At 39.6% G+C, this 288358-nt stretch overlaps 7 protein-coding genes across 10 annotated transcripts; 3 read left to right on the top strand and 4 right to left on the bottom strand.

Moving 5' to 3' along the window:
* Positions 1–12427: 12427 nt before the first annotated feature.
* Positions 12428–50310, bottom strand: LOC146000169 (uncharacterized). Its single transcript, XM_083137510.1, has 9 exons — positions 50236–50310; positions 40227–41054; positions 38777–38999; positions 36801–37020; positions 33668–33941; positions 16277–17092; positions 15119–15341; positions 14523–14742; positions 12428–13150 (listed from the first exon to the last, which is right to left on the bottom strand). Exons 2-9 carry the CDS (start codon positions 41052–41054, stop codon positions 12871–12873), a joined length of 3084 nt encoding a protein of 1027 aa, XP_082993636.1. The 5' UTR covers positions 50236–50310; the 3' UTR covers positions 12428–12870.
* Positions 50311–51634: 1324 nt separating this feature from the next.
* LOC146000168 (uncharacterized) lies at positions 51635–91331 on the bottom strand. Its single transcript, XM_083137509.1, has 9 exons — positions 91188–91331; positions 86918–87748; positions 83200–83419; positions 81861–82080; positions 80764–81109; positions 69002–69826; positions 67362–67584; positions 53776–53995; positions 51635–52854 (listed from the first exon to the last, which is right to left on the bottom strand). The coding sequence occupies exons 2-9, from the start codon at positions 87743–87745 to the stop codon at positions 52578–52580; spliced, it is 3159 nt and encodes a 1052-aa protein (XP_082993635.1). The 5' UTR covers positions 87746–87748; positions 91188–91331; the 3' UTR covers positions 51635–52577.
* Positions 91332–96353: 5022 nt separating this feature from the next.
* Positions 96354–190509, top strand: Clbn (Nuclear export mediator factor NEMF homolog Clbn). Of its 4 annotated transcripts, none has more exons than XM_083137778.1 (18): positions 96354–96442; positions 157378–157450; positions 162625–162796; positions 166097–166299; positions 167901–168037; positions 168632–168795; positions 169378–169581; positions 173576–173862; positions 174340–174447; positions 175828–176024; positions 176759–176939; positions 177772–177966; positions 179230–179366; positions 180699–180933; positions 182951–183132; positions 184206–184339; positions 185499–185815; positions 190228–190509. In XM_083137778.1, the coding sequence occupies exons 1-18, from the start codon at positions 96400–96402 to the stop codon at positions 190424–190426; spliced, it is 3168 nt and encodes a 1055-aa protein (XP_082993904.1). In that variant the 5' UTR covers positions 96354–96399; the 3' UTR covers positions 190427–190509. The 4 variants fall into 4 exon arrangements, with proteins under 4 accessions (XP_082993904.1, XP_082993903.1, XP_082993905.1 ...); XM_083137777.1 differs by having other exon boundaries at positions 96356–96442; positions 184203–184339; positions 190228–190508; XM_083137779.1 differs by lacking the exon at positions 96354–96442 and adding an exon at positions 155067–155227 and having other exon boundaries at positions 184203–184339; positions 190228–190508.
* LOC145999960 (UDP-glycosyltransferase UGT5-like) lies at positions 127138–137171 on the bottom strand. The gene is made up of 5 exons (XM_083137250.1): positions 136866–137171; positions 132122–132964; positions 130391–130613; positions 129444–129663; positions 127138–127490 (listed from the first exon to the last, which is right to left on the bottom strand). The coding sequence occupies exons 1-5, from the start codon at positions 136872–136874 to the stop codon at positions 127172–127174; spliced, it is 1614 nt and encodes a 537-aa protein (XP_082993376.1). The 5' UTR covers positions 136875–137171; the 3' UTR covers positions 127138–127171.
* Positions 190510–192339: 1830 nt separating the features above from the next.
* Positions 192340–213738, bottom strand: Pcd (pterin-4a-carbinolamine dehydratase). Its single transcript, XM_083137776.1, has 4 exons — positions 213565–213738; positions 204849–205034; positions 196297–196425; positions 192340–192678 (listed from the first exon to the last, which is right to left on the bottom strand). Exons 2-4 carry the CDS (start codon positions 204966–204968, stop codon positions 192493–192495), a joined length of 435 nt encoding a protein of 144 aa, XP_082993902.1. The 5' UTR covers positions 204969–205034; positions 213565–213738; the 3' UTR covers positions 192340–192492.
* On the top strand, positions 213377–233237 carry Polr1E (RNA polymerase I subunit E). Its single transcript, XM_083137775.1, has 5 exons — positions 213377–213533; positions 220392–221031; positions 224146–224370; positions 229173–229295; positions 233042–233237. Exons 1-5 carry the CDS (start codon positions 213464–213466, stop codon positions 233175–233177), a joined length of 1194 nt encoding a protein of 397 aa, XP_082993901.1. The 5' UTR covers positions 213377–213463; the 3' UTR covers positions 233178–233237.
* Positions 233238–263770: 30533 nt separating this feature from the next.
* Positions 263771–286968, top strand: mtTFB2 (mitochondrial transcription factor B2). Its single transcript, XM_083137249.1, has 8 exons — positions 263771–264015; positions 269563–269974; positions 272735–272895; positions 274401–274548; positions 275840–275979; positions 278252–278413; positions 283966–284123; positions 286660–286968. Exons 2-8 carry the CDS (start codon positions 269572–269574, stop codon positions 286928–286930), a joined length of 1443 nt encoding a protein of 480 aa, XP_082993375.1. The 5' UTR covers positions 263771–264015; positions 269563–269571; the 3' UTR covers positions 286931–286968.
* The last annotated feature ends 1390 nt before the right edge of the window (positions 286969–288358 follow it).

Genomic DNA, 288358 nt, shown 5'->3' with positions numbered 1-288358 from the left:
GCTACCCAGTGATTCCCGGGGCTATCTTTGGGATCTGTATTTACAATCAACGCTGCTGGTAGTTCCACATGTACAGGTAATTCATTAGCTGCGAAAACCCCAACATGATGATTGTCAAAGGCTCTATTTGATATTAACCCGTGAAGCAAATTTAAAGTCGACAGCATTGCAGGACACTAAATAGTAATATTGTGCAACTCACCTTGTTATACAATTAATCCAGATGAATATCTCTTTGATTATTAATGAGAGCGTCAAATTCAGAGTAGATAACACAAGTCACAGTAGATTCCAAAGCCGATTTGAAGTGGACTTCCAAGCTAACAGCCCCTTGCCGTTGAAGACTGCAGTGGGATATGGCACTTGCAGCTGCGTCTGGTGTTATATCGAAAACAAGTAATGCGTATCCCTGGGGGTATTCCTCACGCGATATATTGTTTCCTTCATCCATATAGTGTATCCCTGTTCCAGAGAATAATGTGTGATATGCTGTTATGTACTTGTTGTTTTCAAAGTCTGGTTGAAGTGGTTTGCCGGGAATTTGGACTCCATCAACATATAAATTAAGAAGTTGTAATTGAAATGTTGAAAATTGAATGGGTTTGTAGACAGTGTTTCGTTGAATGCATCGTTGGTAACAAACCCCACAACTAATCGTTTCGGAAGACGTCCAAGTATCACATTGTCAATTGTTTTTGAAACAATATCTTTTGGAATAGTTACAGCTTTAAGTTGTACTCTTGTTAGAGGGTATTTTGCTGTATGTTTTTGCAATATGCGATTGTGACTAAGTTTGATGGATGAACTGACCGATACTTTTCTCACATATAGTGTAGCATCCAGAATTTCCACTTTGCCTTCACTGTCATCTAATCCCATCAAGCAGAAAGTGTTTTTCGAAGGAATCAGTTTTATTCGCATTTCCACTCCATTGATCAAAAATTTCTCTTGATTGAAAATATCAGAATGCAAGTAACCAAACATATCAAATGTTTTACTCTGTTTTGTTAGTTGGTTACGTTTTGTAAAGCCTTTGTTGTCTTCCGAAACGTTATCAAAAGCGCCTGCTGTATCCTTGTACCACAATGCACTTTGGAGATGAGATGATTTTGCAGATATGTCATAGTTCAGTGCTTTTTCAAAATAAGACCTGTATGGGTGCATGTGAGATGGAAACGAGATGAGTTTGTTATTTAAGTAGATTTGTACTTCGCTGAACATTGCATTGAGAAAATCATTGACAGGTCCAATTGTTTTATCTGTGGGTAGCAATAACTGACCATTCGCTTTTACAATTCTGGCATCTATATTCAACATTGTGTGTGCTAAATCCATATAATCATCACCATGTCCAGGTATTACAAACTCGGTGGGGGCATTATCTGCCAGGGAACTAACAGGTTTGTATCCGATGGTGTGGTGTTCTAAGATGCTTGTCTGAGTAGGTTTTACCGAGAAAATATCCAATTCACTTTTAAAACACTCACATGATTTCTCCCTAATTAGCGCCATATCTAATCAAAAATATCTGATGTTATTTGAATTTTCTTACGGTTGCGTTTGGTTGTTTTCTTGGTGTTTGTATTGGCACTGGATCTCTTCTTTCTCTGAGCGATCCTTCCAGTTCGCTGTCCCGAAGCAGAGTGATTCCTTTTGAAATGTTTATGCCCCTGATAACCTGAACCAATCATTTCCTTGAGCTTTGTTTCAGCTTTTCTTTTAAGATTTGATCTGGCATCCGAAATTCTGGATTGTAGTGACTGTTTTAGGGGTGTTTTGTCTACAACATCACCTAACACATTTACCCCTGTTTTTAACATTTCTTTCCCTACAGCTTTCGCTCCTTTTTTGATAAGAGGCAAAGCTGACCGAAAAAGTCCTCCAAGAAAACTTCCAATGCCATGTCCTTTTTGATAGGCAGCACCGTAATATATGTTACCTACACCAGATCCAGCTTGTTGATGGTAGTATTGAAAATATGGGTCATTCATAATCAGAGCTTTTCACCACAACGTCTAAAATGAAGTTTCAAACACACTAGTCCGAAGGAGAATGGGATGTGTGCACCAGTGCTATCCCTTAAGTCAATTTCTATTTGTTCGAAATTATGTTACTGCACTGGGATGTAATGTGGTGAATCGAAAATTTGCACACCATCACTTCCAAAAGTATGTTCCATAGGATTAATGTTTATAATACGTAATAGAGGGTCGACAGCATCTCCCACCATATGTGATTCCGCAATATCTGTGTAAATATACATCTGGGAAGGAATTTCTCTCACAACATTTGGAGGCGAGCGTCCAATTTTTACTTCTGATAGATCATCGGTCGGTTTAAAACCTAATATCCGTGCCAGTTGAGGTGACAATCGTACATTTATGTTTCTCTGCTTGGTAGATATATCAACAGTCACATGTTTGTACGCAGGATGATTTCGGAGACTAAAATTTAATGTTTCAGAATATTTATTGATTTCTGCAACAATGCTGTTTATAGATGCGTAATAGCCTTCGGATATTCGAAGTTCGTTCCATTTGACATCATCCATAGATTTATATTGAATATAGTTGTTAAATCTTGTAATGTTTAGTATTGAATAAGGATAATGCACTTCTACCAATGCCATCTCCCATTTGTTGGTGTCCAACTCCACACGGTTCTGAAGCTTTGTGGTGTAATTAGTTAGAGTATTACTTGGGAAATATTTCATGGAACTGTTACTAGGCAAAGTAAGGTAGAAAGCGTTTGCTTTTCTCATGATGTGTTATGAAGGTTATTTGTACCACTGATGAGAATACCTACAAAAATTTATGCCCCTCTCTCTCTTTTTTTGACTCCAAAAAAGATGCGCTAATCCAACTGTCAAATAATCTGGAGTAACCTTTCCAATGAACTAACAACTTTTTACTGGCTCCTTTACCTTTGGTCGCAAGGATTTTATCAATTTCATGCATATCCGGTAAGCGGACCAATTGCAACTCTTCCGTATAAAATGTTCCATCGATTTTATGTCCTTGTAGATCTTTTAATTCATACACTTGAGGATTTCTTTTCAAAATACGTTCCACCACAAATATTTCTCTTGTCCAATTTTCCATGTAACCTTTGTCAAAGTTTTTTGGTTTTTGTTATTCTCACTGTATCTCCTATTTTGAATGGCATCTTCAATGACAATAGTGGAGATGAATCAGATTTGAGTTTTTTGTCATACATATTGTGCCATACTTTCAAAACCTTCTCAGGAGTAACATCTGCTGGTGCCATTTTAATACTCGAGTGAATTTTATGATTATAAGCTTTCAAAAGCTTTGGGAGTACATTAACATAACAGCTGGTTCTTTGCTTAGTAAAATACTTCCACATGCGTTCCTTTAAAGTTCTGTTGAATCTTTCAACAATACTAGCTTTAATATCAGGATTCTTTGTTGTAAAATAAATTACATTTTGTTTTTTGAGATATTCCTGCACAATACTGTTGGTAAAGTCACGGCCTTTGTCAGTTTGTAATTTCGAAGGTTTTCTTTTGCTTTGTTTGAAAATTTGCTGGAAAGCCTTTTTTATACATACACCAGTTTTATTTTTTACAGGGACAGCCCAAGCATGCCTGCTAAAAATATCGATAACTGTGAGTATATATCTGTACCCTTTGTTGTGATTCCGCAAACTCTGCATGTCATTCAAGTCAGCCTGCCATTGGTCATCGATATTATGCACAAAATAAAAGTTTCTCGGAAATCGACGCTTTACAGGTCTATGCAAAGTGTATGCAGTTTGCTTTGTCAACCAATGTTTGATTGTTGACAATGGTATGGATTTTTTTACAGCTTTCCATAGTGTTGAAGCTGTAGAATAGGATGCTGGATGAGATGGATTGTACCAGATATTCTCTAATATTTTTTCGCTCATGGTTTGTATCTTGACCAAACTGGAACAGTACGTTTACGTTTGTGCCCTGGAAATGATGATACACAAGAAATTGGTTCCTTTTCTTCTTCTTCTTCTTCTGCTTCTGTTAATTCTTGTGCCTCTTCTTGGTTAGCTCCGGACAGCGGAACATGGCGTCCGGGGTTGCCAAAAACAATCTGTTGAATAAACTCCTGTCTCCGGGGGTTACCTATATATTCTTGAGGAATATTAGATAACGCCAGAGCTCTATTGAATAGTTGCCACCCAACAGGATTGCTTGTTTTTCGTGGTCGAATTATATCCGATACTAGATCGACAATATTTGAGCCTTCAATTTTATTATTGTTAATAAAAACTGCCCCATATTTATCCCAATCAATATTACTATTATGTAAAAGACGTTCATACAACAGTTCGGCTTTTCTACGATACATGCTAGGTGTAGCAGCTAGAATTTCTTCTTTCATATCAGTCAACTTCTCAGTAGATTCTGTAATCGGTAGCGACACAGGTTCTCTTTGTTTTCGAGTAATAGACAGAAATTTTTGGAGCACAATACTGTAACGATTCCATTTTTCATCATCCGAAAGACCTTTGAGATTCAAAATTACTTGCATATCCTGATCCAATTGCGATAAGGATGTAGACGGTGCAGACATAACAGGATGTCTCATGTTATCCATAAATTCTTGAGGTATTATAACCATTTTTTTGGCATGCTCCATGTTCAGATTTCTTTTTCACTTAAATAAACTTGATAACACACCTCCTATTAAAGGGGCTAATAACGCAGGTAAAAATCCTCCGTGTTGCACTAGTATCTGTTTCTTCTGCTTTGTAGAGTGTCCTTTGGCAGAGAGATTACGTATCACCTTCTTGTACCGGCTCAATCTTGTTTTCTGAGGTGTTGAAAGAGGAACATTCCCTTTTAGAACATTGTAACAACACTCACAGATTGAATTAACTAAGGAAGAATCAGCAGCTTGTAATATCGCTGTGCGAAGTGCTGGTTTAGTATCCGACAAAACTTGGAGCACTTTAGCGTATTTCACTCTTGGAGCCATGATGACAGAATAAACGACTAGTGATTATGCTTGCTTTTTTTGTAGGAATATATACATAATTGATATCATCGTCGGGAAATATCCGCGACCGAAAACGTACTTCTTCCGGAGTGTTCTGCTTCAGATCAAACAGCAAATATCCATGGGGTTCAGCGGTGGCATTGTAATATGCATCTTTTATAAAATTTGGATTCTCCGGGTATACTTGTCTAGATAAATAATTAATTTGGTCTCTGTCTCTTGGATTTTTGAAGCATACAATATAATGACTATTTAAAGATATATCCCTATTCCCTTTTCCCTGATGGAATAGATTTTGAGTGATAAAGAAAAGACTAATATCACGATGATGACACCCTTTTGTAAATAAATCTGTGACTCTTTGATCGCATTCCCTCATCTGATCATCGATAATAATAAGATGAGGTCCAGAATTTGGCACAAATTGGTCAATATTAGGCATTCCTTCCCGAAATTGTACAAAACCAGGGAAATCATAGTATGCAGATTGCCATTCCCCGTAGCACACCAAAATATTGTTGAATTTTACATTTACCATTTGGGGTAAACACTGGAGAAAATGCTTCACAAAATATGTCTTTCCACATCCTGATGGACCAGCCAATATTGCAGAGAACGGGTGTTTCCACAAGCACTCCATTTCTCAAACTGTGAAGAATGTTTTAAATTACATATAATATAAAAGTCGAATGTTATGAATATTTTTCTAGTTGTTAGATTTTACTGATATGTTGTATCTTCAAATTACATATATATATATTATATTGTATTGTATTATATATATATATACACTTCATCAATAAATAAATATGCGTGTGTGTCTGTATATATAGATATATATACACACACACACATACAGACAATTTTCTTATAGTACAAAATTCATTTTACAACAGCACAACAAATGCCAGATAGCATTGTACGCATGCGCGTTTGTAAACCCCGCCTACATATTCCGAGCATCAGCGTTGTGTTAGATAGCTCTCCATTGTTTCAACAACGATAAACAGCTTGGTGGCCCAGATCAAATTGGTTCTGGAATCTACTGTGACGTGTACCGTCTACTTTGAAGTATAAAAAGGTGAGTTGCACAATATTACTATTTAGTGTCCAGCAATGCTGTCGACTTTAAATTTGCTTCACGGGTTAATATCAAATAGAGCCTTTGACAATCATCATGTTGGGGTTTTCGCAGCTAATGAATTACCTGTACATGTGGAACTACCAGCAGCGTTGATTGTAAATACAGATCCCAAAGATAGCCCCGGGAATCACTGGGTAGCAATTTACATAGACAGTAACTCCCGGGGGGAATTTTTTGATAGTTACGGAAAACCTCCACATGTGCATAACCATTTGCGATTTTTGGAAAATAACTCTAAATTCTATACGTACAACACTCATCAGATACAAAGTTACGGGTCTGTGTACTGTGGGCATTACTGTTTTCTGTATTTATTCCATAGAGCCTCTGGTAAACCGATGCATAAATTTCAAATTTTATTCCCAGTACCGATAAAAAACGACAATATTATAACAACTTATTTGCTGACTCGTAAATTAAATTTATAATACTCGGTACGTATACTAGAAAATATTGACAGTAAATACTGTTTGAAATTTTATACAAGCTACATATAGTCCTAATAGTATATTAATAATTTTGTAGCGTTACAGTTTACAACAGCTTACTTATAATATTTATCTTGTTTTGTGTCTTTACAGAACAATGACGCAATATCCAGAGATGGGATCTTTCAACGCTAGATTGTCCTCTTTCAGAAACTGGCAATCAAAAGAATTCCCGTTTGTAGAAGCTCTGTCCGAAGCAGGATTATTTTACATTCAAAAAGAGGATAAAACAGTATGCTTCAAATGTGGTGGAGGATTATACCGATGGAAATACAGAAACAATCCAATACTAGAACATCGTCGATATTTTCCATTTTGCCCCCTGTCTATAAACCTAATTTCAGATCGACAATGCGGTTGATGCTTTAATTAAATTAATTAATATTTGTTATCCAATATTTCCTCAATATGACGTTTATGATATTCTGCTGATTTTTCTCTCACCATTGATCTTTGTAATGCCCCGCCCCCTCCACCTTTTTTGTCCAGCACATGCTTGGTTTGCTACGCGCGCATGCGTCTCAAAAACACACCCACGCATTTCTTCAAATGTATACCTGCACGCTGCGACATGCAGTATCTCGCAGTTCTTAGTCATGGAATCCTCTATTTCGATGTCGTTGAAAAAAAGATTTCAACCGTACACTAATTTCAAAGGGGTTCTTCAGAAAGAGAGCGATCAGCATTTACCTGAAGAACAAAAACAAGTAACTAGTCTTATACGCCAGTCGATATTATTCGATCACGTCTACTATTTGAATGCTTCGAAAACAAAAGTTATTTCAATCGGACTTTCCTCTCATCTGGATTTCCAACCTGTGGTCAGGCTACACAGAAGCGGGGCGGCCGGTGTTGAACTACAGTTGCAGGAGTGGCACGCTCTTCAGGAATTGTTTCCAGTAATCGACAATTACATCGCTATTCCAGGTGAGCAGCCTCGTGTTTCCTACCCACTAAGTGAGCAACATGAATTGCTGATAACCACACTGTACAATCGCCGTCAGATCATTATAAGGAAGAAACCAGCTTACGGTTCCCTGGAGATAGTGTTCATCGCAGAAAGTTCGTGGCGGAACTTTATGAAGATATTTGTGTGCATCGAGCATGCGAAAGTTATGTGTGAAACAGTGTCGCCGTATCTGAAATCATATTTTGGAAACTGTGTGGAATCTTGCATTCTCGACCTTCGCGAACAATGTTTCGGTTGCACAGATATTTCCCCTGTCCATGCATGTAATAAGGAGAAGTTTGTGCTTTCCCATCTACATGGATGTACAAAACCTGAGCCTTTGTCTATACAAAACATCGACGGAAAAAGACTTTCCAAAGAAGTGTTTGTTTTTTGCGAGAACATGCTTGTGGAAAAAATAGTGAAACATTTTAATTCAGTGGTTGCAGCAGAAAATGGATATGATAGTGACACAATTCCTTATGTGGGTGAGTGAACAAACTTGAAGAATAAAAACTTGTTAAATAACATGCTGATAAACTGGTGACACAATATAAACATTTTACATATGTATGTGTGTGTGTGTGTGTGTGCGGCTCTTTTGAATTTTGTAAATATTGGTAATAAACAGGGATAAAATATATGTCTTGGCTTTTTTCACTTATCACCCTTTTAAAAATCCTCATGGTTTATATTTTTACTGGTAACAATCGTTAATAACAACATTAATAATTAACTATATAATGAAAAGTGTGTATTGTGGACTTGTCGAAGATAAAGCATGAGAGCTTTTCTTCACACTGGTAAAACTCGGTGTTAATAACAACAATAATAATTAACTATATAATGAAAAAGTGTGTATTGTGAATTTGTCGGAGATAAAGCATGAGAGCTTTTCTTCACACTGGTAAGAATCTGTGTTAATAACAACATTAATAATTAACTATACAATAAAAAAAAATGTGTATTGTGGACTTGTCGGAGATAAAGCATGAGAGCTTTTCTGCACAGCGCTGGACACGCAAAGGCAAGTATCTTTATTTTCATTCTATTTCTAACAATGATTCGCTATTTTTTCTTGTCACTATAAAAAACTAATTCAATTTTTCTTTTATCACATCTGTCGCCATTTTGCTTGTTTTTGTTTAATTCCTCTTTATGCATTGAGGTTAATCGAAACATAACTTTAGACTTTTACATGGAATTGAAACATAGAATCTTGCCTCCTTTGATTGAATCGAACCTGTGACTCCTCTTTGATCACAAAACAATAGTGACGGCCATCTTGCTTATTTTACCTACTCTTTATGCATTTAAGCTAATCGGTACTGGGGCCCCACACGGCAAAACAACAGATTCTAATTTATCTTTATACATTAGCGGTAAAGTCTTTGCGTTGTAATCAAAAGGCATTTTGTTTTGATTTTTAATATCTGTTCCTGCCTAAATACTAATGGGGACTCAACACACTTCTTTTTTTTTTTTTAAAAAAAAACAACATCATTATCAGCCAATTTGACATTGTGAATCGAACCCGGGACCTTTTCATTACAGCATAAACATCCTATTTCCAATTAGTTCATTTTCTCTTTGTGCACAAAAAAGCTAATCGGAACTTTTAAACAAATACAATTGAATATCCAATTTTCACCAACATTGGGAATCGAACCCTGAACCACTTGGTTGAAACATCTCGCGGGAAAAAAAACACCCCCCGCGCCGCGCCGCCCCGCCCCGCCCCGCCCCGCCCCGCCCCGCGCCGCGCCGCGCCGCGCCCCGGTCGCCGCCGCCGCCGCCGCCGCCGCCGCCGCTAAACACAAAACGCGGCCGCCATTTTGATTTTATTCAAATACTATTTATGCACAGATGGACTAATCGGAACATATAATGGCGGGACAAAACAATTGGCCTCATTTAACTACCTAGAAAATCGAACCCCGCGACCTCTTCATTACCAGGCGACAACATTAACCACTAACCCAAGGCCGCCATATTGATTTTATTCAAACACTATTTATGCACAGATGGACTAATCGGGGACCTATAATGGCGGGGCTAAACAATTGGCCTAATTTAACTACCTAGAGAATCGAACCCGCGACCTCTTCATTGCCAGGTGACAACATTAACCACTAACCCAACTCGATTTTCGAACTCAACCATTTTGTTGCCTTTATGTACACACAGGCTAATCGAGACCATTCAATATTGACATCGTCGACTTGTAATCAAGGGGTCCCAGGTTCGATACTCGGTGGAGGCACATAGTGGTCCGAATCACCACTTTTCAACTGTAGCTCCAATCCTGATTAGTTTTGCCGTGCATAAAATTGACTTAAAAAACTAACTCAATCTATCAATCAATCAATATTGACTCTACCAGGAATCGAACCCTCGACGCCTCTTGTTTTACAGAGCAATAACCTTAGCCACTAAACTTTCGGGGGTAAAGCAAAATTCGGCGCCATCTTTAAATCATTTCTTCATGTCTTTGAATCATACGCAATGGTTGCGCGCGCATTTCCTCCACACACACACAAACATACGCACGTGTTAGGTTAGCATACATCAAGAAACAACGTGACAAATCCATTGACCCCCCCTCCCCCCACCGCTTCCGATGTCTTCAATGTCAACAGTCACGTTCTGCTGACTCAACAATAAAATCGCTCGTGGCCCGCTACCACCGGATGTAACATAACACCATCCGCATCGAATTTTTGCTGACGCGTAGGAACATAGTGCTGCCATTACTACTTTACTTCTATCGTAAAATGTAACTCTGTTACAGTTACTCGCTTTCAAAAGTAACTAGTTACAGTACCATTTTCTCAAAAAGGCAACTGTTACTTGTAACTGAGTTACTTGTAACTAGTTACTTCCAAACACTGTTTCCAGGTATCCACAATAACTGGTAAAGGCTCGCCTGACCTTGCACAATGTGGACAGCACATTTCGGGCTTGTGCAGTTCTATTAAAGCGTTCTTTAATTTGTTTCAAAAAGGTTTATGCGTGTTCTTTCCAAATATAAAGAGGAGGAGAGGATTATATTTACTATTCACATTGAACGATTTCGTCTTTCCCTTCTAAGCATGGCTTAAGAAGTAACGAGCGCTTGTGGTATTGGTTATCGTACTGTATTCTCACTCCAGAGTTTTAGGTTCAAATCCCTTCTTTCGCCAAAACTTTTCGTAAACTTAAGACGTTTCCCATTGTTGTTTGCTGTTTGACATTAACGTTAAGAGATTATAGGATAACATGTCTCTATTGCAAGAATAAAAGGTAACGTATCGTTACTATAAATACGATATTAGAATGTGTGTTTTTAGTCATTGTAAATCAATAATCCTGGGAGGAAGATTTTAATCCTGTACTGAACGCGCAAAGAAACAACTTTTCCATCCTTGCGAAAAAAAATACATTAAATATGGTAGCATATTTTGCACCAATATCACAAAATAGCACAACGCCAAAAAGGAACGGTAGATTCTATACACAATTTCTTCAACATTAAAATAATATCCACTTGAATGTGAAGGAATTCTAAAGAGATGTAATTTTTTCAAAGTTTAGAATATCAAAGCGGATTTTCAAGAGAGAAGGGTTTTGAAAAATGGCTTTGCTCCCTGTGGCTAAAGGTCTAACGTGGCCTTAACATTACAGCGATGTTTCATCAGCTGACAAATAAGACAAACTAAATTAAAAATTCAATTATTTACACGACATTTCACAAAACTTGCGTTGTTTCTGCATGGAAAGTAACCCACAGGCGTACGCAGAGGGGAGCTGAAGGGGCTACAGCCCCCTCCCAATTTTTTTTAAAAAATCAACATTTTCAAATAAAAGCACTAAAAACTTGGTAAAACCCAGAGTGGTAAATGCAAGCTCAATAAAATGACCCCAGTTGCCGTTTTTGAGAGTAAAACGTTCTAAATATACGAAATACCTTATTGCGTATGCTCACAGGAAAGCAGTCAGGGGTGCCAACCTTAGGAAAAACATTGGGTTCTTATAAGTTTAAAAAAATCTCAAATTCTGTCTTCCATGTATCTTTAATTTAATGCACGCTATTTTAAATGTTATTTACTGATTTCAATACGCAAATATATAATAATAATAATGGTAGTAATAATATGACAAATTATTAGGTTCGCTATATCGCCACAACCCTCTATAAGTTGGGGCTACTGAAAGCATCTACCTAAATAACTCCAGCCGCCCTCCCCCTAAAATAAATCCTGCGTACGCCATGTGGGGAAATGTACTGGGAGAATATAGCAGACACAGTAATGTACTTAGAGAATAGGACGCTAGAATTCGAATCTGCAGTGAGATAGACATGTTTTAAGGATCGGTACGCATCTGGAAAACAGGGAAAGTTAAGGAAATGTCAGGGAATGTCAGATCGTCTGGAATTTATGCACATCTTGGAGTCTGCAAGAGAACAAGTTGCACAATGGACAAGTGGTTTCTTCCAGGTTCGGTTCTTGTGATTCCACTCCGCAGAAAGATTGTTCAGAAACTTGTTCCTCTCGTCTCTATGATTCTCAGTCTGGTACAAAATTACGATTCCATGTAATTTCTGATTATGGTCTTGGATTCGTTGTGACCAAATCGCTTTTTATCATGGAGATATGTTGTCACGTATTTTGTACGTGTAGATTGAAATTTGCTTTTAAAAAAGTGCTGAAAGTGTGTATTCATAATAATTAACGGACCTGTATATTTAATTTCAAAACACAATTGAAAAATCAAATAAGCATGACTGGAAAACTCAGGGAATTTCATAAACAAAATATCGTAGCAACCCTGTGTTTTAATACCGTTTATTGAAACAACCATCAAGACCCAAAGCAATGACTACGTAAGGTAAAATCAAAATTTACAAACATCGCTCCTGAATATTGTGCTCAAAGGAGGTCTGCATACAAATAGAATCAACATTCATCTTTCTCCTTTGTTTTATGTTTCCGCAGGGCACATTATATACGAGGGTGATTCAAAAAGTACTGTAACAAGAGCTCTCACGGGTATCATATCCCTCATGTTCTCCGAATTTCCCGCCAGGTTCGCAGCAGAAGAGCACAGCTTTATCACACAGCCGTTAGATGGCGCATGTGTTGCGTCAGACCCTCGCAATATCAGTTGGAAGGTGGCTGCGCTAACGGAAACATGGTGAAGCCACTAGGATGGAATTTTCTCTCGTGTACTTGATGCGGTTTGTCCACGAGAGATTTTGCTACCTTACTTTTTGAATCACCCTCGTACATTTAGTGCCAGTAAAATTAAGATGATTCAATATTTCTTCGGCTTCCTCAGTGACACTAGAAACTTGTAGAGATATTTGAGCACTGCGTGTAATGTCCCTAGGAGGAAAGCCAACATGCAAAGCACGAAGAGAATGGCGTCCAGCATGAAGTACTGGTACCAAGTTAGGTCAATAGCAGCTGACCTCATGTGTGGAGGCGCTCCTTTGTGCCTGAGGACGTATTCGGTCCAGAAGACCGCTCGTTGGAGAGGAGTCTCTGGTTGGTCCTTCATGAGAACTGACATCTTTCTGGCATTCTCTCTATATCTGCAAGAGAATTTGCTGCGATCAGGGTTGTTAAAGCTCCAGGAACTTTAAATAAATTCAATTCCGGTCCAGGAGAGAAAACCGGCAAGCGTAAATGGGTTCTGGACCGTAAAGAACCTCTTTATCTCTAAAGTATTTCAATTCTGTCCAGGAACCTTTTTTTCCGGATCAATTTAAATACGGTCCAGTAACCTTTTTTCAATGAAACATACGCAAATTGGACCGAATTTAAATTGTGCGAGAAAAAAAGGTTCCGGTCCTGTTCCGGAACCCAATAGAATCCATTAGAATTTATGGCTTCCCGAACTCTAGCTGCGATTACGGTGAATACAATAATAAAAACGTGATACATAAAAGAGATATGGATGTAGAGTTAAATTTAGCTACAAAATTAGTGTTACACAATACTAGTACCAGGTGGTTCTAATTAAAGTGGCGGTGTTCAGAGTGGTACAGCACGGGCTGTAATGAGAGTAGCAGCCTGAAACTTCGTAGATATGCTAATGAAGCAATGCGCTCGCGAATTATGCAAAAAAAGAAGAAAATAGTTCCAATTCTCGCCACCAGGGTAAAAAATGGCGCTGTAAGCACTCAAAACGTGGAATTTTCCGTAACTCTGACGTCAAAGTCGGTGACATTGCCTAACCATTGTGTGAGCTCCCTGGTTGTGGTTGGTGACGCTTGTTGCTCTTTCCTTTAGTAATGTTCATGTAATTCGAATAGTGAAATTGTAGCGATATTTTATTACAAGGAGTATTGTTTTCTGCGATTTATAGTGTTTTTCCTGTAACTATACAAGTTTTGACTGCTTACAGCGCCATTTTTTACCCTGGTGTCGAGAATTGGAACATTTTTTTTCATAATTCGCGAGCGCATTGTTTCATTAGCATATCTACTAAGTTTCAGGCTGCTACTTTCATTACAGCCCGTGCAGTAACACTCTGAACACCGTCACTTTAATTATAACCACCTGGTACTTTCTAGGATTACATTCTTAAATTAATGTGAAATTAAATACAAGTAAATGAAGCGATGAACATTTTATATTGCCATATTTCAGTTTTAATCAACTTGGACTTTACTCTTGCCCAGAGACGAATCATTCCTAATTTTAACGTTTTTGCTGTTTCCATTTGCTGAATATTAGAAATTTAACAGGCGAGTGTATTCTGAAGAAAAATGCTCTGGCAAGTGAGTACGCATGGACAAGCTTACAGCATTCCTAAACTTCGATATCTTCTGCAGGGGCAACTGCTAAGTACTGGAACTTGCTTGAGACGAATATAAAACAACACTTAGAAATCTGATGTTTAGAAAAGCTAAAAAGTATATCTTGAACCTCGAATAAGGTAGGGAAGAGTACTGTACTCACCTATGATCATTGATGACTCTTCTCACGGCATCTAGAAGATTGTATTTCGTAATATTGTCGTACTGCAATGCAATTCCTGTACCAGCCATCTCCACTCGACGCATGTTGAGTGGCTGATCACCAAAATGCGGAATCCCCACCAAAGGAACGCCGTTGTAAAATGCCTCTTGAACACTCAGCAATCCACAATGTGAAATGAACGCCTTCACGTTTGGATGACCTATGAATATAGCATCGTAAAACAGATTCATAATGTAGTAACGATGTTTTTGTAATGATTGATTGAATCAAAAATGTTGGGTGCGTCAATGTTTTGACCCGTCACAGTATGCGGCACGGGTGCCGCTACGGCGTATCGTTGCGCACAACCAGTAAAAATATTGACAGTAATTTCACATTGGTAAATGTAAAGAAAATGTCACACATTTACATATCAATTCTCTCGTGATTTGTGCTAAATTATTTCTTCTTGGGACGGCTAAGACATAGACATCTAATCATAACAATTTTGAAAAATACCAGTTTTATTTAACATTTGGCAATTCCTCACGAATTACAGTATGGGATATGCCACGTAAAAAACATAAATTAGTTACCCAGAATGTCCTTTTGAGGAAGCCACTTGCTGATCTTCACATTCTTCGGCTGATCTGGCAAATGTTCCGACTCAAATTTCCAGAGAATCTTGTGTGGGATTTCTCCAAAAGCTTCCAGAAACGCTCGTCGTTTATCTTCTGGAAGTTTATCGCTTCTGAGATTGGAGCCAAGGCTGAAGTACACGACGCCATCTTTCGCTTCGTCCAGGAATTTCTGAAGATCCTGGAAACAACATTGTCAAGGACTGATGTAAAGTATAATTTATTTTCGCTCTGATGTACGTACTATACAACACCTTATAATACCGCGTGTATCCTAATAGAGTAAACAACTTATCAGGTTTAATATTAAAAATATATTTGTGAAACACAACAATGAGGAAGACTTTTGTAAACACGGTCATTGTGGCTCTGCTGTAGTGTTAAAAAAAAAATGCGACTTTCACAAGTCCTCAGACCTTCTCTTCTGCATTTGGGGCTTTGTGAAAGACAAAGTCTATGCGCCTTCTATGAGAATAAGAAACGCCCTTGCTTTGATGGACGAGGAGTTCTTGGGAAAAGTATGGCAAAGAATTAGAATTTCGATGGGATGTTTGCCGCATAACTGGTATTGAATATTTGTAGGCATTTGTAGCCAGTTGTAGACATTCATAGAAACTTGAAGTATTTCTGATTTATACATAACAAACATCATTGTATTGTTGTATTCCACATAGTTTAGTCGAAATAAATTCTTAAAGTTGTTTACTCTCTTATGATTATAAGGTCATTCCTCGAACAATGATCCTACTCCATGTAAATTAGAAATTGAATTGATCTGAAAATTATTAATGTTTTCATCTCAACTTACCCTCGATCTTCGTCTTGGCCTACCTACAGGTCTTTTACCATCAGGTTTCCCAACAAGAACCCTGTAAACTCTTCTTTCCTCTCCCATTCGTGCCACATGATCTGCCCACCTAAGTCTTTTTGATTTAATTATTTTAATAATATCTGGACATGAATACGTATTATGCAGTTCTAAACTATCTAACCTTATTCGCTCACCTGTCTCCTCATGCCTTTAAGGTCTAAATATTATTGTAAGTTTTTTTTTTCCAAATACTATTAATTTATGTTCCTCTTTCAATGTAAGGGACCAAGTTTCACCCTCCTTACCTGTGGCAATTTACCTGATGGCTTGACATGCATACCTCCAGCTTCAATCATATTGGGGACATTAGGTCTCGGGTAATTTGGAACAAAATGGCTGTTGACTATTACAAAATCCGTATTCTTCTCGATGTCTTCCAGGGGCGGTGTTGAATTTCCAAAATATCTCTGCGCTATTCTGTTCTGTTCGGTCATTAAGTATAAATGTCTTATTAGATTCATTTCTAACGTATATGCCGCATTCGCAAGCCTCTCCCAGAATGACATGCGATCTGGGACTGGCATTTGGAAGTGAGGGCTAGACGAAAACATGTCGGGGTTAGCTACCAGGCTGTTACCCCAGTAGGGTGTCTGCAAAGAACTGATGGCGATAACAGGAGCTGGGAATTTGTGTACGAACCCCAAGAAACACTCGTTGAAGAACACTTCTATGATGATGAGATCAAATTTCTCGTCTGAGTGAATCAGCTCCTGAACTTGTGGAGAACTGAGTTCGAGTTCACAAAAGTGGTTCCCCATTTCACACATCACATAAGGGATATGCAGAAATGAGAGACTCCTGAGGTTTTCAAATAACGACTGTTCGAAGGCAATTTCAATGCTGATGTCTTTGTAGTTTGGTATCGGCGTCTTCTGTGGGTGGCTTGTGACCACAGTCAGTTCATGCCCTCGAGCTGCAAGTTGTGTGGTCAATGCCTCAAAGACAGTTTGGTGGCTAGCTGAGGGTATTGGAAACAGTGCCAGTATCTTGGCTGATGACGTATCGTCGATGTAATCGCACGTGAGGAGTAATGGTAGAATGCAGAACAAACAGTTCGCCATCTGAAATATAAATATTCATTGTTATAATCTAATGTGCTTATGAGCCATTCCATGTGAAAGTGGACAAACATGTTTAATGTTATTTTACTAAAATATCACTTATTATACATGAAATTATAGGGAAAACTATGCACACTTTGAATTATTAATACAAACATTAGTTTCATGGTTTGCTTTTAAATAACATTGTTTCAAACCTATTACCTTTTTTGTAGAAATTATTTATTGATTGATTTAGTTTATTTTACTTCGCGTTTTGTGCCTCTTGGCTAATTTGTGAGGATGGGGATGAGTGATGAAATGATGACATTGATGAATAGCTCATTCGAAAGTCGCATGCATTGCAGTTTTTGTTGTTATATTTTGACAACGTACGTGGCAAATCAATCTCGTAAGTTTCGAGATTGCATTATTAATATTGTGCGTGTGTGTACGTACACACACAGCAGTAATAATGCACATGTAATTGCCCATTCAGTGGCGCATTTGCGATTTCATTTTGGAAGGTAGTTCTTTTTTTTGGGGGGGGGGGTGCACATTTGTGTATGTGTTACTATTCAGTAAACTAAACTGTTCTTTACGGATGCTTCGAACCTAGCTCATTAAATCTTATGATAAGATCTACACGTAATTTGGAAATACTTACTCTATTTACATTCTAAGAAAGACCAAACTCTCATACAAAATAATCTGTCGAACTAGTAACATCGAAAACTTGATCAAATTTCCATTGCTAAGTACAAACTTGATGTCCATATGTCCTACCTACAAGCTCCTTACGAACACTTTAATACATATAAAATATCAGCGCTGTGCCCTGAAAACTTGAGTGGAAAACAGCCTGCTGTTTCTCGGCTAGTTAAGGGTGGTCGGTTGTAGAATGGTGTCCTGTTTTGATCCACATGTCTGCATACTTTTCGGCAGGGAAAGCTTTCATGACTTTGATGACAGATACATCGACATCCATAATTATCCTGGAAATTATGCAAAATTCTAACTTTCTTTTCTTTTGCACAGATTTCTGTGCGAGAAACTGAATTTTTGCGAGAACGTAACATGTAATTGAATATTTTAGTGCAAAAATATTGGCACATTTATGCATAGTATAATTAGAGTTGAATATTTATACACTAATAGTAATCAATATTTTGAACAACGTTTAATTGTTACAATTTTCAAGCTGCATCGGTATAGGTGTTTTTCACCTGCGTCACATACTGTCGCATTGTGGCTTCGAGCAGCCATGATTGAGGCCAGTTCTTGTAACCATGCGGAATTCCAAGCTGCGGACGGGAGATACTAAAACAAACATTCGGGATTTAAAACAAACGTGAAGTTGGTGCAGATGTAACGAAGGCAACATGGTGGATATTTCCTTGTAAACGCAAATAAAATTGGCCGCATCCTGAAGTCACATGAAATCGATTATAGTATCGGCTCAGCCATAATATGTGTAATTGTATTTATTTGGTACTGTACGTTAAAACATGATCTTTCACACCTATGGAATGTAAAAATCCATCATAGAACTGGGTGTAATAAAATTTTTAACGCTGGCCCTTTTTTGGTGTTACTTACCTTAAAGCTGAGTCCTAGTCAACGTCTTTGCCTAAGTAGAGACAGAAGTAACTACACACGCAGTCTTATCATTAGTAGTGCTTACGAGGAAACTGTTAACGTAATGCATGACCTTGAACGCCGAGTAATATTTCTGTTTTGGTTTACAACTTTGAAAAGTTAAATAACAGATAAACAGAAATTACATATTTTCCAGTTTAAAGTTGATAATGTTTCAACCTAAAATCTGGAAAATATTGCGTCGTTTGATATTGGTAACTAAAAAACAACTTTGTACACAATTATCATGGTTTCTTAACCAGATAACTTCAGCTTTGGTTTTTTTGCACTAGATTGTTGAATGACATTGAAGTTGTTGTTTTTTTGTAACAGAAATGTAAGACTTCATTGTTTTCCATTCCCAGCATTGTCTATCTTTCTAGTTGCTATTGCTCCTAACTTCAACAGATAACACTGTACAACCAATTGTTTGTATTAATGGAGCTTTCAAACCGAAATGACACACGACGTGAGGTTTTACATCGAAATGGCAAGCGACACGGGCTCACTCAGTCTATAGAAAAACAACGCATGCGCTACCAACAGACCGAGGCGATACGATGCACGGTATTGACAAAACTGTCCACCGAGCGACACGCAAGCTACAAGTGACACGTGCAGCTTGTCGTGACACTTCGGCACGAGAGGTTGTACATTTATTTTTTAACAGGTAAGGATATTTCAGGTCTCAGAGACTGTAGTTTTAGTTCATTTTAAGTAATGAATGAATTAATAGTTTTAAAATTTGAATTAGTAAGTTCTTAAGGCGATCTTCTACTCCGGCGAAGGTTTGAGAAATTTTCCATGTAAGCTTATGGGAGTAACTTTGGTCACGATTATTTCGAGAACCACTCGACAGAACATTTTCAAATTTTAACTGAACACTGAGAAAGGATGTTTCTAGAGAACCACTGATCGATATTTTCATTTTTTGCATCAACGTCTCCATAATTAATAAATTAATTTTATTTCTGAATTATCGTACTTTTTTTCACTTTTCTTCAGAGGGCAACCGAGTTGCCGGCCGGCGGGTTCACTGCAGGTGCTCGAGGTCGCCTAATGACCTTGTAGAAAGAGGGTTTGAAACACTGAGGGTGGTTTCGCCTCAACGCAGAACAGGCTTAGAAGATGAACAGAGAACAACATGTCTTTTGGGTAGCTTTTAAATTATGGACTTGAAATGGTGGCATGAAACTGTGTTCCGAGCCAAGAAAAATATGAAGTTGAAATGTGGTGCGAGAGTATGAGTCTGAAAGCCAATTATGTTTTCAAGGCAGTGGCGTTTCCGTAACGGGGCTGCTTATGGCATTATTATAATTAACCATATTGCCGATTCTTCCATTATGAATATAGATAACGTACCATAGGTAAATATAAATAAATATTGAGTTTGTTTTTAAATTTGTTTTATGCACAGAAAGACTAGCCAGGACTGGACCTACAGTTTAATTGATTGATTGATTGAATTATTTTACTTCGCTTTTTGTGCCACTTTTGGCTAATTGGATGATACGATGAAATTAATGAATGGACACTCACAAACATCCATGCTCAGGCCAGGATTCGAACCTGGGACCCCTGGCATCGTAGTGCAATGTGCTAACAACTCTGCCGCGAGGGTCGGCGGACCTACAGTTTAAAGTGGAGTCCGAACCACAATGTGCCTGCAGCGGGTATCGACCTCGGGACTCCATGATTACAAGGCGACGAGAAAATTGAAAATTTTGCACTATGCGGTATGTTTTTGATTTTTTTTTTTAACAAGAAAGATTGGAGAATTATAGGGAGAGGTAGTAGGATTGATGATTTTTGCTTCTAGCAAGTTGTCAATTTGCTGGTTAATTTTTGAACGCAGGTGTGCAGGGATAGGGCAAGCTGGGATGTGAAATTTAGAATTGTTTTTTAATTTAATATGATGTGTATAATTTGTGGCACAACCAATGTTTTGTTTAGACTATGAAAATATATTTATATATTTTTTAATAATTGTGTAAGTTGCAATTCTTGATTGGGTTTTAGTGCTGGGTTGATATTAAATTTTGTAATGTTGTGCATTGTTTTTGTTATGGTGCCAGTTTTTTTGGTCACCATAATTTTAAATTTTTTGCTATTTGTAGTACAATTTGAAGCTGTAATTGGATTTTGCTACGGAGGACGGCGAGGTGGGAATCTGTTTTGGATTTTCTTTGTAGATGCGAAAATCTTTAACTGTGACGCGCACATGTTTTTGCTTACATTAAAATTTAGCTTTTCACTGCAACGAGAAATTGACACACGCATGTATCTGCATTCAATACTACTACATATAAAAATAAAGCTTCACATTGTCCACAAAAAAAAAAGAGCGTATGGCTTTCCTTGCTTCCTCTGAGATCTGAAGGATTTCGGTTTTGTATATGTAGTGACTAGTATTAATACTTTCAGTGCTTGAAGAGTGTCATTGTCATTAGTTACAGCTAATTATATAACAAGTAAATGCTTTGTCAAATGTTTCACAAATAATTCAAAGTTAGACTTATTTCGAGTCGGGAACCATCGCAACTCAATTGTTTTTCCTTTTTTAATACAACGCCCTATAGATATCTGAGAAAATACCAAATACATGGCTTCTAAGAGGCATTGGATGTGGTACACATCTGCCATAAATTGTTTCAAGATATTTTAATGCATAGCTATGGGACTTTAAAATTAGAATGAACTGAACTGAAGTGGAACTCTATAAGTATGATATATTCAATAATGTGGTTTCTGTATCCAGTGGTTGGGGTGGCTCAAGATCCTCCTCACCCCCTTTAATCTCAACCTGCATTAAAATGAATAGATGTGTCTTTGTTCGCAATTTCCACATTTCGAACTCCACATTTCCGTTAAATCCAAATAAGCCCAGAACGAGGTCCAGAGCTTTATATGTTCCAGAATTGTTATCTGGTTTTAAAATTTTTTTTTTTTTTAGAAAAACAAATTCTAAGTAACACAAAGAAAAAATAAATGCAAATTTTGCATTAAATAACACGACATTCGTGTGTGCTGTTCTAAAATAGAATATTTCCCATGGCTTCACATTATAGGTATCAAGGACGTATTTAGGGGGTTCAGACCCCCACCCTTCGAAAGACTTACTATGTAGTTAAAGTAAATAATCAAAATATAATTGATTAGCATTTGTTATATAATCGATGGTTATTTCCGCTGAACTTATTGGAAGGCAAGGAATTTGGCTCATACGGCTTTGAAGGGTTCCAAATATTTATGCACACAACTATTGATAATATCCATAAAATATTAATCAGGAACTTAACTTTTCGTTAATTGGATCTAACTCCTTGTTTGTTATTCAATAAATATTCAAATCTTTTTCTATTTGACATTAAATTCCTTGCCAGGTCAGTTGTTTTTATGCAAATCTTAGCGATCTAAACTACGCGTAAGCTAGATAATGAATCTGTGCTGTTATATCTATTGTAGCGTGACGTCGGGTAAGGTACGGGATCGAGTCACGCCGGGACGTAGCTCAGATAAATACAATAGGTCTTAAGTTTGACTTGGCTAACCACCTCTACCCTTAAGGAGGCTGATGAAGGATTGTTGGGAGCCTGTGTTGTTGAACGCTACTCACCCCTTGCTGTTGGTCTGGCCCTCCGCTTCTGGCGTCGGCGACGGTGACAGGTGTCCGCTGGAGAGATCGAAGATGACGATAAGAGACGGCAGGCAATTCGGCGACTTGTTTTATTCTTGCAGATTCTTCGGTTGGCTTAATCCGGACTGCTTGTGGACTTCTCGCTTGTTGCCGCCTCGTAGTGTCGCGATCTCTCAGCAGGCCGTCGTCCTCTTCTCGTCGATCAGTTTGGTGGTGATAATGGAGCGAAGTGAGAGATCGATTTACTGTCTCCAGCAGTTTTATACATTGGATTTGAGTCATAGGTTGGTGGACTTTGCACCTCCACTGTGCACCTGGGGTATCCCTGGATGCAGATGGAAATTTACAGTGGAGGTGCACTCACCGCTGGCGAGGGCCGTTGCCTTGCTGACTGTGCAGAGCCGAGTGGAAAATTCTTGTTGCTCGGCTCTGCATCCGGTGGAATGTGGGGTGAATGAGCGTTCAACTTGCGAGCTTCTGAGCGATGTTTGAGGCAAATTAATGTTTCGACTTTTATGCTCCCAATTCCTTCATCATTCCCCTGGCCAAGATGTATCCACTGTGAGTGGTTACGAAGCAGAGTAGAGATGGTTATGGAGAGTATATTTTGAAATAATAATTGAAAGTACATTGAGTAAAGAAAAATAAAAACCCTGTATATAATAATGTGGAAAAATAAAATAAAAAAAAGTTGGAGCTGTCGGCATAGCTGTACTGCACGGGTCTGGCTGCATGTTCAGCTGGAATGCTGACTACTGGTGGTATGCTGAGCTGCAGGCTGCCTGTGGTCTGCTGGCTACATGTTTATGTGCTTGCTGCAGGATGGCGGCATGGTGTCTGGCTGGCTGCATGATGTCTGCATCGTGTGCTGCAATAAGATATCTGCTGGCTGGCCGGCTACATGATATCTGCAATAGAATATGTGCTGGCTGGCTGGCTGTATGATGTCTGCAATAGAATATGAGCAGGGTGCCTGGCTGTATGATGTTTGCTGCAATGGGAAGGCTCCTGGCTGGCTGGCTGCATGATGTCTGCATGGTGTCTGGCTGGCTGCAATAGGATGCCTGCTGGCTGGCTGGCTGCATGATGTCTGCATGATGAGCCGCATGAGGACTGCATGATGTCTGCAATAAGATGTCAGCTGGTTGGCTGCTTGTATGATGTCTGCAATAGAATATGAGCAGGGTGCCTGGCTGTATGATGTCTGCTGCAATGGGAAGGCTCCTGGCTGGCTGGCTGCATGATGTCTGCATGGTGTCTGGCTGGCTGCAATAGGATGCCTGCTGGCTGGCTGGCTGGCTGGCTGCATGATGTCTGCATGATGAGCCGCATGAGGACTGCATGATGTCTGCAATAAGATGTCAGCTGGTTGGCTGCAATAGGATGCCTGCTGGCTGGCTGGCTGCATGATGTCTGCATGATGAGCCGCATGAGGACTGCATGATGTCTGCAATAAGATGTCAGCTGGTTGGCTGGCTGCATGGTGTCTGCATGATGTCCACTGGCCGACTGGCGGGCTGCATGATGAGCTGAAATAAGATATCTGCTGGCTGGCTGCTTGTATGATGTCTGCAATAGATGGCTGCTGACTGGCTGCTTGTACAGCTGCTCCAGGATGACTGCTGCGCCATGATGATTCCTCGCTGACCGACTGCTGGGTGACTAGCTCTATGCGGAACTGCCGAAGAGAAGCTTGAGAACGCCGTGAGTGTAGTATGGCCAGATGGTGACGTTGTGCAAGGGGGAGCCGACAAGCGTAGGGAAGGGGAAGTTATAATAAAAGGTGTTCGCCTAAGTACGGAAGAGTAAAGGTTGGAGTCGAAGGTGACATAAGTGAAATGACAGGGGTGGGTAGACAGTAGCCATCATCGAAGGTGATACGTGTGGGAAGAGGAGGAGCTAAGCGAGTGGGAGTTGTAAGTTGACGAAGAGTGGGAGGGGGTGGTGGGGAATGTGCGGGACGTTGAGATATAGCAGCTACGGAAATAGGAGGACTAATAATAGGGACGGAACATGTCTTAGGAGGAGATGGGGTTCGCCGGTGACAACATGAACAGCAAGAAGTGTGACGTTTTAGACGTAAGTACATGTAGGTAATGCAAATACAGAGAAGCAGCAGAGCTATGAAAATTAAGAAGAGATAGGTGGTTGTATGTGCAGGAGATTTTACAAGGTCATGAGGGGTAAGTGCACGAGCCTTAGAAGTAAAACATAAGAAAAGGGGAATGTGGAGAAGTTTAAATTGGTATATGACACCTAGAGTGAGACATGTGAGCCAGACAAAAATTATAATGATAGGAAAATCCGCATGTCTGTAAAGTGGAGTTATAGGAGGGATGTCAAGAACTTTATATTGGGAGAGGTTAAGGTGAGGGATATGAAATGTCCATTGTTTATGATAAAGAGCCGTTGCATTCACAAGGGGGGAAATTTTGTAATGGGTGTCGAGTAGAAAATTGGGATTGTTGGTCCAGGCAGCAGGAAGGATATGAATTGTTCGGTGGATTGTTGAATGATCGAAACCACAAGGAAAGATAGCATGAATTTTGATATCGGGGGTGATAAGTATATCTGTACGGCAAGCCACGTGTAACAATACTGCACCGGGTTCGTGAAAAGTGGTAAGATTATAATGTAAAGTGGAGCCATTAGCATAAAAAAAGGTGATGTAGGAGGAGGATTAATTATTGCATAAACATTCAAATCTAATTTGACCACATCAGTGAGGTGGGATTCGTGACATGTGTAGGTACACCCATTCATCGTATCAGCCACGGTTGTTGCTTGAATCAATTTGGAAAAACAGAAATTGAGCCCATCGTGTCTTCCTGTGTGAGAAGGCAGAAGGCACAATTTCTGTGTATGGACCTGACAATTTTCAAGGTCTGTACCGCTAATAGTGACAACATTATGAGAATCATCAATGGCGATATACGATGGATTATGCGACACTACGCATGTTAAATTTTGATATGAAAAGGGGACAGGGATTGCTAAATAAAGTTTATATTTCTTCTGAGTGGAAGTGATAGGCACCTTCAACTCAATATTGACAGCATCAGCAGAAATTCTGCATTGGGACAGTGGTATCTGATAATACATGTCAATAAGTGTGAGAGGAATCGCTAAATCAAATCCAGTAGGAAGAATATTTTTTGAATCTTTTTCAAGTCTCGGTGCAGTGTTGTTTTAGATACAACATGTTCAGAGAGAAAATGATGTTTACAATTGTTAATGGTGTTCTCATATTCAAAAAGTGTGAAAATTTGGCTAAGCTGTAAGGTTAGGGTCATAAATTCGATGAGATATGCCTGTGCTTGATGCGCATCTTTGATTGTTAAATTTTTGAGTTTATTAATTAATGCTGCCTGATTTCTAGCCAAACTATCAGAGTGGTTAGCATATTCAGTAAAAACATCCTCAATCTGATGTTGGAAAGAGTGAATTTCACCAGTTAAATTTTGATAGAAAATATGATTAGCTTGCAGTTGTAGTTTAATGTTAGATATCGTTTGTTTTACTTCATGAGCATTTTGGAATAAGGGTTCTAGTTGCTTAGTAGTGGCAAAATCACAGCAATAGTTAGCAATGCTACTTATAAAGCCAAGGAGTGCACGTTTTTGTCTAACTACGGAAGTGTTGGGAGTGGGTCTTGTGAAGAGGGAAAGGTGTGAAAAAAGGTGTGAATGAAAATTTTGGAGTTGGACCGCAAGTTTACATTGGTTGGAATCTTCGTCGCCTTTGTTGCACATGGCATTATGTAGTGTTGATGGGAAGTGCTGGGGTTTAGGCATTTCTAATTTCACATTATAGTAGATGGGGATGGTATAATGATAAGGGATGGTTCCTGGTAGTTCTTTCAGATAAATTCCCGAGATGATTTTCACATGTTCAGTCGCCGTGGTGACCGAAAAAATTAGGGGAAAAAGGGAGAGTAGTAACATTACTGCCATTGTCGGTAGTGAACCCTGAAAGGGACAAAGATACAAATTTAAAACTGAGTTTGCATAAAAAAAAATATCATGTATTAAGCATGAGATTTGTGATGAAAAAAATGTTTTCCGAGTTAGCTACTCAAATAAAAAGGTAAAAGAGCACTAATGATAAATTTGAAAAGAGAAGGAATAACAAGCTGTAATGCAAGAGATTCTCGAGACTGAATAGTTTATAATATAAACTTCTGCATTTTTATTTGTTTGTATTTTATTACCATTTGTTTACGTTTTGCGCTCCGCGATGTATTTGCTCGAGCCGAGGCGATTGCTACATCGTCAGCTGTGCGAGATTCGTCTACGGGTAGGTCGCGCATGCGCAGATACTTGTGCGAGGTTTTTTTTTTTACCATCTGCTTGCTGCAGACAGAAAAAAAAATCGCGTTGTCTCAAGCGAGTGGAAAATTCACGTGCTCAACCAGTAGTCAGTTGAGAGACTACGTTCCTGATTGGCCGTTTTTACTTTCTACTTCTTTATTATTATTTTGTGGAATATTAAAAGTTTATTTTAGTCTTCGAACTTGCTTTTAAAGTTAATTCCCGACTCTTTTATATGTACAGTATTGAGGAGGAGGGAACAGGAAGAAGAGGGTACTATGTGAATCAAAATGGCGGAACTTCCGTTTTTACATGTGCTCGTTCTTGTGTGCGGCTGAGTGAAAAATGTCCGTTGTGAAAAAATCGCGTTGCGAAAAAAATTGCGAAAATACAAGTATTATATTGACATGTGGGTGCGAAAAGAATATTTATAAAGTGTGAATGGGCTGTGCAACGGTGAAAAATGGAAAAATTGAATATTTAAGTGACAGACTCGTCCGAGTCAAGGTGCCTTGGTTTCAAACGGTGAATCGTGATAGCATCGGTTTTCAGTTTGCCACGACCATCGGTGTATTCCACAAAATAGGAATTGGCGTCGTTTTGTGAAATTATTTTCCCTTGAAATTTGTAGGAGGAGGAAAATGCCTTGGGTACGTGGGGATGAGGGGTAGTGTCCAAAATATACACTAATTGTCCAGGGGAGTAGGTTGTTTGTTGTGTCTTTTTGTCGGCACATTGTTTTTGCTGCTCAAATCGCTTTGCTAAATGTTTGTGTGCTAGTTCTCAAGCGGCTTGGAGTTGTTCTATTCTCTGTTCATTAGAGTGGATAGTGGTGTTGGGATTAGTAGGGAGAACAGCATCTGCAATTAACCTAGGGTGTTGTCCAAATAGCAAAAAATAGGGGGAGTTGTTCATGCCAAGATGTGTACTTACATTGTGGGCATGGGTCGCGCTAGCCAAAAGTTCATGCCATTTACCTTGTTTTTGTACCACATAAGTTTTCATGATGGATTTCAAGTAGTGAAAAGATGATTCGACGACACCATTTCTGAAGTGGGCAGCAGTATCAACAAATTTTAATGTGACACCAGTAATTTTGGATAATTCCTGTATTAATTTGCTACAGTTCGGGGAGCTCCTGTCAAGCATAATCGTCTCTGGAAGACCAAAAATGAGAAAAACATGCGAGACAAGGGCGTTAGCTATTGAGTTGGCATCATGGTTGGGGAGGGTTGTAGTTATGGCAAATCTGGTACAATTGTCAACAACGGATAGAAAATATTTGTGTCCTGTGTCAGAGGTTGAAGTCAGTGGTCCACACACGTCAATATGTATTTGGCTAAAGGGATGACTAGCGGGTGGGCTCGTTTGCAGTGTATGTTGTATGGCTCCGTGAGCTCTTTTTGCTACTTGACATTCAGTGCATTTGCGTACTGCAGCGTACACATATTTCTTTAGATTAGGCCAATAGTAGCGTAACGAGAGATGGGAGTATGTTTTAGCAGCACCTTGATGTGCGGCCATCATTTTGTTACAGTGAATTAATTGAAACACTTCTTTTCTTAGTTTTTGGGGAATACATAACTGTCTTCTATAGCCTGGTGAAAATTTAGTGTTCCTATAAAGGATTCCATTGTCAAGAACAAATGAGTAGGCTGTTTTCTCTAATTTGTGATCAGCATCTGGGTGGTTTTCATGAATTTTGATTAATGCTTGTAAGTATGGGTCCTCTCTTTGTGCCGTACCTATGTCAAAGTCATCAGATTGTAACATGAAGACTTGATTTAGTATCTCCTCCTCGTCTGTGTCAAGGGAAGTGTCTTGTGCTGTGTCGTTGGGCAAGGAAGGGGCTGGGTCTACAGGATTCCTCGATAATGCATCAGCAATACCATTCTGTGATGATGGGATATGGTGGATTTGGAAGTCGAACTCTTGGAAGAAGAGTGATCTTCGAGCAAGGACCCCGGACAACTGTTTTGTTGTTCTAAGGTAAGACAATGCATGGTTATCTGTGAAAACTATAAAGGGTGTGTTGATTAAGAAGAATTTGAATGATTTTAGGACATAAAAGGCAGCTGCAATTTCAAGAGAAAAGACATCTGCTTTTTTCTCAGTGTCTGTAAGGTGTCTGCTGCAGAAGGCTATCGGATGTAGTACTCCATCATCATCCTTCTGCATAAGACAACCGCCCATACCCTGGTAGGACGCGTCGATGTATACGCATGAAGTTTGCTTTGGGTCATAAGGTCTAAGAATGGGTGCGGAAATAATTTTGTCTTTTAATGCCTCAAAGCTTTTCTGATGCTCTTCATGCCAATGAAAGTTTACTTTCTTTTTGAGTAATTTGAACAAACATTCTGCGGGTTCCGCAAACCCTTGTACATAGCGTCTGATGAAATTGCATATGCCTAGGAAAGATTTCAAATTCTTCTTAGATTTAGGTGGAGGGAATTCTTTGATTGCACGCAGGATGTGATCAGAAATTTGGAATCCCTTTTGCGACACAAGATGGCCTAAGACTGGAATTTCTTCAAAGCAAAATTTACATTTATTTGGCCCTAGTTTCAAATTGGCTGCACATAATTTAGCAAAGACTTTATGTAAAACTTGTAGCATTGCGTCAACTGAGTTTGTGTAGCAAATTATGTCATCCGTATATGCAGATATCTCGGAACTATCTATGCCAGATAGAGCCATAGACATTACATTGTTCATGACCTGACTACTTGTCTTCAATCCCATTGGCAGTACTTCATACTCGTAATTTCCACAGTTACTAATTGCAAATGAGGTCATCTTCTTTGACCTTTCTGTTAATTTTACCTGAAAAAATGCCGATTTAAGGTCAAGGGTTGTGTATTATTTCTTGCCTGCCATGTCTGCTAAAATGTTATCAATGTTAGGTGTTGGGAGAGAAGAGGGCTGAATAATTTTATTCAGCGCCCGAAGGTCAGACACCACGCGGAACGAATTGTCTCGCTTGCGCACTAAGAGAACTGGGTGTCGGAATGGACTACCTTCTGACCTGCGAATGATTCCATCTTGTAAGAGCTTGTTAAGCTCAATTTTCATTTGCTCTCTAAGATTCAAAGGAATGGGGTATTGTCTCATATAGGGAGGTTGATTGTCGCCAATGTCAATGTCGTACTCATAAATTGGGGTTGTGGTGAGTTTATCGCCTTTCCAAGCTAAAACATCAGCATAATCAAATACTAACTTTATGATTTTTTGTTTGTCTGCCTCTGATAAGTCAGGGTTAATACTAATGCAAGATGGGTCAAATTTTTTCTGACTTTCCTTCAGTCTTGTGTTTTCTGTATTGTCTTCTGTGCATGCGTATGTAGTGGTAGTCGTATCAGTGTTGGATGCGTCTGTCATGTCTACTAGAATGTCACATGGGGTTGCTTGGCCAAGTGGGGTGTTGGATTTGAGTGTGACTGCTTTCTCTGAGGGGTTATGAATTAGTAACAGAGGGGAAGAAGTGTTAAGGAGAGCATGGGGTATGAGGATATTGTATGTAAGGAGTGTTTCCTGAGAGGGTGTGAGTAGGATATTGTGGGGGAGGGGGGGAGTGATGGAAACTGAAACATATGTTCGGGTTCTAGGTTGTAGGGTTACATTTTCTGGGATTGTTACTAAACTGTGTTGGTTGCTAGTAGGGTGTAGTTTAGAAAAAATTACATCAGGGATGGTGTAGGTGTGTGATTTTGTGGGAAGGTTATAGTTTGGAATATGGCCTAAGCGTCTAAGAGTTAACAGGTTAGTACTAAGTGAAATGTCACAATTTTGTGTCTTCAAGAAGTCATTGCCAAGGAGAGGAGGTAATTCTTTGGATTGCACAACTCTAAAAGGGTGGGAGTACCTATATCTTCCTATGTGAAGGGGGAGTATTACAATTTCAGAGATAGGAAGTCTGTTACCAGTGACGCCTTTAATAATGCTGTGCATTTGAATTTTCTTTGCATTGGGTGGAATTAAATGCTGAGGACAAATACTAATCTGGCTTGCGTTGTCAATCATAATTTCTAGTGGGTTATTATTTACATGAGCTTGAATGAAGAATAGGTTGTTTTTTTCAAGGATAGGAACTGTGTCAAATTTTGTCTTGCGTGTGGATCCGTCCCATCGATTCACACGGTTTTTCAGTTTAAATCGTCCTTGTTTTCATTGTTTGGGTTATAAAAACAGTCCCTGGTAGAGTGATTTGAACGGAAACAGATCTGGCATTGCGAAAACTGTGAATTTTGTCGCCCCCCGGCTGAATTATTATTTCCACCTCGAGATCTGAAATTACGTCGCATGCCGCGAGTAGAACCTCTGCGATTACCATTCCCCTGGCCGTAAAAAGTAGGCCGGGTCTGAAATTGATTACTGTTATTTGATTGTATTTGATCTGCCAGGTTCTGGACAGTGTGACACAACGCTTCAACTTTATTTTCTAATGTTAAGGTTTGCAATTGGTTCGTGACTGAATCTAGTTGGTTCGCTGTTGAACCGCCAGATGGCAAAATTGCGTTGCAAGACTGGGAAACGGCCGCGCTGGTAGAACTAGCGGACTGCGTGTGTGGAGCTTGACTGGAGGGGAGGGAAGGAGGGGCTGTGGGTGTGGTTTGGACTTGCCATGAGTTGGACGGGAGAGCTGGTGTAGCTTGATAAGATTGCTGCGGAAGAAAGTTGTATGGAGCTTGAGAGATCTGCGGGAGGGGGGTAGGGGGGGAATACGTCACAAATGACGAAGCAGGCTGAGGTGTGGGGAAAGGATGCGTGTTGCTGACCTGTGGTTGCGTACAGCTGGGAAACTGAGGGGAGGCTGTTGCGTAAATGGAGTGCATGTACTTAGCGGCATCTATCAGTTTCATCGCTTCACTTTGTTCCTCATTGCGTCTAGCTTGAATCAGCATGTCTTGCCTTTCTTGATTCTGCAGATGTGCAATAAGAGAACTTGTGTCAGTGAACTCTTTGTCTCCTATCGCAGCGATGTGTTTAGATCGAAGTCCCGACACAACATAGGAAAGGATTTGAGGGTTCGTCGCTTGCGGGAAGAATTGAAGGACGAGATTTTTCTTACGAATAACATAATCATGAATGGGCTGGTTAATTTCCTGCTTTGTCTCTAATAAAATTTGGATGGGCATGCTGACTAAGTGACTGCCTTTAAATAATGAAATTAATTCTTTTTTGATTTGCGGAAAGGTGAGGGTGTTGAAGTTTGGCTGCTTCTTGAGATCGTTCAAAAATGTGAGCGCTATGTCTGCGAGGAACAATGGCAACATTTTGCGTTTTTTATTTTCCTCCCACGCCAAAGCGCCCGCAATGCTATCGAACTTTTCAAAAAACTGCTCAACTTCTTGAGGGTTTTTTCCTGTGAAGGGGGCGGGGTATAAGCCATGGGGTATATTTACGGACATTATTGACGGGGATGGATTGATGGTGGTAGGGGTGTTAGTTTTAGGTGTACTGGTTTGGGGTTCTGGGTGTTTCTTTTTTCGTTTGGGTGTTTCTAGACCACCTAAAAACTGGGGATAATCGGGATGTTGAGCCTTGGATCTGGTTATTCTGGGGGAAGGAGCGGGGGAATTAATAGCGGAGGCTAAGGAGAGAATCTGGTCAAGAGAACGGTCTAGCTCTTCGTGAAGAATAATTTGGGATTCGTTCATGCGAATTTAGGGAGGGGGAATTTTTATGCACTTATTCACAAGAAATGAAGGATAGTGAGCGGAAGAGAAATTTTACGAGTGGGGAGTTTATAATACGAAGTGTATTATCGAAAAAGAAGAATTTCTAGGGTTGCTGCTGTGTGCGGCGGGGATTTTAAATTATGGGGTTTTGAGTGACGTAAAAAAAAATTAAAATTTTCTGCAATTCCACGGAGTGGAGCCGGCTATCTCCACCATGTAGCGTGACGTCGGGTAAGGTACGGGATCGAGTCACGCCGGGACGTAGCTCAGATAAATACAATAGGTCTTAAGTTTGACTTGGCTAACCACCTCTACCCTTAAGGAGGCTGATGAAGGATTGTTGGGAGCCTGTGTTGTTGAACGCTACTCACCCCTTGCTGTTGGTCTGGCCCTCCGCTTCTGGCGTCGGCGACGGTGACAGGTGTCCGCTGGAGAGATCGAAGATGACGATAAGAGACGGCAGGCAATTCGGCGACTTGTTTTATTCTTGCAGATTCTTCGGTTGGCTTAATCCGGACTGCTTGTGGACTTCTCGCTTGTTGCCGCCTCGTAGTGTCGCGATCTCTCAGCAGGCCGTCGTCCTCTTCTCGTCGATCAGTTTGGTGGTGATAATGGAGCGAAGTGAGAGATCGATTTACTGTCTCCAGCAGTTTTATACATTGGATTTGAGTCATAGGTTGGTGGACTTTGCACCTCCACTGTGCACCTGGGGTATCCCTGGATGCAGATGGAAATTTACAGTGGAGGTGCACTCACCGCTGGCGAGGGCCGTTGCCTTGCTGACTGTGCAGAGCCGAGTGGAAAATTCTTGTTGCTCGGCTCTGCATCCGGTGGAATGTGGGGTGAATGAGCGTTCAACTTGCGAGCTTCTGAGCGATGTTTGAGGCAAATTAATGTTTCGACTTTTATGCTCCCAATTCCTTCATCACTATATTATTTTACTATCTTTTACCTATTCATGTAATAACAATACAATAGTAATTAATTTACATATTTAATTATTATTTTAATTTAATTATATATTATTATTATTGCAACACTTGGTTTGACCCGGCCCCCCGAAATGTATTTCTAGGAGCAGTAATATGTGTGTTTGTATATGGGAAACTGAATTTTGTACCCCCCAAATGAAAAACGTTCCTGCGCCACTGACTCAAACTAAGCAGGTTCAGTACCTCTGAACTGCTAGGGACTGATGAAGTTATGAGGCACCATTAACATTATAGAAATCACCCCACATTCTCCCCTTTCGTATTCTCATTCCACTCCCAGATGATGGGTATTCGAAATCAAACACACAATTACTGAAACAATAAACAAAACCCTTTATTCACTCTCTTTTCGACTTCTTCTTTGGCACTAGAAGTCCGTAGACCGCTTTGAGCACAGCGTACAACGTCCCTAGGAGGAGAACCAACAAGCAAAGTATAAAGAGAATGGCGTCCATCATGAAGTACTGGTACCAAGTAAGCTCCATAGCTGCAGACCTTAAGTGTGGAGCTCCTTTGTGCCTGATGACGTATTCGGTCCAGAAGACCGCTCGTTGGAGAGGAGTCTGCGGTTGGTCCTTCAGCAGAATTGACATCCTTTTTGCGTTCTCCTTGTATCTGAAATGGAATTAGAATGATACCGTGTACTTGAAGAATCTACTCTATTTTGGTGAGAGGGAAAGTCCAATGAATTTATACCTGAGGAACTTTCAATAAAATCTAGAATATCGTAAATACCATCATGTAATGATATATTCTAATTTCTTGTAAGGTTGGTGGAAACAATATCAGCCTTCTGATCTCAGGAACACTTAGCCACATGTTCACTCTGTATGTAGTAAGCGTTATACAAATTGTTTGCCGCCTGGAAAACTGCATGTTAAGTATGCGAGGTTTAAGGTCTATATTGGTGAAATATATCATATTCAGCGAAAAACTTCCCCACAATTCATTGCGCGAAATCGCGTCCGCCACCATATTTCTGGCAAACAGATTAGATCCTGCGTTGAAAACATGCCGGGTAAGCTTTGAGCTTATGGTCTTTGCCGAAGTGATTCAAGTGATCAATGCAGAATCGAATGGCAAAGGTGATATTTAACCCTACAGGGTGAAACAAAACACCCCAGCCTTGCTGGCCCTAGTATTATAACCAGTGGCGGATTAAGCTTCCTCGCCGCCCCTAGGCACAAACTTAATGTGCGCCCTTTTCAAAAGAAAAGTAGTAACTTATTTGCAGTATTTTTACAGGCTAATATAAAAATTAGTGAACATACTGAAATAAGAAAACAAAGGATAAAAATCAATAACAAATATTCATTTTCTGTATGTGCTATACCTAAAATTATGTAATGTATTGAGAAATTAAGTTCACCAGTCATAAAAGCCTCTTCCGCCTCACTTTGGTTGCTGCAAACTCGTGCATAAGTTCTTCAAAGTTGGTGTGTCAATCAGTCAAGATGTCTGCTTCGATGTGGAGAATAGATAACTCGTTCAGTCTTTTATTACACATGGTTGAACGGAGATAAGTCTTCAGTCTTTTTAGGGCCGAAAACGAACGTTCAACTGAACAGTTTGTTACAGCAGTACACAAATATATTCTTAATGCAAAGTCCACATTTGGAAACGCAGACTGCAGCTTTTCTTTCCGTATCTTTATAACATTTCTGCTGGCGAGTCACAGATTCCTCTGGTCTTCAGAAGACCCGCAAAATGCACACATTCGTTTGGAAAGGTTGATTCCAGATCAGTTTCATATGCAGCCTGAAGGTTAGCTGCGCCTTCAGAAATGACAGAAGTTCTCCAAGGTTCCAAAAGATTTCTGCCTTGTTAAGAGTGCCATCTCGCAGTTTTTGTGTTCTTCAGAATTGTCGTGTGATGCTAGAATATTTGAAATGTTTTTCCAGTCTGAAATGCCGTGAGTTGCGATGTTTGTCTTGCCCTTGAACAACCTGCATGATGCACAATAAACGCCACCAGTGCTGCACGAATATACCAAATAATTCCGCAAAATTGATTCGACATTTACAAGTTTACAAAAAAATCACAATTATTTAAAAATCTTGTCTTACCTGCTATGAGTCTTTGCGATTTAGAAAAATCGTTTTCAGCATTCTGATTAATTCCACGTCTTAGAAGAATGTCAATTGTAGACTCATTCAGACACCACTCGGCAGGATCGTCACTAACGAAATTTGCACTCTCACTGTCACAATCAGGAACTCCTACGAACTGAGGGGACACTACCTCAGGTGCACTTTCTTCCTCCACTTAACCCACAATATTTTCGACATTTTGCGTTTCACAGAGTTCACTCGATGTAGCCGCTTCCACTTCAATTTTTGAACTGCTTTCGGAAATCACTTGTTCCTTTCGCCTAAAAAACGTGTCCACTGTACCAAGCTTTTTCTGTAAGGTTGCTTCTCTTTCACGCTTTTCGTTTGCAAGTTTACGATAAGCCGCCCCATTTAACTTTGTTCGCTTCATGCTGCCTGCTGCATAAAAAAAAACACCAAATCGCAAACGCACTAGCAACAAACTGAATGCACCCGCCAGAGAATACAGTAAGACAAAAACTTGCGGTCCACGCGAAAGCTGCACTCACTCACTCACTTATCAGCAGTGTTTATTATTTTTTTTAAAGACTGGCATTGTTACAGATGGGAGTTTGAAACAATAAGTCTTCTTTCCTGCCTGGACATTAACAAACTCTTAGTGGAATATCGAGGGGGTATGTATTTACAAAAACAAACCAACAAAGGTTGGGCAGCTTGCATTGTCATTGTAAGCGATAAAAGCCACAGCACGGGTTAAAACCAAATTGATTGGCGCCTGAAGGAGGCAGAGCAGACGAAACATTTCTTGATAACACATAAATCATAAATCAAGGTTTCTTTCGTATGAAGCGAAAGTGTTGCAAACCGTTGATTTGAAACATTGGTTTCATAGGTCTAAATTATCACTGTGTACGTAAGACACTTTTTTTATTATTTTTGATATTCTGGAAAAAAAGATTTGCCGCCCCCAAGAGTTACCGCCCCTAGGCACGTGCCTAGTGGGCCTATTTGGTAATCCGGCACTGATTAAAACTCTACATGTATGGTGACACTTTCAAACTACAGGATATCAGAATATGAAAGTTAAGTGAAGTTGTGTAACAATATTTACGAAAGTGATTGTTCTTCTAATTCAAACAACTAATGCGAGTGTTAGCCAACATGTCCGCCAGGTGAGAACTAACAAAAACAAGCACCTCGATATACTATTTGAACTGGTGCGTTCAACATGTGGTTAAACAACCAACATCACGAAGATTGCAGACCTTCTTAAAAGGGATTTTCGAACGCACCTGTAAATGTAACTGTATCCCATGGACAAAATTACAAATATAATTTAGGTTTATAGACAAGCGTACCTACGTGTACCCTTATCATTGCCTGATTTGAATATGGAACGAAAATGGGTATATTGTGACCCTACCTGTGATCATGGATGATTCTTCTCACAGCATCTAGAAGGTTGTCCTTGGTAACATTGTCGTACTCCAGCATAATTCCAGTGCCGGCCAATTCCGCTCGACGCATGTTCAAAGTCTGATCTCCATAATGTGGAATTCCTATCAAGGGGACGCCATTGTACGTCGCCTCTTGAAAACTCAGTAGTCCGCCGTGTGTGATGAACATCTTAACATTTGGATGACCTGAAAATATACAATACTAAACTTAGCATCTACAAATAAGGCGTACAACATAAAAACTATAAACCGACCATGAGTAGATTGGAAGTAATCTCTTGTTCGATGAGCTACAAAGGGATGTTTAATACACGTATAAAAATAAAAAGTTTCACCATTGAGTATCACTAAGATAAGAGGCTAATAGACACTCGGAATTCTGAACCTCTACCGGAAACTAAAGCCGAGAATATATTCAATGAGACGACGAAGCAATCTCAAACTATATGCAATTATGAATGAAGTGCGTTTCTCAATGTACCAGAAACATGGAAATTTATTGTTATGATTATGTTCAATTTAAATTATAACATGTTGTTGGCAGAATAGTTGGATTTTCATAAAGGCAATTGTAACACCATTAAGCCTTGTTTCCATGATATGAAAAACTCAATATGCTGACCAAGGGAGAAATTTATTTTATTATAAAAAATATAAACTAAACGTAACGTTTCAACCTTCTAGCAAGGTCTTCATCAGACTCTGCACCAAGTACAAATGTAACAAGGTACAAGACCAGGACCATACAAAAATACTCCCCTCCAGACTATTAGAAAGTTGTTCTGGAACATTCTAGCAGGTGGCTTTCCCTTGTCAACTTTACTTTCACCTGAAAGTGAATGTGGTTGGACTCTTTATCTCACGCTCTTTTTCCTTCATTCTTCTTCCTTCTTCTCACCTCTTTCTCTCTTGTCCTTCCCACTCTTTCTAACACCTTCTTCCATTCTTTGTTTATCATCAGTCCCCCATTCCAGTTCATTGTGTCTTCTTCACCTTTCTTCTCTATTTCCTTGGCCTCTTTCCACTTTCAGGTGAAAGTAAAGATGACAAGGGAAAGCCACCTGCTAGAATATTCCAGAACAACTTTCTAATAGTCTGGAGGGGAGTATTTTTGTGTACATATATGGTCCTGCTCTTGTACCTTGTTACATTTGTACTTGGTACATAGTCTGATGAAAACCTTGCTAGAAGGTTGAAACGTTACGTTTAGTTTATATTCTTTATCATAAAATAAATTTCTGTCTTGGTCAGCATATTGAGTTTTTCAAAGGCAATTGGTTAAAGAACGAACTTAGTACTGCTCCATTTTGTGCAATAGAGAAAATAATAACTGGATACTGAGTATTATGTGGAATATGGTCTAGAAAATCCCAACTCATACAGATTTCTTACACGAAACTTCAGAGATTTGAATGTACTAGCCCTATTACTGAACACAATCTGTAATAATTTTAGAATGTCGGTATCTACAAGAGAACATGGATCCTTGAATTGGGCTACAATAGCAGTTATAGTAGTGTTAGAAGATGACTGAGTGGAATGTGAGAGAAACTTCCCAATTTAGTTCATTAATAATGTTTTACCTTGTTTGAACAGTGATATCAAATACATCCCTTGTTGCAAAAAGCTATTCGACCATATCCTTTATGTTGGACAGTGCTGGAAGTGAAGGTGGGTGGTACACATCCAGCTAGGAAGACTTACTCAAACCATCCCACAACTGCCCCATTGTATCCATGTTAAAACATACGAGCGTCTCCTCAGGTAGCCCCGAGAATGAGGAAACATACCCACTCGAACTGATGTTGAGTTTTTTTAAGTAATAACTTAGGATGATAGATGAAAATGGGAAGACGTGGTACTGAACTGTAAGCTGTAGACACACCACGGATGTGAAGAGAAAAATGAATGCGTCTACAGTCTTCATCAGGCAGTAAGTTACCTAGAATGTCTCTTTGAGGAAGCCACTTGCTGATCTTCACGTTCTTCGGTTGATCTGGGAGATTCTCGGACTCAAATTTCCAGAGGACCTTCTGCGGAATTTCTCCAAAGGCTTCCAGGAACGCTCGACGTTTATCTTCTGGAAGTTTGTCGCTTCTGAGATTGGAGCCAAGGCTAAAGTATATGACGCCATCTTTGGCTTCGTCCAGGAACTTTTGGAGATCCTGAAAGGAACATTTGAATTTGCAACATCAATGATTTACTATTTTCTTCCGTGCTGAGTTACTGCTTCAAGCTGAAGGCCATTACGTTGTATGTTCATCGTAGAGAAACGTATAATGAAAAGATTGTAAAAAAAGACGATAAAATTGCAAATTGCACTGCAAAAAATGTTGGTGTAAAACCGGTGTTGATTGCAACCATTTGTCTGTGTTATTTCAACACCACTGAGATTAAACGTTGACCAAAATGTAGTGTAGACCTCCAGGGACCACACTCTGTGTCGTTTTAAAACCAACATTTTTTACAGTGTGGTTCTAGTGAGAGGCCGAAGAGGGCTACAGGGAAATAGTGTTTACGACTGTCAAAATTCTTGTTAAGAACATTGCAGTTTCCGCTACGTTTAATAATTACTAAAAATTCTTATCACTTTTACATATAAGCTGGTTTTCTAAACATGCTCAGTCCTTATTAAAAAAGGTACAACTCTACAGATTCGTTATTCTTGTATATATTTCTTCTAAGGCAACTGGAGGCCAAATAAGAAATACACGTAACAAATATTTAAAGTTGGTAAAAATGTACTATTCTACTTGACGGTACCCTATAAAACGTACGGTGGCGTATTCAATAGGTTGCTGCACAAATGGAAGATGCATAATTATAATAAGTACGCCTGAATATTTTGTCGGTACATAATATTTACATGTACAGAGTATATTATCAAATATGTTCTGGGGAGACCAATACAGGCCAATTAGCTATATTTCTAATCAATGTGACGAAGTTCGAATGAATAAAATGCCATATTGCGTACTCAGTGACAGCGATTAGGGGGAGATGGGGCAGCGCCCGGCTCCAACTTTTTGCTTTCGCGCTGTGGGTTCTTGATGCTAACCTCGTCTACCAAGAGCAAGTAAACTGTCCTTGTACCATCCCTTCAATTTTGATACCCAATCGGCGCTACTGTGCGTAACTTTAAACTCAAGTAAGACTTCACGTGTTTAACAAGAATGTCATTTTTGCCATATGCTTTCTCACTCGCTCCATGACTCGCACTTCCTTGGTTAAATTTAGTTGTCTCACTGTCCTCAACAATGTTAAGTCCATTTAAAGTTATGGTTCCGGTAATTTATTTAGTCTCATTCACTTTTCATGCACGTTCACACAATAAAGGATTCTGTGTAAATAAACTCTTACCCCTAAGGAAAATACTACTTAAATCTTCTTACCTGCTGCAATTTACCTGGTGGCTTGACGTGCATTCCTCCAGCTTCAATCATGCTTGGAACATTCGGTCTCGGGTAATTCAAGACGAAGTGACTGTTCACTATCACCAAACTCGTGTTCCTCTCGATGTCTTCCAGGGACGGTGTTGAATTTCCAAAGTACTTCTGCGCTATCCTGTTCTGCTCCTTCATGAAGTATAAATTTCGTAATACGTCCACACTTAAAGTATACATCATGTTCATCAGTCTCTCCCAGAACGACATATGATCTGAGAATGATAGCATGAAGTTTGGGCTGTAAGAATACATGTCCGGATTTGCCACGAGTCTCTGTCCCCAAGATGGCGCCTGTAGAGAACTGAGGGCGATTACAGGAGCCGAGAATTTGTGAACGAATCCCAAGAAACACTCGTTGAAGAACACTTCTATCATGATGAGGTCGAACTTCTCGTTTGAGTTGATCAGTTCCTGAACTTGAGGAGAACTGAGTTCTAGTTCGCATAACTGGTTCCCCATTTCCCAAAGCACAAATGGAGTTTGCAACAACGACAAACTCCTAAGTTTTTCAATATCAATTGCCAGTGATAACTGTTCGTATGCGAAAGCAATGCTGATGTCTTTGTAGTTGGGTATTGGTGTCTTCTGTGGATGACTAGTGACCACAGTCAGCTGGTGCCCTCGAGCTGCAAGTTCCGTTGTCAGGGCCTGAAAGACAGCGTTGTGACTAGCCGAGGGCATCGGAAACAGCGCCAGTATCTTGGCTGATGAGGTATCTTTGATATGATCGCACATGAGGAATAATGATAGGAGGCAGTACCAAAGGATCCCCATCTGAAAAATAAATATTGATTATTGTAATCCATCAGTATATAATTGAAAGTTTAGTTCATCTTACGAGGGTCACTATATTTTGAGCATTGGCAACACTGATTGAAGTTAGGCACGATTTGACGTTTGCACGGAATCGTCTGGCATTATTGACCATAACGTACTTCAAATGTTTTGTCAATAGCTTCATTTGTGTTGTTTATGTTGCCTTGGAGATTGCGCGACAACAATAAAATGGAATTAACTCGTGAACATTTTCGTGCGATGATTTTTTACGATTTTCGACGTGGATTATCAAGACAAGAGTGCATCGATCAACTTACTTCCACATTTGGCGATGAAGCCCCATCCTTTGCCACTGTGAAACGCTGGTATAACGAATTTAATCGTGGCCGCCATTCGCTCACCGACGAGATTCGCGAAGGTCTTCCAAAATCAGTTGTTGTTCAAGAAAACATTGATGCTGTGCAAAACCTAATACTGCAAGATCGTCATGTGACATACTGTGAGATTGAGGCAACCATAGGCATTAGTTCTACCAGCGTATATAAATATTACATGATCATTTAGCTGTGAGAAAGGTATGTTCTCGTTGGATCCCACACAATTTGACAAAAACTGAAAAAGACGCTCGCGTCAATTGGTGCAAACAAATGCTCAATAAATACAATCGTGGTGCTTCAAAAGACGTATATAAGATTGTAACAGGTGACGAATCATGGATATATGCATATGAGCCGGAACGTAAACAGCAGTCGACTGTATGGGTGTTTCAAGATGAACCCAATCCAACAAAAGTTGTTCGCGCTCGAAGCACATCGAAACAATTGGTCGCCTGTGTTTTCGGGAAAACTGGTCATGTGGCAACTGTGCCTTCAGAGGAACGTAGAACGGTCAACTCTGAATGGTACACAACAATTCGTTTGCCAGAGGTCTTCGGTCAAATACGGAAAACAAACAAACGCCGTCGGATCATTCTTCATCAAGACAATGCCAGCTGTCACACATCTCGTCTAACAACCGACTTTATGAACAGTCAAAAAATCGAATTGATGGGTCATCCGCCGTACAGTCCTGATTTGGCACCCAATGACTTTTTCTTGTTCCCGAATGTCAAGAATAAATTGCGTGGACAACGATTTTCGTCGGCAGAAGACGCCGTTGATGCGTTCAAAAACCATATTATGGAGGTGTCTCAAGAAGATTGGAAAAACTGCTTTGACAAATGGTTCGAACGAATGCAAAAGTGTATTGACCATAAAGGAGAATACTTCGAAAAACAATAAAGCAGTTTCCAATGCCAAATTCCTGTTTTTTTCATTGTTAGGCTCAAAATATAAATAGTGACCCTCGTAAATGTATGCGTTGGTATATTACCATCAGTTGTTAAAGAGACAAGCATATTCATAATTGAATAAAGACAATAATGAAATGAGGGGTGTAAGAGGTGATCATCCTAGTAGTACACCCAACTGTCAACCTCAGTTCCACGTAGTACACCCTGGACTGTATTTTGCAAACAAACGAGGCTCATAGGCGGAGTTCTGGAGGGGCCAGAGGGGGCCTGGCCCCCCAACTTAAAACGCTAAAAAAATAACACATGATTAAGTTCAGTTACTACATTTTTGTTATGAAGCCATACCGCAAATCTTACGTTTGACATGATGGCGTGTGCGGTAATTGCGCCACAATAGCGTGTCTTAGACGATTTGATTGATGTGTACAGTTTGAAGAAAGAAAAACGTAAGATGACTTTGTGTTGAGTCAACAGTTACTGCTGAGGCATCAAAATAACTTTTCAATTTAATTTTTCTACAATTTCTGAACCTTACTATTGTACCGTAACTTTTTTAAAGTAATACGAGTATTTATCAATAAAAAATTAATGAAATGCAAAATGCAATACTCGTACTGTTTTGCTTCTTTTAAAACTGACAATCAATATACTAATTAATATTTGTTTACTTAAGCGAGGAAATTTAACATTTTCAAGTCTAAAAGGCATAAAATTTAGTGTTTTTAAGTTGTTGTTTTTTTTAATTTCCTGGGGAAGGCCTCCGAACCCCTTATAAACTAGGGGATATTCAATGACCCTCAGCTACATGATATGCTTCTCCCAGAGTCTGGCACCGCTCAAGCAAAAGCTCAAACTCCGCCCATGACGAGGCTCTGGCGACTGGCCCTATGGCCAGTATAATTCTGTGTGTTGTCCTGTTTTGTTTTGTTTTTTGTTCTTGTGTGTACTGAGTGCCCGTTTACAGCCTCAGCTTTTAACGGAAGTCAGAATATTTTAAGATTTTATTTATACAACGTTAGAGTTGTTATTTGTAACGATAAGGGGCTGGACCCCGTATAATGTGACGGGTGCAAAATAGCGTAAGTGCTGACGCACCCAAAATTTTATAATCAAATTCAAATTTAAAAAATAGTGAAATCATTGTTTGTAAGGTGAAGTTAAGAATATCTGAGAAATACAGTATGATTATAAAAGTTGTTGCCTTCTTTCCAGTTAAGGGGTTTTTAGAATATTTCACTCTTTACGTTTATCCTGAGACACTCTTATTTGCATAAAAATTTTAATATTAAAATAATATTATTCTTCATAGAGTGAATTCTCGTTGTGTACCATCAACCAATAGTGTTCATTAAATATTCCTTAACGACACACCTGAAAGTTTCACCTTTGTGTATATAGAAGGATTAGCATTATCTTCGGTTGACAATTTCCCTCACAATTCATTGCGCGTAATTACGTCCGCCGCCATGTTTCCGGCTAACATGGCGGGTAGGCAATGTGCGTATGGTCTATGTTGAAGTGATCAAGGTATGATTATCGTGATCATAAAAAATGTGTACTTTTTATCATTTCTGAAGCCCTACAGAAACCGTGAAAAGTGTGTAAATGCGTGTGGAAGGAAAGATTTGCGTGCAGATTGAATTACCAAACATCAGCATGTGTACAACAAGCACTTTGCCGGCGGTACGCAGGACGTACGTCTGAAAATCCAGATCCTATACCAGTTTGGTATTGACGTGAGCAAGTAAGTGACTTTTATTCATCTTAGGTAATTGTATTTCATTTCACTGTTATAGCATATTAACAGTCTTAAGTTTTATTTCAGGTTTCGGTGCATATTCGTTTTGCGGATGCAACTTATGCTGAGATTATGTTAAGCGTTTTCTTTTAGAATTATGTTTAGAAATCAGAAAGGTTAAGTAATACCGGCCCCCAAAGAGATGAGTGGGGCCCAGCACAGGACTGTGGCAACGTGTCGTCTTGTAAGCGTCTCCCTAAGGTTTGGGGGTTCTCAGTGCCTATGAGTACCCTTTCCCTGCGGGGCCCTCCATAGCATGCTTGTTAAGGAATACCTATAAAGCACACCTAGTGTGTATGCATCAAACGGTGTCTGCCGATGTGGCACCTACCGGAAGTATAATTAGAAGGCGAAGATAGAAGAGAGGAAAGATAGCTTTTTGACAGAGGGAAAAACCTGCCGCATGCATAAATTGGCAGTAAAAACCTCGAAGTTTAATTAATCGCAACATTCGTGTGCGTGGTATACTATTATATTATTTATCCCAGTAAAAATCCCCGGAAGAATGGGGGGGCTTGGGCACTACATTGACAGTGGATTTATATGTTTGGTATCGTTTGAGGGTGGGTGGATATTGGTACCAGATTGTTTACCACAGCGGGTTGCTTCTGGTCAGGATGGGTTGGGGTAGGTTTTGGTAATTTGAGATATCCTATGATGAAAGAATCTAATTTGTTCGAGCTAATTTGGATGTGTTAGTGGGGAGAGTTTTCTGCAAGCTCGTAGACTCATCTGTAAAAGAACACAAGTATTATTATTGGGTTTGGTAGGTATAATTAGTTGGGGTAGGTGTAAGTATTTGAGAAAGACGTCTGAGTCGGAGTTAGAGAAGTCAGGGTCAATTCTGTCTGGGTATTGATACCCCGTTGACAGCAGGAGTGACCGAGGGGTTCGCAGAGTTGTCCTGTCCCCGGCCGGCCCTCCCGGAGACCAGGGGGATAGCAACGGGCTGGTTGCTTTATTGCACATGGAGAACCCCACAGGCCTTCCATTGCTCACGACTTATGCCAGCCCGTTTGCCGTATGGTGTCCCATCCAATTTCCCCTGTTGATTTAGTCCATCGCCGCCCCTTGCGTAGCGTCCCCCGACTCTTCAGCTGGATGCGACCTCAAGGGCCGCGGTCAGTGTAATTTTGTGGGTTCTCAAAGAGATATCGGAGTAGCTCTGGGATCCCAACTCCGGAAGGTTCCTCCGAATGTCCCTCCAAACACCCGGGGTGCTTCCGAGTCATGGCTTGGCGCAGGGCGACAAGGACCTCCTCGATCGGGGTCCTTTTCAGGAACTTGGGAGCTCCTCAGTTAGGCTTCAGCGAGATGACAGGTGTTGGTTTGGGTTCCTCCCAGGCCCTCAGAAGGACCGACCCCGGGCAATCTTCCTCCGTGTGGCCCTCAGTCTGACCAAGCTGCCCTTTTAAGGACCACCAACGCTCCCTGCCAGGACGGCGGCCCGGGACACTCCGCCGATCCCCATCAGCCGGTGTCGTTCTGCGTCAGAGTCGGTCATACTCAACTCGGGGGCCAGTCCCGAGCGGTTCTCCTACTCGTCAGCTTCCCTAGTCGGGAGTGGTCATTCCAGGCCCTTAGCCAGAATTGATATCCAGGGGAGGGGGGTTCACGGGCTATCAGGGGGGCTTTGTACATCCATTTTTCAAACATTTAACAGTGTTAAATGAAGGTAAATTATGTTTCGGGGGTCATTAAGTTGCATAAAGTTTAGAAATATCACACAAATACTACATTTTTATATATCTTTTAAAATATCGCTTGAAGTGTTAATTGGCTGCTACTGAAATCGTCCCTTACTGCACACTCCATACTACGTTTGATGATACAGATATTTATATCACGCAAGAAAAGATGGACAATATTCAATCATAGTGCCTACCGTACATTCCACTCCCCGGCCGAAACAATAAAACTCCCCTTCGTTCCCAAAACATGGGAGCTGTTAACCTTTGACGCAGATGCGGAGGGAATTTGCATAATTACATCAAAGTCACAGATTTCTGTATAAATGGGAGGTCGCAACAGGGGCAACGAAGGTACAGATAAAGAAGCTTCCCTATGAAGAAACTTTCTGAAGTCTAGAGAAGAGAATCTCCTAAATACTTGCCGCTACTTAAGACTTCTTATAAATAAGATGAACGAATGTAATAGCTCCTGTTCATGCTTCCTGAATTTATCCTTCACCAAAGTTGTGAGCAAAATAATATCTGCTGTCAACATTTTCACTCTTCACTGCAATCAAATTACACACAATAGTTTTACCTAATGTCAAGGGGGCTGAGCCCCCCTCGCCACAGCCTGGCTACGGGCCTGGGTCATTCGGCAGTGAGTCCCAAGCCAGCGCACTGGAAAATTTCCGGGGTTTCATCGACGAACGTGCAGGTACAGCACTGTAGTGCAGGCTTGGCATAACACCTACACGTTTGGTCCCAACTTCGTAGCGTCCCCTTGCGGGTTGCGAGGTTCCGTCCAATTAAAGTAAGATAATTTCCATAACATCCCTGACTGTTGTGCATTTGCAGCTTGGGAGCGAGTCACAACTCCCGAGGCAGCAAATCAACAAGCGAGCTACTGAAGTCATTCCAACCCAGCACCAATCGCTGACCCTCCTCCTCACGCTCCTCGCTGTTGGTAGGCTCACTAGCTAGACTCGCGCAGTCAGCGGGAGCTGTTCCGAAACTAATCTGACTCTACCCCAGTCTGAAACAATTCGAAGAACCGGCCGCTCGCATCCTCCTTTGCCCCTTCTCTGTCTAGTCTGGCTATGCGGCTCGTTGCCTGGGTGAGTCGTCTTCACGGTCTCGTATCCTGGGTGTCCGTGGTCCGTCCTTGATCTCGCCCGACTGCCATCCAGCCCTTGCGATGCTCGCCGTAGATAAATCCACTGTTTACATCTCACGGCCTGGTGAAGAGAGTTAAGATCGTTCCGCTTTACCTTCATGTCTGGTGCTCGTTCGGTCATGTTCCCTAGACAATAGCTACGGCAACCGTCTCGTTCGTATGGGAGCCAGGCGATTTGTAATGATAACCTGGCCAGACAATTCGTTCCTTCCTGAAAATAGGGAGCATGTGCAGATCCTAAGCGTATTCTTGCATGCTTTTGGTCTTAAATCAAAGTCAAGTCAGTACCTTGGCGGATTGTGTTTGTATTTGAGTGTCAGCCCTTGTTGGGCTTTGACTCATTATTTAAATGTATGGCTATCGGTTTAATATATAGGTCAACGTTGACTGCTTGTGTAGTTTTACTAGTGAGGCTACACTTTCGTATGTAGAACTGATTTATTTTTCGTTGTGGTGTTAGTGAAAGAAGTTTTATTCACAGAAACGATAAACTATCAAGTACTGAGATTTTCATCTCTGCTCTAAAAAGAATGTTTATACAAATACTCACGTAATCTTTCCAGTACTAACTACTAATAGCTTTCTTTATAGGGGCTATCCACGAGTAAACAAAAACATATCGAACGGCACAATCGATTGTCGAACAGTAGCACAACTACTTCTGGTTCACGGCGGCCGGGTAATTCAAGCGCGTACTTGTGGCATTTCTTCTCGTTTTGTATACCGGATGAAATGGATCATATAAAAGCACTTGACGACGAGGAGAATAAGAGATATCAGGGCAAAGTAGAGGCCTTTGCATATCAATTGGATGAGCAAATAGGAAGTAATACGGCATTATTCCAAGATGAGATCCATTTGCTGATCGTCGTTTCATTGGCGATATTTGTAGCCTACATATTAAATAGAAAGTAATTTTTCCTACAGAGCGAGAGCGCTTAAATGCATACATTTATGTTTTAAGTGAAAAAGTGCGAGATGTACGAACATATAAAAAACTGAAAAAGGAGCTTCTTTTCTTCTTTCTTCAGTCAGGACGAGTTAGAGGGATGCGATAATGCACACTTGCTGGTTTCGTTCTCGTTTGAATGCAGAAATACAAAACGCTCATTGTTATTTTAAGTCAATTTTCTGCTATTTGTGTTAAACATGACGATGAAAATTAATAATAAACTGGAAAAATTAATGATGGGACAAACACAATGACACACCATTGCCTCACCATGGTGTTCAAACCTAGGACCTCCTCTCCATCAATGTGGATTTGATTGATTGAGTTGGTGTTTTAAGTCCACTTTGTGCACAGTAAGGCTAATCGGGTCTGGACCTACAGTTTAAATTGAGATCCGAACCACTATATGCCTACACCGGGAATCGAACCCGGAACCACTTGATTACAAGGCGACGAGGCTACCACTGCGCCATCGGGGAGGCACTCTATCTATCAATGTTGAAAAGATTTCCATTGCAAAAGACGAAAATTAATAATAGTACCCGCACTTAATTTTCTGGCTACACAAAAAAAATATTTCCTCTGGTTACACACACACAAAAAAAATCTGCTTACACAAAAATGTAATACAGTTCGTGTGTACTTCAAGAACTTAACGTGTAACCTATCTGGCCATGACCAAGCATCTTTTGAAAGGAAAAGTAATATTTTTGGTCATATCACTAAAACAGAGAAAATCGAGATTTGAATGATTTCTCTTCTACCTTTAACGGAGTGCAAGGGATGCGGGACGCAAAATTTTTGGTAGGGAAGGAAGCAGGACGGGGTATTTTTAAAGTCCTGACATTCAAAACGGGAAAAATAATGTTATTTCCCGACTAAATTGGGAGATTATAGGAGCGGAAAATATTCAACATTACCCGATACTAAAAAAAATGTTAATTATACACAAAATTTTACCCTCGGGTGAAGATTTATTTTGCATTTCTGGAATAAAAACTGCTAATTTCAATAAATTTCGGACATTTAGTACAAAAAAAATGTACACCCCCTATACGCCTTCATGGCGTGGTGCTATGCACAGGGGAACACTTTACCTTTTTTTTTACTCTAACAAGGGAGGTTATCTAAGTGTCCCCCTCCGATTTCCATGAAACTTGGCAGGTGTATAGTGGGTCCCAAAGGAAGAAATACGTGTTTTTGTGTTTCAGCTAAAAAATCGAAGTGGTGATCTGACCCCGAAACCACGTAAATATGGAATAGGAAGAAACAGGGTACATAGGGCCCCTCTATACACCTGCCAAATTTAATGGAAATCGGAGGGGGACACAGGGGTGAGATCCCACTTCAATTTGTCCTCATCTTGACATTTGAGGCGGGTTTTGCCCCCTAAAACCGGTTTTTTAGCCCAAAGAAACACGTATTTCTTCCTTTGGGTCCCTCTATACACCTGCCAAGTTTCATGAAAATCGGAGGGGGAAACAGGGGTCAGATCTCCACTTCAATTTGTCCTCATCTTGACATTTGAGGCGGGTTTTGCCCCCTAAAACCGTTTTTTTAGCCCCAAAAAACACGTATTTCTTCCTTTGGGCCCCTCTATACACCTGCCACGTTTCATGGAAATCAGAGGGGGACACTTAGATAACCTCCCTTGTAAGTTATTTTTTACACAGAGGAGTAACAACATCCAAAAATCTAAAGTAAAATGGATGATATATTCAACGTGATGTCATCACGCAGTGCCCTCGGGGGGAAAATATCAAGCAAACAGATTCACGTGTGCTAAGGAAAGCGTATGAGCGAGAAACTTTGCATTTCACCACTGTACACACTTTTCAGGGCTTTGGAAGAAATAAAAGTATACATTCCTCACATGATCATGATAATGATACCTGGAATGACTTCGGGAAAAAAATATACGCACAAAGCTTGCCAGGCATGTTTTCGACATAAGATCTGATCTGTTTGACCGAAATATGAAGGTCAAATTATTATAAATATGAATGATCAATGAATATAAACCGTTGATTGATATTTTAGTGATCACTATACTGAAATATGTATTAAAAATTCCCAAATAGTAGAGATAACCTATCATGATAGAGCAACCCCTCTTTTGTGGCGAATATTGGAATGCTTACTTTAGATCATCACTGCACTTTATTTAGAAGTATGCATGTTGAGTTAAAAGAACAAATGAAAGACGACCAAACTCAGTTGTCACTGACAGACAGATAAACAATTTGGACTTTATGACTAAAGAAGCATGCTGAAGGAATGTCCAACTTACCTTTCGAAGATCAGAAGTCAGTTTATGATTTGAGTTGGTACCTCGCTGCTACAAAAGAGGCATCATGTTGCAAATCATCCTCGGTGACGTAAGAAGGAACCAATTTTGTCTTCCTTTGGGAATTATATAATGTTTCTCATATTTTTTATCGTCACGAAACTGTTTCTTTCATGTTTGTTTACGGGAAGTAGCCCATCTTAATTGTTGGTTTCCTAGGGAAAGTTGAATACCACAGGAAATGCATGTACTAATTTCACCTTCTTACAAGTAAGCAGTCTTTGCACACGAGTGGTTTCGTGTTGCGACGCTGGAGTTTATAATAATCAGCTGTTTGTCAGACGCATGTCTCTTCCTAATACATGAACAATAAGGTTGGCAAAGTGCCAATCATGAAACTATCATGTCCATGACATCGTTATGTAACCATGGGTGTTTAAGAGTAAGATCATGGAGGGGGGTCACTTAAATCCCACTTCCAAAATATGGAAATATAGCATAATCATCATCAATTCCGTTTCCTTACGTTTGTTTGCTTTTTACTTTTTCTGTTGTTCTGTCTTTCTTTCTCCTGATTTCTCCTTTCTTCCTATGATTCGCAATAGCTATATTTTTGTTTTCTCTCTCTCTCTCTCTATTTCTTTCTCTATCTTGTTTCTTATATTTATCTCTCTCTTTCTCGAACGTTTTTATTAGCTCTACTCCATCACTCGTTAATGTATATTCCTCTGTGTGTGTGTGTGTGTGTGTGTGTGTGTGTGTGTGTGTGTGTGTGTGTGTGTGTGTGTGTGATGTGTGTGTGTGTGTGTGTGTGTGTGTGTGTGTGTGTGCATGCGTGTCTGCTTCTTTTAAATAATTTATATTTTTCTATAACCCTCAAGCATAACGTCACATGGTTTTCACTATATTCATATTCCACTTCAGAATACAACTTCCTGATTTAACCCCCCCCCCCTTTTACAAGTGCAAATGTTTATGTCTGCAACTACTGACTGACAAGTAAACATTTAGTTGTGAGTATGCGTAATGTCCTGTTGATTGTGGCCAACATCAAAGTTTTATTGGCCGTAATATTTATCTTGTTGTCAATATACTACAAAAGAAAAATGTCTTAAGTAGCTGGGCTAAAATTTTAAAAAGCCTATTAGCAATTAAACTAAACACCTTAATTAAGATGATCAGCATCCAGGAATATATACATTATCAAAACATCGATACGAAGCTAAATATGTTTCATTTCTTTTGTTTGTTTATGCTGCACATTTAAAACTAAAATATTTCAGTGTGACAGTTATATCAAAGCCTATCTTTAAATTTCGCTTTTGAGTCAGAAGAAAAGAGTAATAAGGGTGAAATTCAATTTAGAATAATTTGTTTTTATAATTTATTCTATCCTTAAACGTACATTCGTATTATTATTAACCTTTGAAGACAGGTTCCTTGTCCATTAACACAGCATCGTTACAGAGAGCGATTTTAAGAGAACAAAATGCAAATGGCTATGTATACCTACTTCTCATATTTGTGAACAATTAGCACACTAATTATCACAATTTCAAACACAGTGGTACTTTGTGTATCACCTTCAGTCTCTAATTTGCTCCGTGCTAGACTATCATTTATCCATAATTAATGCATGTCATTAGTATGATCATTTAAACTTTAATATCTTAAGGCGATTTCACTATTATAACATCCCTTTAAGTATATGTAACATATCTGCCATCTATAATTCACAATACAATTACAATGTAACGCTTCCCTTCGCTAAGTGCTTGAAAATATTACTTTCTTCATTAAATAAATCATTTCACTACAGGGCTTCCTGATGGTTTGGTGGTATCATTGAATCAAGGGTTCTTGGGTTCTGTAATGTACACCACAGGGAAATACGTTACACTTCGATACTCGATAGATGGCACTTAGTGGTTCATACCGCTTTTAAACTGTGGATCCAGTACCGATTAGCCTATCTGTGCATAAAGTGGACTTAGAAACAAACTCAGCATTTCATTACATTGAGAAAACGTTTTTTAAAGAAGATGTTTTGTTTTGTGGTTAGTTGTGTGAATTCACCTGTCAAACACACTGGAGCAGAATTAATTGTTTCCTGGTGATATTATTCGTCTATACAACATTCGTAGATTCTGTAGAATTGAATTGTGTGTGTAACAACTACCACAGCATAGCAGTGAAGGTACATTGATTTTATTTTCCAATGCCTCGAGTTTTTCAGCCACCACTAACACTTCTCCCCGTTTCATATTTTCACTCCACCCCCAAACTGTTTGTACTGAAAATATCAAGCACAGAATTATTGAAATAAAAAGACTACTAATTTTTATTCACTCTCTTTTCGACTTCTTCTTGGGCACTAGAAGACCGTAGACCGCTTTGAGCACAGCGTACAACGTCCCTAGGAGGAGAACCAACAAGCAAACTATGAAGAGAATGGCGTCCAGCATGAAGTACTGGTACCAAGTGAGCTCCATAGCTGCAGACCTTAAGTGTGGAGCTCCTTTGTGCCTGATGACGTATTCAGTCCAGAAGACCGCTCGTTGTAGAGGAGTCTCCGGTTGGTCCTTCAGCTGCATTGATACCGTTTTGACGTTCTCCTTGTACCTGAAACGGAATTTGAAAATTAGCATATAATTTCCAATTATCATATGTAAGCATGTGCAGAATTAAGATGAAGCAATACAGTCATACTTCAAGGCACCGTTTATATTGATGTGAAAGAAATTTCTGCTTTAGAGATTTCTGTAACTTTCAAGACGTTACACAAGATTTAAACCGAGCTACTAATGTAAACGTATACACAAATTTCCCGTGAAGATAGAACAGAAATGCCTTCTGGTCATAGGAACACGTAGGCACATACATGTTCAAATCCTAATATGTCTTAGTCGCTATTATGTTAGGACCGTTCAAGCTGTGCAAGTTGTGGTTCTTTTCTCCTGATTAGAGCTAATACTACAGAGCGAATTATGGACCTTTCAGACCGAAGTGGCACGCGACAAGCGACACTTGTGACTTAGAAACAAACCCGTAATAATCAATGCAACTTTTCGAACCAAAGAGACGACAGGCTACACGTATCTCTCGGACTTGGGACGGGGCCGTTTTCTCAATGCCATTCATCGTGTCGCCTTGGTCTGTTCTTGCATGAACGGTGAATGCTTGCCTACAGGGAGATTTCACACCGAAGCGATACGCGTCGCACAGGAACGAGCCAATCAAGAGAACGTTTCACAACGTAACGGCATGACAAGTCTGCGTTCGATTGGTGAAATTCCCAAGCGAGGCGTGTCGGTTGTCGTGAAATCTCCCTTCAACTCACCATGTAAAGGTTGAAGAAACAGGTTGGATGACAATCTAAATTGAAGATTACGTATAGTGCCATTCCTTTCAAACAAAAATTAGTTTTGTAATGCATCTATAACTACAAATAAGAGTCTAGTTAAAGAATGAAGATTTATAAAGAGACGTAAATATTATCATTTACGCAGAGAAGAAACGGGAATTTGTGAAGCATGGCAGTACCCGTGATCATAGATGACTCTTTTCAGAACATCCAGAAGGTTGTCCTTGGTTATATTATCGTGCTCGAGTGTAATTCCAATGCCAGTCTGTTCCACCCGACGCATGTTCATTCTTTGATCACCAAAGTGCGGAATTCCTATCAAGGGAACGCCATTGTATGACGCCTCTTGAAGACTCAGCAACCCGCCGTGTGTGATGAACACTTTCACATTTGGATGGCCTGTAATCATAAAAATTGTCAAAGTTAAGATGATTTTGACTCACTGCAGTACATAAACAGGAAGAAGTTCATTTTCAACCCAAACTTTGCCTCCAAAGTCACACTTTATTTAAGTCTGTTGTACCCAATGACTTACTGGCGGCCAGGTGAATGTATCATTAGAATGTGAAATAATGAAAGTGTGTCGAAACATGCAGACACCTGAACAAGAATAATCTCTAGGTTATCTTGTTTACCATAGACTGCATATGAGCAAACGTGGAAATCACTAGCGCCATCAAACGCTTGGACGCAACTTTGTCACAAAACCTAGGACAAGTAACAAGCTTTAGCGATTAGTCCGCGGCCAATCATAAAGTGATTAAATTTCATTAAACTGCATTGTAAAGTGTATTTGAATTTGAATTTTTGGGTACGTCAGCACTTAAAGGTTATTTTGTACCCGTCACGTTATACGGGGTCCCCGCCCGTTACTATAAATAAAATAACTGTAATAACTAAAGCCCGGATTTCTATGTAATTACATATTTTTTCCTTTATATGTACAAGCGTGGAATTAAAATATATTGCCGAATTACGTCAGTAGAGATGTCACAGTGAAGTTTTATATTACATATTTTTACATATTTTACTAAATGTTACATATTCCTAAGATATGAAATATTTTTTAGATAAAACAGTCCTTAAGAGGAAAATCCAATGAACTTTTGGCTTACTAGTTAAAAAAGTATCTTCTCACTTCCCCTCCCCATTTCCAGGTCTAAAAAAATATAGTAACTTAAAAGTGCGATTTACCTTCGTTGTACGTACATAGCAGTTCGTTGATTCGCCGCATCGTAACAATTACATCAAGATTCGACAGTGTTTCAGTTTCCAGTTTGTAACATGGAGCGGCAAGCAACACACAGCGAACGAAGAGAACCAACAATGGAAGGCAGCAAGTACAACGCTGAGAGGCACTTACCTTTCATCCGTACATTGTTGTGATCGTTTTGATTTTTGCAGCCCGCGGCGACAAATCTTGAATGAAGTATTGTTAACTCAACCGTAGAATTTCGTATATGTATTTCGTCGCCTTTTCATTTTAACCATTGGAGTTTTAAGAAGAGCTTGCCTCAGTATTTAAACAGTGTTTTAGCTGTAGAAAGCTGGAATGGCTCCGCCTACCTCCTCGTTATCTCAAAAGTTGCGATCTTGGATAGCAGTCGATGATGCATTTACTACGGATGGTAAAGTTATTTTTTGTCGAGTGTGCGATAAAAAAGTTGGGTGCACTATGAAGTCTCAATTAGATCAACATGTTCGCACTTCACTTCATGTGAAAAACAAACAACTACGGAGTGAAAAGAAGCAAGTTTTACTAACCCAGATGCAAGAGGATTCTTCATTCAGTGTGTTTTACAAGGAAATGTGCGAAGCAATGATTGCAGCAAACATCCCTTGGTATAAAATTCAAGTACCGAAGTTCCGGGATTTTCTGCAAAAATTTTGTGTCCGTAAACTTCCTGACGAGTCAACTCTTCGAAAGCGATATCTTCCACATTCCTACAAAGAAACTTTAGAATCAATTAGGGCAGAAGTAGGCAGTTCCTATGTGTGGATTTCAATCGACGAAACAACTGATGCTTTGGAACGGTATGTAAGTAATTTCATTGTTGGAACGCTAAAAGCTGATTCTCCATCTACACCACATCTCATTGCATGCAAAGTTCTAGAGCGTACTAATCATTCCACTATAGCACGATTTGTGAATGACAGTCTTAAATTGTTGTATCCGGATGGCGTACAAGAAGAGAGAGTTCTTCTCATGTTCACAGACAGTGCGTCATACATGTTAAAAGCTGCTACGGCACTTAAAGTGTTTTATCCTAACTTGATCCACTTTACTTGCTTGGCACATGCTCTCCAACGCATTGCTGAGGAGGTGAGAGGCAATTTCCCGGAAGTCAACCAACTTATTTCTTCCACGAAAAAGGTGTTTCTGAAGGCACCACAACGTGTGCAAGTTTACAAGGAACAATTGCCAGGTGTACCACTTCCTCCGGAACCTATTCTTACTAGATGGGGCACTTGGATCCGGGCAAGTAAGTTTTACAACGAACATTTTGAAGAAGTGAAATCTGTGCTTGACTCATTTTCGGCTGACTCAGCTGTATCGGTACGCACTGCTCAAACTCTCTTCAAGGACACCAAACTTGCTTGCGATATGGCATACATAAACAGCAATTTTGGTTGGATTGATACAAGCATAAGAAAACTTGAAACTGTTGGGCTTCCTCTCCTGGAAGCCATGGATATATATGAGGATGCAAGAAAGATACTGTCTGCTGTTGGAGAAGATGTGGGAGAGAAAGCTCGAAGAAAATTTGACGCAGTGACTGAAAGAAACTCAGGTTACGTCAGCTTATTTACAGTGAGCCGCATTCTCAATGGTGAAACAGTTAACCCTCCCAATGATATTTCTCCCGACCACATTCACCTCCTGAAGTACGCTCCGGTTACTTCTTGTGACGTGGAGAGCAGTTTCTCGGCGTACAAGAACATATTATCTGATCGGCGACAAACATTTACTTCTGAATATTTGGAAATGTACCTGGTAACATATTATAAGTTAAATAATTAAATACAGTGCCTGCCCCAAGATCAAAGGTAACCTGAATTTTTGTAAGTGCTTTTTGAGTGAAAAATTTAGGCAACGAAAATTTACTACTGGACATTTTGAATGGTACCTGGTGACATTGTATATTAAATATTGAATATATTCAAATTGTGGTTAATATTTTTGCTCTATAAGAACATAAAAATACTTAATGTAAGCATTGTAATATTGTAACTTCAATTTTTGTAAGTCTTTTTGAAATAAACATATCCCTTTGTGAGGAAAAAATGTAACAAAAATAGGAAGTAACGTTTGGAATAAATATTTATAGTACATATTTCATTATGAATTTACATATTTGTTACATATTTCAGACATTTTTATTACATATTTATGTACATTATTTAGGGGTTGATATTACATAAAAAATCCGGGCTTTAGTAATAACTAAAATATAAAAACATTCTGACTTCGGTTAAAAGCTGAGCTGTAAAGGTGCACTCAGAATACATCAGGACAAAACACAGGACAACACAAACAGTCTTACAAAGCTTATACAGAGCCTCGTTAGTCTGGAAAATGCAGTCCAGGGTGAACAACGTGGAAGTGAGTTGACAATTGGGTGTACTACGTGGAAGGGAGTTGACAATTGGGTGTACTACGTGGAAGTGATGTTGGCAATTGGGTGTACTACGTGCAAGTGATGTTGGCAATTGGGTGTACTACGTGGAAGTGATGTTGGCAATTGGGTGTACTACGTGGAAGTGAGTTGACAATTGGGTGTACTACGTGGAAGTGATGTTGGCAATTGGGTGTACTACGTGGAAGTGATGTTGGCAATTGGGTGTACTACGTGGAAGTGATGTTGGCAATTGGGTGTACTACGTGGAAGTGATGTTGGCAATTGGGTGTACTACGTGGAAGTGAGTTGACAATTGGGTACACTACGTGGAAGTGATGTTGGCAATTGGGTGTACTACGTGGAAGTGATGTTGGCAATTGGGTGTACTACGTGGAAGTGATGTTGGCAATTGGGTGTACTACGTGGAAGTGATGTTGGCAATTGGGTGTACTACGTGGAAGTGATGTTGGCAATTGGGTGTACTACGTGGAAGTGAGTTGACAATTGGGTGTACTACGTGGAAGTGAGTTGACAATTGGGTACACTACGTGGAAGTGATGTTGGCAATTGGGTGTACTACGTGGAAGTGATTTTGGCAATTGGGTGTACTACGTGGAAGTGAGTTGACAATTGGGTGTACTACGTGGAAGTGATGTTGGCAATTGGGTGTACTACGTGGAAGTGAGTTGACAATTGGGTGTACTACGTGGAAGTGAGTTGACAATTGGGTGTACTACGTGGAAGTGATGTTGGCAATTGGGTGTACTACGTGGAAGTGATTTTGGCAATTGGGTGTACTACGTGGAAGTGAGTTGACAATTGGGTATACTACGTGGAAGTGATGTTGGCAATTGGGTGTACTACGTGGAAGTGATGTTGGCAATTGGGTGTACTACGTGGAAGTGATGTTGGCAATTGGGTGTACTACGTGGAAGTGAGTTGACAATTGGGTGTACTACGTGGAAGTGATGTTGGCAATTGGGTGTACTACGTGGAAGTGATTTTGGCAATTGGGTGTACTACGTAGAAGTGAGTTGACAATTGAGTGTACTACGTGGAAGTGATGTTGGCAATTGGGTGTACTACGTGGAAGTGAGTTGACAATTGGGTGTTCTACGTGGAAGTGATGTTGGCAATTGGGTGTACTACGTGGAAGTGATGTTGGCAATTGGGTGTACTACGTGGAAGTGAGTTGACAATTGGGTGTACTACGTGGAAGTGATGTTGGCAATTGGGTGTACTACGTGGAAGTGATGTTGGCAATTGGGTGTACTACGTGGAAGTGATGTTGGCAATTGGGTGCACTACGTGGAAGTGATGTTGGCAATTGGGTGTACTACGTGGAAGTGATGTTGGCAATTGGGTGTACTACGTGGAAGTGATGTTGGCAATTGGGTGTACTACGTGGAAGTGAGTTGACAATTGGGTGTACTACGTGGAAGTGAGTTGACAATTGGGTGTACTACGTGGAAGTGATGTTGGCAATTGGGTGTACTACGTGGAAGTGATTTTGGCAATTGGGTGTACTACGTGGAAGTGAGTTGACAATTGGGTATACTACGTGGAAGTGATGTTGGCAATTGGGTGTACTACGTGGAAGTGATGTTGGCAATTGGGTGTACTACGTGGAAGTGATGTTGGCAATTGGGTGTACTACGTGGAAGTGAGTTGACAATTGGGTGTACTACGTGGAAGTGATGTTGGCAATTGGGTGTACTACGTGGAAGTGATTTTGGCAATTGGGTGTACTACGTAGAAGTGAGTTGACAATTGAGTGTACTACGTGGAAGTGATGTTGGCAATTGGGTGTACTACGTGGAAGTGAGTTGACAATTGGGTGTTCTACGTGGAAGTGATGTTGGCAATTGGGTGTACTACGTGGAAGTGATGTTGGCAATTGGGTGTACTACGTGGAAGTGAGTTGACAATTGGGTGTACTACGTGGAAGTGATGTTGGCAATTGGGTGTACTACGTGGAAGTGATGTTGGCAATTGGGTGTACTACGTGGAAGTGAGTTGACAATTGGGTGTACTACGTGGAAGTGATGTTGGCAATTGGGTGCACTACGTGGAAGTGATGTTGGCAATTGGGTGTCCTACGTGGAAGTGATGTTGGCAATTGGGTGTACTACGTGGAAGTGATGTTGGCAATTGGGTGTACTACGTGGAAGTGAGTTGACAATTGGGTGTACTACGTGGAAGTGATGTTGGCAATTGGGTGTACTACGTGGAAGTGATGTTGGCAATTGGGTGTACTACGTGGAAGTGAGTTGACAATTGGGTGTACTACGTGGAAGTGATGTTGGCAATTGGGTGTACTACGTGGAAGTGAGTTGACAATTGGGTGTACTACGTGGAAGTGATGTTGGCAATTGGGTGTACTACGTGGAAGTGATGTTGGCAATTGGGTGTACTACGTGGAAGTGAGTTGACAATTAGGTGTACTACGTGGAAGTGATGTTGGAAATTGGGTGTACTACGTGGAAGTGATGTTGGCAATTGGGTGTACTACGTGGAAGTGAGTTGACAATTGGGTGTACTACGTGGAAGTGATGTTGGCAATTGGGTGTACTACGTGGAAGTGAGATGACAATTGGCTGTACTACGTGGAAGTGATGTTGGCAATTGGGTGTACTACGTGGAAGTGATGTTGGCAATTGGGTGTACTACGTGGAAGTGAGTTGACAATTGGGTGTACTACGTGGAAGTGATGTTGGCAATTGGGTGCACTACATGGAAGTGAGTTGACAATTGGGTGTACTACGTGGAAGTGATGTTGGCAATTGGGTGTACTACGTGGAAGTGATTTTGGCAATTGGGTGTACTACGTAGAAGTGAGTTGACAATTGAGTGTACTACGTGGAAGTGATGTTGGCAATTGGGTGTACTACGTGGAAGTGATTTTGGCAATTGGGTGTACTACGTAGAAGTGAGTTGACAATTGAGTGTACTACGTGGAAGTGATGTTGGCAAATGGGTGTACTACGTGGAAGTGAGTTGACAATTGGGTGTTCTACGTGGAAGTGATGTTGGCAATTGGGTGTACTACGTGGAAGTGATGTTGGCAATTGGGTGTACTACGTGGAAGTGATTTTGGCAATTGGGTGTACTACGTAGAAGTGAGTTGACAATTGAGTGTACTACGTGGAAGTGATGTTGGCAATTGGGTGTACTACGTGGAAGTGAGTTGACAATTGGGTGATCTACGTGGAAGTGATGTTGGCAATTGAGTGTACTACGTAGAAGTGATGTTGGCAATTGGGTGTACTACGTGGAAGTGAGTTGACAATTGGGTGTACTACGTGGAAGTGATGTTGGCAATTGGGTGTACTACGTGGAAGTGATGTTGGCAATTGGGTGTACTACGTGGAAGTGATGTTGGCAATTGGGTGCACTACGTGGAAGTGATGTTGGCAATTGGGTGTACTACGTGGAAGTGATGTTGGCAATTGGGTGTACTACGTGGAAGTGATGTTGGCAATTGGGTGTACTACGTGGAAGTGAGTTGACAATTGGGTGTACTACGTGGAAGTGATGTTGGCAATTGGGTGTACTACGTGGAAGTGAGTTGTCAATTGGGTGTACTACGTGGAAGTGAGTTGACAATTGGGTGTACTACGTGGAAGTGATGTTGGCAATTGGGTGTACTACGTGGAAGTGATTTTGGCAATTGGGTGTACTACGTGGAAGTGAGTTGACAATTGGGTATACTACGTGGAAGTGATGTTGGCAATTGGGTGTACTACGTGGAAGTGATGTTGGCAATTGGGTGTACTACGTGGAAGTGATGTTGGCAATTGGGTGTACTACGTGGAAGTGATGTTGGCAATTGGGTGTACTACGTGAAAGTGAGTTGACAATTGGGTGTACTGCGTGGAAGTGATGTTGGCAATTGGGTGTACTACGTGGAAGTGATTTTGGCAATTGGGTGTACTACGTAGAAGTGAGTTGACAATTGAGTGTACTACGTGGAAGTGATGTTGGCAATTGGGTGTACTACGTGGAAGTGAGTTGACAATTGGGTGTTCTACGTGGAAGTGATGTTGGCAATTGGGTGTACTACGTGGAAGTGATGTTGGCAATTGGGTGTACTACGTGGAAGTGAGTTGACAATTGGGTGTACTACGTGGAAGTGAGTTGACAATTGGGTGTACTACGTGGAAGTGAGTTGACAATTGGGTGTACTACGTGAAAGTGATGTTGGCAATTGGGTGTACTACGTGGAAGTGATGTTGGCAATTGGGTGTACTACGTGGAAGTGAGTTGACAATTGGGTGTACTACGTGGAAGTGATGTTGGCAATTGGGTGCACTACGTGGAAGTGATGTTGGCAATTGGGTGTCCTACGTGGAAGTGATGTTGGCAATTGGGTGTACTACGTGGAAGTGATGTTGGCAATTGGGTGTACTACGTGGAAGTGAGTTGACAATTGGGTGTACTACGTGGAAGTGATGTTGGCAATTGGGTGTACTACGTGGAAGTGATGTTGGCAATTGGGTGTACTACGTGGAAGTGAGTTGACAATTGGGTGTACTACGTGGAAGTGATGTTGGCAATTGGGTGTACTACGTGGAAGTGAGTTGACAATTGGGTGTACTACGTGGAAGTGATGTTGGCAATTGGGTGTACTACGTGGAAGTGATGTTGGCAATTGGGTGTACTACGTGGAAGTGAGTTGACAATTAGGTGTACTACGTGGAAGTGATGTTGGAAATTGGGTGTACTACGTGGAAGTGATGTTGGCAATTGGGTGTACTACTTGGAAGTGAGTTGACAATTGGGTGTACTACGTGGAAGTGATGTTGGCAATTGGGTGTACTACGTGGAAGTGAGATGACAATTGGCTGTACTACGTGGAAGTGATGTTGGCAATTGGGTGTACTACGTGGAAGTGATGTTGGCAATTGGGTGTACTACGTGGAAGTGAGTTGACAATTGGGTGTACTACGTGGAAGTGATGTTGGCAATTGGGTGCACTACATGGAAGTGAGTTGACAATTGGGTGTACTACGTGGAAGTGATGTTGGCAATTGGGTGTACTACGTGGAAGTGATTTTGGCAATTGGGTGTACTACGTAGAAGTGAGTTGACAATTGAGTGTACTACGTGGAAGTGGTGTTGGCAATTGGGTGTACTACGTGGAAGTGATTTTAGCAATTGGGTGTACTACGTAGAAGTGAGTTGACAATTGAGTGTACTACGTGGAAGTGATGTTGGCAATTGGGTGTACTACGTGGAAGTGAGTTGACAATTGGGTGTTCTACGTGGAAGTGATGTTGGCAATTGGGTGTACTACGTGGAAGTGATGTTGGCAATTGGGTGTACTACGTGGAAGTGATTTTGGCAATTGGGTGTACTACGTAGAAGTGAGTTGACAATTGAGTGTACTACGTGGAAGTGATGTTGGCAATTGGGTGTACTACGTGGAAGTGAGTTGACAATTGGGTGTTCTACGTGGAAGTGATGTTGGCAATTGGGTGTACTACGTGGAAGTGATGTTGGCAATTGGGTGTACTACGTGGAAGTGAGTTGACAATTGGGTGTACTACGTGGAAGTGATGTTGGCAATTGGGTGTACTACGTGGAAGTGATGTTGGCAATTGGGTGTACTACGTGGAAGTGATGTTGGCAATTGGGTGCACTACGTGGAAGTGATGTTGGCAATTGGGTGTACTACGTGGAAGTGATGTTGGCAATTGGGTGTACTACGTGGAAGTGATGTTGGCAATTGGGTGTACTACGTGGAAGTGAGTTGACAATTGGGTGTACTACGTGGAAGTGATGTTGGCAATTGGGTGTACTACGTGGAAGTGAGTTGACAATTGGGTGTACTACGTGGAAGTGAGTTGACAATTGGGTGTACTACGTGGAAGTGATGTTGGCAATTGGGTGTACTACGTGGAAGTGATTTTGGCAATTGGGTGTACTACGTGGAAGTGAGTTGACAATTGGGTATACTACGTGGAAGTGATGTTGGCAATTGGGTGTACTACGTGGAAGTGATGTTGGCAATTGGGTGTACTACGTGGAAGTGATGTTGGCAATTGGGTGTACTACGTGAAAGTTAGTTGACAATTGGGTGTACTACGTGGAAGTGATGTTGGCAATTGGGTGTACTACGTGGAAGTGATTTTGGCAATTGGGTGTACTACGTAGAAGTGAGTTGACAATTGAGTGTACTACGTGGAAGTGATGTTGGCAATTGGGTGTACTACGTGGAAGTGAGTTGACAATTGGGTGTTCTACGTGGAAGTGATGTTGGCAATTGGGTGTACTACGTGGAAGTGATGTTGGCAATTGGGTGTACTACTTGGAAGTGAGTTGACAATTGGGTGTACTACGTGGAAGTGATGTTGGCAATTGGGTGTACTACGTGGAAGTGATGTTGGCAATTGGGTGTACTACGTGGAAGTGAGTTGACAATTGGGTGTACTACGTGGAAGTGATGTTGGCAATTGGGTGTACTACGTGGAAGTGATATTGGCAATTGGGTGTCCTACGTGGAAGTGATGTTGGCAATTGGGTGTACTACGTGGAAGTGATGTTGGCAATTGGGTGTACTACGTGGAAGTGAGTTGACAATTGGGTGTACTACGTGGAAGTGATGTTGGCAATTGGGTGTACTACGTGGAAGTGATGTTGGCAATTGGGTGTACTACGTGGAAGTGAGTTGACAATTGGGTGTACTACGTGTAAGTGATGTTGGCAATTAAGTGTACTACGTGGAAGTGAGTTGACAATTGGGTGTACTACGTGGAAGTGATGTTGGCAATTGGGTGTACTACGTGGAAGTGATGTTGGCAATTGGGTGTACTACGTGGAAGTGAGTTGACAATTAGGTGTACTACGTGGAAGTGATGTTGGAAATTGGGTGTACTACGTGGAAGTGAGTTGACAATTGGGTGTACTACGTGGAAGTGATGTTGGCAATTGGGTGTACTACGTGGAAGTGATGTTGGCAATTGGGTGTACTACGTGGAAGTGATGTTGGTTATTGGGTGTACTACGTGGAAGTGATGTTGGGAATTGGGTGTACTACGTGGAAGTGAGTTGACAATTGGGTGTACTACGTGGAAGTGATGTTGGCAATTGGGTGTACTACGTGGAAGAGATGTTGGCAATTGGGTGTACTACGTGGAAGTGATGTTGGCAATTGGGTGTACTACGTGGAAGCGATGTTGGCAATTGGGTGTACTACGTGGAAGTGAGTTGACAATTGGGTGTACTACGTGGAAGTGATGTTGGCAATTGGGTGTACTACGTGGAAGTGATGTTGGCAATTGGGTGTACTACGTGGAAGTGAGGTTGGCAATTGGGTGCACTACATGGAAGTGAGTTGACAATTGGGTGTACTACGTGGAAGTGATGTTGGCAATTGGGTGTACTACGTGGAAGTGAGTTGACAATTGGGTGTACTACGTGTAAGTGATGTTGGCAATTAAGTGTACTACGTGGAAGTGAGTTGACAATTGGGTGTACTACGTGGAAGTGATGTTGGCAATTGGGTGTACTACGTGGAAGTGAGATGACAATTGGCTGTACTACGTGGAAGTGATGTTGGCAATTGGGTGTACTACGTGGAAGTGATGTTGGCAATTGGGTGTACTACGTGGAAGTGAGTTGACAATTGGGTGTACTACGTGGAAGTGATGTTGGCAATTGGGTGTACTACGTGGAAGTGATGTTGGCAATTGGGTGTACTACGTGGAAGTGATGTTGGTTATTGGGTGTACTACGTGGAAGTGATGTTGGGAATTGGGTGTACTACGTGGAAGTGAGTTGACAATTGGGTGTACTACGTGGAAGTGATGTTGGCAATTGGGTGTACTACGTGGAAGAGATGTTGGCAATTGGGTGTACTACGTGGAAGTGATGTTGGCAATTGGGTGTACTACGTGGAAGCGATGTTGGCAATTGGGTGTACTACGTGGAAGTGAGTTGACAATTGGGTGTACTACGTGGAAGTGATGTTGGCAATTGGGTGTACTACGTGGAAGTGATGTTGGCAATTGGGTGTACTACGTGGAAGTGAGGTTGGCAATTGGGTGCACTACATGGAAGTGAGTTGACAATTGGGTGTACTACGTGGAAGTGATGTTGGCAATTGGGTGCACTACGTGGAAGTGAGGTTGGCAATTGGGTGTACTACGTGGAAGTGAGTTGACAATTGGGTGTACTACGTGGAAGTGATGTTGACAATTGGGTGCACTACATGGAAGTGAGTTGACAATTGGGTGTACTACGTGGAAGTGAGTTGACAATTGGGTGCACTACATGGAAGTGAGTTGACAATTGGGTGTACTACGTGGAAGTGATGTTGGCAATTGGGTGCACTACGTGGAAGTGAGGTTGGCAATTGGGTGTACTACGTGGAAGTGAGTTGACAATTGGGTGTACTACGTGGAAGTGAGTTGACAATTAGGTGCACTACATGGAAGTGAGTTGACAATTGGGTGCACTAAGTGGAAGCGAGGTTGGCAATTGGGTGCACTACATGGAAGTGAGTTGACAATTGGGTGTACTACGTGGAAGTGATGTTGGCAATTGGGTGCACTACGTGGAAGTGAGGTTGGCAATTGGGTGTACTACGTGGAAGTGAGTTGACAATTGGGTGCACTACATGGAAGTGAGTTGACAATTGGGTGCAGTACATGGAAGTGAGTTGACAATTGGGTGTACTACGTGGAAGTGATGTTGGCAATTGGGTGTACTACGTGGAAGTGAGTTGACAATTGGGTGTACTACGTGGAAGTGATGTTGGCAATTGGTTGCACTACGTGGAAGTGAGGTTGGCAATTGGGTGCACTACATGGAAGTGAGTTGACAATTGGGTGCACTACATAGAAGTGAGTTGACAATTGGGTGTACTACGTGGAAGTGATGTTGGCAATTGGGTGTACTACGTGGGAGTGAGTTGACAATTGGGTGTACTACGTGGAAGTGATGTTGGCAATTGGGTGTACTACGTGGAAGTGAGTTGACAATTGGGTGTACTACGTGGAAGTGATGTTGGCAATTGGGTGTACTACGTGGAAGTGAGTTGACAATTGGGTGTACTACGTGGAAGTGATGTTAGCAATTGGGTGTACTACGTGGAAGTGAGTTGACAATTGGGTGTACTTCGTGGAAGTGATGTTGGCAATTGGGTGTACTACGTGGAAGTGAGTTGACAATTGGGTGTACTACGTGGAAGTGATGTTGGCAATTGGGTGTACTACGTGGAAGTGAGTTGACAATTGGGTGTACTACGTGGAAGTGATGTTGGCAATTGGGTGCACTACGTGGAAGTGAGGTTGACAATTGGGTGTACTACGTGGAAGTGAGGTTAACTTTCGGGTGTACTACGTGGAAGTGAGGTTCACAATTGGGTGTACTACGTGGAAGGATCACCCCTTACACCCCTGTATTGTTTGTATTTGTGTTTAAATTGTAAAACAATATTTAAACAAAAACTTTCGTATTGCTCATTTTAAACACCAGGCAATAGTTTTTATATCATGTTACGCACAATAAGTGTCCGTCAGTATTTTAAATTTATTTGAAGCCCGAAATGGGTTAATTTTCCTTATAAAAAGGAAATCAACTCAGGAAATGTACATTTGTGTACGCGATTAAGTGTGTTCAGCTGTCTGATATTTTTTCTATTTTCATAGTGTAACACTAACACATACATTTCCTATTTCATGGATTAATTCACCTTTCACCGTCATCATGTTGTCACGAAAAAAAACTTCTATATTTCTCTATATATTTCTAATAACCTTGTATCATTTTTCTCTCATAGGCTATCGATAATCATTCAAAAAACTAACGGGAATATGCAAGATATCTCAAACGACAAGAGGAACGGGAAAAGAGGGGTAGAGATTGCGTTTCTATGCATAACGGAAACACGGACATTTTGTTTTTATTGTGTCCGTAAATTACAACATTCCAATAGTATGCCAATAGCCAAAGAGATAGTGTGGCCTCCTAAGCGAATTATTTTTGTTTCCTTTACAATAATATTTCTTGTTTTGGCAATGAGATCAAAGATTATTCTTGTTTCTAAAAACTTATTGAAATAATATCCTTTAAATTTTGGAGCTTCTGGATGAAATACAAATATTGTGCTGCAAACTTTAAATACGATGTCATTGATTTACCTAGAATGTCCTTTTGAGGAAGCCACTTTCTGATCTCGACATTCTTCGGCTGATCTGGCAAATGTTCTGACTCAAATTTCCAGAGAACCTTCTGCCGAATTTCTCCAAAGGCTTCCAGAAACGCTCGACGTGTAACTTCTGGAAGTTGATCGCTTCTGAGATTGGAGCCAAGGCTAAAGTACACGACGCCATCTTTCGCTTCGTCCAGGAATTTCTGAAGATCCTGAAAAGAGCAGTGCAAATCAGCTCATCAATAAGTCATCCTTTTTGTGAACAATGAACATAGATCATTGATTTGCTGTTTTCTTCGACGTTGGATTGGTCCTTTGCACAGTATTTGAGTTGATGGACATTACAGAAAAAAGTAAGAGAGAAATTATACACAAAAGTTTTACTTCAAGAATTAAAAACAAAAATTCAAAATAAGATTTTAGTGAGTGGTATAACGGGAAAAGAGAATGCTGTTGCGGAAGAGTACTTGCAAATTACAAAACTCTGAATAAGAATTTTCGTTGAATTTATGATTTACTGAAGGACACCACAACAAGTGGCTGTACCTAGGTACTACTGAGTAATAAGTTAAATAATGTGAAATTTGAGCTACTTTGATTTATTTTGAAAGGTTTTTACTGTGGTCGCTTTCTAGAATTTTTGGAACAAAGTTCAACGGTCGCGTCTCCAATGTATATCCACTAGATTCTGGGGCATTGATGTGTAAGATTTCAAGCAGATCTCTCTTGGAAAGGAGTCTCAGGACTGGTAAGAAAAAAAAGAACGATGGAAAGAAAAAAGCTGATCACAAACGCTGTTGATCTTGGAGTTATGACAATGCATAGCCATGTCCCAGATGAGCGAATGGTACTCTAGGATGGAGACACAAATGTTTCAAGAATATGGAAAGTGCTTTTGGATTACACGTTTGAATTGCGTTTTCCTGTTCTGGTTGAAATATAATTTTCGAAAGGCAGAGTCGATAGGATACCAAGATCTCGGTGTTGTGCTTCCTTTATTAGAGGGAGGTCATTAAGTGTATAATTTCGTTCAAGAGTGTTTTGTTTCAAAGAAATTGTTATGTAACAACATGTAGAAGGTTTAAGGACAGTTTTCACAAGATAATCTGTTTATGTCATATTGGAAAAGATATGTGTCTTTAGTTCTCTTATGAATGTTGAACATTTTCTATGCGTGTTTCTTAGGCATCGACATTTTATGACTCTCCATTGATTTTGAAGGTTTTTCTCATTGTAGTTAGGTAGGGACTTGATCATGATTGTTATCTCTTTTTATTCGCCTGAATCGAAGAAGACTTTATCAGAGCTCTCCATCAGATAATAATTCCGAACAAATCTTAGGGAACAAACCAAAACCAAAAAAGGTATCAACTCACTACAGGGTCTCTAAGACGCTTCTATTTTGGCCATGGGTACTTATGTTCATTGGTGGAATCCTATGCATCCATCTTCGTTACATGTCTAATGGTAGAAGCCGTGACTTGTCTAATTCTGATTTTGTAACTTTCATGTGACTCTTCATTATTTCACTTCATGATCCGAAGTTTACTTTCGATGAACGTGTTTACATTGGGCAATTTGTGTAACGAGATTATAACGACTAAGAAAATACTACATTAACCTTCTTACCTGTGGTAATTTGCCTGGTGGCTTGACGTGCATTCCTCCAGCTTCAATCATACTTGGAACATTCGGTCTCGGGTAATTCAAGACAAAGTGACTGTTCACTATCACCAAACTCGTGTTCCTCTCGATGTCTTCCAAAGGTGGTATTGAATTTCCAAAGTACTCCCGGGCTATCCTGTTCTGCTCCTTCATGAAGTACAAATCACGTATAATATCCAGTCCCAATGTGGATACCATGTTTGTCAGTCTTTCCAAGAAAGACATACGACTTGAAAATGGCGACATAAAGTGTGGGTTGCAAGAATACATGTCGGGGTTTGCCACGAGTCTGTGTCCCCAAGGCGGTGACTGTGTAGAACTGAGGGCGATTACTGGAGCTGAAAATTTGTGAACGAATCCAAGAAAACACTCGTTGAAGAACACTTCTATCAAGATGAGGTCAAACTTCTCATCTGAGTGAATCAGCTCCTGTACTTGAGGAGAACCGAGTTCGACCTCACAGAAGTGATTCCCCATTTTCCACATCGCAAACGTCATTTGCCACAATGACATGCTCTTGAGATTCTCAATATCAATTCCCAGTGATAAATGTTCGTATGTGAAAGCAATGCTGATGTCTTTATAGTTGGGTACCGGTGTCTTGAGTGGATGGCTAGTGACCACAGTTAGTTCATGTCCTCGAGCTGCGAGTTCCCTGGTCAAAGTCTGAAAGACAACGTTGTGGCTAGCTGAGGGCATCGGGAACAACGCCAGTATCTTGGCTGATGACGTATATTCGACGCCGCACATGAGGAGTAATGGTAGAATGCAATGCCAAAAAGTTCCCATCTGCAAAATGAATGACCATTAATATATCCATCAGCACGTAACGACATCTTTAATTAGATCTTGAGGTTAAAATGTTAGTGCACTATTGTCGATTAATATGTGAGACAAGGGTATGGATTAAAATTCAAAACATTGTTCTTTCTAGGATGACATTAAGAACACTTGAGAGTAATACAATCTTGCATTTAGTGAGAGTTTGCAACTAGCGTCAGATTCATCTATTTGGAACTTACTGAATTTAAATAAGACACCTTTGTGTTTGTAAAGTTCTAATATAATAATAATGTTATTTACGAAGATTGAGCCGCTAATCTACTACCTAACACTTGTTACAGAGACATAGATACGAACACTCATACTTGTAGGAAAATTAGGATACATATAATACAGAAAAACAAGCATTGAAGACATGTTCAAGAGATAAACAAACATCAAATTTCACATAAATTCACATATGTACACATATAGCAGTAGTAATATTATACTAATTACAATGGCATTTATATATCGTATATGGGGAAACGAATGACATAAAACTATTTATACTAAAGAGAAACAAATATATTAGTTAACATAATCTACTTTGAAGCATAAACGAAGTGAAGTATATAAATGGTAATATGAAATACAATCTAATAATGACTTGTAATTCATTCCTTGCTTTAAGAGCTAATATAGAAAATGATAAGCTGTAGTGATGGCGAATGGATATTTAGTTGCGACGAAATCGGTATTCATGAATCTTACTGAAAGTATGTACATTTCATGCAAGTACACAAATTGACCTTCAGTTTGAAAAAAAATGTACAAAAGTAGATAGCACAGTATCCTGTTATTAGTCATGGTGAAAATACTAGTACTATTCATTTGTGAGAAGGAGAATGTGGTTTCGTTTGGAACTGGTCAGGCCAAAAAAAATGTAGCTTATGCATTTTGCGTAATTATAATTATTCTGCTGAGTTCTTCTATCAAGTTTAGGTCCATATGATATCAGAGTAATATAAATAATTTGGAGTTCCCTGTACTGTGTACTGTTACTCATGGACATGGGTAACTTTCAAAGTCGGATATACTCACAGTGTGAATAATATAACACAGAGGCAGAAATTCGCACAGAAGTATAGGTAAAATATTATCAAGTGTTTGAAGTTTATATCTGGAATATGTAATTTTAAAAAGCTTCTCATGGTGTATTCATGGTACCGTGCTCATGCATGGGGAACTTTACCTTTACCTATATGAATGAGTTTGTGTTTTACGCCTCTTTCCAATTTCTTTACCGCAAGGTAGAAACCGAATATTGTGTTTAAAAGTTTTAGTGTACTCCGGATATAAACCTCGAATATTTTACCTATACGTATTTTCGTACAGTTTGCAGATTTCTAGAGATAAATTAAATTTTACAAAATATTTCGTAAAACGGTATAAAAGTCAGTAAGGAACCAATCTAAAGTACTCGTCGAATAGGGTTTATGAAAAATATTCCAGACACAAACCTCGACCATTTTATAATATTTTGCCCATATTTTTACCTCAAGTGTTTCGATAAATTTTACTCACACCTCGAATATTTCTTGTGCAATTCAAAAATTCGTAGAGGTACAAGAACTGCGTTATATGTCTCTTGAATCCCAAGCAAAACTATAGATAATTTTTTAGCTCAACCCATTAACCTTGATACCTTTCAATTTGATCCGTTTTATCCAAATATTCTGCAGTTGCAAAGCTGTCACTGTTGTAGATCTACTCTCCCAAATTAAATTTAGAAGTCTGACAACTAGAACTAGACAAAGAACGATATTTGTTGTCCTAAGCTGACTATATCTGACGTATATACATTCGCCAGTATGGAGGCAACTGTTAGGAATAAACTTTGTCCGGTCATAAATGTTTATAATTTGTCAGTGCATGGATGATAAAGGACAAGAGTTCATGCTTGTATTTTTTCTCATTTCTAGGTCGTTTTTCTTAAAGTTAATCGCGACGCAGAGTATGATTAGACAGAAATAAAATTTATGGGGTTCAGTCAGGAGGGGTCAGTGGCGCGTCCCCCCTCTATAATAGTACAAGGAAAGTTTTTTTAAATCGTAATTTCAGAATTGAATGTTTGTTGAAACTTTTCAGAAGCATTTTGAAATATTTGATTGAACTCTTCATCTGAAATCTCCGGAAGTCTCTGAAGCAGTTCCGTGAAGGCTCTTGGGTTAAGAAAGAGCAGAGACTAAATTCTGAAGAGGGTTCTAAATAATTTGACAACCGCATAGTAAAACTGAAAACCTTTTCACAGAAAAAGAGTGCAAAAAAGTCCCCTTTTCAACTGCGGCTAGAATATCACGTGCTTGGAATAGTTCACCCGGACAACTCCACTTAACTAACAAGGTTGAAGAAATTTAACAAAAACATGAAGTGAATCATGTTTTTCTAGAAATCGAGTTTCACACACTAACAATAGTTTGTTCTTACTGTCTTGTACACAATGCAATATATTTGTTTTTAGTATTTCACCTTTGCATGTATTATTTGTTTAAAAAAACATAAACTTCACTTTCTGTACCAAAACTCTATCTCACTGAAGTCAGATTTTCAGCTGGTGTCACTACCCAGTGTAGTGGGTGTTATTTTCAGAATCCACAAACCGGGCACACAGAGAGAATTTTTATACCTGCCACATTAACTGTCTCATCGGAAGAAATATTGGAACATTTCGTGGCTCCCCAGGGCACTGCGGCGCCCACTTTGGGTTGAATTTGTATCTTTAAGTCCACTTTATGCACAGTAAGGCTAATTGGGACTGGACCTACAGTTTAAAGTGGAATTCGAACCCCTTGATTATAAGGCAGTGACGGAACACTTTGGGAACCACTGACATATACTCAATATTTCTCTTTGGCTATAATTTATAACACATTAAAATCATTTCCCAGCTTTATATGTAAATAATACATGTTACAGTTTCAGAGAGATTTATACGGAGAAAAATACTTAAGAAGTGCGAAGTCATTAAACTCAAGTGTATTCAGTTTCGTTTTCTTTTCTTTTTTTCATCTTTGCACGCATTGTGTTCATTGTAGAGTTTTATTTTTTGTAGTTTACAGTTAGAAGAATATAATGATGTTACATTTGACGAAAACACACGCTCCCTTCATCAAACATTATTCAAACTAAAAATAAATGTCCGATTAAGGGAGCGTGTGCTCTCCGGAAACGAAACATCAAAAGTGTGTTTCTATGCTTGTAACATGAGAAATAATATCTACACTGTGTCACGTATTAGACAAAATTAAGTTATTGCAAGTGTAAATATTTTTGTTCCATTTACTATACATGAAATGTCTCATCGGAAAGTATGCTGAATTTGCCATAGTATTTTCAAAAAGAAGAAGGGAATTTGTGGGAGGTCCGAACCCCCTATACCCCACCCTTGGATACGCCCTTGTAATTAGATGAAGTTGATGAAGGTTCAGTCAACGCGCTTCGCCACTGAGTCAACTACATGACATGAGCTGAGTGTGTCAAACATATACTTGATTTATTACACGTACAGTGGGATCCATGAGTATTACCGTGCAAATTGTCCATCACTATGTTAGTGCACTTTATTTGACCCAATAAGAGCTTCAAGAATTAAAAGAAAACTCAAAACAAGCTGTTGCCAACTTCTGCACCATCATACATAAAACTCCATCGCTTAAAAACACATCGGATGTAAGAGAAAAATGAATGAAAATAGTCATGGACAATTTGCACGGTAATACTCAAGGATCCCACTGTACGTGTAGGTTATCTCTCTTTCAGACAACGAAACTCAAGCTATTGCTGAAATACGTACATTGGAAGCACTATGAGTAAAAGTATATTGAAGAAATATCCAACTTACCTTATCAAAAGCTCAACAGACTATAATATCTGAAGTGCAAACCTCACTGTGCCGCGAAAGATTAACAATCTGGCAAATCACGAGTGGTGACGTAATGGCCATCTTTATCTCGCTTTGGAAATTATATAATTACATTTTGACTCTCACGAATCTGTTTCTTTCTTTCCTGTGTGTTTATTTGCGGCAAAAAGATCTACACGTACTTTTCCTATGGGAGGTTGACCAGAAATGTATGTACAGTGTGATCCATAAGTATTACCGTGCAAATTGTCTATGACCAAATTGCATTAATTTTTCTCTTACATCTTATGTGTTTTTAAGCGATGGATTTTTTATGTGTCCTGGTGAAGAACTTGTCAACAGATTCTTTTGAGTTTTCTTTTAATTCTTGAAGCTCTTATTGGGTCAAACAAAGTGCACGAACATGGTGATGTACAATTTGCAAGGTAATACTCATGGATCCCACTGTACTAATTTCACCTTCTAGAGTCGCGGTGACCCAGTCGGTAGAGCTTCTGACTGCCACGCGGGCGATCAGAGTTTGATTCTCGGGGCAGGTGGACTCGTGCATGATTAATTCAAATATTGATTGATTGGTTGCTTTTTTTATGTTACAGGCGCTTCAGCACGTAGCCTAGTTTTGCCCGTTGTGTAATACGGGGATAAAACCCCTTAAGTAAAACGAAATTGAGTACAGGCCTCTAAGAAAATAAAATGTCTGTTGAAAACTTCCAAACTCATTTTAAACTAATTCATCCATTCAGTGGCGGCGGTAAAGGGGGTGGGGGAGTAGTTGCCCCCCACTTTTTGCTACTTTTGCCCCCGCACTATGCTAACCTTATGTAAAAATGGAAAGTAAATTGTCCTTCCCCGCACTATTTGCACCTTGTCCCCCTAGTTTTGGAACCCAATCGCCGCCACTGCATTCATTCGTTACTTAACAAGAACTACAACTACCCTGTCTCTCAGGTCTAAAATCTCCTTACGTAGGTTAAAAGCTGAGGCTGTATAGGGGCACTCATCACACACAAACGCAGGACGAACACACAACCCTACAGAGGATTATAGTGGCCGTAGGTCAAGACGCCAGAGCCTCGTTATCCTGCAAGAAGCAGTTAGCGGGGTATACTACGTGAAAGTGAGGTTGAGTTTTGTGGGTACCTTACCAGAAGGTCACCCCTGAAACTCCTAATGTTCCCGGTTCTGGGGTTCACACAGCCTCTACGTGACGGGAATCCTGTGGAGTTAAAGCGTGGTGCCGATTACGTCACCTCCACAAATGACCAAGATTTTGAACGTGCATGCTCCTACCTCCTTATCTCACCATACGCTTGCTTGATTGATTGTTCTGTTCTACGTCGCTTTCCTGCCACTTTAACAAATCGCAAAGATGAGTATGAATTGGTGAAGATGAAATGGATGAAGAGAGAATCACAACAAACACGTACACATCACACCACACAAATCCCACAGAGGATTATACTGGCTGTAAGTCAAGGCGCCAGAGCCTCGTTGGCAACATTACAGTTACCGGGGTCTACTAAGTGGAAGTGAGGCTGACTTTTTCGTGCTTACATCCCCCTCCAGATATGTTATCATGGCATGCTGCAATGTGCAGGGGGTGGGGGGTGCTTCAGCTTTACCATCATCAGTTTCGCCTTCTTGAAAGTAAACAGTATTTGCCAAGATATGGGCTATCTCACAATGTCACGTGGTCCTAGGCTATGAATAGAAATAAATTTACCAACTCCTTAAAAATCAGGTTGCGAACTCATAAGAAATCATGTTGCCAACTCATAAGAAATCAGGTTGCCAACTCATAAGAAATCAGGTTGCCAACTCATAAGAAATAAGGTTGCCAACTCATAGGAAATCAGGTTGCCAACTCATAGGAAATCAGGTTGCCAACTCATAAGAAATCAGGTTGCCAACTCATAAGAAATCAGATTGCCAACTCATAGGAAATCAGGTTGCCAACTCATAAGAAATCATGTTGCCAACTCATAAGAAATCATGTTGCCAACTCATAAGAAATCAGGTTGCCAACTCATAGGAAATGAGGTTGCCAACTCATAGGAAATCAGGTTGCCAACTCATAGGAAATCAGGTTGCCAACTCATAGGAAATCAGGTTGCCAACTCATAAGAAATCAGGTTTCCAACTCCAGAATCAGCATCATCATCTCACTGATTTGAATAATATTATTTACAATTTCTGATCGATTTTTCTCCTGTATTTTATTCTCTAGACTACAGTTTCGCTTCCGGCGTCTCAATGGGCCATAACCCTCAAGATACCCTGCAGACTTCTAGCCGGAAATTTCGTGCTTCGGTTCCATCCGTTCCCCTGTAGTAAGCGTTACACCATATGATTTCAATAGAAGCAGATGACAGAAATTATGTTGCCGTATTTTTCCGTGTTTCAGTGTGCGGGGTCCTTAAACAGTGGTGCAGGAACTATGTGGTACACTAGCACCTAAACTGTTTGATCCACATTACACCCCCTTTTACCTCTTCAAATAATTTGTTTTGAAGAAAGTTGATTTTAATAACCACAAAAACGTTCCTTTTCTTTACATTTTCCCTACCCAAAACAATTCAAGCCACTGCAAGTCTATTATAGCACATTGAGATACTGGCTGGTTAAATTGCTCTGTGCTCTAAGAAAGCCTTTTAAAAGTGAGAAAACGATTAGAATCAGCGCAAGACTGCAAAATAAAAATGAAGTTTAGTTTTCGTAGGAGATAAGCAATGCAAGTAATAACCCCAGCATTGAGTATTTTCCTGCTCAGCGGCTTCAACTATCATATGAAGCTTTCAAAGTAATGAATTTCACGAAACCCTACATTAGAGACCCAGCGATCACCAATTGTTTCCGGAAAAACGACGTTTTATATTAGAGAACCTAACTTATACAAGACATAATTCAAGGTTGCCAACTGCACAATAGATATGTGAAAAAGTTAAGTGAATAATAGGAAGTCATTACGTTTAAAATACAAACAGTTTCATAATTTTTCGCGCATTACAAAATAGGGTACATTGCGAAGTGAAATTGAGGTTAAATTATTTTTGAAATTTGTAATAATAATAATTTCATATTGTGTCTCATTGGTGATAAACGTATAGTTTTCTTTTAAATAATTTTGTTTTTCATTCAGTCTGTCCGAGAATGGTAGATTGGGGAAGCATGTATTTATTTTCTCTGTGTCCTTCGGAAACCTACCGGGTGGCCGGAATTAAAGTTACCCAACTCAGAGCTCTCTGTAGCCTGTTTGAGGCATCGTAGAACTCTGAAATTTGGTGAATGCACTATGCAGACCATGGGGAAGAGGTTGGCGATAAAAAAAAGTTCAATTTTCCGCCACCACGTTGAAATGTGACGCTGTACTTCCATAACTCAGCTAAATCACGCTTCTAGTTGGTTATTAATTAGAAAGACATTTGTTAGTGGCTGGAATTTGCCAGAAAATCATCTCTCGTTTATTGCAAGATTGCAAGGTAAAGGCAAATCCATAACCAAATGGAGCAGTTTGCGTATTATTACAACCCATCATGGAAGTACAGCGCCACATTTCAACCTGGTGGCGAAGAATTGAACTATTTTTTATCGCTAACCTCTTCCCCATGGTCTGCATAGTGCATTCACCAAATTTCAGAGTTCTACGATGCCTCAAACAGGCTACAGAGGGCTCTGAGTTGGGTAACTTTAATTCTGGCCACCCGGTAGGTTTCCGAAGGACATAGAGAAAATAAATACATGAGAATGTATGTCTGAATATACCTGAACAATAACTCTACAACATACTTTTAAATATTAATTGATGAAATCTGTGAACACCTTATCGTCACAAAAAGAGATGATTCCCTTTAGTTGCACAAAATATTGTGTCTGGCGTTCATCAACTGTAAGATTGATCGCATACTAAAAGCAAACAATCAATTGGTTATCTAATACTTACCATATTTAATGCATTTTTTTCGCAAAGCGGAGAAATATCTCTGCAATGTAAAATCTTCCTCGTAGGATTTTTTTTTATTTTACGTGCTTTTAGACAACTTGAAACACAAATTCTAATTTTGTATTTGTAATAACAATACTAAAGTTATCTTTCTTTGTTGAAATGCAGAGATTTCACCCTATAATCTCTCAACGGTCAAACAGAAACAAATTAGAGCTTAACAAGAGATTTGGCCACCGCAGAGAAATGAACAGGGGCGGCGCCAGGGGCCGCGAGGGGGTGCTTGCGCACCCCTTAATTTTCTTCCGCACCCCCTTCAGCACCCCCTCGTTCAACTGAGAGCACTAACCCTTAGAGTGTAGTATTGTGTCATGTCGTCTTATTGAGCGCCGAGTGTTAGGTACTGAAGTAACGCCGTTATTATTGTATGCAACAGACAAGCACTGAAAGAGATGCCGATATACAAACTTTTCTGTACTGGCGGCAGCCTCTGTAAAGATCAGCGGCCGTTTCTTTTCTTTCGTCACCATTGTTGTTATGATTTTTTTCTTATTTTGTTTCTTCAAGTGGTCTGTTTGTGGTTTTCGATAATTGCCTATAACTAAATGAGTTTTTTTTTGGGGGGGGGGATTGTTGATAAACGGTTTATTTTCCGCCTCACACTGGAGCAAATATTTCAGATGCTTTCAAGGTATCACCAAGTCGTGCTTGGGAAATTATTTAATGCGAGTCGTAACGTGAAGGGTAGTTTTCTTGTTAATACGTTCTATGTATTTGTTCCACGTAACATGTCTAGTAAACATACGATTTCAGGCTTTTTCAAAAACTGTTAGGAAGAGGCCCATTGTTCTAGAAATTGTTGGGGATAGTGCGGCAGAGAGGATTTTAACGAAGACGAAGTTGCTGTGCAGTTCGCGTTTTGTCCTGAAGTGGCAGACGGGAGGTACAATGTACTATGTATTTTATACCACCATTGATTACATTGAAAAGGTTCAAATTTGTGTTTTAAAGGCAAGGATAATTTAATTTTGTATTTCACTAAATAGTTCAATAAGACTGAAACGTATATCTGAATGTTTACAATGTATGACCACTTTCTTGGAGTATAAGACTTAATACATATCATCATGGACGTCCAGGGGGAGGCATTCCTGGAAAATGAATGCCAATCTAAAGTTATATATGTTCATTTCAGTCAGTAAGTTGTGTTAATCAGTGGTGGGGATTATGGTAGCAGTTGCGCCCCGCTTTTTGTTATTTTTTGCTCCCATACTATGCTAAACCATCTACCAAGAGAAAGTAAACTGTCCTTGCCCCCCCCCCCCCCCAGTATTGTCACTTTGCTCCCCCAGTTTTGAAAAGTTGCATGCATGTTTCTTGTTTTTTCAGCATCGCACCCCTTAAATTTCTTTTCCGCACCCCCTGAGCACCCCTACATGATTAATCCTGGCGCCGCCGTTGGAAATGAACCTACAACCATTTGAGTAGGAATCCATTACGGTAACCACTACCACTATTACTCCTTATGCCATGCTTATCAGAGAAAGGCATCATAAATATAATCCCATCCTCTTTATTTTGTAAAGAACACACAAATACGTTTTGTACCCAGTTAAGAAGCGGTAACATGAATCGTCATAAAACATTAAAACAAATGCATTGTATTATATATACACACACACACACTAGGACGTCTTGGTGGAACTAAACCAAGTGAAACGTGTTGTCCACATTGCGCAACATCATGCGAATCCTTATCAGCTATTGTGGGTACCTGGGAACAAGTTACATCATACGCCACAGTGTTGTGTATCCTCTTACCTTGAACATGCGACATCCCTGACTAGGCACGAAAAAAGATTACTTGTTAAGAATACCATGTTAGGAAATTTAAATTATAAGTTATTGCAGCAAATGCATGTAAAATTCACGAAACAACAATAAGGAACCATAAAGAAACCTAAAACTGATTTTAAAAATGCAACAAGAATGGCAAAAAATGCCAAAGAACTACATAAAAGCCAAAAAAATGGCCGGAAAATACAAAAAAAAATGCAAAATCAAAATGTTTCCTGGTTCTAAAGGGGAAACAAGACTACTGCCCGCTTTAGCACTGTCTTCAAGATGATTTTTCATCAACTTCCTATTCCTAGTGATGAGAGAGAGTTACAAATAGGAGAGAGAAGATGTGAAGAGGGAAACAGAAAAAGTTACAAAATTGCAGTAACACACAGAGAGAGAGGAGAGGCAGAGCACAAATCCGATTAATGAATTTGTGCTAAACTTCTTTTTGTTCTTTTCTTGTCTAGAATAGGATTCCTCGAACATTTTTCTCCTTTGTAATATAATGCTATCATTATTTTTTATAATATTTGGTCATACCTTTTGGGAGAGGCACGTGCCCCTGTGCACCTCCCGCTGAATCCGCCAATCCCGTTGAGTATTTTGTTAATAGAGATGAATGTTTTATCATCTCCTCTACCAACGAGAACAGACCATAGATGTTATTTGAGAGAACAAACAAAAAGAAACACAAATACAAATTTACTAATAACATTTATTGCACACACTTTAACTTAGATCTAAAAATACTTATTAAATTATAAAAATAAGTTTATGAAAATTGTCGATTGAAATATTAAGTAAATTGATTACAGAATCTACAATACACACACACTTAAATATAGAATTGTACTGATTGTAATAGTTCATTATATACCGTAGGCAATATTGAAAATACAAGTACATAACACTGTTCATTTTTGGACATCCATTAAAAATATATGTTTGTTTATAAATACCTAGATATGTTGACTTTTGTTTACATTCTTTACAAGTTATATTTTTGTTTAGCATTCAATGTTATTTTCTTTTCAACGTATTGGGTTCCCCTGTATTATAAAATGTGCTAGTAATAATCTCTCGTGTTTAATTTTATAATGGTGTGTATTTTTTTTGTTTTCGTGTCTGATTTTACTTGCAGAGGTATGTATTGTTTGTGATTTCAGCAGATTTTAACCCACACAGTCCCCTCTCCTGCCCCCTCCTGTTCACAGAGCGAAGAATGTAGTAGAGTGTAGTAAATAAATTATATTCTTATTTCTTCCGAGATTCAAAAGAGAACGTCCGCAGAAAGATTAAAAGAACGTATCTAAATTTCCTTGCAAAACTTCTCGTTTTCCTCCTTGACTTGTCCGGCAGCGAACTCCAAACTCTTCTTGCCGTCAAAGCCAGCAACCACACTGCACAGACTAACAGAAGCAGGACGACACCGATTACATCTAGAAGGAAGTATTGATACCAACTCAAGTCTACGGAAGCTGCTCGCAGATGGCGTGCACCATTGTGTCTGATGACGTATTCTGTCCAGAATATGGCTCGATCCAATGGGCTAGCGATCTGGTCCCTGAATCTTCTCGAGATGAGTTTTGCGTTTTCCTTGTACCTAGATGAAATGAATGTTTTAAAGAAGTAAAAGTGATGTGACCGGCAAATGTTCGTTTGGTGATTTGCTTAGCAATAACTAATATATTCACGGATGCGATGTGTAAAGATACTAACATGAAGATGATTAAGTGCCTTGGAACAACATGAAGAGCAGGAACAAGATGGAATTGAACTTCCTTAGGAATAGGAAGGTCAGAAGAATCAGCGGGCATATGAGGAGGAAGACTTCATTGAGGACATGAAGTGCGCAAGAGCTAGTCAAATGTCAACAAAACACCACTGTGTGGAACAGTGTGAGAAAGGAGGGAAAGATTTAAACAATAGAAAGATAGGAGTGGTCAAAAGGTCACAAACGGGAAACCAAGGTGAAGACATAGTGAAGAATGTGAGAGGAGATCAGAATTGGAATGTAGTAGAAGTGGTGAAGTAGTGAAACAACAAAGGAAACTTAAACTATCATGTTTCATTATTGGCTTGTGAGAAAAAAGGTAGGAAATGAAACTTTAAATCGATCGAGTTATTTTGGTCGCTACACCATAGTTTTGTGTTAAATAATTGCGACATATTGTACCAACATAGCATTTTGAAATAGAGATTGTTTGTAATAGAAATGTTCCTTTCATAACAGAATTGAAAAGTAATTTTTGGAGACTACATTGTCTTTGCGATCAATAGCCATTGTAGCCTAAATAAGTTTAAATAACATATAGACATTCAGTGAATCTGAAAAATAGTTGCTTAATTATTACCTTGTATCGTTGATTACTTTAGACACAGCAACCATCAAACTGCTACTGGTAAGTGTGTGGTAATCCACCTCAACTGCAATGCCCAGATTGACAGCTCTTTTTGCGTTTCTCCTCTGATCAGCGTTTACAGGGATTACAACAAGAGGGACACCATGATACACTGCTTCCTGCAAGCTCAGTAGACCACCGTGTGTTATGAATAATTTGATGTTTGGATGACCTTGAACGAAACACAAATTTTATTACATCACGCGTAAATATTATACGGAACCAGCAAAGTTTATCCTTTCAAATTCTAGCAAAAGTTTACTAATGAGTAGTTTTTCTTATGACTTTACTAACCTAAAATGCAATATTAAAGCAACGTATACAGTGAGCAACGCTTCATGTAAACTATATGTAAGGTGTGTAATCTCAGCATCCGTACGTTACCTCGTTGTCAGTCTAGTGATATGTGCATGAAACAAGAGTACAGAGTGGGGGCTCGTCCGGGATATTCAAGAGATATTTGACGTCATTTGAAGGTCTCCGACTTTACAAAGAACAACAACAATATCAATTTAAGTTTCCAGTTGCCCTTGTTAAGTTTCAATGGGAAAAACACACTATAAAATTGTTGTCTATGATAATTTGTGAAGGACTCCAACCTGTTGTCTATGATAATTTGTGAAGGACTCCAACCTATGTCCCATGAAAATCCTCGAACATAAGAAAGCTTGATGAACAGGCACGCTTAGAAGTGAATAGGTTTAGTAAATTTTGTACACTGACACGAAGTGAATGCAATGCAAATATAGGTATTGAAATATCTAATAATATTTTGCTCATTCAAGAAGGAACACATTGACTGTTCTATTAGGTGAGCAAGATGATAACCTAATATAAAGTTTAAAAGCTTAATAGACATTTCAATCCCCATTAATAATTCTTGTACTTTTACAATGGCTAATGACACAAAAAATGCAATTTGCTATCTGTTGTAGGGGGGAGAGTAATTTCCATAGAACATACAACACAATATTTCAAGTAATATTTGAAGAAAATAGAAATAAGAACACTTCTGGATTGTAATATTCTCGTTGAAAGTCGCTGCTACTGTTACAACCGAAAGGCGTCCGTGACTGGACGCGATTGCTTAAATTTATTTGAGAGTTTTTCATTTCTCGCATTGAAACAAATTGTGATGAAATTGTTGAGAGAAACTGCGCGATTCTAGCCGAAAGAAACTGTCCTTTTGCCAAAACGTTTAGCATAATCATTTATCGAATATGTTTCTGTAGTGTAATATGTTCCTCAAGGTAACCATTATTGTTCCATAGTACCGTTATTATTTATTTACCCAATACATCCTGCTGGGGAATCCATTTCTGGAGCATGAACTGGCTATCGAGGTCGCTAATGTTTCGATCCAGCTTCCACAACACTCTTTGAGGAAAGTGTTTGAATGTATCCACGAATATTGACAGTTTTTCTTGCGGCATTACGCTACCTTGAAGAATGGAACCCAAACTGAAGTAGATGAACCCACTGGAAGCGTTACTAGCGAAGTATTCGAGGTACTGCAAAAGATAGATATCATTTTACAATGCCATCGATTTAACACTGATATGTTTTCTGTTAATGACTGCCACCAACCATTACAAAACATTACATATGCCAGGTAAATAATACTAGCTCATCACTTCTGTTACATGCAGCTACAGTTAAAATAATTTGACCACAACAAAAGTGAATGTATTTTAAACGAGATACGTCTGCTTGCTGCTGAGCTTTGAACACACTTAAGCCAAAAATACTTAATTTACCGACAGGCGGTAGGTATGCCTAGGCCCTTCATCGGCTGTTGCGCGACGGATTATTATTATTATAAATATTGGGTAGTGATATCAATATATCTGTCGTCAGGTTATTTAATACTACGCTTTCGTAATGAGCAAGGTGACATTTTTATGGGGCATAGGAGAAATTTCCCTGATGGTGGTATGGTGGTAACCCGATAACACTTGTTCGAAAGAGAGGTTTGTGATTTGAGGGGTACGGAGGCAACTGCAAGAAATTATGATATCTTTATCGGGAGGTGAGAGAGAGAGACTGAGAGAGAGAGAGGAGAGAGCAAAGATCATGCTGATCATGCTGATTAAGACTCAAAATCCCACTTTTCCACCTTGGTTTTTGTAGAAATTTTCAAAACTGTGTGTGTCTACAAGCAAACTACCGTGGCTTCTTTTGAAAATTTCAAGATGCTGGTATCCTCTAAACAAGAAAATTAGAGAGCTCATTTGACACTCCATGTCTTTTCCTTTCAAGGGAACTAAGAATAAACTCTGACTTCACTCGTTTTGGAAACGTTAAACAAAATCATCATTTTGAAAATGTCTCAGAAAATTTTAAGAATGTTGTGAATAATAATGCATAATTGTAGTATGCAGATTTATTTAATTAAATTAATTGATTTATTTATATATTGAACTCAACAGGTACATACCTAATTACAGAGCCCATATAATGGATACATAGTGAATACAGTTACATATATTTCTGTAATATAGAAATAGAAGAAGAAAAATATATACTCGTAGATATAAAATATATTTTAGATTATTAGTTATGTACATATATATATGTACATACACACACTTTATCACACCATTTCATTAGGAAATTATATGTTTAATCTTAAGCCATTGTGTAAATAGTGGCTTTACTGAGCTCCCTTAGGTTCATAGACAAGATGTCAATGGTATTATTCTTAACAATGTATTGTAACTGGAGCACATTCTCCACAATGGAGATTTCTTTGAATTTCCGATCTAGCCTTCTATAAAAGAAAAACTCCATTCTTGAGTCTAGTTTTCGACGACGGGATTCGAAAATTAATCTGGCAGAGTGATGTTTATCATCTATTTCGTGAGTTAACAATTTCCACAAGAATACTATTTCATGTAACCAGTGGCGGCTGCTTAATACGTGCTACCGTGCTATAGCACGTTGCTAAATTTGTTAAAATGAACAGAAGAAAAAAACAAATCTCACAGATGCAAGAAGTTGAATGAAGCCCCAAAGTGAAATGAAACTTCTCATGTTAAGAGCCTCAACATTTACCAGCGGCGCCACGTATTTCCCTCACGCTGTTGGGGCTATAAGGTATAGCGTACCGTGCTAAAATCTCAACAGCACGTTTTCGCCCCCCTTTTTCATCACTCCGCGCATGAACACTGTACACCCCCACTCCTCGATTTGTACGGGGGATAGGGTCTCGGCTCGTGAAAAATCGTCTGCTAGCGTGCTGCAGGCAGACTCAGCACGGTAAGTGTGCCATCTCAGGATAAGAAGAAAGTCTACGACAACCTATTGCCTCTGCCAGAACAACGTTTTTTAATGTTATTTTCAAACGTTCTATACGTTATCAATGTAGACTTATGTAATGTTTGTAACATGTCGTATACATTAGCAGCATCTGCAAAAAGTTGGAACGCGAATTGACACTACCCCTTAGCCTTTTATCTATTTCGGTGGTAAGTTGTAAAGACTGCAACTCTGAAACTATAGTCCGTGTTTTTTTGCTTCCGAGAGTGGATTCTGCTATGTTATTTATGTTTAGGAAATTTAAATTTTATATTTTATCTAAATTACCTGTTTTTAAATGTTATAAATATATTTCCTTGTGTTTATGTAGCACTTCAATATTCAAGAAACAAACTTACAGAGTACAGTCATTTTTCCCCGGCTTCCAGACCCGAAAATTTTCCGCGCGGTTCATTTCATTGTGTTAAAATCGCGTGGCTTGTGAAGTGGTGGTCATTGTTGTGAAGGATTAGCTTTTTGTTGTTGTTGTTAGAAGTGAAAGTGAGTGTGTATGTTATAGTGTACCATGAATTCGGTGGATTCTTTGTTGCAGCGACCTTTCTCTTCAAGAACACTTGAAGAAAAGTTGGAAATAAAAGCGCTAGGACGGCCGTTGCCAGATTTGGATCTATCGCAAAATGCAAAGGGAGGTAAGAACGCTAGGCATAAAAGGCGATTTAATAGAAAACTGTACGATAGTGAACCATGGCTTTGTGGGTGTCAAATTCGAAATGCATTATTCTGTTTTCCTTGCATACTTTTTGGAAGTAATGATTCGTGGTCTGAAGGAGGGGTAAAAGATCTAGGACATTTATGTGAATATACGAGAAAGCATAGTGAAAGCAAAAAGCACATGAATAATGAGTTAAATTTTGTCTCTCTCGGAACTGTCAACATGGCAACGCAGTTAAGCCACGCTTACCTAGAATCGCAAAATGAGCAAGTTGAAAAAAATCGCCACGTCTTGTCAAAAATCATAGACTGCATCACTGTGGAGCTTTTGCGTTGGCCGTGCGTGGCCGGCCACGATGAAACAGATTCCTCCGCAAACCCTGGGGTATTTTTAGGGCTCCTTGATTTTGCCAGCAGTTTAGACAATGCTGTTAAAGAACATCTTGACAACAGCACTGTATTTAAAGGCAATCAATCTCGCCATCCAAGTTCCGGGTTGGAGTCTCGGCCCGGGTATGGGTATTCTTTGTAATACTTTGTAATAATGAAATAAAAATGAAGGGGCATTCACAAAGAATACCCATACCCGTGCCGAGACTCCAACCCGGAACTTCGATGGCGAGATCGAAAGTCAACCACTTAACGTTCGTGGCCACGGAGCCGGCATGTGGTTGGGGGTTGGGGGAGGGGTTAGGAGGTCATTGTAAGTACATGAAAAACAGCATCAGTTGTAGCACGCATCTTTGACAAGTCACGAGCCGCCGCTGCATGTAACGTTCTTCTGTGACACAGCGTTGTAAACCGACTAGCTGTGTGATTTTGGAGGTAATGTGGACGAGAAGAAAGTTCTTCATAACTAAATTGTGCTTCATCAAACTCTAGCATTTTTGCATCTGCCATGTCAGATTGTAGGGAGTACATTTTTGACTGACGACTTTAGAGAAGTACTGTACCTCGAAGTACATCGTACCCCTGTACCACCCGGTCCTGCGCCATTCGTACGTATGATTAAAATTTCAAACTAACAATTGATCACCTACCTGGGGCAGCGCCTCTGGTGGCCTGCAGTGTATACCTCCAATCTCAACCACCGCTGGCACATTTGGTCTTGGGTAGTCAAGGTTGACCTCGCTGTTCAGGAAAACGAGGCTGACGTTCTTCTCCAGCTCCCACAGTGGCGGCAGCGAGGCTCCGAAGTAATTCCTGGCTAGCTCCGTCTGCTCAGGAAGATGCCTGAAGCGTCTTCCTAGAGAGGTCCACACCCCGAAGAAGAAGTTGACTGTTCTTTCCGCAAAGTCCATCCTGTCAGTGAAGGGGAAGAGATAGTTAGGGATGAAGGAAAGGGTCTCTGGGTTTCCCACCTGGTCGCTCACCCAGGGAGGTGCAAAGAAGGAGCTGATGGTTATGAACGGAACGCCGAACCTGTGAGCAAAACCCAAGAAGCAGTCCGAGTAGAACACCTCGATGATGACGACATCGAAACTCTGCTGGCTCCGTATGAGGTCTTGCACCTGAGGAGACGATAGCTCCATCTCGCAGAAGGTCGTCCCGAAATGCCTCATCATGTACAGCTCTTCCATAGCGGAGTGTTGGCTCATGAAGAACTGGGTGACGGTGTTCCTCACGTAAGGCAGCATGAACTCCAGGCTCACGTCCGTATAATTGGGCAACTTCTCCTTCTGAGGGAACGAACTCAGGACCACCACTTCGTGGCCTCTTCGTGCCAGACCCTTCATCAACGACTGGAATATCACATTGTGGCTGTTGAAAGGCGTGGGGAAAATTCCCAGAATTCTATAGGCCTTGACGTCATCTTGAAGATGAGTGAATACCAGAAGGAGTGTAACCAGTAAGTGCGGTCTCCGCATCTGCTAATAAAAATCAGAAAGGACACACTGTCACGTCTTCAATCCACTTCAAACTTCATGAAGTTTTCAAATCGCACTTGTAATAGGATCGTTATATTGAAAATTAAGTATGATATCAAGAACAGTCTTTGTACAGAACACAACTGATTCCTGCCGCCCTCAGATCAGGATAAAAATGCCGCCCGTCTATGGGCGCCTGCATGGAGGGTCAGGTGAGATTATTTTCGTAACATGCCTAGCTGTTGTGCATTTTCAGTTGGGAGCGAGTTATTCCTCGCGACGCCTACTATCTATGCATGTATTCCAGTGGAAGTATGACGTCATCTCAAATCAGCCATTATCCCTTGCTTTGTCTTTCACGGTCAACACTGTCGTAGGTTCGCTAGGTGGTATAACGTTGTCAGCTGCGGAAGTTATTAAAATATTCTGACTATACATTTAATTCATAATGATTAACTGCTCTACAGTAACGACGACGTTTACAGGGATGTTAAATATTACTCAATTCTAAATTCCTAACTAATCTAACCTATTTGATTAATCTAACGTTATATTCATGTTAAACACGATTCATGCTTGCATTCATGTTAAATACGCACACATAAGGAACTACTGAGAACTTTGCCGTACGCAGGATTATATTGTCGGAAAGGACTGGAATTATAAAGTGGATATTATACTAGGGCGGGATACAGTATAAAATCTTTATAATTACCACTTCTAACCTTCGGTTTAAAAGTTGTTCAAGGACAAAAATAGTTATTTAAAAGGGAGTTTGCATTTACCACTGGTTTTAACACATTCTTTTACTGCTTTTGTTTGAAAATGTTGCTTTTCTCAAAATTTCGGTAGGTGCTGCAGCCCCATAAGCTCCCTCTCTGCGTACGCCAGTGACTGACAACACAATTAAATGTCAAAATAGGTTAACATAACCTTACGGAAATGTTTAAATTGTGTTCTAAGACTGCTACTTCTTGTGCCAAGTTCCTATCTATCTATAAAAAAGTATTCAGTGTTTACATTGTAACATACTTATTGTTCTGAATTCTGACATGAATGTTTGTTCTATGACCAAGTCCTATATAAGAATACTCTTCCTCAACAAGTGCTTACTTTATGTAATTTTAACACAGTTTTATTGTTTGTTCAAATTGATATAGGTGCGTCAGCAACGTGTTGACTAACGGGAAGCTTGGCATAAGATAAAGGCACCTACTGTTGTCCGATATCTTAACTTATTTTTATTGTTGGAGAGTGAAAGTTGTACAATCTGGTAGAAAGCAAACACATGGCGATAAACTCTCATGTGAACTCCGATTAAAATTCCGTAGTTTAAAATCTTGAGCTCGAACGGGCTCAAACGCAGATACTAAAGATTAAAGATATCGGGAACTGTAAGAACGAAATTCCGAAACATCTAGTCCAAAATCAAGGGGCATTAGTAGGGACATTGAATTTTCGCGATGCGCGAAATCGCGAAATGTGAAAAAAAGATGCAATTTTGAACATTCTGCACGTAACTACACCCCCAATGATGAAATATGCAGGAGTTTTATTCGCGAAGTAATGCGAAATGTTTGCTTTTCCACGAAACGAACGCTTTTTCGCGAAATAACCGTGAAATATCATCAAATTAAGTAGAAAACACGCAAAAACCGGAAATCGAGGTTGTGCGCGCAAACTGTCGATTTGTAACGAAACGTTTGCCTAAAGTTTCCTACCACTTGCAGCTGAAGAATGTTTCATCTTCGATCACATCAGGAAGACTCTGCAAATTAGGATTTCCCATGCACATAATCTCAGTTCGAAAACTTCGCTCTCTGTCAAGCTGCATTTCTTTCTTCCTCCGAATGTCTACTCAACTTCCAGTTTCATTGAACTTGCTAGCTGTAGCAGCAATAAGATTAGTCTGTTCCCGCACATCAAGGGAAACAATGGTGTCATTTGTGTTCAGTCATAAATAAATGTTGTTTATCATCATGTGATTTTCAACATGTGTTTGTGTATGTGTAATAGTGATTATTTTATTTGTTGGACAGCAAGGATATCCTTTAAATACAAACAATGAATAAATCACTTGAGATATGCAATTTAGAAATGAAGTGATTTTGTGTTGATGTTTTCTTTTTGGTTGGACAGCTAAGTACTTGTGTATGTGTACAGTATATAAAAATGAAGTAGTTTATCAATTTATAGCTCTTTTGTATGTTGTTTTCTCTCATAATGAAAAAGTGCGTGCCAATTTTTTTTCCACCGCTGGTATATACTGCAGATCTAACATTTTATTTACCGCTCTCCTCAGTTTTTATTTACCATAAATTTGTCTCCCTAGGCATTAGTTAAACTCTCAGTGCCTGGTGAAAGTTTACAACACTTGGGTCGGACAGAATTAAAAATACAAATGACTTGATTCTCAATGAATGTCAGTGTTTATAGATATTAAAGATCCATTTAGGTATGAGGTGACTCGTATGTAGAAAAGATTCATGGTTATTTTGTTGTTATTATTATGTACAAACGTTAAATATTTATTGAATTTATTATTTATTTATGAGCCTTAATGTTTCTAGCATCATATCGTGGATGTGGGTGTTTAATTTTTAAGTATCTTTTCTACCTCTTTAAGTTGACCGTGCCAGTAAAGATGAATGATTAGATGAAATAGATGAAATAGAACATTGCCCTGTCTAAGACCCGAACCCATAACCTATAGCGGCTAGATCATGACCAACGCAAATTTTCCTTTATCATGAAATATGATATACACCTGTGTGTATATTTTTTGTTCCTTTCAATGTTTCCAACGCACATTTTTTGTATATCACCACCATACCACTCCTTTTCCTCCATTTGTAATTACTGTGTCTATACGAATAACTTCTCTCAAATCACTCAAGTAAGTACTGTTTTTTAAAGCAATTTTGGGAAGAATGTCTCGAAGAAATACAGGGTGAGTCACAAGTCCTTAATACCCCTATAAAATGTAAATATAAAGATACGTTGAAAAACCTTCACCACTGCATTTCTCGTAAAATTCTAGTCTGATTTGATATATCACTCCCTTTCCATTTAACATTTTCGAGTTGAATTCAATATGGCGGACCTCTGCTTGACACATACAACAATGGTTCCCTCTTGATCTAACCTATCATGACCAATTGTACCCAGCATAACTCTTTCCATTTTATACGGCTATTAAGGGACTCTTGACTCATCCTGGACAATAATTTTTGCAGCTTTTTTATATACAGTAATTAACGATTAAGTTAAGGTTGCAAGACTTAGGGATTGACAGGTAAAACCAAAATTAGTAATGCAAATCTAGCGGTAAATACAATGCAACCAATGAAAAAACAAGCGTAGCGAAATTCAGAATTTAACAAGTAAAGCTACAATACTGACATCTACAGCAAGGCTTACGAACTAAAGATATAAAGCTTACCTTCCTCCCTGCGTGCTAAAGTTCAATTGCTCTTCAAAGCGTGTTTCACATTCGCTACTGACAAGACTGTTTTCTTGTCCTCGGTAACCTTTGGGAGTATCTTGGCAACGATTGAAGGAAAGGTGGAATGACTTGGCACGATATTTCCTGCTTTCTTAAGGTAGATAATGGACAAACACCATTGAAATTGTCTTCACGTGATTGTTTCTTATGTAGTCGCGACGGTTGCGCCTTATCAGATATTGCTAAATCTTTACGAGCGAACTGTTAGATTGTTCCATGACTTCATATTCCTTCGAAATGCTCTAAAAAGTTAAAATATATCTAGACGTATTTGTACACGTTGAGTTATCGTACCGTGACCTCCAGAAATGGTTGTTTCAAAAACGAGGCGAAGGCATGACGACATCAATAAGATTGGTAGCTTTGGATGCCGTCATTTAAGTATCAGTTGGTCAATATGAATGACGCTGGATCTACAGAAATTGTGAAATTGCAAATTTTAACATTGGCTGAGTTTATGGATGGAGTAAGGCCGAGGTTAGGTTGGAGGCAGGATTGTTAATGGTCGAGGAACTCATAAGTTCTAATGGATTCTATTTGGTTCCACAACAGGACCGACATATTTTTTCTCGCACATTTTAAATTCGGTCCAAGTTCCGCATTCTTTAATTGAAAATAGGACCGTATTTAAATTGATCTGAAAAAATTGATCCGCAAAAAAGGTTCCTGGACCGTATAAAAATGCTTTACAGATAAAAAGGTTATTTACGGTCCAGGACACATTTACGCTTGCTGGTTTTCTCTCCTGGACCGAAATTGAATTTATTTAAAATTCCTGAACCTTTAACAACCCTGGTTGGAGGCAATGGCTACTCCTCAACATCTATAATAATAATGATAATAATAATAATCAACCTCTTTGGCGTGTTAAGTTTAGTAATCACGTCTATGGAGTGTCAAGCAGGAGGGTGTTATTCTTACTTTATACCCCTGAATAATGAAAGTATATGTATCTCATTATTCCCTTTTCTCTATTGTCATCTCCCTCTTTCAGTTTTAGTATAATTCAATGTTTCTCAACCGCCGACCCGTGAGATGTTCTCTACATGTTTGCGATTTGCAGCCCGATATAGTCACCACCTGGAAAGGTGGCATTTCGTTCGTGTTTCCACTTCGATAACAGAAAATACTTTTGTGATAGCGATGGTTAGGCTTACCATATTTTTTTGGGTCCAACCCAGGACATATTCGCGATCAACTCGTTACTGCTGAAATTTGTTTTTCTTTTTACAAAAATAAATGGAAATTACTTAAAAGCCTAAATATTTTATTGGAACATTAAACTATAAATTGTACAAGAAAAAATATTAATATTATTTTCTAAACTCTCTTATGTTTGCTGAAGCAGTAGGATTAACAGCACTCCTATGTTTAACATGTTTTCACGTGGTCTTCAATATCACCTCTTCCTTTATGCGCAAGAGAAAATACTCCATTACAGAGTGTATGTACATTGCACACGTTCACTGTCATTACACAGTTTCAAGAATTTGTATTCCTGCTGCAGGTTAACGATAAATACACACTTTCTCTTGCCCTATGCCAAATGCAAAGCCCTTGTATATAGTTATAATTATCAAAAACACGTGTAGACGAGTTACTTCACACGCTTGCAAGACAACCAAGACGCTTACGGAAGTACAGAAGTCAATTTCTCGAAGATAGAAAAGAATCGATCCTTGCCGGTCATAAATTCTGGTCGTGAATATTCAATACCGGTAGCTATTTTCATGTTCAGATTCTCAAAAACCCGGACATTTTGCAATCCCGGACAGCACTATAAAACCAGGACTGTCCGGGCTAATCCCGGACGTATGGCAAGCCTATCGAAGGTGAGAAATCAAACCCACTGCGAGGGGGGGGGGGACTGTCACCCGTGCAGCCTCAAAATTTGAATTACAACAGCGGGCCCGTTCTCGAGTTAGGACCGAAAAGGAGAAGCTACTTGTAGCCCTGTCTGGCAATCACCTGAGAACATTGCCTTTCGTTTGGGTTTCCACTCCGATAACAGGATTTTTTTTTCGTGATAGTGGCGGGAGCGATCAAACTATCTAACCGGGGGCCGCGTTGTTTCCCGCCTCTAAATTTGGAGGAACGGACGAGAACCACAGTCAATTTAGTTGGCGCAGCAGTTATCATTAACAAATGTACTGAAGTGGAAATACTCTCATCAATTTGAATATTTTGGCGTCCGAAATGGAACATACCAATGAAACTTAGCACTTACCAGAAACTAAAAGACTCCGGCCGTGTCCGAAAGTTGCAAGACCGTACTTGAAGCGAGCATCCTCCGAGTATGGTCTTGGAGTGCGGTCTTCAAGTCGTGGACTGGAAGTGTTGTCTTTCGAATTGTACTTCGACTGCAGCGCCATATACGATCAGTAGATAGAACTGAGGACACGTTGTTTCCCTCGCGTTTTAAAGACTTGTTTATAACCATAGAAATCACATAGCATTTTCAAATGTTCGTACACATACATTTCCACACATTAGAAGAACTTTAACCAACAACTTGCTGGCCCATAACGCATATTTAACCCGTGTTGCTGACTTTCTATCTCCCCGATTCAAAACAAATGAGCAACGAGTGTGGATATCACGTGACCTAGTCACCAAGCATCTGTGCTGAGAGCTGCGTACTTGCGTGCTTCTGTTCTTGGCGCTTTCGAACTGTACTAGGTGACGTCACTTCAGCCAAAACCACAGTTCAAGTATGTACTTTGCACCTTTTCGGACAGAACCCCTCCATTAGATCAAATCGTTGTTAACTAATTTAAACCATTTTTCTATACTTGACAAGTAGACATAATCGAACTAATGCTCTCTATGATTGTGCCATAATTTATTTTAATATGTTAAATTTTAAGGATACTTATTAATTAATGTTTGAAGTTAAAAAATATAAAGTTATTTACTAGTAAAGGTTTTGGGATTCGGGGCATCGGCTTTTAAAAAAAAAAACAAATTTACCGGGCTGCTGGCTCACGAAGATTGACAATCACTTATACGTATAATTCGTTCTTGGTTACTTTCTCTCTTCTTGATTGCTTCTTTCTTCTGTATCTCTCTCCCGTCTTGTCTTATTTTCTTCCTTACTTTCTCTTTCAGCTTTTGTTGCTTCTTTATTTCTCTTTCTATCTCTGCCACTTGATTTCTTATTTGTCTTCCATTTCTTCTGTCTTTGTTTGTCTCTATTCTTCTTTTTCTCTTCGTGTCGTTTCTTCATATTTCTCTCTCTCTCTCTCTCTCTCTCTCTCTCTCTCTCCCTTACTGTTGCTTCTTTTCCTTCTCTCTCTCTTTCTTTCTTCCTCTTTCCGTTACTTCTTTTCCTTCCCTCTCTTTCTCTTCTTTATTTTTTCCTTTATCTGACTATCCTTTCATTTGTACCTTCACTCACCCTAAAACGTTTTACTTTTCTTGTGATAACACGAAGAAATGTGACGTCAATATACGGACACATTTTTTAAAAAATTAACCTCCTTCCCCTTTGAAAAAATTCTATGAGCACACATATATCCTGTCCCAGCTAACTGTAGAGCAGGACCGCGCATATCGGCAGAGGAGGAGGAGGAAAATCGAATGGTGAAAGCGCAGTGTTGCCAACCGCACGGTCCAGACCTTAATCCGTACGCTAAATGCACGGCTTGTCAAAATTTGCTCTTGCAGTTTTATCCCTAACATTTCCCTAAGAAATTCTTAAACCAATCGTACGGACCTGGAGATAAAAATACGGCCCGTTTGCCATGTGCGTTCGGTATTATCCTTTTCAAAAGTTTGCAACGCTGCATGACGAAGGAGGAAATCGGGTAACTCCCGTCGCCCATTACACAATCCCGTTTCTCTCACTGTTCATTGGTGGAGGCGTCTCACGTCACTACTTGCGCAGAGACTTGTTCTCGTTCGCCTGGTCTACAGTTAGGTGGTACGGAGTTTAGTATTCCTAGAAAAATTACACGATAGGCTTAAAATGTAATGAAGATATATAACAGATTAAAATCATGGAGCCGGCAAGTGTTTAGTTGTAAATAAAATTTTGCATTTTTTTTTTTTATAATTTAATTTATTTATTATTTTCAGAACAATACATCACCTTCGTTTCTTGGAAGCGTTTTTAACCTTCTTCTGAGCAGAGGCAGCCCCCCGATTCGCCCCCCTCCGGAATAATCGACAGACCACTCTCACCAATACTACAAACACTGTTGCCAGAACTCCACCGATCAAGACAAGAACACTGATGACATCTAGCAAGAAGTACTGGTACCAGTTAAGATCCAATGCGGCTGATTTCATGTGAGGAGCACCTTTATGCCTGATGACGTATTCTGTCCAGAACACTGCTTCTTCCAAAGGTTTTCGTGGTTGATCACGATAAAGTTGCGACAGTCTTCTGGCATTTTCTTCGTACCTGGAAAGTGATGATATTTTAGAGTATTATTTCATGAGAAGAATACGTGGCGAGTGGCGAACACTCCATATATCTAGCTACTCCTGGGAGCCGAACTGTTTGAGGGAAACGTCGGAATGTCATGATTGTAATGCAGAGGCGTCTCCTGAACGCGTGCGGTGCATGTTGCGCCTGCGTCAATTGTGGGAAAAAGGACAGCTTGCTCTACGACGACATTAATGAGCATTTCTACATTCTAATTTCTTCATATAGGAGAAGTATTTATTTTACACGAGAGCACTCAATTAAGATTATATTACATTTCTTGGATCTGACGTGGCGCATGAGTCAATTGTGGGGAAAGAATTATTACTTTCACTTCAGATCCAAAAAATGTAATATAAGCTTAGTTGAGCGCTCTCGTGTAAAATTAATACTTCTCCTATATGAAGAAATTAGAATGTAGAAATGCTCATTAATGTCGTCGCAGAGAAAGCTGTCATTTTCCCCACAATTGACGCATGCGTTCACGAGACGCCTCTGTTGTAAGGTAAGTGACAAAGGTACAGTGTCTCAAAACTCGTATTTGCCTTTCAGCAGCGGAAGAGCTTTATTTAGTGCGTGATAAGTGCTATTCGCCGGGAGTGGCTGGCTTCGGTGCTCTGTGTTCGCTTCACCTAGTGACCATGGGGGCTGGCATCGCGTGAATTGGTGGGGACGAACCCACGAGTAAAATGACGCCGCCGAAAACCGAACCACTTGAAGATGGACCACAGGGAGATTCCTGGACGGACGTGGACTGGATACGGTGAGAACCTTTATGCTTTCTTTCTTTCTGTGTTCATTTGTTGTTTTGGTTTCATTGCCTCGTTATGCGAGTTCGCGAAAAAGTACGAATAACATTTATCGGGTATGTCTCTGCGATAGCAGTTTACCAGGCAACGGCTTTCATTGCGCTTTAGCACCTAATCGCCGCTACTGTATGCTAGGATCTATAATGATAATAATAAATTTCCTATTATTGACAATTAGTAATAGTAGTTTATTATTGTAGTCAATTATTTTCGATTGATTGTGATTTTAAGTTAGCTATGAGTTGGTCATTGGGCTAGAGATAGTTCGAGATGATTCGTCGACTACAAAACGGAACATTTCTACAGATTTCTTGCCATGAAATGCTCGTCACGAGGTAAACTGAGAAGAAAAAAGATTGAAGAGAAGAGAGTGTGATTGGAAAAGCATGTCCCTGGACAGAGAAAAAGATCTGGATATAATTTCATTTTTAATTTCAGAAAATATTGTCCCTTGCAGTGAATTTCTCAAGTTTGCAAATTACACTACATTTTTCCACATGCCAAATACAGAGTGCTAGGTGCCACCCAAGCTCACTCACATTGTACTAGGTTTAGCATTATTATGCCAGGGTTGTCATCGCAACATAGAAAGGTTGCCAGCGCCGACAAGCGGAAGCAAGCCGAAGGAAAAGTCGCCAGTACCCACACACAAATGAAGTAGGCGCTGACAAGCAGACAAGAATGTTTTGAACATTTATATCCGATGCGTGTGGGACGACCTGACAAACAAGTAACTAGTCATTCTTTATTGGGGCTTGGTAGAGTTGAGTTTTTAAGTCCACTTTATGCTAATCGGAATGGTCGTACAGTGAAAATTGGGATCTGAACCACTATGTACTTCCACCGGCAGCATGGGGGCTTGGTTATTCGTGGCAGTTTCCCCAATTTATTATGTAAGGACCCTACGTGGTTGCCACATTATATTGAACTAATAGGTAACGATTCTGCGTGGTCATCATATTTCAGACTTAATATGTCGGCTAAGTGATCAAAATTAAGTCATGTGCCTATTTTTACCTGCACACTTACAAGCCTTTGAAGTCCAACTGCACTATGCGCGCGAGTCATGAGCTAACTCAATGACTATTCCCATAGGTCTGTCTCTCTGGGCCTCGATTCAAGTCTCGAAGATTCAAGTCTCGTTTTGTATGAATAACGGTATAGTCGACGTGCTAGCTTCGTTAACGACCGGCTGGCTTTGGAGTCGACGGAGCGCGCTCACCAGCTACAACAATCACATTCAACGCACAGTGTTGCCACATCTACTCTCCAGCTGCGAAAGGAGAAAGGTCTCCACATTGAAGTTGCAAAACGAAAAATTGACACTACAGCAACAGCGTACCCGCAGTCATGTGACTGAGACTCCACGTGGAGTAGACGATCAGAATGACAGCTGCGCCCATTGGCTGAAGGTTGAGTGTGATTGGACGAAAACAACTCGCCCGCTGTTTAACCTCACCCGCGTTCGTGGCGGCGGCTTTCTTCAGTTCTTGGACGTAAACGAAGTGAACGCGCGGACTATAACAGGTATATTAGTATACAACATAATCAGAGGCGAAGATATAGTACAAGCAATGCAAGCACTGCTTGCATAATTCGAATATCATTTAATGTACTTAATGTTCTAACAGTATTTAGTTTCCATCGCACTCGATTTCGCGAAAAAATGCGGCCGCAAACTCCCCCAGCAGCTCTGTAGCAAGCACCAGCCTCAATGCTTGCAGCCGTTCTGCGGGAAAATAAGGCCTCCGAAGGAGTCACATGGCGAAGCGTGAAATTCTGGTGGAACCCGTCCACAAAGCTTCTACAAAAAGCTGTGCTTTCCGAGCTTGCGTGATTCCCGAAAATAGCCGAGTTCAACCGAAAGCAGAAGGATTCATCTATGGGTACATTGCCAGCAAAAACTAGTAACGAATATTTGTCTTCATGAACACGTAAACAAGATCGCAAATATAATAATAATTGTTAGTCATAAAATAACTAAAAGAAGTTATTATCACTGTTCTAAATTCCATATATATCATATTATATTACAAATTATTTTAGATTTCGCGAAATGTAAAACGCGTAAAAAAAAGTTGACATTGGGAGTTGGGGCAGTGGAATTTCTGCACCCCCGTGAAGAGTTTTCTCAGGGAGGGAGGGAAGATTGGACGGACCTTGGAAAGCGCGTGGGATAGTGTGAGTGTTTGTTGCTTCGTGTTTTGTGCTGTGAATTTATCGGAATGAACGCGTATTTAGGAACGGTTGATGTGAAGTGCGGGTGTATTATTGAGCAATTGAAAATTGCTTCGTTTAGCTCGAGAGAGATAAGTGTTAAAATGAAAATCGTGGAAGGGGGTCGACCAACACCAAGAGTTTGAAATTTATTGTGGTGAGTACATCGTCTATGCATGTGTTTCTTTGCTTTGAAATGAATTTTTTATTGTTTGTGTTTAACTTTTTATTTAGTGTTTAAGTTACTCCAATGCGGTTTTTAGGGTGCCCAAAAATACTAAATTACATCATGCAGCGTAAAATAAACAAATGATTCCCATTTTTTTTTATCTAAATCGGTTTGGTCACCGTTTGACCATATTAAATAATAATGAACAAATAAAGGTACTAATAAGTAAGTAAGAAATTCCGTCTCCCTTTAGTCGTATGCGGAAAGTTCGCATATGCAAAACGTTTAATATCATATGAATAACGTTACCTGGATTTTTTTAAAAAAGTAAATGTGACGTTTGCGAATCATATGGTTTATTTTTAGTACAGTCACTTTATTACGATATTTTGACAAATCCAGCGACTGGGTAAATGAGGCTATAAACCTTGAATCTTTCCCCTCGGCATGTCGTTGTACTACATGTTTTGTTGTATTGAAACATTGCTTGCCTCCTTCGTAAGACTACGCTTCGCTACTGAACATAATAGGAAACAAAGATTGATGTATTGCAAAAGTTGCATTTGATGCATAAGCATGAGGGTATCCCCGAAAGTTTTGTGTAAATGTAATTGCCATTTTTGCGATTACTGCAATTTATATGGATTTGAAAAAATAGCATGTGTGATTTCGACTCTTCACATTAGTCTGAAGACAATATATCAAAATAACGTGGCTTCAGTTACATCGGCAATACAGAATACAGTAAGATGCATAAGTACCACCAAACAAATTGTCCACCACCATGTTTATTATCTTTGCTTTGTGTAATGAGACCTTCAAGTATTGCCACAAAATGCGAAATAAACCAATGACAGCCTCTGCACCTGCATGCCTAAATATCAACTCAGTAGAGTACTTTTGTGACTCCCACCACAACTCTGATTTCTTGACCAAACGACCACAAAAAGTTGAAAAACTCACTTTCTCTCCCCGTTCCGCGCCTCATTTATTACGCTGACGAGGTTTCACGGGCGCAAAAAGGCAGTGATGAGTGAAAGATGAGCTCTCATCCCCTCATCCTCTCATCTTCTTATTCTCTCATTCTCTTATTTTCTCATTCTCTTATTTTCTCATTCTCTCATCCTCTCATTCTCTCATCCTCTTATTCCCTTATCTTCTTATTCTCTCATTCTCTTATTTTTTGAAAGATGAGTGCACCTTATCGTAATTTTCCAAGTCCGGGACCCAAATGTTTATATATATCGTGATCTTCGTAAACCTCTCCTCTCATCTTCTCATCCTCTTATTCTCTCATTCTCTCATTCTTGAAAGATGAGTGCACCTTATCGTAATTTTCCAAGTCCGGGACCAAATGTTTATATATATCGTGACCTACGTAAACCTCTCTTCTCATCCTCTCATCTTCTTATTCTTCTCTCATCCTCTCATCCTCTCATCTTCTTATTCTCTCATTCTTTTATTTTCTCATTCTCTTATTTTCTCATTCTCTCATCCTCTCATTCTCTCATCCTCTTATTCTCTTATCTTCTTATTCTCTCATTCTCTTATTTTTTGAAAGATGAGTGCACCTTATCGTAATTTTCCAAGTCCGGGATCCAAATGTTTATATATATCGTGATCTTCGTAAACCTCTCCTCTCATCTTCTCATCCTCTTATTCTCTCATTCTCTCATTTTTGAAAGATGAGTGCACCTTATCGTAATTTTCCAAGTCCGGGACCAAATGTTTATATATATCGTGACCTACGTAAACCTCTCTTCTCATCCTCTCATCTTCTTATTCTTCTCTCATCCTCTCATCCTCTCATCCTCTCATTCTCTCATCCTCTTATTCTCTTATCTTCTTATTCTCTCATTCTCTTATTTTTTGAAAGATGAGTGCACCTTATCGTAATTTTCCAAGTCCGGGACCCAAATGTTTATATATAATTGTTGTTTTTTAGGATACCTGCCCCTATATAACCTCGCCAGGGATACATGGTAACGGCGAAATCATCACGAGTTTAGATTTGTACTGTGAATGTTGTCAAAAATTTAATCAATATTGTTTATTCTCGATGCTAGAGTCTTACATAAATTATTCTCTAAAAACAAAAATCGATAATCCTATGCCAAGCCCCCAAGGCATTCAGGCAATTTCTAATGTTCGCGTGGATAGCGACGCTCGGTAGAATTTTTCCTGTCCCCTGTGGAGCAATTGTGTTTCGTCGCTCAATGTAACATTTTCATCACGGACCAAACTATCCACAGCAACCCCTCCCCGAACCCATTCACCTTGCATCCTCTTTTGCCCGAAGAGATTCTATTTTTTTCAGCTTTCCCACGGTTCTGAATGAAGAATCCATCACATCCCCGATAACAATAGAATCAGAGGGGGATGTGGCGGAAGCAAACACAGCAGCATCTTTCGCTTTTTGAGTTTTATACTGGGAATCGTTTGTTTCACACACCACACCCTGACGGGGGGTGGAATAGAAACCGAGGGGAAATGATCGACAATACATACATGGGTGGAACTATCAACGTCCCGTTTATTGTTATTTGTCCCCCACAGGATATTGTGCGCATCGCAAAAGTTTTTGTTGAAAAAATATAGCATGAATAAATCAGTCAACAAGGGTTTTATTTGCTTATTGTGTTTTCACCAAAGAGAGTCGGGTGGAGTAGGAAGGAGAGAAGGAGAAAAAAGGAGAGGAGTTCCTATATAACCTACCAGTTTTTTTGTACGTCATTATCATAGTGAACGTCAATCGTGGCAGTTCAGTATTTTTTAATTTGTTTGTCTGGCAGTATACATATATATCATCGTGGAAGTTTTAGTGAGCTACAAGTTTTATTTTGAAGTCTCTCTATCTCTCTTGAAAGGTGAACGTCAATCGTGGCAGTTCAGTATTCTTAATTGTTTATCTGGCAGTATACATATATATCATCGTGGAAGTTTTAGTGAACTACAAGTTTTTATTTTGAAGTCTCTCTCCATCGTTCTTGAAAGGTAAGTTTTTATTTTCATGATATATTAATATTTTTTGTTTTACGTCTGACACACACATATTCAGAGGAGTCATAAAAAATTGACACACACTTACATGTCGCATATTTTTAACCTCCTACAACAGTGCACACACACATACATACATACATAGATACTGTTCGCGTCTAATATATATATGTGGAAGGAAAAAATATCCAACATTTTTCAACTTTTTTTTCCTTCTGTTTCAGTGCGCCTTCCACTACCACCACCACAACCCCCCCAAAAAAATTTCTCTGTATATATATATATAAATAACAGAGAGAAAAAATGGAACCGCAACCAGGTCCCTCCGGTCTTTGCGTGAAAGTGCTATGTTGCAACTGTGGAAAGTTGATTTCTAAACCTAACATTGCTAGGCATTTGAAAAAATGTCGTCTACCGGATCATGATGTCCTAGTCCCGCCGGCAAAGAAATCTCGCACTGATGGGCATGAATGCGGTGCTTTGAATAAAAGTGCACGCATCATGACGTATAAATCTGGAAGCGACGAAAAATGTGACTCGAGCATCTTCCTCGACAATGTGAAATCTCTGGTAGTCGATAAATTACGTGATTGCCTCGTCAATGTTGCAATTAAAATTCATCTCGTCTTGACCCTGCTGTATGAGAAAGTTGTCTCGTCCGAGTCAAGCACTTTCAGCTTTTACGTAGGGTGTGAAAGCTTACACGATGACAATAACGAGAATCTTGACGAGATAGTGACACGGCTATTTGAGCACTTGACACAAAAACAAGAAGAGTTTGAAGGTAGAGGAAGTGGATGGAGTCTTTGCGGTCACAACCACATGTTAGAACTTCGAGTCTGCAATTTCAAACCATTACGCAGCGCTCAAAAAAAAACAAAAAAACAAAAAAAGCAAAATGCAGTGTTGAACATACAAAGTAATGATCAGAAGAGTTTCCTATGGTCTGTCATCGCCGCATTACACCCAGCAAATAATGATAACCCCCAACGTCTGTCCAATTACAGAGGATACGAGGGAAGATACGAGAATATGATGAGAGGAATTTCCTATCCTGTGCCCCTGAATAAGATCAATCAATTTTTAAAAAACTATAGAGAGGAAAAAGGAGAATATATCGATATTTCTGTGTTTGGGGTTGAGGATTCCGACAATATTCGTGTCTTAAGACCTGCTAGAAGCCAGAATAATGTAATTCGACTCTTGCTTGTAGATGGGCGTTACAGTTTAATTCGGAATTTCTCAGGATTAGTAGGAAGACAGATCAGCAAGAATCGCGATAAGATCGAAATTTGCGATCGGTGTTTGAGAATTTTTCGCGGGGGTAAGAAGATGAGAGAACAGCACAAGTGTTTTGGCTCTGTGAATGCAGAACCTGAAGATGTCATGCCGGAACCCGGAACCAAGATGAAATTTCAGAAACACCAGGCTCTTCTCCACCATCCCGTCGTCCTTTATGCCGACTTTGAAAGCTTCCAAGTTCCCATGACGTCTTGCGACCCTGATCCCTCTACCTCAAGCACGACCCAAATTTTTCACCACGAGCCTTGCAGTTTCTCCATCTACGGAGAAAAATTGAATGATGTCATCTTGTATTGCGGACCCGATGCGGCAAAACATTTTGTTGAGAAGATAGCGGAATGCGCGAGAGAACTTGCACCCGGCCTGAAAGGCTCTTACGTTTCTCCACCTGCTCTCACAACAGAACAACAACAGAGACATGACGCGGCGACAAGATGCGAGGAGTGTAACCAGGCTTTCACCGCCGAAAATTACAAGGTCGTCCACCATAACCACCAGAATGGATTATTTCTAAGCACCATCTGTAATTCGTGCAATCTCAAGATTAAGGAGTCGCATTTTGTTGCCGTGTTTCTGCACTACACGGAGAAGTACGACACGCATCTCTTCGTCAAAGAGCTCCACAACATAACTTCTCGAATCAGCATTATTCCGAGAACGAGCGAGAAGTATATTACAGTGAGAGTGTGGATCCCTCTCGAAGAAGGAAAAAGTGTGGAAGTGCGAATCTTGGACTCTTACAATTTCCTGTCCTCCAGCCTCGCAAGCCTTGCATCTCAACTTGGCGACAAAGATCTTGTGGCCACCAAGCAAAAATGTTTTTTGGGGAGAGATGAGAATTTGAATCTGTTGCGTCGCAAGGGCGTCTACCCTTACGAGTACGTCAACAATTTCGACAAATTTGACGAGACGGAACTTCCACCCCGGGAGGTATTTTATTCTTCTCTCACGGAGGACGTCTGTTCCGAAGAGGACTACGAACACGCTCGTAGTGTATGGACGGCATTCAATTGCCAAACTTTTCGTGATTATCACGATCTTTATCTGAAATTGGACGTGACACTTCTGATGGATATTTTCGAATCGTTTCGTAAGAGATGCATCACGATATACAAGTTGGATCCTGCGTATTTCTTCACCACGCCGGGATTGACTTGGGAATCGATGATGAAATACACCAAGGTGGAACTGGGCCTCATCGCAGAGAAGGAACAGTATGCTTTCATGGAGAGTGCGATACGCGGTGGCATCGTCCAATGTCCCCGACGCCATGCTCAGGCAAACAATCCTCATACGCCTGGTTACGATGCATCGAAGCCCAACACCTATATTGTCTACTGGGATGTCAACAACCTGTACGGCCACTCCATGTCCCAGTGTCTTCCCATCAGCGACTACGCGTGGATGACCGAAGAGGAACTCTCCTGCGAGGATTTTCTCAACTGGAGCGAAGATAACGAATGGGGCTGTTTCTTGGAAGTGGATCTCGATTATCCCGAAACACTTCACGAGAAACATCATGGATTGGCCCTGGCCCCCTCCAAAAAGAAGCCACCTGGAGGATCGGAGCCAAAACTCATACTAAGCATGGAGAACAAGCGGAATTACGTTCTGCACTACCGACTCCTCCAATTTTACATAAGTCACGGCTTGCAGTTGAAGAAAGTTCATAGAGGATTGAAGTTCCGACAGAGCAAGTGGCTCGAACCGTACATAGCCGAGAACACGCGACGCAGAGCGCAATCGACATCGCCTGCAGACAAGGATCTGTACAAACTGTTCAATAACGCCATCTACGGCAAGACGATGGAGAACGTGCGTAATTACATTGACGCAACGTTGGTCACGGACGAAAAGAAATTTGAAAAGATCGTCGCGTCCCCCTACTTCAAAAACTTCACTATTTTCGACGAGAATCTAGTATTCGTCGAGAGGAACAAGAAGCAAGTGATGCTCAACAAGCCGATTGCCATAGGTGCCACCGTCCTTGAACTATCAAAATTGCACATGTACCAATCGTACTACGATCAGTTTCAACCCTTTTATGGAGATAACATCCAAATATGCTACATTGATACGGATAGCTTCATTTTTCTAATCCAAACACCAAACCTTGAACATGATCTGACTAAGATGAAGCATCTGTTTGATTTTAGCAACTTACCATCAGGCCATCACTTACATTCGGCAGAAAACAAAATGACGATTGGAAAATACAAAGATGAAACGGCTGGTAATTACATCAGCGAATTTGCAGGGCTTCGTGCCAAAATGTACTGTGTAAAGATTACAGAAGAAAAAGAGATCAAGAAAGCGAAGGGGGTGGGAAAAATAAGTACCAGCAAATTTAGCATGCAAGACTACAAAGAATGCCTTTTTCATGGTAAAAGGCAACTCAGCACCGATCATCGCATTGCAAGTAAATTGCATGATTTGTACACGACGCGCGTAACCAAGGTGGCATTGGATGCAACGGACAACAAGTTACGTGTTCTCAATTGTCAAATCCACACGCGAGAGTGGGGGCACTACAATAAAAGCGATAAATGTGACGTGTGTTAACCGTAACCTCATAGCCATGAAGTCCGCTGTGTTTTTGAAGAAGAATAGCATAGGGAGGAAAAGAATGAAAGAGGGAGCCCTCGGGCGATGAAAAATAAGAGTTGAATTTAATGAGCCTCGGATTGGAGCGGGCTTAACAACATAATAACAGGTTGCAACTTTTCATCGCCCGAGGGCTCCCTCCTTCATTCTTTTCCTCTGTATGTTTTGAAGAATAGCAAAAAGCACGATGTGTTAAATAACTAACAAGGACAATGAATCTCTTTGGTTTTCGCAAACAAAACAACATGGAGACTGCACCGCAAAATTCCAATAGCCTCTTACCTTCCGTGTTATCTAAACTCAATGGTCTACTAACTGTACATCTTAATAGTATATGGACGGAAATAAATAACGATGTGGGCAAGATGTTTTATGTTTTTAATAACAATTTACATTTCTATGAAATTCCGATCGACGGGAAACTTCAAATCACCGTGAATCCGGAGAATACAGGCGAAATCAAAATTTCTACCGGCAAAAACATTTTTCGAATGAAGCACGACAAGATACTTTCTAACATTACGTACGATGTGTCTGCCGGAGATTACCTGTACGTGGAACTCCTCGGAGACTACGACAAACTTATTCCTCTCTTCGTAGAATTACGAATCGTCTATCCTATTATAAATAACCGTTAACCAAAAATGCCTAACGACATTTTCGGCAACACCAAGCGTGTGGACCATGCAGAAGAGATTCTCATGTTGGATATTCGAGTTAAGAAGTTGAGGACTGATTTGATCGCTTTGCAGGAAACCTTAAACAAAAGTTTAGAGTCGGAAATCGCTACGCTCCAAACGCAATGTCTCGACCCTATTCTGAAAATCGATTCCGAACTGAAAACGCTGATAAAAAATTATGTCGACGTACCTTCTTACGACAGCGTTCAAAATATACAGTTGAACGTGGATTCGCTTCAAAATGATTTGGCCAAATTACAACAATTTCAATCGAAAAATGAAGATTTGGAAAAATTGAAACTCGAAATCGAAGAACGAACTTCCGCAATAGAAAAGAATTTCTCTGAACTTCAAACTGTGGTGAACGATATAGACGCAGAACGCTTGCATGTCGTCGTTTCCAAATTACAAGAAGAATTCACCAGCACGTTGGAAGAAATTAAATCCAAGTTGCAGACTTTGGAAGATACAATGACGAACCTACCATCGTCGGACGAACTGCAGGTCATCGGTAAAAGCGTCGCGAACATAAAAATTCAACTGGAGGCTTATCAAGATTTCGAACACATTCAAACCACCATCGCTACGCTTCAGGCGTCTCTGGAGTTGATCAACGAAGAAATTAAAAATATTCACGCTGAAGCAAGTGTGTTGACGAGTATTCAGGACACGTTAAGCACAGTTCAGCAGAAGATCCAATATTTGGAAAATTTGAACGTCGAATCCAATCTTCCTCATTTTCATCACGTACTGGACAACATACAGGGTGACTTGGAATCGTTACGAACGAGCGTGCCTTCGAGCGAAGATTTGGAAAAATTGAAAACGGCGGTGACGGCACTATCCGATTCGAGTGACATCAAAAGTTCGTTGAGCGATCTCGAGAGTAAAGTGGCCAATCTCCCTACCTCCAAAGAATTACACGCTTTGAAAAGGAACATATCACGTATGCTGAAACGACTGGAAACGGAAACGACGAACGTGGAACAGATTCGAGACGAACTTGCTTCGCTGGTGTCGACGCTACCCACTTCGCAGAGCGTCGCCGACCTTCACACGCAGTTTACAGAGATGCGAAGCATCGTGAACGATCTTACCGAGAAGAGCTCGAAATTGAATCAAGTCGAGAACCTTCAGAACATTGTGGTCAACATCAGAGATCAAGTTGGAGTGCTGGAATCAACGCAGGAATCAACGCTGACCTCTTTCGGTGCCAAGTTGCAAGAACTCAACGAATGCTACAAGCAGTTGAACGTGGAAGTGAAAATCAAACCGTCATTTTCTACCGTAACGGATACCATAGTCGAGCATTTGGTGCCCGTACAAAACACACTGGGTCAGCTTCACAGCAACCTCGTTAGCATCGATACTAAATTCGCTAAACTGCATTCTCTGCAAGCCATCGAAATCAACAGCGTACCCAATCAACAGAGAATCTCCACCTTCGTCGAAGGTAACAAACTGTACATGCTACATCCTTATCATCCGTACTACAAGTTTCTCCTCGATGGTACGATTCAGATAAACGAATTTTCGTACTGGTCTCACGGCAGAAAAGCTAGCGTTCCCACCATGACTTTGATATCGAATCGTGGTGTCCAGAAAGCAGGAAACATTCCTCTGGCACGTTGGAACGAAACGCGCAACATATATGAAATACACGAAGACGAAGATCTCACCGTTTTCGACGTGAGTGCCGGCGATAAGCTGATCATTCAAAACACGAGCGAAGTGCCACCCTCTTTGAATCCCATCACGCTGGTGCTTCTCTTCAAACGTAATCTCTAAAAATAATAAAAATGTCTAGGCAGGCTATCGTCCAAGAATTGCATAAACCTGCACGCCGCAACTACAAACGTTTGGCTGTGGTAACCAAGGGAATCGACGACCTCTGGGAAAGCGACCTCGTCGAAATGAGTAGCGGCAAGTTAAAAAACGTGCATAAATTGAACAAGGGCAACAAGTACCTCCTCACCATCATAGACACATTTTCGAAATTCGCATGGGCTCTACCTTTGAAGGCGAAAACAGGAACGTGCGTCACGGAAGCATTCAAGACAATTTTTCGCGAAAGCGGCGGCAGACGACCTCGGTTTCTGCACACGGACAAAGGGAAGGAATTTTACAATGCCGTATTCCAAAAGTTTATTCGGAAACACAACGTTCAACATTACTCGACCTTCAGTGACGTCAAGGCCAGCATCGTGGAAAGATTCAATCGCACTCTGAAATCGCGCATGTGGTCACGCTTCACGCTTCAGGGAAGCTACAAGTGGGTCACTATTCTTCCGGAACTTGTTAACGACTATAATCACACACGGCACGCAACGATAGGCATGAAGCCAGCTGACGTTAGCAGGTCTGACGAGCAACGTTTAATTTCTAGCGTTTACTGTCCAAAATACACGCCCACGACAAAAAAGGCTAAATACAAAATTGGAGAACAGGTGAGGGTCAGTAAATTGAAGCGAACGTTCGACAGGGGTTTCACACGAAACTGGAGCACCGAACTTTTTACCGTGGTTCGAGTTCTACCCGGGAACCGTCACACGTATATAATAAAGGACAGTGGCGGTGAAATTTTATTGGGGCGCTTCTATGAAGAGGAACTCTCTAAAACTAAATACCCCGACACGTACCTTATTGAAAAAGTTTTGCGCAAGAGAGGCAACAAACTTTTGGTGAAATGGCTGGGACTTCCGGAAACAAGTTGGATCGATTCAAACGAAGTGATTCTATGAGTACGTGGAATGTTGTGAAACGTTTACCTAATTCGGAAAGTCAAACGAGAAAAAAAAAAAGAACGGCGAATTGCTTCCCGACAGCATCCGCTGTCTGATCGTAGGTCCTTCGGGGTGTGGGAAAACGACACTGCTCGTGGACAATTTTCTCCTCGCACCGAATTGGTTAGATTGGAAGAACAGGCACCTGTACGTGTTCTCGAAAAGTTTGGAGCAATTCAAATACCAGCAACTGATGAAACTGTACGATGGTCTGGACATTGCAACGTTCGCCTCGGAAATAAAACCACTTGACGATTGTCGTGAAAATTCAGTCGTTGTGTTCGACGACGCCATCCTGGAAAATCAAAATGAAATTCGCAACTTTTTCACGCAAGGTCGTCACAAAGGAATGGATTGCTTCTACCTAGCTCAAACGTTTTCCAAAATTCCAAAACAGTTAGTACGCGACAACGCTAATTTCATATGCTTGTTTCGTCAAGATCACACCAACCTCAAGCACGCATACGATGACTACGTAGGCGGAGACATGAACTACAATCAATTTTCGGAAGGCTGCTCTTCTTGCTGGAACGCTGACGATTTCGGATTCGTGACGATCGACATGACGAGGAAACCCAACGACGGAAAATACAGAAACAAAATCAACGACTTTCTAAACGTTGCAACGTTGTGAGAAACGACGTATATAAATAACGTCATGAGGAAACGAAAAATTGAAGACGAAAATCTCAAGCTTCGCGATTACCTCGCGAAACGCTTCAAAGGTTGGAAATCCGAGAATCGCGGATTCTACGAAGAGAAGAAACGTCAGGATCAACCTGTGATCGATGCCATCAGCGGTCTAGGTAAAGAAATTAAAAGTGTCACGGAACAAAATAAAAATTTGATTAATGAACTCGTACCGCTCGCAGCTAAAAGTTATGCTGTACCCACCCCCATTTCGAGCATTCCTTCGACGCCGTTCGAACTGAAGGATGCACCGGCACGACGTCGAGCCATTGGTAGCACGGCGTCTTCGGATAAAATCGAGTTGGGACCTTTGGCACGAGACTACCTGAGCACGGGGAAGTTCGACAAGGATGAAGTGTTCGGATTGTATCCCAGCATGGAAACCAACGAAGGCGGCGGTGTGGTGTGGAAGATTGGGAAATCGAAGGTAACCTTCGAAGGCAACGACATTAAAGTCAATTTAGGCGACAAGGATAGTTGGAACAGGTATCCGGGTACGGTGGGACTGTGGGAACTTGTTGCCAAAAAGCAGCCGAAAGATTACACCGACGAAGATTACCAAAGTTACAAGGAAATTCTGATCATGACGGATGCCTTGTACCAGAACAACGACGCCTCGCAGAATAGGGTGAAATCGAGCAGCGGCGAGAAGTACAGGAATCTCATCAAACCGATTTGGAACCAGGTCAAAACAGGCAGCGGCGTCAAACGCTACAACACGTTACCCAAAGAATTCGTTTGGGTGGACGACGTTAGGAAACTCGTGGACCGATTGTTGGTGATAGCCGGCGAGGAGAATGCAGGCAACCGTAATTTCTACAACGAGAAGGTTGGCATCGTGGACATGATCAGCACGAAACTTTCCAACTTCATCGTGAACGACGACAAGGGCATAGGTTACCTCATCAAAATCATCAACACGCTGCCTCCTAAATTTTGGAACGTGGCCGAAGGAAAGGGGCTTGTGAACGACATCATCAACAAGTTACCTTTCGAGATGCATTTACCTGGCTACCAGTACTGCGGACCGGGTACCAAACTCGAGAAAAGATTGGAGAGAGGAGACAAGGGTGTGAATCCGTTGGACGCCGCATGCAAAGATCACGACATTGCTTACAACACCACGCAGACGGATCTGGACGCACGTCACGAAGCAGACAGAAAGTTAGAGCACGCAGCTTTCGAAAGGTTCGTGAGCAGAGACGCATCGCTGGGTGAACGGGTCGCCGCACTAGGCACCACCATCGCCATGAACACGAAACAAAAATTGGGGTGGGGTATATAAATAACATACAGTAAAAAACAACATGGCTTGCATAACTGATTTGCCACCCGAACTACTATCTAAAATATTCAAAAAGATAGTAAACGGAGATGTTAATAAACTTCTAATCATAGCAAGAACAACGCCGGAATTTCGCATCCCTTGTGAAATGGTTCTCAAGGACCATCTTCGGGAGATCAGCGGCCTGAGGTGCAGTGATCTCAACATTCTGCTTTCGGCTGCAGGGGAAAAATTGGAGGAGAGGTCGGACGAACTAAACGAGGCGATGCAGGGAAGAAGACGGTATACTGATGATTGGTACAAGTCTATGCAGGAGAAGGAAGATATCACTACGCACATCCTCGCGTTCTCCGAAGCACGGACTTTCTTCCTCTGTTAAAAAATAATAATATATATATACGTGTCAAAAAAACTTGATATATAAATAACACACATCGTGAAAAAAAATAATCTTCGGTATATATAAATAACACACATCGTGAAAAAAAACAATTAAATTTCTCTAACACACACACTGAAATTTTTCTCTTCTTCGATATGACGACTGAAAAAATGAGTGAGCTCCAAGCATTAAAACAAATGCTAAATTTGTCAGTCGAGTATGTAAAAATTCGGGAATTGGAAGTCGACAAATCTTACACGATAACTTCCGGTTCAATCGTTTCTACCCAGTATGGTCCTAAGGTACGCCTGTTGCTCAACGCACAATACAGTCTATTTTTACCAGATCGATACGCTAACATGTTATCGGATGAGAAGCTATCTATTTTAATCGAGAACAAAACTCGAATCGTGTACAAGGGGACAAAGGAACTTTTTGGCAAGAAAACGAAGCACGTTATAGAATTTGTGTAACGACTGCGAGGCCTTGAAAATATATAAATAACATACCGTAAAAAACTACACAAGAAAAAATCTCAGAATATATATATAAATAACATACCGTGAAAATAACACATAGAGCATCAACATGAAGCCCAAGGGTGTCGTGTACCAGATACCATATTCGAATCTAAAAAATCTAGGTACCCTCGATGGGTTACTCACCAAGAAACAACGCGAGAAGAAACGTTCTTGCTTGTCGAAAGGACACGGAATGAAATTGCTGCTCAGCACACCTCAATTGAAAAGATTGCAGCGTTCGCGGAAACAGCAAAAGATCGGAGGTTTCATATTCAGCATCCCGGCCATCCTGGCAGCATTGGGGGCCGTTGGAAGTTTGGCCGGCGGAAGTGCCGCCATTGCGAAAACCGTCATCGACTCGAAGAAGAACAAGGCGGAATTGGAAGAACAGAAACGTCACAACCTGGCCATGGAGAAGAAGGGGAAAGGTATAACCAAAAAACAAAAAAGCAACCTCGATGCTTTGAAGAAATATAAAAAAAAGAAACAGAAGCACTCACCAACCGAGACATTGAATCTCTGATCGAACCGTTACAAATCAAACACTTCAGAGGAGTTTTTATGTCCGACTCGTTACCTTCAAGCGTCAAAAGAAGAGAATGTGGAGTAGTCAACTTGGACGGTCAAGAAAATCCAGGCACGCATTGGATATGTTACCACAAAAACGATAATGATAAAGCATTCGTTTTCGATTCTTTCGGAGGTGTTCCACCTACAAATTTAGTTCATTATCTGAAAACAAGCAAAACCTCCATATACTACAACGACGAACGCATTCAAGATTTCGGAGACGTGAACTGCGGTCATCTCTGCCTCTCCGTGCTCGCGTTTCTCTCTAAAATAAATAACCCTACGGTCGAAGATTTCCAGAAAGTACTGTGGAATCTGAAACAGCATCACTAGGATGGGCGTGTTCCATCTCACGAGCGAATCTTCAATCTTGAAACTCACGCTGCACGACGACATTGTCTATCCTAAATCCGTGGCTCTGCGTGCATTCTACAGCATGTACCTCATACCTAATGTTACGCAGCACAACAACAAAATTAGCGTCGGAAGCGAACACATCGTCGTCACGCCAGGACAATACAATCTTTCCACTTTGCAAGCTCAGTTACCCAAAGGCACGTACCTTTCTCAAAATTCGGTCACGCACAGAGTGGAAATCCTGTCGGCGACGGAGACCGTGGACCTGGGCACCATAGGAGAACTTTTAGGTTTCGAGAACAACACAAAACTCGAAGCTGGCATCAAGCACGTGGCAACAAACATTCCTAAATTTTTGGCCATAGAGACTCTGAACGTACACTGCAACGTGGCAGAAGGTATGATCACGAAATCCTCGGACGGATTGTTAGGAAGTCACAAGCAGACGGGAATCATAGCCACTTTCAAACCAAGTTCCGAATTCATGGAACCGATCATCTACACGCCCTCTTCGCCGATCTATTTTCCAGTATGTCGCAACCGCATAGACGACATAGAGTTGGTGGTGACGAACGAGAAAGGAGACGTGGTGGATTTCGCAGGTGCAACAACTACTGCCATCGTGGAGATCAACGTATAATAAATAACCATACATGTAAAATGGAGCAAATCGAAAGTTACGAATTGCAATCTTTCCCTCCCAACCGTCGCACGTTCGCCAATCTCAACGAGGCGAACAGGGAGATCGAATACGACGTTGACGTAGGCGATGGGTTCATTCATCCTCACAGAGCGGACCTCTACCTTCAATTCGACGTGGTGAAGAAAGAAAGCGGAGACACGTTTCCCGCAGCAGCAAACTTGATACTCGTAGACAACTTCGTGCCTCACCTGTTCTCGCAGGTGGAGGTGAGGAAACACAACACCGTCATCGACAGAATAGATTATCCAGGCATCACGTCGACGGCAGTGGGAACATTGAAATTATCCAAAACAGACGCAGCATACTATCAAGCAGGAGGATTCGAAGCCGGGACCAAAATATCGACGAGAAGTCACACGGTGCTCTTTCCCATGCGTCTGCTTCCAGGATTCTTCTCGGACTACAAGGAGATCATGTGGAAGGGAGGACTGAGAGTCACGTTTCGAAGAGCGGCCAACGACAACGACGCACTAATGCGATACGCTACTTTGGGCCCGGACGGCACCACGCCGATAGCCAACACTTTACCCGAAGCAGCGAAATGCGTCATCCACAGCATGGAATTGAGAATGCCGGTGGTGGAATACGAAACGAACTACGCCCTCAAGTACAAAGCGGAGATCTTGAAAAGTCCCCAGGTGCCGATTCACTTTCACGGTTACCAGTGCGTGCAAAAGATGGCGTCCGGAAGTCACATGGAATTCGACGTGACGACGCAGTTCAACAACATACAGTTCGACATGCCAGATTTCGTCGTAGTGCTCTTTCAGACCGGGAGGGACAAAAATCAGGAAAAAGATTCCAGCAAATTCGACGACTGCAAGATCAAGAACGTTTATCTGAAGAATGGACGCAATGAAGTGTTCCCGCGCGAGAATTACAATCTTGACGTGACCAAAAACGATTACCTCAAACTTTACGAAGCGTTTTCGGCTTACAAACGCGTGACCGAGGGAAGTGTGGACATGTACTACACGCCCAGCGAATTCAAAGCACGGAGACCCATGACCGTCATCAACACATCTAAGAGAAAGCAGGTGGTGGTCAACGATCGAACCAACATCAAGGTCGTCTGCGAGTTCCACGATGCCTTGCCCGAGGATACCCTATGCAGTGTCATCCTGATTGCAGAGAAGTCCTTCGCCTACGACGTGAAGAATGAGAGGGTCACAGAGCAGTTTTAACAAGTTTTTAACATCTTTTCTTGCATAATAAGAAATTTTCTGCACTAGCACAATCAGTTACAATAGCACAATACGAATTTCACTAGTTCAGATCAGTTACAAATGTCAATTTCATTAGCTATCAGCTACAATATCTTTTTTGCACTATAGCACGAGACAATCAGAAAATTTGCACAAAAAAATTTGTTGTTGTTTTTTACACGTGAAAATTAACAATAAAATTCTTTCTTTTTATCGTTTCAGATGCTGTCGAAACATCAAAAAAACATATACACACACACTAGAAAATAAGCATGCAACTTTATTTGTAACACACACACATACATTCTCCATCTTCATCAAGAAAATATTATAATAAACATAATCATTTTTATCTATCTCATAATAAAACTCTATATCAAATAACACTAGAGTCGTTAGTACACGTTGCATGCATTACGGAGGTCCTCTGTAGGGTTTCATGGAAGTTTGGGGGAAAAAAAAAACACGTGAAACTCTACAGAGGTGCGGTAATCTATAACCGCAGCCATTAGAAAACTTTTACAATTTTGGTTGGGCACCACGCACCCTGGCGAGGTTATAGGGGCCAGGCATCCATAAAAAACAACAATTATTATTTGTTTGCTTGTTTGTGTTACAATACATAAGCGCGCGTACGTATGTGTGTGGCACATCGTTCCCTCCCCGAGAGAGAGGTTTACGTAGGTCGCAATATATAAACATTTGGTCCCGGACTTGGAAAATTACGATAAAATACACTCATCTTTCAAAAATAAGAGGATGAGAGGAGAGGTTTACGAAGATCACGATATATATAAACATTTGGCTCCGGACTTGGAAAATTACGATAAGGTGCACTCATTTTTCAAAATGAGAAGATGAGAAGATGAGAGGAGAGGTTTACGTAGGTCGCAATATATAAACATTTGGTCCCGGACTTGGAAAATTACGATAAAATACACTCATCTTTCAAAAATAAGAGAATAAGAGAATAAGAAAATGAGAAGATGAGAGCGCGCGCGTGTGTATATGCCACATCCTCCCCCCCGAGAGAGAGGTTTACGAAGATCACCATATATAAACATTTGGCCCCGTTGATTCCAGCACTCCAACTTCATCTCTAATGTTGACGACAATATTCTAAAAGTAGAGAGAATGAGAGAATGAGAGAATGAGAGGATGAGAGAATAAGAAGATAAGGGAATAAGAGGATGAGAGAATGAGAGGATGAGAGAATGAGAAAATAAGAGAATGAGAAAATAAGAGAATGAGAGAATAAGAAGATGAGAGGATGAGGGGATGAGAGCTCATCTTTCACTCATCACTGCCTTTTTGCGCCCGTGAAACCTCGTCAGCGTAATAAATGAGGCGCGGAACGGGGAGAGAAAGTGAGTTTTTCAACTTTTTGTGGTCGTTTGGTCAAGAAATCAGAGTTGTGGTGGGAGTCACAAAAGTACTCTACTCAACTCCTTAAAGACACATAGGATGCGAGAAATAAATTATGAAACTAGTCATAGAAAATTTCCGGTCAATACTTTTGCATCCTACTATACATGGAAAAATCAAGCCGGCCCCCCTGACGGAGTGGTTAGCACATCGCGCTACGACGCCAGTTGTCCCGGGTTCGAATCCTGGCCTGGGCATGCATGTTTGTGAGTGTCCATTCATCAATTTCATCATGTCATCACTCATCCCCATCTTCGCAAATTAGCCAAAAGTGGAACAAAAAGCGAAGCAAATAAACAAAATGGAAAAATCAAACCGTAGACTATAAGCTGTGAGATTCGTGACTCAGATTGATAAAACAAGATTAACTAATAGAATATTATATTAGGGAACTACAGAGCACCATTCGGTACTAACCTTTTATCTTCCAGCATGGTTTGAATGGTTGCGATCAATTGATCTTTTGTAAGCGTTTTACTTAGAAGCATTTCGGCAAATCCTGCATTCACGGAGCGCCTCATGTTAAGTCGTTGATCACCAAAAAACGGCATGCCGAGCATTGGAACTCCATGGTATATCGCTTCTTGCGTGCTCAGCAGTCCACCATGGGTGATGAACAACTTCACGTTTGGATGAGCTGAAATAAAGATTTCCCATCAGCCTCCACGTCAATGATATGTTAAACATAAACTGCTATGGGTTGTATCAAACTTTGACGCAAGACACTGTACAACTCATAACAGTGGCCACTTTTGGTTTAGAAAAAAAAAACTTGATTGGAGGAAAAGATGACAAAATATACTGTAGGACTAACTGCTAGAAAGAAGATATAATCGCCTTTTCAGTCATATTTTCGCTTGTGCAATATTATGAACAGTTTTAACTTATTTAGTCTTTCCTCAAACTTTTCTAATTGTGAAGTGTGACGCTTAAATGTAATTGTAAAACTCGTAAAGACTGGAACTGCCTGCAAAGTATTAATTTCTGATTCTTCACATAGTTACTTCACTGATCGTTCATGAGCATAGTTTTCATTGCATGCTTTACATGTTTTTATTTAATATTTTTGTGTTTATAATTGCTCTTATACGACTAAATGGACTAACAATAAGAACTAATCCAATCCAGAAACGATGGATTGTTTCGAAAAATTCCCACTTGTCTCTGCCAGCAAGATTGTGAAACTCCTTTAGTTTCCCTTCTGCTCTTGAAAAGTTGTTGCCCGCGCTGCATTCGAGTTACTACCAGGACGTTGGCATTCCTGTCATTTTTTCAGGTAATCATCATTCATCCTCATAATCGCGATGAACCTCAAACAGGTGGAAAAGTTACATTAAATGACCTAAGTGAAAATCAGGAGCTCTGGGCTCGAATCCCGACAAAGGTATGGATATCTGGAGTTATTCTGTTTATATCCTATAATCATTCGTTCTCTTCATCCTTATGGTTAATCTAGCGTTTTAATTGCACAATATACAAGTAAAAAGATATACCGGGTGTCCGAGAAGTGTTTGTATGAAAACAAAAATTAACTGTATCCGCTATATGCAACATAGACATGAAAAAATAGTACCAAAATGTTCGGAAACTATTCAAGTTTTTTTTGTTTCAGATTTCTGTACCGTTGCAGTAGTGTAGCAGTGCCAGTGTCCAGCAAACCGGAAATGTACACAAATCAGAAAAAGGCTGAGTGTGTCCTGTGGTTTCACGAGAGCAGGTCACAAAAAACAGTGCAGAGACAGTTTCAAACATCGTGCGTATCTGGGGTAAACACCCCCCTCATGAGGTGAGGAAGTCGACCATGGGCAACCCGAAGGTGAACGTTTGGTGCGCGCTGCTGCATGACAGAATAATCGAACCATTCTTTTTCTGTGAGGACACCGTAACATCTGGAGTGTATCTCGACATGTTGCAATTGTTTGCTGTTCCTCAATTGCTAGAATACCACCCAGATGTTATCTTTCAACAAGACGGTGCACCGCCACATTGGAGTCTGGAGGTTCGTTCCTACCTTGAACAGACATTTCCTGGAAAATGGATTGGTCGAGATGGACCGACGGCGTGGCCTGAACGATCTCCAGACATAACCCCTTTAGATTTTTTCTATGGAGTTATGTGAAAGACAATGTCTACAGAACTCCTGCATCCGATCTTGCAACTCTGCGACAACGGATAACCCAAGTCATCACATCAATCCCTCCTTTGATGTTGGCTAATGCATGGCGAAAAGTTGAATTTCGACTAGATGTACTCCGTGCTACCAAGGGTGCTCACGTGGAGATTTATTGATTTCTTTCCTATTGCCAATAAAACTTGAATAGTTTCCGAACATTTTGGTACCATTTTTTCATGTCTATGTTGCATATAGCGGATACAGTTAATTTTTGTTTTCATACAAAGACTTCTCGGACACCCGTAGTATATAATACTCGAACCCTTAAATGATGTAGTAGCTCAAGAACGTGATCTAAATCTGAATGTCTTATAATTCTTATCTTTACTCTTCCCTTGTTAGTAATAGCACACTGTATTGCTGTGCCCTTGCACCATTTTTTAAAGTCATAGTTTAGTGAAGAGATTACCTCGTGAATGCTTGCATAAGCTCATGCAGAAACAATGGCATTTAAATCAACAAACGAGATAAAGTATCTTCAAAACGTGACTGCACTACAGCAGGAATGGTCAGCAGAAACATGGTCGAGCTATACAGTAACAGTCCTGAATATTGAATTTCGTATTCCTTGTCACTGGTGGTCTCCCACATTTGTGTTCTGGCATTTCTAGGTACAGTCCCTTGAAATGTATCTAAATTTAAATGCAAACTACACTACGAAAATATGTATTTTCACTTTCCGTTAATTGCCAAACGTTTGGTTAGGTCATGCTTCAAAGAGTTGTAAAGTCGCACATTATTGTAAGCTCACCCAAAATGTCCTGCTGCGGAAGCCATTTTCCTACTTTCACGTTTTCCGGTTTTCCTGGCAACTCGTCAGATTCCCACTTCCAGAGAACCCTCTGCTGGAGTGCGGAGAAGGCTTCCAGGAATGTCTGGATCCTGGATGGTGGCAATTGGTCGCTTCGTAGGTTTGAACCGAAGCTGAAGTATATCACGCCATGTTGCGCCCCATCGCAAAACGACTTCAAGTCCTAAAATTGCAAGAATTTACAGTTAGGAATTGAACGAGAACACGTGTATTCATTTTTTGTCCCAAGATGGCACATGAAAGTGTCGTTTGAAGTTATTAAATTTAAACAGGACTGAACTTCGGACTAATGCTTAAAACATAGCTAAAAAAACATAAAACAAAGTGCAGATTAGACACTGCTTGATGAGGTAAAAGGTAAAAAAAATTGGGAGTAGCTATTTGTGGCTGATTGTCGAGGGATCAAGGCTTACCAAAGTTGTAGTGTCAAAGTTACAGGAACAGTGGCTTACATATTATGACTGCAAAATTGTATCGCAGAGAAGTGTGTAGCCAAATTTACGTAGAGAAGAGAGACAAGACCGAATGTTATTCTTCTGAGAGTTTGTCTCTGTGTGTTGATGAATGTGCAAAATTCGTGCTTTTGGTTTCATTAGAATTTCTGTTAATGTTGGTGAGACGAGAACAACATAGGCATTTGCAACTTAGTGATACGAGACGAGACTGTGCCACAAGTTTCAAGAGTAGTCGTTTCTATGCTTTTAGTTGTCGTACCTTGTCGTAGTTGTCAAGAAAGCAGCAAGATTGATTGAAGAAAAAATATACAATACATACCTGTGGCAACGGTTGTGGTGATCCTATGTGCATGCCTCCAACTTCCTTCAAGTTAGGCACGTTCGGTCTTGGGAAAAGAATACTGAAGTGGCTATTTACAAGTACAAGGCTGGTGTTGGACACAAGATCATCCAGAGGAGGCATCGATTCGCCAAAATACCTCCTCGCGATGCGATCTTGCGCTGGCATGTAGAACAAGGCTCGCCCAAGTTTGTCGAAAATCGTGAATGCAGTGTTGGCAAGTCTTTCCGTGAACGACATCCTGTCGCTCAGCGGGAGGAGAAAATTGGGCACGTACGAGAGCATTTCAGGGTTGGCAACACTTTCGCTGGCCCACCTAAACGCCCCCATGGAGCTTATAGTGATCACTGGCGCTCCGAACTTGAGCGCGAAACCATAGAAGCACTCGTTGAAGAACACCTCCATCAGAATGGCATCAAAGTTCTCGCCAGAACTGATGAGTTCTTGCATGTCTGGCGATTGCAGCGCCACATCGCACACAATATTGCCAATGTTCCATAATGTAATTAGTTCATTAATAGGAGTGCGATTCTCGTTGAAGATGTTTCCTTCTAAAACAGGGGCGAGGCCCTTCATAACAAAATCGATGTTTATGTCCTTGTAGTTTGGTATTGGATTCTTCTGCGGAAATGCACTCACAACTACAACTTCGTGGCCTTGTCTGGCAAGCTCTTTAGCCAGCGCTAGGTACACGATTGTGTGGCTCTTTGCTGGCATTGGGAAAATGCCCAGTATTCTGGCTCCTGTCGAAACTTCCAGAAGGCATGAGCACCACATAAGGATGCAGAGACCCACAATCAGTTTTTTCTGACGATTCATCTAGTAACGAAAGGAAAAGCACAGTTATTCAACTTATTTTACCATTGAGTAAGTCTTTATCTTGTCAAATGTAATCTAGAGAAGGTGTTAATATTATACTGATAACAATAAACTTGTTTGTGTTTCTCCTTATTGTTTTTAGTATTATTACGTTGTTACTGCTGCTGCTGCTACTGCTACTATTAATACCATTACTAATACTACTGACGGGAGAAATATTCAAGATACAGAACTTAAAACAGATGACGCAGCCGCCAGCTCGTATCCCTTGCTCTGATACTGATTCATAAGAATTATCTGCGAGGCAAATTATTTGCATTCAAGGGGTACCTGGTTCGATACCCGGTGGAGGCACATAGTGGTTCGGATCTCATTTTAAACTGTAGGTCCAGTCCCCATTAGCCTTACTGTGCATAAAGTGGACTTAAAACACCAAATGACACACACTATTTGCATTCACTCTTCTTTTGTATCTTCGGTGTCCTTAAGCAATGGAATTGCACTGATACCGCTGAACTCCAAGGCGGAGTAGTTACCATAGCGCGCTGCGACACCAGGGGTTCCGGATTCGAATCCCGACCTGAGCTTTGGCGTTCTTTGTGAGTGCCCCTTCATCAATTCCATCATATAATCACCCATCCTCTTCAGCTTCCCCCATGGGTCAGTGGTAGCGTCGTTGCCTTGTAATCAAGGGGTCCCGGGTTCGATACCCGGTGGAGGCACATAGTGGATCGGATCCCACTTTAAAATGTAGGTCCAGTCCCCATTAGCCTTACTGTGCATAAAGTGGACTTAAAACACCAACTCAATCATCTTCATCTTCGCGATTAGCCAAAAGTGGCAGAAAAGCGAAGGAAAATAAACTAAATCAATTAATTATGTACTGATGCTGGTACTGGAGGATGTCAACCGCTTTATTGATGTTTTCCAATTCTTGGACATCACATTGGTAAAGGCAAAGCTACATTGCAACATGCCGTGGAGGAATACGGAAGGATTGTGGAGGTAGGGCCACACACGGCCATTTGTGTAGGTGATGTGATCAGCATCACGTCCCGGCCTCCTTTACTCTCTCCAGGCTGGGTGTACCTAGTCGCTCCATACACAGAGAAAATTCACAGTTGAAAGCATCCACTCCAGGAATCGAATCCTGGTCTTCCGAGTGGCAGTCAACCGCTCTATCGGCTGCATCATCACGGCTCCCTTGCACTGAATAAAACAAAGTGAATAAGCATGGTGATGAACAATTTATTTGCGTGGTAATATGTATGCAGCTCACTGTACAGTCTATGCTACCAGGGCACTCCGCCTAGCTACTCTTTGGCTAGTACTTGTTGGGTATTGCATTCCGTTCTAATTTTCAATACAGTTTGTAAACGTTGCTGGCCACCTTTGCTATTTTAAATTAAGCTGGCAATGAATAGCTTATTTTATTAATGATAATCAAGTGCTTTCTGTGGTTATCATCACATAAAATAAATATCCGTTCCATTTAATATAGTTTAACCTCGTTAATCCCATACAAGTGATAACGTGGACGTGAGTGGTAAGAAGTGGAACAGATCAAGGAAAGGACAGTTTCTTCTCATCTAGAATCTTGCTCGTGTACAAATCGCATCACACCTTGCTTTGCTTTTAAAGTTTGGCAATAGTTACTATAATAGATTCCCTAAAGTTAAAAGAAAACAATTTTTTGTTTCATTTCCTTCAAGGCCTATTGCGTTGATTTTATGTTTTTAGTGCAAATTTTACACAAAAATGTTTTGCTTCTCGGTACAGTGCAAATCGACAGATTTCCTGGAGCCAGTCACTTTACAGATTATCTGTTTATATTCTCTATGACAAATTTTGACGTCTAAGACCTCATCCCTTGCCCTCTAGCTCGATATCTATAACAGTTGCAACATCTTATTCTTCTCTTCTTAGTTAAAATAACCAATTTTAAACTCCCTTGCCATTACCATTACTCCCCGCCTCTGTGCTTATGGTAGAAAGAGAAAAATGTCCACCTTCTTCTGTCCAATCAGTGAACCGAAAGAAGCTTGTCGGTTGTTCCCAAACCCCAAGATCTAGGGCTGTGGTTTTCACTTACTTGCCGAAGTCACAGAGAATACTGTAAAGTCTTATGAGTAGGGAGCGGAAGTTGATGACCTAAAAAATATAGGTATATGGCCTATAGAATGTCCTATAAAATGGGAAAAAATTACGTAAAAAATGCAAAAAATGACCATTAAATTTGTTAGTTTCAGGTTAAAAATTGAAATGAAAAGGAAATTAAACAAAATGCAATCTTGATTCTTTTTTTAAAAAAAAGGCACTAAATGATACCACATGCACATTCAATTAAAATATGCAACGAGGATTTCCAATGGAAACAGGGTCTGGTCAGGGTAATTCCAGCCTCTCCTTATCTGATCTTAAATCTGAGTTTGCCCCAGAGGGCCACCTGGTGGTTTTCCCCGACACAACAAAGACTGTTGTCACCAGTTCAGTTTTCTTTTGCTCGTAAATTGCAATCCTGCGAGATATATATATATATATAGGCCTATGTTCACCTTGGTGAAAAGACTCAAGAATATTACCACAATGAAAGAAGGGACAATATATGACGAAACAATACACCGAATATTGCGAAAAATTCCGGGAAAATGCCGAAAATCGGGAAAAATTACCTAGAACCTGAAAATTGGCAAAGAATGCAAAAAAAAATGCACCTTAAAATTACCTTTTTTGGGTTCTAGACGAAGTGTAATATTGTGTATATTTAATGGGTATCCTGTCCGAGATGTCAGAAAAAAGATGACATTTCATCAACTTCCGCTCCCTACTTATAAGTAAATAAATTATTCCACCACTCACCAGCAACTACAAGCAGTTTTTTTTTAGCTAATTCTAAGTGATATTGCATTCACTTCCGTGGCGTAGTGGTTATCACAGCTGGCTAGAACGCCAGAGGTCCCGGGTTCGATACTCGACCTGGGCATGGGTGTTCCTTGTGAGTGTCCCTTCATCAATTTCATCCTAATCTTCGCAATTAGCCAAAAGTGGCAGAAAAGCGAAGTAAAATAAACCAAATCAATAAACAAGAATTCAACACTTCGCCTACCACTAGTATTCATGCATCATATGGAAACGTGCTAGTCTCACACTTACTTGAACGTTGGTGCAACTGCAAACACGTGTCAAGCTTCAGAAGTGATCTTCATTTAGTGGGAGAACTGCTACTATAGTAATGGTTGGTGCAGAAGAGCTTATCTTTCACCACAGATAATGTTATCAGCATACTCTGCTCCTGAAACATTGCTCAGCAGAATGTTCTGCGATTCCGTGTTTTGTGAGATTCTGTCTGCCGCGGCCGTACGCTAAGATCAAACAGGAGATGACTCCTCGCTTCAACTTGTGTGTGTAAGTACTTCCAAGGTCGTCTGTAGGAGTTGCGTCAAGGAGGGGCGAAAGGGCGGGTGGGCGTAGTTGACGTGACTGGCGTCAATTTGCGAAAGTACACTACATGAAAGTGTGACGCGGAAGTTGCTAACTCAGCACCTGTAAGCAGTGGTGTGCCTCTGCGCGTAAATAATGCTTGTCAACATTCTGTGTGTAGACAACGTAGTCTAGTGTTTCCCAAACTGTGCTCTGTGGAAGCATGGACGTCGCCAGAAGAATTTATGGGGGGGGGGCAGGCCAATGATAAAACTTGAATAATAGAAATAATAACAGTAATAATTATTTTGGCTATGATTACTATTATACATTACTATTATAAACTAATAAAATTGATTGGCTTTATTTTAATTCTCTTTTCTGACACTTTTGGCTTAGGGCGAGTCTGCTGCCACGCGCGTGTCAGGAGTGAGAATAAGGGTCAAATTTGCTCCTGCCACGTAATTCGTCTGCTAAGAGGATGTTACAAATCTTAAGGACAGACGAAGATGAGGAAAATGCAAGTTCATGATTAGTGGGATTGAATGTACAGGTAATTTAGAACTTTTCTTTAGTATAAAGAAAGCATTTAGCGATATTATTTTATTTTAATGCTAGCAGAACCTAACCTAACTACGAGAGCATTTAGGTTTATTATTAGAAGAATGCTAAGGGACCTAATCTTTAAACATTTTTGTGTTAGTAATCTCTAGAACTTCGCAGTATGTGTTACAGACGTAATTGCATACATAGTATGATGAAATCACGATAAAACAAAGACCGAGTCTGCTGCCAGGCGCATGTCTCTATTCAGGTTACAGCAGAAAAAGAACGTGGCAGCAGACACTACCTTTGGCTTATTACGAAGATGAGTGATGATATGATGAAATTGATGAAGGGACACTCACAAACATCCATACCCAGGCCAGGATTCAAACCCGGGACCCCTGGCGTCGTAGCGCGATGTGCTAACCACTCCGCCACGGGGGCCGGCTTATAAACTAATAAAAACGAACCATATTTATGTATACATATTTGCATAAAGATGAATGATATAGTATCTGAAAGTACATGATTTGATCAATCGCTCAGCATTACATTTTCAAGGAGAAGACCATGACACCTACCTCCCCCTTTTCAATAGCCCGTGTTCTTGTTTAAATCAAATAGTGCAGAATTATTTTTAGGTTGATAACAGAATACGGGAGATGAATTAGCAATGCCCCCGAAAGCGCTGATTTATGAGGAAATGTTGGCTAAAACAAATAGTGAATTAAGGAAGGAAATAATTCCTATAGGAATATCGGATTAGAAGAACAGAAAACAAAGAAGAAGAAAATTGGCAACAAGATTTTTCACATGGATTGTGGCGAATCTCTCACTAACGTCGATAAACGTTCTTTCGGCCTTTTACTCCTTTGTGTTACTTGCGGTCTTTACAACTGGTGGTTGGAAAGTACTGTATGAGCGATCGGGTCAATTTTGTTCGGGTCACATCGTTCACTTTCGTGTCCTAAGGCACCGAACGTCGCTCGCGAAACCAAACAAGCGAGAATGGATCATAATAGTGGTGACGTCAACAGCCGACAACTGAGCGCAATTGAGTCCAAACAAAGTTGTCACGTGGTTTGGCCCTATTCTATAGCATTGGATTTCGCGTCGGAAAGGGGTAGCTTTAAAGACTGTGACAGCAGTTATATCAATGTAAAGATGAGATTTCTGAGAATGTGTCGATATATGACACATAACTTACAGACCATAAGGTAAAAAATGACTGGAGTAAGGTAAAGTTCCCCGTGGACAAAGCACCGTCCCAAGTAAACGCGAGGGTTGTTGAGTTGTTTCGAGTTCTGGAGAAACGGCAATCGAAAGCTTGTTTCATTGTACAGTTACGGAAACGTGTGAGTCGTAACAAATCAATTTACTTTTCAGTGGGTGGTTAATTACGATCCCGAAGTGCCAGTGGTTGGATTACGCTTGGCAACTTTCCTACAGGACATCCGATGTTCTTCGTACAGTCCACTTCCTTTCCATCAGATGGTCTATCCTGGTACCGCTCCCGCCAGTCGGTGGTTTGTTGTCTGCTGGAAGATCTTGGTAACCATCACGTGATGCTCCCACCCACTGAAAGAGGCACTGGAGACAGCAAGTGCTTTGTTCTCTGCCAATCAGAACTCGTCGTTCCCTTTGCGAGGGGAATTTGAACTCTTGCTTGCCACATTCACAGCGGGTATTTCAGATGGCGATAAGAAAACAACTTGCCCTCTAAGGGCTTGAATAGCTTATTAATTACCCTTTCGAAGGACTCGTGCAACAATACTGTCAGTCGTCACGTTCCCACGAAACATTCTGGCCAAACGTCTCGTAGACAACAGACATTCTCTTTACGGGAGTTGTACAGGGTAAAGTTATTGATCTAGAGTAAAGATTTCCACCCGCACCAGGGCATACACCCTCGAAGTCGATTTAGCAGAGAGATGTAACTACAAAGTCAGCCACCAGTTGAGCTGGCGGCCTGCATAACCCATATTCTTGAATAGAGGACCATTGTGATCTATCTGATTCGAATTCGCTTTTGCGAAAAACGCTTAACAGATTTCAGTTATTAAGAATCTTTCTCTATTACAGTATTCTCGCACAACTGTAACCCAGTTCTGGAGAAACAGCGATTGAATGCATTTATTGTATGTAGCCCACAATTAATATTCATTTTAGTGAGTGAAAAGCGTTCATTCTAAGTGTCTAACATCTTTTATTACTTCCTCAAATACATCAACGTTGTTTTTTAGACGTATTCTTTCTCTTTGTCCCTTTGACACCACTCGTAGAGACTGTTTTCTTTCGGCAAATGCCACAGAGTAATCTTATCACTAAGATTGGTGTTGCAACAGTGATTCCGGTAAGTAAAATGAGAACAGCGATGACATCTAGCAGGAAGTACTGGTACCACGCCAAATGCATGGCGGCCGATTGCATGTGAGGAGCTCCTCTGTGCCTGATGACGTATTCTGTCCAAAATACTGCCTCCTCGAGCGGTGTGTGCGGTTGATCCTTGTAGATCTTTGACAGTTTGTTCACATTTTCTTCATACCTGCAACAGAAAATGCTTTTCAATTTCAAGGCAGTAATTAGTTATTTAACATTCGAACATTTGTGCTAGTAACTTATGTATAATTACGTGCGACGATGTTCTTAAACTCGCCATCAATTCTTGTTAACGATGGTCTAATTTTAGAAAAATGCCATGATATTCGACTCTGCTCATGTATTCATGAATACATGTAAAAACGTCTGCTGCAATCAACTGTAACAACTACATGAACAACCTCAGCCCATGTCAAACACACTACATCGTTCAGCAGTAGCGTCAGACGTACACTATAACTCCATTAGACCATAGACCTTACGTTCAAAAACCTTGGATTGGATGAATCCTCTGCGAAGAAGTCCAAAGGGGGTAGGTTGGGTGACTAGGGTTCCAATATATTTGATTCTCACTTGTTTTCCGGAGAATATGTTGTTCACATAGGAGAATGTGGGAACCCTCTACATAAGAGGATAGATGAACACAGGCAAAGGTGGAACAGATAGGTCAAAAATAGCCAAACATGCATGAAATGAATCACGAACTGAGGAAAATCAAAGAAGCCCATTTCATAGCAATGTCCCAAAATCCTGTAAGTCATTGCAGTGCAGAATTCAAGCAAATATGGTCCCCTCTCCTTAGACAATAGCCATAGTAGTATAAGTGAAGCCAAATGTGTACAGAATTTCGGAGGGAAAAATTCAATATGCTGACCAAGGCAGAAATGTATTTTATTATAAAAAATATAAACAAACGTAACGTTTCAACCTTCTAGCAAGGTCTTCATCAGACTATGTACCAAGGACAAATGTAAAAAGGTACAAGACCAGGACCATACAAAAATACTCCCCTCCAGACTATTAGAAAGTTGTTCTGGAACATTCTAGCAGGTGGCTTTCCCTTGTCAACAGTACTTTCACCTGAAAGTGAATGTGGTTGGACTCTTTATCTCACGCTCTATTTCCTTCATTCTTCCTCCTTCTTCTCTCCTCTTTCTCTCTTGTCCTTTCCACTCTTTCTAACACCTTCCTCCATTCTTTGTTTATCATCAGTCCCCCATTCCAGTTCATTGTGTCTTCTTCACCTTTCTTCTCTATTTCCTTGGCCTCTTTCCATTTTCCCTTCCTATCTGCTTAGCCTCATCCCACTTTATGCCATGTCCTGTTTCTCTCGTGTGTTTAAATATCGCATTTCTCTCTCTCTTAAGTCGTACATCATCGCTATGTTGTTTCAACCTGTCTTTCAGCCTCTTTTTCGTTTCTCCTATGTACGCACTCTGACATTCTTTACATTTCACTTCGTAGATAATCCCTCCTCTTCCTCTTCTCTGTTTTCCTTTTTCTTGTTAGCATTCTTCGCTATTCTTAAGATGCTTCTCCCTCCCTTCCTGTAAGTTTTAATTCACGCTTTCCTAAGCACTTTGCATATCTTTTCTGTGGTCTTCCCCATACTCCTTATTCCAAACCTCTTCTTCTTTCTCTTCCAATTCTCCCCTGCCACTTTTTTTCCTTCTTCTGTTTATGTCCAGTCTATCCTCCTTCTCATAATATTGAATTTTTCATATCATGGAAACAAGGCTTAATGGTGCTATAATTGGACATTTTCCGGAGGGAGCGTGGGATAGTTGGTTAGCGCACCGGATTTGTAGTGAAATCATGTGTCTGTCCCCACTAGCGGCAAACAGAAATTCTTCACCTGAAGATGAGATAAAGAGGTGCTCTCTTGCAACATAGTGTTAGATTGGGTATAAGTACGTAACAGAAGCACTCGGCAATGGATAAAACATGCTAATAAAACTATTGTTACTAACATGCAGAGAATTAACAGAATGTAATACACTAATAACATGCATAATAATCAGTGGAGAGAAGCAGAAACCCAATATGAGGTTGACAAACCATCTGTTGCATATAGGTCTAGCATAACTGTTGCCTCGTAGAGAATGCAAACTATGCTAACCTCTTATCTCCCAACATTCTGTTGACGGCGTTGTGGAGCTTTTCCTTAGTTATGTTCTTAATTTGAAGCATTTCTGCAAACCCTAAATTAATGGATCGTTTTAAGTTGAGTTCTTGGTCGCCATAGAAAGGAATACCAAGTGTTGGAACTCCATGATAGACTGCTTCTTCCGTGCTCAGCAGGCCACCGTGAGATATGAACAGCTTCACGTTTGGATGAGCTGGAATGTAAATATATTACTAAAAGGAGAGAGCACTAGTTAAGAGTTAGACTTACCAGTAGTGCTAATGCGTATGTGTACATAATCTTAGAGGAACACTTAGGGTGGAATATGTTATGAAAATTATATAGATGTATATCCGAGAACCTATGTCAAAGTGAAGAAAAATGTTTTGAAGGACCAGTAATGTGCTCTATGTCCTGTAGATGTGTTTTCTCCTGCATGCAATTTACACGTAGATTACAATGGCTTATAGGCAGTGCTGTAGTCCTAAAATTTTCTCCGTGCATACGCTGTTTCGTGAAAAGTTAAACGGGGACCATGTTTACATTAACTTTGGATTGTGTTTCCATTAAATATGGAGGAGAGAATTTAACTTCTACAAAAAATGTATTTCGTGGTAGAATGCTGATGAGGATGATGATGCTATAAAGAGGCATTTTTAAAATTAAAAACTGTCAAATGTGTAACATGTTATTGCATTTTATTTTCTTGTTGGTATTGCTTTTGTGAATTATCAGTTTCTACACTTTTAATAATTTTAAAAATACTGATATTTACACTAAAAATGAAAAATTTGGAAAATACTTAAATAAAATACGAATTCTCTCTTTTTTCGTTCTCTACCCATGACTGCTAGTTTTCTATGAGGTTTCTTGCATAATCGCGAGTGCTTCAAATCATTAGGTCGAAGTTTCACCCTAAGCAGAAAGTTAGTTCAACTCACCCAGAATGTCCTGCTGTGGCAGCCACTTCCCAGTCTTGACGTTGTCTGGTTTTCCAGGAAGGTCGTCCGATTCCCACTTCATGAGCACATTCTGCTTCAGGGTAGAGAATACTTCAAGGAACATTTGAATCTTCGCTTTTGGCAGCTGATCGTTTCGAAGGTTTGAACCCAGGCTGAAGTATATCACACCATGCTTCGCACCATCACAAAATGACTTCAAGTCCTGGAAAACATCATATTTCACAGTCAATTTGCTTCTATCTTGTTACTTACTGGCGAATTTACAATGTGCTTGACTTTCAACATTAGAGTAAGTTCTTTCCCAGAGACCCTTTGCTCCAATCTACTACGGTCATTCAATTCAATTTGGAAAACAGAATCATTATATGGTGACTAGTAATTTTATCACGTAGGGAAAGTACATTAGGAATTCATTTTCAGAAAATGTGTAAGAAAAAGAAGAAAGTAATTTAACGTATAATCGCCTAAAATGTGCACCCTTAATATAGTATTGAAAGAAAAATACAATGTTTGGAATAGGCTGGAGAGATTCAAGAGAATGACATAGATAAACTTCCCAATTACAAACTGTTTAGTGTTTTCACATGCATAGGTGAGAGCAGTGTGGTATTTGAGAAATTTCCAGAGGGGTGGGAATTCTACCGACTGTCTGGAGACAGCATGAGATAATGCTTATATGTTGTTGCGTGACCCGATTATATATATATATATAAACATATTACCTAGGTATATATATATACATTATATGGTTGGTTGATTTGGTGTTTTAAGTTCACTTTATGCACAGTAAGGCTAATCGGGACTGGATCTACAGTTTTAAAGTGGACACCGAAATACTCTGTGCCTCTACTGGGTATCATACCCGGGATCCCTTGATTACAAGGTGACGACGCTACCGTTGCGCCATCAGCGAGGCCATATATAGCAAAGAAGGAGAAGGGAAACGCTTACCAGACAGTGGAAGAAATTCGAAATTTTGCAGACTCTAGCGCTGCATATAAGTATAATAGGCGCGCGCCTGCCTACCTTTGTAGCCGCTAGAGGAGAGGAGTTGCGGGGGGGGGGGGGTATCTCGACAATTTTAATTAGTAAATGGGGTCACACCACACTTCGTTTTATGCCACTCAACTGTTTAAAAAAAGCTTTGAACAAAACTTATTTTTAATAATTAAGCACTGTAACTGGGCATTTGCCTGCAGTGTTTAATAAATAAATAAATAAATAAAGAATTGCCGATTTAAATTTGTATTTTGACAGAAAGAAATGGCCAAATATACTTTATGATCAGAACAGCTAATCGTCTGCTTTGACGTCGACAGTATAGCTAATGCCCTTCTCACAACTACATTAAATGATTACCCCCCTCCTCCCCGGACGTCTGAAACTAACAATACGCTCTCAATAATCATGACAATTTTGAGTCTGAAACGACGATCGCCTTTTATTGATATCTAAAATTAACAGATCACTCCTTCTGGTGACTTCTACATAGAAAGAATAATAAGTCCACTAATATCAAGCAAATTCAATCCATCTTTTTTTACCTCGAGATGCGTCACTGGTAACACCTGGGTTGCCTCTAGCCTTTGGCTCGAAAATCTAGGTACTGTACCTCACTAAAGTAGTTTGCAATTAGAATGTCATTTGAGAGGAATTACTGGCAACTGAATGTATAGGATGGCATTGAAACTGAAATTGGTCTGTGCTTACCTGTGGTAAAGGTTTGGATGGCCTAATGTGTATTCCACCAACCTCCCTCATGTTGGGTACGTACGGTCTGGGGAAGAGAATACTGAAGTGGCTGTTCACAAGTACCAGGCTTGTGTTCCTCACGAGATCACTCAACGGAGGCATCGACTCGCCAAAATAGCGTCGGGCTATGGAGTCTTGCATCGGCATGTAGAACAAGCTACGTCCAGCCATGTCGAAAAGGCTGAAGACTGTGTTGATGAACCTCTCGAAGAAGGACATCGTATCACTCAAAGGAAGAAGGAAATTGGGAACGTGAGAAAACATTTCTGGGTTTGCAACACTCTCGCTGCCCCAACGAAACGCCCCCATGGCGCTTATGGTGATCACAGGCGCTTGGAACTTGTGTGCGAATCCATAGAAGCACTCGTTGAAGAACAGTTCCATCAGGATCGCATCGAAATGCTCATCAGAGTTGATCAACTGCTGCAACTCTGGTGACTTCAGTTCGGCATCGCATATGATGTTGCCAATATTCCACAGTGTCAGGAGTTCCCGAATTGCTGTGCGATCCTCTGTGAAGATGTCTCCTATGACTTCAGGAGTCAGACTGTTCTCAACAAATCCTATATTGATATCTTTGTAGTTTTGTAATGGTTTCTTCTGGGGGCAATTGCTCACAGTTACAACCTCATGTCCTCGGCTAGCAAGTTCCGTTGCCAGTGCTTGATACACAATGTTGTGACTCTTCGCAGGCATTGGGAAAAGAGCGAGTATCCTAGCTGATGAGCAGCTTCCTAGCAAGTAGCAACTCCATACGAGGATTAAGACTTCCAAAGCCACCACATTCTTGCCACTGTTCATCTAGAAAAGACAACATGGCAATTACAACAAGTACGTGTAAATTTCAGTTCAACTTTTCATGTAATGCTTTGATTAACATCCTTCTCTTAGTTAACAGTAACAAAACCTTGTTCGTGAAAGACAATTATACCTCTATCATTCGTAAAATGTTAACTGGTTAAGTAGGAAGAAATTCTAAATTAGCTGATGTGGTGTCCCGATTGAAGAAGTTGTAAATTCGGCCATAAAGATCCCGACAAAAAGATTAAGAATCATGTGATCTGCTTATGTAGCTGTAAGTTGGTAGTCGCCTCTCCTATTGGACGAAATAGTAAGGCAGGCTTTCACATTCAATTTGCGTCGACAAAAGACGAGCTATTTCACCCTACCTGCCACTCTACTACTACTATTCTCGTTGGTCCGATTTCAATGAGAACGATGAATGATAAAGTCCCTAGTGATCGTAATCTGTGCGTGTAAGACGCTTGCTAGAGCCACCTGTCAATAACTTACAAAAGAGTTGAAATAATTGTATTATCTATAAGTTCTTGTTTGGGTTTGACTTTCTATTAATATAATTCAATTAGATTGAATACGTATATAATAGTTTTACTTTTATCGTGCGTTGTTAATGGTCTCTTGACAGAGAGAGAGAGAGAGAGAGAGAGAGAGAGAGAGAGAGAGAGAGAGAGAGAGAGATGAACTATCACAAACATACGCAGTCATGTCCGTTCGCTGTTAGCGTTTTCGTACTCAAAACTAATTGTTTATCTTTGTCGTCCCAACAAAAACTTTTCTCCGGATATTTTTGGTGGGGGATTTTTAGGGTGATTTCTTTTCCATTTTGGGATTCCCCTGCCCCCCCCCCCCCCTCGCCAGGATTTCACACACTGGTCAAATCTATTTTAAATTGTTTTTCTCGTCATTGTTTTCTAATTGTTTGGGATAATTTATTTTATGTAATATTGTATTGTCAATAAATAAATTTATTTGCATATTTTACTGTGCTCCTCTTATTCTAATAAACGTGACTTTCGAAAATGTGCCTTTAATGGAATCCAAATGAAAGCCAATAACAATGTATCTTCTCGAGTTTGTTTCTTTGATTTTTGTTTTCACTTTATGCACATAATGGCTAATCTGGACTGGACCCAGGCCCGGATTTCCCAATAGGCCTCATAGGCCCGGGCCTATGTTTGTTTTAAATTTATAAGAAATACTGAATACCTAATTCTCGGATTGCCTCTTGTTTTTCTCCGAACACACGAATGGAATGACTTAATGTAGTTCACCTCAACACAAAACAAATGTGAAGAACCTTAAGCTGAGGGGGAATTCATCTGGTGGAGCAGTTAGAAGAGGAATGAATGCAACTATTGCAAGAATATTTTAAACGGATTGTTGGTACAGTCAAGTTTTAGCACTGAAGGGACTAAGTTTCCGAGGGACAGACGAACACATAAAAAGTCCTAAAAATGATAATTTTCTCGGTTCTCTTGAGCATCTTCCTGAATTCGACCCGACTATAGCACAACACCCGATAACATATAATAACGTGGGTTCTGGGAAAACATCGTATCTTTCTAAAACTATATACAAGGAACTAATTACTTTAATGAGTGATCATCCTCTTAAATAAATTATGAAAGAGTTGAAACAAGTATTTCGGTATTATTGTTGATTTCGCTTTGTTACAATATTTGTATGATGGTATGTACCTATCACTTAAGTAAAGTAAAAATAAGTCTTATCTGAAAAACAAGGTAAATGTTAAAATGTAATTTATATAATTTATGTCATATCGCTTTGTTACATTTTTTGTATGTAACTATCATTTAATTAATACTGCATGCCGTTAATAGTAAAAATAGTAATACAGAAAATAATGATTTTTTTCATTCTTGATAAACGGTATGGGGAGCGGCAGAGCTTGTTTGGCCTAGGGGCGGCAAAGAGGTAAATCCGGCCCTGACTGGACCTACAGTTTAAAGTGGTATCCGAACTTCTGTGTGCTTCTCGGAGTATCTAAGCCGGAATACCCCTGGTTACAAGGCGACGACGATGCCACATTGTATCTTTTGAGAAATAAATGAGTATCTTCAAATAGTATTCTAAGGTATTTAATGATTTACCAATAAGTTAAAAACAATTTTTTTTTCTGAGTTAATGCTGAAAAGGCACATGAGAAAGGAAAATTATCGTATTGAGTACATTTTTCTGTCTAGTCTACCGTTTAGGAGATAAGTATAAACATAAGGAACCCTGTAGCGAAATTTGGGAGCCATTTTATGTCATTCGACTTGTTTTTTGGGGGATAATGCGAATTCATTGACATCACTAAGATCTACTGTACTCTAATAGCCTGCGAATGTTGGTTGCTCCTTGACTATGATGTCAATTCTTGCCTCCCACAGGCAGATAGATTAAAATGGTTCATGTTGCATTGCATATGCGTAACTTGGCTTGGCAGGGGCATTTGCCACCCAATTTTCAGCTTTTTAAAAATTTACAAGTTGAGGATACATTTGTCAACTTCAGTATATCCGAAGGGGTAATGGGTATTTTTTTTATGGTTTCGCAAATGTAAGTTATATAGCAAAATAGTCCTGGGTGCAATTTTTAAGGAATACATTTTTTTATTCTGCCTCTCCTCGAAATTTAGGCCCCAAATTTCATGTTGCCCCCTCCAAATTCTGTATATGTACTTATCTGAATAGGAGTCTATGTGTATTTTATATATCTTATGTGCTAGCCTATTTTATTTTTAGATAATATCTGTGTATCCTGGCATGTGTTTGGCATGAGAACGGCTTACGTTGAATCTTATGTGCTCAAAAAATTGATGTATTACTATTATTGTGAGCAGTAGCAGTATTCTTTCTATTTCGGTTGTATCCTTACTATCTCTTTGGTTAATCGCAACGATGAATGATAAACTGTGAAAATGGATAATAATCCATGCCTTAAGCAAGGTTCTACGTGTCACTCGATGAAAAAACCACTCTGGCAGGCCCTGGACACTAGGGAGGTTTCAGACCAAATCGACACGCGACATGTCCGCTTGGTTGGTTCGTTGATTTTGTGTTTTAAGTCCACTTTATGCACAGTAAGGCTAATCGGGACTGGACCTACGGTTTATAGTGGGATCCGTCCGCTTGGAAACGAGCCAATCAGCAGCAACGTTTCATACCGTAGCGACATAACAGGCCACAAAAGCCTGCGTTCGATTGGTGAAATCTTCTGGCGACACGTGTCGCCTGACGCTTGTCGCTTCGATGTGAATTCTCCGTTAGAGGACTGCTGCACCATGGAATATAGTTTTAGTGTAACCAAGGTTCTAACCTTTGACTTTATAGCGAGTTACGCTGACCACTCCGACACTTAGGTCAGATATATTAGTAATAGCATTTAGGCGATTTTTTTTAACATTCCCCCTCCTCTTGGGCCAATATTTCTAAGAAAAGAACGTCAAAGGCAAGAAAGGATGACACAATGAGGACTGACTACTAAAAAAGTATACGTAATCCTCCGTTTTGAAAATCCTGAGCACGCCACTGAATTCCTAACGTGTACCCTAAACCGAAGGAGGAAAACTCCTACACGCAAATTTGCGGTTATCGCTTCTCAATACTTTCTCGCTACTTTCATTATCCATGCTCTGATTCTGAAGCCGGTCTCACGAATGGTCGCCTATATCTACATAAAGCACAGAACTTATATTTTGTATTACATAATTGATTGAGATCTGGAGGAAGGAAACGATAAGAAACCCAACATGATAAAAATATGCCTGGCATCGTGTTGCTTATGATAAGGAAATTAGGTAAGCTTGCATTGTAAGACTTGGTACACAAATGTTATCAGGTAATATATTTGCCCTTGTACTCTGATGTTATGCAGAGAGTGTCTGTATTGGACTTACCTTATACATTATTTGTTCGCCAGATCTTGTAAAAGCAAGTAAATCTCCTTCTTACTTCTGCGCCCACATCCTTGCTTGACTTCGAAACCACTCAACCAGTCAGCTGTTGATGTTGATGGTAAACAACCTCTTCGTTCTATGGAAGAATAAACGACGCCCGAAAATATTCACACTAGAGACCGAAAATGTTCACATTACAGACATGTCTTGGAAAGTTTTCAATGTTATTACCGGAAGTAAGCAAATTATTAATTGGAATTGAAGACCAAAACTTGTGAACTTCGTGCACCGTGTCTGTCGGACACACTTATGTGATCCTCAGTTCATTCAACTAAATCTTCTGCTATGTGCGGTGTTGCCACATGTCACTCCCCAGCGGGCTACTGCGGAGCACGATCGGAATCACTGAACGTCAGTGGCGTTCACAAAGGGGGAGGGGGTTTGTGGTGTCATAACCTACCATCTTTGGCCAGTATTTCTAAAAGTATAGAACCTCAAAGGCAAGAAAAGATTGGGAATGATGGGTAACTACTAAAAGAAAGTATACGTAAGGTAACCTTCTTTTCGAAAATCATGGCTCGTCCAGGGTGCGAAATCCTGGGGAGACTGGGGGATTTCCCCCACCAGCAATCTTGGCCTCAAAAATCCCCCCACAAAAAATTTCCCGGGGGAGAGTTTTTATTATAACAACAAAATATAAGCAATTACTTTAGTTTGGACTTCTTGTGTACTTTAATAAGGATAATATCGAAAACACAGAAAACAGTGTTGTTGTTAGTGTTGAAAGCTCTCTATTTTTTTTGCCAAGATATCATTAAAATATCTACACCAATAACAATATTCACACAAGAAAAGTAAAACTAGAATGTGCAAGTAAAATACAATTATAAATTCTAATTGATTTCTTATAGAGCAAAACTAAACAAAAGTTCATACATAATAAAACAATTTCAACTATTTTGTCATTTTTTTATATTTGGTAAAGGAATTAGTTTGCTATTTTTTAAAATATGTGTTATGCATTTAAAAGTAACAAATTAATTCCTTTATGTGTATTTAATAATAATGTTATATATATATATATAATATTGTGTGTGTGTGTGTGTGTGTGCGTGCGTGCGTGCGCCTATCTGCTCCCCCCCCACCAATCTGCAGCGATCTCGCACCCTGGATCGCCACTATCTGGCTTCAACCTCTCTCTCACGTAGTACATCTACAATTTCAATATAGCCATCCTTTTTAAATATGCGTGTTGTTTTATGAAAGGCTGGCTGTTTTTACAATTGGCTAACCTATTTCACGTGCAGTTTCAGTTGTGAATTTTGAAGTTCATAATGCCATATTTTGTTACTATCCCACATCTCTGAGGTTTGTTTGAAATCAACTTTCTGCACAGATAATTTAATCGGGACTGGATCCACAGTTGAAATTGGTGTCCGATACACGATATGCAAATAATTGTTTGTGAGTACGGTTCATTATGAGTTATAGGACGCTGGTGCTTTTAATTAAACAAATAATCTAAAAGTTAAAGTTTCAAAATTACTGAAATTATATTGTAAAGAAAGAACTACATAAGAAACATGTTCAAATACATCAATCAAAAATATTTTGCACTATTCGTTTAATTATAGAATGAAATCATGACGTGAAAATATTATTTCCTATTAAACATTGTAAATTCACTACAATGTGAAAGTTCAATGAAAAGTAAACAAACAAGAATGATGATAGAGAATGTTATTGTATATGAATAAAAAATTACCACTTTGATACGTAAGATAATAGATTGATATTGAACACATCAGAATGAAAACACTAATCTAGAATATTTATTGGTTTTAACCTTCAACATGTTCTTGTTATTGGTCTTTAATATGAAATATTGTAATTAATTGTTTAATAATTGGAATGATGTTTACATTGTGATTGTATAGATCGCCCGTATTTCAGACTGAGCAAAAATCTCCGATTTTTCAGACCTCTGTAAAATTTTGGTTATAGGCCAGCGTATATTGTATGCCCTAGGGCCGGCCCTGGGTGCCCCGGTGGAGACTTTTTGCATAGTGGTTCCGACTCCTTTTTTAAAAATGTAGGTCCAGTGCTGTTTTGCCTATCTGAGGATAGAGTGGATTTAATACAAACTTTCACATGTTTACTATGCCGCTGTCAAATTTAAAAGTTGGTGTGAAAAAATATGAAAGGAATGACAAAATCAAATCATTAGATGTATCAGGACAATTGAAAACCTTACTATTCACAATATGTATGCAGAAGTGCACCTTGACATCTATGTGAATATGTTTGTGTATGTATAAAGTAATTCCCGATGGCTTAATACTAATGTTGCCTTGTAATGAAGAAGTCTCAGGTTGAATCCTGAGTAGGGGCATAGTCCACTAGGGTCGTCATTGCTACAAGGGTCCTAAACATGACCTGCATGACAACAGGAAGTAATTTCTCACACAAAATAGTGTTTCCTTTCTGCAATGTAATTAATCGTATCTGTTGGTGAGTCGTGCTAGGAAAGTGGTTCCCAAAGTGTGCGACGTGGCACCCTAGGACTCCGTGACTGGCTTACAGGGGCGCCCCGAAACGTTCAAATATTTTCACTGAAGTGACATGATTGTTCCAAGCATGTGCTTATTTAGTACTTTTTGCCATAGGCGTGCGCAGACCCTCTGATTAGGGGTGGAAAAAATCTTGATGAAAGTTCTGTCAGGATAGAAAAAGCTCATTTTATGTCACTGTTTTAGTTTCATTGCATTGATGGGTATGCGTGCCTGCGCGCGCATATATGCATGCCTGCGCGCGCATATATGCATATACATAGGGACATTGAATTTTCGCGATGCGCGAAATCACGAAATGTGAAAGAAAGATGCAATTTTGAACATTCTGCACGTAACTACACCCCCAATGATGAAATATGCATGAGTTTCATTTGCGAAGTAATGCGAAATATGTGCTTTTCCACGAAATGAACGCTTTTTCGCGAAATAACCGTGAAATATCATCAAATTAAGTAGAAAACACGCAAAAACCGGAAATCGAGGTTGTGCGCGCAAACTGTCGACTTGTAACGAAACGTTTGCTTAAAGTTTCCTACCACTTGCAGCTGAAGTACGTTTTATCTTCGATTACATCAGGAAGACGCTGCAAATTGAGATTTCCCATGCACATAATCTCAGTTCGAAAACTTCGCTCCCTGTCAAGCTGCATTTCTTTCTTCCTCCGAATGTCTATACCGCGTTTGTTAGAACCTGTCCCTTTTCCCGCGTTAGCGATCGCTCGACAGTTTCGGTGCCAATGAGAAACGAGGAAAAAAATCGTCTGCTGGACAGCGAGGAGCGAATGGAAGCCAGAAGAGAGGCGCTTACGTAGACGCTGTTGCGACGTTGCGTATTTTAATTGGCTGCCTGGCTTTGACTTTCCCCAGCACGGAGAGAAGCCAGCGACCAGCTAGCGCGGGAACCGGGACAGGTTGTAACAAACGCGGTATACTCAACTTCCAGTTTCATTGAACTTGCTAGCTGTGGCATCGATAAGATTAGTCTGTTCCCGCACATCAAGTGAAACAATGGTGTCATTTGTGTTCTGTCATGAATGAATTTTGTTTTTCATCGTGTGATTTTCAACATGTGTTTGTGTATGTGCAATAGTGATTATTTTATTTGTTGGACAGCAAGGATATCCTTTAAATACAAACAATGAATAAATCACTTGAGATATGCAATTTAGAAATTAAGTGATTTTCTGTGGATGTTTTCTTTTTGGTTGGACAGCTAAGTACTTGTGTATGTGTACAGTATATAAAAATGAAGTAGTTTATCAATTTATAGCTCTTTTGTATGTTGTTTTCTCTCATAATGAAAAAGTGTGTGCCATTTTTTTTTCACCGCTGGTATATACCGCTGATCTAACATTTTATTTACCGCTCTCCTCAGTTTTTTATACCATAAATTTGTCTCCCTACATATACAGAGTGTCCGAAAAGCCACGCAAACCGGTGTTTACGACTGTATAACGGAATAGCGAAACGGAATGAGAAGAAACGCTTTCTGCCAAGAGAATGCCCTGTATATTGGAAAAATTTAGAGAGACAAACATATGTAAGAACATGCATGTTTTAATAACAAATAAGCAAAGTGTTGCCAAAGGCGGAAGAAAAATTCAAATCGTGTGTATTGATGCACAGAACTCACTGAGGTAAATTATTGCAACATTTCACAATACCAACGAACAAGTTGGATGGCCATCTATTGAATTTGACAGAAAAAAAACTTTGACGAAGTTTCCACTTGCTGTCACGTGTCACTAACAGACGTGTTTCACCTCAGGCTATCACACTAAGGCACTTTTAACGACAAAGGAGAAAGTTGGTTATTCTCGAACATATGCAATAAATTAAAAGTGCCTTAGTGTGATAGCCTGATTTGAAACACGTCTGTAAGGGATAATTCACACCGAAGAAACACGCAACACGCAACATGCAACATGCAACACGCGACACGAGTGTTTCACACAGAAGAGACCAGATGCACGCGGCAAGCGACACTGGTTTCTTTGCTCAGTTTGCATGATGGTACCGATATAATTTCATTAATCAGTTTATTAGTCACCCGAAAATAACGTAACAAGAGACATTGTTACATGTAAGCTGCGTTGTAAAATTTGTGCAAGTTATTGAAACTTGGGAGAGGCATGTTGTGCATGAGAAAACTGAGAAATAATATGCACTGAAATCAAACTGTATACGCTAGACTTTTCAGCCTGAATAAAGCGAATACCTAAACACTAGAGAAATGGTTCTCAACCTTCTTGAAACCACGTCAAGGTATTCTTTTTAAGTCAGTGCCCTTAGCCGAAGAATTTACCTCGTAAATCTTTACAGTATTGAAGATTTTATGCATGAATTAACATGTACCTATGAAATTAAATATTGATAAATAAATTCTAGCATAATCATAAGAGTAATAATACGTAGTTTGATTACGTGTGTATATTTGTTGACAAATATAAAAGTATGGAAGACAAAGTGGTAACGTCGTCTCCTTGTAATTAAGTGATCCCGGGTTCGATAACCGGGGAGGCACCGGGCAGATACAGTTCTGATTAGTCTTTTTGTGCATAAAATGGACTTAAAAAACGAAAACTCACAACTCAAATATGATATTGGGATTATGATAGCTGTCAACCAGTTTCAGCAGAACATTTCATAGCTCAGTATAGTTGATACGAGGGCAGGGTATGGGTTCGCGGCCCTTGTGGTTGAAAAACAATGCACTAGAGTACTTTACCATGTTAACTAATATAGTTTGGACTAAAGTGCCTCCATAAGCTTACTTTTTCAAATAAGAGCAGTCAGGTAAATGGCCAAAACACGGCCTCTTTTCACGATGTTGAAGGCAAATTACAGCCGATAGATAACTGCATCAAAAAACTTGATAAAGCGAAATGAACGTTGTGTTTAAATCTTAAAACATTGTGAAAACATCTTCTAGAGTCTAAATACAGCTCGTTGGAATGAAGCATTCGCTGCGCATGCGCGAACAAGAAACTGAAGCAACACGATGCACGGTATTGAGAAAACGGCACAGTCCGAGAGGCACGTAAGCGGCATGCGACATGTGCATCTTGCAGTGTCTCTTCGGTTCGAAAGGTTGCATTGATTACTGAGTGTTGGCTTCCAAGCGACACGTGTTTCGTGTTGTGTGTTTCTTCGGTGTGAATTCTCCCTTAGTGACACGTTAATTTGTGGTGACACGTGACAGCAACAGTGTTGCCAGTGTCCCTCGTAATATCGATTTTTGGAACAGCCCATTTATTCCCTTGTGCAATGTTTTTGAAACTTCGTCAAAGTTATTTTTCTGTCAAATTCAATAGATGGTCATCCAACTTGTTCGTTGGTATTGTGAAATGTTGCAATAATTTACCTCAGTGAGTTCTGTGCATCAATACACACGATTTGCAAATATTTTTTTTCCGCCTTTGGCAACACTTTGCTTATTTGTTATTAAAACATGCATGTTCTTACATATGTTTGTCTCTCTAAATTTTCTCAATATACAGGGCATTCTCTTGGCAGAAAGCGTTTCTTCTCATTCCGTTTCGCTATTCCGTTATACGGTCGGAAACACCGGTTTGCGTGACTTTTCGGACACACTGTATAATTCAGCAACATAGAGACACCATAACGAATAAATAAATTGTCTTTGAAATGTGCTGCGCTCCTGTTCCTCCAAACAATTGTGTTCATGCATTTAAGACAAAACTGTTTAGCAGCAAGAGACATAAGTACTTAGTAGTTATAACTTCTCCTTCTGGTAACTTACAATGCACTACAGAAAACAAAATACATTGCGAGCGAAGCGAGCAAGAAAATTCTTAGATCCAAATTTTTGCAAACTGGAAACAATATTGATTTAATATTGTACAAAAATTTTCATGGGGCGCCATGGCATTCTCTTTTACAATTTTATTCATTTAAATCGTTCGGCGCCAAGGGCCAACTCCCGCCACCCCCTAGCTACTGCCCTGAACTTAACAGCACTGTTAAAAAAGCAGGTATTGCAAGCGAAGTGAGCAAGAAAATTTTACGAAATGTATTTTTATTTGTATAAAATTTGATATCCAGGGGAGCAATTCCCCTTTGTGCTCCCCTGCGGGTGTTCTTGACCGTCTGGAAGAAATAATGCAAGGAAGACGTGAAAACTAATTTCATCTTGAGTATCATTTTGTCCTGCTACTCTTATTATTCTACTAGTCCTGCTTTCTTTTACCTCAATGTTTGCCCCCTTGCCTCCTAGAATTGATTTCCGTCCTCCAAGGTTGGGGAGGGGCATGATCATTGCTCCCTGTGGTTGCGCCACTTCACCCCCCCTTCCCCCATAGTTGCTTTGAACTTTAATGGGCTTGAAAATATTTTCATTAAGAGTATAATATCGTTTAATTACGGCGATAAAATTCCTTTACACTAAATTTCTAAGTGAAAGTATAATAATGTAGGGATATAGACGTCTGGAAGGGGGAGCAGTGGCGTAGCGGCCGCTCAGCAAACACCGCAGTGCAAGGGGGGCCCCGAGGTGTAGGGGCCCCGCAATGTTCTCTTCCTCTGTGCGCTCCTAAAATCGTACATAATCGAAAAAATTCAACACATAGTGTCGCTTACTTAAAAAAAATTATTTGCGAATCAGAAATCTGGTTCCCATTAACATATCATATGATGACGTCTGCAATAATAAGCAGTGGCGTATTGTCTCAGCCAGAGGGGCCCGGGCAACTTGACATATGGGTGCCGTCATCCGAAATGCAGAATTAACTTACTTCCTCACAGATGGCAATAGATAGGAAAATTCTCTCATCTCGTGCCTTTAAAGCTACGCAGTTTGTCGTAAATATAGTGTAGTGTAGAACAGTTATGAATCCAGTAGAGAGATTCAGTTGCTCAACCAGTCGATTCCTTATTGCTACACAATACGTAAACAAACAAACTTGATAATTCATGACCTTTTTTTTTACCAGTAATATTAGTTTTACACATTATATTTAAAATGTAACTTCCCACCAAATATTTTCAAAGGGGCCCCAAGCCTCAATATGAAATTGAAATAAGATCTGAGATAAATTTCCCACATTGTCCACGCCTGTTACGTTTTACTTCAAAGGGGCCCAAAACCTCAGGAGGTGGAGCCCAGGGACAATTATCCCTTTGCCCTTATTTCCAGTAGCCCCTACTTCGCCTCGCAGGGTATACAGTGGATACAGTGCTCGAAGTGAAAATTCCTATCGGCGAATTTCCTTGTTCGAGTTAGGGGAAGAGGATGCTTATGCAAATTATCCACTTGGGGGGATGCTTCATGATTTTTTCTTAGCTGGGGGAATAGCATCCCCCCATGTCCCTTATACTCCCCCCGCCACCTCACACACACTCTTCGAGCACTGATGATCTATTAACAAAATGGTTCTTGTTTCATGAAAGTCTTTAATAAATATCAGTGGTCTATCGAAAAGAAATGGCATGGTTAAAATTATGAATTATAATATTGAGGTCCACTAACATCAATATGAAATAGTGCCCGTGAGGCAACAACATTTTTTCTTTGGGAGGAAAGGGGGGGGGGTCGTCCAGTCTTTCCAATCAGCATTTCAATGGGTGACACATTTCCAGTGAATAAATTCCCATCGCCGCTTTATTATCTATCTCTCAAGACTGGAGTCCGCTGCTATTTCTTCGTAGCAGATTGAAATTTACCTTTTGATGATAAGTCACTCTCTATCAACAATCTACAGGTCCAGTTCAACCCCCATGACTGAAATGTTAAGTTTGTTTGAGTATATAACTCACTATTAGTATTATAATGCTAATGTGAGCGACTCTTACGTTGAACCTTCGCCTGGCGTAGCCAGTGGATGGCTTTTGGGACTGAAGGTGCATCCAACTCAAAGTCCAAAAGAGGAGTGTTTAGTCCCCTTTAAACAATTTCCCCAAACATGTATGTATTATGTAACCTAATTTGTAAAAAATGTTTCGAACAAAGAATACAAAGGATCACGAACAAAATATTTGGCTGTATGAAGCCTTCCCACTCCTCAAATAATAATAATAATAATAATAATAATAATCCTGCCTGTGCCACTGCGTTGAAGTAAGAGAAAATATTTCAAATTTCTTCTTCCAGTTATTTAACGGAGATTTAGACTATCCTTATTTAGTTCTGAGAAACTACCACACTGATATATATCCTGAGTCGATGACAAAAAATGGGAAGGCAGGGTATTTGCGGTAAAAGTTAATATATTTTACAACTGAGGGGTCTAGCTAACCATTGTGCGTCCGTCCCACTCTGGCATCTTCTCGACATTTTTATTTTCACTAAGAGGCCCCCAATATTTTGTCCCTCCGTGGAAAAAATATACAGATGTCCATGATTAGGATATATCTACATATACAGAATATACGCACACACACACACACACACACACACACACACACACACACACACACATATATATATATATATATATATATACCGCGTGAGGCACCTATAAGTACCACCTGAAATAGCGAAGAAACCAGAAACAGTAACGATGTGAGGTTTGCGGGAAACAATAATATCAAATGGGGCTCGTAAATCGGAGGTATGGGGTGGGTCGAAAAATATCGACAAATGGGGCATCTGGAGCAAAGTCATATTTCTTTTAAATGGAACGATATACAATAACATGCATAATATAAAAGAGCACACGCAGAGAAACACAACGCCGTTGGTCTCATGCATCTACTGCACATAGGAACGAAGATATGGCCATGTGAAAATATGTAAACAAACTAACAAGTGGCCCACTTGACCGTCAGTACCACGGCATGTACAAGTATGAGATGTCGGAAGCCATTGGACAAGATGAAGACAGAACGTGTTAAAGGAAGAAAAAATACAGTAGACATCGTCAGCACCATGTATTTGACAGTGTTACAGCATAATGAAAATGACCATGACAGTATGTCGAAGAACCACTGCGTAAGAAGCGAAAACCTGTCAAAGTGTGTATTCAAAGTGGTGGCCGTCAGCTGCGATACAGGCAACGAGGCGCCCACGCAAAGATCGTTGCACAGAATGTAGCATCTCGTAGGGAATGTCCCTACAGGCCGCAGTAATGCGGTGTTGCATATCCTCTGGAGTTGTTGGCACATCCCGGTAGAAAATGTCCTTCAGCTTTCCCCACAGGAAAAAGTCTAACGGTGTGAAATCTGGGGAACGAGCCGGCCATTTGACAGGCCCTCCACGTCCAAACCAATGATTTGGAAATGTATTTTCCACACATGCTGTAGCGCGTCTTGCACTGTGAGCTGGGCACCCGTCATTTTGGTAGCACATTTCCCTCCTTGTCTGAAGTGGTATGTCCTCAAATAGTACAGGCAGTTCATGTTGTAAAAACTGTATGTATCGGTCAGCATTCAGTGTCCCTTGTATAGAAAAAGGGCCAATGAGATGTTCACCCACTATACCACACCACACGTTCACACTCCATGGGCGCTGGCGTTCCACTTGGCGAAGCCAATGTGGATTTGTCACCGACCAATAGGGCATGTTCCTTAGGTTGACATTTCCATGATTGGTAAAAGTTGCCTCGTCAGTGAAGAGGATACGTGACAAATCGGGTGTGTCGTGTCGTAACATCCATGTGCAAAACCGAACACGGTCCACAAAATCATTCCCGTGAAGTTCCTGATGGAGGGAGATATGATATGGGTGAAACTTGTGTGTGTGCAGAATGCGCAATACACTTCGCTGACTCATCCCAGCATCCCTGGCAATTTCACGGGAGCTAACGTGCGGATTCACAGCAACAGCGGCGAGAACATTTGTTGCACCTGCCTCGCCTGTAGTTGGCTTGTTCCGCACACGTGCTCGTGGTGTTACACTTCCGGTGTCTCTTAATTTAATAAATAACTTACCAAACAGACGTCGAGATGGCTGTCGTCTGTCCGGATATCTCTCTGCGTACACACGGTAGGCTTCTGAGGCATTCTTTCGGCATTCCCCATAAATCAGGATCATGTCCGCTTTTTCTATGTTTGCTCTTACCACTACGACTGCTTGCTATGAACTAACACGATCTCGTGGACCTGCTATAGAAAAACTTGCTCTGCGTAAAGGCAGTACTGTCAGGCACCTGAGAAGTCTTACATGCCGTGGTACTGACTTGATTGATTGATTGATTTAGTTTATTTTACTTCGCGTTTTGTGCCTCTTGGCTAATTTGCGAAGATGGGGATGAGTGATGAAATTATGAAATTGATGAATGGACACTCACAAACAACCATACCCGACCGGGATTCGAACCCGGGACCCTTGGCGTCGCAGCGCGATGTGCTAACCACTCGGCCACAGGGTCGGGCCCGTGGTACTGACGGTCAAGTGGGCCACTTGTTAGTTTGTTTACATATTTTCACATGGCCATATCTTCGTTCCTATGCAACGGCGTTGTGTTTCTCTGCGTGTGCTCTTTTATATTATGCATGTTATTGTATATCGTTCCATTTAAAAGAAATATGACTTTGCTCCAGATGCCCCATTTGTCGATATTTTTCGACCCACACTATACCTCCGATTTACGAACCCCATTTGATATTATTGTTTCCCGCAAACCTCACATCGCTACTTTTTCTGGTTTCTTCGCTATTTCAGGTGGTACTTTTAGATGCCTCACGCGGTATATATATATATAAATGCTTGACATTGCTCACTCGTCTTGAGATCGTTCGCTGCGGGACGGCGTAGGTTCGAATCCGGCTCTGGTCGGAATTTATTCGGCCTACGTATAGGGCGGTGGCAACCCACCATCGTGAGGAAATTGGGGAGCTCCGAGTGAGTGAGCGTAATCCGGTCGAGAAGACCTACTATAACGGCTGGGGATACGTCGGGCTGACCCCGCGACTATTCCAATACTGGTTGACAGGGACGTCGTTAGGGGGGGGCACGCGGGGGCACTGGCCCCGGCAAACGTCCACGTGGCCCCGGGAAACTGTTCTGTATTTGCTGGAAATTTTATTTGATGACAAATATTGCAAAATTATTCTTCAGTAAATTTTGCATGCAGTTTGAAACACTTCTTCAATTTTCAGTAGCACGAACACAAGCAAGGCATTTCTTTCTTATTTCCCTCTTTCTTTCTTGTTGAACACAAACAGATGTATTAACAGATAGCAAAGGATGCAGTTAATGGTTTTGTGGTCCGCCCCGGTCAGGGAAGTCTGACACCTATTGAAAATGCACTTTTCCTCCATGCTGAACACCAGATCCAGGATCCCCCCAAAACTCGCACTTTCTCTTCATCTGGCGCTGCACTGGCACCATGGGCGCCGAAAGAACGACACAAACGGGAAGATTTAGCTGCGGGTGGCTAGAACTTTCTGGGTTAATTATTTTATGGTTCAGAAAAGATATCCCCATGCGTTTCAAATTCCAAGAACAGAATTCTATTGCTTGTCCCTTTTTCGGCGCGGGAATGAATGACATAGCGGTTCTTCTCACATGCACTCAACCCTCCTGCTAATGACCTGCTCTGCAAAGGAGGGGAAAGGCCACTTTCTGAAAATTCGGAGAAATATCGAAGCGGTCGGTTCATCTGTTGATTTGGTGAACAATTGATATCTGTCAAATAGTTTGAAGTATGGGTTTGTGGTCTGATCGGTAGTTAACTTCTGTAAACGCGAGAAGATAGTGTTTGTGATCTCGTTTTCCTACATCGCGAGTAAAATGTCGAATGAGAAGCTGCCAGATTGTCTTCCTCTGGAAACAATGGATCAGGATCGACTGATCGACCAAATGTCCAACTTACAGTATTGATTTCTAAAAGAGTCTGACTACCACGCAAGATCCTGGATTCTACTTCCAGGGTGGCTGATCTCATGTATAATGAAGAATAAACCACGTTTCAATTAAGGAAGAAAACTAGGTATTTAGCAATTTTATTTACAGCCGTCTGCATGCTCTATAAGTACGTATTATGTTACAAGTATATCTTTCTGACTTTCTGTGATTTTTCTTCATTTAGCCTCCACCTGCAAATGCGGGGCAAGGTTGGCTAGACATACAAATATAATTAATCCCTAGTCATACAGCGAATAATACTTATATAATATAATCATGAGTTATGGAGAAGAAAATTACTTATCAAGCATTTTCTGTTTCTATTTGTTGTGCAGTGGATAACAAGGTGCACTACGATACCACTGGTCCTGGGTTCGAATCCCGGACTGGGCGTGTGTGTTCTTTACGATGGTCCTCTCGTCAATTTCACATCACTCATTGTCATCTTCATCTTCACGATTAGCCAAAAAGTGTCAGAAAAGCGAAGTAAAATAAACCAAATCAATCATTTATATATTTCTATATTACGCCGCTTTTCTACCTCTTGGATTAAATGCAATGATGAGGATAAATGATGAGCAGAAGGGATGGCGATGGGACAGACATGATACAACCATACTTGTCCAAGGTCCGAACCTTGGACCTCTGGTTTCGTAGCGTGTTATACTCAGTGGAATTCTTAGGGAGAAAAACTGTAAAAGTAGGGTGAAAAGAAGCAAAATTGTACGATGCATAAAAAGCTATGTTTAGTTCTTCTAATAGCTTCCAATTATCGAGTTCGTGTTTTAAGTCCACTTTATGCACAGTAAGGCTAATCGGGGACCCAAGCCACTATGTGCCTGCACCGGGTATCGAACCCGGGACCCCTTGATTACAAGGCGACGACGCTACCACTGCGTCATCGAGGAGGCCGAGAAAAACTTAAAATTAGTCAGTAAAATTAATATTGAGGGACAAGGCCTGCGAAGAGTTCTTTCATTCGGTTGCGCGTGGTCATCACATCGAGTCCCATAGTTTCGAGAGCAGAATTTTCTTCCACATCGCTTTCAAGTATTTCCCAAATTGTCCTCAAGATGTTGGAACAGCACAGAAAGTTTGGAACTAATACAAGCAGGCACGTACCCAGGGAAGGGGCTCGGGGGCTGCAGACCTTTCCCGAAATCCTACAAATATCTGATTTTAATTATGTGTAGCAGTAATTAAATTTACTTCATTAACAGGATTAAACATCTTGTATATGGTTAGTTGCAATATACCAAGAAATTCATCTTCAGCGCATTTACCCCTCCCCCCAACCTTTTCGTCTTTAGATGGTGGCTGCCGATAAGGGATTGGCCCCTTCCGAAATCAAATTCTGGCTACCGGCCTGACCACCAGGGATCGAACCTTGAACCTTTCAATTGATTGATTAATTGAACTGGTGTTTTAAGTCCACTTTATGCACAGTAAGGCTAATCGGTACTGGACCTACAGTTTAAAGTGAGATCCGAACTACTATGTGCCTCCATCGGGAATCGAACCCGGAACCCCTTGTTGAAACTGCCGAACCAAATACGAGAGCGTAATCATTTGAGCGTGTGGGAACTTTGTTTCATCCAGTGCCATCATATATTCAGTTTTCCACACAAAAATAAGATTAATTTTAAGAAATTAGACGTGTGCATAAAATTTCTTATCGTCATTATTTCCCAAGCGAACAATCAGATACCATAGTAGACTCGGGACCGCTCTATACAATAGTGTTTAACGCGGTCGCCTTGAACTAAGACATACCGCATTCGATTCAGTTATGAACTATATACATGAGATACCTAGCATGAACTCATTACGCACAAATTTCATATTTGCACATACTTGTAAACCTGGTTCCAGCACTTTATATCTAAAACCACGGAAAAGGGTTTTATCTACTTCTCAATTTTCTTCGAGCAAATTTACAAATCTAAGGACTAAATAACATTGTTTTTTTGTATCAGCCATTAAGTTAATGAGTTCATTTTGCATTTAGATTCCCGAATAATGGCTGTGGATTTGCGAGACTGTTGGGGTCTACAAAAGAAAATTATGTTCCTTTCCAATTTATTGATTGATTGATGTGGTGTTTTAAGTCCATTTTATACACAGTAAGGCTAATCGGGACTGGTTCTACAGTGTAAAGTGGGATCCGAACCACTATGAGCATCCACCGGGTATCGAACCCGGAACCCCTTGATTACCAGGCAACGATTCTACCATGCTCCACCGAGAGGCCCTTGCTCCTTTCCTTTCCAAGACTATATATATATATATATATATATATATATATATATATATATATATATATATATATATATTATATATATAGTATGTATACAGTATAGGCCTATGTGGTGTATAAATAGTTTGTTAATTTATAATAGTTTGATAGAAAATATCTTACGTTTGGGCCCCCCCAAACTGATCAACCTAGCTACGTCCCTGCTGGTTGAAGATCTCCACGCTTAGAGATGACGAAAGAAATGGACATTTCCACTTTGACATGAAAAACGTTTTAAATCCATTCATTTTACAGATAATGACACAAACATGAGACGTGCAAAATATCTCGGCGATATTTGTTTCGGTTCTCGAGAAACACGCCTTCAAACACCGCTGAAATTCACCTACTACGTCACGGATTTGAAAACGTCCTCTCCACAGACAGGAGGTCCTCTGACGTCATCACTTAGAAATGCGTGTAGGCGGGGCTTCCGCTCGTCCCGTCAACTTAGCATGAGTCACGGAATCGACAGCAAATTCACTTGTTACTGTGTAAAACAAGTATCTTACAACTTCCAGTGCAAAAATCTGTGCTCCATTTCTTGGAGATGAATTATGCCCTAGCAGTATAGTAGTATTTACCATAATTCAGCCCCTCAGTAGAGAGTTTTCCCATTAGGGTGACAAAGCAAACCTTGTAACAGTCAATGGCTGAACACGTGAACAGCCTTGTTCAGTGCGAATACATAGGTTAGTTCTGACTGGCAAGAACTTAATGTTATAGGAATGCCTTTTCTGGAATTACAATTATTTTCGTCATAATATTTTCTTCACAAATTTTAAGATAATGCTTTTAGAACACACTGGTTTACACGCCAATTTCTACAATATAAGAGGTGATATGGTATAAAAAGGTACGGTGAGTTTTTAAATTTCCTGCAGTAAATGACAGTTTTCTTCAGTTAATATATATATATATATATATATTGCAAATTTTTGTATTTAGCCTACTTTTACGTCGCTTTTCCGTTCACTTTGTTTAACTGCAACGATGAGAACGGATGGTTAATTTATTATGTATCATCTCTAACATCACATTTCTTCCCACTTTTGGCTAATCGCTACAATGAAGATGAATAACTACAAGCAGTATTCGAAGTCGGGATGCAGGAGTACCCCCCCCCCCCCCCCACACACACACACACTACCACCAACTGCACAATCTAAGTATCACCCAAGCTGCCATGCTTAGAGACGAACTTTTTGTTCTGTCTCATCTTATTTTGAAAACATTTACTTGTCCCATCTCCTTTTATGAGACGAGACGGAACATGCCTCGTCTCGTGAGCAACACTAACATTAACAATAGAAGCATCTCCCTAGCTGTCCCCAAAGTCTCGAGCAAACATCCTCCCATGTAACAATTTCCAGTTCAATGAAATGTCACTCACAAGGAAACAGTCATGCCCAGGTCGAGAGTCAAACCTGGAACATGCGACTTCCTCAGATAAATCATGAATTTTGTGTATAATAATTACAACGCCAGTTCATTCCTGGTAATTCTGAATCTGCAGTTTGGTTTGCATATATAAGTAGGATAATATTTAGTTTTCGAGGGCTGTACCGTCGAAACGAGGAGTCAAAATAAATATAATAAAAAGAAAGTGTTTTTTTTTGTATTTATAATGATAAGCCTTTGCATACGTGTTAATTCTATATTTGACTTGAGACGAGAACGAGAAATGCCCTCCCAAACCGAGACGGATGTTTATAAATTGAGACGAGACTGTCAATGAGACATTTACAAATAAACACGAGACAGACATTTACAACTCTCAACGAGAACGAGACCAAGGCTGCCATGTCTCGTCTCGATAAGATCCTTAGTGGTGAAGTTGTGAACCAACCAATTAATGAGTTCGGGGTAACGAGATGAGGCGGCTTTTTTCGCAGTACAAAATTCAAAATAATTATATCGTACCATTTCAGTATGGGACATGATGGTATGCGATATTGTTATGCACATGGACGTATATATAGTTCACGGGGAGGAGGGATGGATCAACATTTGGTATGATTAGGGTTGCTTTATTTCGTAAGTGAAAATCTGTTCATCTTGTGTCACTACGTTTTTAAGAACCAAATTTCTTTAATATGATTCGAGGGGGAAAAATAACTGATTTGACAGTCTCAATGCAGTTTCATATCGCAGAAATTCCGAAACTATCAGGAAATTGCAGATATTGGTCTGCAGTCCCATCTGGTGTGTGGAATTACGAAATTTCCTTCCCATCCGTATCCCGTCCTATACGTCTCTAATTTAAGAGAATGAAATAAGTCCGAAGGAATTTTTTATGATCAAGCGGATAAAACAAGGAAACTGGTAATTTTAGTGAACCAAAAAAAGAGGGGGGGTTGGACCCGTTGAATCCCCCTTAAATACGCCCATGGTTATACACATTATTTCCTTGTAATGATTATACATGAACTAAGTATAGATATGTACTGTGCAACTAATGTAATCTTCTATAAAAAAAAACTCTTATCTGCACAAAAATATTTGATCATAATTTGCACAACAGAAATGGAACACAAACTGAAATTGCTTTATGGAAAAGAAAGTTAAATAGGCTTTATAAATAAAGTGAAGAATGTGAAAATTCCTATTTTGCACTACATAGGTTACGGTAAATATCGATAAATGTAAGTTTAGAAAATATTTTTGAGTGTCTGGTCAGCAACCAATTTTATAAGCAATATTTTTCGCATGGCCTGAGAACACACACGCAGCTGAACCCTTTCATTTATCTTCCACGTGAGCAGCACGGATATTTCATAGAAGAATGATCATTACAAAGCATAGCTTTCCTTTCTCCTATCGCTCCTTCTTCCATTATTTAAATCGGTACAAATTTGTAAAACTGCTGCACGTGTTCGCTCACCGTGGGCTACCCATCCGGAACTGGACGCTCGAAGCAGACGACAAACGAGCTCTCCCTAAGGAGTGACGTAGTAACATGGCGACGGCGTGTTTTCAGCGCAACGCTAGCCTCGCAACTTTGGAAGACTCGTTTCTGCCTTAAACTGGACGCAGAGAAACGCGAGAACTTGCAGGCTTCAATTTTCCAAGGTGTAGTTTTTAAAATTGTTGTAAAAAAAATTGAGTGGAAATGTCCATTGTGGGAGGGAGATCGGCAGTCGGTAGGTATGCCTAGGCCCTTCATGGGCTGTTGCGCAACGGATTATATTATTATTAGATTATGATTGACATTGCTTGAAAATGTGAATTTTCATTCCGGAAATGCAAAAATAATCATGGAAAAGGGGGGAGGCATAGTGGTATAGAGTTGTATTCAAGACTTTTTGTGTTGGGAAAGTTACCCGACTCGGGAAATGGAAACTTTTCTATATTCTGAATGTCAGAATTTTAAAATTTCCGGTCCCGATCCAAAATTATCGGTCCCATAACTTGTCCTCGGAAAAACATGTGAAAAAAAGAAGAAAAGGTGTGACTTTTATTCACAGATTACAGACATCAGTACACTGTTGCCCCCTATCGTCTTTGGTTGGAACATAATCTGTGCCTATACATCTTATCTGTGTGTGTCTGTGTGCTGTGGATTATGATTCCAGTAATAGACGAGCAATGTGGAGTAGGTACAGCTTAGAGAAATACTAGATATTTTTTGAATCAATGATATATTGATCCGTATTTTCTACACTGGGCGAATGGTGCAATCGACAAAGGTAAATAGAACATATTTTATTTTTAATAATTTTTTTTGGGTTGTCATTCAAAAATAACGCAGCATGATTTGTTGGCAGCTGACTTGTATACGTTCTGTATAATTTGACTCAGTTGGTGTGTATTATTGGTTTTAACGTGTGAATTACAAAGTTCACTTCTTGTTACATTTTTATGAAATAGAGACAACTGACATGATATACTTGGTCTTTAAGTAAAAGGTAAATCACACAAAGTAGTAATTCCCCTTAACATTGATACATACAATAAAAACATTATTAGTAACTTATATTATTATCTCAAAATATGCTATGATTAATGATTTACTGTATTCAGGAAGACAGAATTTATGCATTCTCCATGTATTCAAATTATGTTTTTCTGCTTGTAACAGAATATTTCACATTCTGATGAATCAGTCTGTACATTGACTATCAGGTAATTGCAATAGAATTCATCTTTCTAGGTAGATGAATTAATTAATACAGTACTTCCCACTGTAATGTTTCAAGTTTGAAAAATTGCATCATAGTAAACATTTGGTATTGTCTACTGTCATAGAATAACATATTTCCTTTTCCTATGTAATAAATGGGCCCAAGTTCCTTTTGTTTTATTGCGATTTGATCATGTTACATGTGCAATTTTTACATGGTTCGGTTTCGATTTACGTCTGTTAACGCATACTGCAGAGTTTTAGTGATTACTTACTGTGTGTTTCCTTGACACTGGTTTTTCACTTCCCAATATGCTTTTGTAGTTAGTTTAGTTCCCTTAATATTTTCATAATGACCCTAAATGCTTTTGTTGTTAGATTAGGCAGGTCACGTTTAGTTCTCTTAGCACTACAATAAGATCCCTTAATGCTTTCTACTACTGATAACTGCCAAAAGGTTTAGATTCTACCTTCTACCAATGGAGAATTCCTTGTCCATAGGAAGCATGCATGCATGCATGCTTGCGTAAGGTAATTTTTAAGTTTTTCTTCCAACGTAAATAACTTTTTTCAAAATCCAAACCGTGCTCATTACTTTAAGGAAGGTTCAAATTTTGTGTGACAATGATTTCCAAAATTCTACGATAATTAGTCTTTCTGTTGGGAGAATTTGAAAAAATTAAAACAATCAGAACTGTTACTGATTTTCCACTTTGAGCAATGTGTAGGATTAAATAATAAACTGTATATTTTTGATTGGACAGAACATGTAAAGATGCAATGTAGGAAAGCTTATGGAACACTTAAGAATCTGAATCGTTTCCGTGACTTCCTCCCTGCGGAATGCAAGCTAAGACTCATCCAAGCATTAATCTACGCATTGTTCGACTATTGTGATAATGTTTACGGCTCTCAACTCTCGCAAAAGCTCAGTAAAAAACTACAAATGGTGCAAAATGCAGGCTTCCGATACATTTTTCAAGCAAAAAGATCCAATCATATTATTCCATTCTTAAATAATTATCAGGTTCTTACCATCGCAAACAGAAGGAAGTTGCACTATCTCTGTTTTATGTGCCACATACTGACAGAAGGTAAACCGCAGTACCTGTTTGAGAAGATGCATTCCCGTAGGAAAATCAATCAGTATGTTACCCGTAAGCAGCACAACTTCGATTTACCCCATCACTCTACCACGGCCTACAAATCATCTTTCTCTTTTTCGGCTCCCAAAGCATGGAATGCATTGCCTGCAAATATCGCTAGTGTAAACAACCCATTGAATTTCAAAGGTGAAATAAAAGATCTGTTGTTAATGGAACAATGGCAGAGTCGGGGCACATACTGAAGGTATCAAGTCACTCACTATAAGGAATTGTATTATTATTACTATTGTCTTTTGTATTTCTAGTTACTTTTTTTTTGTATGCAACTAATTCCTATGTATTTTTTCTTCATTTTTTTGTATCTCTGTATTTTTATTTTTTACGTTTAGCTTACTGTTCCATAAGTTTATATCATCTCATATGTATTATCATATTGACAAGGGTTAGGTGGCAGAGCAGCCCTTGGCTGAACCTCGCCCGCTTAATAAAGAAAATTTATTAATATTATTAAATACAAAAAATTGTAATACCAGACACACATGTGTTAAGATTGTGTTTAAATTAACTGAGTTTATGTGCTTGAACTTATTATTTCTTTTGTTTCTAACAGAATTGAAAGTTATCAAGATGAAGACCAGATTTAGTACATATGACTTGGTGTGCAGTATAACAGAGCTCCAGAGGTGAGTTTTTTTACTTGTTATGGCAAGTAATTAAAATACTATTGACTGTTGACACTGCAGCGATCGCATGGATCACAATAGTGATCATGCAGCAGTTATTTGAAATTATTCATTCTTGACTTGTTTATTAGAGCTCATATTTTAGTGGACCACAATAGTGATCCATGCGACCATTGACAGGAGTGTTTTTGGTAACAGTTCGTTATATCGGAGACACATTTCTTCATTTTTACAGAAGAAACTACTCACGGGAATGAGTTTCTCTAAGCTTTCCAACATTCATCGAGGTATTTTCTTTCATCGTGGAGTATATTCGACCAGGAAATCATGTATTTTTCAACAGAAATATCTCACTGACGCACAATTGCCATTGCTTTCGCTATGTGAACTGCATGCTGTGTACGTTTGATGACGTAAGCCCCTGTCAGTGTTTCCAACCCCCTTTTTTTTCACTATACTTGCCTAACCTAACCTTATTGGAAATGGTTCGTGGGGCTATCCGTCAGCTACCCGTGCATAATGTAAAATTTTCACAAATGATGAACACGATAGTAGGTATTTTTCGGTGAAGGTTGGAAACACTGTATACCAGAGCGTGAGTCGAAATGTGCCTGCCATATTGTGTGTTACAGAAGCGAAGAAAGGAATCAAAAAAATCACTCTGTATGTGAAAAATTGTGTTTGTTTTCATGTAAAAAGCATAATGACACCTTGAACTATGTTCCGCAATACACAATTGTTAAGTGTGAACCACGCGAAACACAAAACATCCGATTTTAATGTGTCTCCGATATAACGAACTGTTACCGTGTTTTTAGGATACGTGGTATTTCTTTCATATATATATATATATGTATGTGTTTCTTAAATATGTTATAAATATAGGCCTATGAAGTGCACGTGTAAGATTCTAATATTTTTATTTTTGTTTGGTTTAATCACATCCAAATGTAATGCATTAGACTTAAAATTTCCTCCCTACTGTAATTTTTCGAGTGAAATAACTCCTTTTTTTTCGAACAAGTTTCTTGGGTTACGAGCTAGCTTAAAGCGGCATTAGCTTCCAAAATTTCGAGCATATACAGGTTTGTTTTGTTGCGCCAAGGTTTAATATGATGACATTCCCTGATGAGAGCAATGTATGCACTCGAGACGTTTGAAGCTAATGTCGATTTAACCTGGTAGGTGACCCGAGAACGTTTCTTCAAATCACATCGCCAAGAAAGCTACAATTCCTATTATGATTTTTTGTTAAGTGCACCAGAATACTTCAAAAAAGAATATTCTTGCTATAAAACCAGAGAAAGTTTGACCAATAATGGGTGAAATGGACACGAGTTTTTTTTGTTTTTTTTTGACGCGACCACTGCAATGTTAATGGCAGATGAAAATGTTATTTATGTTGGTATTATTTCATTATTCAATATTAATTTTGTAATTGCTTTCATGAAGATTTAGTCTTACTCATTGTAAAGTGCACCTATGTAATTACATGTCTATATGTAAAAAAAGAAACATGTCAAAGGTCTTAGGTTTGAACACTGGGCAAGGCATGGTTGTATCATTTGGTTTGTCTCATCAGTTCATCTGATACAATTAACCCAAGAGATAGAAAAGTGAAGTAACCAGGATAGAAATACAGGGTGTTTCTAAAGGTCGTTTACAACGCTTGGGAGGTGATTCCTCACACGAAAACAAGCAAAAAGTCTAAGTTCCATTTTTACGACTGAGGCTTCGTTTCCGAGATAGGAGCCTCGCAAAAGGTGACAAACTGAACGTCACACCTGACTGGGACGAATACTATAACAGATAGAGAGGCGGTTCCAAGGGAATCATAAAGGAATCGTATGTGCTCAGTCCGGAAGTCACTATGAAAAGTTCACTGCACGCATGCGCAATGGAGTCCTCAAAGGAATGGGGGATTTCCAGCAAGAACAATACATGGAAAGGGTATGTAACGCAGCAAGAAGGACCGTGACAATGAGAAATGCGTTCAAGACAACACATCCCGACCTCAAACATCAAAACATGAGCACCGAACACAAAATCCGAAAAGTTGATCACGGTTGCATACCCCAGTTACACGCGAGGAATGAACGAATCATGTCATGTTGCATACGAGAGACACATTACTCCACCAGGAGGAGGGAAAGAAAAACACAATATCAGATGATTGCGACAACGTGTATTTTTACACGCGACAACTACGTAATATCCCCCCCCCCCACACACACACACAACAAACAGCAAATGCTACAATGTCTTATGCACAGACAGTGCGTTGCACTGTACACCAACTGAAGATGTCACTTTCACCACACAAAGGGGGTGGTGAGCAATACCAAAAGTGTTCGCACGCGATCATTGTGACGTAAAAGAGACCAGTTTTGGAAGCGCTGCACAGGCAAGTCTGGCTCTCGTAGTCTACGTTTGACTTTCATGACTGATGTTCCCGCGAGTGGAGCTCGAAGGGTTGGTTCTCTCCGGCAGTCGTTCCAGTCATGTTACATGTGCTGGGATATGATCAGCAGTTCGCTCTAGGTTGTCATACACATTGAAGAGTACTAGTATGTTGTATTGAAAGAAGTTGACGTGGTGGAGTGGGCAAGTCAAGTATCGCTACAATTGGTCTGTGGTGTTCGTACGGTGATACGACCAATTTGTGCAGTGTGCCAGTGTTAAACAAAAACGATACTTTGCAGTTCCAGCTCCCTATTACACAGATGGCTGCGTATACGACCCAGCAGCTAGCAGACATGCATCTCATGTATGGGGAGGCACGTGGTAATAACCGTAAGGCAAGGCGTCTTTATGGAGAACGCTTTCCACATAGACGTTTACCGTCTCACACCTTTTTTCAGGTAGTGGACAGTCGACTGCGTAAAACAGGGTCAGTGTTACCACCGCGGCAAGAAGTTGGAAAACCCCGAAGTGTACGCACACATCAGTTTACAGAAGATGTGTTAACAGCGGTCGCAGAACATCCTGGCACCAGTACGCGAGTGCTTGCTCGGGCACGAAACACGTCTCATGTGAATGTTTGGCGAGTGTTGTCAGAGGAAGGAATGCACCCTTTTAAACTGCAGAAAGTACAAGAACTGTTACCTCGTGACTTTCGCCCTCGTATGGAGTTTTGCCAATGGTTGTTGCATCAGCTGGACACAAACCCTCACTTCGGGGCAAACGTATTGTGGACAGATGAAGCCATTTTCACCAGGATGGATGTCTTCAATAGTAGAAACAGTCATGTATGGGACTTTGACAACCCACATGCACTTTTTGTGGCCCATCACCGGCACAGGTTTTCAGTGAATGTGTGGTGCGGGATAGTACATGATCATTTAATTGGACCATACATTCTCCCTGTTCGCCTGAATGGTCGCACGTATCATGCATTTCTTAGTCAGGTTCTGCCTGAACTGTTGGGAGACCGTACCTTTGGCACTGCAGCAAGAAAGGTGGTACCAACAAGATGGGGCACCAGCTCATTTCGATCGTAATGTACGACATTTCCTGCATGACGTGTTTCGCAATTCATTGGTAGGGATGAGCCTGTGCCTTGGCCACCGAGGTTGCCAGATCTCAACCCTCTCGATTTTTTCTTATGGGGAGAAATGAAAACCCTCGTATACGACACACCTGTCACATCAGCTGAGGACCTCGTTGCTCGCATCAAGGTCGCCGCCGCGACTGTACAGATCGACCACAAGGAAAAAAACCTTGGGACGAAAAGTCCCCGCGGAGCTTTCCCTTCTTCCCTCCACCTCGGGCCATAAGGAAGCATGGTCCACTCTCCCGGTGCACAGGAGTCGCGGGTCTGCGCAGGTTGTTTTGCTTGTGGTTCCACTATAGCAGATACACCTGGCTTGTTTGCTCGTACTCGACAATCCTTGATTCGTCGCTGTCATCTCTGCGTAGAAGTAAACGGCAGACATTTTGAAAACCGTCTGTGATTATTGCCCTCGGCAAATCTCAGTGAGAACACTCTTGGTATTGCTCCCCACCCCCATTGTGTGGTGAAAGTGACATCTTCAGTTGGTGTACAGTGACAGGGACTGTCTGTGCGTAAGATATTGTAGCATTTGTTGTTTGTTGTGTGTGTGTGGGGGGGATATTACGTAGTTGTCGCGTGTAAAAATACACGTTGTCGCAATCATCTGATATTGTGTTTTTCTTTCCCTCCTCCTGGTGGAGTAATGTGTCTCTCGTATGTCACATGACATGATTCGTTCATTCCTCGCGTGTAACTGGGGTATGCAACCGTGCTCAACTTTTCGGATTTTGTGTTCGGTGCTCATGTTTTGATGTTTGAGGTCGGGATGTGTTGTCTTGAACGCATTTCTCTTCGTCACGGTCCTTCTTGCTGCGTTACATACCCTTTCCATGTATTGTTCTTGCTGGAAATCCCCCATTCCTTTGAGGACTCCATTGCGCATGCGTGCAGTGAACTTTTCATAGTGACTTCCGGACTGAGCACATACGATTCCTTTATGATTCCCTTGGAACCGCCTCTCTATCTGTTATAGTATTCGTCCCAGTCAGGTGTGACGTTCAGTTTGTCACCTTTTGCGAGGCTTCTATCTCGGAAACGAAGCCTCAGTCGTAAAAATGGAACTTAGACTTTTTGCTTGTTTTCGTGTGAGGAATCACCTCCCAAGCGTTGTAAACGACCTTTAGAAACACCCTGTATAAGTAGGACAATTTGCGTTTTCTTTGCATTGAACAACCCTCAGTTATGGATGCCAAGAATACAAAATAAAATAGAGATTACATTTCACATGGGTAATGTTATCCATTGCAATACCATTGCAGTGCTTGCTATCTTCTTGTACTCAACTAGTGCTGAGTTCAATTCAAAATGAGGATGGGCCTGCCCCCATGGCAGAGTGGTTAGCACATCGTGGTACGAAGCCAAGGGTCCCGGGTTCGAATCCCAACCTGGGCATGGGTGTTTGTTAGCACTCATCCTCATCTTCGCAATTAGTCAAAAGTGGCACAAAAGCGAAGTAAAATGATTCAAATCAAAATGAGGAGGCATTCTAGTTTCTTGGTTCCCTCTTGAATTGTAGATCCAGTTTATGACAAGCCTATGAAGTGGAGCACCAAGCATTGCAAGGATGTTTTACTACTGCTCTTCTGAATATTTCTTATTATATTTTCTCTCTCATTTTCAGGTTGATAGGCATGAGGGTGTCCCAGGTATATGACATAGACCACAGAACTTATTTGTTTAAGCTTCAGAGGTCGGAGGAGAAAGCTGTTCTGTTGTTGGAGTCTGGAAACCGAATGCACACAACTGCTTTCGAATGGCCCAAGAATGTAGCACCATCTGGATTCTCCATGAAGGTTTGTCTATAATGCTGACTTGTTTAACTAAGTAACATGATAGTTTGTATCTTGAAGCGGTTTACAGCCAGCTCTTTTGACTTTGTGCGTTAAGTAGTTCACTTTCAATCTTGCCACTGAAGTTCTCAGGTTCGGATCCCTGCCTGGGCATGGATATTCTTTGCGAGTGTCCCTTCATGAATTTTACATAATCATCATTCATCCTAATCATTATAATTGTCCAAAACTGGCAAGGGATAGAAATGGAAATTATTTGATTGATTGAAGTTGAATTTTATTGCATTTCTTCCATTTGCTTTTTTAGTAGTTCATGAAGCATGAAAATAGATGAGTAAATAATGTCCTGGGACATTCCACGAAAAGATGTCCTACTCCATGTGAATTAAAAAACAAAAACATGAATCAATCCAAGAGTTATTATTGTTTGTAATTGCGTTAAATGTTTGTGAATGCATGTAATTTACATATTGCACCCACAAAAATTATTAGCATCTGTAGCCTATGTGCTTCACAGACAAATGAAGTCAAACTTTTCTATGCCGGCCCCCGCTGCAGAGTGCACATTGCCCTGCGCTGCCATGGGTTCCGGGTTTGAATCCTGGCCTGTGCATGATGTTTGTGAGTGTCCCATTCATCAATTTCATCATATCATCACTCATCCCCATCTTGGCAAATTAGCCAAAAGTGACACAAAAAGTGAAATAAAGTAAAGAAAGTCTATCAGTCAAACAGGTTTACTCATTAATGCTTTTCATGCATTCGGGCTGTCATCATACTCAATATTTTTTTTCCTGTGTTATACCAGACACCACAAGTTACTTCCTTCATTCTATGAAAACAGTGCATTATGAATATTTTAATCCAATCGCATGTCTAGAACTTTACATATTGTGTGTAAACATCACACACATAATGCTGTAATGCCCCTGCTGTGTAAATTACTTAGTACTTTTAAATTCACTGATCTTGTAGATTTTAAACAAAATGGTACATATAAAAGCAGAAAAGTGCTTTGCAACTCAGCAGGTTAAAAAAATAATCAATGCCTTTTTTTTGGCATGTGTTACATATAGCAGTTTAACAGAATTTCATATAATTTAACAGCGTTCATTAATATCAATTTGAGTCATTTTATTTAAAAAAAAAATAAGCCTCCCTACAGTAAATATTATCACCATGTACTGGTTCCTAGATAAGGTAATGGATATTTATCATCGGTTCATTCAGTGAATTCTCATTAACCTAGAGAATTAGAAAAATGTAAGTGGGCCAATCCATGAGTTCCGGGTGTGACAATCCCACCCTTCAAATCTAAATATTTTGTGAACAAAGACATTGAGCTCATCCAGATCATCATTATAGTTTCAGAATGAAGATATTGTTACTGTCCTGAAGAGTGATGTCTCTGAACACCGTTGTTTTGGGGCAATTTAGGAATAACAAGTTCCTGGTGTCACTCTCACTTACCACCACAAAACTTGAAAACTGTGTATTTTTACAACTTTTTTATCCATCATATTAGGTGCATCCACAAAGTAAGTTTCCCTGGGGTCGTGCACAAAAAGGAAACATTATTTCATTCAACAATTTATTGCCACAGATACAGCACTTGTCAACATAATTCTTCCGGAATTCAGGCCCTTGTCATAGCATGAGACTAACTTCTGTATACCTGCGTCGTAGAAGTCCATCGCCTGGATGCCGAACCACTGTGTGACAGCCGTCTGAACCTCTTCGTCGCTGTGAAAATATTGACCAGACAGGAACTTTTTCAGGTGGAAGAACAGGTGGTAATCAGTGGGAGCAAGATCCGGGCTGTACGATGGATGATCGAACACCTCCCACCCGAACCTGTCCAGAAGGGCTGCAGTGCACCTAGCCATATGCCGCTTCGCATTGTCGTGCAGCAAGATCACCCTGGCACTGAGCTTACCACGTCACTGTGACTGGACTGCTGCTTGCTTTCTGGGGTGCTGTATGCAACCCACGTTTCATCCCCTGTGATGATCTGGTTGATAAAATCGTCATCATGGTAACGCTGCAGAAATGTCAGCGCTGTGCCCATGCATTTTCCTTTGTGTTCGGGCGTCAGTTGTTTCGACACCCACCGGACACACAATTTCCGGAACAAAAGGCGTTTGGTAACAATGTCGTGCAACAACGGCCGAGAAATCTCTGCGTGAATTGGCTGCTGAGTTCCCTGTTCGTGATGCGACGATCCTCCAATATGCACTGCTGCACCTGCTCCACAAGCTTGTCCATAACGGCTGCCTACTGCGCTCGTCGTCATGCACATTTTGCCAGCCTTCAGTAAATGTCCTGCACCAATGACGTGCCATCTGCTTGCTCATGACGTCTGGCCCATACACCTGGCACAGCTGACGATGAATTTTGATCGGCTGTATGTTTTGTGTGTTCAAGAACTTGATCAACGAACGAACCTCGCACGCGGCGGGAGATGGAATAAGAGCTGCCATGTTTCATTGTGCTGCCGCGTTGCTACTAAGGACTCTCGCGAGACAACTTCTAGAGCATTCACTAGCCAGGGTATGTGCCTCTCACGCATGCGCAAAGCCAGTTTCAATACGCATGGCCTGCCACCTGTGGGTGAGTGGGAAACTTACTTTCTGGGAGAGGAATGTAAATTGCAACCTTTGGTCTCATGACTTTTATTCCAGTGAAAGCATTTTTATTTTTACTGTTATTAATTTTTAAAATAGTTCCGGGTGTGACCTATGTGAATAGCTCATTAATTAATTCCATTTAATACCATATTACTCACCTAATACTTAACTGAACAATATCAAAGGGGAAAAGAACCTTCTGAACTCATAAATTATAATAATATTAATGAAGCTTATTTGTGGAAATTACAAATTTATTGAACATTGCTTATACACTCAATTCTTAATGTAAAAAGACAATCTTTATCACATTTTCCACTTTGTTAATCTGAATTCTTAAAGCCATTCAAGGACATGTAAATATCAAATTACTAACTATTTAGTGTCCTGCACTAAGCTAAAGTTTAAGTTTAATGTTGTTTGAGTAGTATTTTGACTGATTTTAATTTTTGAGTGGTAGGATCACTTTGTCATGGATTGGCGCAACTAAGATATGGTAGGAAAACTTACACCTTCTAAATATCAACTCATCTTTCATGGTTCTTAATAACTTTTTCCACATTTAACCAGGTTTTCCTGTATGGAGTGTCTCTATGTCTTGTCCTGACTTTTTAAGACCAAAGTATGCCATGATTCAGCACTAATTCTGAACAATGCCTTTTTGCTTTATTTCCAGCTGAGGAAGCATCTGAAAAACAAGAGGCTTGAATCGCTAAAGCAGTTGGGAATAGATCGAATTGTAGATTTGCAGTTTGGCTCAGGAGAAGCAGCTTACCATGTTATGCTTGAACTTTATGATAAGGGAAATATCATTCTGGCTGATTGCAACTATATAATTCTCAATGTTCTCCGACCTCACACAGAAGGTGAAGAAATTAGGTAGTGTTTCTTGTCTTATCTCATCAATGCTCAGGTTTATCTTACTGTTTTAGTGTATTCAATACAAATTGTAGTAGAATAGCATGGTTATTATTATTATTGCTGTATATGGTTTGGTTAAATGTATAATGTAAATCAAGGGGTCCCAGAATCGATACCTAATGGAGGCACATTGCACAGTGGTTCATATACCACTTTAAACTGAAGGTCCATTCCTGATTGGCCTATCTGTGCATAAAGTGGACTTAGAACAAACAAAAAAAACAACTTCAAATGTATAATGTGATAGACATTCATCTGTCGTAAGTAGGAAAGACAGTAAAATTTCAACTTCTGAACTCAACAATTGCATGCATAAGTTTACACATATGTAATTTGGTTTGGTTTGGTTTGAGTTGGTGTTTTAAGTCCACTTTATGCACAGTAAGGCTAATCGGGACTGGACCTACGGTTTAAAGTGGGATCCGAACCACTGTACCATGTGCCTCCACCGGGTATCGAACCCGGGACCCCTTGACTACAAGGCGACGACGCTACCACTGCGCCATCGGGGAGGCCTATATGTAATTTGGCAAATACGGTTGTTGTTTTTTTAAAAAAAAAATTGAGCTTTTTTATGCATTTTGAATATCAGGAGGTTTGTTTTGAGTCCATTTTATGTGCAGGTGGCTAATTGGGACTCAACCTGCAGTTCAAAGTGGGATCTAGACCACTGGGATCGAACCTGGGCCCCTTGATTACAAGGCGTCAACATCAACGATCATGGTGTAGTCATAGTAATGGGATGAACAAGGGTTTATGGGTTTAAATACTGGTGAAGAGTAGGATTCCACTTGAAGCTGTAGATTGTATGTAGAGGGGAAATGTGCAGATTGACAGAACTGTTTCAAAATTTTATAACTAATACAAAATAGTAATTGTAATAAACTGACATTCCTTTTCAGTACATTGCATAGAAAAAGAACTCCTTTATATTACAACTCAAATAACTTCCTGATGATAATCAATGATTGGGTTTAAGGTTTCAGGAGGTTGTTCTTTCTGAGGTTGTTCTGAAACTCCAAACTTAATGTCAATGACATAGTAATGTAGAAATAAATTATAAGCCACAGAAAAGTATGATATTTGATGTTAAATAACTTCTTATGTCACGTGCTGGTAACATTCTTGTTAAAAACACATAAGCAGCATGATACGGGACACTTTAAAAGTTTGTCCGGGCTTTTGACCAGCCCTGATGATGACTCAGAAATGGAGTCGAAAGCTTGGACAAACTTTAAGTGTCTCGTGACATGCTGTCTGTGTTTTTTGTGTTATTTTTAACTATAATATTTGATGTTATTTATTAGTTTTGTGTGGCATGAGTTAATAAGGATTTTTTTAAAAAATATTATTACAATACTAGAATCAAATGACAATAACTTAATGCAAGCCAAATCTGTTCAATGTGTAATGAAGAATTTTAGTGTTTTTGTGCAACCAGAAGACTTTGACTGAATGCCCCCAATAATTTAGTGTATTTTGTCCAAGGTGAGGAAAGTGTGTATGTGTGTGTGCATGTACATATTTATTTAAAGAAAACTCTGCTTATTGTCTTTCAGGTTTGTGGTGAGGGAGAAGTATCCTCTTGACCGAGCTCGTCAGTCTTCTGGTTCTCCATCTTCTGAGAGACTCCATGAAATTCTCGCCAACTCAAAGCAAGGAGATAATCTAAAAAAGATACTCAATCCATGCCTAGGTAAGATACTTAGAAAGGGATAATGTACACATATCTGTTGTCTGGACCAGTACCACTTTAAATGTACGTGTCAATACCTAGACATGACTATTGAAGGTTTTAAAGGTTGTATGTGCATCCCAATCTTTGATTTCTACAATAAAAGTCTTGAAATGATAAACCAGTGTTTGTGTTACCATGATTATGGGATTGCCTCAGTGTAGGTCTAGAAAGAGTTAGTGTTACCGGCAGTAAGAGCAATGGGTTAACTAACTGTACAAGTGATACAATTTTCCTCAGATTTTTACATTTTCCTGGATTTTAAGTTTTTCAGTTTGGTTCCCTGAAAAAGCGTAAAATCCTGGTTCCCCTGTCTTTGTGTTATTTTACATTGTCTTTCTTCTACCTGGCTAATTGTGATGATGAGATGAGTGACGATTACATGAAATTGATGAATTAACGCTCACAAATTACACCCATGTGAGGATTTGAACCCACCACCTTCAGTGGAGAGATCAAATGATAGGTACATAGTGTGTATTGTGAATTACCTTATTACAATCGATATCAATACTGAATCATATCTAAAAATAACAATAATGTACTTTTCTGCAGAGTATGGCGCAGCTGTGATAGACCACGTGTTGCTAAAGGTTGGGTTACCGTCTGGATGTAAGCTAGGCAAAGGATTTGATATATTGGAGGACATACCAAAGCTCCTGTCTGCACTGGATGAAGCAGAGAGGCTGATGGAGATGGCTAGGAAGGAAGTGTCCAAAGTAAGTGTTAAAAGTTACTTAAATAATAACTGCAATAAAGTACTCTTCCACGATATGGAATTTTCGAATTTCCATTAATTTCAGTGGGAACTGCCACCATCCTGTTGATATCTCTTTTCTTTTTTAACTATTGCCATTTTATTATTAATAGTTTCGAAAAATCACTTTGCAGATAAGTAAGTACTTTATTCCAGTACTTTAATTTTTTATGCATTTTTCGTTCCCCAAAAGAGTAATTATTAATACAATAAGTTGCAAAAGTGTCAGAGTACTTATGTCCAGTACCAGAAATGGGGTGACTGTGTGACTCTTTTCATGTTGGTTTTTGTGTGTGTGTGTGTACACACACACACGACAAGAAAGTATCAAACTGTAGTGTCCCAGTAAAGAACTTCAATAAGAAAAATCAAGCTTGAACTTTTGAATGCTGGTAAGAATTTTGCAAAGCATTTAATGAGAACTGAAATAAAGAAACTAATTGTTTGTCAGAATGTCATTCCATGGACTTTCTGACAGTCCATCCATTATAAAATTTTGAAATACTTTTTGTGAGTGAAAATAACACCGGAATGTCACTTTCAGGGTTATATTATTCAGAAGCACGAGAAGAGGCCAACCCCGGAAGGTGAAGAGAAGGACTTCTTCACAAACATCGAATTCCATCCTGTGGTGTTCAAGCAGCATTCTAGTCAGCCCTTTAAAGAGTTTGATACGTTCGATGCAGCAGTGGATGAATATTTCTCAGCTTTGGAAGGCCAAAAGATTGATATGAAGGCTGTCCACCAGGTACGTTGATAACTGGAGTTCCATTCCCAACTTCCTACACACACACACACCCAGCAGAGTCCACAAAAATGCCACCCACCACTTTTGCAGACCCTAAAATATCCTGGAAATTATGCAAAATACATAATTTTGATTATTTGTAAAGGAGTCTATTTTTGTTTCTCAAACATTTACAACATCATTAATCAGTTTTTCTTGATTGTGTACAACTCGCAGAATAATCCAGACCTCAGAAAATGTTCTGTTGGTAAATATAGTGATACCTTGATACAGTAAACCCTCGTTAACACGAATCCCAAGGGATCGAAAAATCAAGAGTTAGTGCTAACCGGTGACTCAAATTTTATTGTTGCAATACAGTTTTTTCTACACATTAACCATTTACAATATGTGTTATGTGTGTCGTCATAGATAACACTACTACAGTAATTAACTTTTAAAAAAAGTACTCGCAGATCATTTTCTGGTGAAAAATTCCTGTAAATTGCTCTGTCGCAGATGCGAACGCGTTGTTTGCTCCTTCTTCATTAACTTTATTTGCTTCACCACAAATCACTAATGATGAAATAATTGAATGTCTCTCTCGGAACCGGTACAGTCAACCAGCGGAACAACTAAAATCTTGAATGTCTAAATTTTTGGCAATCTCACTTGCTTTTGACTGAATTATAGGTCCACTTAAAGGTACATTTGAAGTGTGCATATGGTTGAATCATTCTACACTGGTCAAAACAATTAGGGGAGCAAGCAAGAAATCCCAAAACCAAAGTTGGAAAGTCAAAAGTAGCAATGTATGTTGATGAAGTGAGTGTGTCCTCAACCAGTACAATTCATCTGTGATGAATCATCAGCATGAAGAGCTCTCTAGTGACACCATAAGGCACGTGGCAGAATTTTTGATATGAGGAGCAATCACGAGGTCACTTGGGAACACCAGTTGTTTGGTGTTTGGTGCAGACCGTAAGTGCAGGTGGAATTCAGTTGAGTAGTATTGAATAAGAACGATGGCAGAACAACACGATTTAGGGGAATCTAGCGCATGGAGAGCCATTGGGAGGATGGAAGCAGGGCAAACACAACGTGAGTGTGGCTGCAGCCCTTGGTGTGTCACGCTGTGTCATTTCCAGGTTGTGGACACGATTTCAACAGACAGGTACAGTACGAAGGAGGCCTGGGCAAGGTCGCCCATGGTCAACAACAGTTAGGGAAGACCGGTACTTAGCATTGTCGGCTCGCAGGAATAGGCAGCAAACTGCAACTGACTTGCTTCGCGGCCTTGTTTTGGCAACAGGACAAAGAGTCTCGGGCCAAACTGTAAACTGTGAAATTGCCTGCGGGAAAGGGGTCTTTATGCAAGAAGACCAATGGTGTGTGTCCCTCTGAATGCCCAACACCGTAGGGCCCGCAGACAGTGGGCTGTGGAACATCGTGAGTGGGGACATGGAGAGTGGAGTTCAGTTCTCTTCTCGGATGAGTTGCGTTTCAGTCTCCAGTCAGATAATCGACGCATTCTCATCTGGAGGGAACGTGGGACTCGCAATTATCCCGCACATGTGCGCGAAGTGTCTCAGTATGGTGGCGGTGGCTTAATGGTATGGGCAGGGATCAGTGTTGGTCGACGTACCCCCCTGCACATTATCCGGAACGGTACTTTGACAGCCTTATGGTACCGGGATGAGATCCTCAGGTCTCATGTTGTCCCAATGGCTGCAGATATCGGTGATAGTTTCATTTTTGTGGACGATAATGCCCGACCTCACCGAGCACGTCTGGTTGACGCCATGCTACGGGATGAGGGTATCGAAGGAATGGTATGGCCAGCATTCTCCCCAGACTTGAATCCCATTGAACATGTGTGGGACACACTCGGAAGATGCATTGCTGCTCGGCCAGCGCTGCCTGCAACTCTGCAACAGTTGGAAATGGCCCTTCTGGAGGAATGGGTGAATATCCCGCAGGCTGTCGTTGATAACCTTATTGGTTCCATGCAAAACAGATGTGCAGCTGTCATAGCAGTTCATGGCGACCACATGCCTTATTAGAGGTATGGATCTGTTGCATATCTGTCCATTTCTGTTGTCTTATCACCGTGCTGTTCTCCTGATTTTGTGCAGTACCTTGCAGAAATCACCCCTAGAACTGTTGTGCTAATGACTCAATAGACATGTATTGTACTGGTTGAGGACACACTCACCTAATCAAAATACATTGCTACTTTTGACTTACCAACTTTGGTTTTGGGATTTCTTGCTTGCTCCCCTAATTTTTTTGACCAGTGTAGAAGTAACGTTTCCACATCTTCGTACTTAGCACTTCGAAGTCGCTTAGATTTGTTCCCGGATCCCGATGCAGCAGCATTAAGAATTTTTTTTACGATCTTTAAGTATTGTAGATAATGTAGATTTGGCAATTCCATACTGTTCAGCAATTGTCGTTTTGTTCAATGCACCACAGTCTACTTCCTCTAGGATTTTCAGTTTTGTTTGCAGATCTATGTCTGCCTGCTTCCTCTTGGCCATGACTCCCGTCTTACTGCTTGCAACTTGATGTTACTCGTACTGGCTACGTTTTTAAAGAATAGAAAAACACATGTGAATACACAACTGAATTTGTTGATTAAATATGTATAAGCTAATTGTTGATGCAATGATCACAATTGTTGAGTGACTTCTTACATACCTAGCACAGGAACAACAGAGGAACAACAGTAAAAAAATTATGAAAAACTTTGAAAGTTCGTGTTAAATGAGATCTAATGACGCAATGGACTATAAAACAGTTCGTAATTCGTGATAACCGAAATTCGCTTTAATCCGATAAAACTTTCTATAAGATGTAATACATTCCTGCCGGGACCAACATTTTGTTCTTGTTATCCAAGTGTTCGTCTTAAGCTAGTTTGTGTTAACGAGGGTTTACTGTATTACATTTTTCAGGGCAACAAATTTTAAATGTGGAAGAATGTAAAATCGAGGAAAATTGTATAATACGAGGGTTATTTTTTAAATAAGGTCGATTTTGCAATAAAAAAAGAAGTAAATGTTTTTTTCAAAAAAACATTTATTTTCTGAATTTACATACACTTCTCTATTTGCTAAAGAACTTCCTTGCCGGTTTAAACATATATCGTAACTAACTACGAGTTTTTGGTTACCCTCCTCATAGAACTCTGCCGCCTGTGAGATAGCCAGTTACTCACGGTCGTTTTCACTTTTTCATCAGTGTCTAAACGCTTACCGCCCAGGAAGGTCTTCAGATGGCGGAAGAGGTGGTAGGTGATAGGTGCAAGGTCTGGACTGTATGCGGATGATGATCTGATCGCATCTTTTGGCTGGGAGGTATTCGATCATCCGCATACAGTCCAGACCTTGCACCTATCACCTACCACCTCTTCCGCCATCTGAAGACCTTCCTGGGCGGCAAGCATTTAGACACTGATGAAAAAGTGAAAACGACCGTGAGTAACTGGCTATCTCACAGGCGGCAGAGTGCTATGAGGAGGGTATCCAAAAACTCGTAGTTCGTTACGATAAATGTTCAAACCGGCAAGGAAATTATGTAGCAAATAGAGAAGTGTATGTAAATTCAGAACATAAATGTTTTTTTTAAAAAAAAAAAAAACATTTACTTACTTCGTTTCTATTGCAAAACGGACCTTACTTAAAAAATAACCCTCGTATTTTGCTATGTTGGGACCATCAAGATTGAATACATAACGTGGGAAAATGTAAAATCCAGGCACGTAAAATTGGTGTTCTGCTGTAAATTCAAAATTTCATGTTTTATTTTATTTAGAGTTTATTTTGCATTTTGCACCCTTTCATGACAAACACAGTAGGAAAATGTACCCCACTACTTTCAAATCCATTAAAAATGAACATTACAGCATGTTATTTCACATTTTGTGTCAGGTATTGTTTACTTTCCAATTGTTTTTTGTTAAGTATTTTAATATTAAGGAACCTTCAAACTGAAATATAATATCTTGTTTCAGGAAAAAGAAGCTATGAAAAAGTTGGAAAATGTGAGGAAGGATCATGTACAACGTCTGTCTGCATTGGAGAAGTTTCAGGAGGTAGATAAGCAGCGAGCAGAGTTGATCACGAGAAATCAGCCTCTGGTGGACAATGCAATACTAGCCATCCGTAGTGCTCTTGCAAACCAGATGTCGTGGCCAGACATCCAAAACCTAGTTTCAGAAGCCCGAACTAAAGGAGATCCAGTAGCATCTAAGATAAAAGGATTGAAGCTAGAGATTAATCACATCTCATTGCTCCTGAGGTATCTAGCTTATGGTTACTATGGCATTCCTAAACCTGAAGGTTTCTTGCTGCAGCATGTCTTCCGCCCTGGGCAATGCGAGTCCCATCTTGACCGTTCCTACAAATTCACATCAGCTCGATTTTAATATTGTAATTCAGTCTTTGTTTTGACCTTTTTACAGATCTCTTACCATCAGGTTTACCAACCAGGATCCTGTAAACTTTTATATTCTCTTCCATGTGTTACGCCCGAAATAAAATGGTCTTTCTTAAAATTTGCACCTGTACATTACACTAAGTATATAGTTAATACAATATGCAAATGTAATTTCCAGCTATGTACTCTCTGCAGAAGTGTCATGTGACATTTTTGTGGGCCCCGCAAAATACCTAACACCAGGAAAGTGTCACCTGGTATTGGGCTCAGTCCTATTTTGAATGAATAATTTTGTGTTATGTACTTTACAAACTGTAAATTAGTTGCTTTTCTTCGCAGTGACCCATATGAATGTGACGGCAGTGTATCCAACTCAGAAGATGAAGGTCTAAAACCCATGATCGTGGATGTTGATCTTGATCTGTCTGCTTATGCTAACGCAAAGAAGTAAGTATATTGTGTTTGTGCGAACAGAATTGTTGTCAGATTCTTCAGACTTTCTGTAATATTTCTTACAATTATTGTGTGCATTTTACAGTGATATGAACTACATTGAAACTATGGTTTGATACTGGTACTTTCAAAGTATTGGAATTGAATGTAATGATGCTCTCACGATAAAAAAATAGCATGATTTAAGATGATTTCACAGCTTCAATATTTGCATGTAAGAACATAATAATAACCATGGTGCAACAGCCCTTGAGAGTCAGGGCCTACCTACCGACTGCTGACTTCACTCCCACATGCCTCATCAGAGGTGCATTATCATCCAACCAGTTACCGGGGTGACATGTGGTCAGCATAACGAACCCCCAGTCGTCATTGTAGGTTTCCGTGACTGGGTTACCCTACTCGTCCGTAGCTCCCCAATTTCCTCACGATGGTGGGTGGCTACTGGTCCCATACACAGGCCGAAATCTCAGGAGAAAAGTTGTTACGCTTCCCCCAGGAAAATAGAACCAGCATGCCTCCCGTAGCCCAAGCCCAAAGCCTGATGCCTTAGACTGCATGGCCTTGGTGCAGGACAACCATTGCATGTAGTAATGAATAATTAATAATAATTACTTTGTTTCTTGCACTATTGTTAGAGGCACATATTTTTGGAAAATAAAGAAACAAAATTTTGGTACAAAAACCGAGCTAATTTCGGGTTCAAAAGCGGTAAATAAAATAAAATTTCGGTGTTATAGCATTGAAAAATTAGATCAAAAGCAGTATATAAAATGACATTTTGATTTTAAAATTGCGAATACAATCCTACATTTGATTTAAAAACTTCACTTATTACACAAAATAACCATATACCTTCTCATAGCACATTTATGTAGTAACCAGAGTATTAAGTTTATTCCTGTATAAAGGGGTCCATTTTTTCTTCTCATATTTACAGCAGAATTAATCAATTTTCTGTGTATTGCATAACTCGCAGGATAATTCAAACTTCAGAAAGTGTCGCTTTGGTAAATAAACTCAAAATTTCATGTTTAAGAGTCTATTTCGCATTTTGCAGTTCATTTCGCATCATATTGTGACAAAACAGGGTAGGAAAATGCACCTCGCACCTTTCAGAAACATGAAAAATTAACATTACAGTGTGTTATTTCACATTTCGTGTTTTCGTCAAAAATGAAATACTGTAGCTCTCTAGCTCTATCTATTGTGTTTATAAAACAAAATAAAAGTTACTCAAGCAAAATACGCATTTGAGAAGTATTACTCGAATGTATATGTTAACCACTCAAATGTTGAAGTGTGTTTAATATATTTGGTGGACTTGTACTGGTAAAACCATGGTTTTGTAATGCGATTATTTTGTTGTTCCAGATACTATACCAAAAAAAGAAGTGCAGCGAAAAAGCAGCAGAAAACAATTGAATCCCAGAGCAAAGCCTTGAAGTCTGCTGAAAGAAAGACGAAGCAGACTTTGAAAGAGGTGCAGGCAATGACGACCATCAACAAGGCAAGAAAGGTGTTTTGGTTTGAGAAGTTCTTCTGGTTCATAAGCTCAGAAAACTACTTAAGTAAGTTGATATAGTTGTACTGAAAGTGTTTAATTTTCTCAGTCAGTTAATGAAGCGGGTTTCTAATGTCTGATTAGAGTTTGTATTTAAGTTAAATGCACTGAAGGGATTTTAAGACAACTTTTAATTAAAATTATCCATATTTCGATTTGGTCATGCTTCAATACACTAAAAGTTTAACCAGAGAATGTAAACTGCTCTGATTCATTTGGTTTATTTTACTTCACTTTTCTGCCACTTTTGGCTAACCGTAAAGATGAAGATAAGTGATATGATGAAATTGATGACATAATGCTCGCAAAGAACACCTATGCACAAGCAGGGATTCAAACCTGGTGTTGTAGTGCTGTGCTAACCACTCTGCCATAGAGGTCAGCTTAAACAGCGTTCAAATAAAACTCGTTTGTATTACACAATATCATGCTAACAAGTTTTATCTGTATTTTTCATTTTCCACTTTACATTTTTTTAAGTACTTTACTTTTGTGGGATCAACATAGTAAAATATCATAAAATGTCCTGCATTACAAGTTCTATAGGTCACAGTCCCATTATAACATATACTTGAGGTTCAGCTATGTTCTTTCAGCCTCATATTCTGTCTAATGCATGGTTACAATTAAATGCTATGTAAGAAAAGTAACTTAAAATTTTGTAGAAGTGACATTTAGGAATTAAGTTTTCTACTCTTTGTGCATTTCACATAGTGATCATCTCGCACACATTGTTTTCAGTCATAGGAGGACGTGACCAGCAGCAGAATGAACTTATAGTGAAGAGGTACATGAAACCGTGTGACATCTACGTCCACGCCGACATCCAAGGAGCTAGTAGCATTGTTATCAAGAACCCCACGGGACAACCTGTTCCCCCAAAGACATTAAATGAAGCTGGAGTGATGGCCGTCTCTTACAGGTGAGATAGTATTCTGGTTGTGTGATTAGCATGTATTGGCGTATCTTCATCAGCTTTATTTTGCTACAAGGTTCACGTATCGTTCAAGATAGAAACCAGTAATAGTATCCGCCCTATTTTTATATATTTTTTTTTTTGCACGGTAATGTTCATTATTGTGGCTGAATCAATGCCTATACCAACATAGGTACTGATTCCCACCAATAACAATGCTTATACCAACATAGGTACTGATTCCCACCAATAACAATGCTTGAAAAGTGTAACAATTAAACGTTGTTAATTGTATTGATTTTGATCAGTTTATCAAAGTTTTGCTTCAGAATATCAAAAAATTACATCAGAATATCAAAAATACCTGTTATGTACATTGGCATCAGTATTATTATTATTCAACTGATCCAATATAAAATAATTACTTACGTGAAATTTAGAAAATTTCGCACTTTCGCCTTGCACAATTTAATGGTTAAATCCTATTAATTTCGAAGATCCACTGTCTTCATTCATGGGCATGAAGATTATATGTTTATATCCATAAAAACTATAAGAAAATGGCAGAATATTGCACTAAATTGTAAGATATTTATAGATATATATTGGATCAAGTTATTGGTAACTTTACCGATACATCGATATGCCTATATTGGCAGATACCAATAGGATACTGATTAATCTGTCCCATCCCTATTATCATTATTAGCAAATCTGGATGAGAACTCTCTTCTAGAGTACAATTCTCAAAAGTTTCTACAGAAGAAGGCTTATGTCAAGTAAAGTAATGTATGGCATTTCTTTTTTTATTATGGTTTGAATCTTTTCTCCCCAACAGTGTTGCTTGGGATGCCAAAGTGGTGACGAATGCCTGGTGGGTCCAGAGTGACCAGGTGTCCAAGACAGCCCCCGCAGGAGAGTACCTGACAACCGGAAGCTTCATGGTCAGAGGGAAGAAGAACTACCTGCCTTCCTGCCACCTCGTTATGGGCTTCGGCTTTCTCTTCAAGCTTGAGGAGAGCTCAGTGGACAGGTAACAGCAAGTTCCTACCACACTTTTAAAATTTTGTGTAATGGTAGCACGATTAAGCCTCGTTTACATGACAGAAAAAAAAGCATTACATATGCTGACCAAGGCAGTCTATATTTTAGTAAAAAATAGACAACACTTACCTGACACGAGATGCCACATGCAGAAATACCTGGAGACGTATGTTGCAGATAACGACTGGAACTTACAGACATTCTTGTCTAGACCCTGTGCTATGTGTATATTTGCTTCTTCCTGTTTGAATTTTATGCCATTTAAGTTTGGTTTCAAGTGAGGGGAAGAGCCTGATAAGAGGGTTGAAATGTCACATTGCTGACTTGTTTTTTTTTTATTATTATTACTGAAATATAGATTCCCTTGGTCAGCACATAAAATAATTTTCTGTAAATATTTGTCTTAATTTATTGAGGAGTTAGTGAGAATTTGAGGCTCATCCATGGAGCATCTTGTTCTATTAGAGTTTGTCAATTGGTTTTTAGTTTATTTAATGCTTGAAATTAGTGTTAACCATGAACTGGTGAGGATAATTTTATGTAGGAATTTCTTAAGTAATTGTTACTTTTCTTGGAATAATTGTAGCATTATTTTAATATAAAAAAAATTGCAGAATTTTTCATTGAAGTGTAGGTTATTTACAGAAACATAAGGTTAAATTATGCAAATGTACTGACACAGTAGAACCCTGATTTGATTTGATTTGATTTGGTTTATTTTACTTACACTTTTGGTTAATCATGAAAATGAGAATGAGTGATGTGATGCAAAGAACACCCATTCCGAGGCTAGGATTCAAACCTGAAACTGCTGACCCCTGCCATTGTAGCACACTGTGCTAACCACTCAGCTACAGAGGTCAGCGAGAACCCTGATTTTACATTTTCCCTGGATTATACTTTTTTCTCTCATTGCAGGTCTTTAAAACATAGTCTTGTAAAAAACATACTGGAGGTTCTGCTATATAACCATATCACCAATAGCCGGTGTCTGTGGCAGAGTGTTAGCACAGCATGCTACGATGCCAGGGTTCCCAGGTTCGAATACTGGCCTCGGCATAGGTATTCTTTGTTCCCTTCATCAATTTCATTACATCATCACTCATCCTCATCTTCACGATTAGCCAAAAGTGGCAGAAATGCAAAGTAAAATAAATCAATCAGTCAACCATATCACCAATGCTGGTAGAATACGATTAATATGTACCATCTCCACCTATTTTTATCTGCAACTTTCATCTTGATCTTCTAGGCATAAGGATGAAAGACGAGTGCGAAATCTGGATGACGATGTGGTCTCTGTACAAAGTTCTCCAGAAATAACATCTCTCTCATCAGATCAGGACCAAGAGATCGATCTTGGGGAAGACAGCGAAGATGATGATTCAGGTAATAAATAGATCTCTGCAGGTACAGAAAAATAAAATGACCTACACTAAAAAGAAAATAAACATCATACAGCAAGAGTTAAATTGAATCAAAATATTCTTTCACTAGGTCTGATGCAAATTACAGTACATAAATGTTTTTCTTCTTCCACGATATGCATAATTTTAGTGTATTCCATCCTCCATTCTGTTACCATGATAATTTATCACATTGCCATATCCATTTCATACATTTTGAAGCCGAAGCCCCCAAAGTTTGTGGGAATATTTGAGTATACCGTATTATAATTTACAATCATGTCATTTTATATACCGCTTTTTCACCACTATAACAGCAAAATTTTATTTTGTTTACCGCTTTTGAACCCAAAATTGACTTGGTGTTTGTACTGAAATTTTGCTCTTTTTTATTCACCAAAAATATGTGCCTCTAGTCATCACTGATCCCCATCTTGGCAAATTACACAAAAGTGGCACAAAAAGGGAAGTAAAATAAAGCAAATCAATCTTGCACAATTATAATCACAGGTGGTGGTGACAACATCGTACAGTTTTCAACATGAACAAAATATCCTCTTTCATCAAATTTTTCAAAATTAATAAATTGAAAATGAGAATCCGTCTAAATTTATGTCTTTTTATGGATTCTGAGATGATAATATTGGTCAATATCCATACCTAGAAAGTTGCTTAATCATCTCTCTCTTTTGGCACAACTCGGTTCTGGTTTTTCTTTCACTTTTTGCAAAAATTTTCAGGCCATGTTATTTTGTTATTAGTTATTCCTTTTCTAATGCTTAGAAGCATAAATTGCATTTTTTTTTTTTTTTTTTGTGAAAGCCTTTTCATGTTTTAGGTACTGAGGTATATACAATATAAATTACAATTTTACTTAGGTTTTTTGTGAGTATAATAAGTTTTCTTCAATTACGACGTTTCGAGAGATAACTTTTCTCTTCAGGTTTTGGTGTTTCATAAGCAATTCATAAAGTTATAGCTTCATCAAAATATTTCTTCCATAGTCATAAGGATTAAGGGTTAGGTGAAATGTGAGCAGGAAAAAGTATAGGAAGATCGATTTACATGCTTTAAAGCCATCGTTTACCAAAGTTAAAACCTATAATACAAACTTATTTGTCCTCCTGTATGAATTTTTAAAAACTGTAAAAACCTTTAAAATTCTAAAAAAACGTTCACTATTTCACAGTCAAGTTGTCTGCAATGAGCTTTCCTTGCGAATGTGGCTAAGTAAAATTGTAATTTATATTGTTAATCTTGTGAGTAATTCGCACATAGTAAATATGAATGAGGTATATAGTATTTTGCTTTACAGGAGAGAATGGTAATGCAAAGAATAAGTTGGAACCGATAGAAGAGACAGTTGTTGAAAATGGGGAAAAGGTTAGTGATAATGAAGAGGATGGTGATCAGAAGCAAAGCAGTGTAAGTCCAGATGGCAAAGTGAGTGATGAAGAAAGTGCCGAGAGCAGTGATGAAGAGGAGAAAGATGAGCAGGAAGTCCAGTTTCCAGATACAGAGATTCACATAGAGCATGTTGCTGGAAATACGTAAGTACTTACTGCAACTGTTTGTTTATTTATTGAGAAATTTTCGGATGCAGCACAAGTGTCCATTTTGCATTGAAATCATCAACAAAGTAAGAATATTAAAATAACACAAAGGATTAACAAAAATAAGTCAAGGTGGCACAATTTGATATTATTTAGCAACAGATGTTCAAAAGATGGAAGAGTGATCTTTTTTTTGAATTTCTAAACTGGGCTTTTCTGTGTAAAATAGATTTGTGATACATGTGCACACTTGAAAGTGGAATTCCTGGAGGAGCGTGTTGCAGCACATTTTGCCATTGACAATTTTGTATAGATAATTGAAATCATTCAGTAAACAATGCTGATAGGGTGTCTGTAAGTGTAGATAGAACAGGAGATGCAGTGTTGAAAAATTGTGTAATGAGGGAACCCTGTAATGAACTGTAGTCAGAAAAAAGTGAATGACAGAATCTATTCTAGAGATCTGAGTGGGACACATCATGAACCAGACTGGAGAGCAGTATTCTTTTATTGGAGAAATGAATGACTTGATGTATAAGATGAGGCCTGAGATATCTCAAATTTCAGTGAACAGATACAGTAGGGATGGGCCGATATAAAATTTACCGATACCGATAACCGATATTCTACCAATCCGATATAATGAGAAATGGTCCTTGAAGAACCTGAAATGTTCATTGATCTCCTTAATAAATGTGTGTTTCAAGGTGACTGCAGTGCAAGAGAAGCTAAATATTTAGACATTTACTTTTTAGAAAGAAGAGCATGGAAATTATCCATAAAAATTACAACAAAATGGCAGAATTTTGCACTAAATTATAAGATATTTATCGATATATCAGATCGGTAATTTTACCGATACACCGATATGCCTATATTGGCCGATACCGATAGAGTACCGATTAATGGGTCCCATCCCTAAGATACAGTATACATAAGAGATGCCTTTTTTGTGGTGCCTGTAATATGTTCCTCAAATGTTAGATTTTGGTCGAAAACAATACCTAGGTGTTTGTGAGGCAATACCGCTTTGATGTTATTGCCAAAGATGGATTAAGATGACTAGCAAGTTCTTTTTGAGAGAGATAGTGTCTTACTTAACACAGAAAACCCAGGTTCATTTCTTAGGATGGGTGATCTCTTGTCAATGGGCTCCAGGTACTGGGGAGTAAAGGCAGCGAAAGCGTGGTCCTGACTACATCACCTCCACTATGGTAAGGTTGAGAATGTATGGTGCCCTACCTCCACATCCCTGTGATTTCATTGCACAGTGCAGTGGGGACAAAAGAGATAAAGCTTCAAGAATGTATCTGATGTGGAACATTTGATGTTTTGATGCCTAAAACTGCAATCTTCATTGGGATAAAATGCATGAAACTCCAGTTTCCATTGAAAAACATAAAATTGAAGTTCCACTATGTAGTGAAACCTAGATGATAAAGTTATGCAGTATATTTTATTGCTTGAGGTATCACTGTACTTTTTAGTTAAACACAACACAAAACAAATGAACAAACTTGAAAAGTCTGTCCAAGCTTTCTACTCCATATCAGTCATCATCAAGGCTAGTTGAGAGACAGGAATAAAACAGCAATTCCAATGTCAGTACTTGCTGTGTCTGCGTGAAGGTGTCATTGCAGTTGCTTAGTGTTAGCAAGTACTGGTGTGTTCAAGTTGAAGTCAGAAGAATGATTTTTCAATTTGATTGTATGAAACCAAAACAAATAAAAGTTCCCACACAAATTATCATTGAAATTATTTGTGTTTTTAAACATGTACACTCCTTACACAGTCTGCTGTCAATTGGCGGTTGTTTCAAAGACATTTTTTGGCAACCCAGAACTATTATCTTTTCTCCGAATGTAACGTAAGTGGTCTGAAATCTGTCCTTCATGGATCTTCGTTTTGTGTTGTGTTTAACTAAAATGTTGCCTACACATAGCATAAGAAATGTTTTTTGTCTGTTCACTGTACTTCTTGTAATTGTAATTAATGGTTAATTTGTTTTGAACAGAGTTACCCTCCATACCACAGCCACGTCCATTCTGTCATCCCAGAATTCAGAAGAAGATACGGTGGTGTACCTAGGAGACGACAAGCCTGTCATTGTCCGGCAATCGAGTGCTCAAAACAGGCGGAACAGAGAAGTACAGAATAAAAGCAAGAGCAAGGACACACTGGAAGACGATGATGCTCGTAAGTTCATTTCGAATCGGCTCATGATATTGAAATTGCTCATTTTTAATTTTATGCTAACAAAGCGACTGTGGAGGCTAACAAAAACAATTGTACTGATACAGAAATTAATTAGTAGGGATGGACCAACATAAAATTTACAGATATTCTACTGATCCGATATAAAATTTCAACTGGTCCTTACCAGCCTCTTTGGCAGAGTGGTTTCAGTTGTTGCTTTGGTCTGAAACCTACCTTAAGGTTGTGACAGTTCAACAGGATAATTTCAAAGGTAGGACCAGATTGAAAAATAGCATGACTACTAAAGTGATAAGCACAGTAATAGTGTACAAGGATGTTGCAAGCACATTTACATCTTGTCCTCTGCAAACAACCCTTTAAAGGATAGAAACTTAAATACAGTGGAACCTCAGTTATACATTCTTCAGGAGGCTATAGCTGAAATCCTGAAAATAATTCTAATATATTGTTAGGTTGGGACCAACATTAAATGTATAATTTGTAAATAAAAGTAAAATCTGAATAGTTCCACTGTATTTCTAGTAGGGAAGGGACAAAACTACCCTCCGCACCACAGCCACGTCCATCTGTATCTGCCGATATAGGCATATTGGTTTATTGATAAAATTACTGATGATTTTACCAATCTGATATATCTATAAATATCTTACAATTTAGTGCAATATTCTGCCATTTTCTTATAATTTTATGGATATAAACATACAACCTCCATGCCAGAAAAGTAAATCTCTAATCTAATATGCCGTTTCATTGCAGTCTGGTAACACATTTATTAAGGAGTTGAATGAACCATTTAGATTCTTCAAAGACCTATTCAAATTTTATATCAGATCGGTGGAATATCTGTTATTGGTATTGGTCAGTGTTATACGTATTTGTACTTTATCTGTATTATTGGCCAAAATTTCATATCGGCCCATCCCTAATTTATAGTATATTGTATACTAACTTTGTCACATCCCTACCACATGTAGTAGTAGTACAATGTATTTGTGTTAGTATTAGGTGCAGTGGAATTTGGTTGTTTTTTAATGTTTTTGATCTTGCAGAAGTTAAGGAAGATAAAGAAAAGAATCAAGCACAGCAGCCACTGAAACGTGGCCAAAAAGCAAGGTTAAAGAAAATGAAGGAGAAATATAAATACCAAGATGAAGAGGAGAGGAAACTTAGAATGGCCATCCTCCAGGTAACAAATCTTCTTTTCCTAAAAGATTTTTCTCCTGTAGCCACTTGTGTAGCAAGATGTAAAATCACGGAGACTTCCGACTTGTAATGTCCCTTTTGGGAAGTCAATGGGTCCTTACAACCTAAAACTGACTGTAATTGTACTCTTCTTCAGATAAAGTGGCACATTCTTCAACTGTTCAACCCTATAAAGTGTGCCACTTTATGTGAACAGGAGTGTACATATAATCTGACCAGTTTTCACTCTTGTTTCAAATTATTTTGAGTGTGCTGAAAGTTTTAATAGTGGGTGTAGATAATAGGTGACTTCACATGTACATGTGAATACAGTTGAACCATGATTTGAAGTTTCTGGATTTTACATTTTCTCGCTTTTTATGTTTTACTGTTTGTTCCCAATGAGACAAAATGTTATAAAAATTTCCCACTTTGTAAGTACCTTCACCACAGTCTCCTGAAAAACATACAATCAAGGCTTTACTGTATGTGTCAGTATGATTTCAGAATTGATGTGTGCTGCGCAACCAGGGGTGCACATATTGAGCACCTGTAAGGTATATATACTAGGGACCGATTAATCGGTACTCTATCGGTATAGGCCGATATAGGCATATCGGTAAAATTACCGATTATTTTATTGATCCGATATATCGATAAATATATGATAATTTAGTGCAAAATTCTGCCATTTTGTTGTAATTTTTATGGATAAAGAAAATGTCTAAATATGCAACTCCTTTTGCACTGCAGTCACCTTGAAGCACACATATATTAAGGAGGTCAATGAACCTTTCATGTTCTTTAAGGACGATTTCTAATTTTATATCGGATCGGTAGAATGTCGGTTATCGGTACTTTATCGGTATCGGCCAAAATTTCATATCGGCCCATCCCTAGTACGTACAAAACGTGGAGAGATTCTTTATGTACTGATATGCACTTCTTTATGTACTGATATGCACCTTTTTGCTGTATGTGTTATAGTTCTTGTAATATAAACACTCAAAACCCTGGAGTGAATTATGATTCAACTTGTATATTCTCCGTGCCAAAAGGGTTAATAGATATGCTTGTACATTTACAACTGTCAGAACAGTAGTCCTATGCAGAGAGTCATTTATTGATTTAAATTGACTGTAGAATTTCTCTCTGCTTCACAGTCTGCTGGAACTCCAAAGGAAGGGAAGAAAAGCAAGAAACAGAATAAACAAGGAAAAGGCCAGCCACCGACAGAGAAATTCAAGAAGCCGAATCAGTCACAGTCGAAATTCCAGCCTTTCCAAGGAACCTCTGGCGGTAGGCATCAGGAAGCGGGTAATGCAGAGAACGATGGCTCTGATACAGAGGTACAGGAGGAAGTGCAAGTGGCTGCGGATGTTGACATGGTAGATTCTCTGACTGGATTGCCTATTCAGGAAGATGAACTTTTGTTTGCTGTACCTGTGGTGGCACCCTACAACACACTTGCAAATTATAAGTAAGTGCTAGAATTGATAGATGTTATGCATAAGTATTATCATTAGGGCCACATATTTATGGTAAATTGAAGATCCAAGATTACACACATATTTCAGGATCTGAAGTAGTACAGGGCGTTTCGTAATTCCCTCCAGGATTTCGAAAGTCGGTTGCTCGGAGGCCAGTTCACCCACGGGGATGAGAGCATGTTAGTCAAGAGAGTAAATATCGAAGTTTTTAACCCACGTTACGAATGTTCGATATCAGGGTTGCTACGCGACTGGAAAACAGGGAAAAGTCAGGGAATTTTGCATATTTTCTGGAATTTACGTGCATTTTGGAGTTGCAAGAGAACCAGTTACAAAATGAACGAACGGTTCATTTCCACTTCCGAATTCAGTTTTTGTGATACCAGTTCCCCCAAAAGATTCAGTTCAGAAACTTGTTCCTCTCGTCGTTATGACTTTGAGTCTGATACGTACAAAATTATGGTTCCTTTGCATTTCGATTCTATATTTATTCACTCTCGGATCTAGGTTCTTGGATCCGTTCATTTTGCAAATCGTTCTTGTGAACCTGTTCAAGACCGGAATTTGGAGAGGCCTGAGATTTTTCCTTAGAGAACAAGCTATTCAAGATGAAACCTACGCACCAGCCATCCTCAGAATTTCTTGCGGAGAAAATGTTGCTTTAGTTTTGTGTGTGGTGATTACATTTCCTTTCTGCAAGAACACACCCGTTCGGAACCCGTTCTCTTTTGAAACGTGAAGCGGAGCAGGTTGGTGTTCGGACAGTTCATTGTTTTTGGATCTACAATAACTTTATACTCCTTGAACCAAAGACAATGTAATACTTTCTGCCTTGAAGAGCAGAATTTCACGTAAACTGGTTGTGGTTGACGTCACACTGGACGGGTGCTGATGCCTAGTAAAAACAAAGGGACTCACTACTTCGTTCTCTCCGTGAACCCGTTCTGTAAATTTGAGTTCTTCATTTGCGACTCGTTCAGAAGCAACCTGATCAACTAGTTCATTTGCTCGTTGTCGTAGTTTTTACATTGCAGAGATGTGTTACACCCCAGAAATTAGTGATTTTATGCAGTATCGTGATGTCATTATTCGAATATGCATGTGTTTTGTACATGTAGAATGAATTTATTTTTAAAAAACTGGTGCGAAATAGAGGAATTAAACGTACGCTGGTCACACATCGTTGTTAGGTTAGGAATGTTGGTTTGATTGATTGATTTAGTTTATTTTACTTCGCGTTTTGTGCCTCTTGGCTAATTTGCGAAGATGGGGATGAGTGATGAAATGATGAAATTGATGAATGGACATTCACAAACAACCAAGCCTGACCAGGATTCGAACCCGGGACCCTTGGCATCGCAGCGCGATGTGCTAACCACTCGGCCACAGGGTCGGGAATGTTGGTTTGATGCTGATAGTAATTTTAGGTATTTTTTTTTTTTTGCGTGTAGAATGAAATTGTGGTGAAAATGAGCCCAAGTTCCTTTTGTTTTATTACGATTTCATCATGCTACAAATGCAACTTTTACATGGTTCGATTTTGATGTATGTCTGTTAACACATACTGCAGAGTTTTAGCGATTACTTAAGATTTTGTCAATATATGCTTTTGTGGTTAGGTTAGGAAGGTCAGGTTTGGTTGTCTTAGAATTAAAATAAAGACCCTGAATGTACTCTACTACGGTTCCGATTTATTTCTACATTCATTCCCACTAGTTTATGATACTTACTGTCGCTTGTCAACCGGAGAATACCTTGACCGTGGGAAGTGTGTATGATTGTGTAGGGCGTTTTGAAGTTTTCTTTTCAACATAAATAACTTTTTTTGAATCCAAACCATGCTCATTATTTTAAGGAAGGTTCAAATTTTGTGTCACAATGATTGCCAAAATTCTATGATAATTAGTCTTCCTGCTAGGAAAATTTGAAAAAATCATAAAACATTCGGAACTGTTACCTTTTAATAGACAGATTTCTATGTTTTCCCGTAATATAAAATTGGTTCCAGCATGTGGAAAACTCAAGTAATGGAGATCTTTGATTGCAAAGTATGGCCCACGTATATATATTTTTTGGTGTATGGTGGGTCACCAGCCCCATTCACATTCTGAATTTCCGAAATATGTACTATTTTCAATAAATTAAAAAATATAATCATTAAACTTATTGCATATTTTCTAAAGGTACATGACCTAATTTTCTGTTGTTTCTCATTTGTATTGATATTATTGAAGTTGTGTTGTATACAGGTTACATTGTACAGCTTTGATATATGCCACATTTTTTTATTGATTTTTTTACACCACTTTAATTGTAATGACTTAGTGAAAATGTGGAAGTACAATAGTTTTTATATTTTCATTGAATAGCATTGTATTAATCACTTGGTAAATTTTCAGCTAATAATTGTGTATATTCATATTCATAATAATTAACGTGCCTGCATATTTTATTGAAAAACATGAGGTTCAGAAGCAAAAATCATGACGACTAACATGTCTGGAAAAATTTCATTTCTGGTCTGGAAAACCTGGAAAAGTCAGGGAATTTCATAATCAAAAAATCGTAGCTACCCTGGATATGCCCTTCCTTGGTGACTCAACAGAAGTAAAAACTAACAGGTATGTCGGGACCATCGTCTGAGACTGTGGACCGCATACGAGCAAGATTACAGAATTGACATCTGTCAAGTCACCAAGGGAGGGCATATCGAACATTTGTAAGGTGGGTTAAAAACTTCGATATTTACTCTTATTCACTGACATGCTCTCAGCCCTGTGAATGAGTTTGCCTCTGAGCAACAGACTTTTGAAGTCCTGGAGGGAATTATGAAACACCCTGTATGTAAAATGGCATTTCAGTGTTAAAATGGTGAATATAATCCTAAATTTTGATCTAAAAACTATCCATAATTGGGAAAAGAGAGACGTGGTAGTATATAAATACGGAGAAACTAGTACTCGTTGAACGAGGATGGTGGCAGTGGCCACTGAAATTAATCGAAAAAGAAAAAACAGCTTCGCAGATAAAAGTGAGTACTAGTTTCTCCGTATTTAAAAACTATTCTTATTACACAAAATAAACACTTTCTTTCTAATAGCACATTTATGTAGTCATCAGATATTAAGTTTCATTCCTGTGTAAAGGAGGCCATTTTTGCTTCTCAAATTTTTACAGCAGAATTAATAAATTTTTGCATTACTTGCAAGATAATTCAGACTTCCGAAAAGTGTTGTATCCATAAACAAACTCTAAATTTCATTTTAAGAGCATATTTCACATCATGGCACGGCCAAATATGATATAAAAGCATACCTCACACCTTTCAGAAACATAACAAGTGAACATTAGTCCATGTTATTTCATATTTCTGTCAAGAACTAAATATGCATGTCTCTAATTATTGCATAGAGTGGGTACCTTTTTTGCAATTGTTCTAATACAGCCAACCTCCATAACACAGCATGCTACGCCACCAGGAACCCTGGGTTTGATCCATCCTGGGAATGGGTGTTCTTTATTAGTGTCCTTTCATCATATCATCCCTCATCTTCGTGATTAGCCAAAAGTGGCAGAAGAGCAAATTAAAATGAAGGCAATCAATCAATCACACTGGTGCAGAGGTCAAACTATTTTGTTATGAACCTCATGTTTCATAAAACAAAGTGAATCAACACAGCAATGGACAGTGTAGAAATATTGAAGCTGTAAAATTGTCGGCAATTTTACTGATATGCCTGTATCAATGAATACCTAAAAAAGTACAGATTTTCTGTCAGATCTGTACTAAATATAGTGGATGGGGTAGATTAATTGGTATCAGCCAATACAGGCATATTGGTACAATTGCCAATAATTTTACTGATATTTGTATAATTTACTGTTTTTATTTATATGAAGATCTTACAAACAAAATTCATGTGCTCTTGTTATGTAAGGTAAATGTTAGTTTCTTTAAGACAAAGCCTGTTGGAGTCTCCTAGTTGAATAAGTAAATGGCCCATTCGGATTCTTTGTGGCACATTTGCAATTTTATATCTAAACTCACGGACATAAAATTAGGCTGGTGGCAGAAGTTCGCACCGTTCCCACATCTGAGCACAACCTCATATGTTCCGAGGTTTATGAGAATTCAAGATCTCATTGTAGAGTTGATCTTTGTAATCCACGTGATACAAACTGACAGTATTTGCTGGAAAGGTCAGGGATGACACAAAAGTGCCCTGGAATGAGGTCGATCTGATGCTCGAACTAGGCAACACAGTGCATGGGAACCAATGACTTTTGTCCTGCTCTTGCCTTGCTTTCCCCATATGTGGCACCAGTGCACTTTTACCCAGCTGCCTATTTTCATGGCCGAGCAGTTAATCAGTATTGCAAATAATTTATTTTGTGCATTTAGGTTCAAGGTGAAACTAACTCCAGGCACGGGCAGGAGAGGGAAAGCAGCGAAAACAGCCCTGAACATTTTCCTCAATGACAAAACCACATCCTCCAGAGAAAAGGACTTGCTCCGCAGTGTGAAAGACCAAGACTTAGCGAGAAACATTCCCGGAAAGGTTAAAGTGTCAGCCCCACAGCTACAAAAACATAAAAAGTAATTTATGCTGCTAGTGTGGCATGTATATATTTTGTAATTTCAAACCTGTAACTATTCTAATTATGAAATATATGTTTAAGTTATGTTAAGCAAATAAGTATATATTAACTATTCATTCTACCTGTCAAGTCTAACAGTTATAATTAATTGATAATTTGGCCTGAGTCGATACTACGGATATCGGTTCAGATTTAGTCACCAAAACTTGCTAGTATTTTCCTGGATTCCAGGCATCCAAGATTGTGCAGCAAAATAGAATTTCTTAATTAAATGACATTTATTTTAATAATAAAGAAGTTTGGTATTTAATGGCATGTGCCATCAATATATTAATAACAAGATATAATCACAACATGTATATTGTTACAACTTCGAAATTTTTAGATAAATCTCGGTTCTTGTTTGTGGGTGGAAGAAATTAGTAAGTTGTGGCAGAATTAAAATAAAACATGGTTAAAATACTTACACAGTATAACATGATGTCCTGTTCACATAATGCATCTGACCACCATGCTAAATGTCCCGGGTTCGATCCCCAGCTGGTTCAAATCTGGGAAGTTTCTAACGTTGAAAGCGACCCCGGCACCCATAGAGCATCAAATGACGGGTATAGTGGAACCACAAGTAAAGAAACCTGCCACTCCTGTGCACCGTACTCCTGCGAGGAGGGGAAGGGGAGAGTGGACCATGCTTCCTTATGGCCAGAGCTGAAGGGAAAGCTATGCGGGGACTTTTCGTCCAAGGCTTTTTTCCTTGTGGTCACTCTACACCTGGGGAGTAAAGGTGGTCAGGGGCATGATGCTGATCACATCACACCCACTCACGACCGGATCAAGAAAGTGTGGGGCGTTACCCCCACACCCCCTATGCCTTCATGGCATGGTGCTAAGCACAGGGGAGCACTTTACCTTTTTTTACTTTTACCTGTTCACATCATTGCAGTGATCACCCATTCCTTACATATCTTGGAATGACGTCTGTAAATTAATTTAGAAGCATACCCACTCTCAAACATCCTGTATCATATTATTACTGCCAAACCTTTCCCCCTCCAGATACTCCTTTAGGGGTATAAAGGAGCGAAATTGATGGTCCAGACTGTACAGAGGATATAGGGAGGTTCCATTTCAGCTTCTTGAAATTACCATGGCATGAGCAGCAATGTGTGGATGGGCATTATCCTACAGAGATGAATTATGTTTGGGACTTTTTGTTCCTGACAAGGATCTTTATTGGGCTTTTGAGTATTGTCAAGTTACATTCAGTGTTTATTGTGCGACGACTTTTGTGGAAATCTGTGCATGGCCCCAGAAGAAGGTGGCCATGATCTTTCGAGGGGCATTGTTTTCATGTCTTTTTGGCAGATGCTCATTTCCCGACAAGTTTTATACACACTTCCACCATATCCCGGGAATCTCTGGAGCAAGGTTGCACATAATGACAGAGAAGGGGAGAAAGGAAGTGGGCAGAGTGAAACTGAACATGCTTATGCAAACTGCTGGTAGCTGCAGTTTTTCCTCCATGCAATGCTGTTTACTCTCACGCGTTCATTGGTTGATCCCTCTCAAGTCACTGCTTGCACAGAGGACTTGTTTTTGTTCGCTTGTTCCAGAGATTTTCAGGACAGAGTACAGACATTTGACAGAGTGTTGTCAACATATGATTTCTCACAGTTTACAACCTTTTTGGTCAGGAATTTGAGTATAATGTGCTATTCCATGTGCTAATATGCAACTTTGCTAGATTCATGTGCTTACAACTGATTGGCTATTCAATTTTCCAATAATATTTGCCACACAGTGCAATTATAATTCATATTTGCTGAACCCTCGTATCTATCCAATAAAGCAAACAGAGGTTTGTGGAGATACTATGACTTAGGCCATTTCAAGGCAAACATCACAAAGAAAAATATTGTTGCAGTCCTATATAATTAATTCACTATTTTATGCAGTACATTTTCAAAAATAAAGATTGCCATAAAATACACATGATTCACCAAACTCTTCTCATAACATTCATTTACACATGAAACAAGCAATAAGCATTTCAACCAACTACTGCATTCTACTTATCAAGCATGGTTTTCGCAGCATTTTCAATGAAATTGGCCAGCCGTACATCTCGTTGACTTAGTCCACTCACATCGTGGGAAGACAAAGTAATCTGGACTTTGTTGTAAACATTAAACCATTCAGGGTGGTGATCCATCTTTTCTGCCTGCATCGCAACGCGGCTCATGAATCCAAATGCCTAGAAATGTAAAAAAATATATATGTCACGTAAACACCTATTATTGTAGTAATCAAAAATATGAATTGATTTTACTAAAACTTCGGATGTCAATGCTTTTATTTCAGATTCCTTATAGTTAAATGTTTTAAATTGATCAAAATAGTTGTAAAAGAATGCAAGTATTACATTGTCAACTAACAAAGTAATACATCAAATCTTACTTTGTAACTGAGCCTCTTAAATGAAAGTGCTTACGACACACACAGAAGCTGCATAATAACTTACTGACACCAATGTTAAAATTGTGACACCACCAGGGAACAAGCCTGTGTCTTTGGCATCACGTGCCAGTGCTGTACCACTGAGGTACCATGCCAACTTCTGGCCTACTCACAACTTAGATCTCGTCGTAAGTTTATCATGTCAATTCCAGGTATACTGCAGCTCCTTGTTGCTATTTTACATGCAAGTTGTGCCAATGAATTATATACTTGTGCATGCTTCAACACTGTGCAATAGAAGATGGAATCTCTTTCTGAGAGACAGAATGGTATTCAAATACAGAAGGTTGTTTCATCCTTATGGTAGTGAAATTCGTCCCCATTTTAGTAGGCTGTAAAACTCCATTTCCACCAGCGAGCATGTTCTATGTGTGAGCCCTGTTCATGAACAATAGCACGACAACGGAGCTTCCATTGCAGGAAACATCTATTGAGCACAGCCTTATCAAGTTTTGCCCACTCGTCCTTGCACACTTTCCAAACACCACCAAGCGTAGTTGCACGATGTTTTTTTGATGTTCCGTTTCAGGAGGCAAAACACGGAAGTCCATGGGTGCTGCATCAGGGGACTTGACAGGTATGTCTCTAAATGGGATAGCCTTCACACCTGTCTCCTGTTCCATACGGGACATGTAGGCCACTGTTCTTCTCGCAGTATGGCTGCTGGCCTTGTCGTGGTGGATGTGCACTTTGTCGATGTCATTGCCATACAAAGCAGGGGCATGTTGGCGGTAGATGGGGTCTAATATGTGCTCGATGTAGTAGGCTGCATTCACCTTCACATTCGATGACACTTGGTGTATAGGAAGCATCCTGTTTGCACAGAAAACTGCCACTACCATAAACCATCGATAGAGCAGTAGTAAATCGCGCGTATCTGCTTGGATCCCGTCAAATACACCCATGCCTCATCTAAGGTGATAACATAATGCCATTTGTTGCCTGCCAGGTAGCCTTCATACAGCTGTTTGCATGCCACCTGCCTTTGTACAATGTGCTTCGCTGTGAGAACGTGAACCTGCTGCTTGTGTGCACTTTTGAGCCTCAATGCTGGCGTATGATTCGGTTTACAGTTGCTGTTGACCATTGTATAAGTCTGGCTATGTTCCGTTGTGTGGGTGGATTCTCCATATTGACACACTGGCGTACCTTAGCAACGACGTCCTGACTTCGTTGTGGAGCCGAGTGTCTCTTTTGCCGCTTTTCACCTGGCTATGCATGGTTGAAGGTGGGTTTGCATTGCGATGGATTGCTGAATGGATTCCCTTATCAGACACTGCGAAACCTTTCATCTGGCACTGTTTTTTAATTCGGCTATAGGTGTAGCCTATGTCAGGGCGGAGTTTCGGAGGCATGTTGATCACACACTACTCTGCTTTCCCTCATTTGTTCAATTAACAGTCTGGCTTTTGGATGCTATGTGGATCACAACGCTGCCGAAAATACAGCGCCTCTGGTGGCGATGAAACAACCTTCTGTAGTACCGATGACAAACTAAAACATGTTCTAACACAATCTCTCTCCATTCAAAGGAATACTTTTTTCATGTGCCAACCTGCACGGTGGAGTAATTAGCACAAGATGCTATGATGCCAGGGGTACCGGGTTCGAATCCTGGCATGGGTGTTCTTTGTGAGTGTCCCTTCATTAATTTTATATCATCATTCATCCTCATTTTCGTTAGTAGCCAAAAGTGGCAGAAAAGTGAAGTAAATTAAACGAAACACGTTCCCTGCCAGGGTGTTTTCACCAATTCCTTCTTCCTGCGCCAAATTGGTTATTGGACTTTATTTCTCAAATTCGCAAATTTCACTCTTTTTCCTGTAAAAAATGGAACAGCCAAAACATTTTTATGTGCGCTCGACTCCCCACATCCTTTTCGGTCATGCCTTTTGCACATCATTGTTATACTCGTGATCGACGGCATGCTATGAAAACAAAGTGCAAGCCACATGTTTCGGTCATAGTGACCAACATGGCACGATTGGTGTGTGCCAGTTTTGGTCATTATGACCGACGTGGCAAAGAACGTGTTAATGAACACCCATTGTACTGTCCTTAGCAGAGGTTATACTTAAGTGAACACTCAGCATGTTTGACATCTAGGAATGCAACCATCTAGTTCATCTAAAATGACAAAACTGAGAAAGGAAGAGAGATAAAAGAGGAAAAATAGAAGATAGAAAACTACAGGAGAATAGGTAAGAAAGGAGTGTAGACACTCAGTGAAAAAACTATGAGGGGTAGTCGAAAAAAAAGTTTCCCTACGCTGCAATCTGCGGAGTTTTATTCTGGAGAAAGAACATGACATGAGCAGAAAGAGGCATCTTTGCACTATTATCCCACATAGTCCCCAGCAACATTCAGGTACTTGTCGTACTGCTTCAAAAGTTTCAAGAAACTCTGTTCATAAAACTGCATGTCCTGTTTACAGATGAAGTTGCATGCGGCAGCTTCCACTTCTGCTGTTGTGGTGAAACGCTTCCCTCCCAATGCCTTCTTCAGAACAGGGAAATAGTGGAAAAGTCACTGGGTGCAAGTTGCTCTCCCAACCGATTGTGGCAAGAAGGTTGACGTTGCTGCCACCATGCGGGGTGTTGCGTTGTCGTCCAAGAGGAGGACACATGATGTCAGAAGGTTACAAATTTCTGTACTGGAAGTCCCACGTGCCCGTTAATACCGTACAACAGCTCGCACTTCATCCTTTGTCCATGATTGCAACACACCTTTGTTCTCCATGCTGGCTGGGCACACACTTCTCAACTCTTCCTGTCTTTGACAGAGCAGTACGCTGGCACCCTCTGCAAGGAAAAGGTCGTACGTTGGGCAACAAGACAAGGATGATGCTTCTATAACCACAACATATTACCAATCCAAAATCTCCAGCTTTCTGGAAATATGGATACGGGAAACTTTTTTTTTTCAGACTATCCCTCGTAGCTCCATGGCACAACAGCCCTATTAGGGCCATTAGTGTAATATGCCCCTTTTAAGCCAATCATCATGTTGATATCACCATCATCAGTACCTACCATCAAGGACATTTTTTGTAGAAGCTCATAATGGATAATTACTAGCATCAGCCAAACTCCATCCAAGACTTAATTTGTTCAAACAGTGAAAATTTTAAAAGTTGCCACTTTGTTGTGATCAATAATTCAACCTCAACTGAATCTTTGCACAGACTTTTTGTGTGACAGAATCACAGAAATGCTTTGTGAAGATCAATCATCCAAAGTAATATACAGCATTCAAAAGTTCTAAAAAATTAAAAATGCTTCCTAGTTCTTTACATTTTCTGCTATCATCAATCAACCTTTGTTTATGAAAAATGGCTTAAAAAGAAGTGTATTACCTGATTGAAATTCTTGAACATGAACTCCTTGTAGATAGCATCCCTTCCGCTAACCTCACTCCACCCTGCATCTTTGAGGGGTTGAATAGAGGTGGTCCTCTCTTCAGATGTTAGCTTGCCACTCTGTGCCTAGAATGTAAATTTAATTTTACAATGTAAATGTTTAACAGTACTACCAGGTGTACCAGTTAATAATTCTTAATTGATCCGAAAGAAACAAGTGTATCTGTGGAGAAAGGTAACAAATGCTTTATTCAAAGTATGCACCATCGCTAGCTATACATTGTGCCCATCTGTCCGTCAAATTGTGGATGTAAAGTAAAGTAAAGTGCTCCCCTGTGCTCAGCACCACGCCGTGAAGGCGTATAGGGGGTGTGGAGGTAACGCCCCACACTTTCTTGATCCGGTCGTGGGTGGGGGTGATGCCCTTCCAGAAAAATCTTTCACATTTTGAGGTGATCAGTCAGCAAGCCATTGTTCAACATCTTCGTAATTGTTGAAGTGTTGCTGGGAAAGTGAGTGAGACATCGATGAAAACAAGTGGTAGTCCGAAGGGGCTAAGTCTGGTGAGTATGGCAGGTGGGGCAAGAATTCCCAGCCAAGTGCAGAAATGGTGTGTCTGACGCCTTTCCCTGTGTGTGATGAGGCGTTGTCGTGCTGCAAAATCACTATTCCGTGTCTTGTCGCCCAATCTGGGTTCTTTTCGATCAATGCATGGTTCAAATTGATGAGTTGTTGACGGTAGCGAATGGCATTCACTGTTTCACCTGGTTTCAGAAGCTCATAGTACACCCCACCTTTCTGATCCCACCAAATGCACAGCATTGTCTTCCTTCCAAAGCGATTCGGTTTTGCGGTCGATGTTGAAGGTTGTCCTGGGTCAACCCATGAATTTTAGCATTTTGGGTTCTCGAAGTAGATCCATTTTTCGTCTCGTCACTATCCAATGCAAGGAAGACTTTTTTCATGCCGAGAAAGCAACCCTTCACACCGTTTTTCGCTTTTCCATTTGTCTGTCATTCAGATGATGTGGGACCCATTTCCCTGCCTTCTGGATCTTTCCCATGGCATGAAGACAATCAGATATGGTTTGGCGACAAAAATTTAACTTCTCTGCCAGTTGTTGTTGCGTTTGCGTATCGTCTTCGTCCAACAGTGCTTGCAATTCGGTGTCTTGGAATTTTTTTGGCTGGCTCGGGCGATCTTTGTCTTTCAAGTCTAAATCACCACTTTTGAATCGTCGAAACCAACGCACGCATGCGTCTTGCGTTAGGACATTGTCACCGTACGTTTCCACAAGGATACGATTGCTTTCACTCGCGTTTTTCTTTTGATTGAACAAGAAAAGAAGGACGTGTGCCGCACATGCTCCTTATTTGGTTTGAAGGTCAACATGTTTCCCACACAAACCCAATATCACGATCACTCGCACTCGGTTGCACATCCACGGTGTTTTGACAGGTACTGTCCTGGCAACACACTGATGTAACAGTTGAGACTGTGCACCAACCCTTGCTTCCAGCGCCATCCAGCGACAAAATTAAGAATTATTAACTGGCACACCTGGTAAATTAAGGTAAATTGTGTGGGGGGATCATTACGATAAAATATAAAATTTAGAAATATCATACCAATACTAGTTGTTTTTTATTTTCTCTATATCCTCCAAAACTTCTCTTGAAGTGTTAGTGACTGCTACATCATCCCTTACTACACACACTATACTACTTTTGATGATACAGATATTTATATTATATCACACAAGAAAAATGCACAATATTCAATTATAGTGCCATCCCCAGCCGAAGAAATAAAACACCTTCGTTCACACAACTTGGGAGCTGTTGACCTTTTATGCAGATGTGGAAGGAATGTGGATGATGACGTCAAAGTCACAGATTTCTGTCCAAATGGGAGGTTGCGACAGGGGCTGCGGATCCACAGGGAGGGCGATAGGAGTAATCGCCCCTCCCAACTGCCAGGTTTTTGTATATATTATTATGCCTAATGTTACTGAAGACTCAAACGTTCTGTATTTTGTTTAACAGGCTCGTGAATATATTTTGAAGTTTTATTTAAGTTCACTTCATGCTCAGGATAGACTAATCGGAACTGAACCTACAGGTTAAATTTGGTTCAGAACCACTGTGCAAAGTGTCTCGTAAGAAGATCGAACCCGAGACTCCTTGATAATAGTTTTTTTTTCTGTTTATTCACTACTCTTCATATATGATCATTCAGTTTACCATGGCAATGATAGGATTTATGATGACTAGGGCCCGGGACTTTATGTTATAACATATTCTTTATTTGGCATTTGATCGGATACTGGGGTATTATCTTTACATATCTGATGAAAATCAGTTGAAATAGACAAACTTGATAAGGCATATTTTGACATATTTTACCAATTTCATGTTTTTACAACATATTTCTTCAATTTTCTCGTAATAAGACATATTTCTGTATAATTTCGTAATTGTCTTGCATATAATCGGTTATTTTAAAATTTATTAATTTTTATTTTATAATTCATACCTTTAGCACAACGGATAGTTCATATTATCGATTGCAGAATAAGAAAATTATGAATGAAGAAATTAAAGCAGAAGTCGTCGTCTTACCAAGTAGTACAGAACAAAAATACCTCCTTTTTATAGCGAGCTGCCAAGTATGCTTTACTTTTCACAAAGGTGTAAATCTGACATAATAGCAAATAACATTTTGGATAATTGCAGTGAACCTCACAATATATTGTCAGTATTTTCCCACTACATTATATGATTAAAGGGATTCTGACTTCATTTAATACCCCACCCCATCGTAGTCGATCTTCCCTGGAACATGCTGACATCCCGTATAATGAGACATTCGAAAGTACAGTTGTGCATATTTTTGGCTTTACTGGGGATATTTCTGAATTTTTCTGACATATTTTAATTTTTCGTTTTTTCCATTTTTATAACATAATTACATACATATTTTAAAGTTTTATAGGACAAAGTCTCGGGCCCTACATTCAATAATAACCATCAATTCCAGTCGTGGACCTCTTAATTTTGCAAAACCATAATCTCTAAAATATGAAAGTCAACTCGATTTTTGTTCACAGTATCATATATTGTTTACAAGAAAACAGAGCAAGCATAGGTTGGCACCGGACTGAAATTCGCCCCTCCCAACTACAACTTCTGGATCTGCCACTGAGCGAAGATACAGACAAAGAAACTCCCCTATGAAAGAACTTTCTAAAGTCTAGAGAATCTCCTAAATACCTGCCGCTACTTAAGACTTTGTTCATAAACAAGATGAACAAATTTAATAGCTGCTGTTCATGTTTTTTGAATTTATCCTTCAAGTTGTGAGCAAAATAATATCAAGCGGGTTCACGGTAGTGGGGGCTGAGCCCACTTGGCCCCTGCCTGGCAACGAACCTGCTCATGTGTGAAATGAATAACCTCGGGCAAGAGAAGGAGCACAAATCGATTGATTGATTTGGTTTATTTGACTTCGATTTTCTTCCACTTTTGGCTAATCGTGAAGATGAGGATGAGTAATTTGATGAAGGGACACTGATGAAGAACAGTCATGCCCAGGCCGGGATTCGAACCCACAACTCCTTGAGTCATAGCACACTGCCTGTTTGATTGAGTTGGTGTTTTAAATGCACAGTAAGGCTAATCGGGACTGGACCTACAGTTTAAAGTGGGATCCGAACCACTATGTGCCTCCACCGGGTATCGAACCTGGGACCCCTTGAATGCAAGGCGACAACGCTACCACTGCGCCATCGGGGAGACCTAAGGACTCCAGGAGGAAAATACTCTATTCTTCATTATCGGTTATCGTATAAACAAGAATAAACTGAAAAAAGGAGGAATGGTGGAACAAACACAATGATGTATCCGTGCTTTAACCAGGATTCGATCTTGGGACCTATAGCTGCTGAACACTCCAAAGGATAGCGACACGAATAACTTTTCATCTAGATGTAAAACCCGTTCCATGTTGTTCGCTGTACAGGCTACAGGGTAAGAGGGCCCAAAGACCTAACTGGAAGTAGGCGGTAAAATAGATTTCCGGTCCAAAATTGCCGCTTCCAAGTACCTTTCCTCCTAGATCCGCCCCTGCTGCAAGGGCGTTTGGAATAATGGCAACTGTCAAAATACGTGTTTGGCAAAATTTGAAGTATCTGTGACGATATGCGATACGTCTATGTATAGACACAATATAACATTATCTTTGCTGATTAAAAACGTCAAGTTATGAAATATACAAGTAATACTTCGTTCTGCTCTATTTAAAACAAGCATCTTTTTTTACGATATTGTTCCATTATAAACAGTAATGTATTAACGATCCTATATATGCCGCAATAACCGTTCTAGGTACTACAACCGACCTCCGCGGCAGATTGGTTAGCATAGCGCGTTACAACATCAGGGGTCCCAGGTTCGAATCCCTGCCCGGACATGGGTGTTCTTTGTGAATCTTCATCATACCGTCACTCATGCTTGCCTTCGCGATTAGCCAAAAGTGGCAGAAAAGCGAGACACTTCTGGGCTGCAATGGCCTTATTTACTTTCAATGGAATCGCTACAACGCAGAAGTGTCCCGTGACTGTACGAGGGAACTCCTATCCTCTACAGAACAGAGAAATAAATCATATCAAGCACGCATTTCGATTTTTCTTCACGCAGGACAATCTAGTGCGACTTACCTCGGCCATTTCTGAGTCAGGCTCACGTCTCCGAACCACTAGTTGCTCCTTATCGAACTGGCATTGGGATCGGTTGCCATGGAGATGGAGGTCGACGGTGTGGGAGGAAAGTGGGAAGGGTTTAAAAGCTTCTGCAGATTCTTCACTTCGGCAGAATTACCCCTCACCCTATCCCCCCTCTCGCAACTTTGAACTACGGCGCGGAACGAATGACGGATAATCGACATCCACAAAAATGAGCAAGGGGGATTTGAGACAGGCATAGACGTCCGGAAGGGTGGTGTTTGGGAGAAAGACATACTCCGCGTAGCTAAATTATGCTCTTGGTGCGAGCGTTCTCGGCCCGGTTAGAATCGAAATTTGGTTGTGAAGCTTTCCTTACCAGGGTGGCCACTCTAGGACCACGATAAAATTCAAGTATGATTCCCGGTTTTCAAAGCGAATTTTCCAAAAAATTCAAGAGTACAAGCACATGTTTTCTACAGAGCATTCCCTGACATTCGCTACGAGACTCTGCGGCAAGCGGCCCGGCAAGCAGCGCTTGTCTTTCCCGGTGAACGGGTCCGCGACAGTCGCACGCCACAGTCTGTTTTTTTCGCTTTCCCTGCCTTCGCTCTCTTTCCCTTTCTGTTGACGTTGCAGACTGACGCCAGTATAATCCTCCCTCGGAAGTTGTGTCGTGTCCGTGTATTGAAGATTGTGGGTTAATATGGCACCACAAAAGTTTACATTACAACAAAGGATTTATCTTGTCGAGTGTTACTTCGGAAAGAGGAATTGTGGAGAAGTGCGACGACGTTTTGCAACGAAATTTCCTGGTGTTCCCGTTCTACACAGGACCACTATATTGAACCTCGTAAAAATGTTTAGAGTAAAAGGGCCAGTTCTGAATAAAAGTGGAAAGAAAAGTGGGGAAATCTAAAAAATAAAGTATACAAAGACAATCCGCACACCATCCGTGAGTTAAAAGAGAGTATTGTATTACGAGAAATCGGGAGAATTACAGTAGACGAACTTGCACGTGTAAATGCCAATTTTCTTGGGAGATGCCAGGAATGTGTTGCAGCAGAGGGACATCATTTCAACACCTTCTGTAGTCAAGGTTAGTACACAATATGAAAACTGTAATTTTAATAGCAGACTCTACCGACTATCGCGGACCCCGTTCACCGGGAAAGACAAGCTCTGATGCCGGGCCGCTTACCGCCGAGTCTCGTAGCGAATGTCAGAGAATGCTCTGTATATTTCAACCTTACGTATTACCGCCTCTCACCCCCGCCGCCCACATACACAAATATATGAACAATATAAATGATCTACGTGATCCCAATGCATTAAAAAGTTCTAATTCAATTAAATTGTATATATTTTTAAAATATTTCATAGGTGCTAAGTTTGCATTTTTTCATTTCACAGACTCAGGCTTGAAATACATCTACAAACACAAGCCACAAATGTTACGGGATATACTAATCTACAAAAAAATGTTTTGAATAAGAATTTCCTAATGAATTTACCTAATGAACTTCCAGGTATCTTGTTTTGCAATAATGTTCAGTCTCTCAGATGGATTGTTCTGCAAAGGAAACTAACAAAGTAAACGGATTGAGAGAATTATGTTTTATTTTCCACGCAGCTTTTTTTTCCCCTTCGTAGATAAAAATAAAATTTAAACTGTGGAAGACTTGTCTCAGGGCATTTATAAATATGTATAAATTCATAGTGATTTGGGTTAATAAAAGTTGCAATTTTTCACATCTACTAAGAAAAATTCACGCATAATTCCAGGAGTCAATAATTCACTCAGATTTCTCAGTATCTGTGAGTAGACACCCTGCTTACCTATACACAGTGATTTAACGACACACACCCAATCCCGGCCGACTTTCACTTTTTTTTCCGAATTTTACTGTTACTCCCTCTAAAATCGTCCTTACACTCCCAAATTTAGAATTATGCATAAACCCAGCGCAGTGATTGGTTTACACCCTAAAATTTCAACACCTCACTCCATAGACTTTCACCACACCAAATTTATAGTTATTTTGGCTGTAAGTTATCCCTAAACCCCACCTCAGATGGAAAACTCTGAATAAACTCCTGGGAAATTTGGGAATTTCCTTAACCTGTAAAATGAAAAAATAACCTCTTGTCCGTTCGTTCTCCCAGAAGAGTCTGGACAGCCCGTGTGACAACGTCAAAGAACAGACGCCAGCCTCGCTGGCTCATTTTGTCTTCCCTCGTTATCGTAAACCCTCTACTTATAAATATGTCACCAAGCAAAATCGCAGAAAAATTTTCAAGGAGTCGGAATTGAAAAGTTACGCCTTCAGGTGGCACATGTTGACGTCACGTTTGCTTGTCATCAGAAGAAAGAAAAGAAGATAGATTGGAGGGACGCGATGGGAAATGAGAGAAAGTCATAGAATTAAAGACGATAAATACAGAGAAGGACGGAATTTGAAAGAGAATAGAAATAAAAACATGAGAAGGACGGAATTTGAAAGAGAATAGAAATAAAAACATGAGAAGGAAAGAAAAAGAAGCAGATTAGTGAGAGAGAGAGAATGGATAAAAAGGAAACGAAAGACAGAGAAAATGAAATTAAGAACGTGAGAGAGGAAAAGAGAAGAAAAGGTGAGGTAGATCATGAAGAACATCATTACAATTAAACTACGCGTTACTTTAAACATAATAGGACTGCAAGTGAAGTATCATTTTACAATTGAAACTATTAATATAAAACATTTTATCAACGCCCAACATGTATTTCTAATTTTGATTGTTTCCCCATTTGTAAAACGTCATGCACACAGCGACTAATTTGTAAATTGTTAAGAGCAGTTTTTATGTGATATGTATAAAATCGATGTAACTTACAGAAACGGTTGCACTGTGCTGTGAGCAAAGCCAGCAAGATAAAATTTACAAAATATGTCATTCCAAGCCGACAGAGTTAATTTAATGGGGCACCAATATTTCAACAGGACTTTGTGGTGTTAAATCTTTCGCAACTTTTCCTCTTTAGTTTGTGCCTTATTTAGTTCATTGCCAATGGCATATGTGACTGATTTTGAACAATATGGAGGGCACATCGGGAACTAGCCAACTATACCAATCTTGAGGGGGGGGGGTGGATAGAAAACGAAACGAAATAGCGCGAAGGCATGCATGAACTGAGATATAAAAAGAGGGAATGAAAGACTAATTAGGAAAATATTTCCTAATTGAGGGGGGGGGTAAGTGAATCCTTTTTTTCATGGAAATCAACCCCCATGGTCATATGCCCTCTTAGAAATTCCTAGGCACGCGACTGCTATCAGTGGTTGTAACGTGTTGAGAAACCAAGGGTGGTAGGTTGGAAACCTGGGTAGGACATGGATATTTCATTGTATTTGGTCCTTCATCGAGGTCCTACATTAATTTACTCATTCTTCCTCTCCGTCGCGATTAACTTAGATCTAAATAACCACAATATATATACATCTGGCAACATCGCATGAAGGAAATATAAGCCAAGGTCACGACAAAAGCCGGAAAAATAGCTAAGAACTAAGTGTCCTTCAGGTCGTCATTTGTTGACGTTACCGTTATTATACACCAATAGATATCTGTAATACAGTCTTCAGGTTTATTTTGGCCTGTACAATTCACACACTGCAACGACGTGTAGCTTTCTGCTACGAGAGGCAATATTCAAAACCTACATTATGGCTAATCAATTCTTATACATTTCATAAATGAACAAAACAGTATAATATTGTAATCAGATAAACAATAGTCTCAAGTAACATAAATGTAAAGAAACAAATACGTGCAAAGGCAAACTTACCATTTTTGCGAAACCACGGGCGATCCTTCTTACCGGCAAACACACTGACGTTCGGCTGATTGCAGCTCGACTGTAGATGGCAGCAGGGTATGCAGCAGACAAGACGGAGGTTAAAGACATGACACGGTTGATAACCACTGCTCTCCAATGTTCTTTCACTCGCAAGACCTAGATTCCAGGGGTGACCTTGAGATAAACCAGAAAGTCAATGTTACGAAAGTTTCTCAAGCGGGTTTGGGGTGGGGTGGGGGGATGAAATCTCCAATTGCATGTGGTTGCACCCCATAAACGAAATCAATTACATTGAAACATTGTAAAGAAAGTATTAAAAAACTGATGGAATTACTACAAGTCCTTTTGCAGTCTCATTTGTCACTTGAATACAGAAAGCTGGAATAAAATGTAAAAACATAACGCATAATTAGGTTATTTACATCGCTTTGCGGCCATTTTTGACTAATCGCAACGATGAAGAGTAATGATATGATGAAGAGGCACTCACGAAGAACACCCACGCCTATTTTAGGCCGGAATTCGAACCCGGAATATTTGCTGTAGTAGCAAGCTGTCCTAACCACTCCGTCATGGAAGTTCGGCGAACTGCCGCTTCGGTGGTCCAGCACGTTATGTACTCGACTCATAATGTCGCCGACAAAGGTTTCGGTCTCGAATCCCTGTTTGGGGTTGGTCTTCGGTGCACCATTTTTAGTGTCCGTTCGTCAATTTCAATCTATGCTTGTTCATCCTCATATTCGCGATTGGACGAAGAATCAGAAAAGCAACGCAAAATAAGAAACATGATAGATTGATTGGTTCGTTTATTTTACGTCGCCTTTCTTCCACTTTTGGTTAATCACGACGTCGAGTGACGATAAAATGGATAAAAGGTCACTTAGAAAGAACACCTATGCCCCAGGCTCGTAGCCAGGCAGGGGCTGCCGTCAGCTCCCTTGACATTAGGTAAAACTATTTTGTATAATTTCTTTGCAGTGAAGGGTGAAAATGTTGACAGCAGATATTTTTTGTTCATAACTTGGTGAAGCATAAATCACAGAACATGCACAGCAGTTATTACATTCGTTCATCTTGTTTATGAGCAGAAGTCGAAGTAGGAACAAGTATTTAGAAAATTATCTGGAAAGTTTTCCTAGGGGAGCCGTTGCCCGTGTTGCGGTCTCCCCTTTAGACCCAAATCTGTGACGTCATCATCCACATTCCTTCCACACCTTGGAAACGAAGAGGAGTTTTATTGTTTCGGCCGGGGGTGTAATGTACGGTAGGCACTATGATTGCATTGAGTGCTAAAATAGCCCCGGACAGGAGTCTGAACTCTATAAGCCGCTCCTGACTAACATTTAATAAATAAAATATACTTGCTTAGAATTTTTCTGTATAATCGAGGGTTATTAATTTCCGCCGAACTTACACGAAGGCAAGGATTACATTGGGATCATATGTCTTGAATTGTCAATACCTAAAATCTAAAATGTATGCACACTACTACTAGGAAGCCGCGGTAGCTCAGTCGCTTCGAGTGCGCTCCATATGGTACTTAACTGTACGCATAGGGGTAGTTAGGTAGGGGCTAGGGGGGCTAAGCCCCCCCCGGAACCAGCCATTAGCCCCCCAAACGCATGTGACATATGCATAAAATAATTAAGGAGAGAGAAACTGCAGACAGAAATAGATAAATCTCATGAAACGTCCATGTGTTACTTTTGTGGTGTGGCAGTCACACTTAAGGAAACAAGTTCATTTTAACTCCTGAGGTAGAATACAATGAAAGTTGAAGTGCACGGGGACAATATGTTCTTTTGATCTTCCACCTTGTTACATTCAAACAATAGTGCTACACAGTGGCGTAGCGCAGTTCTCTGGGGGCCCCCCTCAGTGGAAAAAAATAAACATCGAGATGATGCCAGAGCGGGACAGACGCACAATAGTTAGCAAACCCCCCCCCCCCAAGTTGTAAAATGAATTAACCCTTCCTTCCCATTTTTCGACATCGACTTAGTATATAGTAGTTTAGTTGTTTGTCGAAACTAAATCAGGGTGGTCTGAATCTCTGATAAATAACTGGATGAAGAAATTAGAAATATTTCCTCTTACTTCAATGCGGTGGCACAGCCAGGATTCTTTTTTAAGCCAACTATTTTGTTCGTGATCCTTTATATTTTTTGTTCGAAGCGTTTTTTCTTTAATGTAGGTTATATATAATACACATATATTTAAAAAATACTGTTTGGGTAAATTGTTTAAAGGATAGTAAACACTCCTCTTTTGGACTTAGAGGTGGATGCACCTTCAGCCCAAAAAGCCATCCTCTGGCTATGCCAGGCCAAGATTCAACGTAAGAGCCGCTCACATTACGCTTCTAATACTAATACTGAGTTATATAAAAAAAACAAGCAAACTTATCATTTCACATCTACATTGTCAATGGTGACCTAATATCTTCGGGTCAATTGCAATCTGCTGCTAAGAAATAGAGGCGGACTCAAGTCTTGAGAGATAGAAAATTAAGCAGCGACTGGACTCTATTCACTGAAAATTTGTCACCCAATGAAATGCCTATTGGAGGGATTGGAGCACTTCGAGCACTGTATACTTTGTATACCCTGCGTGGCGGAATTGGGGCTACTGGACGTAAGGGCAAAGTGAAAATTGCCCCTGGGCTCAACATCCTGAGTTTTTGGGCCCCTTCGAAGTAAAACGTAATAGGTGTGGACAATGTGGGAAATTTATCTCAGATTTTATTTCAATCTCATACTGATGCTTGGGGGGGGGGGGGACCTTGAAAATATTGGGTGGGAAGCAGTGAAGTGCCGTAGACTATAAGTTTACATCTACATGAGTTGTCTACACGTAGATTACATTGGGTTGTAGTTTACATAGACTACGTAGACAATCTAAAGTGCATTAAAATTAATTTTCAAGGGTTTCATGAAAGGAAAGTGACATTTTCAAGTATATTGGTTCCTAACGAAATGAAAAGAATCCTATTTACAACAAAATTTCTCTTCTCTTCATATCAACTATGGAAGAAGATAAATAGTATGCAAAAAACAACAACAGATGGCAGTCGTGAGGTAAGAGTGGTCTTTTTCCCATAAACACTAGAATATTTCCTATATTAGGTTCTTTTCCTAGGTGAGAAATTGTTCGAATTTGGAAGAACGAGTATCAAAAGTTCTCCTCACACATCAGCAACTGATAAGCAGTATTATTTTCTTTTAATTCCACGGCGCCCTTTGCTAAGCTATCACCTTTCGCCATGTTGCTTACATAGATTACGTAATCTACGTGTATAAAATAGTCTACGTGTAGAATGTAGACTATCGTTGTTTACGCGTAGACGCACATCACTGGTAGGAAGTTACATTTTAAATATCACGTAATATTTCTGGTAATAAAAAATGTCATAAATGATCAAGTTTGCTTGTTTAGGTATTGTGTGACAGTAAGGCATCGACCGGTTGAGCAACTGAATCTTTCTACTCGATTCACAACTGTACTACACTACTATTACGAAAACCACGTAGGTATAAAGGTATGAGATGAGAGAAGCTTCCTATTGATTGCCATCTATGAGCAAGTAACTTAATTCTGAATTTCGGAGGAGACCCATAATGTCAAGTTGCCCGGGCCCCTCTGTTTATTATCGCAAACGTCGTCATATGATATGTTACTGGGAACCAACTTTCTGTTTCGTAAATCCATTTTTTTTAAAATAAGCGACAGTAATTGCTGAATTTCTGCGAATATATAAAATTTCAGGATGACAGAGAGAGAACATAGCGGGGCCCTTTCAGCTCGCCCCCCCCCCCCCCGCATTGCGGGGGTTGCGGGGGCGGCTGCTACGCCATGCGACAAGTGTTTACACAAATGTTGCCTTTCAACAATGAGTTCCTACAATTGTGTTTTTTCCGACCAAGAAAAAGAGAAGCCGTCACTGTAGACACTTGAACAGAATCAGTTTTGATAGGGAAAAGGCGTCAGTTCAAAGAAGTGAATTTAGTTTCTATGGATTTGTATTGCGTGCGGGACATTTAAAAATGCACGCCTAAATGTAGCGTGGATGTGTCGCAATCCTGTAGAAGCGATTCAATCGCGCATAATTGCTTTAAATGGTGATAACTACAGTTCATTGGCGAAATCAATCTTTTCCAAGCCTTTTGTGTGCGTTGCACCGCGGGTTTATTTGCATTTTTCATTGCACGAAGGCGGTGCAGTTGAAAGTTGTTGTCAATTCTCCTGGTGAATCTTAGGGATGCTTGGAATCTCAGCTATAGCTTGGAGTCTCCGGATAAATTCATTCTTCTGGAGGTAAGAAGCTTGGTTGTTGAATCAAGTAACCCACAGGAAGGTTATCGTGGATATGTGCTTAGGCTGGTTATATAACAGCAAGAAATCTCTTTTGGGGATTGTAAATTATCGGAAAATCATTATTTGATTTTGTGCTCATAATGTTTGTGAAATTAAGGCACAGATGACAGAATGATCATTCCTTTTGACTGGAGAGTTTATTAATAGTAAAAGTCAGGTGGTATCGACTATTGAATTTCAGAATGAAATTTAAAGAATGAATAGGCAAAGGGATCATTAAAACCTGCTTCGAATGTCATAGTCGGTTTTCTTTTGAAGTCACCTGGCCAGAGTTATATAAAAGTTATTTGCTCAACGACCCTCATTTAAAAGTTTTTCAGGAGAATTAAATAAAATTTCTTTTTTTAATATTTTATTTTATTCATACCTTGTTTACAGACAGAAATAGTAATTATCTTAGTAAAAAAGTGAATTTGTCCTTAAGCCTATACATAAAGACCAAGAATAGCGCACCTTTCGCGGTTCTCAATTTTGTAATAGTCCGTAATCCTTAGTTTCCTTAATTCACTTCTTTAATAAACAATTTCTTAAGATACAAAAGCGTCATAATATTTAGAGCGTTCCAGTTTACTGCACTTAATTTTAGTCCCACATTATTTCGATAAGAAGCATTTTTTAGATATGTCTATGTCGCAGCTCATTGTTGGCAATGTTGGCAAAACTTAAACGTTGCTGTTTACTTTTATTTGGTTTCTGATTTGCCAACAGGCGATACTGGACTATAATCTGAATCGACGAAACATTTAATGGCCCTGGTTTCTGTTCGATTAGATATTAAGCAATTAACGTCCCATTATAAGCATGCATATAGTATATTGGTAAAATAGATCTGCATGCGAGGTTTAAATGAATGGGAACTTATTAGAGCCTAGTAAATAGTATTCTGGGGGAGAACTTTGCGAACATTTACAAGATTATTAAGACAGCAAACCAACTAAGTAGTATGTCTATGGTTCATCCCCTCTCTCCCCTCTGATAAAATCATAATTCGCACCCTGGGTAGGTGTTCATTTTCAGTTGGCGAAGATTTATTACATTACCTACCAGTGTCTTCGGCTACAGCTGCATTGAGACGTATTAAAACATGGCTAAGACAAATATTCTTCCATATCGCTGTTAAACATAGAAAGGGAAATTGTAGTTGACCGACAAAGATGTTTTCAGATGAGCTAAAAAACAGTGCACTTCTATTGAAGTTTGAGATCAGACAAATACGTAATTGGAGTAATATCTTAAAGTTTTCTTTACGAATCTAGTGGCAAGTGGTTCTCAGTTGTAGTAAAATTAGAATAATGCGAAGTTTCGTTGTATAGAAATTACAGAAATTTAATTTTTTACTATTCCATTACCTATGTAGATTGTGCTTTTAAATGCTTTGAAGCATTATAATTTGCTCAGTACCATGAACACAGGATTACCCATTAATATTATCACACTGTAAAATTATACCTTCTTTATTCTAAAGAAGAAATGTGTTCTTTAATAAATTTGCAACCATCTATAAAAGCGTATTTAATCCATTTCTTTTGGATAAGATGATGTCTCGGAGTCTCCCAAGGAAAATGCCCGTGATGATTTTTGTATTAGATAAAAGCTTGAATAAAGTTAGCCCCAGCTACCCCCCCCCCCCCAAAAGCGGACGGGCAAAACTACGCTGGGTGGGCGCCGGTGTCGATCGAACCCGGGTCTTTCGCATGGTAGTCAGACGCCCCTGCAACTCAGCCAAAATATGTAGTTTCTTCTGTAAAAATGAAGAAATCTGTTCGGGGAATAGTAAATTAGTACCTTTTTCGTATGGTATCTGGCACATTGATGCTCAAAACACGAACGCGAACAAGACATGGTCAATCTGTGACATGGGGCGCCTCCAGGACCACTCAGCAACCCAACATTGTTGAGTAGCAAGAACCCTCGAGGCGCTTGCTACCTGGTTGTTGAGAAGGAGCGACCGCGGCTTCACTCAACATAAAATTCTCTCGCTACCTGCGGTCAACTGTCGTCTGCAAGTCTGCTGTCTTCTGTTAGTTGCAACATGGCGCGGCGGAACTAAAAGATGCGTGGAGTAAAATGTATTTGCAAGTTCGATTATGTAGCCCAAGCGCACCTTTAGGTCGCGCATCGAATAGCCTTAAATAGTAATAACTTTTTCGCCACTATATTCTCGGAGACTGAGTGATCTGTCAACGGATAATTATGCACTGGCTTCAACTGAAGTATATTTAAAAATACCAACAAAATAACGCAGTTAAAAAAGTAATGAACCCAAATACTGTTCACAACATTAAGTTGTTTTTTGGCTAAATCGGATGAGCATGCTCTTGCAAACATGTGTTCAGCTTGAGGTGGAGACCACTTTTTATCTCGCTACGTAAGTTTCGGGTTCGAGGTCCGGTATAGGCATGGATGTTATTTGATTGATTTGATTTGTTTTACTGTGCATTTTTGCCACTTTTGGCTAATCGCGAAGATGAGGATGAGTGATGATATGGTGAAGGAACAGTCACAAGGAACAGCATGCCCAGGCCGGGATTCGAACCCGGGACCCGGCGTCGTAGCGCGATGTTTAACCACTCCGGGATATTATTTGTGAATGTCCCTTCTTCATGTCCCTTCTTTTTGCAAGAAAAATTGGCATCAAGTATCAAGGCCATTTCTTGGGTGAAATACATACTTTTCAAGGGAGCGTGATATCAAGAAATGCACCGTGTGATATTTGAAAATCCATTGGAAGGAGGATGGTATTACAATAACTTAAACGATGATCATGCAGAGTTAATCATAAAGACAACTAAAAAATGTGGCATATTCATGTATAAACGTCAATTCGTACGTGTTTATTTATATTGCTTTAATTTACATTCTTTTCGCAGCTACGAAAGCACAATCAGCAATTGATAATTTAAACTATATCAAACATTATTGCGTGAAAACAACGTGAGAACACCGTTATACAATCTTGCACACATTTTGCAACTTATACTCACTGTTCAACATTTCTGTTCGTAAGCCAACCTCCGTGGCTACAACGCCAGGGTCACGGGTTTGAAATCCCAGCCTGGGCGTTCTTTGTGAGTGTCCTTTCATCAATTTCATCATATAATCAATCATCCTCATCTTCACGATTAGCCAAAAGTAGCAGAAAAGCGACGATAAAAAACAAAATTCAAATGAAACTATTGTTCTTAAATCGTATTTAATATTGTCCTATTAACAATAGTTGATTTATTGATTTGTTTTATTTTACTTCATTTTCGTGCCACTTTTGACAAATTTGCGAAAATGGGAATGAATGATGATATGATGAAATTGATGAAAGGACACTCACAAGCATTCATTCCCAGGCCGGGAACCACACCACCACGGGTGCCGACCTATTAACAATGGCATGAAACTATTGAGGAATAATGATCCCATTTCAAAGCACATTATCGAAACTAATCTTTCTTTCACTTATAGTGTAGCGTATGCGTATGTTATAAGTGTTTTAACAAAGGTTTACAACCAATACGGTCACACACACAAAAAACGTTTCGGGTTCGATACCCGGTGTAGGCACATGGTGGTTCGGATTCCACTTTAAACTGTAGGCCCAGTCCAAATTAGCCTACTGTGCATAAAGTGGACTTAAAAAACCAAACAAGCAAACACACAAGAAGTAGAGTGTTGTGTCAAACTTGCACTCCTATACGAAAATAATCTTTAATATAAACACATATATCCTTAAATAAAACTGGCCACAACCTTTCTACACTCAATGTCACTCCTCCATGGTTATTACGTATTATTTTGGAGAAATAAAATTGTAACCACAGAGAATTGTTGTAACCAAAGCTCTCAAATTAGGAATATAACATTTCCCTCAATTGTATCTCTATAGATAGTAGACACAGATCTAGATCTACTCATGTTTTACTTCGAGATTAACCACATACTTTAATTTGAAATAGCATCCATATATATGTCATCACATCGATTCATAATCCATTAATAGTGACACCGTATTCAACAGCCCAACACGCCCTGCCATTTTCGCTGCAGACGCCACAAGGCAACGCAATGCGATTTTCAATTGTTTTCGGCTGGAACGTCGCTACTTCCCAACTTTGCATCCAGGAAAGGCCATAAAACTGTGTGACGTAGCAGGTCAACATTTGCTACCATGTTGAGCGATCCTGGAGGCGCCCGGATTCGTTTCGATAAAAGAGTGCAATTAACTAAGAAACGTTACAATGTCGAATACTTTGACTGGTAAAATTACAACAGTTCAGCTGAAAAAGGACAAGCTTGAACCAATACTAGGTATGTCAAGTGCAAATATTTGTAAACTTACCAAATGAGCAGTCGCCTACTGTTTTTAGTCACACTTCCGTGATTTGAAAATTTCTCAGCGTCGTGTATCGTAAAATAATAATTAATATGATGTAATCTTGTTTGCTATCAATACGCTTCATTCGTCTTCCTGAATACTTTTTGCTTGTGAAAATTGTAATGAACCACGATATGAAGTTTGTGGCACTGTTACCAGGTTGTAAATAGTAGTTTCACTGCGAAAAATGCTAAGAAACTGCCATACTTCTAATATTTTGTACAGTTTGTACACTGAGGTTAACGTGAAACAGATGTTTGGAGCAACAGAAATTGAAATTGAACCCTTGCAGTAAATTAAGGTTAATGCCACGCATGGGCGTCCGGAAGGGGGTCTTCCCCCCCCCCTGGAAAATGAAAGTCAACCAAAATTATATATTTTTTACATATAATTTCATTTCAGCCACAACAATATTTATTAATTATTGTATGAATATGATAAATTCAAATTTAATCAATGTTTTTTGAGGGAACAATACTATTATTGGGGAAAATGTGCCTTGTTTGCCCCCCTGGAATAAAAATACCTTTCTTGCCCCTCCCTGGAAAGAATCCTGCGAACGTCCATGATACCACGTGAAAGTTCACTGTTCACTCAGAGGAGTGGATTCACTGGAATAAGTTGACAGCTTACTTGCTCAGACTTGCTACAACTTCAAACTAAATCATTTTGATAGAATGTCAAATGGGTAACGGTTCCGATTGTTTTATGATTTCTGTACAAAGACTAATTATCGTAGAATTTTGGAAATCATTGTCACACGAAATTTGAACCTTCCTTAAAGTAATGAGCGCTGTTTGGACTCAAAAAAAGGGTACCAGTTTCATAGATCGGAGACACATTAAAATCACATATTTTGTGTTTCACATGGTTCGTACATACCAATTGTGTATTGCGGAACATAGTTCAAGGTGCCATTATGCTTTTTACATGAAAACAAACTCAATTTTTCACATTCTGAGTGCTTTTTTTTATTCCTTTCTTCGCTTGCAGAACACACAATATGGCGGACACATCTTGACTCACGTTATGGGTATGCAGTGTTTCAACCTTCTTCACCGAAAAATACCTACTATAGTGTTCATCAGAGGTGGAAATTATACATTATGCACAGGTGGCTGATGGATAGCCCCACAAACCATTCACGGATAGCCCCACTAACAATTTCCGATAAGGTTAGGTTTGGTTACATTAGTAAAAAAAAGTGGGGTTGAAACACTGACAGGGGCTTACGTCATCAAACGTACACAGCATCCGGGCAAGCAAATGAAAGCAATGGCAATTGTGTGTCAGTAAGATATTTCTTTTGGAAAATACATGATTTTCCAGTCAAATCTATTCCACGATGAAAGAAAATACATCGATGAACGTTCTAAACCTTGGAGAAACTCATTTCTGTAAGTAGTTTCTTGTGTAAAATTGAAGAAATGTGTCTCCGATGTATGAAACTGTTACCAAAAAAAGTTACTTATGTTGAAAAAAAAAAAACTTGAAAATTACCTTACACACTTCTCATGGACAAGATATTCTCCGTAGACAACCGACAGTAAATATCGTAGAAGCGTGGGTATGAATGTAGAAGTAAATTGGAACCTTAGTAGAATGCATTTAGGGACTTTATTTTAATGCTAAGGGAACCAAACCTAACCTGCCTAACCTAACCACAATAGCATATATTGAACAAAATATTAAGTGATCGCTAAAACTCCGCAGTATGTGTTAACAGACATAAATCAAAATCGAACCATGTAAAAATTGCATTTCGTAGCATGATGAAATCGCAGTAAACAAAAGGAGCTTGGGCCGTCAAGTGTACATACCTAAACCTCACCTCACGGCAGTGAACCTTCCAACTCCAGAAAAGTGGCTAACCTGCTATTTCCATACAATGCCCATGAACTTTCATGAGCAAGAAACAAAAACCCTTTAACTTTTTTAACCTCTTGCCTTATAAATGAACAAATGAAATTGCAGGACAGAACATAGAAAAACACCATTCTTATGTTTTTCTTCTGATCAAATTGATTTGTCTTTCATAAACATAATAATAATAATAATATTTTATTGTCATTAAGCTTGCACAGCAATATACAACGTCAAGAACAAAATACATGTGAAATATATTATAAAATAATATAAAATTATAACCCATTTTATGTTTGTTGCACTAAAATACAATATTTTTAATTTCAAGAAATTCTTGAGTTGAGTAGAATGGTGTAGCAACTAACCAGGCATACAGTTTATGTTTAAATACATTCATAGGCATAATTGTCACATCAAGAGGTAGCTTATTAAATAGTCTTAATCCTAGAGCTTCATAACTATTCAGGGATTTTGAGAGTCTATGATAGGGTATATTTATACGCCTGCTGTTTCTTGTAGCATAGGAATGTACATCTTGTCTACTTTGTAGCTGTGGCAAATTTTTCTTTACATACAACAGCACAGTGTAAATATATAGATTTATCACAGTTATAAATTTTAACTTAATGAACAGTGGCTTACAATGAACTAATTTGTGTGAGTTGGTAATTATTCTCACAGCTTTTTTCTGCAGTATTAAAATTTCTTGTACATAACTGCAGTTCCCCCAAAGTAAAATTCCATATGAAATAATGCTTTGAAAGAAAGCGAAGTAAGCTGATCTTACGTAATCTTCAGCTACATGACTGTTTAGATTCCTTAACAAATATATAACCCTGGAGAGCTTGGCAGTTATGTATTTAATATGTGGTTCCCATGATAATTTATTATCAACGACAATACCTAGAAATTTCACATTGTCTGAACTATTATCGATCGGGATGCCTCTAAGACTGAAAAACATATGCTGGGTTTTACTTTCATTCAGCAAAAAACCATTAGCTCTGAACCATAAAGAAGATTGATACAGGTTATTATCAGTTATGCCTTTAAGAGTGTTAAAGTCAGAGTTGGCATTAAAGAAGGTAGTATCATCTGCATATAGTATTGTGTGAGCAGTGACGCAAAATGGTAAATCATTCATCATGAGAGCAAACAATAAAGGCCCAAGAACCGAACCTTGAGGTACACCGCATTTGACCTCAGCTACATTTGACCTCTCCATACAATTTGTTTACGGTTCTGAAGGTATGAATGAAATAGTTTAAGATCTGTACCACCAATGCCATAGTATTTAATCTTTTTAAAAAGTGAAGTGTGTTCTACACAATCAAAAGCCTTGCTCAGGTCACAGAAAGAGGCCTGAGCAAAGTCCTTAGTTTCAAAAGCCTTAAGTACATTTTTGACTAGAGAGTCCATGGCATCAATTGTTGACTTGCCCTTCCTGAAACCAAACTGTGATTTGCAAATTAAGTTATTATGGTCCAAGTAATTGCATAATTGGGAATGCATAATTGATTCTATAACTTTTGAAAACACTGGAGTCAGTGAGATGGGACGGTAGCTGGCTAAACAATTTTTCTCACCTTTTTTATAAATTGGTACAACCCTTGATAATTTCAATACATTTGGAAATGTTCCTTCCCTAAGACATATATTTATACAAAAGGTCAGTGGAAGAATTATAGAATCTATGATTTTTTTCACAAGATTACTGGATAAATCATAGATATCTACACTATCTGATGGTTTCAGCTTTTTCACAACATCTATAATTATCTCTGGAGTTATTTCAGAAAAAACAAATTTTATTTCAGAATGTCTTACGCTATACTGTTCAAGTAAGTCGGATGCTGTTGCAGAGGGTCGTACAATGTTGTTACGAATTTCCTCAACAGCATTAATACAAAACTTATTAAAGTCATTAGGGGAGATTTCTATAACATCCCTTTAGCTGTATTTGGCAATCGAATTAATTAATTTCCAGGCAGTCTTGCATTTATTCCTGGATGCCTCAATATTAGTTAGATTATACAATTTCTTTGATTCATTTATAGCCCATTTGTATTCCTTTCTTGCCCTCAGGTAGATTGATTTAGTCAGATCTGTCTTATCCCTCTTAAATAAATCTAAGTATAATAAAACCCTACTTTTCATACCGGCTAACTTAGGAGTGTATCAACCAGCATTCTTTTTTTGTATTTTCTTCTTATTAACTTTGAGACTAACTTTACACTTTTTCTGGGGAATACTCCTATCATAAATATCTAAAAATACCCTTAGAAACTTTTCAAATGTTACATCAACCAATGTGTGTTGTGTATCCAAGGACTGAGGTTTACTTAACAGATCTAGCCAGTTTATATTACAGAGCAAATTCCTGAAGTTTAATATTTTATCATCCGTTATTGGTCTTGAGATCACTATTTTAGATTCCTTACAGTTACAATCACAGGGTTTTAAGTTATGTATTTTTAGCCAAGGAGAATCATGATCTGAGTATGCAAATACAGTTACATCACATGTTATACGAGATGTTTTTATGTTTGTGAATATATTGTCCAGGCATGCCGAACCCCTAGTGGGTTTATTATTCATATAGTTAAAGTCAAACTGCCTAAGCAGATTTTTAAATCCAGTCACACTTTGTTTATCTTCTGTTACATCAAAATGAGAGTTTAGATCACCACCAATTACGATACTAAAGTGTTTCCATTGAGACTTACTGAAAAAATCAAACATTTCCTCAAGTTTTTCAAGAAAAACAGTAGGATCCCCATTTGGTGATCTATAAAGCACAACTATTACAATTTTGAGGTCTCTAATAAATAAACCTGTGGCTTCAAAGTTTAATTCACTACAGAGGAATTCAAGATCTAACTTATGACTAGCATGTACAAATGCATTTTTTACATATATAGACACTCCACCATGTTGAATTTGTTCCCTACTATAACTGTTAACCAGGTAGAAGTCATCTAGTATTTTGAAGGAAATTTCACTTTTATGGCACCAATGTTCACTTAAACAAACAGCATCAAAACTATTTTCATTAGCAAAATCATTAATAATTTCATGTTTTTTGCCGAATCCCTGTATATTGAGATAACCTATCTTTAAATCCAATGGAGTGTGGGAGTTAGAACAACCTGCTCTAACTTCCCCATGAGAATTCTCAAAACTAAAATCAACACCTGATCGTTCAGAGTATGAAGAAGTGGCACATTCAGGTTTACTGATAATATTGTTAGGCACACTTAAGTTAGATTGGTTTGTAGATATAGTTATAGGCACTATTACAGGTTTCCCTGCTCCATATGATCAGTTACAGCAATATTCATATGTTGTCTAACAATTAGCTTATCCTGAATAACCCTGTGTATAATTTTACACAATTCCAATTTTCCATTTGCATTCAAATGTTGGCCATGCCTGGTATGCATTTCTCTAGCAAGTATGGAACTATCAATAACAGTTACATTTTCAAAATTTTTACATACATTACTGTACATGCTATTAGCTTTCTCTACTTCTTTATTGACAATAGACCAACGTCTGAGATCATGTCGGTGTGGAACATTTACTACAATAACATTTGTGTGAGTCAGCCTCCCTAAGGTCTTTCGCAGTGTAGTTACAGCATCACATGTTTGATCTTTGCTTACGTCATTTGCACCACCAATTAATACAGCAAAGTCATCAGATGATAATTCTAAATATTCTTTGTTCCCTACCACCTGTTCAAAAGTTGCACCTGGTTTCACAACACTTTCAATTTTTAGGTTTTCAGCAAGTTTTGAAGAAGTTCTTAGCATTGAAGATAAACCACGCCCATGACTATCAGAGTATATCTCGATCCTACCCATTCTTTTATTGTTATTTCTTTGTAGCTTAGGTTGCACTTCACCTATTTCAACTTTCCCAGTGAGCCCTAGTTCACCAACCTGATCTCCACATGTATCCTCCTCTCTGCACAAGACTGCATATCTATTCTCACTAACAACACCATCATCCATTACATTATTCCTCTTCTGGCTCATAGAGTGTATTCTCTTCCCATGTGAAACAAGTTGCCACACATTTTCATCAAGTTCAGCCCTCGATACCACTTCACCACAAGAGAATCCCTTGCCGAACTGCAGGTCACACGCCTCCAGGTCTTTCTTTAATTGTGCATTCTCACCCTGCAATGTTTCAATATCTTGCCTTAACACAGATATTATCTCCAGAAGAGTGCCTTCTTCCCCCTTACCACCACCACTCTGTGCACTCGCCACACGTGTAACGGCCATATTGGACTGTAGACCTACACACATCGGACACATCCATTCAGTTCCCTCACTTGGCAACTCGTTGTCACTTATTCCTACGCATCTAAAATGATTCCACAAATCACACAAATCGCATAAGATACCATTTCGAACAGTTCTTCTACATTTCACACACTTAATATCGGCGATCACACGATTCTTTGAAGGAGCTACACAGGATCCGACCGACTCAACTGGCGCCATATTGGTATTCTTACATCTTATTCAATTTTATTTTAGTTTAAAACATTGTTCGTAGATGTGGTACTCTTGAAAGTGGGATTTTTTTGTTTTCTGGCAACGTGACTTCAACAAGTTCTTCAGTTACCAGCCAGATTAACTCGGCATTAGCATCCAATGTTTTGAGTGAAATATTGAATGTGCTAACACTGAGTTAGCCTGGTTAACTAGGTGAAATAAGTCTACATGTCTAGATATTTCTCTCTCTCACTGTTGTCTGGGCTGATTTAAGTTGTAATTTACATGTTTGATTTCTTGCCAAAAATGTGTTTACTATTTTTGTAATTTTTATCTTCTGTGCTTATATAGTAGTTCAGGAATAGCTGATTCTCATCTGACAACAATATGTCCATCAATTCTTTTTTTGTTTTTCAGTCAAATTTCTACATGCTGATATTAACCCGAAAAACATATCTGATCTAAAATGTAAAGTGTATGTGAAAAGAAACTCAGCAGAAGAGTCTAACAGAAAAAGGATAGTTGAAGTTTCAAGTGAAAGAAGGACTTACATAGGCCAGAACTTTGGATCGGCTGTTGTGTACAATAATGACTTATCCAGCACATTTTTGGCCATAAAGAACAAGAGAACTAGCAAGATAAGACTAGTAGAAACAAGCCAGTTTTTGCTTACCCCTTCCTTCCCAGAACAAGAGCTGACTTCTTCGAGACCAGATAAAAAAAATGCAGTTCAGGCGCTAGTCAACGCATTTGGATCAAAAAGAAGTAGAACGCAGCATGACAGAATTCAGAAAATGCACGTGAAGGTTGAAACTTTAGAGGACCAGTTGAATGAGGCTGTGGAATCCACGGTGATAGAGAAGGATGACCTAGTAATTAAAATGCAAGATGATGAACGAGGACATCCAAAACCCAATGAAAATGCAAGGGCTGTTGAGGACGTGTATCCGTTAGATCTTTTTTTGACGGAGGCTGATTTGGAAGAGCTGACAGAGGAAGCTGAGAGATGCTTAGATTTGTCTCAAGATGAACTTGAAGTTGAACAAGAAAAGTACAAGTAAGTAAAGTGGTTATTCAAGAAAACTAGCTCTGTATTACAGTGCATGATTGTTCGGTAATTTCTCTGATTGTTTATGATATTTTTCAAATTCTAGCAAGAAGACTTAATTATTGTAAAATTTTGGTAATCATTGTCACACGAAATTTGAACCTTCCTTAAAAGTAATGAGCACTGTTTGGATTTTGAAAAAAAACAATGTTTGGCAAGCATGCACACTTCCCATGGTCAATGTATTTTCCGTTGACAAGCGGCTGTATCTTAGACTAGAGGGAATTAATGTAGAAGTCAATCGGAACCTTAGTAGAATGCATTTAGAACTAAAACTGGCCTGCCTAACCTAACTATGAAAGCATATTGAACAAAATCTTAAGTAATCACTAAAACTCCACAAAGTATGTGTTAACAGAAGTAAATCGAAATCGAACCATGTTAAAATTGCATTCGTAGTATGATGTAATTGCAATAAAACAAAAGGAACTTGGGCCAATTGTTCCAAATGCTGTGGTTTTTTCCTCAATAAAAATTGGGATGCAACCATTATATGAAGCTTTTGAAAATGAATTTGTTCCGACATTATTCCTACTTAAAAATCAATTATTACTAAACTGTCTGTGCTGCAAGATACACAGAATACTCATGAATATATGTTGAAATTGAACATAGTCCAAATCCATGCACATTATTTCTTTGATGGTTTAGCATACATTTTTCCTGTCTGAGAAAAGTTAACACATTAGTTGTTATTGATTTGTGCATTATAATCGAAAATTTATTGCAGTGTTGGTACAAACAGTTCCTATGCCTTTTGTTAACTGATGTGCTGGTGAGCAATTAGGCAATGAAGGGTTGTAGACCAATTTTCCGACTTAAAAAAAACAAAAAAAAAAAAAACAGTGCAATGATTATACAGTGAAATATGGTAATCCATATATTACATTTTTCTAACTAACTTTATCTTTGTCTTTATTAGTTTATATTTCCACAAGTAGATGTATGTAAATGGTCAGAGTATTGTGATAATAATATCATATCCATTCATGACATGCTTGTAATTCACAGGGGCAAAGTTTACAGTGATGCATTTAACACAGAAATCACTCTGGATTATTACAGTTATGTTTGTAAAAAAGTTTAAGCGTAAAGTAGAATAGTTTCTCTTGTATGTACGCATTGCTTCATTGTAGAATTATTTCTCTCTTATTTTACGGTTATTACAAGCATAAGAACACAGTTTTTCATTGTGACATTTCAGGAGAACACACGCTCCCTTCATCAGACATTTATTTTTAGTTTGACTGTTTAATAAAGTAGAATATTTTCCCAATTTTTTCCTGACATAATCTGAGTAAACCTGAAAAAATCAACTTCAGAATGAAAATTAAATTGTTGTTTTAAGTCCACATTATGCACAGAAAGGCTAATCAGGACTGGACCTAACAGTTTAAAGTGGGATCCGAACCACAGTGTGACTCCACTGGTATCGAACCCAGGACCCCTTGATTACAAGGCGACGATGCTACCGCTGCACCATCAGGGAGGCCTATTCAGAATGAGAAGTCAGGGAAGCATGTAAAACTCGAAAATTAAGATAATTACATTTGTGTGTGGGGAGGGTTGGCGATGCTTGCCAGGATTGAAAACTGAAAACTCATTCCAGTTTTGGCATTCCCATGAATTTCTTTTTGGAATATTTGGTGTACAAATGTTCTTTTAATTTTTGTTTGTCATTTATTTTCAACAATATTGAGTAAACTTGTTTAATTTCATTAATGTGCAGAGTTGAAATCACAGCCATTATTAATTAACACGTTAAGTCATTACGGAGTGGTCCAAAAAATTAATTAAATGAACCTAGTTTTGCAAAATGAGTGTGAACCCTGATAACATGATGAGATAAAGCAAATTCAAAATACAGCATTCAAAAATTATTTTAATATATTGAAATGGCGCTGAACATTTTTACCACTGTTCATTGCATATCCTGTCTCTCACCCCCTCTGAACAACTATGATAACTACAACAGCCAGAGGCATCAGCAGGATGTGTAATGAGAGGACTTGTACTGTTAAGAAAAATCTTGCAGCCTGAGTAGAAATTTGAAAATCAAAGTATATCAGCTAGTCGTAAAGCCAGTGGTGACATATGGAGCAGACATGGACTTTGGTGCAAGCAGATGAAGAACTTTTGCGAAGATGTGAAAGAAGGATACTGAGGAAAATATACGGGCCAGTAAATGAGAATGGACAATGGCGAATAAGGAGAAACGATGAAATTAGAGCACTCTACAAAAAACCAGATATAGTTTCCAATATAAGAAGCATGAGACTGAGGTGGCTAGGACATGTGGAAAGAATGCCTGAAGACAGAGCGGTTAAAAAGGTCTATAAAGGGACACCAGGAGGGAGAAGATTAAGAGGAAAGCCAAGGAAAAGATGGTTGGAGGACGTTGAGGAGGACCTTAGCAGGATGGGAGTAAGACGGTGGAGACGTCAAGCAGAAGACAGAAGAGAATGGGCTATCATTGTGAGAGAGGCCAAGGCCCTTTAGGGGCTGTAGCAGCCAAGGAGTAAGTAAGTAAGTGTACTGTTAAGAAACGTCTGTCATCGAACACTGCTTTGAGTAATACCTGTACCAACAGGCTTATTTTGATTAGAGATGACATATAGATAAATGGTAGATGGACAATGTTAGTCTATCATCTCTGCATCTTCAGCAACAAACAAGATACAACAATACATTCAGGATATATTTATTTTATCTAATAACTAGAGCAATCAAAAGCAATTACTGAGGACTAATGGTGGAGAAATGCTTTCGTAACTGGGCAATTGTGCCAGTACAAATAATGCTAGGTTAGTAAAAATTATAAATAGAATTATTTATTATTAATTAATTCAAAACTTATGTATCTCTGCAAAATGTAATAACAATAACAAATACAAGCACACAAAAATACTGACCAATGTTTTAAAAATTGGACATAATACAAACCAAGATAAAAAACTGACGTAACTGATCATTTTCCACACCTAGATTATTGATAAATGCAAAAACATATGATACTAAATAATAATAATATCAATTATTTATAAAAACCTTCTTTCATTCCAGATATACAGATTTTTTTGTGTCCAACCTCTTAGTATTTAAGGAGCAGTCAAAATCTCCAAAGATGCTTCTACGTACAAAATTGCTGGTCTACATGGAGCTGTTATTCAACATGGTACAAGCAACGTACAAAGATTTCAATTTGAAATCATTTGTGGTGTGTCCATTTTCTCAGCACATTAATGAGAAGATTCTGTCTACGTTCACGGAAACATCTCCGAAAGGAAGGTAAGATATTGTTATTGCCATAACAATATAGGGTTTGCACTATCGTTGCTAAGTACAGTTTGATCAAAAGGAGACTCAACCTTATGGGGAAACGATTTATTGTACAATATTTACAATAAGTGCTGGAAGTGGTTGCCATGGTGAGATTCACACAAGTGAATATGGTGAATCATGTTTTTAAAGCCTCTTCCTAATGTTTACTGCGAAATTGCATCAACACAGTTTTGGATATTTGCTAACATTTCTGGAATAGTGTGGGGATGTGTTACGGAGGAGCATCCTTGAGGTAACTCCACAAGAAAAAGTCTGGTAATGATAAATCTGGAGACCGAGCTCTCCACAACCTCTGAGAGTGTCCATGAAAACGTGTAGCAAATATGCCATTACGTTGTGGTTGATAGGGGCTGTACCACTATCCTGTTGAAACCAGGTATGCTGTAACCTGTCTGCCTGTATATTGTCAACTAACTCTCGCACCATCTGTATGTATCAGCCCCTGTGTCATAAAAGAATGTTACGAAGATGCAACTGCGTGATATTGAACACCAGATGCCAGGTTTCTGTGAGTGGAGGCAAACAAACAAAAAACACAAGACAATACAAAACAAACACAGCTAATCACTTGTTTACAGGCACAATTGTGCCTAATCAGCTGTTTATGCAATTTACAGCCTCAATTAATGCAATTTTCACTGTTATCCACTTAAGAAGCAAAACATAGTAATAATAATAATCAACTATATTTCCCCATAAGGTTGCACCTCTCTTTTGATTACCCTGTATTTTATATCCAAAGTACAACTTTTTTATGCACAAAAAAAAAGATTTGATGTTGCCTGACGTCTCCTTGCCTCCCTGAATGACCACATTTCGTCGTGTGAGAACCAGAGGGATGTAATTCCAATTTATCAAATTTACAGGAGATGAAATAATGTATTCTTAGGTATATGTCTGACTCTTAAAAAGAGCCAGAAAATTGGAGGTATTTGACTCCTCCTCAGAGGAATTTATTTAAACAACTGGAAACTGCATTTTTGGAGTTATGTTCCTCTGGTTCTCATGTGACTGTTTATTCTCGAGTGCAGTGTAGTGTTGGGCAGATGAATTTGCATGTTTTGTGTTTAACGCCGTACCTGCCAGGCCAGATTTTGCATTTGCTTGTGGGAAGCCGGACCTATTTTGATGGTGTGTATAACGAGCAGCTAGCGACAGATATAGCAGCTCTGAGATAATGCTTAGCAACACCAAACCTGACCAGCCTAATCTATTTTGATTTTTTTCTGCAAATAGATGGCTACATGAGTAGGTTAGGCAGGTCAGGTTTGGTGCTGTCTGCATGTATATGTATGTCTCCAAGTTGCTATTGTTGTCACTAGCAGCCTCATTCACAATATTTCCAGAAGTCCAAGGGAAAAACATGCACACATTTGTTATCAGTCTGATACATATGATCTGCGGCAGGAGAACACCCTGTGTATCGATTTGATACACATGCCAGTTCAAGCATTAAGATTTTTTTTTATTATTATTATTAGTTTACATTTGACACGACATATTGTATCATATGTGTAAGCTCAATCACTTTTATTTTTTATTTATTTTGAGACTACCTTTTGGGGGGAAAAGCTTTTTTTGGAATGTAACTAAAAACAAAGGAAGGAACAGACGTATCGAGAAATAGAGCAGTTTCAAATTCCTAAGCTTGCACCAACTGAGATGATGCTACCAGGTAGAACAAATGGAATTGAAGAGATTGTTAGAAATTCTTCCTACATTATTACTTGAGTTTGAGTGGCCAGTGTCATATGCTGAAGAAATGGCGAAAACACAATTAAATTGGTTATAGTTATGAATAGTTTTCACAAGATGAGTGTTGTTACTTAACAATTATTTTTTAATAAATTTTTGAAAAATGACATTTTTGTTATCTATCTTGAATATAAATTGCACCCTGAGACAAGCCCAATGCTGTTAAATAATATGTCAATAATTACTTCTTTTTTCTTAAGTCTTGTAGAAAATATTAAGTGTTGAAATTTAATGTAGTTGTGCGACTCCATTGCATTGTTTTTTGATTGGTGCTTTAAAATTTGTAAACATTTATGCTGTAGGTGCTAATTATAAATCATTCAGCTGAATTTTCTGTTGAATAATATCTCAAATATTGTTGTGCAGTAAGCATATGAACTACTGGAATGTATTATATTAATATGTTTTGTCTTGTTGTTTGGTTTAGTTCAATGACATCAAATTGAACTCACTTGATGAGGCTTTCACATGAGTTATATGTCAGCTTTTTTGAACTCCATTTTTCCACCCAGTTTTGAGTAAAAAGAAGTTCAGTCAATACATGTCTAAATCTATATTTTATATATATAAAAATGGATGTATGTGTGTGGGTGTGTATATATGTTCGATCTGGTATAACTCAAGAACGCCTGGACCAATTTCAACCAAACTTGGTATACGTGTCACTTACGAGGGGCGATCAGGTTGCTCTGTCCCTAACAGAAAGAGCGGCAATAGGGTTTCATTTTTTTTTTTTATTTTTCAACATACTCCCCTGCAACTCCAATGCACTTCTCCCATCCGTGCTCCAACGTGTGGATACCTTGCAAAAAAAATCTTACGACTGGTCCTCCAACCATGAGTCCACAGCCCTTATCACCTCAAAATCATCAGAAAAGTTTTGCCCATGAATGTCAATTTTCAAATGTTTGAACAAATGGAGATCACTGGGGGCCAAATCTGGGAAATAGGGTGGGTGGGGCAGCAATTCGAACAATGCATCTGCGATAGCGGCCCTCGCAATGCGTGAGGTGTGGACAGGTGCATTGTCCTGGTGAAGGAGCACACCACGGGTCAACATCCCACGCCTCTTTTTCTTGAAGGAATCACGTAATTTCTTGATTAGGTCACTGTAGCATGTGCCAGTGACGGTTTGGCCTCTTTGTAGATAGTCCACAAGAAGGACACCCTTGCAGTCCCAGAAAATTTAGGCCATCACCTTCTTGGCTGACGTTTGCATCTTGAACTTCTTCGTTGGTGGAGAATGTGGGGTGTTTCCACTCCATGCTTCGCGATTTTGTTTCTGGTTTGAAGTGATGGACCCATGTTTCATCCATAGTTACAAATCGGGCAAGGAAATAGTCTATATCAGCACGAAACTTGTCAAGAAGTTCTTGACTGATGAGCACTCGGGTGCGCTTCTGATCTGGGGTGAGGTTTCGAGGGACACATCTTGCAGGAATTTTTTTCATTTGCAATTCCTGGGTAATTATATTTTGCACAATGCCACATGACAGGCCACACATCTCAGCAACATGACGGATAGTGACTCGACGATCCTTCAGCACGATATCGGAGACTTTGTTAATGTTTTCGGTCATCATGCCAGTTTTTGGTGCTCCACCTGGATGTTCATCTTCACACGACTCTCTCCCACAATGAAACTCACGACACCATCTCTTCACCATACTGTATGAAGGAGCACTGTCCCCTAATGTATCCACCAAGTCCTCATGAATTTTGGATACCGTCCACTTCTTCTTCACAAAATATTTGACCACCGCTCTCACCTCAGTTTTCTCCATTCTGGCACATTGACACAACTTCACTCAGTTAAACCCCTGTAAAAAGAAAACTGTACATTACTTAGACTTGCAATTCAGATTTAAAGCATATAAAGGATCACTAAACAATAACAAAATAAAAAATCAATCGTAACGTCATTCCTTCTATGTTAGGGTCGGAGCAACCTGATCGCCCCTCGTTCAAACTGGAAAGAATACTTTGGGGGTTAAGACACCTGACACCCATAGGGGTCACATGTAAAAATAATCGAAAACCACCGATATTAAATTCCGCACAGACATCCGTGACTATGCAATCTGCACAACGATAGTGTTTCTCGGGTTGTCTAACATTCAGGCTGTGTTGTGAAAAGAACAGATAGTAGTGTGGAATCCAGTTTTCGAGTTTTCGTGACACTTCCAATGTGGTTCAACTTGAAGTTCATCACCTAGCGCCATTGGGGAGGGGGGGGGGGAAATGAAATGCCGCAAATTACCTAGATAAGTGTCGAATCCATAGTTTTCGGACTCGTTAAGCTAATTGGTGACATTCACGATCACATTTAAAATTAGTTACATTTTACACTATAGTTAGAATTCATTGTTTTCCTGTCTAATACAAGATTGGGATAAATAAATACCCGGGCAACGCCGGATAATCAGCTAGTATGGTATAATTACAAACAATTGTTTGGTAAATATGGTAGATAAATGCATTTACAGTCATTTTTAAGTCATCCAAAATGAACTTTACAATGTGTAATGTTAATACAGGGCTACTATAATTGATTCATTTGATTTCAAAGCATTGCACGTACAGATATGAATGATACATGAAAATAACCGTAAACTCACCAAGTTTGCATCGTGACTCACCAGTTGGCAGCATGAGTGCACTGCCTGTACAAAATGGCGACAAACCGAGAAAATAGTTTTTGTGTGTTGGAATATGAGTGATGTTAATCTGTTATTGGAGTGCTTGTACTACTGCTTGTATGTGTGTCATGTGGCCAGAGGGACACGCACCATTTGTAGAATGTGAGGAAAACTTGGTGAGTTTACAGTTATTTTTATGTATCATTCATATATACTTTGGAAAATACAGTGTTTTGAAATCGAATGAATCATTTATAGTAGCCCTGTATATTGAATCTTTCCACCAAAAAATGAAATTTTCATGACCCTGATTACATTATACTTATATCTAACATTTTATTTTGAAACTTCCAGAAATCGTTCACCAAAGTTAAGAGATACAACATGCTATTACATCTTTCTTCTTGCCCTGTTGATGAATGACTTTACTATTCCTGTGGATGTGTTGGCACCACCAATGAAACTTTCTACTCAAAAGTAAGTACAATATTTTTTTTAAAATCCTAAGACCAAGGATCATGATATAGTATGCAAGACGAATGAGCATAGTTTGTACTGACCTGACCCAGTCTTGTCACAGTAGAGTGGTTTACGCCTCTCTCTAAGCTTCACCCATGATGGTGACACTTAGGCTTGCTACAACATGTCGTGAATGGAACTGGTGGATCAGTGCACCCAAATGCAAAACTCTCCATTTGCTCCAAAAAACCAGTAATATTTATTGTACTAGTCACCAGCTTAAACCTGCTAATCTCACATTCCTGATTTACAGAAGGCGAGACCTAGCAATAATGAGGGGACTCTCTACTAACACAGTCTTTCCGTTGGCTGCTTGATTGAGCCAGTTTGCTAGAAATAAGCGGGTGTTATATATGTATGTATGGTGGTGCATATTAAATCTACCAATATCACTTGGCAACCCTGTCAGAATGCAGGTGCGCATACACAAACGTTTCTCATGCTTAGGCAAATGGAAGTCTGGCAATCGGTCTGCTATGGAACGTTGACCGGTTCAGACATGAATCGTGTTTGTGGAAGTGTTCATCTGAATGGGTTCCATTCATTACATGCAGTGAGCACTGCACTGGAAAGCATTAAAATGCAAGAGAATATGTCTTCTCTGACCTGGAGACTTCTGTTTCTTCACGGACCATCTTCACAATACCTGCTGCGTCTCCTGAATGGAACCAGAACGGATGAAAGCATCCACTGCCACGATTTGTGCCTGAACAGGTGAATATTCTATGGCAGACTTAATGCCAAACTTGCAGCTACCTAAGCATGGGAGACTTCTGCACATGCACACCTGCATTCCGACAAGGTTGCCAACTCATATTGGTAGATTCAATATGTGCCACCCTGTATGCATTCATGTATGTGTGTGCAGTAGAGTTCTGTAATGAGAGTTTTTCACTCGAACGGCAAATAGTTCACATGGGCAACGCTAGATGGCACGCAGAATAGTCCTTCCGCTCGAGCGAAATACACTCGAACCGTATTAGTACAAGTATTTCCGTCATAGTAGTAGTGGGCCCTCAAATATGGATCAGGAAGTAAAAGACGAAGTGAAATTGAAAAATAGTGAACATAATCATCATCTTCATGTTAAAATGCAGTTTTGTGTATCTTGCTGAGATATGTGAAAATGAAATAGATGATTATGGGCTGAAACTGCTTAGGCTGACATTTTATGTTTCTACTATTATTGTCACATTGAAATAATTTTCGATTAAATGTCATAACTGCATTTCATTATTTCGCAGAATATGATTATCCTTTTTGGTAAGTGAACAATGATGTACACATACTTCTTGCACTGTGATATGATATTTGTAATTGCTTAGGCAGGTCTGTCAGCATGTGCATCCATTTTATGTTTCGGTCTGTAGATATTGCATACTTTCATATGTGCTGTATTTGAGTCTTACAGAAGATAATAAATTATTATTTAGAATTGTAATTGTATAGAGTGGTTTTCTTCTGTGTATGGTTTTATGTTAACAGTGCTGCTTATTAGGCTCTGAAATACAGGATGTTGTCAATCATTCCACTACGAGTGTGATACGATCAAGCGTGGGATATTCGAACAATTTTGAGCGAGCAAAAGTCGTCCAATGCAGTACTCTAGTGTGTACGCATGCATGTGAAGCTACTCCTGCACATTGCAACGTGCTATGAAGGCATATGGGGTTATGTGGAGGTAGGGCTCTACACATTCAAAATCTCGACCATTTGTGGAGAAAGGGGATGTGCAAGCCACTCGCAAAACTGTCCAAATTGTCAAAACTGCACTAAAACATTTGGGGAAAAATCACAATGCTTTTTTATACTAAAAATAACTAAGCCACTCGCAAAACTGTCCAAATTGTCAAAACTGCACTAAAACATTTGGGGAAAAATCACAATGCTTTTTTATACTAAAAATAACAAAAATCCTAATATTTAAAATTTAATTCTTTGTTAATGATAACGTCCAAATTTCTCAATATAGGCAATTAATTTTTGCATGAACAGCAACAAATGGGAATATATATACACAGTATTTGGTTTTCAAAATGGGAAAATGTTTTAAAAAAATCTCTGTTCTAACATGAGTTGTAATAATACAGAGGAAGAAAATGATCTATTTTTTATTAATACATTTTCAACTTTCAGAAAAATAAAGAAAGAAATATTTTTTTGGAAGTTATCACGCCTTCCTTGCAAAACCTGGGCATCTCCCTTTGAATACCATTTGGTTAAGACATTCTTTGCTTGTTTTATTTGCAAACAATTGCTAAATATTGTCATATTGAAAGTTTAACCTTTTGGTGCCCAAGCGTCTCGAACGAGATACCAAAAAGTAACCCTCGGGGTACCAAGCGTCTCGATCGAGACGCTGTGTCAAGGTCGTAGTTTTTACGTTATAACTTTTCTATTTTTGGCTAGAATATCGATTTTATTTTTTATATATTGTTCCTAACACATGTATTTAACAGAAATTGTTTTTTGCATTTTTTTTGTCTTCATGAAAATGGAGGGGGAAAGGTGGGAAAAGGTACTTCTCTTTTGCGGCTCTTTTCAACGTCAAATTTTTGCAGACAAAGGAAGACCGAGACCGGCTTTGTTGTTCTGTTGTTACATTGGTCATACGGCAATGATGCAAATATTTTTCTGTTTCTTACATGCGAGCGATAATTTCTATGTGCATTTTGAACTTTTCATATCCTTTTTTTCGGGGGGGTGGGGGGGGGGGGCGGGGGGAGAGAAACCCCTTTTTTTAAAAAAAAATTCAGGGGATTTCCCCCCTTTCACCCTCCATATGTGCACCAAATGTGAATAAATTATATATCGTCTGAATCTGTGATTCATTCTGCGTACAACGGTATATCGTTCATATCTCCAGGGCAAATAGTCTCTGAGCTAAAGTTATTTCAAGGTACCGCTGCATTTTGAAGCTTGAATCAGTGGCGTGCCTTTTGGGGGTATAACTCTAGTTACATTGGTCATATGATAATAATGCAAATATTTTTGTGTTCCTTACATGTTAGCGATCATTTCCATATGCATGTCGACATTGTCATGTACTTTTTGCTTGAGGGGAGGATGGGGGAACACAATTTTTTTCCCCGAAATTTTGGAATTTTGAGAGTTAGCCCCCTCCTCCTCGCCACATATACGCCGAATTTGCAAAAATTTCATATAGTCTGAATCTCTGGTTCATTCTGCGTACAACGGTATATCACTCATCTCTCTAGGGCAATTAGCTTCCGATCTACACTTATTTAATTGAAACTCTGCATTTTGCTCAAAATCGGCTCGGTTCCCAGAGGCTTACTTGTGAAAAAGGTCTTGGGCGTCAAAAGGTTAAGGAACATTTTTATATTGGCCGAACCATGGCCTGTACTAGATTATTTGCATTATTTTACATCTTTTCTGCCCGTTGTGGCTAATCGTGATGATGGAAATGAGTGATGATATGAAAGGACACTAACCACTCTGCCATGGAGGCTGGCAACTTGTACTATAGTTTCACTGTGTGTGTGTGTTATTTAATCTGATCATTCGCCCTTGTAGTGATTACTCTAGAGATAAGAAAATAATTTAAAAGAATCGAAAGAACTTGAACTGTGTAAACTAACTTAATGTTATTTGGAATAAATTTCTAAATATTGCTCAGTAGTTTATTACATAATGAACATTATCACTTTTTATCATGGTTTCAAGTTGCATTATTTTTTCAGGTGTACTACCATGTGCCGAAGTCTCGGGGCATATGTTAGGGTTGGAACAGATGGAAGACCAGTAGCCACATTGAAACTTCCACTGAGTAAGCAGACAACCCCTAAAGGAATAAGGTCAAATTGGAGAAAAAACTGAAAATTCCAGTAGAGCAACGTTGATTCTATGTATCCAAGAACAAACCGTAATAAAAGTGTCCATAATCTGTTATAATTCTTTCTTCTTGATTGTGTTGTAGACATGGTGTTGTGGTTGTTACTCAAAAATTTTGTACCACTATAGATTAGCGACAACAGCAAAACTGAAATAGATAACAGGACAAAGATACATCTTCCTTACTCAGGATTTGAATCTAGGACCACTTATATCAGCAGATATTGTACACAGAACTATTACTGAACAATCTGAATTGTGGAAATTTTGAAAGAAGAAAAAATGTGGCTTAGCCATTACTTTGACAATTATATCAAGCAAATTACCAAAAGGGCTCATTCCTAGAGAGCTGCAAAGTTGGTCTTTCTCCTACCCATTGCTTCCCACCCCTTAGAACAGGTTTTCCTGCTGCCCTGCCTGCACCAACGAGTTGACTTGTGTCTTTACCTGGGTTCCTCCTCTTCCAGGTGCTCTGCACTTTCAATGTAACTGGTTATGCAACAAGGCCCAGAAGGTCTGCAAAACTTGCTGGAAGGAAATACCCCTCCGGCATGGAAGTGTGTTGCTTTTTCTTCACCATGTGAACAGCTGTAGTCAGTGTTACCTACGAAGTGGTAAGAGCAGCTGTCTCCTCAAAGGAGAATGTGTTTTTTTTTAGTTATTTTATTGCCAGGAAATTCACGCCACATTTACAAGCTTAATTCATGAAAAGATCGGGTGTGCAGAAAACTCTGTACCAAAAACTTATTTTATTCCATTACATGATGTCTTAATTTGTTAAAACACTAAAGTAACACACAAACAGGACGATGAAAAACACTTAGGAGTTCTTCCGAGCTTTCGACTCCTTCACGGAGTCATCTTCAGGGCTGGTCGAGGGAAGATTGAGTGGACGTGGTTGTAGTTCCACTGGCTATACTTAATGTGTCTGCCGGCAGATGCGTTGCCAGCAGACACGTCAAGTAACGCCAGTGGAACTACAACCACATCCACTTCCCTCGACCAGCCCTGAAGATGACTCCGTGAAGGAGTCGAAAGCTCGGAAGAACTCCCAAGTGTTTTTCACCGTGCTGTTTGTGTGTTATTTTAGTGTTTTAACAAATATGTTGCCAGCACATGACGTAAGACGTTTTCTACTGTCATATGATGTCTTAACTTGATCCACAGAAGAACAGCATGTTGGTAGCAAGATAAGGATGCATTCTGAATCCTCTTGTGGTTGAGTGTGTTAAGTGGTGGACTCATGATATTGGCACGTGACATGTTTGAGTCCTGATGTGGGTGTATTTTAGAGTTTACCTTATTCATTGATTTTTATTTTTATTATTTAGCATTACTTTTCTGTCACATTTTGGCTAATCGTGATGAGGATGAGTGATAAAGCAAAGTAAAGTGCTCCCCTGTGCTTTGCACTACATCATGAAGGTGTATAGGAGGTGTGGAGTTATGGCCCCTAATTTATTTTTCTTGATCACAGCCGAAGGTGGGCGTGATGTGATCAGAACCATGCCCCTGGCTGCCTCTACCCCCCAGAGTTTCCTCCAGGTACCCACTTTATACAATGCCAGAGCCGTTTGAACAGGTGGGAAAAATCCTGGTTCTCCCCCACCTGGAGATCAAACTCTTGCATGGTATTCAGATGCCCTAATGACTGAACCATAAGTGATGATCTGATGAAATTCATGAAGGGACACTCGCAAAGAACACCCATGTGCAAGCTGGAATTGTAAGTGATGAAATCGTGGGACAAGCATTCTATTCTACTCTCTTGGTCATCGAGGTGACACAGAGGGGAATATTTCTCACAAACATATTTGTTGTTTGCGACATATTTTTTATGGAATGTACACTACGGAAAAGTAGAAAAGCAGCACCATTTTTAAGTTCAGTATGTTTTATACAGTCCCTTTTATGGTCTGTGGAGTGGCAGCTACCACGGCAGGAAGTGGGATCACATCTGCCGGGATTTAGACCCACAGTTGTACACTGACCTTGGGTGCCAGTCCTCAGTATTCAGAGAACTGATGTCCAGTTTGCACGTGTTTGCGAAGTGTAAGGGTGTTAACAAGTGTTTTAGATTGTTTTGTTTTTTATTGATTGATTGATTTGGTGTTTTAAGTCCACTTTAGTACAGTACGACTAATCGGGACTGGACCTACAGTTTAAAGTGGGATCCGAACCACTACGTGCCTCCACCGGGTATCGAACCCGGGACCCCTTGATTACAAGGCGAGGACGCTACCACTGCGCCATCGGGGAGGCCTTTGTTTTGTTTTAGTTTACATATTACTGGTCTGGTGCTTTTCTGCAGTCTAATAATACCAGGCTGTCCCAGAAGTCCTGCACCATCAGCACACTGAGCTCCAAGAGGTGAAGTTTGCGAGGGTAGGTGGCGCCACCGTTTAAAGGCTGTTGGCAGGCATAGAGGACAGGTTCGTGGGATCAAGTGAAGGCACGCACTGCATGTGTAGCGAGTGTTCCCGTAAAGTTAAAGTGGGCACGATGAGTGAGGACCAAATTGCACTTCGTGCAGTGCTCAGTTTTTTTATGGAAAAAACGACTAACAGCAAAAGCGGCAGCGCAGGAAATTTGTTGTGTGGAGAACGAAGAAGTGGTGAATCGGTCGACAGCTTCCCCTTGGTTTAAAAAATTCGCTTCAGGTGATCTACGCCTCGCGGACAAGCCCCGCACGGGGTGACCTTCGATGGACATTAACGAGCCTCTGCAGGATGTTGTGAATGCTCCACGTGTGTTAGCAAGAGTGGTTGAGGCATCCAAATCGACAGTAACCGTCGCTTGCATGACATGGATTACACCAATAAACAGCCCCGACAAAGTCCGCACGAGCTGACGGAGGTGCAGGCCCAGCGTAGAGTTGCAATTTGCCAGACATTGCTACAAAACCCGCATGATCTTCGTTTTTGGAGGAGAATTTTGACAGGAGACGAGAAGTGTTTTTTTCTGAAAACCCTAATACACGTAAACAGTGGGTGAAAAGAAGACAGGAGGCCATCGCCCATGTGAAACAGGACAGATTTGGGAAAAAGCTCATGCTGAGTGTGTGATGGAATATTGAATGGATTGTCCGTTATGAGTTTTTTCCAGAAGGTCATGCTGTAACAGGTGAACTGTATTCTGAACAATTACGCCGAGTGTATGCCATTCTGAATGGGAAATACCCGGCATTAAGGAGGAGAAAGAGGTTACTGCTGCAAAATGACAATGCTCCTAGTCACCGGTCTCGAAGAGTGACCAACACACTAGCTGATCTTGACGGATTTGAGTTGTTACGTCAACCTGCCTATAGTCCGGACGTTGCACCATCGGATTACGGTTTGTTTCGCTCTCTCTCACATTTCCTGTGTGGTCGGCACTTCAATTTATATGATGAGGTAAATTCTGCCTGTCGTGAGTTTTTCAATTCTAAACCTGCCACCTGGTATCGCCATCAGATTGAACTGTTGTCGCAGAGATGGGTGAAGGTAATCAAACATGGAGACCTGTACTTTGCTGAATAAAGTCTGTCTTTGTTTCTAATATTCTGTGTTTCATTTTCGCCTTTGTATGGTGCAGGACTTGTGGGACAGCCTGGTAATGTCACGCTATACGATTTGAAACAAAGCATTTTTATATACGACTCTTAAGTCATTACGAATTCTTGTAAAGAAGTTAGAATATATTTCGCAGCAGAATTCTCAGATGTTCCTGTCTCGCACAGAGACAGTGTTCAGATACTTGTGAACAAATTTAGGTAATCAGGGTCTGTTCTTGATAAGAAGTGAAGGGTAAAATGACATGTGCTTAGTTAGGAGAAAATAGACTATGAAGTATGATCAAAAATCCCTCTGGGACATTGCACAAGAAACAGACTTTTTCATGGCGTCTGTATGGTGAGCTACCAAGCCTTTAAACCTGAAGCATTATGTACTTTAGAAAAATTGAAAGAAAATATCAGGAGAGAAATTGAAGCAAATCTGGAAGAGGAACTGATACATGTTAGTAAAACTTTCCTATAAATATGCCGTAAATGTGTGGATGCAGGAGGACATGATTTCCAACACCTCTTGTAATAAGATACATGCTCATTTTAATTGTAACTGTCAGTGTAATTGTATGAGATTATTTCATTACATAGCTAGCGGTTCCAGTTACGTGGATTTTGCATCCAGTTTGCAGGCAGACATGATCCCACTTCCCGCCACACTATAGCCTGACAAGTTAAGTCCCGATATAACCGATTATTGTAATACTCTTCCTCCGGAACGAATGAGGAGAAAGAACACTTCACACCCCTCTTAAGTAATAGACTGTTCTGAACTTTTGGCGCACAAAGAGGGCAGTCGGCGAAAGAGAGTTACAGCGTCTGGTCTTTGTGGTTGAAGTCCGCGTGTGCGTTGCTGGAAAAACGCAAAAAAGTTTGCAGTCGTTCGAGCTGTTGACATTTTTTTTTAGTTTTCATCACCGCATAGATAGTTCGAGCCCAAAGGAGAAAATGGTGAACTTGTAGTTTGAAAGACGAAAAGACTTGTAGTGTGATGAATCGGCGAGAGGTGACTTCTACCGGACTTTTTAAGGATACAGACAGGAGGAATGAAGTGGAAGTGCTAACCAGAAGTTGAAGAATACTAGTGCTCAGTGTTTTGATAGTGAGTATTCTTTAAGTGTTGAGAGCTCTCAAATATATGGCCTTTTTAGCGTCGATCGTTACAAAGTTAAAAGTACAGTGCTGAACTATACAACCGTGAGTAATAATTTTCAATGTGTTATATCAGCTTCTATCTTGTGTTAGTTTTTTAAGTATGGTTACATTTTTGAATCTCGCCGATACAATCGGGGCACTCTCCGTAAATTCCTGTATCTGAACCTTTCAGTATAAATCAGGTGAAGGAGACTTACCAAGGACCTCCTCATAATTGTTTAATGTTAATTAGAACTTCAGAAATAAAAGTTTGTAAAAGGTTATTTTCTTTTCTGCCTTATACAGCAAGTCAGGTTTTGTAAAAAGCTGAAAATCCTATTTAGCTTGAACGAAAGCAGTAAGCTCATTCTTAAGCTAAGTACAACTTTTAATGTTATACCGATATGCGCAGATCGCTGCGGAGCACATTCCTTTATGTCATCCTCCCCACCACTGTTCTGCATACTGGTCTGGCCTTGAGACTACGAGTGGTGCCAACTCAGGAAAATTAAGTTAGAACAAATATGACAAACTATTTTTATTGTGTACATTGTCGGTGCCGGCTCATATCAGTTTATCAGTGGTTCATTTGATTTAATCCGGTCTTTGAAAATGCGTGCGGTCTGCGGATCGTAAACTGTAGTATTACGCACGCACGTTAACGTTTACTCTTGGCTGCATATTTTTGAAATGCAAAAATCAAATCATGCCGGGTCCAACAAAATTCACAATCTGATCTGGAAAGCCCCTTAGAGGACAGGCCAGAGAAATTGTTTACAATGTTGCAACATATTTGCGAAATCAGAAGGAGTTACATAAACTTAAGTATAATGTTGTCGAGTCCACCATGGGAGTATCTAAATGGATGGTTTCTCAAGTTTTAAAAGAATTAGATTGATTTGTTGTTTTAAGTCCACTTTATGCACAGTAAGGCTAATCGGGACTCGACGTACAGTTTAAAGTTGGATCCGAACCACTATGTGCCTCCACCGGAAATCGAACCCGGGATCCCTTGATTACAAGGGGATGACACTACCACTGCGCCATCGGGGAGTTCAACTTTTAAAAGAAGGAAAAGAGTCGTCGGCAAAAGATGAAGTTCTGTACTCCGACAGGTAGAAAACAGCCCAGAAAAAGGGAATACAAATTTCGTTCAAAATCCTCAGACCATTCCGCTCCCTCCAGGTTGCAACACTGCGAACCAACGTCGCTGCGGAGAATGGAGAGGGGAAATGTGGTGTGAGCTGCGCAACAGCTATTTGCAGCATCTTGTTTTTAAACTTGTCATGTTATAGCCACCACTCCATGGGCACCTCAGCCATAAAAGGTACTGAATGTTCAACGTTTGTAGCATATGTTGAATTCAATTATTCTATTTATATTAAATGGTGAAGTTGCGGCTGCTCTGCCACCTATCCTCAAATGCATGTGCATTGCATCAGTCTGGTGACTTTGCTACTATTGATTTCTCATGATGATGATAAACAAATAATCTCATCACCAATAGGGGCCATTCAGCAGCTTGGGTTGATTTCTCAACACGTACTAGGAAAATACTATTTCTGTTTCATTTTGATCACAATAAGAAAATTAAAATAAATAAAGTCTATCGACTTTACAAGTTAGTGTTTTTATCTGGTGTTTTTGAGGCCCAAGGTGCATGGCTGGAAATCAGGTATAGTTAGCAGTAAAAAGTTCCTACATTTACTGGGTTAAAAATCATACAAATTTATGAAGAAAGTTAAAGTGGCCTCAAGGATTATTTTATTTCCACTTTATTCTCAGATGGGCTGAGCTGCACCTACAGTTTAAAATACGGTAGTATCTGATTCATAGTAAAATATGCCTCCATTTGAGTTTGAACCCAGAAGCCCTACATTGCAATACTTTGCAATCAAGGTGTCCTGCCTGCATTTTTATTATAAAACTAGCTCATTACCTGGCGTTGCCCAGGTGTTTATTTATCCGAATCTTGTATTAGACAGGAAAATAATGAATTCTAACTATAGTGTAAAATGTAACTAATTTTAAATGTGATCGTGAATGTCACCAATTAGTTTAGCGACTGAAAACTATGGATTCGACACTAATCTAGGTAATTTGTGGCATTTTAGTTTTCACCCCCCATGAACCGCATTGGGAGTGTCACGAAAACTATGGATTCCACACGTTTTCGCAACAAAATTATATCACCCTGTATTAGACAACGGGAGAAACACTATCATTGTGCAGGATTGCATAGAGTCACGGATGTCTGTTTATGCAGAATTTAATATCGGTCGTTTTCGAATATTTTTACATGTCACCCCTTCTCACTCCACCCCTAGGGGTGCCAGGGTGTCTTACCCCCCAAACTATTCTTTCCAGATTGCAAGTGATACGTGTACCATGTTTGGTTGAAATTGCTCCAGGGGTTCGAGAGTTATTCCGGAACAAACAAACATACAAACCCACACATACATCCAATTTTATATACTCTATGTGATCAAAAGTATCCGGACAGAACGCGAAACGTGTGTTTATCATAGAGGGCGACACAGTACTGCCATCTACCGTGTGGAACACATAGTCAGTGAACTCAGTAGTCTGCAGACAGTGTGAGACAGCAGTATGGGATGGTCTGAGGAACTCGCAGACTTTCAACGTGTTCAGTTGGTTGGGTGCCACTTGTGTAGGAAGTCTGTGTGTGAGATTTCCACCCTCCTAAACATCCCTCTGTCCACTGTTTCCGATGTTATAGTGAAGGGATGTGTACAACCCAAAAGCGTGCAGGCCAATCTCCAATGTTGACCTCCAGAGACCATCGAGTGTTGAAGAGGGTCGTAGAGCATTATCGTCAATTATATATCGCCACCATGACACAGGAATTCCGAACTGCATCAGGATCTACTGCAAGCACCATGACTGTTTGGTGTGAGGTGCGGCAACTTGTTTCCATGGCCGAGCAGCTGCCCATAAGTCAAACATCACACAGACAAATGCCAAACGCCGCCTCGTGGGGTGCAAGGAGCGGCGAAACTGGACCATAGAACAGTGGAATAACGTTGTGTGGAGTGATGAATCACAGTACACAATGTGGCGATCTGATGTTAGGGTGTGGGTGTGGCGAATGCCTGGTGAACGATATCTACCAGCCTGTATAGTGCCGACAGTGAAATTCGGAGATGGCGGGGTTACAGTGTGGTCATGTTTCTCCTGGAGGGGGCTTGGCCCCCTTGTTGCTTTACATGGCAATGTCACGGCAAGCTTACATTAACATTTTAACAGCTTTCATGCTGCCTACCATCGAAGACCAGTTCGGGGATGACCATTGTGTCTTTCAACACGACCGAGCACCCGTCCATACTCCAGGGCTTGTGGGGGAGTGGTTTGACGACAACAACGTCCCACTAATGGACCGGCCTGCGCAGAGTCCTGATTTGAATCCCATATAACATCTCGGGGATGTTTTGTAATGCCGACTTCGTGCCAGACCAGACAGATTCACATCAATACCTCTTCCCATTTTGGCGCTCTGCGAGGAATAGGCTGCCATTCCTCAGGAAACCTTTCGGCACCTGATTGAAAGTATGCCTGTGAGAGTGAACGATGTCATCAAGGCTAATGGTGGGCCAACACTGTATTGACTGCCAGTGTTCCCGATGGAGGGTAGCCCAAACTGGTACTTTATTTTCAGGTGGGTGTCCGGATACTTCTGATCACATAGAGTATATAGAGATTACGTGGCCAGGATCAGTCATTATTTACTCTTCCCTTAATGAATGATTTGTTATAACTTTGCAAGACAGGATGATTGCCTTGCAAAATTTTAATTGTAGTGATTCATCTTACTTTGTAAGTTAACTCTCTTTTGTTAGATTTAGATTACTTGAGGTGAAGTAAAGCAATTACTTTGGATGACAAGGAAGTAAGGGAGGATATTTTTTTTCTTTTTGTTGCCAAGGAGGAAAAGTGTTGTTTACTTTTATATTAATGGACAACTTACTATTAGTTTTTGAAGTCTTGGGGAATTAGGAGGATGGTGTTCCATAAATTAGCACAAACTTTGGTAGGTGTATAGAGAATTGCTCATAAATGTTTGGTGTAAAATGTCAATACAAAATAATTTATTATAACACTTGTTATTTTTCACCTTAAATTTTTGAAAAATCCACTGTGAAATCTGGAATTATACTTAAATTTCAAGCTTGTTGAAAGGAATTACCACTGTTTGTAGTTTGGAAAAGTGCAATATACAGTTGAACAAAAGATGTAAAAACTAGCTTATGCAAGTGTCCATGCTTCCTATCGACAAGACATTTTTAATCCATAGAAGAAAAAGTATAAGAAATAGTGATAATGATTCTGAAAGCAAATTGTTCTGAACTTCCCTCTATAGCTTAATGTAAGGAACTTCGTACGAATATAATTTATCCTCGGATTTCCAGCCATGCACCTTGGGCCTCAAAAATGCCAGATAAAAACAGTAACTTGTAAAGTCAATAACTATTTATTTTAATTTTCGTATTATGATCAAAATGTACCAGAAATAGTATTTTCGTCCAGGAATGCACCTAAATCTGAAATCATTTCAACACGTAAGTGCTTTCGCAAAATTTGACACTAGCTTCAGTGTTCCTGATCTACGCACTGCCTTCTGTTTGTTTCTTACTCTTCCGGTAACTGTCTCTACACCAGAATGATCTTTCTCAAATTAAAACCTTCATTATTGTACAACATGAAAAAAAAATAAACTCCCAAATAAAAATTAAATATTGCAGTATAATGTGTGAAATTAACCAAAGGGGTGACCTATTGAGGCACCTAAAGGTAAATCTCAGTTCACCATAGTGCTCCCTGATAACTGCTTCTTACATGCCAATGAGACTGGTGCCTGGAACCACAGTCATGGTAATCCTCTGTGGAGTTGTGTTGTCCTTGCGTGCCAAGTGTTCATTTACAGGCTCAGCTTTTAATAGCTAAGGATAGGGGAACGTATCTAGAAATTATTTTTTTTTTGGGGGGGGGGGGTCCAAACCAAGTGTCACAGAAATAATAATGATGTTTAAATTCAAATAATTACATTATAATTAAATTAAATATTAATTAAAATATGTAAATTAAATTTATTAATATTGTATTTATTATTACATGAATTCTTAAAAATAATATAAATATAACAGCATATATTTATTATCTAGTTTGCATGTACTTAAGGGGAGGAGATACAGTTACGCACCGCACCAATGGACATTTCCACTTTGACATGAAAAACGTTTTAAATCCATTCATTTTACAGATAATGACACAAACATGAGATGTGCAAAATATCTCGGCGATATTTGTTTCGGTTCTCGAGAAACACGCCTTCAAACACCGCTGAAATTCACCTACTACGTCACGGATTTCAAAACGTCCTCTCCACAGACAGGAGGTCCTCTGACGTCATCACTTAGAAATGCGTGCAGGCGGGGCTTCTGCTCGTCCCTTCAATTTAGCATGAGCCGCGGAAGCGACAGAAAATTAACTTGTTACTGTGTAAAACGAAAAACAAGTATCTTCTAACTTCCAGTGCAAAAATCTGCGCTCCATTTCTTGGAGATGAATTATGCCCTAGCAGTTTAGCAGTATTTACTATAATTCAGCCACTTGGTAGAGGGTTTTCCCATTAGGGTGACAAAGCAAAACTTGTAACAGTGAATGGCTGAACACGTGAACAGCCTTGTTCATTGCGAATACATAGGTTGGTTCTGACTGGCAAGAACTTAATGTTATAGGAATGGCATTTCTGGAATTACAATTATTTTCGTCATAATATTTTCTTCACAAATGTTAAGATAATACTTTTAGAACACACTGGTTTACACGCCAATTTCTGCAATATAAGAGGTGATACGGTATAAAAAGGTACGGTGAGTTTTTTAATTTCCTGCAGTAAATGACAGTTTTCTTCAGTTAATATATATATTGCAAATTTTTGTATTTAGCCTACTTTTACGTCGCTTTTCCGTTCACTTTGTTTAACCGCAACGATGAGAACGAACGCATGGTTAATTTATTATGTATCATCTCTAACATCACATTTCTTCCCACTTTTGGCTAATCGCTACAATGAAGATGAATAACTACAAGCTGTATTCGCAGTCGGGGTGCAGGAGTACACCCCCCCCCCACATACACACACACACTACCACCAACTGCACAATCTAAGTATCACCCAACCTGCCATGATAAAGAGACGAAATTTTTCTTCTGTCCCATCTCATTTCGAAAACATTCACTTGTCCCCCAGATGGAACATGCCTCGTCTCGTGAGCAACACTAACATTAACAATAGAAGCATCCCCCTAGCTGTCTCCAAAGTCTCGAGCAAACATCCTCCCATGTAACAATTTCCAGTTCAATGAAATGTCACTCACAAGGAAACAGTCATGCCCAGGTCGAGAGTCAAACCTGGAACATGTGACTTCCTCACATAAATCATGAATTTTGTGAATAATAATTACAACGCCAGTTCATTCCTGGTAATTCTGAATCTGCAGTTTAGTTTGCATATATAAGCAGGATAATATTTAGTTTTCGAGGGCTGTACCGTCGAAACGAGGAGTCATATAAAAATAATAATAATAAAAAATATTAAGAAAGTTTTTTTTTCGTATTTATAATGATAAGTCTCTGGAACTCGTGCTGAGGATTTTGGGTCAAATCCACATTCAAATGGTGATCTTTTTTCTCTCTGCATACGTTGTTAATTCTATATTTTTCTAGACTTGAGAACGAGAATTGCCCTCCCAAACCGAGACGGATGTTTATAAATTGAGACGAGACTGTTAATGAGACATTTACAAATCAACACGAGACAGACATTTACAACTCTCAACGAGAACGAGACCAAGGCTGCCATGTCTCGTCTCGATTAGGGATGGCCAAACGGATCCGGATCCGAAAAATCCGGATCCATTCGGATCCGGATCCGGATCCGGATCCAAAAGTTACGGATCTGGATCCGGATCCGAAAATTCCGGATCCGGATCCGGATCTGAAAGTTTCGGATCTGGATCCGGATCCGAGAGTTCCGGATCCGCGGATCCGGATCCGAAAGTTCCGGATCCGCGGATCCGGATCCGGGTCTGAAAGTTTCGGATCTGGATCCGGATCCGAGAGTTCCGGATCCGCGGATCCGGATCCGGGTCTGAAAGTTTCGGATCCGGATCCAAAAATTTCGGATCCGGGTCCGAAAGTTTCGGATCTGGATCCGGATCCGAAAATCCGGATCCGGATCCTAGAGTTTCGTATCTCAATCCCATTATAATATTACCACACCTTAGTCCTACAAGAATTTTTTTCAAGTGTTGTTCCTAAAATACTTTGCTACGCATCGGCTAACACACTCGTGCACAAATGTCCGAAGTGATTTTGTAAATGCCATTGAAACGAATATGTATTCATTCGAATGTATTGGAAATGAAAACACACATAAATGTGAGACATTCCATTCCAGGATGAAACCTTTAACACATATAACAAGATAGAAATGTTATACAAAAATTATACAATTGTTCTACAGTTACAGTTCAACAAATTAAAATGAAACATTATAATATATGCAGTGTTAAATAATTACAAAATGTAAGACTAACAAGGGAGGTTATCTAAGTATCCCCCTCCGATTTCCATGAAACTTGGCAGGTGTATAGTGGGGCCCAAAGGAAGAATTACGTGTTTTTTTGTTTCAGCTAAAAAACGGTTTTAGGGGGCAAAACCCCCTCAAATGTCAAGATGAGGACAAATTGAAGTGAGGATCTGACCCCTGTGTCTTTCCGATTTCCATGAAACTTGGCAGGTGTATAGTGGGGCCCAATGGAAGAAATACTTGTTTTTTGTTTCAGATAAAAAACGGTTTTAGGGGGCAAAACCCCCTCAAATGTCAAGATGAGGACAAATTGAAGTGAGGATCTGACCCCTGTGTCTTTCCGATTTCCATGAAACTTGGCAGGTGTATAGTGGGGCCCAATGGAAGAAATACTTGTTTTTTGTTTCAGCTAAAAAACGGTTTTAGGGGGCAAAACCCCCTCAAATGTGAAGATGAGGACAAATTGAAGTGAGGATCTGACCCTTGTCCCCCTCCGATTTCCATGATACTTGGCAGGTGTGTGTATAAACGGGCCCAAATGAAGAAATACGTGTTTTTTTTTGTTTCAGCTAAAAAACGGTTTTAGGGGGCAAAACCCCCTCAAATGTCAAGATGAGGACAAATTGAAGTGAGGATCTGACCCCTGTGTCTTTCCGATTTCCATGAAACTTGGCAGGTGTATAGTGGGGCCCAATGGAAGAAATACTTGTTTTTTGTTTCAGCTAAAAAACGGTTTTAGGGGGCAAAACCCCCTCAAATGTGAAGATGAGGACAAATTGAAGTGAGGATCTGACCCTTGTCCCCCTCCGATTTCCATGATACTTGGCAGGTGTGTGTATAAACGGGCCCAAATGAAGAAATACGTGTTTTTTTTTGTTTCAGCTAAAAAACGGTTTTAGGGGGCAAAACCCCCTCAAATGTCAAGATGAGGACAAATTGAAGTGAGGATCTGACCCCTGTGTCTTTCCGATTTCCATGAAACTTGGCAGGTGTATAGTGGGGCCCAATGGAAGAAATACGTGTTTTTTGTTTCAGATAAAAACGGTTTTAGGGGGCAAAACCAGTGGCGATGCTACATAAAGGGCAACTAGGGCACTGCCCCACAACAATTTTAACATAAAAAGTTCCTCTGAAGAGACGATCGGGGTATACGCGTAAATATTTTTTTTGTTTTTTCCCTCAACCGCTACGTTGCTGCAACCAGACTTACAGGGCATGCACCCTGTGCGAGGTTAATATATTTCTCCGTCCTGTTGGAGAGAGTCCAATTTCGGCTCTGCCCTGGAGATGTGACGTCACTGACTGATCCAAACATTTACAGCATAGGCAAGGGACGGCCCCCTCACAATGGAAAAGCGCAAAATTCGTAGCCGTCTCTGGGCAGTAAACGAGGTGCCCTGCCCATTCATGTTTGCCTCGTTCACCGTTCAGTGTTTCCAACGCTTGGTAGGCAGTTCATTCATTCTTCCAGCCTGCAGCAATAAGATAGAAAAAAAATCCCTCGAATGCTTTTCTTCGCGCTTGTTCCGGCGACCTGAAAAGTTGACAACACTTTTTATTGCACAAACTAGTCCCTCGTATTTTCAAAAAGATCCTCCTTTCCTCTTTTCTTCCCATTGTAATACGGATTTGGATTTGAGTTAGTGTGTGAGTTTGTGTTGCGTTCCGTCTGTGCGTATTGGTCGCTTATGAAATAATTAGTTTTTCGCGATTTTATAGTTACTGTACGTGTTTATTTATTTGTGTAATTGTGTCTGTGTTCCAGCAACTTGACATGCAGAATATCTTCGTAAGTATAAACGAACTTTTTGGGGGTACATGGCCAATGTAAAGTGTTGTAACTGAACTTAACGCTGCATCATCTTCCTACTTAGTCATTGATATTAGTGGATACTTGTTGAATATGACATTGAATCATGTATAAACTTTAATATCTACGCCTTTCAATTCATTGACAATGGAAGAGAAACTGCAGTGTAACATTTTCCTAATCATTCCAGTATCTACCCAAAGTTTAGTTACTGCAAGCGACGTCAGTATTCGAGGGTTTTTTTTTATTCATGTATTTTTGTTCCATATGTTGCTGATTTTTCGTATTCCTACGTAGTGAGTATTTAATGCTCTTTGGAGAGATATCTTGATCAGAATGTTAATTTTATTCCAAATTGTTCGAACAATTACTTACTCCATATCAAGGAACTCCCCTCAAAAACCTTAAAGAGGAATATAGAGGCTAACTGCCCCCCTCCACAACCAAAAGAAAAATGTGCCCTGCCTGACTGAAAAGGCACGCGCCGCCCCTGGGCAAAACCCCCTCAAATGTCAAGATGAGGACAAATTGAAGTGAGGATCTGACCCCTGTGTCCCTCCCATTTCCATAAAACTTGGCAGGTGTATAGTGGGGCCCAATGAAAGAAATAAGTGGTTTTTTTTTGTTTCAGCTAAAAAACGGTTTTAGGGGGCAAAACCCCCTCAAATGTCAAGATGAGGACAAATTGAAGTGAGGATCGGACCCCTGTGTCCCCCTCCGATTTCCATGATACTTGGTAGGTGTGTGTATAAACGGGCCCAAATGAAGAAATACGTGTTTTTTTTGTTTCGGCTAAAAAACGATTTTAGGGGGCAACCCCCCCTGAAATGTCAATATGAGGACAAATTTAAGTGGGCATTTGATTTGTGTGTCCCCCTCCGATTTCCATGAAACTTGGCAGGTGTATAGTGGGGCCCAAAGGAAGAAATACATGTTTTTTTTTGTTTCAGCTAAAAAACGGTTTTACAGTGCGAAACCCACTGAATTGTCAAGATGAGGACAAATTGAAGTGGGGATCTGACCCCTATGTCCTCCTCAGATTTCCATGAAACTTGGCAGGTGTGTGTATAAACGGGCCCAAATTAAGAAATACGTGTTTTTTTTGTTTCGGAAAAAAATTTGTTCTAAGGGGCAACCTCCTCTCAAATGTCAAGATGAGGACAAATTGAAGTGGGGATCTGACCCCTGAGTTCCCCTCCGATTTCCATGAAACGTGGCAGGTGTATAGAGGGGCCCAAAGGAAGAAATACGTGTTTTTTTGTTTCGGCTAAAATACTGTTTTAGGGGGCAAAACCCGCCTCAAATGTCAAGATTAGGACAAATTGCCGTGGGAATCATCTGACCCCTGTGTCCCACTCCGATTCCCATGAAATTTGACAGGTGTATAGAGAGGCCGTATGCCCCCTGTTTCTTCCTATGCCATATTTACGTGGTTTCGGGGACAGATCCCTACTTCAATTTCTCCTCATCTTGACATTTGAGGGGGGGGGGGGCTCTATACACCTGCCAAGTTTCATGGAAATCGGAGGAGGTTCGTATCCGGCTCTGGTCGGAATTTATTCGGCCTGCGTATAGGGCCGGTGGCAACCCACCATCGTGAGGAAATTGGGGAGCTCCGAGTGAGTGAGCGTAATCCGGTCGAGAAGACCTACTATAACGGCTGGGGATACGTCGGGCTGACCCCCCGACTATTCCAATACTGGTTGAAGATCTCCACGCTTAGAGGTGACGAAGGAAAGCGTGGGAGGGAGATCGGCAGTCGGTAGGTATGCCTAGGCCCTTCATGGGCTGTTGCGCAACGGATTATTAATTAGACTTAGACCTCCCTAGTAAGTAAGTGTATTAATTAATTACAAATCGCGCACGCGAGCACACACACTATATATATATATATGTGTATGTATATTATATATATATGTATATGTATATTAGCAGGTAACAATATGTTATAAGCACATTCTCACTTTCCAAAGAAGCGCATGTGGGATGGCAAAACGGATCCGGATCCGAAAGTACCTGATCCGGATCTGAAAGTACCGGATCCGAAAGTTTTGGATCCGGATCCGAAAATTCTGGATCCGGATCCGAAAGTTCTGGATCCGGATCCGGATCCGAATCTGAAAATTCCGGATCCGCGGATCCGGATCCGGATCCCAAAGTTCTGGATCCGGATCCGGATCTGAAAATTCCGGATCCGCGGATCCGGATCCGGATCTGAAAATTCCGGATCCGAAAGTTCTGGATCCGGATCTGAAAATTCCGGATCCGCAGATCCGGATCCGAAAAATTTTAGGATCCGGATCCTAAGGATCCGGAACCAACCGGATCCGGATTTCGGATCCGCCAGGATCCGGATCTGGCCACCCCTAGTCTCGATATGATCCTTAGTGGTGAAGTTGTGAACCAACCAATTAATGCGTTCGGGGTAACGAGATGAGGCTCCTTTTTTCGCAGTACAAAATTCAAAATAATTATATCGTACCATTTCAGTATGGGATATTGTTATACACATGGGCGTGTATATATAGTTCACGGGGGGAGGGATGGATCAACTTTTGGTATGATTAGGGTTGCTTTATTTCGTGAAAATCCAGGACACTGTTGGCCGGAAGCTTGTTGGGGAGCATGGGGGGAGGGGATGTTGGACCCAACAAAGTTGTGTGTTTGTAGTCACGAAGTATTGATACTTTTCTGTTCATCTTGTGTCACTACGTTTTTAAGAACCAAATTTCTTTAATATGATTCGAGGGAGAAAAAAAAACAACTGATTTGATAGTCTCAATGCAGTTTCTTATCGCAGAAATTCCGAAACTATCAGGAAATTGGAGATATTGGTCTGCAGTCCCATCTGGTGTGTGGAATTACCGAAATTTCCTTCCCATCCGTATCCCGTCCTATACGTTTCTAATTTAAGAGAATGAAATAAGTCCGAAGAATTTTTTTATGAACAAGCGGATAGAACAAGGAAACTGGTAATTTTAGTGAACCAAAAAAAGAGGGGGGTTGGAACCGTTGAATCCCCCTTAAATGCGCCCATGGTTATACACATTATTTCCTTGTAATAATTATACATAAACTAAATATAGATATGTACTGTACCGTGTAATCTTCCCAGTGTATTTTCTCTTATCTGCACGAAAATATTTGATCATAATTTGCGCAACAGAAATGGAACACAAACTGAAATTGCTTTATAAAAAAGAAAGTTAAATAGGCTTTATAGAGTGAAGAATGTGAAAATTCCTATTTTGCAGTACATAGGTTACGGTAAATATCAATAAATATAAGTTTAAAAAATATTTTTGAGTGTCTTGTCAGCAACCAATTTTATAAGCAATATTTTTCGCATGGCCTGAGAACACACGCAGCTGAACCCTTTCATTTATCTTGCACGTGAGCAGCACGGATATTTCATAGAAGAATGATCATTACAAAGCATAGCTTTCTCCTTTCTCCTATCGCCCCTTCTTCCATTATTTAAATCGGTACAGATTTGTAAAACTGTTGCACGTGTTCGCTCACCGTGGGCTACCCATCCGGAACTGAACGCTCGAAGCAGACGACAAACGAGCTCTCCCTAAGGAGTGACGTAGTAACATGGCGGCGGCGTGTTTTCAGCGCAACGCTAGCCTCGCAACTTTGGAAGTCTCGTTTCTGCCTTAAACTGGACGCAGAGAAACGCGAGAACTTGCAGGGGTAATTTTTCCAGGGTGTAGTATTTAAATATGCTGTAAAAAAAATTGAGTGGAAATGTCCCTATTTCAATATCACCCGAATGGGCACTGCTACTAAAAAAAAACTGGGTGTATCCAAGAGTATGAATTTCTCTCCATGTTGTAAGTGGAAGCGTCTTTTTATGTTGATTATTACTAGGGCTCGGATAATTATGCATATTGCATATGCAAAATGCATATTTAAGGATTTTTAACTAAAAATGCATATTTCATATGCAGGTGCATATTTGTATGAAAATAAGTTGATGTGCATATTTTTGTACCCACAACCAACACCGAGCATATACTGTATTTATTTATCTTCTCGTTATCTTTTCTCTGTCTTTCTTCTTTCAAGAACTTCAAACAAGCATCAAAATTATAGATGATGTTAAAGAGGCCCTCGCCCAGGTTGAATTTTCTGCGTATGTACAGAAATTGGATGCAGTATTGAAAAAGAACAGTGGGTATGCAACAGTGGTTAAAGTTTGCAAATTCTGCATACAAATGGACAACGTGTAGATGATCCGAAACTTGATGTGTCTGACTTTGTTGCACTAAAATACAGTACACTTGTTTTTTCCGAAGTGGAACGTGTGTTTTCTGAATATAAGACTATTCTAGCTGAAAACAGGAGTAGCTTTAAGTTCGAAAATTTGAGACATCATGTTGTTATCAAATGCAATCATGATCTTGATCTGTAATGTATTGTGTTTCATTTAACGCAGAACCATATTAATTGAAAAAAATCTGTGTAGCGAATGAGCATTCAGAATAATGCATATTCATTGCCTGGCATGTAATCTTTCATAATTTGTAATATACAGCATTTATAAATGAAACTGGTTTTTAAAGTGCATATTTTACACTTTTTAGTGCATATTTGCATGCATATTTAGCGTTTTTTTTTTAGTGCCCAACTATCCGAGCCCTACTTATTACGCTAGACACGATGTTTGAAAAATATGATGAATAAGAATTTTCGGAATCCCATGTATTCCTTATGGGGAATCAACTTCAACATCAAGTTACAGCTAATCAAATGGAAGTTTCGACTTTTCCGCTGGTGAAATCCATCTTCAAACTGCCCTTTTCCCATTGATATATTTTGCTATTCCATCGGAAGTTTCATATTCCCAGGAGAACGAATCAAATGATACTCCCATAAGGAGTATCTTTGCCTCCTTTCAGTGTTACCAAACCTGATGTGCATAAAAGAACTAAATTTCACCTTAAATGGAATTAAGACTGACTTAAGGAGTTAGATTTATGAAGGCTGGATAAAGTGCCTCCTAGGGTAATATTAGTTGTCAAAGGGATGAGGGCACTGCTATTATCGTTAACTCTAAATTCATGACAATTTATTCTTAGTTTTCAACATAGATCCAGTGGCATCGCACATCTCAATAATCCACCGATGGTCGTATGAAATCGAAAATAAAGAATTCCCTGATAATTTCACTTCAAACATGACACTATAAAGAAGTAGCTGGGGAGATAAGAGGAAGTGAGGCGATGCAGCCAATATAACAATATCACGTCACGTGCAAAATGTATAATTATGACAAAGTTTGGTCTATGTAAGCCGGAACCAGTGATGGCATCATAGTGGGACATGGGGAATGAGTGCACGAAAGAGCCAGATCTGGCTCCAAGATAGATAAGTTGGCACACTGCCATGGACAGAACAGCTTGGGAGGAGTCCCGTGGAAACTGTATCGCATGCCCTTAAGATCGCCAAATTTGTATAAAAACAAGGAAATTAATGCCAAATAGGTAAAGAATTTAATATTTATTGAATAATAAAAAGGGGATGTTCCTGATTAATATTTTATGTATATTTTCATAAATACTGCTACTGTCCTTCAAAGCAGTATCTTCCCAAAATAATAATCCTTGTCTTCCAAGTTCATAGGAAATAAATAACAATGAATTATATAGTAGGCCTACAACAAATGCTAAAAAGTACATTTTCATTATTTTATTTTAGTACTTAGTAAATCTATTGGGGGAGGGAGGCCCGGACCCTTTCCCCCTAAATACGTCCTTGGTAAGGATATTTAGTCCTCAGACACAGTATAGTTTTAGTTCTTTCGAAGTAATGAATGTATGGTTGAATTTCATATCCTTGTTTAGACATATCCACAGTTATTTTTAGTTAAAGGTGTATCAGTGTGACAGGTAAAGTAGTCTGTGTGCTGAAATGTTCATAATATTAAAATAATCATTCAAAATTGAAACCTGGATGTCTCCCAGATTGCGTAGCAGTAACGTCGTCACCTTGTAATAAAGGGGCCCCTGGTTCAATGCCAGTGGAACCATGTAGTGATTCAGATCCCACTTTAAACTGTAGATCCTGTCCCGATTAGCCTATCTGTGCATAAAGTGGACTTAAAAACTCAAACAAAAAAATTAACATTTAAAATTGAAACTTATTTATAAGTGTGTCCGGAGTATTATGATTCAGGCCAAACTTAGCACCCTCAGTATGTTCTATGTTGAATCTGAAATGGAAACATCTATGTTAGTGAAGTCACAGCGTCATTTGCTGCCCTTAAAATTGAAGGGGAGCCCGTTTTCTGTATAGAAAAGGGTACTTAGTTGTTTTATTATTTATTGATTACACAAGGGTCAAAGGGACAAAAATTGTAATCTATGATAATTCTAGGCAGACGTTCGACTTGAATAATTATTTAATGTAAAAGTTGCCCCAACTAATCATTCAAAGTAATTACTTACATTTCTAGCAAGAAACTTTGGTACTACTTTACTTTACTATAGGGGTGACACCTATAAATAATTTATTTCACACTTTTTTACATTGCTAAGGTACTATTCTCCATTGCGGAACATTTCTTTAGGTGAATAATGAATTTCTAACGAAAATAATGTATATTTTTTACATTTAAGAGCACTTACTGTTACTCGTTATTTCGATTCTGTAACACACATTATGGCGCTAGCGTACTGGTTCATCGCGCGTTGTGTGAGGGTTTTGTCGATTTTTGCAGTGTTGCAACCTTGTTCACCGGAAAATACCTACTTTCGTGCCCGGATATCTAATAATGCTAATACCTAGCAAACCATTGACGTTAGCCTCACAAACCATTTTCCGTAAAGTTAGGTTAGGTTAGGCAAGCATAGTTATAATATATATATATATATATATATATATATATATATATATATATATATATATATATATATATATATAATTACTCGATGTCATGTTATAGTGAAAACACGGCGAGTTTGAAACACTGGCTACGGGGTTTATGTCATCTAGCACACGGAACATTGTGCTCTCGTGCAGAAAGCAAATGGCGGCAGCAGAAACAGCGTGTCGGACAGAGATATTCTCAGAAAACAACATGCATTCGCATTAAAATGGATCAAAACTACATTCACGAACTTCCACAACGCTACAGAAAATGATTTGCGTAAGTACTTTCTCCTGTAAAAAGTAAGAAATCCGTCACCCCTATAGTAAAATGTTACCGAAACTTTTGTTGCTGACTGTACAGTGGGATCCATGAGTATTGCCCTGCAAATTGTCCATGACTATTTTGATTAATTTTTCTCTTACATCCTACGTGTTTTTAAGCAATGGATTTTTATGTATGCTGGTGCAGAAGTTGTCAACAGCTTGTTTTGAGTTTTCTCTTAATTCTTGAAGCTCTTATTGGGTCAAATAAAGTGCACGAACACGGTGATGGATAATTTGCACGGTAATACTCACTGTACAGTGGGATCCATGAGTATTACCGTGCAAATTATCCATCACCGTGTTCGTGCACTTTATTTGACCCAATAAGAGCTTCAAGAATTAAGAGAAAACTCAAAACAAGCTGTTGACAACTTCTGCACCAGCATACATAAAAATCCATCGCTTAAAAACATATAGGATGTATGAGAAAAAAATTAATGAAATGGACATTTCCACTCAATTTTTTTTACAACAATTTTAAAAACTACACCTTGGAAAAATGACCCCTGCAAGTTTTCGCGTTTCTCTGCGTCCAGTTTAAGGCAGAAACGAGACTTCCAAAGTTGCGAGGCTAGCGTTGCGCTGAAAACACGCCGCCGCCATGTTACTACGTCACTCCTTAGGGAGAGCTCGTTTGTCGTCTGCTTCGAGCGTCCAGTTCCGGATGGGTAGCCCACGTTGAGCGAACACGTGCAGCAGTTTTACAAATCTGTACCGATTTAAATAATGGAAGAAGGAGCGATAGGAGAAAGGAAAGCTATGCTTTGTAATGATCATTCTTCTATGAAATATCCGTGCTGCTCACGTGCAAGATAAATGAAAGGGTTCAGCTGCGTGTATTCTCAGGCCATGCGAAAAATATTGCTTATAAAATTAGTTGCTGACCAGACACTCAAAAATATTTTTTAAACTTATATTTATCGATATTTACCGTAACCTATGCAGTGCAAAATAGGAATTTTCACATTCTTCACTTTATTTATAAAGCCTACTTAACTTTCTTTTCCATAAAGCAATTTCAGTTTGTGTTCCATTACTGTTGCGTAAATTATGATCAAATATTTTTGTGCAGATAAGAGAAAATACACTGAGAAGATTACATTAGTTGCACAGTACATATCTATACTTAGTTTATGTATAAATATTACAAGGAAATAATGTGTATAACCATGGGCGTATTTAAGGGGGATTCAACGGGTCCAACCCCCCCTCTTCTTTTGGTTCACTAAAATTACCAGTTTCCTTGATCTATCCGCTTGTTCATAAAAAATTCCTTCGGACTTATTTCAGTCTCTTAAATTAGAGACGTATAGGACGGGATACGGATGGGAAGGAAATTTCGGTAATTCCACACACCAGATGGGACTGCAGACCAATATCTGCAATTTCCTAATAGTTTCGGAATTTCTGCGATAAGAAACTGCATTGAGACTATCAAATCAGTTATTTTTCTCCCTCGAATCATATTAAAGAAATTCGGTTCTTAAAAACGTAGTGACACAAGATGAACAGAAAAGTATCAATACTTCGTGCCTACAAACACACCACTTTGTCGGGTCCAACATCCCCTCCCCCCCATGCTCCCCAACAAGCTTCCGGCCAGCAGTGTCCTTGATTTTCACTTACGAAATAAAGCAACCCTAATCATACCAAAAGTTGATCCTTCCTTCGCCCCCCGCCCCGTAAACTATATATACGCCCATGTGTATAACAATATCCCATACTGAAATGGTACAATATAATTATTTTGAATTTTGTACTGCGAAAAAAGGAGCCTCATCTCGTTACCCCGAACGCATTAATTGGTTGGTTCACAACTTCACCACTAAGGATCCTATCGAGACGAGACATGGCAGCCTTGGTCTCGTTCTCGTTGAGAGTTGTAAATGTCTGTCTCGTGTTTATTTGTAAATGTCTCATTGATAGTCTCGTCTCAATTTATAAACATCCGTCTCGGTTTTGGAGGGCAATTCTCGTTCTCGTCTCGTCAAAAAAATATAGAATTAACAACGTATGCAGAGGCTTATCATTATAAATACAAAAAAAAACTTTCTTAACATTTTTTATTATTATTATTATTATTATTATTATTATTATTTTGACTCCTCGTTTCGACGGTACAGCCCTCGAAAACTAAATATTATCCTGCTTATATATGCAAACCAAACTGCAGATTCAGAATTACCAGGAATGACTGGCGTTGTAATTATTATACACAAAATTCATGATTTATCTGAGGAAGTCGCATGTTCCAGGTTTGACACTCGACTGGGCATGACTGTTTCCTTGTGAGTGACATTTCATTGAACTGGAAATTGTTACATGGGAGGATGTTTGCTTGAGACTTTGGGGACAGCTAGGGGGATGCTTCTATTGTTAATGTTAGTGTTGCTCACGAGACGAGGCATGTTCCGTCTCGTCTCATAAAAGGAGATGGGACAAGTGAATGTTTTCGAAATGAGATGGGACAGAAGAAAAATTGCGTCTCTTATCATGGCAGGTTGGGTGATACTTAGATTGTGCAGTTGGTGTTAGTGTGTGTGTGGGGGGGAGGTGTATTCCTGCACCCCGACTTCGAATACAGCTTTAAGTTATTCATCTTCATTGTAGCGATTAGCCAAAAGTGGGAAGAAATGTGATGTTAGAGATGATACATAATAAATTAACCATGCGTTCTCATCGTTGCGGTTAAACAAAGTGAACGGAAAAGCGACGTAAAAGTAGGCTAAATACAAAAATTTACAATATATATATTAACTGAAGAAAACTGGCATTTACTGCAGGAAATTTAAAAACTCACCGTATCTTTTTATACCGTATCACCTCTTATATTGCAGAAATTGGCGTGTAAACCAGTGTGTTCTAAAAGTATTATCTTAAAATTTGTGAAGAAAATATTATGACGAAAATAACTGTAATTCCAGAAAAGGCATTCCTATAACATTAAGTTCTTGCCAGTCAGAACTAACCTATGTATTCGCAATGAACAAGGCTGTTCACGTGTTCAGCCATTGACTGTTACAAGGTTTGCTTTGTCACCCTAATGGGAAAACCCTCTACCGAGTGGCTGAATTATAGTAAATACTACTATACTGCTAGGGTATAATTCATCTCCAAGAAATGGAACACAAATTTTTGCACTGGAAGTTGTAAGATACTTGTTTTACACAGTAACAAGTGAATATGCTGTCGCTTCCGCGGCTCATCCTCATGCTAAGCTGACGGGACGAGCAGAAGCCCCGCCTGCACGCATTTCTAAGTGATGACGTCAGAGGACCTTCTGTCTGTGGAGAGGACGTTTTCAAATCCGTGACGTAGGAGGTGAATTTCAGCGGTGTTTGAAGGCGTGTTTCTCGAGAACCGAAACAAATATCGTCGAGATATTTTGCACATCTCATGTTTGTGTCATTCTCTGTAAAATGAATGCATTTAAAACGTTTTTCATGTCAAAGTGGAAATGTCCGACAATTTCCACGATATTACTCATAGATCCCACTGTACATGCTAGGGATGGCCAGATCCGGATCCGGATTCAGAACTTTCGGATCCGGATCCATTTTGCCATCCCACATGCACTTCTATGGAAAGTAAGAATGTGTTTATAACATATTGTTACCTGCTAATATATATATATATATATATATATATATATATATATATATATATATATATATATATTGTGTGTGTGGTGTACACGTGCGCGATTTGTAATTAATTAATACACTTACAAGGGAGGTCTATGTCTCACCCTCCGATTTCCATGAAACTTGGCAGGTGTATAGAGGGGCCCAAAGGAAGAAATACGTGTTTTTGTCTTTCAGCTAAGAAAAAAACTGTTTTACGGGGCAAGACCCCGCTCAAATGTCAAGATGAAGAGAAATTGACGCAGGGATCTGACTCCTGTGTGCCAGTCCGATTTCCATGAAATTTGGCAGGTGTATGGAGGCAGGCACGTATCCAGAGGGGGAGCATAGGGGGCTCGAGCCCAACCCCCCCCCAAGTTTTAGGTTTACACTAGATAAAATGAGTTTCTTTGTTTCTCGTGGTGTGAAATAAAATAATGTGACAATAATTTAAGGAAAGAAATAATTATCGAGGCAAGACGGAGAATGTTCCGTAACCCTGTTATTGATAATAGCACGTTTCCAAGATGGGGCACAGGGGGCTCGACCCTCTCCCCAGGAAATTTTTCACTTTACGTTAGATAAAATTAGATTTTTGGCTTCTTAAATAATGTGAAAATAATGTAAGGAGAGAGAGATAATTATCGAGGCAAGACGGAGCATGTTTTATACCCCTGTTATTATTAATAGCACGTAGCCAAGGTGGGGATGAGGTGGCTCGAGCCCCCCCTCAGGAAATTTTTAAATTTACACTAGATAAAATTAGATTTTTGGCATCTTGAATAATGTGAAGATAATAAATTTATAAATCTGAGAGAAATAATTATCGAGACAAAACGGAGAGTATTCTATAACCCTATTATTTTCAATAGCACGTATCCAAGGTGGGAATCAGGAGGCTTGAGCCCCCTTCAGGATTTTTTTTCTGTTTACACTAGATAAAATTAGGATTTTGAATAATGTCATGATAATTTGGGAGAAATAATTATCGAGACAAGATGGAGAATGTTCTATAACCCTGTTATTGTTAATAGCACGTATCCAAGGTGGGGTTGATGTGGCTCGAGCACCCCCAGGATTTTTTTTTATTTTACACTAGATAAAATTAGGTTTTTGGCTTTTTGAATAATGTGACGATGATTTAAGGAGATAGACAAGTATCGAGGCAAGGCGGAGAATGTTCTATAACCCTGTTGTTGGTAATATTGCACGTACACTTTTCTTGCGCTTTCGGTGTTGTCTCAGCGCACTTGAGGACTATGTAGAGACTTGTCAGCATTTGGAAGCTGCACAACAAAGGTAGAGCCACACGTAGGGCGATTCGTTGTAATTTCTAATCTCTGGAAGGCGGGAGAGGGTACGTTCTTGAATGAGAGAAGGAGTCAATTACTGGCGATATTAACGAATCGTTTTATCTGCGGAACGTTCTACAATATAATGAGGATATAAATACGCCGATTCAATTTTTCGATTGATCTGTACAAAGAATCGTTTAATGAGATTTCAGAGGTAAGTGTGACAATTCATACAGTCGATTGGTGATCATATCAGCCAGCGTCCTCTGGTTGCTTTATAATATATAGTGATTCGAAAATGAATACATTGACGACAGTAGAACTTCCGGGGCCTCAGAGTAGTGCTAGCTCGGTTCGAGGGCCGAAGAGATCAAGGCCCCTCGCTCTCTTTCTCTCTAAAGTGAATATTTCATCAGTACCGGATATTAAACTGCATAGATCAACTGAAAATCGAAGTTCTGAGTGATGATTTAGTTTTGCCAGAACTAAATTTCGTATATGCAGTCTGAGAATTTCATGATATAAAAAAAAAATACTTTTGTTTAAGCCTACTGGGTTCGAAACACATTCAAACACTTAACTAACATAAAGAGACAGCCGAAAATTTTATGAATGTCGAGAAGAGAAAGCAAGATGTTGCATATGTAGACATTTTAGGCGGAAATTGCAGGTTCTACCAGGACCCAAATCAGGGCTCTACCAACTGAGCCACCTAGTCATCCTTGACTTCAACAGATTTTTCGTTAAAATGTCTACATAGTACATGTCCTGTGTATATCAAATCGTAAGGTGTTGCCTGTATAGTGAACAAGCACAGAAAATATAGGAGAGAGAAGAAAACTGAGGAGCATTATCACCGTTTGAGGATATTTTTTTTCTGTTGTCAACAAGAGCTACTACTTCAAGGTGACAATGACAGTGGCCTAATAAGGGAGATTTCATACCGTGTCGCCTGAAGATTAGGTTTGTGCGGCCTTTTGTGTCGCTACGGTGTGAAACGTTGCTGTTGATTGGCCCATTCCAATCGAGATGTATCGCGTGTCCCTTCGGTCTGAAACCTTCCTAAGTCTTGAAAATCCAAGTGACAAGGATGGAAAAGTAGGGCCTTGTTAAGGTTAGGTGTGAAGGCAGGCAGACGACAGCAAACTAAAGGATCATATTCAAACCTGCAGGAAACCTTACTTCAATCTCCAATACGATGATAAAAACTTCTGGTGAGTTCATTTTAAAAAATGTGTCCGAGATAAAGAGAGCCGTGCCCAGGATTTTCGGAAGGGAGAGGGGTTACGCATACTATTTTTGATAGTCAGTCCTGATTTTGCCATTTTTTCCCTGTCTTTGACGTTCCTCTTTTTTTTCTTTAAAAAAAAAAAAAGGAATACTGGGTCAAATGGGGTTATTACCTCACCAACCCTCCTTGGGCACGTCACTGGAGATAAATGAGTAAGCATTTGATCATACTGGGAGACGAAACATTAGATGTGTTGGGAACGGAAGGGTTTTCATTACGCATTAATTGTTTCGTGATCCACCTGTATTCGAGAAGACTTCCTTTGTTTCGTGCCGATATATAACAAGACAGCAGAAGCTGTGACAGGCATTTTTGAACACTTGTGAGTGCTAAGGCCTGAATCTGAATAATTTGGTGGGTTTCGGCTTTTATAAGAGCTGAAAAAATGGGAGGACAAGACACGTTAGTGGTGTTCAGGCTCGAATCAGAGAGAAATATTCGAGAGTTGTCTGCGTCCAGTTCGCAACCCACAATTTGAATCTCGCGTTGTCGAGTGGATTGTCCATCCCGTGCATGTGTAACAGCTTCGTAAAAACACTCAAAGATACCGTAGATGTTTTTATACCTGATAAGAAGAAATGGACAAACACACATACTGAGATGGTTCCGGCACACATTATTAATGCATGGAAACAGAGGAGTCGAGTGGTAAAAAATGTTCTGATTAAAATGATAGCCTTACAGTGGCAACGATTTAAGGGATAGTTGCTCCCCATTTTTTATTTTTCTGCTTCAAAATTATGGCCTCTTAATGTTAAGCCTTGGCTACCAAAAGAAAGTAAACTTTCCTTGCAACGCCCTCCACCCCCCCCCCCCCCCGTTCTGGAACCCAATTGCCACCACTGGTCTTAAGCATACAATTGTGAGGTTCTTACTATACCCCTTAAAAAATGGTGTTGAGCCCCCCCCGAAAGGAATTCCTGGATACGTGCCTGTATGGAGGGGCCCAAAGGAAGAAGTACGTGTTTTTGTGTTTCAGCTAAAAAACTGTTTAAGGCCCCCCCGCTCAAATGTCAAGATGAGGAGAAATTGAAGTGGGGATCTGACCCCGAAACCACGTAAATATGGCATAGGAAGAAACAGGGGTATAGGGCCCCTCTATACACCTGCCAAATTTCAAGGAAATCGGAGGGCGACACAGGGGTGAGATGATTCCCACGTCAATTTGTCCTCATCTTGACATTTGAGGTCGGTTTTGCCTCCTAAAACAGTTTTTTTAGCTGAAACAAACAAACACGTATTTCTTCCTTTGGACCCCTCTATACACCTGGGAAGTTTCATGAAAATCGGAGGGGGACACAGGGGTCAAATGCCCACTTAAATTTGTCCTCATTTTGACATTTGAGGGGGTTTGCCCCCTAAAACAGTTTTTTAGCCGAAACAAAGAAACACGTATTTCTTCCTTTGGGTCCCTTTATACACCTGCCAAGTTTCATGGAAATCGGAGGGGGACACAATTCGAATGAATACATATTCGTTTCAATGGCATTTACAAAAGTAAGATTATTTTTGTGCACGAGTGTGTTAGCCGATGCGTAGCAAAGTATTTTAGGAACAACACTTGAAAAAATCTTGTAGGACTAACTAATGAAACATTTCTTTGTAATCGAAGATCATAATACCTTTTAAGGTGTGGTAATATTATAATGGGATTGAGATACGAAACTTTCGGATCCGGATCCGTTTGGCCAACCCTAGTACATGCGGGAGGGGGCAAATTTGTATCTTGCAGACGGGCTCTTTACGATTTTGTTGACGCCATTGCATTGGCATGGCCCTGCTATCTTGAGATATTATTTTAGGCCGAGTCTGCTGCCACGCACGTGTCAGCAGCAAGAATAAGCGTCAAATTTGCTCCTGCCACGTAATTCGTCTGCTAAGAGGATGTTACAAATCTTAAGAACAGATGAAGACGAGAAAAATGCAAGTTTATGATTAGTGGGAATGAATGTACAGGTAATTTAGAACCTTATTCTTTAGAAAGCATTTAGCGATATTATTTTAATGCTAACAGAACTTGACCTAACTACGAGAGCATTTAGGTTTATTATTAGAAGAATGCTGAGGGACCTAATCTTAAAACATTTTTGTGAAAATAATCGCTCATGTGTTACAGACGTAATTGCATACATAGCATGATGAAATCACGATAAAACAAAGACCGAGTCTACTGCCACGCGCATCTTCTTTGAGGTTCCAGCAGAAAAAGAACGTGGCAGCAGTGCGCCTCTCTCTGACGCATATCTCCTTCGCTCAGAATTAATAATTACATGAGGCCAACGCCGACATGTGTAAAATGTGACAAAAGTTCTTTGCATGCGATTGCAACTCCGGCCTACGCCAACAGCGTTTTTCAAATTTCCATCGCGTCAGCTGTGTCTGTCACGTGGTCAGGGGTGACCAATAATCAGCGTACAGTCTGCGACCATACATCACAGATCGTTCCTTTGTACAGTGGAAATAAGGCCGAGTCTGCTGCCACGCACGTGTCAGCAGTAAGAATAAGGGTCAAATTTGCTGCTGCCACGTAATTCGTCTGCTAGGAGGATGTTACAAATCTTAAGAACAGATAAAGACGAGAGAAATGCAAGTTTATGATTAGTGGGAATGAATGTACAGGTAATTTAGAACCTTTTTCTTTAGAAAGCATTTAGCGATATTACTTTAATGCTAACAGAACTTAACCTACGAGAGCATTTAGGTTTATTATTAGAAGATTGCTGAAAGACATAATCTTAAAACATTTTTGTGAAAGTAATCGCTACAACTTCACAGTATGTGTTACAGACGTAATTGCATACATAGCATGATGAAATCACGATAAAACAAAGACCGAATCTACTGCCACGCGCATCTTTTTTGAGGTTCCAGCAGAAAAAGAACGTGGCAGCAGACACTGCCGGAAATAAAGTGCACGCACATGGTGATGGACAATTCGCACGGTAATACTCATGCATCCCACTTACGTACAGACTATATTGAGGAAGTTATTATCTTCCTTGTTCTTTTTACAACACATTCGAAATATATAATTTTAATTCAAACCTGAATGATTTTATTGTGTATTTCTAAGATGTTTGTTATATTTGTTTATTAATTCTTGTACGTACGTTCAGCCTATAAAGCGTGAAATGATTGCACGAATATTACGTTGTATAAATTCCATATTATTAAGTCTTAAAGTGGTGGACCATACTGGTAGACTGATCTTTACCGCACATTCATATTAATTTCGTATTTGTTGTTTTAGCAACTCTTGCCATTAGAGATTTATTATTTTTAATGATTAATACTCACGAAATAATGAGTACAAGGTAAACATATACATTTTGTTATTTTTTTTATTAATAAATTTTGTTTTCTGTATACGCACAAACCATGTTTTGGGGCTAACAACGAACCGATTTGATGAAAATTATCGGGTCGGGTACCCTATTCTACACCCTCGAATTTTGAATTTTTTTCTTTTTCATTATGAACATTATTTGATCCTATTTGTGAATAAAAAAAAATTGGAGCGCGGAAAGAAGTATTTACGACTGTACAGCCGTTTAAAGTTGAAATTTTGTCGTTTGAAATGGTTCGCAATTATTTCCAAGGTAAATTTCTCGTAAGGGACAAACGGATTTCATCAAATTTACAGGAGAAATTACTTACCGAATGCAGTTTCTTTATACTTCTGGAAGTTCGGGGAAGTGTTTTCTCGCATCGTTCATTGAATTTTAATGGTAAATCATATATTTTTCGATATAAATGTGTGACCGATGCACGGAAGCTCTTGCATCCATTTACTTCCAGGTGGATGTAGCCTGTGTGTGATGACGTAATCCTGGTCAGTGTTTCCAAACACGTGTTTTTGTAACTGAAGAAGATACATTTCCGCAAATGGTTTGTGGGGCTATGTGTCAATGGTTCGTGGGGCTATGTGTCAATGGTTCGTGGGGATATGCGTCAATGGGTCGTGGGGCTATGCGAGAATGGTGTGTGGGGCTACGCATATTTTTTTCGAAACCAATTTTTAACTATTGAAACCTATAGTGACCCTACCTAACCTAACCTTACCGGAAATGGTTCGTGGGGCTATGTATGAATGGTTTGTGGGGCTATGCGTCAATGGTTTGTGGGCTACGTAGGTATTTTTGTGTGCAGTGGGGTGGAAACACTGCATGCCGAGTACGGTAGTGAAACTGTGACCGCCATTTTGCGTGTTACCGAAGGCAAAAAGAAACGAAGAAAACTTACTCAATATGTCGCAAATAGAGCTTATTTCCGTGAAATAAGAGAAATGCCACCTTCAGCAATGTTTCTCAATGCAGAATACGTAAGTACGAATATTCAAATTTAATGAACTAGCAAATTTCAGCTGTTTGTCCCTTACGAGAAATTTACCATTTCCAATTTCTAGATCGTGATACTAACACGACACCAAATTTTAACTATCGATCTCAACCTAACTGAACTAACCTATCCACGCGCCAATGCTTCCTGGGGCTAGCGTCAATGGTTCGTGGGGCTAGCGCCAATGGTTCATGGGGCTAGCGCCAATGGTTTGTGGGGCTAGCGCCAATGGTTCGTGGGGCTAGCGCCAATGGTTCGTGGGGCTAGCGTCAATGGTTCGTGGGGCTAGCGCCAATGGTTCGTGGGGCTAGCGCCAATGGTTCGTGGGGCTAGCACCAATGGTTCGTGGGGCTAACGCCAATGGTTCGTGGGGCTAGCGCCAATGGTTCGTGAGGCTAGCGCCAATGGTTCGTGGGCCTAGCGCCAATGGTTCGTGGAGCTAGCGTCAATGGTTCGTGGGGCTAGCGCCAGTGGTTCGTGAGGCTAGCGCCAATGGTTCGTGGGGCTAGCATCAATGGTTCGTGGGGCTAGCGCCAATGGTTCGTGGGGCTAGCGCCAATGGTTCGTGGGCCTAGCACCAATGGTTCGTGGGGCTAGCGTCAATGGTTCGTGGGGCTAGGTTCCCTGTAAGTCAATTACAATGTCCCGTATGTGTCGTCGAACAAAGTTCTCTATGTCCTTCATCCGTTGAACGTGTGTCAATCTCATATTTAGTCCTTTTGTCTTAATTCAATGTCACACAAATCAATTCCAATGTCTAAAGTCGCACAATACAATTGCAATGTCTCAAATATCCAATCCGCCAATAAATTACATAAATAATATATTGAAATCGCAAATTATCCCATTGCACAAGTCATTCATAACAAGAAAAAATTGCAAATTATCCCATTGCACAAGTCAAAGATAAGAAGAAAAAGAAAATGTTCAGACGTGCGCCTGTGACATGAATCCAAGATGCGCCATGATCAAATCCCTGCAAAACCGTTTCGACGTTACATAAGGAATCTAAATATTGAAAAACGTAAGTTTCCTAGCACGTAGATCTAAAAAAATTACTTTCCGCGCTATTTAGAAACATCGTTTCTTATGAAGAACTAATTTTCGTAACGAGAATATTTGAAATGTGCGAAAAATCGAGAGTGTAGAAAAGGGTACCCGAGCCAAATTATCTTTCGGTAACAGTATGGTATAGGGAAAACACATTTCTTCAAATGTACAGGAGAAACTACTTACGGAACTTGAGTTTCTGTAGACTTTTGAAAGCTCGTGGGAGTGTTTTCTCCCTTCGTTCAACTTATTCGGCCGGTAAATCATGTATTTTTCGACAATGTCTCTCCGATGCACAAACTCTCTTGCCTCCATGACGTTTTACTACATGAACCAAATGTTCCGTTCGTTCTATGACGTAACCCCGGTCAGTGTTTCCAAACTCGCCATTGTTAATTTTAACTATGTTTGCCTAAGCTAACAGAACCCAACCTATCCTTGCGTGCATGGTTCGTGGGGCTATTTATGAATGGTTTGTGGGCCCAAGCTCCTTTTGTTTTATTGCAATTTTTACATGGTTCGATTTCGATGTACGTCTGTTAACACATACTGCGGAGTCTTAGCGATTACTTAAGGTTTTGTTCAATATTTGCTTTCGTTGTTAGGTTAGGTTCCCTTAGCATTAAAATAAAGTCCCTAAATGCATTCTACTAAGGTTCTGATTTACTTATACATTCATTCCCACGCTTCTACGATATTTACTGTCGCTTGTCGACGGAGAATATCTTGTCCATGAGAAGTGCGTAAGGTAATTTTCAAGTTGTTTTTTTCCAACATAAATAACTTTTTTTAGAGTCCAAACAGTGCTCATTACTTTAAGGAAGGTTCAAATTTCGTGTGAAAATGATTTCCAAAATTCTACGCTAATTAGTCTTTGTGCTAGGAGAAATCATAAAACAATCGGAACCGTTACCAGTTTGTGTATTTATGAATGATTTGTGGGCTATCCATGCATGGTTCGTGGGGTTATTAGAATGGTTTGTGGGACTATCCGTGCATGGTTCGTGGGGCTATTAGAATGGTTTGTGAGGCTATCCGTGAATGGTTTGTGGGGCTATCCATCAATGGTTCGTGGGACTATCCATCAATGGTGTGTGAGGCTACACATGCATGGTTCGTGAGGCTATCCGTGCATGGTTCGTGGGGTTTTTGAACCTGGAAAAAAATACAAAATGAGTAACATGAAAGTAGGTATTTTTCGGTGAAGAAGGTTGCAACACTGCAAACCCACTGATCATCGACAACGCTAGTCAAGATATCTCCGCCATATTGTGTGTGAGAGGAACGAACAATAATTACTTAATATGTGGAAAATTGAAGCTATTTTCGTGAAAGAAGCGAAATCCCACCTTAAACAATGTTTCGCAATGCATAATAGGTAAGTACGAATGTAAAAAATGACGAAGTGAACGAGTGAAATGTGTTTTCTCTATACCATACCTTATCTTTTTATTGAAATTCTTTTGTGTGTGTTTGTTAAAAAGCAGTGTCATTTGTGCTCTATTTTAAACAAGTTTGTTTTGTTGCCAAAATTTGTGGACCCGTGTATTAAATAATAAGACTTAGTGTCGACTATAACTATTGTATCTTGCTGTGGTTAGGTCACAGAAATGTATTCTAATACAGAGCATTCCCTGATATTCGCTACGAGACTCGGCGGCAAGCGGGACGGCACCAGCGCATGTCTTTCCCGGTGAACGGGTCCACAACAGTTGCTAGAGTCGGCTATTAAAATTTGTAACTTTCATCTTTACATGCATTATCAGAAGATCTGGGAGAAAATCAGGGAGCATTCAGGGGTTTTAATTCATTGTCAATCTGCAATGCAAGGTCTAAAGGATGGAAATAGACTGACCTTGGCCAATGACCCGCTGGGATGCAGACACCTGCTACTGGGAGGAAAATTCATCTTTATTCTTGAGCGTGCTGCAAGGGTGAACTATTTCGAGTGTTGTTGTGTTAATGCACATTTGTGTGTCTGATTTCTGCTCGTTGATTACAAGTTATTGGCAGTGCACGTTACACCATGGACAAGCATAAAAAAAGCAAGTTATGCTTGATACCTTTGTTAAAAAAAAATCTGTTTCTTCAGAGACAGCTGCTGCAGAAACTGTAGTTTGTTCCGGAAAGCAGGCACTCGAATATGGACAGGAGGTGACTCAGGTGAGTGGTGATTATGAATACCTTCCCAAACTCAAGGAAAATGAGTAGAATCAGTGGACGTTAGCTGTGCTAAAAAAGATATTGGCAATTATGTACGCTCAAGTTGTGATCAAATTTTGTCTGACACTGAAAGATACGAACTATTAACATCGCCATGGAAACCCGGTCCAGGTTACGATTTTAAGCAAGACAGCGAAGCAGGGAAAAGGCCTTTTCTACCTAAGTGATTAATAGAATTTCCTTGGCTGGCATATGCAATGAAACTGCAAGGAGGGCTTTGCAAGCATTGTATATTATTCTGTCCCCCTACGAGAAAGAGGAGTTCAAGGTCAATTTATAGTTATACCAATCAAAAGGTACAATGACTTTTTCTTTTCTGCCCGTTCCCATGAACAATCTGAATCGCACTGTGCAGCTACAGAAAAGGCACAACATTTCATGGATGTGATGCACCACAAAACTCTGTCCGTTGAACTGCTCGCGAACGAAAATGCTGAGAGAGAAGTCGAAGCAGCTATGCTAATTTGTAACTTTCGCCTTTACGTGCATTATCAGAAGATCTGGGGGAAAACCAGGGAGCATTCAGGGATTGAATTTCTTGTCAATCTGCAATGCAAGGTCTAAAGGACAGAAATAAACTGACCTTGACCAACGACCTACTGGGAAGCAGACACCTGCCACGGGGATGAAGTTCATCTTTATTCTTGAGTACGTTACAAGGGTAACCTATTGTTGTTGCCTTAGTTCACATTTGTGTCTGAGTTGTGCTCGTTTATTACAACTTATTGGCAGTGCACGTTACACCATGAACAAGCGTAAAAAAAAAGCAAGTTACATTTGACACCTTTGTTAAAAAAAAAAAAAAAAGGTGTCTTCGGAGACAACTGTTGCAGAAACTAAAGTTTGTCCCGGAAAGCGGGCACAGGTGACTTGTGATTATGAAAAGCTTCCCAAACTTGATCCCATTTCTCAAGGAAATTCAGTGGGCATTAGATGTGCTAAAGTTGTGATCAAGTTTTGTCTGACACTGAAAGATACGAACTATTAACATTGTTGTGGAGACCCAGTCCAGGTTATGATTTTGTATGGATGTGGATGTGTTTAGAAGAGATTCCAAACGTATGCAACTTCTGCATAAATGGTAATGTCCTAGTGACCCATTACTTAGTGTACTGCAATTTTATTCCCCCTATTAAAATTTCTGGCGACGCCCATGCATGTATCGCATTACCACACTTTCGCAATACAATATCTAATTACGATCATAGATTTTAATATTTATTTCTGAAAGAGTTGCTTTCTGATTGCAGGTTCTAAGCATGTGGACAATGCTCAAACTACCTACAGTCCTTAGGTGGCCAGGCTGGAGTTACAGTGTGAATTTGACTGTTCGTAAATTATTTAAAGAGCAGTGTTCATCATGTGCGAGTTACTCAAAAATGTCTTCTAGAAGCACACTAGAGACTTGGAAGAGACATTTTAGCACAGAAATTTTGGAAGATGTGGTGCCCGAGAAGAATGTTGAGAAGAAGAAGAGTAAGAAAAAAAAGAAAGGAAATTTTGGTGAAACATTAGGCAAACTGACCAAGACTGAAGAAATATTCAGATATTTATCATCGAAGCAGTATTTAGAACCATACCTGGAAACTATGCCGAGCAGGTTCTTGAAGCGAACAAGAATTGTGCCTGAAGGTCTTTATCTTCTTGATAAGCAAATTGCAGGTATGTTTTGTATTAGCATTAATTTATACAGGGCATACACAAAAGAATGGTGTGGTTTCTAAAGTTAATAATATTAATATTTCTCATGTTACATGGGCACAGCGTACACCATCAACGGTGGAAACTGTCTAAGTTTCTTATGCATTAACTACACACATCCACAGGATAACAAACTCATCCCAGACTCGCATGTCCACTGTAGTGGCCTGCAGTGCATATGTCATCTTATCAAGAAGTTCATGGATGGACATGGGGAATGGTGGTACATAAACACTACTTTAAACAAGCCCCAAAGAATGAAATCACATGGTGTAAGATCCGACGAATGGGGTGGCCAGGGGATAAGGTTTTTGCCGCGCATCCGATACAGTGCTGTGGAAGAACATCACTGAGAAGCACTCATACGTTCCTGTGAAAATTCTGGGAGGGTGGGGGGGAGCTACATCCAGTTTTAGAATGTAATCATCATAATTAGTATTCAGTCAGGACACCCTGCTTCAAGTCCCTCTAGCCACTGATTTCGAGGGACTTCACTGAATCATCTTGCACACACTTAAATATTGTCATCAGACACACGAGGTTGGCCAGAACTCTTGCCTTTACACAAGCATCCAGTTTCCACAAACACAGTTTTATTCTCGTGTGGTGCGTCTGTATTAAACAATGCACTAAATGCGCTGCACTATAATCACAGATCTGGACACATCAAAACGGAGCACATAGAAAGCCTTCTTCTGCTGAGACGCCATCTTGGAAACTGACCCTGCAGCCTTACAGTAAGCATGAGGATCGAACTGTTGATAGCGTATGAGAAACTTGGATAGTTGCCAATGCTGATGGCATATGTTGTACCCGTGTAAGGTGAGAAATAAAATTGTTATTAACTTTTGAAACTGCACCATTCTTTTGCACATGCCCTGTATATATATATTACTGTATTTACTCATGTATAATGCACACTTCTTTCCAAAATTTTTGGTGCGTATTATGCATGGAATAATTTGGACAGGCAACATGAAACTGTGAATGTTTTCACTATGTCATTGTGTTTAACATATGTACATCAACAGGTGCAAATACAAATTACCAGGTTAGATTTCTTTAGTAATAATGATTAAAAAGAAAAGAAAGAAAACACTATATAAGTGAAATTTCCATTTTCCATGATTTTTCACTTTGTACAAGAGCATTTTGAGGCACCGTGGAAAGTGGCACGATTCTTGTAGAATGTTCCTCCTGTCACATGGGATGCATATCAGTGGTATTTGTCGGGTGAGAAATAACAGAAAATAACTTTGTGACAGCTGCAAATCCACAACGTAATTTTGATCTCTCTTCTTCTACTTCAGAATAAACAAGGCGGTTACAGAAGTGAAAGCATTGAGATGTCAAACACAGTAGAGGGAGAAGGGGAAGTGGCATGGGTTGGTGACTTGCTCTTGATCAGCATAACAACAGATTTACAACTAAGAAAGCCATTTCTTGAACCTGAATTGTACTGCGCATTAGATATGAGATATAATTTTGTGTTGCTTTTTTCCATCAAAAACCAGGGTGCGCATTATACACATACACACATTATACATGCATAAATACGGTATTTAGCCTCTCTTTTCTTCCACTTTTGGCTAATTGCAATGGTTAAGATGAGTGATGATTAGATGCAATTGATAAAGCGACATTCACGCAGGCTGAGACTCAAATCCAAGAATTTTGGTTGCAAGATTGAAAGTCGGGCACCAAACCTACTTTAAGGTCAGCGACAGTGGACAAGCTGCCGGAACTATGGGAGTAATTTGACTATCAATTTTCAAGTTTTTCATTCAACTATACAAAGTTGCATAGAGCCTTTCTAAGATGAAAGACCTGGGTGGTCTAGAATGTTGATTTGCTTGATGTTATTGCCACTGTTCAAAGTTCCAAGTCATAGCATTGTTGGTTGAGTGATTGCTTTAGTGTATTTTACTTTGCTTTTCTGTTACTTCTGGCTAATCACGAAGATGAGGATGAGTGGTGATGACATATACAAAAAGGACATTCACAAATATAAAGAGACAACACACCCTGTTAGTCCGCAAAATGCAGTCCAGGGTGTACAACGTACAAGAGAGATTGACAATTGGGGCTCTGAGGAAAGGGTCACCCCTTCTAGGGTTGCGTTATTTGTGAATAACCTTTCATCAATTTCACATAAACATCATTTCTGTTCATTATGTTAATCACAAGGAGGGCAGAAACATAATGTAAATGTAAATAATTTTAAAAAATGGAAGGGAAAAACAAAGCTTCAATATTTGAAATTAGTATAGTGGAACCACGAGCAAAACAACCTGTGCAGACACACGACTCCTGTGCACCGTACCCCGCGAGTACGGGAGAGGGAGAGAGGACTTTGCTTCCTTATGGGCCGAGGTGGAGGGAAGAAGGGAAAGCTGCACGGGGACTTTTCGTCCAAAGGTTTTTTTGTGGTCGATCTATAACAACCCCCCTGTACTTCTAATAGTTTAAGTTGATTGCATCAGCTCCCATGGTGGAGTGGTTATCACATCACGCTATGATGCTAGGGGTCCTGGGTTCGAATCCCAGGCTGGGCATGGATGTTTGCGAGTGTCCATTCGTCATATCATCACTCCATTCTCATCTTCGCAAATTAACCAAAGGAAAGTTAAATAAAGAAAAACAATAAAATCAAGAAACAATTAAGTTGATTGCATCTAGAATTGGCGTAGCATAGTAATTTGTTTTCTGCTGTTGTTTCAGACACCATAGCAGATGCTGTGAAAGACCACATTCTTGCAGGCGATGGACTTGTAATGGAAGGCAACCCAGGTTTAGGCTTCCTGACAGAGGCACTGCTGTCAAGAGGTGTTCCCAAAATACGAGGCTTCCAAAGCTATGCTTCGGTCATTTCCAGATTTGAGGTGAGAGTTTGTTGTATATTATGTATGTATTGTGCGTTCTTTAGCCCATAAAACACCTATTTCTAGCGAAAACATAAAATGTACATATTTTAAACATAATGGAGAAAATTAAGTTTCTAAATTGTTTGTGTATACACATATTTTTGAGTTAATGCATAAAATAAACTAAATGCAAGGTAAAGTAATAAATTAATATCCTATTCATGAGTCCACAACACACCGGTCACTACTGATACAGCACCTATTGACCTACAGTTTAAAGTGGGACCCAAATCACTATGTGCCTCCACAAACCCGGAACCCTTTCTCTACAGGCCCCGAACATGTAGTTGAAATTCATGGTGTAAGTGTGTATGACATCCTGCACTTCAAATATGCTCGTCTGACTATGTGTGATGTGGAAAGGTGGTTTTCACAATACAAGTCATGGTAATTGGCATGCATTTTCAATGGACAATTTGGAGATGTGCTTTGTTGTTCATAGTAACCAACACAATGCAACAAACAACTAACGTCCTGCTGTCACTGGTACCTATTTATTTGTTTGACAGAATTTGAATGCATTATTTTTACTTTTAGCCACATATTTCCACTGTTTTTAGAACACAAAAATAAATATTTTTCAGCACGTAAAAATCCACTCCCCAGTTATCACCTCTAATGTGTGTCATGAATACAGTATTCTAAAACTTGGTTGTGTAGAATTACCCTAATGAGTTGGTCTGGGAAAGTCAGGATATCCTGTTTTTGTGAAATTGTAGAATTACAGGTGTAGAATTTTTTTTCTCTCTTTGACCTGTTAGTTGAAAGTATATGGCCAACTCTCCCGTCAAGGACCCTCTTGAAGTAAATTACCATTGTTGAGGGAACCATGAATATTTTTAAAAAGAAAAGGGTTGAAAATTTGAAGGAAATAGGCTGAAAAATTGTTTGTTGCACTCATCTTGGTTGTTGCATTGCAATTTTCTTTTCCTTTCCTGCTCTCTTATGTTGCTGGTGGTACAGCATCGAAGGCTACCATCTCCAATTACATTTACTTGGCCAGCGAAGCTTTGGTCTCCAGTCAAACCATGCAAGGTCCTTGGCGAAGTACTGGCCATGCATTACTTGCAGCGATGCGATGTTAGGTTGATGTAGGGTCCATGTTTTTGAAAATGTTCACAGTAATCAATGGTCATATATGCACTTGTAGGGTATCATTGATAGGAATCAGGAGGATGTCAGTGTTAAAATAAAGTTTTAATACAATTTTCCAGTGAGCAGCTTCTGTGGTAAGCTGTTCAATGCACAATTTCGTGTTTTCGTGTTCCGATTTTTCAACTGTTGATGCTGTCTATGCCCATGGGTCTACTTTTGAAAGAAGTTAATTTTCAAGTAATTTAACATGTAATTTTGCCATGAGTACAATAACGAATCGTTTCCCTGAACCCTGAAAGATCTTAGAATCTAAAGTTGACTATATTTTCTTGATGAAATATTTTCATGTAGCTCTCTCTGTCTTTTAGGGGTTATGTACAAAGTATCCTAAGCAACTTGAATTGATGAAACAGGACATATTTGCAATACCAAAATTAACGTTTCAGGATAAGATAGACAATGGAAAGAGATTTGAGGAACTAATGCATGGAGTCAAAATAAGAAACTGGACTGATGGTGAGTTGTAGCAACTATTGATTTTTCTTCTTGTTAACTTTATATTCTATTGCATTATATTTGAATTTATAGATCATAAAATTCAGTTCAATAATATTAACTGGTATGTAATCTTCTTACATTGCAAGTAATACATGCATTAACGTTAACACTGTGCCATCTGTGAGGTGTCTGTTGTATACATATGCATTTGTAACACTTGAAATTCATTATATCTATGCATAAATTTGGAAAATACTTATTTTTAGATAACCCAGGAAAAGAAAATTGAGTAACATATCATTTTAATACAGTAAACCCCCCACAATTACGTAATATGCAACTTATGTAAATTCTCAGTTACGTAATAACTACGTAGCTGTCACAAGACCTTTTTTTTTTTTTGGAAAATTGTGATTTCAGTTTGTTTTTATATTTTTCATACTTTTATAGGTAGTTTATATCCGAGTAAATACTGCTCCATGATGTTTCATGTATAAAATAATACTGTGTAAATAATATACACACACATAATAATAATAAATATTGCAGTTTCTTACTAAGTTACACTCAAGCAATTTACAAATTCGACTTACATAAAATTCAAGTTATGAAAAAGGTTTACGGAACGCATTGCTTACGTAACTCGGGTTGGTTACTGTACACTTGACAAAACAAATGATCAATTAATTTTGGTGGCCATTGCCACCATCTATGTGGGAGATGTTGCTTTCCTGCGTGGCCAACGCCAGGGGTCCCAGGTTCGAATCCTGGCCTGGGCATGGATGTTTGTGAGTGTCCATTCATCAATTTCATCACATCATCGCTCATCCCCATCTTCGCAAATTAGCCAAAAGTGACACAAAAAGCAAAGTAAAATAAAGCAAATCAATCAATCAATCAATCAATTTACTGTGTGGCATCTTCTGCTTGGTATTGTTTAGCCCCGAGCTGATAGGTTCATCGGTTACTCCGTCTGTGACCAGTGGTGTGAACTTTCCATCCAAGAACATTATTCTGCAGACCAGACAAAATAATTCTTTTGAAACTTGAGACATGAGGTGCCAAGTGTGTTAAACTTCAGTGTAAATATGAGAGTTAGCAGGAACATTTCATGGTTCTAGATCATTCCCCTTTTTGGTCAGGCCTAGAACTTTTCAGTTCCTCTACCCCCCCCCCCCCCTGTGACCTGTAAATACACTTTTATTTCTAGTTTACTATCCCCAATTTCTTCGTTTCAAACCCAGCTCATGTGAATTTCTGTTTGGTTATGTATTATTTTGATTAAATAAAATCAATTCTTCTTTTGCAGATCCTCCAGTGAAGATAATTGGTGCAATGTCGCGGAAAGCATTTATACATTACGTAATACGAACAGTAATGTTTCAGAATGATTTAATGTCTTACGGAAGGCCCGAGTTCTATCTCCTTATGCACCCATCAAACTATATTGTAAGTTTCGATCAAGGTAACTCATAGTAAATGAAATAGGGTGCTTATTGCAAATTTTATGTCTCTTCTGATGCACTAATTTTTGTAGCATGCAAATAATTAACTTATTGCTGCTAAGTTGCTGAAGTCCAGTTTAGGCATGTATGTGTTTTAGTTACTGAAGCTTTAACCACATCATGTGACTTCTGTAGAAGTTAAGACAAGAAACTGGACTTTAACTACTTAGTGAAATAATGGCATGTGGTGTAAGTTAGTTATACCTTGTATTGATTTACTAGAGTTGCTACATGTCCCAGATTGGTATCATATGTCGTGCTGTCTCAAAAAGTTTCTTCAGGATGCGGCAATGTCCCAGAATAGGGCAGGAAAGCAGAATTGATTAAGGGTATACTTTCATGAATTGCATTACACTACAGTCCTGTTTAACCGAATTTGATGGGACCAATGGTGCTTCAGTTGAACGAAAATTCGGTTAAACCGGAATAAAGTTTTTTTTATATATGTACGCGTGCTAAAAATAGATGGGGATTGAGGAGTGGGTGAGTACAGCCAACACATCGTAACAATGAACTTACTCTTTGATAACTAACTGTTGGACCAAAACAAAAACAAAAGTGCTTCGTCGGTGCTCCCGCGTAAAACATGGTCGTGCACGAGTAACTGCTTTTTTAGCGATTCGGTTAACCCGGAAATTCAGTGAAACTGAACTGGACTGTAGTGTGTTTGTTAATTACATTCCTGTACACAAATCTATTATGTAAGGTACAAAATTGCTTTCTAAGAATTCTTTGTAGGTTTTGAATTTTTTTGACTTTTGTTGAAAAAACATGTCTTCTAGAAGGCAGCATTTTAATTTTCATGTACATCCTTGAAAATCGTTTCTGAAATACCTTACTATCTTATGAATCGTACGGTAGTTTGTATTTTGCCCATAATAATTATCGTGTGCATGCATACTACTTTTTCGGATCCAGGCTCCCCACCAACACTACTCTCAGAACGCATTTTCCTGGATTTTCATGTAATAAATATAGCAACCCTGCATTTAACTGATTTTGTGAAGTAAGTCACAGGTTGATACCCATGGTTAGTCACTGTGATTGAGATTTTGTGTGCTGTCTCACCAGATGAATTCTGGGATTGTATCTTTAATACTTTGACTGCCAGGCTGAACTTCGCATTTTCTTGTGGGAGGCCAGAGCTATTTTGATGAGCATATAATTGTTATGCAGAGATCACCTGTATTGTACACTTCTTAGTTGCTTTTAAAACTTGACTCCCATACTTCGAGGAAGTCAACAAAACGTGTATCAGAACTATGCATACTGCCTGTAAGTTGTGTATAAAGCTGCGACAGAAGGCTCCCTGTTCATAAATTTGATAAACATGCCAGTTTAAAGTGCTAACGAAGGTCGCTTCTGCCCAGTATTTTGTCCACGTTTCTTTAATCATCTTACCAGTATTAACATAATTCTAGAAATAAGTAACCTGAATTAAATTAGCCGACCAATCAAAATAGTATCTTATTATAGCTTGTTTTTCTTCTATTCAAGAACTGTCACTTTATTAGGAATGGACCAATACATGATTTTTATTGACTAATCAAAGTACTGATGTATAATTTACTGAAAATGATTACTATAGTAGGGCTGGCCTCCAATACCATAAGAGTGAGGACAGATTTCAAGAACATGCTCTTCTCATTGTTTCGAACACCTGCCTTGATGTGTCATTCCACAAGTGGCCAATCACGTCGCATACTGCCTTCAGTGAGCAACAGTCTAGCTGAAAGAGGAGGGTCATGCTGGAAACTACAATGGCTCTAGTATAGGAAGGCGAAATTTTCCCCCCAAGGGTCTCAGGTTCGAGTCCCAACCTGAGCGAAGGGTGTTCTTTGTGAATGTTCCTTCATGAATTTCATATCATGACTCATCCTCATCTTCACAATTAGCCAAGAGTGGCAGAAATGTGACGTAAAATTAAACAGATCAATTAAATCAATTATTTTTATCCTCACAATCTACATGATTTTCATGGCTCACTAGTGTATGTTTGTCCATCATTTACACCAAAATTTTGGACTTTGATGCACAAAAACATACTCTTGGCATTATGTGATGTTCTCCTTTTACTGTGGTTTCATCACTGTTGGGCCTAAGAATTTGTTCCAGTGACAGCCATTTTACCTATGCCCTTTTTAATTGTAAAGCACATATGTATTTTGTGTTTTATGTATGCAACATATTTTATGTTTTATTAACATTTTTTTCAGCACTACACTGCCTCTAGAGATTCAGGATACCTTCTATACCGGTCAACTTCAGTTCTTTTCCAACTTATCTTTGATCATTCCCTTCTGGCTAAAGTTCCCCGTAATGCATTCTTTCCCTGGGAAACTGGATACACAGAAAAAAAGGGCATGAAGTTGCCACAGGTAAGGACCAAAAAGCTTTAATAGATGATGTCACCATTTGGAGTGGCCGCGGTGGCTCAGTCGGTAACGCGTCTGACTACCATGCTCAAGGTCCCGGGTTCGATCCCCGGCCGGTTCAAATCCGGGAACTTTTCTAAGGTTGGAAGCGGCCCCGGCGCCCACCCAGCGTCGAATAACATGGGTACCTGGGGGAAACCCTGGGGGGTAAAGGCGGTCAGGGGCGTGATGCTGATCACATCACCCCCACTCACGACCGGATCAAGAAAGTGTGGGGCGTTACCCCCACACCCCCTATACGCCTTCATGGCGTGGTGCTATGCACAGGGGAGCACTTTACCTTTTACCTTTACCTCACCATTTGGTAAACAATCATTTGACTTTAGGTATTGTAGTTTTCTTTGAGAAATCACATGAAGAAATTCTGCCCATTCCTTCCCCCAACTAATGATCTTACCCTGAAATTATCTGCAATTGAACCCAAGATTCCTGCTGAATGCCATCTCCTTGTAAGAATGCATTGTAGTTGTTACTGGTATATTGGTGATACATTAGCTGCGATATCAGTGCTACTGGCTGAAATTGATCACCATAATATGCTCAGGGGTGGAAAATGGGCAGCAAGGTTGCTATTAGTTTAGTTTCCATTTTGGTCTAATTTTTCAGTTTTTGAAAATTTGGTCAAAGTCATAATTCAGGTGTTTATATGATTGCAATTTTTATTTTTTAAAATTTCTTTTGCATGTTGGGGATTGCAATTTTTTTTTTTTAATTTCTTTTGCATGTAGGTGGATATACGAGGGCCACTATTTATATTTTGAGCCTTGGCAACACTGATTGAAGTTAGGCACGATTTGACGTTTGCACGGAATCGTCTGGCATTATTGACCATAACGTACTTCAAATGTTTTGTCAATAGCTTGATTTGTGTTGTTTATGTTGCCTTGGAGATTGCGCGACAACAATAAAATGGAATTAACTCGTGAACATTTTTGTGCGATGATTTTTTACGATTTTCGATGTGGATTATCAAGACAAGAGTGCATCGATCAACTTACTTCCACATTTGGCGATGAAGCCCCATCCTTTGCCACTGTGAAACGCTGGTATAACGAATTGAATCGTGGCCGCCATTCGCTCACCGACGAGATTCGCGAAGGTCGTCCAAAATCAGTTGTTGTTCAAGAAAACATTGATGCTGTGCAAAACCTAATACTGCAACATCGTCATGTGACATACTGTGAGATTGAGGCAACCATAGGCATTAGTTCCACCAGCATATATAAAATATTACATGATCATTTAGCTGTGAGAAAGGTATGTTCTCGTTGGATCCCACACAATTTTGACAAAAACTCAAAAAGACGCTCGTGTCAATTGGTGCAAACAAATGCTCAATAAATACAATTGTGGTGCTTCAAAAGACGTATATAAGATTGTAACAGGTGACGAATCATGGATATATGCATATGAGCCGGAACGTAAACAGCAGTCGACTGTATGGGTGTTTCAAGATGAACCCAATCCAACAAAAGTTGTTCGCGCTCGAAGCACATCGAAACAAATGGTCGCTTGTTTTTTCGGGAAAACTGGTCATGTGGCAACTGTGCCTTTAGAGGAACGTAGAACGGTCAACTCTGAATGGTACACAACAATTTGTTTGCCAGAGGTCTTCGGTCAAATACAGAAAACAAACAAACGCCGTCGGATCATTCTTCATCAAGACAATGCCAGCTGTCACACATCTCGTCTAACAACCGACTTTACGAACAGTCAAAAAATCAAATTGATGGGTCATCCACCGTACAGTCCTGATTTGGCACCCAATGACTTCTTCTTGTTCCCGAATGTCAAGAATAAATTGCGTGGACAACGATTTTCGTCGGCAGAAGACGCCGTTGATGCGTTCAAAAACCATATTATGGAGGTGTCTCAAGAAGATTGGAAAAACTGCTTTGACAAATGGTTCGAACGAATGGAAAAGTGTATTGACCATAAAGGAGAATACTTCGAAAAACAATAAAGTAGTTTTCAATGCCAAATTCCTGTTTTTTCATTGTTAGGCTCAAAATATAAATAGTGACCCTCGTATATGATGACTAGGGCTAGGATTTTTATGACCTAAAAATCACCAAAATATGCAAAATAAAATATGCTCTTATGACCTAAAATTGTACAAAATATGCCCTTATAACTGGACTGTTTCAAACATCAATATCTAAATGCTGAGATATTTTCACATTCGTACTATTTTTAGTTCACTTTATGGGCCCTGAGTTGGAATCCACAATGCAATCTTTCTGTAAATTGTCAAATGAAAATGAAAATGATTTTGCTGCAGTAAAAACAAAACAAAACAAAAAAAACCTCGAGTGAACCTGGGAGTAAGAATGAATCCACTTAGAAAATTACTATATTTCTTGAAAAAGCAAAAAAAAATATGCTGAATATGACCGAAAATCCATGAAAATATGCTCTATCATGCAGAAATTGCTAAATATTCGAAAATATGCCCTTAAGAAGCACCCTAATTTAATTAGTTTCTTCATAATCTGAATTTCTATATATTTAGGGAACACATCACCTTACCAAAATAAATATGCGAAGTCATGAAAATCCTTGCCCTAGTGATTTGAGGAAATACGGCAGAATCTTGATTTCAGGTTTCTCAGGGAATAAAGCTGAAAAAACTTGAAATGCTGGAAAATGTAAAACCAAGGAAAAATTTACAACAGTTTGCTGCATTGAGACCATTAACATTGAATGTACAACATGGGAAAATGTTAAATTCAGGTTTCACTGCAACTTTTTCTCTACAAAAAGATAAAGTAAAATGAAGACAAGTTATACTTTAAATAGGAGTGTAGCTTTCCTGGCAATGTGATTTGAACAAGTGTTACCAGCCAGGTTAAGTCGATGTTGGCTTCCAACATTTCGAGCGCGTACATTGCTCTGATTTCCTGATGATAAGAGCCATGTGTCTCGAAACGTTGGAAGCCAACATCGACTTAACACATGGCTGGTAACACGAGAACACTTGCTCGAAGTTATACCTTACAGGAATTATAATTTTATTTTCTCATTATTTTTGTAAATGATATGGTGTTAGGCATAACTCTTCTGCCATCCTGGTGCTCCACGCTAAGTCATGTGGATGTTGTAGCTGATTTGTTGTCTGCTTCACTGCAGAAACAAGCAATAGAGCTCTAACGTGCTTTCCACATTGGAAGAATTCTCGTATTCTGCTTTCTCACATTTACCATACATCTGCATCTGAATGTAAAGCTCTTCCATGCTGAAAACATCCGAGAAGCAGCAGTTCTGCAATAAACACATCTAAAACAAACATCCCATGTTGCACACATACCGTATTTACGTGTGTGTATAATACGCACCCTGGTTTTTGATGGGGAAAAGTGACAAAAAATTATATCTCGTATATAATGCGCAGTATAATCCAGGTACAAGAAGTGGCTTTCTTACTTGTAGGTTGTAATGCGGTTGCTATGTGTACCAAGAGGAGAATATCCTCTTGTGTATAGAATAAGTCACCAACCCATGCCACCCCCATGTGTTTAGCATCCCATAGCTTTCACTCTTTAACCACTATATTTATTCTATAATAGTAGAAAGCAAGATCGAAATTACATTATGGATTTGCTATACTCAGGAAGTTATTTTCTATTATTTCTCACCCAACAAATACCGCTGATATGCATCCCATGTGATGGGAGGTGCATGCTTGAATTCTGACAGAACGGCACCGCTTTTCTTGGTGTCAGAGAACATTAAATCACAAAGTGAAAAATCGTGGGAAATTACCTTTGAACTTTTGTATGTGGTTTTGTCATTTCCTCTTTACTTCTACAAAAAAACTTCAAAATATATACTTTTTCCATGACTGACATAACATTTAAAAGAGGCACATTCAGGACCCTCAAACTAGCAGTTAGCAGCACAAGATTTCTTCCATTAAGGCATTTACACACTCGATGTATGTCCTATTATTTGGCCAGTAATACATTTTTATTATTGTTTTCTTTCATCCAAAGTACCACAAAAATCAGAACATTCCTTCATTTTGTGATGAACTTATTTCAACCGCATTTCATATTAGTGTCGTTATCTTGAATGGAATACTGTTTCCATATTCAGAAACTGCAGGATTTAACGATATATAACATGATAGGGTTCCGTAAACATGAAAAATCAATGGAAGTCACAAAATCATGGAATGAAGCTGTACGGTTTCATGCTGGCTGTCTGAATTATTCCGTGCATAATACGCACCACAGTTTTTGGGGGCAAATTTTTTGGAAAAAAGTGCACATTATACATGAGTAAATACAGTATTTCTGTTTTGAGCTGCACTTTGCCACTAAAGGGGAGAATGTGTAACATACATGTACCATTGACCCTACAATGGGCATGACTGTTTCACTGATGTGGTAGATTTTCACTGACACCCCTATGTACTGTAGTCTGTACTTTTGGCAAGAGGGCAACGTTATTATGTTTCTAACTTTATAAACGTTTGTGTACTACAATGGAAACACATGTTAATCAATTATCATAAAAGCTAGGGATGGGACAGATTAACTGGTACTCTATCGGTATTGGCCAATTTATTGGTAAAACTACCGATAATTTTACCAATCTGATGTAAAAATATCTTATAGTGGAATATTCTGCCATTTTTTATGGATGTAAACATACCCAACTTTTTTAAAAAGTAAATGTCTATAAATATGCAACTTCTTGTACATTGCAGTCATCTGGTAACATATACAGTGAAACCCCGATTTTACATTCTCGGATTTAACATTTTCCCATGTTATACATTCAAGCTTGATGGTCCCAACATAGCAAAATGTTATTAAATTTCCCCCAATTTTACATTTTCTCGCATTTTAAGTTTTTTCAGCTTTGTCCCCTGAAATCGTAAAATCGAGGTTCCACTGTATATATTAAGGAGGTGAATGAACCATTGAGATTCTTCAAGAACTATTTTGATTTTTATATATGATCAGTTGAATATCTGTTACCAGTATCGGTACTTTATGGTATCAGACAAAATTTCATATCAGCCATCCCTAGTAAAAACATTAGTTTTAGCCACTAAGAAAAATGTTAGAAGACTATCTATGGGGATGTGGAGGCCACATAATGCATATTTTTAAAGAGATCATCCTTTTTTTTTATATTAAAATGCTAATTTATTTCTTTGCCGAAATTAAATTGGTCAGTACAGTAGAACCCCGATATTACATTCACAGATTTTTACATTTTCCTGCATTATACATTCTCTCTAGATGGTCCCAACATAGCAAAATGTCATAAAATATTCCTCGACTTCACATTTTAAGTATTTTCAGCTTAGTCTCCTGAAAAATGTAAAATTGGGGTTTCACTGTAGTTAGTCTTGGCAATTTTTATATTTTAGTCATAAATCAATAAAATATTAATTTATTTATTTATATGGAAGTTTACAATGTATTGCTTCCACTGCAGTGTGATTTATAATATGAAAATGTTTCCCTTTTTTTACTTTGAAGCTTAAGATCGAGAATTCTGAGTACCTGTATCTTGTGAAGATTGTCCCGCATAAAGATCTGTTTGAGAAAGTTGCAAGAACAGAAGATTTGCAACCTCTGTGGTTCTTCATACGGCATCACTTGGTCAGCCGAAAGAATCAAGTTATTCCCCAATTAGAGTAAGTATATTACATTGTTGTGATGAAGATGAATGACAATTACATGAAATAGATTAGCGATTCCCAAACTTCAGTCATAAAACACTTTTCTGGAAAGAAATTCATCATGCCAAAGAGACATATATGCATATTTGCCTGTTTTTACTTAGCTGTATTTTGAAAATTGTTAATCAATATTTTATCTTATCAAAAGCGTGACTTAGTTTATGAGTTCTAAATAGCTTAAATATTTATCTAAACTTAATTTCCCTTCCAAGGCTTAAAATGAAAATTCTATGCCTTAGTAGGAATGTGAATGAATGAATGAGTCAAATGTTTTTTTTTTAAATATGTTTACTCATATTGCCATTATGCAGCTGTCAAAGTATACGAGGAAAAATCTCGTATCCTTGCATGAAGTTTCAAAAAAAGCAGTGTAATAAGCCCATTAAGATAGGTTAAAAGTGCAAGGTTGTAAATGATCCTGTACAGTAGAAACATGAACATTTATTTTAATGGAAATGTGAATTGTAAGATTATCCACTCTATACTTCATTTTGAATGACTTCAAAGGGTGGCAGGGAATTTTTCAAACATATTTTATCATGAAATAATGTGAAATTATATATGAAATTTAAAATAAATCCTTGAATACAAAGTGGGCTATCATGTAAGCTATGCGAAATTCATTAAGCACTGACTAATTCTGCGGTAAAATGTAGGAGGAAAAAAAATGTACTACTTCAGAGAGGTATAAACACTGTGATGATTATGAATACTGTATAACTTTAAGATAGACATTTTTATTTTGTCTAATAAACATATACAGTCGAACCCCGATTTTATGTTCCTGGATTTTACATTTTCCCGCATTATACGAGGGTGAATCAAATATGAACGAGCCTTGTGCGGAAAAACAAAATTTATTGAAGGAAACAGAGACATTGCCACATCCTATTTTTCTACATAGTCTCCGCCCTTAGTGATACATTTTTCCCAACGTTGTGGTAGGTTCTCGATGCGATTCTCGTAGAATGAAGCTGGGCGGGTAGCCAACCAGTTGCGCACAATGTTTTCCACCTTATTGTTGGTCGCAAATCGCTCGCCCCCAAGTGCTTCTTTGAGGGGTTCGAACAGGTGAAAATCACATGGTGAAAGGTCTGGGCTGTACGGTGGATGTGGAAGCGGTTCCCAGTGCATTTCCACCAGTTTCTGCCGCGTAACACCTGCTGTATGGGGTCTGGCGTTGTCATGGATGAACAAGACCTGGCGGATGGGACAGCCTCGTCGTTTGCGTCGATACTGCACCTTAACTTGATCCAGGAGGCCACAGTAGTAGGGTGCGTTGATGGTCCGACGTTCGTGTACGAAATCCACCAGTAGGATCCCCCTCCAGTCCCAAAACACCGTGGCCAACACCTTCCCCGCAGACAACCGAACTTTGGCCTTCACGGGGTTTCCTTCGCCTTTCCTCCTCCACTCCATGCTGGCAAGCTTGGATGCTGGGGTGTAATGATGCACCCATGTCTCGTCACAGGTAACGATGCGATGCAAAAACGCTTCCCCTTCCACGTTAAAACGAGTGTGAAGCTGGCGAGCAATGCGAACTCTGTCATCTTTTTGAGCAACATTCAGCAGCTTGGGAACCCACCGAGCTGTGATTTTGCGGAAGCCCAAGTGCTTTGTGATGATTGATTGGACACTTTCATAGCTCACACCAAGTTCTGCCGCAATTTGCTTCACAGTGACTCGGCGATCCTGTTCGACAAGCTCACGAACACGAGCCATGTTGTCATTCGTCACACTGGTGTGAGGATGACGGGGGGTGCACTTCATTTGCAACACGTTCATGGCCTTGCTGGAATTCCTTACACCACACCTTCACTCTTGCCCACGAGAGGGTACCATTCCCAAACTGGGCCTGCAGTCTCCGGTAAATTTCGGCCGGTTTGACGTTTTCCTGGGTGAGGAACTTGATGATTATGCGTTGCACAACAGACACTGGCACATTCTGCTCACTCATCGTGAGAGCTACTAAACGAAGCATGCAACACGCCGGCTGTTCTGGTTCCTGACTCACGACATCCCCACCTTCCAACTGCACATGCCCAATCACACCCTGCTACCCATTCCGACACTTAGCCAATCAAGGCTCGTTCATATTTGATTCACCCTCGTACATTCAATCTTCGTGGTCCCAAAATAGCAAAACGTTATACAATTTTTCTCTATTTTACATTTTCCCGCATTTAAGTTTTTTCAGCTTGGTCCCCTGAAAAACATAAAATCGAGGTTCCACTGTAGTTTCAAGTTTTAAAATCAATATTGAATTTTCATTCATTCAGAGATAACGTTCAAAGTATCCGTATTCACCAAATATAATCTGTATACTTGTTACAGTTTCTTTGATATTAATAACCGACAGACTCATATAGACATGACTGTGCCATGTGGTTTTATTCAGTCACTAATGCTCGGATGTTTCCAACACAAGTTGTCATGAAGTTTCATTGCATTAATATAGATGATACTTAACTCTCTTTAAATTGTTCTTCAGGAGGTGGATTCCAGGTTGTGGATTAAGGTTAATTCCACAAGGCTTTACAATCTTCACTGAATTTGGAGAATTGACCCCACTGGAAATTCTTGATTTGTTCCATCAATTTAAAAGCTGGCCCGAGTACCCAGATTGCCCTTTCTTGCCAGCAATGGAAACCAGCATGTTGAAAATGGAACAGGTGCCCGATGAGGTGGACAAGGAAATCGAAGAGTCCAAGAGATCTGTAACAAGAACAAGTGAAGACCTAGATAGTGCCGAGAAGGATTAATTTAATTGTTAACAAATTTTTTAATATGTTTTTGAATAAATTGTTTACACATAGCATTGTATCATTACCCAAATAATGATCTGGCGTACAGTATGTATATCCGATAAACTTTGTACTATTATGTGCAGGATCTCCAAATGTACTAGGGAAGAAATCCAAATCGCAACTTCTAGAAATTATTTACAAACTTTTGAGATCTCAGTCAGAGAATTTGGAATCTCTGTGTATGAAGATCCATTATGTAATTCTCAGAATTTTGTACACTGTAAGTGTTAGAAATTTCTTGGGAATGACAGGTCTCATTCCAGAAATGTGATAAGAATCACTTTCAGCAGGAATGGTAGAGATCCTGAACATTTAACATCCAAAATACTGGGATAATTTTTATTTCCCATCCCGAACAATAGTTTCTGTCCCTCATAACCCCAAATGTCAAATTTTTAATAATACCAAAAATTATTGATTTAAATTTTGCAGTACTGATGTACTGAGTCGATATAAAGTAATAAATACTTAATGAACCAATTCAGAATGATATATGTTAACGTTTTGTTTCAATGTATAGAAATCATTCACACGTCTTTTTCATATTGAAGGATATATAATAAATTTTAATTAAAATGCTAAACTTGTTACTCAAATAACAACCAACTAAAGCTTGTAAACTTTAGTTTGACACACCACAATTAATATAAACACTTTACTTGTAGTTTCATTTTTTATTGCATTTCTACCACTTTTAGTTAAACCTGCCGCAAAATTTGTTTGGTATTGACACTTGTGAACCACGTGTTGAAATCGGGTCTACGTCACTGCGGGAGGGTGTGTTGCTGGCATGCGAGCCAATCAAAATCTTCCCAGTGCTTCACCCAAGTCCTGGTTACCTAGCAACAGAAAACGTTTTTCTCGGTGTTGCCGCTTATCGGGCGATTCTTCCTGCGATCAGATTTCATGTTGTTGGGAGAGGACGTGTTGTTTGTTTGTTGCGTTACGTTACTGTGATATTTTAACCAGTCCGTTTGTTTAGTGTTTATTGAATTTAGAGTATTCTTTGTTGTATATAGCGTGTTGTTTTAGTGTGTTATTTTTTGTACATAATTTTCTGTGTTCTGCTTGAGTGTGTCGTGTGCTTGTGTGAAGAATGTCAAGCACAGGAGGCAATACTCGAGATGACAATGTACGTACCAAAGAGGCCATGCACTAAAAGAAAAAGGAATTCTTCTCAAAGGACAAACGCGGGAGATGGTTTGTTCTGAGGGCAAATAATTTGAGCAAGAGAAAAACAATGGGGGGTCGAATCATTTCTGTAAACAAAGTTCTGGACAGGACTGCTGCTGCTTTCGGCGTGTCTAAGAACACTATTGTTACCATAGGGATCAGTAAACGCGTGACAAATTTAGATACTTTTCAGCAAGATGCTATTCTCGC

This window comes from Lepisma saccharinum, chromosome 16, assembly GCF_977018435.1.
Source record: "Lepisma saccharinum chromosome 16, izLepSacc3.1, whole genome shotgun sequence".
NCBI classification, from domain to species: domain Eukaryota; kingdom Metazoa; phylum Arthropoda; class Insecta; order Zygentoma; family Lepismatidae; genus Lepisma; species Lepisma saccharinum.
The sequence above is the reverse complement of the archived record's forward strand: the minus strand, read 5'-3'. Positions and strand labels throughout refer to the sequence as shown.

Coding starts and splice junctions, on each gene's coding strand:
- Clbn (XM_083137777.1), top strand. CDS start 96,400: ATGGACCACAGGGAGATTCCTGGACGGACGTGGACTGGATACG. Junction 179,367..180,698: donor CAGCGAAGATGATGATTCAG/GTAATAAATAGA, acceptor TTTGCTTTACAG/GAGAGAATGGTAATGCAAAG. Junction 183,133..184,202: donor ACTGGAAGACGATGATGCTC/GTAAGTTCATTT, acceptor TTGATCTTGCAG/AAGTTAAGGAAGATAAAGAA.
- LOC145999960 (XM_083137250.1), bottom strand. Junction 129,664..130,390: donor GCCACAGCAGGACATTCTGG/GTGAGTTGAACT, acceptor TTTACATTCCAG/CTCATCCAAACGTGAAGCTG. Junction 127,491..129,443: donor AGAATGTTGGGAGATAAGAG/GTTAGCATAGTT, acceptor TTTCTGTTGCAG/GTATGAAGAAAATGTGAACA.
- mtTFB2 (XM_083137249.1), top strand. CDS start 269,572: ATGTGGACAATGCTCAAACTACCTACAGTCCTTAGGTGGCCAGGCTGG. Junction 274,549..275,839: donor AATAAGAAACTGGACTGATG/GTGAGTTGTAGC, acceptor CTTCTTTTGCAG/ATCCTCCAGTGAAGATAATT. Junction 278,414..283,965: donor AGGGCATGAAGTTGCCACAG/GTAAGGACCAAA, acceptor TTTACTTTGAAG/CTTAAGATCGAGAATTCTGA.
- LOC146000168 (XM_083137509.1), bottom strand. CDS start 87,745: ATGCGGAGACCGCACTTACTGGTTACACTCCTTCTGGTATTCACTCAT. Junction 53,996..67,361: donor TCCTCAAAAGGACATTCTAG/GTAAATCAATGA, acceptor TTATGATTACAG/GCCATCCAAATGTGAAAGTG. Junction 52,855..53,775: donor AGAGTCATCTATGATCACGG/GTACTGCCATGC, acceptor ATTCCGTTTCAG/GTACAAGGAGAACGTCAAAA.
- Polr1E (XM_083137775.1), top strand. CDS start 213,464: ATGTCGAATACTTTGACTGGTAAAATTACAACAGTTCAGCTGAAAAAG. Junction 224,371..229,172: donor GAAACATCTCCGAAAGGAAG/GTAAGATATTGT, acceptor TGAAACTTCCAG/AAATCGTTCACCAAAGTTAA. Junction 229,296..233,041: donor ATGAAACTTTCTACTCAAAA/GTAAGTACAATA, acceptor TTATTTTTTCAG/GTGTACTACCATGTGCCGAA.
- Pcd (XM_083137776.1), bottom strand. CDS start 204,968: ATGTCTTTAACCTCCGTCTTGTCTGCTGCATACCCTGCTGCCATCTAC. Junction 196,426..204,848: donor CCCGTGGTTTCGCAAAAATG/GTAAGTTTGCCT, acceptor TTTACATTCTAG/GCACAGAGTGGCAAGCTAAC. Junction 192,679..196,296: donor TGTTCAAGAATTTCAATCAG/GTAATACACTTC, acceptor TTACATTTCTAG/GCATTTGGATTCATGAGCCG.
- LOC146000169 (XM_083137510.1), bottom strand. CDS start 41,054: ATGGGGATCCTTTGGTACTGCCTCCTATCATTATTCCTCATGTGCGAT. Junction 37,021..38,776: donor TCCTCAAAGAGACATTCTAG/GTAACTTACTGC, acceptor GTATATTTTCAG/GTCATCCAAATGTTAAGATG. Junction 33,942..36,800: donor AGAATCATCCATGATCACAG/GTAGGGTCACAA, acceptor ATTCCATTTCAG/ATACAAGGAGAACGCAAAAA.